General features: G+C 38.2%; 1 protein-coding gene across 5 annotated transcripts; it reads left to right on the top strand.

Annotated features, from left to right (window-relative positions):
• The first annotated feature begins 59,121 nt into the window (after positions 1–59,121).
• PRR16 (proline rich 16) lies at positions 59,122–216,126 on the top strand. Of its 5 annotated transcripts, none has more exons than XR_004237538.1 (5): positions 59,122–59,379; positions 163,247–164,141; positions 191,065–205,592; positions 209,907–210,150; positions 210,671–216,126. XR_004237538.1 is itself a non-coding variant. In XM_032096331.1 (3 exons), exons 1-2 carry the CDS (start codon positions 59,218–59,220, stop codon positions 164,003–164,005), a joined length of 921 nt encoding a protein of 306 aa, XP_031952222.1. In that variant the 5' UTR covers positions 59,122–59,217; the 3' UTR covers position 164,006; positions 210,671–216,126. The 5 variants fall into 5 exon arrangements, 1 of the variants encoding a protein (XP_031952222.1); XR_004237536.1 differs by having other exon boundaries at positions 191,065–205,997; positions 208,250–210,150; XR_004237539.1 differs by lacking the exon at positions 59,122–59,379 and adding an exon at positions 147,152–147,175 and having other exon boundaries at positions 191,065–205,997; positions 208,250–210,150.
• The last annotated feature ends 72,232 nt before the right edge of the window (positions 216,127–288,358 follow it).

Genomic DNA, 288,358 nt, shown 5'->3' with positions numbered 1-288,358 from the left:
ATAGGACTATTTGTATTTTGTTGCTATCCATTTAAAGATTCTCTTTAGACTAGTTCTTTAACACCTTTTCTTTCCTGAAACAGAGGATAATTCTATAAGACGCCTAAGTGGCTTCTGATTCCAGCATCAGCCCCTTTTCACTTATACAGTTAGGTAGTCTCAAAGTGGCTATTTCCAAATTCTATAAATATTTGCACTTGAAATCAACACAGAGTTTCTCGACTGCTGTTCATATGCAGATAACAGCTAGCTCAATTTTCCAGCAAGCAGACAACTTTAGCTGAACTCAAAAGGAGTTTTTGCATTTTACTTCATCTGTGGAATGATAGCAAGCTTTCAGACTAGTTGCCTGTATCATTATAAAGGTAATAGAGCCAATAGGAGGATTAAGAGAGTAAAAGGAGAGGAAAAGAGGGAGGAAGAGATAGAAATCATCCCATCCAAACAGAAACAGAATGGACAGTATGAATCTACTTGTGAGTGTCTTTATCTTTACACTCGCTATGGAAGCAATCTATTTGAACTGTTCAGAACAGATGAGTCTTCTATGTTTCTCATGTCCAACAAAACAGAGCTTTCTCAACAACAAAATAAGAAACCATGTTTTGAGAATTAAAATGGGATAATGTAAAATACCTCAGCTACTTTTTATAAGTGATGTAAATGAGCATTATTAAAAATAGGAGGGGGCTAACTGAATTGATTTTCAGAAATTGCCATTTTCTGATTTACAAAATATGAACTTTCATTTATTGATAGGGTTTTCCCCCTTGTTTCTTTTTTAATCACATTATAGAAAATATTTTTTTTACATCTAGTTTTTAGTCAGAAGTAGATTTCATCTAGGAAATGTAGGCATCCACAACCCATTTACTTCCCATTTTCACAGCATTAGCAGTCAAATGGAAGAATCTTCCTTCAAGCCCCAGTGGCTCAGACTGAGAATACTTTAATCTGAAAATAACTATCTCTGGTCATATAGGCATTCAGAGGCTACGGGCACAATGAATTGGCTACTGTGGAAATTCCTCATGATAAAAACCAGAAATGGAGATCCTAAATTGGTCACATGAGCTTAGTTGATCATGAAGGACTTGAAATACGTCGTATGCATCTGGCAAGCAACTCTTCACCCTCCAGACATTTTTAAAATATATCTGATTCTCTCCTGTTAGGTAGTGAAGTCAAAACTCTGCCTGTTTCCACATCCCTAGGTTTTAGCAGCTAAAGGCTATTCTCGTAATATTAAACCACTTAAAGCTTAAAAGAAAATTCCGTTTCTTCTTTTCTGCTGTAATTTTAGGGGAAACAAATTTTTGTGTCCAAACACCAACTAGTTCACTTCAAAAATGAATAGCAAAAGGAGGAAATTCTCTTTCATTATTAATGCTTTTTAAGATAGGTACCTAATGATAACACCTGTTTATAATTTAAGGTGTAAAACATGAATTGACATGCAGAACCCTTGTGCATGAACATCCACTTATTGTGCAATTTCCCCTTTAAAGCTACACAGCTGAGTGGTCTGTCTTTGAACTCAAATGCCATTTCCTACTATTTCCATTGGGAAAACTGCTGTAAATCAAGAGTTAAAAACCCCTCATTTTCATGCTATTTTTTAAGATGACATTTTTGCTTCCTCTTAGAAAATGTTGGGGTTTAGCTATTTTATCAGATGCAATAATTTCAGAGAGCTGTTGTTGCATCAGCTTGTTATCACTGTAATTCCAGTGGCCCTATTTTTATCCTTATTACACAGAAGCTGATCAAGATGAGTCATCTCATTTACAATTAGTCCCATGGTGGTCAAGCCTGTGAACAATCTAATTCTACATGACACCAGAGAGTCACAGCTGGAAGGTACTCACTGTAGTTGTAACCTCCAAGGGAAAGTGAACAATGATATTGGAGCCTGCCTCCTTCCTGTACCTGTGCTCGAGGTTCATAGCAGTGTTGAGTGGCTGTGGGTTACTGCACACTGCACACTTACAGTATATGAAAGAAAGTGTATAACCCGCCCTGTTCACAGGAGTAATCACTAGGCATAGATATAATTTATAGCAGGCACATTCAATTTCCTGCAACCATTAATAAGGACACATAAAGGCACCTTGCTTCTAGGTCATGGTGATGAGGGCAGCAGTGTTCTCTTGGCTGATCTGCGCACATGGTAGAGTGGGCTACCTCCCTCCTCAGGTACCTTCCAGAGATATGATGAGCCAAAGAAGTCGTAGAAGAAGACTAGAAGAAGAAGCATGACAAAAAAGTCACTCAGATACTCAGTTTAACAGCAAAACTGCCATTTTCTGTTACTTTAATATTCTTGTTTACTGCCTTAAAATACATTCATTGGTTTTGAAACACTGAACTTTGGAGGTTTATCCACAGACACCCTGCATATTTTTCATGACTTTCATACAGATTGAATTTTTCATCTTACATTCCTAGTTTTGTAATTACCCTTGTTGTTATTTTGTGGGATTTTTCTGGTTTTTTTTTTGTCGTTGTTTGTTCATTTTTTTTAATCATACCCTGCTGTTTTGAATATCAATATAAACTATGTTGGGACAGGATGTAATTCAAGATACATTTATATTTCATTTATACATCAAACATATAACCGTTTGAAAAAAATCGTCTAATTCAAGTACACCTGTGGTTTCATTTATTGTTTAATTGGTACAGGGTCCTCATGCTTCTTGAGATTTGTATTCAGAATAAGTGAGATATCAGTTTAATGGGATATGCTAAACTTAGACAGTGCTCTATTATTCTATGCTTCTTCACCTAATTTTTTAACACCTTCCCACACATGAGGGGCTGACGCTCCAGGTGACTTGCCTAGACTCTAATTACTATATAGTATTCTATGAGAGAGACTTCAGTTTCAGTTGTGGCTCCTCCGTTAAGGTTCCTAAGCGTTTATAGCTTCATGAGCTTCATGGAATAATACTGAGTAATCAACGTGAATAATGAAATATTAGTCAGACCAAAGAAAGAGAGGGCATAAGAATAACTAAAACGCTTACAGTCAGACAACAGTGACAAAAATTGCCACTACATCCCAGTAGCAGCCCCTAAGTGCACAGGTATTTTTACAAAATGCAACATTTCTGGAAGGAAGGGTTAAGAAATACAGTCTCTTAGAAGTGGAAGAAGTGGATTTGATGTTCTTCAGTAGACACAAGGCCTGCTTTGTTTAGTCTTTCTCTTCCATCTTAGACAGGTATCCTAATTAAAATGCTGTGGGAAAAGTAGGGGTACAACACTTCAGTTTTGTAAGTGAGTGATATGATCTAGAGAATAACCTGGAGAAAAATATACAGAACACTGAATACTTTATCAAGACTATTTGGTCTTGGGTAATTACGTGTGATATCATCAATCAGTCTCCAAAATGACATGCAGGTGCTTACATGACTTTACTAGCAGAATTCAGATCTTTAGGACCTTCAAGTATCTGAAAAGGGAGTTAAATATTGTGGATTTTCCTACAGATTTTTTAAAACTTGTTGTTTGTGCTCCTTGATAGAAAAGAAACAGAAAAACCAAAAAAGAAACAGGTAAAAAATCCGCAACAAATCCCGGACTTCTATCCTGAGAAAAATTAATCTAGAGAATAATCAATATCTTATGATATTAATTAGTTTACTCTTCTAGTCTTTCACACTAGTACGTTATTGTGAAAGGATCTGTTGCCAAGAAGCATAAAAAACTGTTTGTTACCCAGACAACCATTGTAAGGGAAGATTAGGTCAGCCTTCAAGTTGCCATTAAATTGTCTGAAAAGATTAAAAGTGATTTGTCAAATATATATCTCTGAAATGTTTACTAAAGGAGTTTTTAAAATATGATAACTGCCGGTAATAATTCAATTTCTGCATAGAAATGTCTCTTTTTATTTAGTTTTCATATCAACAACAATAACAAAATATCCTACTGCTGCTGCAACACACTTTACTTTCTGGATATCTTGCTCCCCCACAGGGGACATAGGCTAAAACCAGAGAACATGCTTGGAAAACTTGTGGATTTCACATGAAACTACCATTATTTTAGCTAATTCATAGGCCAATACAACTCCAAATTTAATGTTGAAGTTCATTTGGCAAATCCTCTGGATTGTAAGAGTGTCGTGGTAGACAGTGCTTTTCCTTATGAGAGTGCTTTGGCTAAGAATCTGTCTCAATGGGTTTTTTCCTCCTTTTGTTATGAGCCTCCAACTGAGAATGCCATCTATCCAGCTTAAAAAAAAATAAACAAAACCTCCCAAAAATCAACAACCCCCAAAACCCACAACCATTCTAGTGAGACTTCATGAAAAGTTTCCTTTTTGCTTTCTTCTAATATTCTGTCAGAGCTGTTCCAGAAAGCTGATATGCACAAGGACGCAACTGCAGAATAAAAGACTAGATGGAGGAGATTTAGAAGTTAAACAGGCCCAATGGAATTCTTTCCTTCATAATTTGTGAATTCTTGATTGGAAACCTGGAAATTTATAAAAATTTCTTGAAAGTACTAGGGAATTGCTTCGGCAGCCCTGGTTTTGTAGCTCTTGTTTTGCCATATTTACTGCTTCTGATTGTTAGTGGGAGGTTGTTTAAGGATGACAAGAGGACTTTCAAAATTTTCCTAAGTTCTGATCTTTAGACCTTGAAGTATTTTTTTCTTTTTTCAACCAGACTGGAATACAGGAAAAAAAAATACATTTTGTAGGTTCTCTCCCATGCAAACTCCAACTGCCTTTGTTTTAGATTCCTGCGATTAAACATTCAGGGCACTGTTTTATGCATACCAACCAAAACTTGCAGATAAGTCAATATTCTTCATTTTTTTTAAACTTTGTTTAAATTCTCACATAGCAAAACTATGCCCATGTTTGAGATTGTCATTGCTGGCCTACTATCCTGTTTGAAATGAAAGTGTTATCTTCTATTTTTCTACTTGAGTAATAAGAGATAAAAACTTGGAAGAACTAGGTTTTGTAGCTTGACTGATTGCAATGGAACTCTGATTTTCTAGAATTGTGTGAATATTTCTGAATAGCAGAACTACTTCATAAGTTTATGGAGAAACTATATTAGAAACACTACACTTTAAAGTGGTGTGCTTACATTTGGGGCCAAAAAGAATTTATATAACATTATATATGTTATATAAATTCATATTCAGAGTCAATGAGGTTGGAAAAGTCTGAGATCATGAAGTCCAACCCTGGTCATACACCACCCTGTCAACCAGACCATGGCACTGAGTGCCACATCCAGTCTTTCCTTAAACATCTCCAGAGACAGTGACTCCACCACCTCCCTGCAGCCCATTACAGTACCTAATCACTCTTTCTGTGAAGAAATTCTTCCTAATCTGCAATTTAAACCTCCCCTGGAGAAGATTAAGACTATGTCTTCTTGTCTGCCACTTGTTGCCCAGGAGGAGAGACGGACCCCCACCTGGCTACAACCTCCTTCCGGGCAGTTGTAGTGAGTGAAAAGGTCAGTCCTGTGGGTCTCATACACTACAGGCTGTAGTCTGGCCAGGGCTATGCTTTTTTTCTACAGTCAACATGATAAATGATCAAATTGTCTAGAAAAGAACTAGAGAGATGGTGCCAGGTCCAAATGGCCGGAGACATGAGTCCCTAGCCAGTAGGGGACAAATACATAGAAATATATATGTACTGTTTTTTTCTTTTTGATATGAAAACCAATTGAGAATAGTAATTTGTTTTATATAAATCAATTTTGTCATACAAGTCACAATAGCAGTTTTTGTTTAATATCAAAGTAAACACAACAAAATTGGTAATTAGTGACATGTTCCTGATTTCCTCACCCATTCAGAAATTTCCAGATGTTTGTACAAAAAAACTTTAGTGTTGGAACACTTGTGGATCAATTATAGCTACTGTACAGTTGTATAAGTGTTATTATTAGCTCTACCTACTGTCAATATAGCAATATCTGCTATTGTTGGTAGTGATAAGAAAAGAGCTTTCAACGATCTAACAATACAGTAGAAAAGAGGTGTCACACTCTGTTTTCTGTAGAAAGGAAAAATAAGTACACAGTTTACACAGTGCAATAGAGTGCTTTGCTGAAAAAAAGCTCTTATTTTTTCTTCATCCAAATACAATCTCAAAACCCATAAAGATTGCAATAATACTAATGCAGAAATTTGCCTAGAGTAATATTTCCAACTCCTTAGCAGAGCCAATTGTTTTGCTGACCTGGTTTAATCTGCTTCCAGTTACAGAGTTAACTGCTCACAAAGCCCACTGCACTGTGCAAACATCTTCTGAAATTCATGTTTTCTCTAGGCCAAATCAAATTCTTTGGACTCCTTGTCCATGGCTCCTGCCTTCGTCTGTCACTGTGAAATATGCATAGATAATAGTGCGGCAGCTAGGATATTTCCTTATGTTTTTTTATCTGCCTGCAAGTGGAAAGAGCGAACCAAAAGCATTCACCTATTATGAAAGTGTAGAACCTTACAGCAAAGCACGCAAAACTAGCAGAGCATCAGGAAGAGATTCTTTAAAGACACTAACCAAACAATCTGATCTTTGTATTTGGTCTGCATTGACTGAGAAGCCAGTGTCTCTGAAATGCAGAGGGCAGGGTTACTGACTACTTGTGACTTAACCCATAACTCACAGATCACTATGAAGGCTCTATGTCAAAGTCCTTTTAGAGTTTTAAGTGCCCTTTTAATGTCAGTGCTTAATATCAGCCTAAAACTAAAGCACTAATAGTTCTAGAGATTTTATCAAAGTAAAGTAAATTATATTTTTATTTTTCAACCTGTAAAATGTGTCTACACATGTATGTTCACGGTGTCATCTTCTATACCTAATATTAGGCTGACAGTAGACTGAGTAAGAAATTCTAATGTTGTAGGGTGCATAGAATAACTAATTTGTTAAGGTTATCAGATTTCAGTTTAAATGGCCCCTCACTCGTCAAGTGTAGGACAATTATTTTGAAAAATTTGGCAGAATTTTTTTTTCCTTTTGACTGATATATTTAGAAGACATCTTAAAATAGAAATTCTAGCTCTCTCTGGATTTGTACTGAGTCCTCTTCATCTGAAGTAAATAACCTTTTAGTTTGATATCACAGTCCTTTCATTTTTGGTTTTTTTTGCAAAGTTTTGCTTTATCCTCCCCTGCTCATCACAGTATCTAGTAAATCTTCCTTCCTTTCTCTTTTTTCCTGCAATCAGAACAAGGATTATAGCCTCTGTGTTTCTTTTGGTGCTATGTTTGCTTTCATTACTAGTCTAGCAGGCTCCCAAGTTCTTGGGTGTGAAAAGCAGAAAGATGGCAGAACTGTGTACAATTGTACATGTGAATTGTTCATTCTGCCTGGATGTTTGTGGTTTCTTCCATGTTTCTTCATTGCAAGACAATCCTTAGTTGTTTATTGTGAACATGAAATCCAAGACATACTTTATATTTATAATATATATTTACATCTATATTTACAATTACATTTCATTTTATATTATTTATGGTCTTTAAAATTTACGGTATTTTTAATCTATGATTCCAATTCAGAATTCACTGCTATTAGGTGCTCTCAACATATTCTGCATGATTCTCATGATCACCATCTCATTTTCTCTGAATGCTAAATACAGTGCACAAGATAGTTATGGTAGGAGCTGATGAATTTAGAATTAATTGTTAACTCAGAGTACTGTGAGTAAGACTTTGCAGAAAGGTGAACTGACTATTCTAGATGTAAAAACCAAAATTAATCATAGACTTCATAGACTGTTTAAGGGTGGAATAGAACTCTAAGATGATCAAGTCAGTCTGCCGAGCTGTGCACCACCACCACGGTCACCATTAAACCAAGACCTCAAGCACCCCATCCACAAGCTTTTTGAACACTTCCGGGGATGATGATTCCACTACCTCCCTGTGCAGCCTCTTTGCTCTAGGTAACCCAAAAAAAAAAAGTGAATTGTATTCCATATCTTTTCTACACCAACCTGATTGTCACTGTTCCTTCCAGATATGGGGCTGGAAGCAGAACTGGGGTGTCTCACTGTGGGCTTGCAAAAGTGGGGCATGCCGGGTTCCCTCTACGGGCCAGGGAACGGCCAAGTTGAGCCTCTTCCTTGCTTCTCACTGGGCTGTCCAGTGGGTTGCCTGGGGCAGGGTCTCCAAGAAGTTCCATTCCCCAATCCTAAACTGTTTGGGAGAAAATTTCACAACACCATTTTCAGCTGTGGTTGCTGGGGGATTTGTAAGTTCCTACCTCCTTTTTTGTTCCAGGGGGAAGGCTGAGCCAAGTGGCTCAAAGCATACTGTCTTTGTTCCAAGGGAGCCCACAGGATTCAGCACCTTTGTATCTAGTGCTTATTACTGTTATCTTGGTTGTTGCTGATTTGTTTTCTTAGTAAACTGTTATTTTTTCACTTACATCTTCTCTCATTCCTCTCCTTATTGGTGAAAGGGAAGTGGTTAAACCTAAAGGGGAAGTAGCTACAGGCTCCACCCCGTAAGTTGTTTTAAACCAAGACATTGTTCCAATGCTAAACAACTCTTTCTGTGAAGAACTTTTTCCAAACATCCAATCTAAACCTCCCCTACCCAAGTTGTAGCCAAGTATACTGTTGTCCTGTCACTTGTTGCTTGGGGGAACAGATTGATCCCGACCTGGCTGCACCCTGCTTTCAGGCAGCTGTAAAGAGTGATAAGGTCTCCCATGAGCCTCCTTTTCTCCAGGCTAAACAACCCCAGCTCCCTCAGCAGCTCCTCACAGGGCTTGTGCTCCAGACCCTTCCTCAGCTCTGTTGCCCTTCTCTGGACTCGCTCCAACATCTCAATGTCTTTCCTGCCATGAGGGGCCCAGATCTAAACATGGTATTTGAGGTGTGGCCTCTCCAGTGCCCAGTACAGGCGGCGGTCACTGCCCTTGTCTTTCCTGGCCACCCAAGCACTCACTGGCTGAGGTTCAGCTGCTGTCAACCAGCACCCCAGGGTCTTTTCCCCTTTCCAGCCCCTCTGCCCCAAGCCTGTACCTCTGCATGGGGGAGCTGTTGGGACCCAAGGGCAGAAACCAGTATTTGACCAAGTTGATTCTCGTGAAATTGTCCGCGGTCCATCTATCCAGCCTCTTCGGAGTCTGGAATGTGTGGACCAAAACTGTGGATTCAATCTGGAGATGGCAGAAAGGAAAATAAAAGCTAATTTTTAAAATATGCACAGCATAATTTGATGAAATCCAGCAGAAAAAATATAGGCAATGGCAAAATCAATCCCACCCTCACTGAGAACGAATATTAACAGATTTGTGGTAAAAAAGTTTCCCAAAAAGAACGCAGTTAAGTGTCAAATGATCCAGACTTTTCCAATGGTATGAGCTTTCTTTCTGTCTATAAGTTAGATACTTGAATTAAAATACCTTTGGAAAATAATAGTGCAGGTGAGTTTAACCTGTCCTCACAAGTTTTTGAAAATTGTGACTTGCCATTACTATATATGTATTTGTGAAAAGGACTGTTGGTGTCACAAAATCTAGAAACAAATATGAAGCACTGAAGTAGTAGCAATTTACTATTTTATATCAGCCCAAAAGGTACATTTTTGAAGAATGAATGGTTGTGTTAGTTCCTATTACAGTAATACAGAGGTCTGTGTACATTGCCCAGTTGGCTTCTTTTCTGTACTTTTTTTTTTTGTATATGCTGAATTGCACAACAGCACCTTTGGACAGAACTGCAGTAGCTAAGTATTCCTGTTCTAAATTTTTCTGGTTTATTTATTTTACTTTGAGCATTTAACTCTATTCTTGAATCAATAGTGCTAAACAAGTGTCAGTGAATCTGTAATGGTAATACAGACTACAAAACTGGAGAGTCACTTGCCTGAAATTTCCCACCTTAGTAACAAATAGCTTTCTTTTTATGTGTTAAATATTTATGTTGATTTGCCCTGAAATGTCTTGATGTCAATGCTTATGCTACTTTTAGTAAAGAATTCAAACATTTTTTACCTTACAGGGCCTGCACTATTAGTTTGCACACACAGTCAAAAATTTTTGCATCTCCATAGTAACATCCTTGAACTCATAGGTGTTTTAGGACCAAGATTTTTAGGTGTACTGACAGAATTTCTAGAGAGTGATGAAAAATATTAAAATATATTAAAAATTTTAAGGATAAATGCTTTCTTTTTTTTTCTTTTTTTTTCTCTTTTTTTTCTTTTTTTTCTTTTTTTTTTGTTGAATGAACGTGACTGATGATGGAGAGAAATTCTGGTAGTTCAGTTAAAGGTGGAAGGGGTTAGAGAACTTAAATTACACTTACATCATGGAGCAGCAGTTATAAAAATAAACCAAAGAAACAAACTAAGGAAATGCACATCTGCTGTACTGGAGAAAGACTCTTAAACTGCTAAACTCAATTGTCACAAGCATTTCAGACAAGCAAGCCCTGAGAGAGATATTGGGGGTGGTAGGGAAGGAGAGAAGAATCTGATGCCCCCTTTGTCTTCAACAAGGTTCCTTGTGCAAAGCCTAAAAACCAAACACATTTGCAAAACATCCTTATAAACTTTCAAAACACATTTCCACAGTGTAGATTCATTTTTCACAAATCTCAATAAATTGCAAATACTCTATTTCCCTGTTCAGTTTACTTCCACTGGAGTGCACATCTCATAACAAGTTGTTGAAGTTGTAGACAAGGGTCAGGTTCTGGTCCATCCTTTGCAGATGCATGAGCCAAACATTGCTTCAGGCAGGAGTAAGACTCAACACTGAACACATTCAAGATAAGGGGACAAATAAATGTCCATCTCTTTAGGATCAATCAAAATATGTAAAATTTCAGCTTTCCCTTCATTCTTTTCTTTTAAAAAGAAGTACAGAATTGCCCTTTAAGGCAGATTACAGGAGACCTACCAAAATCTTATTCAGCTGTTCAGAAGCAAAAAGCGGGTAAGACCTCTTGCCAATGGTAGCAATGCAAGTAAAGAAAAATACTTCATTTTAATTCCCAATGTCAGATTTGTAACCCTGCAGTTGTTTCAACATGATTAATTCTGGGTCAGCTTTAAGAATTCTAGAATCATCAGTTCACTGCACCATAAAATAAGCCACTTACAAGTCAGATTCTCAATGTATTATCAGTTTAACAGACCAACAAATTATAAGAATTACTTCCTCTCCAAATGTATTACTTTGTAATTTTTAAGATAACATTGAATATAGCTGAAAATGAATTTTACCACCGTTAAGTGAATATTCCCATGGAGTCTTTTTAAATTAATCTAAAATTCTTTCTGCTGATCCCTGACAATGCATTGACAATTAGTACATACATAATAAAGGCACAGATCAGTTAGGATTAAACTTTGGCAACATAAAATGAATAAGAAATACTGTTTTGCACACACAGCATGACCAAAAATGCTAATAAAAATAATGCTCTTGTGCAGCATTTTTATTCATATACAATACATATATACACAAAAAAAGAAAAAAAAAATTCTTCAAAAGAAATCCACAAAACCACTGGAAGGATCAGAATTAGCTGGTCCTTTTGTAGACACTGAACAAGACTAGTCTGTGGAAATAATGTTTTTGTAAACCTGGTTCTATGAAGAAAGCAATTAATAAGTGAGAGGTATTGTCTGTTTCTTGGTGTTTTTTTGTATTTTGATACTTCCCAAAGTATATTATTACAGAACTAAAACAACAGTATTGGCCCTGAAGCTTAGGATCCCAATGGAACTTTTTCTCCAGGTTAAAACATGGAAAAGCCTACTTGCTTACATACAAGACAGAAGAAGCTCATAAGGAGAACTTCTCTTCTGAAATACTGAGTGAAATGATTTAGCATGGTACAATATCTCATTCTTAGCAACTACTAAGGATTATCTTTCATTTCATGCCACATGGCTCATCGTGGTCTTAACAAAAATAAAAGTCAGATCTTACTCTTCCTCAATTTAAAAGTTATCTGGGAGTAAATAGTCAAATGACATCCTTTGGAATGTGGGTTACTGAGTGCATAAGTCAGCAACCAGAGATCAAGGATTTAGACCTGTGTCAATATTTCATCATTTATTATACTAGTGTTAGTACAACATTGTAGTAGGTTCAGTATTCAGTTTTTATTAAAAAATTGTGAACCTCTTTAATGAAACATTAATAAATATCAGGCTAAATACAGTTGATGTTGCTTTCAATTTTATTTTTTTTTAAATTTTCAAAGATAATATTTTTTTTTCATCTGCTCAGCTTCTGGATATAGTATTGGTTCCAAGACTTACTGATGGGTCCTGTCAAAACTCAGAGTCTTTGTCACAATAAAGGAAAGGATATAAAAATCTGTTCCTCAATCTGCTTTCACATTAGTTTACAACAATTTCCTCTTCTGCTTTCAATGCTTTTCAGGACAGTCAGTTCCAATGTAGAATTAAACATTTCTGAATATTTCCACACATATTGCATGTGCCTCTTCTGATATAGGAAGGAACATCTGGTTTTCATCAGATATAATATATTTACATTTCTGCCTTCTTCAAAGTTAGGTTGCTTGTTAGAAAATAATCTTCAAAGAAAACAAAGTATCACCATTTTATCCCAGCCTGAACACTAATCGCTCATACTGAATAGTATGGGAAGATTTGACTGCTTAGTTATAAACAGTTAGTAGAAGTAGGCTAAGAAAATAGATTTCATTAGCTTGGTATTGTAAATTCTGCCACTCGATGTTTTAGGAGTATAATCTATACATCCCCCCACATATTTTATTAATTATATATATTTAAAATTTTCATTTATTTATAAGCAGTACATTCAACCTCTCCTTTTATTGATACAGAGTCAAAGGAGAACTTAATTGCTGTAATATTCTCCTACTTAGTCCATCGAAAAAAACGTAAAAAAGCAGTGAATTTGTTCCCCCACTTTAACATTATGTTCAATCATTTACCAGTAGTTCTGGTTAGTTGGAGAAGTCCCAGTTGACTCGAAATTACCAAAGTAATGCCCATTTACAAGGTTGGAAGGACAATCCAGGGAGTTACAGGCTTTTCAGACTTATGTCAGTACTGGGGGAGGTCACTGAGCAGTTTATCCTGAGTGCTGTCAGCAGCACTGGTAGACAACCAGGGGTTCAGGTGCCTCCAAAATGGGTTTATGGAAAGCAGGTCCTGCTTGACCAACCTGATCTTCTTCTAAGGCAAAGTAACACACTTTGAGAGTGACAGAAAGGCTGTGGATGTGTCTACCTAGACATATCCTAGTACACCTACCTAGATATATCCTACTCTACCTAGACTTTACCTAGTAAAGCTCCTGATACCATTTTCAACAGCATCCTCCTGGAGAAACTACATGGTGGGAATGGATGCGCTTTATCATGGGTTAAAAAGATGACTGGATGGCTGGGGCCAGAGGGTAGTGGTGAATGCAGCTAAAACTAATTGGGGGCCGGTCACTAGTGAGGTTCCCCAGGGCCCAGTATTGGTCCAGTCCTGTTTAAAATCTTCATTGATAACCTGAACAAGGGGGTAGAGCAAGCCCTCAGCAGGTTCTCAGACAACATTAAGTTGGGTAGTGTTGATCTGCTGAGGGCAGGAAGGCTCTACAGAGGGATCTGGCCAGGCTGAATCGATGGACCAAGACCATGGCTTTCATGAGGTTCAATAAGGCCAGATGCCAGGTCCTACACTTTGATCACAGCAGTGCTATAGGCTAGGGGAAGAGTGGCTTGAGAGCTGCTCAGCAGAAAGCTGGGAGGTGCTGGTTGACAGCCAGCTGCGTATGAGCCAGCCATGTGCCCTGGTGGCCAAGAAGGCCAGTGGCATCCTGGCCTGTATCAAGAATAGGCTAGCCAGCAGGACCAGGGCAGTGATAGCCCCCCCTTGTACTTGGCACTGGTGAGGCCGCACCTCAAGTCCTGTCTTCATTTCTGGGTCCCTCACTTCAAAAGGACATTGAAGTGCTGGAGCAAGTCCAGAGAAGGGCAACAGAGCTAGTGTCTGGACACAAGTCTTGCGAGGAGCTGCTGAGGGAGCTGGAATTGTTTAGCCTGGAGAAAAAGAGGACCGGGGGAACCTCACTGCTCTCTACAACTGCCTGAAAGGAGGTTGTAGCAAGCTGGGGGTCAGTCTCTTCTCACGTCTCAAACGAAAGGATGAGGGTAAATGACCTTATGTTTCACCAGGGAATGTTAAGATTACATATCAGAAAAAAACTTTGCTGAAAGGGAGGTTGCCCTTTGGAATAAATTGCCCAGGAAAGTGGTGGTCACCATCTCTGTAAATCTTCAGGAGGTGTCTGGATATGGCACTTGGAGATGCATTTTAGGAGGGATTGTGGAGGTTCTGCACTGACAGTTGAACGACATTATCTTGAAGGTTTCTTCAACTTTGATGATTCCGTGATTTTGAGACTTTAAGATAAAATAGCTACTGCAAATCATATTCAAATATGTCTGTATGTCTGCATAATGCTTTTTTTGATCTGCTACCTTTATGTGTATATAAAGTTTGGTTATTTTAATGTCTATTCACACACTTTTACATTCTAAAGGAAGGAAAAAACCTTTTACTGAAATAAGAGCTTATTTGTCACCTCAAAAGCTTTTTATTTTCTTACCTGCCACATAAGACAAGCCCAAGTACATCTCTGATTAATCTGTCTGGTAAGTGCCACTGGCTTTTAGAATGAATTTGGCCTGCTGCTCAAAGAAAGACCTTGAAATTATTTTATTCCCTTTACAGGAATGCAAATAAAACCACCGAAAAAGGGTTTAAAAAGCCTTGGCAGATAAGAAGGGTTTAATTTTGTATAAACTGTGATCTCACATAGGAAAAGAAAAATTTCAACCTTTTCAAAGATATAATCCTGATATTCTTCTAAGTCTCTGCATTTTGGGTGGTAAAGGCCTTGCTTTCTATTCAGGATATGTCATGCCTGCTGGTCTCTGTACTGTATTTGCATACAGCTTGTCAGAATAAACCAACTCATTTAACTGCCAGGTGCACTATTTAATACAACAGCGCTGAGAATCAGTGTAAGTTCAAACTTGTACTTGCTTCTGAAAAGAAAAATATTCTAGCATTTTTTACTGTCTAGTATGAGTATCAAGTGATTTGATAAGGTCCGGTCACTAGACAAGTATAGCACAAGTAGAGAAATATTTTGCCCCATGCTTCAGCATGCTTCTCTTTGCACAGCCATGATGTTACTGTTAAGAAGGATGTGAACAGAAGTGGATAATTTTGTGTAGAGATGGTTCGTTACTCTGTCATGTTTTGAATGCAGTCTTTGAGCACTGTCAGTCAATTGTTACAGATTCTAAAAAGGCCTGAACAGATCAATTTTGAAAAGTGCCACAGGCTCTTTCTATTCTTGCCATTTACTCTAGTTTCTAGTAACCACAGTGTACTAGTTTGAAAACAAACCACTGGGAGGCACCAAGTCAGAATAACAATTTAATGGGGAAATTAAAGAAAAGGAAAAAATAAAAGAAAACACTGATTCAAACTGACAGAGTCAAGATACAACCTGACACCCTGTTAGTCAGGGTGGTGGTAGCAGTCTGGTAGAATGGTGGCTGCAGGCCTCTGGAGTGGTGATCCTGTAGGAAAAAAAAGGGTCTGCTCTTCCTCAGGTCCAGTGGTGGCTGTGCAGCTCCTGTCCTCTGGAAATCCAGTGGAAGGGTTGTCTCTGGTGTTCAGAATCTCAGATTATATCCACGATGGGATGCTTGGTTCCTCCCTCTGGGTGGAGCATCTCACAATGGGGTAATGAGTCATAAGGCCAAGTGTTGATTAGGCTCATTAACAGAAGATAGTCCGGAGGGAGTTATCTCTGAGTCAGGCGGCAGGACAATGATGGGCAATTAACAGAAAGATAGTCTGGGGGGAGGAGGCAAGGAAACACTGCCCCACCTGATTTCAACAGCTCATGAGGATGGTAATAGAATACACTGCAACCCAGGACACAAAGTCACCTCAGGTTTGAATTTTCAAGGAAAGAAATGACCTCATATAAAACTGGTTCCCCTCCCCTGCCACCCCAAATTACTGCATTACAATAAATAAGGAGATAAATTCTGTGATTTATATGTATGAATAATTCTGTGGGTAAATACACACAATAAGTATACTAAACCTGACAATTTTATTCAGGCTTGCTTGTATTAGTGTATCTGACTATAGAAATTGTCTCAAAGAAGCAAAGAAAAGTTGAGAACACTATTTGTGTCTGTTTACTTTTGGCTTTGAATAACTATTATTTTTTTATGCACTTTACACCCAGTAGAGGCTTTTAGAAAAGAATACATCATACATTAAACACATATTTTCACAGCAAGCACATTCTGTAAATACTTAGGCAAGTGCAGAATATAACTGGTTCTTTTTCTCTTGAATTGCCCCCAAGGTTTTTTTGTTTGGGTTTTTTTTATATTTTTCACCAGAACCCTGATCACTTGCAAAGAGTTCATACCAGTTGCATTACCAATGGAACAAAATTGTGGCTGACTGGTTTTTAAAGGGTGCGCACAGGAAAGCATTCAGCCTTACAGTTTAATTCAGAATAGGATTTGATTCCACATCAGTGACCACAAGCTGGGTACACTGCTTCATTCAAATTGAGCAGTGAAAAGTAAATTATTACCGTGCCTCATATCTGTTCTGGTACTGAGATATGATAGCCTGAACTGCGAGCAAAAGGAAGACTGTAAAATATATTCTTCCATTTTGATTCACACCAAAAATCTGCCTGGCAAACATTCATTGGACAGGTGCACTCTTCATTGACTTAAAAACTGGCTGGATGGCTGGACCCAGAAGAGTGGAGGTGAATGGAATTACATCCAGCTGGCAGCTGGGTGCGAGTGGCGTTCCTAGGGGCTCAGTGTTGGGGCCAGACCTCTTTAATACCTTTATCAATGATCTGGATGAGGGGTTCCAGCTCTCCCTCAGGCAGTTTGGAGATGACACCAGTTTCAGTAGGAGTGTTGATCTGCTGGAGGGCAGCAAGGCTCTGCAGAGGGATCTGCACAGGCTGGATCAATGGGCCTAGGCCAGCCGTATGAGGCTCAGCAGGGAAAAATGCAGCGTCTTGAACTTTGGTCACAATAGCCCCAGGCAGTGCTACAGGCTGTGGGCAGAGTGTCTGGGCAGCAGGAAAGCTTCCAGGCAGAAAATGACCTAAGGGTGCTGGTTAACAGTAGCTGAACATGAACCACCTGTGCCCAGGTGGCCAAGAAGGCCAAGGGCACTCTGGCCTGTATCAGCAATAGTGTGGCCAGCAGGACCAGGGCAGTGACATTTCCCCTTTACTTGGCACTGGTGAGGCCATATCTTCAGTGCTCTGTCCAGTTCTGGGCCACTCACGACAAGAAAGACATTGAGGTGCTGGAGCGTGTCCAGAGAAGGGCAACTGAGCTGGGGAAGGGTCTGGGCCACAAGTCTTATGAGGAGCAGCTGAGGGAGCTGGAGGTGTTTAGCCTGGAAGAAAGGAGGCTCAGGGGAGACCTTACTGCTCTGTACAAGTGCCTGAAAGGGGGGTGTAGCCAGGTGGGGGTTGGCCTCTTCTCCCAGGTACCAGCTCCAGGACAGGAGGACACAGGCTCAAGCTGTGCCAAGGGAGGTTCAGGCTGGACAACAGGAAGAATTTCTTCACTGTAAGGGTGGTCAAATATCAGAATGGACTGCCCAGGGAGGAGTTGAAGTCGCTGTCCCTGGAAATGGTCAAGAAACAATGGAATGTGGCATTGAGTTCTATGGCTTAGTTGACATGGTGGTGTTTGGTCTATGGTTGAATTCGATGATCGTGGAAGTCTTTTCCAACCTTAATGATTCTATAATTCTCTTAATGATCCTATAATTCTCTTATTTTGTCTGTGTCACTTTTACCTTAGGACAGGATGTAAAACTGCGTATACGTAGTGGGATATTTCTTCTGTCATATGTTGTTAGTAACTGACAATCTCAGGACTTCCAGAGCTATTCATATATTCATGTTCTCATGCTAAGACCCCTCTGAATTTCCTCCCTGGAAATCTATACATTTCTACATGCCCCTTCAATTCAAACTAAATTTTTCAATTTCTTTCCCATCTCTCACTTTTAGTGAGATTTAATTTATCCTTGTGGTTTTCCCTCTGATGACTGTGGTTATGCAGCTACTGCTTCTGCTGCCATAATCTTGTCTCTGTTTATTTCTGAGTTAGAGTGGACAGTAGCATGCAGTCAGGAAGATGCATCTTTGGAGGTTATCACTGTGCATAACAGATCTGATTTGGTTTCTTCTATATTGTGAAGGCAAATCATGACCAATGATGTAATATGCAACATGAATTCATAGTTTTTAGTTGCTGGAACAACTTATTTGGATCCAAACAAGAATGTCAAGGGTCTGTGTTTCTTAGGTGTCAGGTTCAACTAAGGACCCAAGAATGTTACAGCAACCAACCAATTCCAAAACTCTTGGACAGTGTTTTGCACTTTCTTTACATGTTGGAAAATCAGACAGCATAGCTTCTTTCAAATAAATTTTTTAGTGAGTGGGGGATTAGGTCAAAGTAAAGTAAGGTCATCCTGCAGCCTTCTCCAATTAATTTACTTTTTCTTTGACAAGTTATTAAATCAGTGATTCTTTCTTTGTGAGATAGAAAATTCTAGCTCCTAGGGAGAGCAAATTGGTCCAATCCATGTGCAAGGGAAAAAAATTGATTCCTAGAAACAGGCCACAGTAGGAAGCTAATTTATTCTGAATCTGTGTAGCTGGAATCAAAAGAATCTTGTCTTCTGCACATGTACCGGCAGTTCGTGAAAATGAAATTTTTCAGCTTTGTAGAAAAGAATATATCCTTAGCACTGGCTTTTCTGTTCTTCACATAACGAAATTACACTCTGCAGGATACTCTAAGTACACTGACATTACCAGTGAATTCTTTATGATTCCTAGCTGATTCTCTGTATGGGATCAATATAGTCCAGTCATGATTTAAGCAGTGGAGCCCATTCTATGCAACTTATGTTTTAAGTCTTCATGGCCATTTGAAAACAATAATCAACCAAAGAATTTATTGCTTTCCTTTTTCTTAATTTTTTTTCTCTGTTCTCACAGTCTTTTCAAACTGTTTCTTTTCAGTGGTGTTCAAGTTTTTTCTGTCACGTATTTAACATTCCTAATTGGTACCTCAGAATGCAGATGAAATGAACGTAATTTACTGAAGACTGAAGCTTACAGAAATCACATTGTCTTCTCACATAAGTAAATACATGAGGGCACCAATACTTGTGTTTAAAACGAAAGACTGACCCACAAGATATTAGCCCTATTTTTGGTAATATAAGAGAGTTAAATTTAAAAAAGACAAATTGACAGTTCTTTATCACTTGCGAAGACTCTATAGCACAACTTCTTAATGAGAACAGGTGAAGTTAAGTAGTGGGATTGTCCCTGGTACAGGGGTGTGCTGGGGCTGCCAGAATTGGGCCAGATTCCCTTGTGTGATACTATTTAATAATACTATTTTCATTGCTTAGAAATTTAGTATATCTATGTAAAATAATCCCTCTTATTACATAGATCTCACACAAACACACAAAAAAAAAAGCAGTTCAAGTGTGGTTTTCCTAAACGAATACACAAAGAGAACACAAGTAAATTGACAAATTATTATTGCACAAGCCTATGCAACTACATAGTACTTCAAACCTCATTTGCTTGCAAGTAACGTAGTAGAACTTCCATGCATTTAATTGAACATGAAACCACAAGGTTTACTGTTTACATTACACATTATGTACCCCCCAAATTTTAATTACTAATTACAGCTTTTATTTTGTTTGTTTCTATTTGTTTTCTTGGATCTTCTTGTATAATTTGAAATGCAGACTTAGACTTTATCCTTTTGAATATACTTCTCTCTTTGAGAGAAGGGGTTTGATTTAAAGACTAAGATTTATTCTATTTTGATAGCTGGTTCCCCATAGCGCAAGGCTGTGGTGAGAGTGACATTATACACACCATAAGAAGTTAAAGAATTGGTATAGGTAGGGGATTGTGTTGTGGTTCTTGGACAGATCCACCAAGTCTTGGGAAATGACTGACACTGTTGACTCTTGACTCTTTTTTCAATTTGTCCTGCAAACCTGCTGTTGTTGCAGACTATGTTGCATTACTAGATCACATTCACTTTGGTCCTTCTTTTTCAGAACTGTGATTTTCTTTTTTTTCTGAGGGAAAGACTGTGTTTTAATTTTTGTATGCATTATGAAGAAGTATTGCAAAATTGTATTCTTGATCCCTCTGACAATGAGCCTGACAATAAACACACTAATCATTAAAATTTGAGTTGTCCAGAGACACTGGAACAGGTTGCCCAGGGAAGTAGAGAGTAACCATCCCTGGAATTGTTTAAAAAACCTGTGGATGTGGCACTTGATATGCTTTAGTGGTGAACACAGGGGTGCAACTTGATGGTTGGACTTAATAGTCTTTTCCTATATGAACAAATCTGCTTTTTCTTGCTCCTTCATGCAGTGATTTTACCAGTACCTCTTTGACCAGTGCTTATTTGGATGGTAGACCTGCGTATGCTCTGAAAATCATTTCCTTCAATTAGTTTACCAGATGTGGAAGCAACACTATACAACAGGGGAACAGTGTAGATGTAGAAGAATACCTACAGTAATTAAGGACAGAATTGGAGCACAAACATTATGTAATAAAAAAAGCAACAAATTTAGCAAGGTAGTGAAACTTTCAGTCCTTTAATGTTGTTAAATATCCTAATAAAATCATGAAAAAAGGCTGGTTTCAGCCCTTTGCTTTGCACCACTGTGTATCAAGATGGATTTAATATTTCAGCTCTGACACACATTCTGGTTATTGGATTCTGCAACAATGTAATTATCTACTTCTATAATTTATCATCTTTGAAATAGTATCAAATGCTACAGCAAAATGAAGCAAAGACATAGGATATGAGCAAGATTTCTTTTTCAAATCCAAACCTCCCTGGCACTTGCAAGGAGTACTCTGTAGCAGAGACTTGTGGGAATGAAGAATTCTAATGTGCTCACCTCCTCATGCAATAGAAATTGCATGATTACAGTCCTTGTTAAAGTAAGAGTTTTAGCTAGTTCTTCATGACAAAAATCTTCATATTGCCTTCCTTTATTGCAGTGATTACAGCACAGCTTAGGAAAATGGTTACATCTTTTTGAAAGGGCACTGCCCCTAATTACCAGCTAAAAAGTCTGAGCAAAACACTCTGATTTTACACCACAACAAATGTGTTTGTACTTGGAGGAATAATTAATGCAGCTGTGGGTCAGCTCTCATGTTCCTCCTATTGTTGCTTAATTATGCAATAATTCAAGGTTTATAATAAAACTCAGTATAAACCTAACTGATGAACATGGTAGATCAAGAGTATCCTCAGAAGAATCCCTTGGCAAATGACTTAGTGAAGGGTGTGTAGCTCTTTTTCTCTCTGTAATGTGACAGAAGTTTCCTTCTGCTGCTTCCTGCAAATCAGTGTTCTTAGCAAGGAGATGGACTTCAAATCATAGAGTTGTGGACTCATTAAAATTGGAAAAGACCTCTAAGATAATCAAATCCAACCATCAGCCTAGCACTATGGTTTCTTTAAGTGCCATAGCCACACATTTTTTTAACACTTTTTGAGATGGTGACCCCTTCTGTGGGCAGTCTGTTCCACTGCTTTACAACTCTTTCTGTTAAGAAATTTTTCCTAATATCTAATCTAAACATCCTTTGGAACAACCTGAGAACATTTTCTCTTACCTTGTCAATCGGTACTTGAGAAAAATGACCAACACCCACCTCATTACAACCTCCCTTCAGGTAATTGTACAGAGTGATGAAGTCCTCCCTGAGTCTTCTTTTTTGATTCTAAATAACCTGTGTTCCTTCAGCTGTTCTTCATAAGACTCGTGTTTCAGACCCTTCATCAGCACCATTGCCTTTCTCTGGACACACTCCAGCACCTCAATGTCCTTTCTGAAAGAATGAGTCCAAAACTGAACACAATACTCCAGATGCAGCCTCACCAGTGCCCAGTACAGGGGAATGATCACTGATTAATCATGCTTGCCACACTGTTGCTGATACAAGCCAGGATGCTGTTGGGTTTTTAGGTCACTTGGGCACACTGCTAGCTCGTATCAGCTGGCTGTCAACCACTACCACCAAGTCCCTTTCTGCTGAGCAGCTCTCAAGCCACTCCTCCTCCAGCCTGTAGTGCTGCATGGGGTTGTTGTGACCCAAGGGCAGAACTTGATGCCTTATTGAACCTCATGCCGTTGTCCTCACCCACAGATCCAGTGTGTCCAGACCCTTCCACAGAGCCTTTCTATCCCACAGCAGATGAACACTCCCATCCGACTGGGTGTTGTCTGCAAACTTACGGAGAATGCACTTGATCCCCTTGTCCAGGTTATTGCTGAAGATATTAAACAGGATCGGATCCAATACTGAGCCCTGGGGAACCCCGCTTGCTAACTGAGTTTAGCTCCATTCAGCAGCACTCTCCAGACCCAGCCATCCAGCCTCTACTTTATCCAAAGTATACCCAGCCATGACATGGACAGCCAGTTTCTCCAGGAGAATGCTGCTGAAAATGGTGTTGAAATGCTGTTGAAACCATGATCCACTGATTGTCCTGTACTTTTTGCCTGATAGCACTCAAGAGGTTCTGCCCCATGGTCTTTCCTGCACTCAGGTTGAAGTAGCTGAAGGTCTGTAATTCCCCGAATCATCCTTCCAACCATTCTTGTAGATGGGTGTCAGATTTAACAACTTTCAGTCACCTGGGACCTCCCTGGTTGACCAGGTCTGCAGATAAATGACTGAAAGTGGCTTGGTGGGCTCTTCTGCCAATACCTTTGGGTGAATCCCACAATCTTCTGTGGCCTAAGTGGCATAGTAGGTCAGTCACCATTCCCTCATGGATTACGGGGGCTTCATTCTGCTCCCTGTCTCTGTCTTTCAGCTCAGAGGCTGGGTATGTTGGTGACAACTGGTTTTACTATTAAAGATTGAGGCAAAGAAGATATCGAGTACATCAGCCTTTTCCTATTTCTTTGTCATTATGTTTTTCCTGATATCCAATAAAAGATTCTCCTTGGTCTTCCTTTTGTTGCTTTTCTAGCCCCATAAGTGGACAGTGAGGTGGACTGAAAGCTGACTGCCAGATTCAACGTGTTGATGACTAGTGGCAGTGTAAACCACTTCTGCTGTTCTCCGTCATCCACTGAGCTGGTCAACTCAACATAGAAACTTGTAAGGTCGGTTAAGGGGGATTCCTCCTTTCCAAGTCCAGCTGACCATTCCCAATAACATCCTTGTCCTTTGTGTATTTCAGGAGTGGCCTATGAAAAACACTGACCAGCTCACCCAGGACTTGGGGGAACACCCCATCAGGTCCTGTGAACCTAAGAATATCCTGCTTCTTTAAAGATTCTTTAACCTGCTCCCCCTCTTAGAGTAAGTTGTCCTTGTTCCAGACTTTCCTTCTCATATTAGGAACCTTGGATTCCCACTAATTGGTCTTACAAGGAGATATTGAGGTATCAGGGACTTCTTTCATGTTTTTTGCCACCAAGAAAATGCAAAATTGGTTTTTTGCAATAGATAATCAGATAATATTTTTAATAGTAGCACCTCTGGAAAGCATGTGAGATGGAAAAAATACATAGGAGGGAGGAAGAGTATCAGTTAAAAGACTAGTCAAACAACCCTGTTGCAACCAAATGGAGATGTTACTCTCTTTAAAACAGCAGAGTAATAATTACTGTTTTAAATGAACTTGCCTATGGATTTCCACTCTAAACCCTTTCTTAAATATTTCCTTCTGTTATTTGCTTTTTGCCTTTCACTGTATTGTAAAAGCCTAACTATTTTCAGAGTAATTCTGAGCGTAAATGGGGGGAAACAATAAGATCTATGCAATATAAAAAAAACTGACCTATTTTTGAACACTCCCCTGAAGGTTGCTGACTCTTGCAAGAGGAAATCTGCCATAAGAATGAAATTTTTTCAAAAATTCCTATAGTGGAAGTAATTTGTTGTGGTTTGAATGAGTTATGACCATTTAAATCACCTACTGAATTGTGAATGTCTCCCTCCATAGGCTGAGTGCACTAGCAGAAAGCGCTGCAGCAGTCACCCACGTATGAATTATACATGGCAAACGTTTGCCCATTTTAGCAGTATCAGGAAAGGAGCCTGTGAAATCAGTTCATGGTTTTGCTCAGAGGCTGCAGGAACAGGTGGTGCTCCCTGGGAGGGCATGGAGGTGAGGGCCTGAGCAAGGCCAGCAGAAGAGACCTGGATGTGGTGGCCACGTCCAGACAGGAACCCAGGCCATAATGCAGTACCGTAGTCATTGTGTGAGGCTGGGCCAGAGAATGTAATGGCATGGCTAGGACTGGGTCAGAGAGGGCTGGGTAGGGCTGGGGGGACAGTGATGGATGGGACATCAGTGTCTAGGTGGAGGTCAGGTTCAGGCTAAGTGGTGCCATGGGGACAGGGTGCCAGAAACTGCAAGGCCTGAGGCTGGGCCGAGCTAGGCTGTGGGGAGCTGGAGATCAGTCCTGCAGTGGTAGCACTGGGACCAGGGGCTGACAGAACCAGGAATGGATGCTGAGGTGGGGCTCTCTGCCAGGGTGAAGCCTGGTGAAGCCTGCTAGTGCTTTCTGGGTCCCAAGAGTATCTTCTTCTTCTGTATTTCTGTAAAACTTTTAATATGTAATATTGATCAGCATCTTCATTAATAACATGGATAATGAGACGAAGTGCACCCTAAACAAATTCACAGACAATAATAAATTGGCATGATAAGTCTGACACCCTGCTGTTCTCTGTGGGCTGGAGAGGGCATTAGACAGAAGTCTGACACAGTTCAACAATGTCCTCTTCCTGGAGAGGAATAGTCCTGAGGACCAGAAACAGATTTTTACTGAGCTTTGGCCCTCATACCGCCTGGCACTTGCTAAATGAAATTTTAGTAGACAGCTATATTTTGAATGAAGTCCTAAAGTACACCTCTGAGGCCCCCAGAAATCTCTAAACATTGCTATTGCTCTTGTCCTTAATCACAAGCTGCACAAGGGGAGGTTTACATTGGAGGTTAGGAGGAATTTCTTCACAGAAAGGATGGTTAAACATTGGAATGGACTGTCCAGGGAGCTGGTGTCTAAGAAAAGACTGGATGTGGCACTCAGTGGTCTAGTTGATGAAATTGTGTTAGGTCACATGTTGGACTTGATATTTCAGAGGATTTTTCCAACATAATTGATTCTGTGAAATAATTTTAACTTTCAGTCAAAAAAGAAAAAGACTTTTTTTCTCCCCTGGTAAATCAGTAAAGAGCTGTGTTGTCAGTCAAAGCCTGCCCAGATGCCTTGTCAAGTTTTATTACTGATTGGAATCACAGAAGCAATTCAATCAGTTCCACAGCAATAAATTTTTATGAAATAGAGACTTTTAAAGATGTTTAGGTGCTCAGAGACATAACAACCTCCAAATACCTTCAAAAATATTGTCTTTGTCTTACCAACAATACTTCTCCTTGGATAAACTGCTGCTTATACGTAGTGCAATGTGGGTGAAATCCCAGCTGCAGTGTCTGACATCAGATTGCAATAGCTTGTTTGTGGCAATTAAGAACAGGATTTGTTTACAGCACAAACACTGATAAAATCAGAGTGAGATCCATAAGTTTAAGTTTATTAGCCATTCTCTGGGTATTGCAACAATTTAGATTTTTAATGGGATTCCCGTTTTAGAACTCTTGTGAAGTATGTTCTTTTCCACTTCACATGAAGTACCTTTTACTAGTTTCATATTAGTAAATAGCTGAGATTCATTCTTGGCATATGAAATTAACCAGCAAGAGCCTGTGTTTTCATCTGAATTATTCAGATTGTTAAAAGAGTATTATTTTTCTTCTTTATGCTACTACTGCATTTTACAAATCCGGGGCAAACAAAACTGATGTTGCAATAAGTAATATCTGAATATTTCCATTCAATATTTTTTTTAAATTATCAGATATTTATATTAAATAAATGTGTGGATGTATGTGGCCTAACATAATTGGATGTTTCATTAGTTAATTTCTAGAACTACAGGAAAAATTTACTATGGCCAGATTGACAGTTGAAGCACATGTGACCTGCTGGAAGCATGACATATTACATTATATCCAAAACCAACAGATGGAGATAGGAAGAGTACAGCTATTATTTAGGGCCCAAAAAGTTTTGGCTTCATAATTTGTTTGTGAAAGTTAGCTTGTGGACTAACTAGTAAGGACAGCCTGTGTAAAAGCGATATTTTAAAGAGATGGTAGCAACATCCGAGCAGATCCAAAATATAGTCCCATCAAAGCTGATGCAATGCACACCGCACCATGCATGCTGAACTCTCTGCCTAAAATTGGAAGACAAATGGACAAGTTATTTGTTTAAAGTTGTGACTTTATTTCCAGTGAGACAAATGTTTTGCACCACCTTAATCAAACATACTGTAACGTACCGAAGAGAATCTTGAAAGAAATACTAGAGAGCTCCTAAAGCATATGAATTAGTGATAGGTCAATTGCTTTCTTCTGTGTAACCATACTCCCTCTCAGGTATTTCCCTGTGTATTGAGCTGAACTGAAGCGGTGTTACTGGATTCACAAATTAGTCCAGATGGCATTTGTTCTGATATTCAGAAAGCTGAAAATCTTTCCTCCTTTTACTCTTGCATTTCTACAGACCTCTGCAGAGAATTGCCAATCTCTCACAGGCACAATACCAAAAGCAGGGACAGAGTACTGTATGTGGTTTAATGCTCTGTGCAATTTAAAAGATTTAAACACTCAAAGTTATTTTTAAGCCTTTTAAACCATAGCACTTCATATCACAGCTTAATAGTTCCTTTAATTTCTTATTTTCATGTCTACAGTGTTTTTAAAAAAAACTGAGCCAAATAAAGTATGATTGACTATTAATTTATGTAGAGTGCGACCACCAATACATGCGTAAGAATTTTCAGCATCAACTTACAGCATCAAGAGGGAATGTTTTCTTTTCTACATAATTTTAAAATCAAATTATATGTATTTATGTGTAGATAAACATAAAAATGTACAATATCATTGAAGGTTTTGGTCTGATTTATAGCCTTGACCATCATAGTTTCTAAATAACTGGAAAATAAGTTTGTAAATACTGATCTATTGCATCCTTGACGAAATGATCCGCAATAAGACATGGAGGAATAAATAGATGTTAGAAGAAAATTCCTTAAAACAAGTGTTAAAACTGTGATCACCTGTTCAGCTGGAAAAGCAAAAAAGCCAAACTAAGTCAGATAGAAATGCCTTGTGAAAAAAAAGTGCAAAAACCCAAGAGAAAACAACCCCTGGCTGAATATCATCGATGAAGATTCAAAATTTTTTGGGAATGGTTGCTTCCAGTTTGTTTTAATTAGGGAAACTCTATAATAAAGGAATCAGAAATGATGTGGCAGTCTATTACTAAGTAGTGCTCATGATCAAATTTTTGTGTGGCAAGAGCTGTAGAATGAGTTTGTAACAGAAGGTGAGCTTAGCAAAAGCCTATTCTACTTAAGTCATTTTGCATACTCCCACCATAAACAAAATCAACCATAAATCAAGACAGAGAGTTCAGAAAATAGGAGTCAGGTTATGATAATGCTGGTGTTAATCAGAGATGTTAAGGGATTAGGTCCGGGTCTTTTTGATACTATGTCAGAAAGAACGGACACTGGAGTTGTAAAGCACAGCTAGATCTACAAAAAATCTGTCAGTTTTTAGATTGCAGTGATACCACCTGCACGTGTGATTAGTTAAATTAAAAACCTCCACATTATAGACATGACCCTCTGGGTAAGTAGAGCAATTCAGCTAGCTAGTGACAGTGAGAGATGCTCCTTTAGCAAGACCCCTCAACGGAGGGCATTTTTTGGGTGTCCATGGTACTCACCTTTGCCAATGTCTGCAGATGTTGCATTTTGGATGTTGGAAGTTACACCCCTGCTTACCTCTTATGGATTGATTTTCCATAAGCTTGTCTTATGTATGCTTCTATCTGGTGATACCTCTTGGAAAACTTCACTCAAAATCCAGAACTTGCTTAGGGGCTGTGTACTGTTTTAAAATGATTTCCTTCTAGTTTCAACGACTGAACCTTAGTTATTGTATAAGTTGGTGGGTGTCATTCACCTTATCTGCTTTCAGGATTTCATAAACCTTGATCATATAGTAGGTTATGCTTTGCCTAAATAAAGAATTAAAATATTTTCAGTGACAACTCACCAGACATTTTTTCATTCTGAGGTTATTTTAGGTTTTTTATCTCTGTACATTTCTAAATGCACAATGTCCTACTTCAGATGCAGAAATCAGAACCACACAGAGTACTTAAAATGTTGGTGCAGCAAGGTCTTTAACAGAGCAAAATTATGTTCTCTGTCTTGTTCTCCATACCCTTCCCAGTGATGCACAATATTTTCTGGGCTTTTTTTTGTCTGCTGCTGATTGTGAAGCCATGTATTTCAGATATGTCAACATATAGGGACCTGACAATTAATATTAGGTGTACATTTAATTCAGGTAGGTTATTAGAAAACCATTGTTAAGGCAATACTGCACAGTTTTTGGAACTGACAGGTTTCTAGATTTGGGATCACCATCAGCGACTTTAAACTGGAGTATTTGAAAATATTACATTACAATTATCTTCTGGCTATAACTCTTACATTGTACCAGTTTTTCATATAGGTGACCTTCAACCTAGTTGGATTTTTTCCTACTGAATATATCTAAAAATGTTCATAGATTATAATAGTCTACAAAAAAAAGTCATATAATACAGATGTATATTTAAACTAGATATTATGTCCTTACATTTTTTCACTTAATTCATTAATTTCACCTGGGATAGAGTCATACTGAGTGTTTTTCAACTGAATGCTCAACCATGGTGGCATAATTTTAGTGGTGATTGTTACTTGGTATGCTATATGATACCTATATGTTTTAACTCCTCTGGAAGGGACTCTCATTGATAGTATTATCAGCGTTGTGTAAATAATATACGATAATAATCTAACTATATTGCTTGTTTTCATCTACTAGCTAATTTAAAACTCTTGCTGATATCTGCATCAGGTTTCACATCTGCACTTGGAAACTTCTTCAGTTTAGCTCCCTGTGGGTTTTTTTTTCAGTTACTGTGTCTCAATTCTTATTAAGACTGTTTCTCTTTGGTAAATTTCGAAACTACTTTCAATTTTCATCCAAAATTATTTGTGGTCTTCCTTGTGCTTTATTAACTTACAGTACTCTTTCATCTACTAATTCGTCTTCAGTATTTATCACTGTTCCTCTACCTGTGCAGCATCAGAAGGAAATTCAATGGTTCTTCAGCCAATTCCTGTAATTTTTCTCTTTATATTTGATCTAATCTATAAGCCTGAATTTAGTGAGTATCTCTATGACAACAACTTGCAGATCAGCTTCTCTTCTTCTCTCCTTGTCTAATCAAACCCCTCTTTTTTTTTTCTCTCTCCTTTTCTCTATTTCTTGATTGGCATTGATGGTACTACCATCCAGCCTATCACTCAAATGTATAATGTGGTTGTGACATTCTTCTTCAATTTCTAGATTTTCAAATCTGGAATGTGCTCAAAAACCTGATGCTTTTGTGAGTATAATAACTTAAGATGTGGGTGTTATGGATATTTCTTTCCCAAGTAGCCATATGGCTAAAACTCTCCTCCAGACTTTTATCATATTATGTGTCGGTTTTTGCAGCACCCTTTTCTGTGGCTTTGCTTATGTGAGTCAGAATTCTGCTACAAGAAGTAATTTCTCATCTTTTTATTTTCACCCTGCAATTTATGCTTATTTCACTAACATTATCTGCTTCTTTTAATTTTTCAGCACCAAAACCTGTAATTCCCATTTTCCCTTTCCATTTTTCCATCAACTATCATTTTATGGACTCTCACTTTCACCTTACTCATAATATCAGTTCTTATCATTCCGTCTTTCTAGCATACCTCTACTTTTTCCCAGGCTCAAACACATCCTTTGGAAATACACTTAGAGCAAAAAGTAATTCAATTATCCCTTCCAAGCACCACTTCGTGGTGAACACCATAAAATTGCCAGACAATAACTGAAATTTCTACATTACTACCACAGTACAAACAGTATTTTCATCAACAGCATCCTTTGAAAGAATATTGTGAAGATTGGTTTTGTAAGAATGAGCATTTTCTTCTTCTATTATATAAATATATTAAGTTTCTTTTCTAATAATTGCCTGTTTTGAGGAAAAAGAGATTTTTTCACTTTAGGTGACTGTGATTCATGTAATAATAAATCACTCCTGTTTCACTAGGCACATTAAGTCCCACTTCAAATTAATAAATTACACTGATACAGCTGAGAAAAAAATCAAAGAGTTCAGGAACACCTGAATATTTATGAATTCAAAACCGCAGCCCCTGTAATATGGTGCCATATTTGGCTTCCCCTCCATTGTTCAGTTCCAAAAACAGGATACTACTGATACTTCTGGCTTGATTTTGAAGCATTTGCAAGGGGAAGAATGTATCTAACTACACTACTCGGGTACTATTTTGTAGCACAAAGAATCTAACTGTGTTTGTAGAACCATGCAGTTAAAAATATGTGTGCAGCAAGTTAAAAACAAGAGCTCTAAAAAGAGAACCATGCAGCCTGGAGGCAAGTGTCTGAAAATGTGAAAGCCTTGCTCTGTGGGCTAGTTTCCAGTCATTTGTACCTCACTCAGCCTACAGCAATACCACAGAAAAAGTCATATACTTTGTTCCATGTTTCAGGAAATTTTTACCTCATGATTTAGAAATATAAGAAGATTCTTATATTACTGCACACTAAGGTTATAATGTGTCACGTATACTTGTGTGCAGTGTAGGGGCAAGGGGGGTGGTTTCCATCCTCAGTTGAAGGCGGGAATGATTAAGGGCCCAATTTCTTCTTCCAAGTGTATGCAAAAACCTCCAAATGAAACCTTTTCTTCTATCTTCTGTCTTTATTTTTGACAGTTTAATTTATCTCTCATTTATTCAGCAAACAAAGAATGTTGAGCTATGTTCAATTCTGACTCTGCAGGGCTGGCCACCAGAGGTTCATGTCTCCTCTGGAAAGTGGGATAAAAACATTCCTACCTCACAAGGTGTTTCTAATCTGCTAAACAATCATGTCTGAGATTTTCACTTGTAGAGAATACAGAATGCTTGTAGTGTACCAGCAAGCTGATCAAAAACCTTCCCTTTCCCTTGAAAACTCACTTTGAGCATCCTTGTACAGTACATTCCTTTGTCATCTTCAATTAATACAGAAATTCTGTATATATCATCCTGAAAATGAGCAAATTTTTAAAGTGGTTTTCTGTTTGTTTTGGGGTAGGTTTTATCTAGGGGTTTGTTACTGTTTGCATTAGAGCAGTCCAACATGACCCAGTTTTGGGGCTCTGAAGTTAGGTTTCTGGGTTTGTTTCAAGATGAGCCTTTTGTCTGGCACACAAGCAATATGAAAGTTTCAGACTTGGGACTATCCCAGCTTAAAGAAGCAATCTTTGAGAATATTTCCAAAGACTGGAAAAGTATTTCAGCTCCCAGATACCCTTTCTGAAAGGTAGTGTAACCTTAAGGAGTCTAGAAATCGAATGTCAGTGGTACATAAGAATCTGCAAAATAACTTTGAATTAAGGTTTAAGAGTCTTAACAGGAAAAAGAGACAACCTACTTGGTCTTACGCAATTATCCTGTCAATTGCTAAGTTTTGCTCTAATGTTAATATGCTCTGAAATGGAAGTTGTGAGGTGCTGTATCTACCCTTGAGTTTTCTGATCAGTAGCATTTGCTCATGTCTAGCTATCGTAGTACAACACTGCACATTCGAGCACTGGTTGGTTTTACTAAATCTTGGCATGAAACCCACTGGATGAATCCTTAGATAGACCTACTCAAACGTCAGTACCTGATTGATTCTTATAGCTGTAAGACTTATCTTAATCTGGAATTTATTTATTTAGCGCTGATATAATATATGTACAGAGTTTAGAGTTACAGGTTAGAGATTTTATAAGCATTCTTATCTACCCTTCTTGAAGACAGAGGAGAAAAGAGAGAAATACCCTAATATGTTCATATTTCTTCTGATGATAGTTTGAACTCTTGAAATGTTTTCACATTTTTCTAAGGCCCAAATCTAATTCTCAAGAGTTTTGAAAATACAAATTAATTACTAGAACAAATAGTTTTCTGGGTGATTATTCAAAGAGTAATGCACAATTCCTTTACAGCTACTCAAGCCTGGCCTTTGAAGTGCATAATACTGGTACTCATGGGTTTTGGTTTATATCTTCATCTCCCAGATATCTAGCATGGGATAAAGCTAACACTGTGGCTGTCGTGAGTTGTAATATAGATTTTGTGGCTCCCCTTCTGAAGTGCCTAGTAAGTGCTCTAACTCTTTAAACAGCAGGGTGATCCAGCACACTGAATAGAGAACAGAGGGCAGCAAACCTCATTAAAGGTTAAAAATTTAAAGGAAAATGTTTCCAGTTCACTTATTCGATTCCCTATTAAAGCAATCTTACATTCTTTTGAGAAAATACAATTTTTAAATAATTCTTCATGCACACAGAAACATCCCTTTACTAATCTGTATGCTTGATTAATATTTGTATACTATTATTCACTGTTAACTGTCACATTTACATAACCGTCCTGAAAAAAATATGCAAGTTGATTCTTTGCCTTTACTTTGTGATTTCTTGTTTTCATGAGGGAAAAAGATGTATATTCAGCTTTTACAAACAAGAAATTGTTACCTTCTTTTTTATTCTCATACAGATATCAAGACTATGTTGTTCATGACAGCATGGTAACTTATCCCAGGGTGAAATCTTAAAAGCTTGCTTCGTAATAACAAATGGAAGTAATACTTGAGGAAAAATGGGAAGGTTAAGGGATTTTTTTTATTCTTATTTGTTTGGTTTAATCTGCCTGTCTAAACCCTGCTGCTGGTTTACATATTGACATATCCCTCTAAGTTTTGTCTCCCAACAACAGGAGGCCTAGATAGCACAGCTTCACTGTCACTGAGCCAAAACCAGAGGACTTTCATCTAGGTTGCAAACAGCAGCTGTTCATGCATCAGATGTGGAGAATTTTGTCTCTCTTCATAATGACATGTTTTATTGCTGTAATTTTGGAGGGTAGAAATCTGGCCAACTATGTGGATGAGTTGGAGAGGACTAAAGAACATTTTTGCAGATTAGGGATTATGGTCACTTCTGACAGCTTCCTTAATGAAAAAGTAGAGGTTATTTAGAACCAAACGGGTTGCTGAGCTATTCAATCCAGACTAGTTTAATGAGACAGGGAGATGATTTTTGATAAAGAGGAAGCTGCCCCTAACTAAAAACTTTTCTTCAATCCCTCAGCTTTTTTTTTGCCATGTGAATCATCCTCTGAGGAATAGTGTTTTACAAGCCTTTTAATCAATGACAAAGGCATTTCTTTTTCAAGCAGATGACATTTTTTCCCCTGAATATATGCCAAAGCTATCTGAAAGAGAATGCTTCAGAGGTGTTCCAGCCAGTTGTTGATAACTAGGTATAAAAAAGCTTGCTCTTATTCCACAATAATGCCTTATTCCACAGGAGTTGAGTCCATTCGCCTTATAGGAGTAGAGTCCATATGCTGCAAGTATAGCAGCCTCACCAATAAAGACGTTAATCTGATGATATGGAGTGATGAATTTGAGGCTTCTGTACTATTCTCAAAATACCTGCAGGTACCATTTTAAAGAATGTACAGGAATATGTGTATTTCTCCCAAGATTCTTTTCTCTCTGCATATTTATGACCCTAGAGTTTTGTGCTCCAGCTCTACCTCCTTGGCTTGTCTCTTTCCATGTTAGTGTGGTTGCTGACCTGCTTTCTCAAATGGCCTCTGTTTCCCTTTCTTTCTTTCCTTTTTTAAATCAGCCATCAGAATATAATCCATTTAATTTTCACAGCTGGCCTCTTTGATTTACTATTTATCAGAAAGGAAGGAAGGACTGATGGCTCTGAATCATAGAATTATAGACCAATAGAATTATCTGAGTTGGAAGGGACCTTAAACACCATCTAGTTCCAGCCACTAGAGAAGCACTGAACTATTGCTGGAATTCCAATTCCTCGTCATTTTAAATCTGAATAATTTCATTCAGAAACAGGGATAAAATTTTGCTTCTGAAACATATCCAAATAGCTGTCCAGGACACTCACAATAATACTTATTTAATGTGTTTAAATTATTGTCCAAATACACATAACGAGTACTTCTTGCTTATAATGGAAAATTTAATGCATAATTATTTAGTTTTGTGACACTATTGATCCAAAGCAAAAAAAAAAGACATTATTGCACCTGTTATTTCAAACAAAGGAAATCAAATATACACAGTAAAATTTCTGTCACTGTGCAATCAGAACAGGGGCATCTACTCATTAAAAATACAACTTTATTAATGCAACAATTGAGCTTTTATCATGCAAATGCATCTGTCACACAGGATTGTAGTATATCATCATGTAAATTTATATTTCCATCGCAGTTTCTTCTTTCAGAATATGATTTCAGAGTATCTCAGAATTGTCATCTGACAGGCGCTGATTTTTGTGTCCTACGATTAGTGATGTTTTCATGTAGGGAGGGGGTACTCAGAGTCTTTTTGTTAAGACTCATATTTATGTCTCTGTTTTTCTATTTTTGAGCTTCAGAAAGTGGCTGTGGAAAAGTGTCAAAACGCATTTGCTCCTCTTTCTTAGCAAATGCTGTGAGATGATTCTACCCATAATCACCTTCCCAAAACACCAATGCAGGAATTCCAGCTTTTTGTACCAGTCTACACTGATGTTTTACAGTGATTGTGCCTGCTCCATGGGATAACTGAAACTATTTGCTGATGTTGTAGCAGTAAACTGAACTGGAAGATTTAAATTTTCCAAATCCTCTATGTAATATTGGCATAGCAACCTGGAACCAGTGGCCTTTCTTTGGTCACTGAATTGAAGCAAAATTCACCAAAACAAAGTAAGAAACATTCAAGATGCTATGATGATACTTTCTTGATATGGTAATAATTGACTGGAATTTTAAAATGCCCCAACAATGGTGACTCAAATTTTAATTCAAAATAAAAGCTGTTACTTCTGTTAAATGAATGTCAAAAATGAGTAATGTGTGAACCATATCACCCAAAAAGCCCCCCAATAAATTAACTTCAGTCAGAAAAGCTTTCCCAACACACGTCCATAAGAAAAAACACTGAGATAAGAATAACATAGAATAACATAAGATTTCTTGCATAGCTTTTCTTTTTAACGAATGAGATACTGAATATATGACGAGTTCCATCAGGAAACTAAACCCATTATTATTTTGATCCATAAAGTATAGCATCTTCTACTTTGAGGGTTTACATCTCAGAACCTGACACAGATAGAGCAGGTATCAAAAGGGTACCACTAAACTAAAAGGTAAGATGTTTTTCTGCTTTCATTTACACGGAGCTAATGAACAGACACTGGTAATTAGCTGCTTCAGAGAGTCAGAGACCACTGCTAACTCCACTGCCAGGACTTGCAGCAAACACATAAAGCACATGTGCTTGGTTTCCTAAATATTTTCCTCCTTCCATTTCTTTAAGTAACATCTAACTGTAGATACATGTGGCCAGACTACAGTGTGAGAAAACGTTTGGAAAAAAGGACACATTTTAGAAATTGGAAGGATGATAGTGAATCTATTCAAATTCTTAACATTGTGGATGACTAAATAGTGTTTGAAGTCTTACTGCTGAATCCTTTAGTATCTGTGAGGTCACCATTAGAACACTGGAAAATACAGAAATAATTTTGTAGATGTTATAGTAGAAATTCATTCCTTTCAAACTTAAACAGGAAATGGGAGAACAGAGGCCAATGTGGTTAGAGGATATAAAAAGTTAGTATAAGTAATAAGCAGAAGGGTTTTAAGTAATAGAAACAATCTGGAAACAGAAAACACTGGGAGTCATAAAAATGTTAAAAACCAAAAGGAAGGAGTGAGTGTAGAATTACAGGGTATATTTCAACCACCTATAAAGACTTCTTTAAATAAAGTATACTCACAGTGAGCAGCAGGAAAGTAAAACAGGCAGAGAAATACGAAAATTAACTAGTAAAATAGCTATAGAAATTCCAGCCGAAGAAATGGCATATTTCATACTGCCATTTTGCTTCACAAGTGAGAGGATAAAACAAGTAGACATGCAAAACATGTATCTAAAATTAGGATTGTTTGATCACAGAATAGAATATTCTGAGTTGGAAGGGACCCACAAGGATCATGGAAGTCCAACTCCTGGTCTTATGCAGGGTAGCCACAACAGGCACACCATGTGCCTGAGAGCATTTTCCAAACGCTTCTTGAACTCTGTCAGGCTGGTGCTGTGACCACTTCCCTGGGGAGCCTGTTCAGTGCCCAGCCACCCTCTGGGTGAAGAACCTTTTTCTAACATCCAATCTAAACCTTCCCTGACACTACTTCAGGCCATTCCCTTGGGTCCTGTCACTGGTCACCACAGAGACCAGATCAGTGCCTGCCCCTCCTCTTCCCCTCACAAGAAGTTGTAGACTGTGATGAGGTCTCCCCTCAGTCTCCTCTTCTCCAGGCTGAACAGACCAAGTGACCTCATTCACCCCTTTTATGACTTTCCCTCCCCTGCACCATCCTCACTGCCCTCCTTTGGACACCCCTCTAATAACTCAATGTCTTTTTTGTGTTGTGGCACCCAAAACTGCCCCCAGCGGTTGAGGTGACCCTAAATGAGTTTTGGGTTAGGAAAGAAGGAAGATGGTTATCATGTCATGTGTAATTCTGTGCAGAGCACCAAGAGTTTCATATAGCTTCATGGACTGAATCATATTTTTCTGAAGATAATATTTTTTGGAGTAACTACCACAGAATCACAGAATCACAAAATATGCTGACTTGGAAGGGACCCCCAAGGATCACAAAGTCCAACTTTAAGTCAATGGCTTGTACTGGGATCAAACCTGTGACCTTGACATAAGAGCACAATGCTCTTATTTTAATAATGTATTTTCTGATGAAATGAAATACAAAAAAAAAAAAAAAAAAAAAAAAAAAAAAATAAGTAAAGTGATCAGATTGATAAAGAATCTATACCTTCTTAAATCCCTCAAAGACATAATTTCAAGTGGTGATCATTTGATATGCAGAGTAGAAGAATTACATTTAACTGCCAGAAATATCTCTTTTTGCTTCTCACAATTATTTGAAAGACTTTTGTACTGGGAAAAGAAGGCACAGATACTACTTAAAATACTTCAAAACATTTTTTTCTTTGTTGTATTCCTGTGCTTTATCCTAAGGCTTAGCCAAAGTTGGTTTACATACATTTTGAAAAGCTTAACAGTGCAGTTGTGTTCTGTCGCAAAAAGATATTTCATGTTCAGGGAGTGGCCTAGAAACACAGGCTCCCAGGACATAGATGAAGGTTACAGGGCAGGAAACAGCAGTGCAGGTCTCTGCCCTGGACCAGAATTCTGCACTGTGCACTCTTAGCAACATGGAAGGGACACTAACAACATGTGGTAGGCTGTAGGCACTCACATGATCTAATATGTAGATACTGTAAATTTCTCAACTGTTTTTGTGTAGGATCCATAGAACAGGAGGCTTACTCAAAATCTGACTTAAAATGTCTGAAAGGAGAAATTAGCTTTCTGGCCCCAAGTCCTGTTCCTGTTGCAGTGGCCTGTACTGTAAGGTAGGGCAAAGCAGGTGCCTGGAGCATACACTTGCAGTGTGTGGACTTCTGCAAGGTTAAACATGATGCATGAAAGGGTGAAACAGATCTTATTAGATTACAACTGCTCAGACATCTGCTTAATATAACAGTTGACAATAAAGTGTATTTTCCTGACTTCTGCCAGGGATTAAATGAAACAAGTTAGTTCCTTCTAATACACACTAAAGTAAGAAAACCACTGTAATTCTATTGTTGACTGATACAGGTACAGCTGACTTTTTTATATCTCTGATACCCTGGTTATCTGTGTTCGGATCTCTTGGGTTTGGGATAAATACCTACTGTGCTATTGCAAATACAGCACTTGCATAGAAATACTTAAGGCAGAATACATTCAGAATATTTTAGAAAAAGGGATTCAATCCAAGCAATTTGTCTGTGTACTGAAAGATTAATGTCATGTCTTGGAGTGCAGGAACTTTGATAGTGTCAGGACATGTTTTCACTCACAGGACATAGCACAGTGAGTTCCCAGTCTTGGGTCATATCTGTACAGTTGAACTGGAGCTGCTTATCACTAACAGCTGAGATATGACCTCGTTGCTTTTCTTTGAATATCTTCACTGCCATGTGAAGAAAAATTCCACATTTTACCTGATGGAAACTAACACATATCATCATCTATTTTTCTTTATCCACCTTCTCTCATGGGTGATTTGACTACCCCAAAAATCATATATTTTAGGGCAAGTTAGGGGAATCCTTTTTCTTAAATGGTCAATTACTAACCACTTGGCAGTGTCTTCATATAATTTAAGGGAAATAGTCATAGCATACTTGGTTTTTTCCTCCAAAATGGGGTCCAGTGTTGCTTCTGTGAAAAATACTATTTTCAATCAAGACAATTTTCACTAGGAAAAAAAAATCATTCATGGGAGATCATCTGATGTTTTCTGGAAGGCAGTACCAGATGCTTTCTTTAATACAGTATTGCAGTTTACATAAAGGCTTCATCAGCCTATTGGTTGGGAAAACATTTTTACCCTCTAGCAGTTTGTTAAGTTTTGTCCAATCCATCAAACAAACATTTGTATTCTGTATGGTGCTGCTTGCAATATCCCAGCCATATAACTGAAATATGTCACCAAGTGATGCAAGCGGGTGCTGGATCTGATTCATAACCATGCTAAATCTTTTTTTGAACATTTCAGAGTTGTAATATTTCATATTTTCATATCACTTTCCATTCTGTGAGTTCTAAAGGCTTAAATTTCCCATCCAGGAAGGCAGAAAGCACAAGCTAAATGAAGAATCAGAGGTGATGTTCTCTTTTAAAAAACTTTCCTTTTAGTTTGGAGAAGGCCAATTACCTCTTTGCATATGTATCAAAAAAATAAAAAGACAATGGATGATAGCCTACTTACAATTTTTATCACTTTTAAATATAAAGATTCACTAGTCTTGGTGGCAATGGAGTTTGGATCTTTACACATGGAAAGTACCCTTCCTGCAAAATATTGCTCAATTTGAAACATGTCTAGAAAAAATTTTTTAAAATAATATTTCAGAAGAAATAAAATATGGTTTACTTTTACAGCCTTTTTTTCTGCTTTCTGTCAATGTGTGGTAAAATGCCAATAATTTCTGGAAGCTTAGAAAAATTTTTAAAAATTTCATTCTGTGCCAAACAAATATATATCTTTCCAGTGTGTCCAGAAGATTTGATACCAGGTAGCTGTAGCTGTGTCATCGAAGCTTCTTTATTCTAAACCTACCCTCTTCATTTTTATCCTGCTCTCTCTGGAAACGAAATAGTTAACAAAGAGCACCCACAAGCAAGGAGTAGTCCACTACCACATGTGTACTCTAAGGTCTTCATTTGTCTGCAGAATATTTATTTGAAGTAAGATTAATTGGTGCCTTGAGTCTTACTTTACTAAGATGCTAAGTTGTTTTTTAGCTTGCCATGGATAATCATAACAAATCGAGCTTCTTCTGTTCCCACGTTCAGTTAGAAGTCACTTGCAGCTTATCATCCATTTCAGCAACAGGTGCCCAAGCACTTTCTCAGAGGAGCAGGACTTCCTGGCTAGAAGCCAATAGTATATTCAAATATTCTTATTAAAAAGAAAAAAAAAAAAGAAAAAGAAGAAAAAACAGAAAGATATTTCAGAGACAACTTCGGAAAGATATAGAAATCTAGTCCCATGGCCTATCTCTGCAATTTCAACACTTCAATATCTATTTTCCCCAAAAAAGCCCACCCAAAATGCTATAAGCAAGAGTTCCCCACTGACATTTTCCATTTAAAATTACTATTATTCTGGCTTAAGATAAGTGTCCTAGTATACAAAGAGCAATTCCTAGACAACAAGTCTAATAGCATGCGATAATAAACAAACAAGATGTCTGATTACTTGATCAACACATAATTCTATAACCACTTAAAATATTCTCTTGTGTTTGAGGTTTGTAAAATCTATCCACAGCTTTAAGCATTTTCATGTGGCATCTTTGTCAAAATTAGAAAAAATTCTGTTTATCCATATGAGTTTAGTATTCAGCTAGACTGATACATGGAGTACCACATCATCTTTCCACCTCTTTTTAACAATCCTGAATCTCAAAGGGTGCATATGACAGAAGGGGAAGGGACTAACATACTTCATATCAGTGAAGTCTCCTCTCTGTTTAATGGACCTGGCCTTTATTGCACTGCTGAAGCTTACTGAGCTTATGTGCAATGACAGCCTGCTAATATATTGTCTCTTTAGTCAGCATGAAGTAAAAAGAGTATTGGACTTGGAAAGACTAAAATTTTGCCAGCCCAGTCAATACATGCTTATGATTCTGGGGCCATAGGATAGTCATTTATTCTCTAGCTGTTCATTATTACTGCAATTATTCATTAATTCTACAAGACTTCTTGTTGAATAATCTTTAGTGTCCTCCCAAAGATTCACAAGTTTGAAATGCACATTGGGCTTATAAATACTTCCTCAGAAAAGTTAATCTGTTTAACTAGCTACACTTCTTGGAGCACTGGCAGCAACATAGAGAGATGTTTTAAGAAACATAACAATGGGAGACAGATTATACAACCTGCCAACACATAAACTCCTGTATTTTTCTTCCTTATTTTGTAGATCCCCCTGCTACTTGGGCTTAAGTAGAAATAACCACTGGTTTCCATTTGACATCATCTCTTCCCTAACAGACTGCTGCTGTTTGCCTTTTTCATACTCAGGAATTGAACAGGAGTCGTGTGTTTTCTACTTCAAAAAAGAAACAGAGAAACAAATGCTTCATTTGGAGTCAGATACATTGCTTAAAGACAAAAAAATGGGCAGGTCCTTGAAAGGACAGCTGCTTTTGAGAACATAAGAATTAAACTTTATCCTGAAACTTGCTGTTGGTTTTGAGTGGTTTGGGTTTTTTATCTTATGCTGCAAGTATTTTTCTCCCTAGCCTCTTCCTTTTAGATCAGATTTAATCTTGCCAGTGCTTTCCATCACTTAAATTTTAATATAATTCCTTCTCTCTCCAGAGGGTATAAAAATAAAAGTAAACTTCAGAAGACTTTTTTAAATTTAGACTAAAGGGAAGGGGAAAGGGAGGAAGAATACAACAATCTCAGCACAGAAGCATTTAATCTAAAGACTGTGCTGATGGGAAAAAAAAGCCCTACTACAGACATGATAACTGTAATTTCTGTTTGAGTAAAGACATATGTAACTAAGACAGAAACAAGAGCTCTCTATTTCACTCCATCTGTGATTCAAACTCACTATTGATTCTGAGTACTCTGAGCAAAACAATTTCAAACATTTTAGTCAGTATCTGGCAGACACCTCCAGTTTCTGATGAAAGAGGACATAAGAGAGACTGATGATGATATTGGCTGTGTTATTTCTAACTTTTTTTCTGTATCATTTCAAGTGAGTGTATTTTACTAATGACACACCTGTAGCTCCAGGTTGTTGATTCTTGTATACTGCTTTGTATTCTTACACTTGGGGAAAAAACCACAAATCAAATCAAAGTTAGAGGGTAATGTTAACCTATATATAAAGTTTCAAAATATAACTTCCCACCATTGAGTTGTAAGAGAAGCAAGTTGCATTTGAGTGGGAATTTTCTGTAAATTTCTACTCTTTCCCAAGAGAGCTTGCACTTTTTCCTTGTTTCTTCTTTTTTTCTTTTTTCCATTTACAGGGAAGGAGGGAAAATATGCCTGGCAGGAAAGCATGGAGAATTTCATTCTTAGTGATAACCAAGTGTTTGCTTTCTCCCAGCTCTCAATCTGCCTATCTGACTAATTGGTGTGACATTAAAGAGGTCTTAAGACAAACGGATTGTGAACCTACTTCAAAGATACTAAAATTGGAAGGGGAAAGGGGGACAGAATCTGCTTTTGATTTCTGGTACTAAAGAAAAAGTTCAAGAAAACAACAAAGAAACTCCTGGCTTTGAATTCTCTTCAGCTGTTGGGTACTTCTTTATAGTACAACTTTCGGTGGGAAGAAATTTCTATTTTTCATTAATTTCTACTATGCAAGTATTTACTGAGATTCTAAAATTCACATATTTCTAACTTTCATGTTCTGCAATGTCAATTAGTTTTCTCTGTGAATATGAGTACCTCACGAGACATCAGTTTGTTTTCTTAAATGTCTAAGTATATTTTAGAGCTGCCCCACTAATACATGGTACTGTGTACTGCTCCTTGATGCTTAAAACACTTTGAGGTACCTCGATTATTTGGATGCATGTTCAGTGTGTGATTAAGCTTCCATATTATGCTTATAATGTTACATTTTTGCAGAACACAAAGATCTGTGAAAACAAACATGATCTTGTTTTACATGTGATGCTGCTGTTGTGACAGCATGTTTGAAGGGATCAGTCTTGGCAGAAGACATTAAGAGTGGTCTGGAAATACGGGAGCTTTGGCTGCTGAAAAATTACCTAGAGAAAGGTATCCCCTCAGTCTGAGTAAGAGCAAGGAAAATAAAAATGTATTTTTCTTGTTCATTAGTTTAGTCAAATAGTATTTGTATTCTAGAGTTACTTTAAAAGAGGACTGAGAGCTAGAATGGAAAATATAAATCACAGAATGACAGAAGCAATCTAAAGATTGGAAAAGACTTCCCAGCCCATCAAATTCAACCTTTGACTGATCACCACCTTGTCAACTAGACCACCTTCTGGTTCTTTCTTGAATATCTCCAGGGATGGGGACTCAACCACCACCACCTCCTTGGGTGGCTCCAGTGTTAAACAACCCTTTGCATGATGAAATTCCTCCTGATGAATTTGATGAAGGAAAGCTGAACCTCCCTTGGGACAGCTTGAGGCCTGTGCTGCTCATTTCCTGGAAGAAGAGACCGATCCCCACCCCTCCTTTCAGGCAGTTGTACAGAGCAGTAAGGTCTCCCCTGAGCCTCCTTTCCTCCAGGCTAAACACCTCCAGCTCACTCAGCTGCTCCTCAAGGACCTGTGTTCGAGACCCTTCCCCACCTCTGTTGCCCTTCTCTAGACATGCTCCTGAACCTCAATGTCTTTCATGTTGTGAGGGGCCCAAAACTGAACACAGGGTAAGGTGGTCTAACCAGTGCCCAGTAGAGTGGGATGGTCACTGCCCTGGCCACACTATTTTTGGCACAACCCAGGATGTCATTGGCCTTCTGGGTCACCTGGGCACATGGCTGGCTCATGTTCACCCACTGTTGAGCACTACCCCCAGCGTGTAGCACTGGAGCTGTTGTGACTGAAGTGTAGGACCTGGCACTGCCTTATTGAACCTTATCCATTTGGCCTCAGCCCATTGATCCAGTCTGCACAGATTCCTCTGCAGAGCCTTCCCACTAGCCAGCAGATCAACACTCCCACCCAACTTAGTGTTGCCCATGAACTTACTGAGGATACTTTTGATCATCTCATCCATACTATTTATTGTCCATAAATATATTAAACAGGACAGGGCCCAACAGTGATTCCTATCAGACAGCAGCAGTGACAAATATCAACTGGATGTAGCTGCATTCACCACCACTCTGGTTTCTTACCCAACAAAGATTATACCTGTCCAGGCTCTGGGCTGACAGATTTTCCAGAAGAACGCATTGGGAAATGGTGTCCGTGGCTTTTCTGAAGTCCAGGCAGACAACATCCACAGCCTTCCCCTCACCCACCAGATGGGTCACCATAAAAGGAGACCAGGTTGGTCAGGCAGGATCCACCCTTCCTAAACCTGTGTTTGCTGTGATCCTGGCCCCTTGGCTGTCCTGTATATGCTGAGTGATCACTATCAAGAAGATCTGCTCCATAACGTTGCCAGACACTGAGGTCAGGCTGACAGGTCTGTAGTTCCCCAGATTCTCCTTCTGACTCTTCATGTGGATGGGTGTCACCCTGGCCAACCTCCAACCTCCAGTCACCCAGGACCTCCCGAGTGAGCCAGGACTGATGGTAAATAATGGAGGGTGGCTTAGTGAGCTCTTCCACCAGCTACCTCAGTACTTTTGGAAGAATCTGTATCCAATCCTAGAGACTTATGCGTGTCTAAATGGCTCAGCAGGTCACTACCTACCTCCTCTTGGATTACAGGGGTCTAGTCTGCTCCCAGTCCCTATCTACCAGCTAAGAGGGCTCATTGCCCTGAAGATAACCAGTCTTACTGTTGAAGGCTGAGGCAAAGAAGGTGTTCAGTACCTCAGTTTTTATCTAAATCTAAATGGATGTGTCTGAAGAAGTGGGGCTCTGTGGTATGGTCATATCAATGCTGATACTATGAAACCTGAAACTGGAACATATGAGATGATGCATTTGAATAAAAGTTAGTGAGCTTGTGGGGAAATAAAATTATGTCTGGCAAACTTTTAAAATTCCTCACAAGGTGAGCTGCTGTCTAGTGAGGAATGTGAGTGCAGACAGCCTGCAGGTCAGAGCCTGGATTCAACCATGTGAAAGGAGAAATCTGCTCTGGGAGCATCAGCAGAAGTCACAGTGAATTACTTGCATTTGAATTCTAGAAACTTTTGTTGAGCATCACTACTGACATTTGTCATGCGATGATGTTTCCATCAGTCTTCCTTCCATAATGTTTTGGAAGGACTTCTGAGGAACACCATTGGTAACTAAAGCTCCAAGTGGAAAATCCCATGGAGGCAAAGCAGTTACTGTATGTTTTTCTTTTGTTCTATGTGGTACCACTGTGAGATATGTAGCATAGCTCAATCCAGTTTTAGTAATTACAGTTTACTGCTGATGAAATACTATGAAAAAAACAAATTTTCAATTCTCACCATAAGAAAACATATATGTGTGTTCACACACAGGGATATGTGACTGGAATTGAGGATTATTTTTTTCTAGAACAGGGAAATTTAAAACTCTTGAGAATTTTAAAACATTTGCTCTTTTCCTTCCACTCACAGTCCTTCCAATCCCTCTCTGACTTTTGTGGTGTCAACACTGCTATTATGCTGGTCTCCAGTAAGTATGGCAAACTGTTCTAGTTAAGCAATTTAAAACAACAGTTTGATTGCAAACATATGTGTAAATAAATGTGTTCTTAAATTAATTTCCCGCTGCTTTTTTTGTGAAAATTATATGGATTCAATCATTCTAAGTGTGATTTAGGAAAGCTGGAGTTGTTGGGAGTCCACTGTTTTGTGACAAGAGGATGCATTCCTTGTTTATTGAAATATAGTGCTGGTGTTTACAAGGAATATATAGAGTTAGTTGAAGTTGAATTCAACTAGCATAAATATTTTACATAATACTGCTGAAAATATTTTAACCTAAGGAAGTGGCTATCTTGTGAACTTTCAAATGTAAAAAACCTTGCCTTACTACTTCAATAATTAAAAATATTTATTTATTTGGGATTTATAGCATGACACAGTTATTCAGGTATTACTGTAAAGAACTACTAATGCTTTCAGTATTACTTTTTTTATCATGTTTTAAATTGAACACTTTAAATTTTAGATATCTCTTTAGATCTTCATAGTAAATATTTTGTTTCACGGTGTTTGATGCTATCGTTTTCTGAAATCAAGATTCTAGACATAAATCTAAACAAAACTTGTTTAAATATGGAGTGAAAGACTAGAAGAAGGTCTGCAAAAAAGATTTAACCTCAGCATGGCAGAAATTAAAAGCAGGCTCATTAATCTGCTGTAGAAATGGCTGGTTTGAGTTCAGTGTTCAAGCTCCCTGTTCTCTCTTCAGGCATAGCTAGGCATTCATGAGGCTGGTCCTCAACAGTTCACTTGCTAAACTGGGAGGTTTTTAGTCTTCATCTCTACTGGTTATAAATTCAGTGATTTGCTCTAAGCTGCACTTCTCTCAAATAGGAATTCAAAATCTCAAGAACTTTAGAAAAAAAGGCATACATGCAAGATTCTTATCCCACTTTCATTCAGGCAGAGATAGAAGAAGTTACTGTCATTAGAAATGTCCCGCCTAAGAATACCTGGTCTCCTTCTGGGGCAGGTCTCAGATTAGATACCAGGTCTTTCAATTTCTTCCTGGGTTTTAAAGGAGTTATACATCAGCTATGTTGTCAAATTCCCTGATGAAATCAATCTAATTTTGTATGATACAAACAGAACAGGCAAAATTATTATTTTAAAACCAGTATGGTAATAAATGGAGGACATTAGTGACAGGAAAAAACGGAATGATTGTGTTTGCTATATATTCATATTTTAAAGTGATCCAAGTCCTATCATTTGCAGCTCCAGAAAGAGAAGTATTTTCTTTTCCAAAGCTACTCTATCAGACAACAGAGTTTCATTCCTTCCCCTTCTCAGCACTCACAGAGCTTGCCTTAAGGCCCAAAGTGCTGAAGTGCCCTGGCAGATCACCCTAGGACTTACATGCAACTTTATTCTCAGAAACAGAATAAGGGTCCAGCACCTACCTTCAGATCTTCTCATCTGGGTTGCAAGCACACTCCCTGGCTGCTGTCATTTACTGCTGCTTTATCTCTGTCCCCTGAGGTCAAAAAAGACGGCTTTTTAGCTTGCAACATCTTGTCTTTACTAACAAAATCCTATCTTCTTTTCCTGAAAAATTTAAAAAACACAGACACCAGCTTTACCTGTCAAAGATTTGTCAGAGGGTAGAAAAAAGTAGTATTTTGAAAAGGATAAATACATCTTCTTAAGGAAAAATATATATTCTCGCTTTTGTTGAAAACAAGGGTGTCCTTAGAAAAGTTAGGAACCACTAGTAATTCAAGAATATCCTAAATTCTGCCTTTTTAAAATACACATCTTTCTACTCAATGCACATTAACTATATGTAACAGTTCTCAGAAAATCTAACAGCAGACTGATTGCTTGATCTGTGCATGACAGCCAGAAGGCAATATATTTTAATATCTTAATGGAATTTCACCTCTACAGACTTTAAGATAACTTTGCTTCATCAAAAATAATTCCAAACACATCCTTGATCTGTTCTCATCTGAGTACCCTTTGTAACATCAACCCCAAGGTCTGAATTTTGAAATGGAGTCCAGAAGTCACTCTACATTGCAGGGGGGGCTCTTCAGATTTTCACAGAGAAGACTCATAAGGTCATAAGGAGAAGATAACAGTGGTATCTTATAGCCTCAAGAGTAGGGCAATGACCTGCTTCTCACTGTCAAAAGACTGTTCTGTATATTAAATATTTGATATAGTACATTCATAGATAGCCAGCAATTTTGACCTAAAGTACATGCTTTTATTCAATAAGCTGTTAAAGATTATAACTTTGTCTTTGTAGTTGTATGAATTCAACTTTTAGAGTAGATTAGAATTTATATGTATAACGAATCGTTATTTTTTTCTTGATTTATTACCTCATCTCAACTGAAGATAATGCACAAAAAATCTCTCAAAATTATTACAATATGGTCACTCACAACCTCAAGATTTATTATTCTCCTTAAGTATTTAAAATTCCATCAGAATGAGGTCAAAAGGAACAAATCCTATTTTGGGAGACAGAAATACTGTCATTACAGCTAAAAAAGAAAAAAAGTAACTGTGTTTCTGATGCAACAAAGTTTTATACACTTTTTGAGTAAACCTTTTCAGGTCTTGACAGTGGAAGGAATATGTTACATGCCAGCTGGAATAAAACACAAGTACTTTGGACATCTTTCAAAGAACTACATGCCAGGATATTGAAAGGTTTCAAGTATCCCACTGTGCCATGCAACAGAGCCAATGCTTTTTCTCCTCAAGTCAACTGCTTTGCATTAAATGGAAGCAGAAAAATAAGAATGGAAGTATCTTGTTAGCAAAAAGTGAATCAATGTTGTCTATTTGCTTAAGGCCTCACATGATTCCTCTCACTAAGAAAGTCAACCAACCAAATATTTAAGATACTGGTTGGTCTGACAGGCTTCTCACATTTAGAGACTATTCTTCTCAACTTTTGAACCTATCAGGGTGTTGCAGTAGTACCCAAATTATTTGACAACTGACAAAAATACAGACTTTATATTTAGTTTCATAAAGCTTTGTTACTTATTTTAAAGCTTCAAGGATATAAAAATTTCTAAGGGATGTTTCCTCCTCACAGTAATGTAAAAGTAGCCAGGTCTTTAAAAGGCAAATTCACAAAGTGCTAGACTGTTCACCCACTAACAGAGAATGTTAGTTGGAGTAGGCCATGAAGAAACAGGTTAGTTTTATCCTATTGATGATGTGTTGATGCAAAACAGTGTCTGAGCTTTTGTATAACTTGCAAATTTTAAATCCTGGATTTCAGAAAATTCAACCACTGAAGCTAAGGGAAAACAAAAATGTCAATATTCATTTTCACTCATTTCCACGCAGAGTATTTGCCAGGTGTGACCCCAATGTGAGTCAGTGGTCTCTCAAACATCAGTACTCGGAAAAGCTAGGAACCTAAGTATCTATTTTTAAGGAAGCTCAGAAGCCTTGCTCCAGAAGGTCGAATCTGTGTCATTAAGTGCCTACTTCACACGGTGCTCAAGTTCTGCCTGTGAGTCCAGCACGCCTGCTGGGGCCAGCATACACTCAGCCACAGCAGACTATGTCCCTTCTTGTCTCAGGTGGCCTCAGGCTGCCTTTGCCCTTTCTGAGTTCTGGAGTTGATCCTCTTTGTTTCAGAAGATCCAGTACACGGCTTTTGTGTGACAAGGCTTATTCCCAAGTCCATAGGGCACTTTTCAATAGACTGAGGGGTTTTTGAGTTGTCTTGAAACTTTAGAAATGCCAGTTGATGATTTTTAAGCACCACTTAAATAGGTGTTCAGAGCTTGTGAGAGTTTGATCCCATATATCAGAATTTCTTGCTAGGATTTCAAAGCCCTGTGTCTAATCCCTCCTCTAGTGTTTAATTGCCACAGCAACAGGAAGTAGTCCATGGGTTAAAACACAGTTATGATAGTGAATATATTTTAACAAGTACTAATTAAAGCAATTGTAAATATAAGAACTTTAAAACTCTCTCATGGTTATCGTACTTATCTTCTGTAAGAAAATAAACAGAAACTGTTACCAAGACTTCTAATGCTTGATTTGGCTTTGATTTGGCAGTGCTGCATAAAAACAAAGCTGAGTCACGTTAATCCAAATGATACATAAGAAAGCCATAGCAGTTAATTCTGCACAGAGATTTTTTGCACCTTGATTTGAAATTCTTTTGTGTCTGTACATGTATAAAATTCTGTCAAAGGTGATGTCAAATCAAAGAGATGATATTTTACATTTACCTCTTTTTATTGTACAGTTTATACTCATCTTTTACTCCTTAGCTTGGTGAGTGCAAAGATTTAGAATCTATGACATGCAAAAAACATTTCAGCTATAATAAACTCCTGCTCCATAACAACAGACCTACCAGCTTCAAAAGGCATCATCATATAAAAGCTGAGGCTTGATAAAAATTTAAACACTTCAGAATAAATGATCACTGGAGAGGATTGTGGGAATGGGAATGCATTTTTTCCTCACTTATTCAATAAACATGCACAATAATTATATCCTTACTGTCACAGAAAACAGAAGTGAGCATCAAAAATCTTAAACAAGGCAAAAGTTACAAGTTTCTGTTTCTCACTCTACTGATTGAAATTGCATAGATGAATTATTCCCTTATGCAACCTGCGGAACAATAAAAAGATTTCTGCCTTGACTCGGGGTATCCTGTGAGAACAGAGCAGTATCTAAGCACACTCCTAAAAATCTGCTTCACCTGATGGACCTTGAGACCTCAGGTCCTTGGCTCCTACACCAATTGGACTGAGCATATAAATGCAATCATTTTAGAAGAAATCTCTCTTTGCACTTAGATTACTTGCTTTGTGCAGTAGCAAAATGTCTGGATCCCAAAATCATAAATACAAATTATCAGCCCAGCAATTTCTGTAAAACTTGGGTTCATGTGTGCATTTCAGAGAAGGCATAGCAGCATGAAAATTTAGGAATGGGAATATAGATTCTAGTATCTGTCAAAGTAAGAAAAAATTCCTTTGGACTTCATAGAGAAAGAAGAGATGGTCTCTGTAGTAGGTTGAGGAAGACCAAACTAGCTGTAAACTGACTAACTCTTGGCTTGATTGTCCATTTTATCAGATGACACAGGTTTAGGATTGTATTTGCTTCCAGTGCCTCTAGTTTAAGTAACTTCTGAAGCAGAAGGTCAGTGCTATAAAAAATTTATGGAAACTTTAATCAACAACTTCAAACAATTTGCAAAATTGAGCAGAGTTTTACGAACTTGCCTTTGTAGCTCTTTCTTTGTTGTTTGTTTGATTGTTTTTTCATTCAAATACTGACAAGGTTGAAGCCATATTTACAAAGGTAAATTAAGTTAAATGGGCCTTTCTGGGTTTGTCAAGCACACTACTGATGCATTATTTGCAAGTGCAGAAAATATAATAGAAATTATCAGAGAGGCACAGATGAGCATATTTATATTAAGCCTTGTGATCTTCACCATTTTATCTCTAGATGAAATCTGATTTCGTGTAAAAAAACTTCAAAACGCTATCTTCAAATATTAAGAGATTGAGTGATAGCAAGGGTGAAAGAAAATTCAGGCTGTTCTTGCTTTACTAATCTCTGGATACCAGAGAAGCCTAAGTTTGCTGTTGCTACACAAAATAATGGATAAACCCAGGATTTTCACCACCTTTCAGACTGTAAATTATATGTGGAGATTTCCTTTCATTCACTGCACTATACTTTTAAAATTTATTTTCAAAATAAAGTTATTCTTCACAACATCTTCTCAGGCAAGAATATTCAATGCTAATTATATTTAACATTTTTCTATGCTAAAAAAATCAATATAGGGGAGATTTATATGGCAAATTACTATATATGGTACTTTACACCTGTAGCAAAATTAATTTAGGTATACTTAATAGTTAGATAGAAGTATTCAGCAATATAATTTTAGAGTGACTGTATAATTTGAGACCTCAGGAACAGAAGTGTATGTGTACTGGGTTAGACATAAGGTGCCTTTAAGCCTGTGTCTGGTATTGAATTACCACAGAAGCAAATGACACTGGCATAGAACCAGAGCACATTTTAGGGAATTTAAGACAGAGTATTCTTTTGACCTGACTTTCATGGGAGTTGAATATTTCTGCTAAAAGATAAGATTGGACATACTGAAGAACTGTCAAAAAACAATTTTACTAATGTTTAGACCAAACTGATTCCCTCTTTAAACCAGGCTCATAGACTATGGGTCAGGCCTTCAGGAAATAAAGCTCAAGCATGTGAGTTATAAATTTAATTATTGGGACTTTCCTGAAAGTTGAAATAGCCTGTTTTTCTCTCTCTACATGTTACCTACTAATCAAGTGGTTACTATTAACCAAGTTACCAGGCTTGGTTTTTGAAAAAAAGTGCCTATATTTGAATGGAAAAAATCATTCTGATATGTATCTTTTCCTACATTTTGCAATATTACATCATGTTTAAAAAAAAAAAAAAGTATGATAGAACTGCCTTTGGCTGCCACCCGGATGCTGCTGCTTTTTCTTGACACTTGCTACAAATATCAGAAACTATTCCATTGTCTTGAATGCAAATAGATAATCAAATACCTGAAAAAGTTGTTCACATGTTGATTTTCTTGTGTTTTCACTGATTTGTATTTTCTCTACCTGTCAAATGAGATTATAATCCAGAATGCACAGGATCTAGAGCTCCTTGTTCTAAATCACTAGCTAATAATGTACTGGTGGTAATTATCAAGGAAGCAAATGGCAGGCCCTTTATTCTGAAGATTTCTCTTAGCAATAATTCTTACCTAGGGAGAAGGGGAGCTGTGAGTTTTCCCAGCACAGCTGCAGAGAATCGCAAATTCTCCAGAACAAATTCAAGGCTGAGGTAAACAAGAATGTCACTTTGTTTGAATTAGATTGGTCAATTAGACATTAGGATATCCACTGAAAAGATTACTTCTTTGAAAATACCTGGCACCACTTCTCAGAGAAGCATTAAATGAGAAACCTGAATGTGTCATTTGTGCAACTGACATTTTGAAGATAGGTCATAGGTCCTGAGAGACTACAAGACATGATGTAACAGATTCCAGGTAAATTGATGGTAGAAATTCACAAGGAGATTGTTTCATATAACATATAGTTTAAAGTAATAACAGTAAAAAGAAATTGTAGTGTGAAAGCATTAATGTCTAAATGAGTCACAGATGACATCCAGCAAACTGAATAAAAATCATAATTATCTGAATTTAGAAAGGGAATATGGAAATATTTTTCTATAATTTGGAAGATTCTAACTGGCGCCCCTGGCTACTTGGGTCTGCAATGTTACAGATCCAGTGCAGCAAGGCATGGACAGAACCAGCGTTTTCTTGTGCCTTAACTTGGAGAACAGTCAGTACTTCGAGGGACTACTTGGCACCCACACAATCCAGCCCAATGCTCTTCAGTGAGTAATGGATCCTTCCCATTTATGTTTCTGGCTTCTTTCTCTTTGTTTGCACCATGGCTTTTAACATAATTTGAATCCAGGGAATAGAGGATGAAGTGGCAGAGATTTATTGTCTGTCAATAGATAATTCATCAATCTAAAAGTAAAGCCTTGAATGTGTGAATGTTCACCTTTGCTGTATGGTGTACGACACAGAAGGAGTAGGTTTTTTAATTGCAGTAGCTGGAGGGGGCTTTGAGATAAAGGCTCTATAAATCCACTGTAGATTTGCAGGTTAAAGAATTGCATTTTTTTAACCTTTGTTCTTCCTGCTGTACTCTAGTAATTTTCTGCGTTTGGGTTACTCATTTAATCTGGCCTTTCTCTAACTCAGACTATTCTTATTGAGGTGCTTTAGGAAATAATCCAGACAGTGTTTTTCTGCTAAGCTCCAGATGTTTGCAATAACGTACTACTGAAGTGAATGCCAGCAGTAAAAGGATATTCCTCCACAGGAAATACTTTGCATCTGACACCAACCAACAGCTCCTTAGGGGGAAAAAAGCACCAATTTGTTAGCTGACAGTTAACCAGTAAACAGGAAAGTAATCTTGGTAAACTTAAAATTAAGTATATAGCCTCCTATAACTGAGTTTGAAAAACAAATGTTAAAAATTACTAATCTAAACTATTGCTTGAGGATTACCGCAGAAACATATTCAGCCAACCTTCTCCTTTCAATTTTACCACTTTGTTTACCACCATACTTTACATTTTGAAAAGGGAAGGAAACTTATACTCTTTCCAAGCAATTACGCAGAACATACTCAAGAGAGAAAAAAATGTTCTTTATCTCCCTCCCTTCCTGCACTTTAAAAGCATTTTGATAGATACTAGCAGGAGAGATGCAATAAGCATGCTGTAAGTGTGTTTTTCCTTGCCTGACCCATTTCAAAATTTTTCCCCTTTAATATTCTATTGATTCGCATTAAGACAGCCATTTCTGTTAATTCTTTCCACCAAAGCAGTGGACAGTGAACTGAATACTTACTGTGAGAGCAAATACATTTGTGCATCTTTCAAGGCTCTGCATTCATAAAGTTCAGTTTTCTTATTCTCCCACATTAAATTAATGGATTGTTTTTTATGCTTGCCTATAGAGTGGATCTTTTTTGAGTCAAAGCATTCCACAGAGAATTATTTACATTATATTAGAAGTCATAGTATAATATGGATGGACAAAACTCACAAAATTCATGTAACTTTGACAAAGTTCACATCACCTCTAGGTACTTGTATTCTTACTGAACTTGGTTTTATTATCCTTACTAAATCCATAGGCAGTACGTGGTTGAGTTTTACACTGAAAACTGTACCTTTATTGAATCAAAACAAATCACAGACATAGTTAATACTTATTTTTTCAATAAGATGCTCCATTTTTTTATCTAGGGACTAGTTTGGAGAAAATAAATAGTTTAAATTCTCTCTCTTGAGGACTTTTCAGAGCTTTTGACATTTTTAGAGAAATACCACTAGGTAAAATTTTATGGGAAAAAAGCCCACTGCAATTTAGTGCCTGGGGAATATTCCATATGCAGAATGGGTTCATATGCTATGATTGTTTACAGCTCACCAAGCAAGCCTGATAAAACAGAAGGGATTCAAAAAAGGAGTTAGTTTCAACATGTTTATCTTCCAACACTTACTTCCCCATGAAGCTGTAGTAAATCTTGTGCAATGGCATTCAATACAGAGACATGAATATAGATTTTTCTTTAAACATTGTTAATAAATGTGACACTCCATCCTGAGCAGATTGAAGTAATTGAATATAAGTGATGCACAGGATACATTTTATTCATATTTAATAGAGAAATTAGTGCACATGTGTTTTTAAGTTAGGAGAAAATAACCACTCTTTCTTTTCACAACATCTCTCAAGAAATGATTTGCCAGATAAGAAAAGTAACTTTTCTTGCCATCCTCATTTTACACATTACAAACAACATGCAAAGAAAATAAGTTTGGCTTCCGTAAAACTCTGCTCTACTTTAACTTCTAAAGGAGAATAAGATAGTTTGAGGTGTGTGTTCAGCTTTCGGCTCTGTGCCTAGAGTTCTGCTTTACAAATAATCAATCCTGAACCATGTTTACTAATACATAAATCTTTATGAGAATTATCTGTGGATTGACAGAAAGCATGATATGACTTTCATGTTATATATATGGTATGTATGATTTTGAATCAATATTGAGGACAAAAAGGGTGGAGAAGTAGGACAAGTAATTGGTGCAAAGGGTGATGCTGCCCCAGTCCTGACTTCCACTATGTTTTCTATATACATTTTGGAAATGAGCAAACTTAATTTAGAAGTACCTTTTTATTTTATTCTTTTTTTAGAATGAAAAATATAAAAGATGAAAGCTGTCTTTAAAAAGTATGTGGAATGCAAGTTAGTGGCACTGTACTCTATCTTAGCCCATTGTTTTAATCTAATTTAGGATTAATTCTGAAGATTTTATTGAACATTTTTAAAAGTATGTGTCCAGTATGCAAGCCTGTGGCAATTGATGTAAGCTTTCTTACAAGCAATTTCATTTGGCAAGAAAAAGACAGGTTTACTGTATCACTGCTTCCCTAACTTGTATGTGGAATATTTCCTTTAAGGACAATTTCTAAAGAGGGATAGAAAATAAATTAAGGTTTTATTTTATCATTCACCAAATTATTAGTTCAGCTACATCATCTTTTTGCCTTGTAAATTATTTCCTTTTGTTTGCAAAATTTGACAATGTTTAAAATTAATCAGAAAATCCAGATCTCGTTTGACCTAAAAGGCTTTATGGAAATTTTGCCTTTGATAAATAGGCCAAACTCTGAACAGAATACCTTCATCAGGCAGCAGCAAAACATTTTTTAATTAACCTATCTGAAATACTAACAACTGGACAAAACTGGGATGCAGTTTTACATACATAATTTGTAAAAGGCTCCTTTGGTTTCTACTCTCATACAAGAATAACTACAAAGGTTTTATGGTACTAAAGAAGCCCTCCCAAGTAGGGAAGCATCTAGGGCTTTTTTTTTTTTTTTTTTTTTTAATAAGAGACAAGTGACTAAATTTAAAAGTAGTTACATTTCTGATATTACCAGTCTGGCTGATTCTCATGCAAAATCATTTCAGTGATTCATATAAATTTTATGATTACTCATGATTTCCTGCATAGCTTCCAACTCTTAGTGACTCCATACGTAAAATAAATAGCATAAATAAAACAGCATGATAAAATCACTGTTTTGTGTGAGTGCAGTTCATTCTACTTGTAACACTTGGCTGAGATATAGGACTTTTTTTCCAGAAGGAAAAGTGCCATCTACTGAATCACCAAAACAAACTTTGCAGCATCTTGAGAGATTTTTGTGAGAGATCCTTCCCGATTATTGATCAAACCAAGCCTTGCTCAGCTTGTGAACATAATTGAGATCACAGCTGACAGTGATATGGTACCTCACTAAGTATTCATTTAATGTGTGTGTGGTTTTGGGTTCTTTTTTTCTTGAATAAGTGGTCCTGGATTTCAGGTGTTAATGGATAACCAGTGAACTGCACTGATATATTGAGCTTTTTACTTTCAAGATAACGTTTGCCCCCAAGATTTCTGGGGAGATTTCTTGTGCATCCTCTGCATCACTTTAGCACCCTAAAGAGGTCAGACTTGCCTGATTAGCCAATTTGGGTTTAGTGAAGGTATAGACAGAAAGACTACAAAAACAATAAACTGATAGCACACTAATAAATAACATTTTATGTAGAGACAGAAGAAAAGAGAAATAAAATGACTAATAGATAACTTTGCTGTGGGAAGTGACCTATTAGTTAACTAAGACATGGTTTGGCAAGGTATAGAACATTTTTTAAAGACATTAAATTGCTTTAAAGACCAAGAGGACAATAAACTTTATTCAGGACTTAAAAGTGCTGTCAGTATTTTTCAGGGCTAAGCACTAGACACTTGAATGAATAAAAAATATCAGCCACTGTATAAGCCTGCACAGCTCTTAGAAGAATGTCACTACAAAAGTGGATTGGTAAAGTGAGCATGATCTATATCTTTAAAAGTCTGGGAAGTCTCCAAAGGTGGTCACAGGCTTATGGAAATTGGATAACCCCAGGGTTGTGGGTAAAGTCTTGTCATTACTTTAACGGATGAGATAGAACAGGAAAAAATTCTTCTTTCTTAAAATAAAAATATTTAGCAGTGAGACATGGCAACACAATCTATAAAATGGAGCAATTGTGCAGGAAAAGTATGTCTAATAATGAATGCTCAAATTACAATGTCTGTAGCAAATCTGGTACCAATTTTGTGACAATGATAATTATTTGTACAGTAAGAAACCACCCCTTATCTATGTAAGCCATGTTATGTATAGCTACGTATACTGTTGTACAGTAGCCTTCTGCAGAAAATAGGCTTTTTTGTCTAATTATAGACTGGATGTGTGCTGTTTTCTGCATGGATAATTCCACTGATAGCTTTCCATTAATGTTTATTTTTCCTGTTCATACAATAATGCCCCATAGGAATTCAAACACATTAATTAAAACTTATTCAACAACTTGTGGGTTGCTTTCTTTCTAATTTGGTGGTGACTACAATTTGGAAATTCTGACTGTATTACTTAGCCAGCTTCAAAAATCATATGATGTTGTTGCTCATATAGAAACAGTTAAGTAAAAATAACCAGAAGGAATGCTTTTAAAAGTCAGTGTTGGAAGAGCTTTCACTTGGTGAGATGAAAAAGAAATCTCCCCTTTGACTTGAGAAAAGCTGAGAGGAAAGACAGGGGCTCTTCTTGAACATGGCCACCTTGAAATTGTTTGAAAGGTCTTTGAGACACCTGGGGAAAAAATTACACTCTATGCCCACTAACATATAATTTCAGCCAAATTTTATAGCGGAAAAACGTGGAAAGATAATTACACTTTATCCTAGGCAGTAACAGGTGCTGTCGGGCCCTCATTATTCATATCCCAGTCCCACAATCTTCCCAGAGACAAACTGCTCGTCACCAAGTGGGATTTTTACCACATGCAGACACGCTGCTCTGGGCAAGATTGCTTTTCCTGTCCTGCTTTAGCTAGGTTAAAACATCTCAGGCTGCCAAAACTCCCAGAAACATTTACAACATCAAAGTCAGCTGCAGCCATGCAGGGTGATGCTCAAAGCAGGGCTTGGCTGCATGCCTTCTTCTCGCTGTTCATAGCTAGTGGGAGATAGAAATACCTAAACCAACTCCTTTCAGCTTTTTTGCAGTAAAATGAAAAACCACCAGAGGTTAGTGATATCTTACAATCTCTTCATTTTGCTCCACGGATCGATCTCTGAAGAGCAGTAGGGGAAGTATGTGTTCAAAAGTGGCACTGGCCAGTATACCAGAGAAAGAGCCTGATAGAATATTCATGAAAGATGCTCTGGCTCATGTGCCTCATTTACTTCTATATGATGTGATACACAACCTTTACTTCCCAACTAGAGTAGGGTCTACTGATTGTTGGTATTTTGCAGTGCAATATATACGGGTGAGCAGGGACATGTAAGTGCCTTTTACCGATTTGGTGGCATTTACACAACACGGTCCTTCCATAGCTTCCTTAGTCCAAAACGAGGCATGTACACTCCAGACGAGACAAACCGGTCACTTAACAGTACAGGGTGTGAGTGTCAACCCCGCAATAATGACTTGTATCACCAGAAACTGGCCCTGTTGTTGTCTGCTTCGACAGGGATTATTCAGTGATCAAGCCACGAAAAGTGTTTCCTTTTTGGGGGGCTGCTTTGGCGGGTAATATATCTTTTCCCCGGCAGAGCTAGTGCGACCCGTCTCGCTCCCGAGGACCACCAGAGAGACAGCACAGTGCACCCTCTGGGAGATAGAGCACAGTGCTCTCGCCCCCTTCGGGCGCCGAGGAGGTGGGAGAGCATCTCTCCCGAAGAAGCCGCCCTGCCTCCGCCGCCCCGCAGGAGCGCGGGCGGTGGCGCTCCTCTCCCGGCCCCCGCGGCCGCCCGGAGCCGGGGCCGGGCCGGGCCGGGCCGGGCCGGGCGCGGGCGGCGGCGCGGGCGGGGCGAGGCGCAGGCGCGGCGTGCGGCGGGCTGCAGCCGGGCACCCGCGCCGCTCCGGGAGCCGATGGCAGCTGCACAGCGCGGCCGCCCGGCGGAGCGCGGCGCGGCTCGGCGCCCCCGGCGCGGGATGCGCGGGCGGGCAGGCGGCGGCGGCGGCAGCGGCTGCGGCAGCTCTGGGAGCCGGAGGGACGGGGCCGGGCGGCCGGCGGCCGCCGCGCTCGCCTGACCTGTGTGCCCCGCTGGCCGCGCCGGGCTGCCCCGAAGGATGTCCGCCCAGTCCAAGGGGACCGCATCCTCCTCCTCGTCGCCGTCCGAGGAGCCGCCGGCAGGCTCCAAAGCCAAGGTGAAGGAGCAGATCAAGATCATCGTGGAGGATTTGGAATTAGTCCTGGGGGACCTGAAAGATGTCGCCAAGGAACTTAAGGAGGTGAGAACGAAGGGCTGCGCGGGCGGACCGCAGTCTGCCCCGTATGGGGCAAGCGCCCCACTGCCCGCAGGCCGGGCTCCGGCTCCCCCTAGGCTTCGCTGCCGCCCCCAGGCTCCTTTTACCGCTTCTTCACCGCGGATCGAGCAACTGGTGTCCAGGCTGGGCACGGGGCAGCTCCCGGCCGTGCTCCGGGGCGGGCGGCTGAGCATCGCTGCGCTGCCCGGCGGCCCGGAACGGGACGAGGGGCGCGGCTCCAGCCCCGTGTCCCCGGTGCCGTGCGCCTCGGGACCGCCCGTGGTCGCCTCGGCTGCGAGGCGGCTCTTGGGGACTTCCCACCTCGGCGCACCCCTCGGAGTTTTATAGTTTTATTTTTCCCGGGGGAGCCTCTCCTGAGAGGTCCCTGCTGGACGAGGAAGGTGTTCTGGGGAGCTGCGGGACCCGCAGCGCTGCCCGGTTCCGGGCTGCGCCGCGCCGGCATCCCGGCGGTGGGCGAGGAGTCGGGAACGACCGCGCTCCCGCTCCAGGGGGTTTAACTTTTCGGTTGCCCGGTGCAGCGCCGTGCTCGCCCCCAGCAGCAGCCCCGATCGCATCTCCCCGGCGCTGAGGGCTGAGCGGCCCCGGACCCCGCGCACCCGCCGCCCGTGGCGGAAGCTCCGCGCCCGGCGCGGCAGCACCGGCGGGGCGAAGTCTGCTTCAGCCTCTGCAGCCTGCTTCACCGGGAGCTGAGCGCCCTGTTTATCGGTCCTGTGTGGCAAGATTGCCTTTGCAATCTCTCTTTTGCCGGAGGCGGATGTCATCTCCTCTAGGTTAATCTGCAGGCAGAGTGCGATTACCGCGGGCATGTTCATAAGCAGGGAAATGCAGTAGCTGAAGGAAAAGAATTTGGCTGTCCTTTTGGAGATTTCCACGTTATCTTGATTTTGCTACACAACTGGTCGACAGATGGTTGGATTATGCATCAAAATTCAAATCCAGAATCTCTGTGTATTGTTTTATAATCCTATATTTAACATTTATAACAGGTTTCGGGTTTTTACCATCAAATATTAGTTTTCTATTTTAATGACATTGTCAACAAGTTTCTTTCAACAGTCTTTTGCCATCTGAGGCAGTCTGAAATTCACCCAGTGCTTTGTATAATGTTGAAAGATGTGTAAACGCACGGCTCACTAATCACAGCTGTTAGGGTCTTTTTTCACCCACAATTCCAGGTTTCTCCTTCTCTTTTTTTTTGTTCTAATAATATATCTATAATTTCTCTTTTCCTTAATGTGCTGCTGTCTGTGCTTTTTAATTTTTGAGGTATTTTGAAGTGGAGATAACCACTGCTGTAGAGCAGCTCTTTCAACGTTTTTAAGACTGATAGCGCTTCTGTTGCTGCAGAGGGACGTTTTCAGGACCTGGAGAGGATGTAATGTATTCTGTCCCATGAATGTAAATTGTTCCCTGCACATAATCAGTCCGAGCTTTCTTTTAGTGAGCAAACAGGATTGCTGTAAGTGGAGATCATATATCATAATTTACTGTGGCGTGTTTTATCTGAGAAAACTTGTCTGTTCTGGTTGACTGCATCTGTAAAAGAGAACTGGATTTACCTCTGCTTGATGGAGAAACTTGTAGAGAAATGGAGCTGTAACTCTGTTAAGTACTGTGTACCTGTTGAAGGGTGCAAGGATTGCCAATAGCACCTATTTTGAGAAAATAAAAGTATTTTTATAAAAAGAATAGTTAAATCTTGTTTCTAACTACAGGTGAGGTTTTAAGTAATGCTTTTCACCAAATAGGACTTAGAAAGATGGTAGCTGTGATACTCCAGCAAATAAAAGTTGCATACACATACCTCTGCTTGATTGCAATATTATCATTATGTGTCAGATACACTTTGCGTGACATTTATTTTGGAACGTCTGCAAAGGTTTGCCATCTGAGTACCTTTAGTTATCTGCCTTTATAGGACGGGCTAAATCTGTACAAAAACTCCTCACATAACTGCAGTTGATACTTTTTATGTGAAAGTGAGTTAATTGGTAATACTATAAGCTAATGATCAGTCTCTTTCACAGGTTGTTTGTAGGTGTTAGAAAGCATTGACAGGCTCTTTGTTAAAGCTTACAGGAAGTTAGACTGTAGCCAGTTTTGGTGTATTACACATAGAAATATAACTGTGCTTCATTTAGGTTCCCTACTGTAGGAATAGTCAAAATGATGAAATAGAGGATGTGAGTTCACACTTTCCACTTTCACTACAAATTGCGTATTTTTGGAAATGTTGTTGCTACCTTTTTTTTCCCCCCAGGATGTTTGCTGCAGCCCAGCTGCTGTGCTACAACCTTTTGTTGTTTTTTTTTTTTTTTTTTTTTTTGGTATATAGTAATACAGTATTCTGTAAACAGCATTTCATTTTTTTATTACTATATAAAGTTTTCAATTCTGGTACAGTGGTAGGGCATGAAGGTGTTTTTAGCCCTTTTTTGTGTAGTTCCAGTATTATTTAGTTGTGTTATAGAAAATATAATGTTACAGTAATATTTATTTGTGATTACATCATTTTTAAAACACTTTTTTCCTTTTCATGCCTACGTATTTGTTACCCATAAATATAAATTATGATTATACTTAATGGAGCACTTTAGTTATTGTGATAGATTGCATATCTATCTTTTAGTCTTCTGGTTTAAGATTTCATGGTCAAAGTACGGTCAAAATACCATTTCATTGCTTCAAAGTGAACTGCTCTGTAACAGTGAGTAGCATGGCTGTACAGGACTTGTATGTCTTATTACATTTAGTTTGTTATGTTTTACTTGCATTAATGTATTTGCATTTGCCCTTCATTCTGAACCTTTTTCTAATCAGCTCTTCAACTTTTTTTTGGTTGTTGTTTTTAAAAAGGGGAAAATGAAGAGCGGGTAGAGGATGGTGTGTTAAACCTGGATGGACAAACCGCAAAGTGTATAAATATTCTCTAGAAGCATGTGACTAAATCATGTGGGCTAAACCAAGTACATTTTAAGAGTTACTGTGTCTCAGAAGTCCAACATCCCTTTCTTCCCTCCCTCTCTCCCCCTTGTTTATTGTTCTGGTCTGCTTAGGCTAAGGTAACCACAGGAGATTTAGGATGGAGAAGGGGGATGACTCGGAGACATGGAAGGATGGAGTGGTGCTGAGTCCAGAGTCTGAACTGGTGTATGGCTAGTCTTCCCTAAGGTGCAGTTAGTTTAGGAGACACTTGGCCCATTTTTTCTCCTTTCTAAAAAGAAACATTGTGTGGGTGTATGGCAACAACAGGATGTGTTTTTGCGATGAAAGAAAATAATGGATTTGAAATGGATTAAGTCACTGTTACTTGATGAATATTCCAAAGGAAAATCAAAGGGGTGCCAGAGAATTGAGTAACACTTTCTATTCCTTTAGTCCAGACTATTTCAAAATTAAGTTGGTGGAGCCTTAAACTTTGGTTCTCCTCCAGAGGATTGAATTAAAGATGTTTTTCACTGGAGTTTGTCTAGAAAGATGGTTATTATTAAGTCTTGTTTTGGAGCTGATACTTATTTGTCTGTTACCTAAGTAATGTACTACTAGAAATCATAAGGTGTGTGCTAATTAAACTATTGCAAAAGGCATGATGTAGCCCTCTGATTACTTCAGAAGGGATTGTAGGGGATGTACATGTGCACTTGTGGACAGCAGGGCACAGAGATTTATATAATCTTAATAATCATAATATAATTTTTAAGACTTCCCTGCTTTCACATTTTATGATAATGTTACACATTTCTGTAGTCTTGTGCTTGTTTTCATTAAGGAAATACTTAAATAAATAATTTGATAAATACTTTTTGTAGTAATAAAAATGCATCTTGCAGAACAAATTCCTGGAAGTTATGTGTGAGACATTTGCATAGCTTTTAATTGGCTAAATATAATTCAACCTTTTATCGAAAGGAAGCAGCTGTGTAGCTATTGCCAGTGTTTAGAGTACTCCAAAATGGAGGTGCAGGAGAAACAGAAGCCCTCATAGGCATCGCACATGCTTCAGTGAATTTCCAGTCATTTGAATCTACCTCCTCTGCTTTAAATCCTGTGAAAATGTCTTGCTGACAGAATGAGTGCGTAATTCTCTGTCATCTAACTGATGTGTTTATTTTCTGTAAAGATATGATCTGTTAAATTTGGGCATGAATTAATAAATATATTCCAAGTGATGATGACACTAGCAGATACCAATCCCCCTCCCTCAAAACACCATGACACAGTTCATTATAGGATAAATGATCTGATTCCATAACCAGTCATCACTCTCTTAAGTGAAGGGTGGTCATGTGTTCCATGGCTTTAATTTCTGGATCAGGACTGCAGAAGTATATTACAATTTCAACCACCAGTGTTTTCTATTCCATTTTTGTTTTTGTGTTCTGGTAACTATCCAGATAGTAGAAGGTACTTCAAGTTCTTGCCTTTTAAACCGCAAACTGTGAGGGGTCGGGTCCACCAGGAGGAGTGGAGCAGTAATAGTCAATCATGTATCAGTATCTCTGGTATGCACGCAGTGCAAGCACCAACATAAAAAATGTTTTGTGTTCATATTGCTGCATGAGATGAGGTGGGGAGTTATTATAGCATAGTTATGGGAGATACTGTCTAGAAACCTAAGGATAGGCAAAAAAATAGCAAAATGTTTTAATCCATTCCTTCTTCTCATTCTGATTCTTGCCTCTTGTCCTCTTTGGATTCTGTTCAGGTGTCAAGGGCCTGCCACTCTTTTTTGCTAGGTAGTGGCAGTTGAATAAAGTGGTTTTTATGCATATAATGTTCCTACCATTAGAAATCCAATTAAATGCAGATGCCCTACTCATATCTGGATCCTGGATGCAGGCCCTCTTAACAGTGTTCCTTCTGGAGTCTTTTCTTCAGTGCATACACTGTCTGCATATGCAGATCCTGGCCAGTAAGGTGTGTGTGAGGGACTGAAGCTTTTTTGTAGTTTTTTTTTGCTGTGGTTGGGATTGGGATCCAATTCAGATACCAGGATCAAGGTGTTGCATGAGTAAAGTAAAGTTGCCATTCCAAAACTTGCTAATCTCTCCAGCAGCAGACTTCTTTTTTCTGCTTTCTTATTGCACTTATTCCTTTGTGCCAGATGCAATCATGTATTGTACCTGGAAGTTTGACTGCAGATTATGATTCATTATGTAAGGCAAGCACTGCACAACAACTTTATTGTGATCTGCCCAGGGGTCCAAAGAGGGCCATAAATAGTCATTGCAGATAACTGAATTATATTTTTTCTTTCCATTTATTTCTTGTGGTCTGTGAAGCATTTATACAGTTCTAGACAATAAAACATACAATGAACTCAGATAAAACACCTATGCTAGTAGTGTCAATTAAACTAATGGAGCTAAAAGGTAGCTGTGAACCTTAAAAAAATCCCATGAGTTAAAGTAGTCAGAAACATTTATATGCTGATACATGGCAGAGTGAGGTTGCTCCATGTCTGATTTGTAACCAAATCTACCAAGAGCTGGTAATTGGGTATTATGTAACCCCATGGAAAGAATAACTAGTATACCTATGGAGAGTTGCTTATTGATATCAAGACACTTGACAGAGGGAAGCACACTGCTAATTCGTGCTACCTATTTTATTTTTAAACTCATGTCAGCTACTTCATTCCTTGTAAGTAATACTGCGCTTCTGATAGTAATGTGTATTGTGCAATCAGGAGCTAAATAGAGCATATATAAATTCAGTTTTCAAATAAAAACAGTACCACTGTTTTTGAATTTCACACAGCCTGCTCACTACTAAACGTGGTACAGAAAACAGTAGTGAGGCACAAACTTCAGTCTGTTGCAGTCTGATTTTTTCCTGTTTGGAAGGAACAAAACTAAGTTTGAGTAATGGAAATTAGTTTTGGGTTACATAATTTTTATTAAAACTTCAAAATTTAGAGGTGTTAGTTGCTTCTACACGTGTTTACGAGTACATTATGCAACACCAACGACTTGGTTGTACAGCATCATTGAAGCTTTGAAGATTTTGGTCAGTTTTTTCTGGCAATTATACGAGGTTTCTGTTCCCATTACTCACCTTGGACAAAGTTCTGGAATAGCCTTCCTACTTCCAGTCAACAAAAACTTCCAGCCAAATTACTGCATATGTTTTACACGTGTTGTGCACAACTAATTAGTACTGCTCTTGGGAGAGCTGTGGGAGAGGTACAAATGTTGTCGCTGAGCTTAGAGTGCTTTCCCACAGTGCCTGTTTCACAATACCTTTGTGAATGAGCATCGCTATTCTCTGCCAGTTTTAGTTTCTTTCAGAGCTGCAAAATATTGATGGCCCATAGTCTTCTCTTATTATTATACTCGTTCTTTGAAAGGATGGTGAAAAAAATACATGTTCAGTAACCTGATGGGAAAGCTCATGTATATCCCGTGCAGTTTCCCCCTTTTTCCTTTCTCAGTAGAGGTTGCTGCTGTGAGGCAAAGAGAGTTAAGGGGTCTATTTTGCAAATGGACTTTCTTTCTCACACAGCCCGTGTCTGAAATCTGTGCAGGTTACCACTAACCTAGTTACCTATATGTAGACAGGGCTTTATTTTTCTTTACAACTGGTTGGGCTGTTTGTTTGTTTGTTTGTTTAACAGAAGCAGAAAATAGCAGTTAATGTACATTGTTTTCTTGATGAGTAAAATGCTACCTCATCTTGAGGTATGAAGGTGTGCAGCCTATACATACCTCCTACTTACAGCTCCTGTCCATCTCTATACAAAATTGACTGGTCATTCTTGCTGCAGTGACCTGCAGTGCTTCAAAATGCCATTTATTACTGTACCCAGGGGAAGAAGAAAAGCAGACCCTGTTTTGCTGTGGAGGAGTTGAGAAAATCCTTCAGCAGATCTCTCACTGCAGCTTCCCTCTGTCAGGTTGTGTGTGTTGAATGACTGGCGTGACAGAGCTTGCTGGCTGAGCTGCTGGCATTCTGGTTTAGTTTGAAATTGTTGCAGTACTGATGGGAGGCAGTGAGGACCCATGGCCTCTGAACAGTAGTAGTACTATCAGTCATTGGTTCTGCAAAAACTGTAGCGTGTTCATGTGTCTGTAAAGGTTAGCAAACCCATCCATTGCTTCATGCAGCATATGCCACATTGCATTATGAAGACTGAGAGCACTGATGTTGAATCATTTCCAGATTTTATTGAAGATTATTTCTCAGTAATGTGAAAAATCCTGTAATTTTAAAATTTTTCATTTTTTCACCTTATTTCTTTTTTAAATATACAGTAATTTTTCTAATGTTTGACCCAGGATGGTACTACATTCTTCTCTGTATTTTGGTCTCTGTTTACACTTCTTTGAGTGAAGAGCTTCAAGGTAGAATTGGAGTAAGACATCCTTACTTGCAGTATAATCATTTGCCTTGTAAGTAGGAGAAGAAGATAAAACTTATTACCTAGGAAAATAGTTTGAGAAGTTTATTATGTATTTATTAAGTTTATTAGGTGAGACGACCTGCAGCAGGCTCCAAGAATTCGTTGGGATACCAACAACTTGATCTAAGCTTTTAATTTATCTGCAGAAGATAAGTGTTTAAAATATTCACAATTTTGGTATCTACTGAAGTTTCATACTTTACTGGAAAGGTTACTGTGTTAAAGCAGGCAATTTATGTGGCAAAAAAGATGCAGATTCTATAAACTTAACAAGGTGAAAGCATAAAGAAATTAAGTGCTTGGACTTGCTTCTCCATTATAATTTTTTGGTTTGTACCCATGAAACAATACCCTTTCTGTATAAAATTATATCTGAAAATATGAAACATGAAGATCAGTATGTTTTTCTTACTGCAGTGTGATAAAACAAAGTGTAATTCTTCCTTTGTATGCTTTTTCATTGAAATTTTCAGCTAAAGTAATGACTGAAAGTTCAGCAGTTATTGGACAAAGAATTGGAAAAGATATATTTATTTTTTAATACAGAATTACATACTGGTTGAGATTCAAAAGGGCCCCTAGAAACTGTCCAACCCATTCAAGAGTCAGCTAGAGCAGGTTGCTTAGTATCTTGTTCTTGAATATCTTTAAGGATGGTGGCTCCACAACCTTGCTGGACTACCTATTTTAGTGTTGAATCACCCCTTTTTTGATCTTGTTTTTAGGTCAAATTTCCTGTATTTCTAATTGTGCCCCTTGTTGCCTCCTTTACTGCTTCTAATTAAGTATGTAACATACGCTCCAGCGCCTTCCAACTCCTTTTCTGGACTAGCTCCAGTGTGTTCATACCTGTCCTGTGCTGGGGAGCCCAGACCTGCGCACAATATTTCAAATCTAGTTTCAAACAATCAGGGGCATGTTTAGTAAAAATGCTATGTCGCAAACATTTACTTCCCTCAATAAATTTTTTTTTTAGCTGAAATTTTAAAATTAGCTGAAGTATATATTGTGTACTTTTTCATTAAAGTTGCAGTAATAAGTGGTTGTGTACTTCCCACTGCCTGTGATCTGGAGATGTATTTTACTAAATTTCAGACAGAATAGTAAACAACAGATTTGCAGTATAGCTCCCTCTATGAATATAACAGATGCATGCACCAAGTGCTTGGAGCTGGTGTTAGTGAGTGCAGCCACTGGAGCCTGTATGTCCCATCAGGCAGTGATAATTGGAAGGGAGGACTGCAGCCCTTTCTGCTTTTACAGGAATGCTGCTACTCCCATAATGTCTCTGCACTAAACCAAGATATATCCTTTTCCCCACCTTCAAATGAAATGGTCCAGGCAAACCCAGTGTAATTATTCAAATTAACTTTGTGAACAATTCAGGTTAATTTTGCCTGTCTGCTTAATTTTCACTTTCATTTTCACTATGCTAATCTCATAGTAATCCCTCCATTTCTCGGATGCTCTTTGTTTTCTTTTCCTAGCTCTTTTCCTCTTTTCCCTCGTAACAGTTTCAGGTGTTTGTGTAGCTTTATTTACCTCACTCCTAGGAGCTATCAGACGTCAGACACAGATGTCATCTGTGTTCTTAAGCACGAGAGTTCTTGTCTCTCCATTCTTGAAAGTTGACGCATGAAAGTCAACATCAGAGCTTCAAGATAGGTCTTAAAAATTTCAGGTGTCTCTGCCATTTATCTCAGAACCTCAGTTGTTGTCCTCATGGATCTTCTGCATGCCACTAGGAGATTCTCATGTGTGGGCTCATTGTTAATAACTTTATTTTAGTGCAGTTTCTAATGTTGTGTAGATAGAAACTGAAAGCTGCTCTTTGCATTCAAGTTAACTGGTTGGTATTTCAAGAAAAAGCTACCCATGATAGATTAAGTTAACATTGTTTCCTAAAATTTGCTTTATCTTTTCCCAAAATACTACATAACTGTTCTCTTAAATAAATGAGTTTTGGTTACCAACTGAACTGTACTTTATTCTCTCCGTGTTTTTACTGATGATTGCAGAGATGTTTTGAATGAGGTAAGTTCATCACAGCAGGTGGTCTCTGGTAGTGCTAAGGAGTTTTATCTGTGATATCTAGGGTGGTAAAGTCTAGACTTACTTGGCTTTTATTGCTTATATATTCTATGGCCTGTTTGAAGGGTCAGTAAAACTATGGCATTTGGATAAAGAAATAACCTGTGTATGAGCACAGTGTTCGGATAACTTATTAAGACTAGAAAACTATACAAGTATATCTACCTCTGCTGAAGTAGTAACTTTCTGTTCCTTGAAATCAAAGTACAGGTGGTATGGTGAACCTGAAAGACTTAGAGAAAACTGGTGTTTGACCAGTCTGGGATGTTTATGCTTAAACAAAAGGAGGAGGAGGTTATGATCATTATTTTTTCTTGTTCCCTGTTGACAATTGATTTGCATGTGCTTGTTTTTCAGTTGGTGATTATTTGATTCTTTCTACTAAAAAAAACCCATAAAAAATGAATGCTTGAATTGTAATAAATCATATACAAACACTTGGCTTAATTATTTTGTTTAAATGTCTTAAATCTTAGCAAGCAGAATGTTTGCTGATGTGATACAGCTTTGATAGGGCTGTTGTCTTTAAGGAGCTCCAGTCATTCAGGACATTTGATGTGTATGTTTGTGTGTGAAGTTGATGTCTTGGATTCACATACCTAATTTTAGGTGAAATTAGAACCCCAGTACTTGTATAGACAGTAATGTGTATTAATTGCAGTGAAGAAGTTCCCATTCTTTTATTTAAGCCTTAAGTGCATTGCATACAAAAGAATTGTAGTCTAAGATTGATTAAAGCTAGACATACGTAGAAATTTTACATTTAATGTCAGGGAACTTATGGAAATGCCCTTTAAAAAATCTGTAAAAATGTCTTCTAAACTTTGAAAGTTCTTAAAGGTAGTTTAAAAACCTTCTGTTAAATAATGAATCTTTTCTGAGTGTTTATTGCAAGATTGCAAGTATGAGAGATATGATCCTCATAGAAAAAAATTGACTGTATTTCAGTGAATGACTGCTGTATACTGTTTCTAGGAGATGAGCACTTGGCAGGCATTGTGAATATTTACTTCAAGTTTCTTACAAATTAAAAAAAAATAAATCAGTTCTATCAAAGTCAGAGTTCATTCAGTGTACATCATCTTAGAAACAGGAGCTACTTTATGATAATTTCAACAAAATATTAAACTTACCTAGTCAATTATTTTTCCCATAATCTGGTAGTCTTCTATAAATTTATATCTGCCTTAGAATATAAATTGTTTTTGAGTTTGTATTTTCAACAGGTATTAGTTAATCAAGTGCGTAAAACAAGGTACTAGGAGAAAAAGTTAATAAATAACCTTCTGGATTTATTCTTTCTTTGGGAAAATGCAAATAACCTTGATTTGATGCTTGATGTATTATGGAGTCAAGTGTAGTTAATAATAATCTATTATGAACAAAGGAAGATCTCGTAGATCTTGTGAATTGTTTGCTGAATGTGAAATGTGCTTTTGTTTAGGTTTCACAACTTGTGACAGTGACATCTCATGTTTTAGGACTGGTGTCCTGGTGTTATGTGACAGCTTTTCAAATGGCTTTTGGTTTTTTTTATCACAATCTTTTAGAAGAGTGGGAATTCCAGGGGCAATTTGGAAAATTGTTGTTCCTTAATTTTCTAAAAAGCAAGTTTTCGTTTAATAACTGCTTGTTTTGTACAGGCAAAGTAGTTTTGCCATGTTCATCTGTTATTTCTCAATCTACTAATCAAGAGTGAGACATCATCTTTGTCACTGTGAATTACATATATGATCTGTCTTCCTTAAATGCATGATTTCTTGTACATAGTGAAACAAAGTTATCTGTTACATCAATGCTGTTACACTGCAACTAGGTCTTGGTCAAGTGGATTTTATCTTAATTAAATGTCTATTTTGAACAGATTAAATTGTTTCCTTGCTTTTTATACAGTAACTATAGACTTGGAACAGTTCTGTAGCATCCTTCCTGTGTGGCTAGAGGACAAGACATCAGCATTTTGAATTCTTCTGATGTAGTGCTCTAGCAGGTGTATATGTCTTTTAAGGTTTTCTTCCAATGAAGGAGATATTCTTTGAGTTTTCACATGCTTCTTACTGCAGATTGTCATTTGATACAGACAGGAAGTGTAGTACAATGTTTTTGTGGCTGAAAACTGTTTAATCTAGGCCAAGAATTCAATTGGGCAAACAAATAAATAATGACACATAAATAGCAATACCAAGATGGTTGCAGTTTCTTTTTGCTAATGATGCCGCTCAGCTCTGGTAACTCAAATAGTTCTTTGTTTATACATGTATGTCGGTACATTAGTAAAGAATATATTTTTTTATTTATTTGGTAGGCTCTTTCCAGTTGATGAAACAGAGCTTTTCTAGCTCTATTTTGATTGAGTTGTTCTTCACAGAAATGTGTACAATACTGTAGGTGAGATCTAATCAGAACTTTACTGGAACTGTATTTTGCTACTTTCTGAAGTTTCATTTCTATTTGGTGAGAAATTGCCTGTTAGCAGCCATTCTATCATGACCCCTCTGCAAAGAGCTCTATGAATTACTGAACTTCCAGTCTGTAGCACAAAGATACTTAGTTTGTCCTCATGGCTGTGATAATGCACAAGAGGAATTTTATCCTATTTGTAAGTATCTGAGAGATTTACTTCATGCCTTGTGTGTTGTCTATTAGCTCTGCTGCATCAGCAAATTTACTGAGAGCATTTGCAACTTTTGTAACAGGGTAATTAATAAACATATATTGTATGATAGCAGCCAGAGTCTGGTTGAGGAATTTCATTACTGTTTCTTCATGACCCAAGTCTACTGCTGTTGCATATCTAGAAAACAAGTTAACTATAAAGTAATCAGCAATCCACCTGGAGTTGGCTTTTCAGGCAGTACGTACTTAAATTGTAGAACATTTTGCTGCTATACAATGTGAAGAATATGAGTTTTTATGCACTGAAGATGAGAGCAGACAAAATTAGGGAGAGGGCATTCTCTAAATGCATAGAAAAGCATCTCTGTTCTTCAGGATCCCCTTCTACCTAGACTTTGGTAAAGCCTTTGACACTGTCACCCACAGCATTTTTCCTGGAGAAAAAAGCCTCTCTGGGAGTGTAGTGGGTGTACTATTTGCTGGGTAAAAAACTGGCTGGTTGGCTGGGCTCAGAGAGTGGTGGTGATTGGAGTTACTGGTGGCCAGTCACCAGTGGAGTTCCCCAGGGCTCAGTGATGGGGCTAGTCCTGTTTAATGGCTCCTGTTGATAGCTGTGTTTTTAAAATGCAAGACCTCTTTAAGTTTAGGGTTTTAAAATTATTTATTTATTTCAGTCCAGCTGTGTTAATCTACTGTTATTATATGCCAGAGCTTCTATGATTGCTCTTTTTACGGGGTCTGAAATGGTCTGCAAGTGTATAATCTTTTATTGAAGCAGTGACTAATTGAGAAGGATTTGTGTCCTTTCACCCTCAGAAACACTTGTGTATTACCATTAGCAGTAGTAATGTTGCAAGTGTTGATGGACATATTTGGAGTTGGGAAATGCCAGTACCAGTGAATGAGTACTTTCCTGGACAATGAAGCAGATTCTGCGGACTAGGTTCAAAGACTTGTAGTTACAAAGCATTTTTGTGAAACAATTGTTACAACAGTGTAGTGTTACTAAATTACTGCTCCATAATTTATATTAGAGAAGTTGAGCCTTCAAGGAGGTGAGTTGAAAAAGGCAAGAAAAAAGGGAAGGAAACTGGTGTTGGTTTTCAGAATCTGAGCAATGTCTGTGTGGTCTGGCAAGGAAATCTGAAATGTCAGGAATACAACCTCAGAAATATTTTCACTGAAGTTTATCCTCACTATTCTTTATCCTTGTTATTCCTAATTTTATTTTTTTTCCCACCTGCTATAGAAACTTTCTCTTCACAACCATAAATTGCCACTCTTATTTTCATGAAGGAATATGCCCACTTCGACTTTTCCACATTGATAATAATCTACTATTATTTATAGACTTATGTTTCTATTTCTTTTGGGATTCTTTTGTTAGTTTTTGCTGTTTGGATATTCAAACATCACATTTTTGCATATTGCATTGTTAAGAAAGTATATATCATGGTTCTGAATTTTCTCTGAATGTTTTCTCAGACCACAGTTATTTTCCAAAAGCATATTTCAAAATGCCTTTTTTTCTTCTCCCTCTCCTTTCTCTCTCCATCTTAGAGTAAACAAAGGCTGTTTACAAGACTTAAATTCTGTCCTTGCTCTGAGACAAAGTAATGCTTCTACTTAACTAGCATTAGGTGTCCTGGCCTGTTTTGTGTTGTGGCAACACCTTAATTCTGTCATCAGGGCAGTGAACTTTCACAAAGTTTCCTGTCTTCCTGGAGGGTTAGGTTTCATCTGGTGTGAAACCATGGCCAGTGAGTAACACCCTGTGGGACTAGAGTCTCCTATCTAGTAATCTTTCCCCCCTCTCCCCTCTCTCCAGTCTTCTGGCTCTTTTTTCAGGCTCTGGGAAATCTTATATCAGCATACCCAATTAAAAGTAAGAGTAATAGTAGTTGAATACAGCAATTTAAGTGGTGTTCTTCTGTGAGGGACTGACATTAAGAATTTGTCTTTGCATGTTGGTATGAATCTACTCTATCTGTGAAGTAAAATGGTGTCAGAAGGACCAATTTGCTATATAATGCTGTATATTCATGTCAAAGGAGCATGGTCCAGAATGGCTGGGTACATTTACAAATGCCTAAAATGCCATTCTGAAGAGTTTACTTGGTTTCGCAAATTTAATTTTTCTTTGCAGACAAATGTAATGTTGCAGAAATTGTAACACACCACTAGCTGCCAGGTGCTCCCCATTATAAAATACCACCTTCAGTTATTTTGTTAAGGTCGAAGAGTTCAGACAGAATTTTTCAATGCTGAGTTCTGCATCATGGTGTTATGATTTTTTAGAAAAAAACCTTTTCTTTTAGACTAAGTAGCTGATCTACTTCAGAGCAATAAGCCTGGGAAAATGTCATGGTTTTGATCATGCTTGTCATCTTTATGCTTGAAAGCTTCCCCGCATCCCCAGCCCCCTGCTGCTTCCTTTCTGTACTGTAGCAAAGAAGTCTAGCCTTTGCTAGAGTATAGTTTTTTGATCACAGAAGCCTGTCTGACATGACCAGGGGATGTAAATGTTCCCTCTGAGCTGCTGTAACAAGATTCTTTTTTTTTTCCCCTCCTCTCCTGAGTAAGCCATGCTACTATGCTGAGCTAACTTGGTGGAGAGACACATACCTCCAAAGAAAGGAGAAGGTTGAGGATAAACTGGGGTTAAGGTGTTGTGATGCTCCTAAATTGCATGTACAATTTACCTGTGCATAAGGAAAAGTTGTCAGAGAGGGGTGGAAAAATGACTGTAAATGAGATACCAATAGTATCAACAATAAAGTTGTGATCAGAGATATGCATGTTAGATGGCTCTGGGAAGAAGAGAAATTTGACTGGAAGTTTGAGAGTTTTTAGCAGAATCCATGTACTAAAGTCCCTTTTCTTCAGAGTGCTGAATTAGAAGACTGCCAGTATCCTAGACTCTCTTGCACCTTGATCTATAAGTGGGTGAAACCCTCTAGTGAAAGGTCCCTCAGGCTTTCAGATCCCTCATATCATGCCTGTCAGTTCTCTTGTTTCATTGTGTACCAGTGGTCTTATAACGATCTACATGACACAGCTATCATCATGGTGCCAAATGATGGAGTAGGTATTTTCCCCTATTTTGATTTGCATTTTAAACTAGGAGATGCAACATAAACTTACAGTATGTATTCTTAAAATGTTTTCTTAATTTGTTTTGACAGAGTTTTCAGTTGCATTCCCATAGCTGTTTTATGTAAGACTGCCTTGCTCGGTGTATTTTGTGATGGTTCTGCTTAGTAATTAGCTGTGTGATACTATGCTGCTATAATTATTTGGAGTGATAGCCCTGCCTTATACATAGCATGACATTCAGAGCTTTTCTGAATAAAGAATTCATTTTCTATTGGCCTTTTCTGTGATAAGTGTCTCTGTGGTGCTGGAAAGTCTCATAAATGTTTAATAAATTTATTTTCATAATACATTTATGAGGTGAGGGGGTTTTATCTCCAGTTCACAGATACAAGACTGGAGGGTGGCAAATATGAAACAGTAAACACCTCATTTTTCAGTGTATTAAGGACTTTATGGATCTCCTTACTTCAGCTGAAATAGGTTTATCTTTGACAAATCAGATATGACTATTTCAGGTCAGAAAATAAGAAACACACATCTGCAAGGTAGGTACAATTTTGATGTCAGTAATTTCCTGTGGTATCACCAAGCTGTGTGACAGAGGCAGGGGTAGAATCAGTGTGTTTTTGAAATTAATTTATTGAATTGGCTGCTGGATCTTTCCCCTGCCAGCTCTTGGGGATTTTTTTAAAGTCTCTGTTGCTTTTGTATCTTCCAACACAATAATTCAGAGCTCTCTAAAGAAAAGATATTGCTCTCTTAAGAAAAGATATTGGTCTCAGGCCGGCTTGACTCAGTCACACTGGTCTTAGGTTGAAGCTACTGTGCAGTCTACATCTGGACCACAAATATGTGTGCCAGGAGCTCCAGCTAAAATTCCAGGGGCAATTTTGGCCTACTTATCCTAATTTATGCCCTAATTTTTAAGGTTTAGACTCCAGTAGAAAGGACACTAAAGGCATGCAAAGTTTGATTAATTAAGTGGTCCAGGAAAACTGAATCATACATATTGAAAGCCAAATCCCTGACTGAAATGAGGCTACTGATAATGGTAATTTCTGAGATGGTTTATGCAAAAATCCACAGCTAGCTGAAATAAGCTATCAGAATTATGAAGAAGTGTAATAGTTTGTCTATCTCTTAGCTGTTCTCAGCTGAAGTGCTGTTGAAATCAGTAGTCATTAAAGGAGAGAATACCACCAAAAAGCTGACTGTATTTTGGGAAGGAGATTTCAGTTTTCTATTTGAACAATCTGGTGTAATGGAAGATGCCCCTATGGCAGGGGTGTTGGACCTAGATGACCTCTCAAGTCCCTTCCAACCTAAACCATTCCATGATTCTGTTTTCATTATTCTGTGTTCTCAGAACCTGTTTTGGAGAAGGATCTTGTGGTGCTCGTGTAATACTCACTGGTCTCAAAGGTGTCAGGTATAAGCAGGTAGCTACTGTAAAAGTATTTCAGGATCTGAGGAATATAATCAGGCTATAGAAATATCTTCAATTATGATTGAATAAAGTAACTGTAGACATTAATTTTAAATTACCTGAATTGCATAGTATTATTAAATCAACATTTTTTCCTACTGATATATAATTTTTTCTCCTACACTCTAAGTTATATAAATCTCCTTGTTTAAATTTCAGTCCTGTTTTATCTTATTTCTCAAAGATAATCTAAATTATTTTCATTAAAAATTCATCATGTTCTTGATGAAATGTGCACTTGTTTTACCTTGTTAACTACATCAATAATCACCTTTAATCATACTATGAAACTTGAAGAGAATCTTTTATTCCGTCATTATGGATGATCTTGGTCCCTTTCTGAAGAAAAGTTAAAAAGTGCAATTTGCTTGTGTATCATTATAGTGTGTACTGTGAAAACAGACTGGTTACACTCTTTTACTGGAATTTTAATTAAGCAAAGCCATCAAGCAACTAGGGTAGATGATTTTTAAAACTGTATATTGGAATCCTTGGAAAAACAAAGCATATTGGAAAAAAAAATTCTTTCTATAGGTGAACTATTTAAGACACTCTGTGTTACAATTTCCACAGTACATTTGGTTTCCATGCAGTGTACTTTTTATGTAGTAAAAGAACACTAAAAACGAAGATATGAGTATTTTCCTCTTTTTATCTCTGGTAGTCCCTTATTTCTTTCACTGGATAATATCAGCATTTTATTTCTTTCTATAAAGGCAGTACAGCTTCTGTGTAATACACCATTAGGAAAAACACTATTTAGCTACTGCTCTAAATTGGTTTTCAGTCCTGAATTGTGTTGCAGCATAAACCAGAAGTGAGTGATGTATTTTGTTTCACATATGTTGCAAGCCTCTTCACATTGGAAATATCGGCAAAGGAGGGATTTTCTTCCTAAGTTTTTGTTATATTTAGAGGTGACAAATTGCTATCTTACATATAGCTAAAATTATGCCTAAGTCAGCAGTTGAAACTGAGAAACAGATTACATTGATATTTTGTTGACTTTTATGTAACTTTTGTGTTTTTAGGTTAGGGTTTTTTAGCAAAGCAAAGTTTAGCACAGCTTTGATATACATGTACTGCTGGCTGTTCTTCCAGCAGTGTACATACAATACTCTGTCTAATCTGTTTGGTTTCTTTTAAACATTCCTTTCAAACTGACCTATCCTTTAGTGACTCTTCTAGATGATCACTATGACAGTATTCAAGGTCTGCCATGTTCAGAGCACATTTTTCAACATTCTTGCTCAATTGTTGATGTCCTTCCATCACTTGTGCGTCTGTTCAGAGGCTAGGAAGACCATCTTTGCAGCTTTATTAGCTGAATGAGAATTAGTTTTAAATTCAGTGGGAAGTAGGAATTGTTCTTACAGCAAACATCCAAGACAAGCCCTGGCTCTGGCTTTAAACTAGAGCTTCAGTTAATTCTTCTCTTGAAAACTATTTTGCTATCTGAATGTGATTTTAAATTTGAAATTAAACCCTGAAGTTAATAATTTTTCCTTGGTTGACCTACCTGTGTATTTTATTGCAAGTATAGTGCACCTGGAAATACCTTCTGAAAAAGGATTTTGTAAATTAAATCCTGTATAACATTATAGCCTAAACTCAGCTCCACATCTGTGCACTTGGTTTGACTGTATTTCATGACCTCGCCAGGGTGTTGTAAAAATAACTGCAGTGAAGATTGTTAAATGCCTATATATTATAGTAATAGGAGCCATGTAAGAGCCTAAGATAGATAGATAGACAGATAGCATTAGTGCATTAGAGGTTTCCTTGAGAACACTAACCAGATTAAGTGCCAGTATTCTCCTATGTAGCAATGTTAATTGCCAATTTTTGGCAGTTGCACAGGCGCTAATTACTTTTTAATAGAACCAATGGAAGAAAATTTTCCACTAAGCTTTTATGGATAATTATTGCAATTTTTTTCCTTCCAGGAGCTTGAAACTTTGCTCTTACAGCATCCATCAGATCTGTCTTGCAGATAAATGGTAGCATTACAGCACATGCAAGACTGTATTCTGTATCTTTATATCATCCCTGTCTGCCTTTTAAATGATACCATTTAGAACCCAATCCTTCATATCACAAGTTTCAAAGTCTTCAAACAGAGAGTTTGTACAAATAAGACATTAAGACATTGCTTTGTCTTGTTCAAATGCATCGTGTTTTTACACAGTGCATTACATAACAGCCACATCTATAGGGTCTTTCCACTGTACCCAGAGCTTTTGAAGCAAAGCTTCACAACCATGAGGAATAAATACAGAGGAGTGCTAGGATTTAATGCGCTAAATTTGCCAGTGTCTGGTTCCTTTCTATGGCTCATTCTCTCATTATGTATTTGTGTTATGCTCAAAATGAAAAGAAGAAATCATTGCATGAATGGTCTCAGAAATACAAGATACACGTAAGATGCTAAGCATTAAACCATGTCAAGAGGTGAGTGTGTCATCGCAGTTGGACTGAAACAGTATTGGTATTATCTTACGTCACACTTCTGTTAATGAGTTTGTCACAGTTCATTGGGATTTTGGTGTACGACTCATCTTTCATAATTTTCATAAACCAGTATGTCATGCCTTTTCTATGGTAAAGAGGCTAAACATTTGTGGTTTTGGCTGCAAACCCCAGTGTGGCTTCAGCATTCCCCATGGGTAAAGTGTCAGTGTTGGGCCCAGTCCTGTTTAGTACCTTTATTGGTGATCTGGATGAGGGGATCTGCACGAGTCCACCATCAGCAGATTTGCAGGTGACACCAAGCTGGGGGAAAGTGTTGATCTATTGGAGGGTAGGAGGGCTCTGCAGGGGGACCTGGACAGGCTGGATCATTGGGCTGAATCCAGCAATATGAGGTTCAATGAGACTAGGTGCCGGCTCCAGCGCTACAGGCTGGGGACAGAGTGACTGGACAGCGGCCAGGCAGAAAGGGACATAGGGGTACTGGTTGGCAGCAGACTGAACATGAGCCAGCAGTGTGCCCAGATGGCCAAGAAGGCCAACGGCATCCTGGCCTGTATTAGGAACTGTGTGGCCAGCAGGACCAGGGAAGTGATTCTTCCCCTGTACTCGGCGCTGGTGAGGCCACCTTGAGTCCTGTGTCCAGCTCTGGGCCTCCCAATTCAGAAAGGATATTGAGGTGCTGGAGTGTGTCCAGAGAAGGGCAATGGAGCTGGGGAAGGGTCTGGACCACAAGTTTATGAGGAGCAGCTGAGGGAGCTGGGGGTGTTTAGCCTGGAGAAAAGGAGACTTGGGGGCGGCCTTATCACTCTGTACAAGTGCCTGAAAGGAGGGTGCAGCCAGGTGGGAGTCAGTCTCTTCTCCCAGGCAGTCAGATACAGGACAAGAAGACACAGTCTTAAGCTGCACCAGGGGGGATTTATGTTGGACATTAGGAAAAATTTCTTCGCTGAAAAGGTGATGGGGAATTGGAATGGGCTGCCCGGGGAGGTGGTGAAGTCACTGTCCCTGGAGGTGTTTAAGAAGAGCCTGGATGTGGCACTCAGTGGCCTAGTTGACAAGGTGGTGTTAGGTCATGGGTTGGACTTGGTTATCTCAGAGGCCTTTTCCAGCCTAGTTGATTCTGTGATTCTGTGATCAGGTCTTCAGCATTAGGAGGCTTCTTGAAGGACAAGACTTAGAAATTTAGAAGGATATTAAGATTTTTACTGGTCAAATTCTAGTAGTTTACCAGAACACCATTAAGATAAAAGATGTATGTAAAAGCAAGAGTGTTTTGAAGGTCTGTGGGCAGGTAGGGACAGTGTGCCCCAGTCCATCCCCTCAGTGATGATTGATGCAGGGTTCACACAGGTGTGTGTGCATCTTACATTCACTCTTGTCCTGCATTTGGCTCTCAAATACACCTCCGACAAGTCTATTTGAAATACTACCAGAATTTGGACAAAATATTTTCTAGTTTTTTTTTTTCTTTTTATTGTTACCAGAATAATTACCCAACCAGAAAGATTAGAGGAGAGCTAGTGTTTACAGCTGAAGTATTAATCATAAGGATTTTGTTCGTAATGTTGTTATATGCAATAATTCCAACATATACACCTTAAATTGTAAATCACATCATGATATGAAATCACGATCACAGAGTAAGAAACTTATGTTGTAATTTAAACAATAATTTGATGTTAGCAAGGTTGAAGCAGTGTTTGCTTAGAGAGTCATTAAAAAGTTCTCTTAGTGTTTGTGTGTATTATCAGGATGATGTGTTTATAATATAGTGTATACTCATTCTCTTCTTTAGAGCTAGTTGATTTGCATTAATTGTTCCCCACTGCTTCTTTATCCCTTTCTATATGCTTATAATTACAAAAGGACCTCATCAAAACAAACAAAAATCACTTCTCCTCCTTCCGTAATCACCTTTCCCTTCCAAACCATCTTTTTTCACTGTCCTTGCAATGTAATGATTGAATAGTCAGTATCACAAGCCTTGCTTACAATACTTCATATGGCATTCATTTGCACATTTCAAGGTTTTTAAAACTGCAGCTGCTTATGGTTTTGATCAAGATGAAAAATACTGTTGCTCTCCTGAAACTCAATAAAATAAATAAAACTGCAAGTTACAAAGTTTGTTTCCCTTTCTGAACTCTTTTTCAGAATGACAATATTTTAATCAGTTTGAAGTATTTTTTAGTCTTGTAGGTTAGTTATTTACACAGGCAGTCAAATGAATAGATGGGAGGGAGTAGGAAGAGCATGGAGAGAAATGGCTTCTAGAGAAAGGAGATGCTCTTAATAGTTGGAATAGACAGAGGATGGCTGAAATATCTGGGTGAAGTTGCCATCGGCTTTGGGTGTAACTAAGTTGACTGTTTCCCTCATTTCCTAGTGGTAGAAACAACTACAGATGCTTCATAGACATGATTTGAATAACCAGTGCAGGACTGTTGGGAAGATGTTTAAATCTAAAAAGTTCCATTTTCCAAGATCAGCCAGACATAGACATGGAGCAGGAAAGCATAAACACCTATCAGAACAGACAGATACAAGAAAGCCGAGTAAAACTGGGGATGAAGAATGATACTCCTTAAAAATCACTCTACATCTTTGTCTCGGTTTTGAAAGACAGGTGTCTGCTAAGGAAGGCAGAGGCCCCCCTTGAAGTGGCAGATATAACCCTTTTTCCCTCCAAGTTATTATATTTTGAAATCAAGAGCCTTTAGGCGAAGATGTGGGAAATAGGAATAACAGTTCTTTACTATATATATATATGTATATAACCAGTCAAACAAAACAACAACTATGGCAGTAACAGCAATCACAAACCCAGTGCCAGCCTTCTCGGCTGTCAGGCCCTTTCCCCTCGGGTGCAGTTCCGCTCGCAGCCGGCAGGGGCGCTGGCGGCTCCCGGTGAGCAGGGCAGGTGCGATGGTTCCCCCGCGGCTGCAGGGGGCGCTCCGGAGCGAGCTCGGGGAGCACGCGGCACCGGTGCCCCGGGATCCCGGGAAGGGATGGAACAAAGGCTTCACAAACCCCTGGGCAGCTGGTCCCGGGCTCTCGGGAACAGCAGGCTGGAACGGCAGGCTGGAACGGCAGGCTGGAGCGGCAGGGACGAACGCAAATCCCGGGTGGCAGACGAGATGTATCCAGATGGGAGAACCCCACGGAGGCCCAGGCAGGCAGGGCGAGCAGGGCTGCAGCGTAGCGAAAGCTCGAAGCAGCAGCGTGGCAGGGCAGCCACAGCCCGGTCTCCAGCAGGGCAGGGAAAGCGGCTTTTGGGGTCCCGGCGTTGTTTCCAGCAGGAAGAAAGAACGGCCAAAAAGAAAGAAGCAGCAGCTCCTTTCTCTGCAGCTTCTCTCTCCGGACGCTCAGAGCGAACTGACCCCACACCCAGGTGTAGACAAAGGAGTAGCCAGGCCCGCCCCACGCCCCCCTTTTTGTCTTTCTTAAGTACAGCTATTTGTCCCCTAGCAACATGCATATGGGAAAAAATTCCTTTAACAGGAAAAAAAACTAAGACTAAACTGAAACCCCAACAATCTTATGGCAACTTAATCCAGAACTCTCATTAATATCTGGGTGTTGGGCTAAATGGCTAGCATCATCCTCAGCAGTGGTCTTCTCGTAACTCGTAATTCCTTAATAGAGTATTGCAGAATGCTGATACATGTAGAAGTTTATTCACCAGAACAAAATCCTGACTGTGTGACCAGTGGCCACAGCTGGATGTAGTCCAAGGCACTCCTTTCAGTTCCAGGCACTCAAATCATGGACCTCATTAGAGCCATCCCTCTGTACATTATCAGAGCTGATGATGCCACTGTTCTGCCACTTTTCCTGCAGTCTGTGTATGAAACAGGGGTATACGAGGAAATTTGCTATATTTCTTGTGTAAGACTTTAGATGTTGATTTGACAGTAATATACAACAGATTTTGTGGTGTGTTTTTGGAAGTAGGATTCCCTTCTACTTTGAGAAACCCTGGACATGCAGAAGGGCCTTAATTCTGTACCAAAGACATTACTGTTTCAGACATGAGTTTGTCATTAATTTGAACCTGAATTCAAAGGCGGTTCATTCTAAATTCCAATGAAGATATGAATCAGCTTATAGTTCTTAGCAGGAAGGATTTCTTACAGTAGTAAAATGCTGGGGTTTGTCCCACATGGAATTTTAAACCTGTAGGTAAATTCGAAGGACAGTGAGTATGTTTCAATAATTGACATAGTTTTCTAAATCTGTGACTGATTTCTTAGAACCCACCAGCAGAGGAAAGCCTAAACAGCTGATGCCAAGTCTAAGGAAATCCTAACAGTAGTGCTAGAATTGACTGGGTTTCTGCTAATAGAGACTACATTCTCCTTTTCTTTATCCGTGTAAGTTTATTACGTATAAATCTGCTGCATTTTTAAAAAAATTATAATTTCAAGGAATTTTGGAAGAGAATTAAATATGTATAATTATTTTGCAGTGAGAAGTCATCTTTGATGGTTCAAAATCTGTGTTTCTCTGGTTTTGATGATAACTACAAATTTTGTGAAGAGATAGCCACTTCTGGACTGTTCTTTAAAAGACCCTTAATTAGATTTAGTCTTCCTAATTTTATCTAATTAGGTACTAAATAGTTTGTCTCTAGTGGCTGTTTAACAGTCTGGATGATTTAGGTTGTATACTTAGACTTTTTCGGCTCTTGCCTGAGATAAGAGAATCGCAGTGGCTGTAGAGATTTCTGATTTTTTTTAATGACAGTTCAATTTTAAAGCAAAACTGAAATTAATTTGTTTCAGGCCTTGTGAAATATTTTCCCTTCAAAACCATAATAATGTATTCTATAAAAGTTAAAATGCTAAGAATGCTATAAAAATTATTTTCTGGGGATTTGTTATTTTATTCTTACTTTGTTCTGATGACACCAAATCTCCTTGACTGAGAAAGGAAACAAGCTTTGGGGGGTTGATCTTGGGTGGTTGCTAGCTGCTCTATCACCCTCCTTCTTCACCAGGACAGGAGAGACAATAAGAAGGAAAAGCTTGTGGGTCAAGATGAGAGCAGGGAGGTCACTCAGCAATTACCATCACAGGCAAAACAGACTCGGGGAAATTAATTTAATTTATTTCCAATTAAAAATATAGAGTAGGATTGTGAGAAACAAAGGGAAAACCTAAAACACCTCTCCCATACCCCTCCCTTCCCAAACTCAGCTTCACTCCCAACTGTTCTATATCCCCCCCCGCCAGGAGGTGCAGGGGGATGGGTAATGGGGGTTGTAGTCAATTCCTAGTTTGTGGTCCCTTCTCCTATCTCCTCATGCTCTTCCCCTGCTCCATCTTGGGTCCTCATCATGGGATGCAGACTGTCAGAAACAGACTGCTCCAGCAAGGGTCCCCCATGGGCCACAGGTCCTACCAGAAAACCTGCTCCTGTGTGGGCTACAGGCTGCAGCTCCTGCCTGGACCCTGCTCTGGCATGGAGTTGCTATGGGTTGAAGCTTCCTTCAGGGCTTATCCACCTGGAGGATGGCTTATCCTCCAAATGCTGCAGATGGGGCTCTGCTCCACCGTGGACCTCCACAGGCTGCGGGTGACAGCTGCCTCACCATGGTCTTTGTCATGGGCTGCAGAGAAATCTCAGCTCCAGCACACTGAACACCTCTTTTCAGCCAGACCTGTAGTGATAGGACAAGGGGTAATGGTTTTAAACTAAAGAAGGTCAATTTTGGCTAGATATAAGGAAGGAGTTTTATACAATGAGGATGGTTAAACACTCGTGCAGATTTTTCAGAGAGGTAGATGCCTCATCTCTGTAAACATTGAGGGTTAGGTATGACGAGGTTTGAACAACCTGCTCTAGTTCAAGACGTGTCTGATCATTGCAGGGGAGTTGCACTAGCTGAGCTTTAAAGGTTTCTTTTGACAAATGATGATTCTATGATCTTGTCTGCCGAGCTCAGCTGTACACTGTGGTGGTCCATTGGAGCTGGCTGGACCAGCTGTGCTGGCACAGAGTCTCTGCTCACAGGGGCATCCTGCAGCTCACCTGCCAGCACCTGGGCAGCTGCACCCAGGACAGAGGGTAAATCGAATGTACAACAGAATTGAGGGTACCTCTGGTTAGTAGGAAACCCCGACACTGAAGGCAAGATGTGGTGCAAGTTCTTGTCATAATTAGGAAACATGAAACTGTTCTATACTGTAAATTCCACTGATGACTCTGGAATAGGTAAAGGCTGTAATTTTTTTTATTTAAGGATTCCCTCTTTATGTGCAAAAAACCCCAAAAACTGGAATCATATCTTATCAATGGGATGCTTCTTTGCATTACAGTTTCTTTGCTACAGTTGATTTTGTTGATCTAATTCAAAACAATGTGAAGGCTCTAAGATCTTTGCATTTGCTGACTAGTGGAAAGTCTGCTAGGTGAGTAGCTGAATAATGCAAATTTGATGTGTGCTCAGCCTGCTGGGATGATACCTGGCAGGTTTCTTTTTGGTGTGATTCAAGATTTTCTTTCCCCTATCTCCTTCAGTGGTATTAGTGTTAAAGCACCCTTGGTAATTTTTCCATGAATACTTTCTTCTTTGAAATTTAATAGAATTATAATTTTTTTTTATTAACATGTTAACAAAGCTTTGATGTTTTAATTCACAGTGAATTAGACATCTTCAGTGGTGTTCTAGTTTCAAGTTCAGGAGGACATTTGGGTTTAGGTTGCTGTAGGTGAGGAGCAGGTTTGGACAAATGCTTTGTTGCAGCTTTAGAGGGCCAATTCAGGTTTCCTTGCAGAAGCAGTTTGCATTTGTGTCACTCAGTAAGGGTACTGAACTGACAGTGCATTGTGATGGCATTACGCTGGGAGCTAAGGGACTTTCTTAGGGCACGAAGCTTATTCTGACTTGCCTGAAATGTAATCTGTTCTCCAGAGACAGAAGACTGTGGTTATTAGTACAAAACTACTATTTTAATAGGTCTGATAATAATAGGCTGTTAAAGTCAGCATCCTGAACAGCATCAGATTCAGTCCTTATAAGAAAAACACTGACACCTGGGAGGCAAGAGGAGTTATATTAAGTCAGTCGTGTTGCACTTTTTTTTTCCCAAAAAAAGTGATTTTTAAATTATTTTGTGACCAAAATTTGATTGATAATTGACTGATTTTAGAGCTCCCTAACATCAGCATTGTAAGGCACAAGCACCTGGAGCAGTAGAAGTGAGGAGACCTTACAGCTAAAAGCAAAGTCAGAAGAGTACAATGTATAAATTTCAGAAATAGACAAGAAATGGCAGTTATAAACCTTTACGTGTGATTCCTTGAATCCCTTCACTTGAGAAGAATACACAAAGTATTTTATGTTTAACAAGTACACCATTTTTTTATTAATTGAATGTGTTTATCTTGTGAGCAAGTGCATGCTACAGTATGTCCTTGAGGGAAGCAGATCTGAAATACTGAGTTATTCCAGGTCCTGGGTAGGATTAGGACAGTAAAGTGAAAGGGACTTGGCCTTTTTATGTTCTGAGGAAAAGGCAAAAGTGAAAACAGCAGCCAAGAGTCTGTACACAGCTGTCTAATTTTGTTTCAGGGACAGCCAGAGCTTGCCACCAGGCTTCTTGGGTTTTGTGCATGTATTTACCTTGCTGCTTAGAATAAAATACCTGAGGCTGGAAGGTGGAATAGGCTCACACAGTAGTTGGGTGATGAAGGGAAAGGAATCCACAGGTTGCTTCCGCAAGTAGTTTGTGGTACAAAATAGTTTATATTACTTGGTTATATATCAGGACCATATTCACCAGATACTGTAGAAGAATGTCCTGTCTGGTTTGCAGCGTGACAATAAGACAAAAATCAATGGGTGAGTATTAACTGGAAGCACAGGAAAACAGTATTAATCAATATGATTAGTTCAGCTCTGGCTTTTTGCGTATTTTGTAGGAGGAGATAAAAGGAAGATGATGGTTTTCTGCAGATATATCCAGCCTACCTCTGTGGGATATCACTGGAGAAAGGTCATAAATTTTCATTTGAAAATTTAACACTGTGGGATAATCATGGATATGCTACTATTGCTGTTCGTGCTGCAAGGCTGAGTGAGAGCTCACAGTGGAGGATGGGGAAGGGAAAACAAAGCAGGTAATGCTTGAAAATGTGATCCAGTAGAGAGTTTAGGTTAGCTATCTTCCCTGCAATGTTGTGGATAGTTCTGGCTGAGGCAAGTTTATCATTCTCAAGGCCTGGGAAAAGGATGTTGCAATAATCTTTACAATTGCTGTAAGACTTCTACAGTGAGATCATAACAGTATTTTTTGACCTGTAGTGGTTATGAAAACTGTTCAGCCAGGTGTTTGAGTGCCCAGCACAAAACAGAGATGTTACAGATCATGGAATAACTTGTTGTACTGCTGCCTTTTCTCCGTCAGTAATCACTCTGTCTTGAGGAATGGAAGCCAGTATTTCTTAGTGGCTGCAGAACCTGTCTCTTAGAACAAGTGATTGCGGCACAGCAAGAACTGACGCTAGAAATGCTATTGATCGCTTAACCTACTCCCAATTAATTATTGCCTTCTCTAGTGAAGCCAGAAATCATAGTGGACAGAAGACATCACTGACTCTTTCTTTTTTCCCCACTATTTACCCACACAAGACCATAAACAACAGAAGTTTTCTCTCTCAAACCTGGCCCAGCTCTGTTTTTGCAAATAATGTCATCCCCAAACACTGCAGCTCCTTTACTGTGTTTTTGCACTCTCAGATTCCCCAAGTTTACACGCAATAACATGGTTTGTGATTTCTGTTTGTCTGGTTTTCTTAAAATTTCCAGTCCTTGATCTCAAATGTGTCAAATGTTGTTCCTGGCACCATTTTCATGGTGGGTGAATGCCAAGGATTTCAAGCTCTCTAGATGTCATCAGTGCAGTAGTGCCTTTGCTGCAAAGACCTGAGGAATATGGAGAGCTGGAAGTGCATATACAAATGCACTGTTCAAACCCCCTCTCTTTTAAGCTATTGGTATGAATTCTGGAGGCTTTTTGAATTTAAATATTTGGTTGGGTGGGCTTTATTTCAGCCCTTTATTCTAAGGTAAAGATATTCTATGTGTTGGAGCAAATAGCACATTTTTGCATTAATCTTACCTGTTCGTCTTCTGGTGTAGTGCCACACCTCAGGTCTTTTAGTCACTGATTTCAGAAGCCCCCCTGCCTTGCCAATAAATAATTCCAAAATGCTGTGAAGAGTTTTCCTGAGGGAAAAGGAAGTGAACGGCTTCTGTCAGGATCATATTAAGAGTTTTAAAGCAGTAGTTTTCGGAGGAAGTTGTCAGATGAGGCAAGAGAACATCCAGCTGTGATCATCACATGTCACAGGAGTGAGTTCTGCATCATTTAAGGTTTCTGGAGGTGAAGAGCCCCCTAAATTGTACAGATATGTGTTAGGTTGTATGCAGTGTCTGTTTCAGGAAGACTGTTTTACCGATCCTAATTTTGTAAGACTCTTCTAACATGCCGTTGATATCTTGCCTATATGAAGGCTGTTGTTTTTTGGTCTTTGTTCTCCAGGTTTAAAAATATCTTGTATGTTAGTTGCACATTTGATTTTTTTTTCCGTTTTTTCAGATAGTGGAAGAGATACATTAAAGTATGTGATGTACTGTACGTCTTCTAGGTTTACTTGTGTATATGCACAGATCTGTTACTCAAATCTATTACTTTTGCCTTATGCAGATCAGTTTGGAGGCATCTCCTCTTTATCCAATGCCTTTAAAAAACCAAAATAAACCCAAAAAGACAGACTGTAATTTTGTTCTTGAACAAGCATCAAAAATGAATTATGCTTAGCTCCAGTGAATAACTAGAATTAATGTAGAGTTTAAATTCGCCATTAATGCTGTACCTTTTTTTTCTAGACCATGCAGGCGTGATTTTTCCTGTGAAATTCCTTTTAAATTCTTTACTGCTGTAAGTATGGCTGTGAGGGGAAAAGTGTTTTTCAGCATTTCAGTGTATTTGCTGCATGACTGATGCAGCCTGATATGACTTATCACAACATGAAAAAAAGCTGAGAAAACAAAAGTGAGTTCCTGGAAGCTGATGCCGAGAAAGAAGTGCTAAGGGCAGAGCAAGAAAAATGCATGCTTTTAAACACGGCTTCTCTTTTCTCCTCTTGTAATCTTTCCACATAAAGGAAAAATGGCTAGCTAATAGAAACTTGTCAGGTAGTAAACTTTTAAATCAGATCCTGGATTTGGAGGCTGTTTTCTACCAACCAGACAAAGGAAAAAAAAATAAAGGATATTGCTTTCATTCTTTTTTTGGGGGGATGGGGGGGAGGGGGCAGGCATTAAACTCTTTATAGGGGAAGAAAGCTAATAATGAGCTAAGTAACTGTGGAGGTCATAGATTTTAAATGTTGTTGCATTTTTAGTGATCACTCTCCGTAGTTGGAAGGTTGAAAACATTTATTTTCAATAGCCTAACCTTTCAAGATTGTTTATTAGCAATCAATTTTTATTATATTTTTTATAATTAATTTTGTAAGTTTCTGTTTTTATGGCTGTTGTTCTTCAACTAAAAAACTTTTTAGAAGTAAAAAATAAAGCACAAATCAGAATATTCTTGACAGTTAAATAGAAGTATTTAGTAATTTTTTACATATTTAATGATGTGAATACACTGAGGAGCATAATCATTTTATTGAAGTTGTACTGCTAAGCTCTTGTATGGCAAGATAAGAAGACAGTGATTAAAGCATTGTTAACTGGTATCTGTAATGAATTGAATTCTGTATTTAACTTGGTCAGAGTTTATCTGAGTGGTAGTTACACCGAAAAATAACCTGAAGCATTTTTGCAGTTATTTCAAGGCCTCCGAGTGTTTAATGAGAGAACATTTAGTGCAATGACAACCTATCACATCTGTTTTTATGTTTCAAAACATAGCCTGTGCCCAGGTCCCAAATATTCAATATAATCTTCGCTGGCTTTCTGCCATTTATGTCACACACATAAGGTAGGATTCTAATGCAAGAGACCACTAATGGGAAGCTGATATGTAACGCATAACTTCAAAATGAGTGCTACATTATTTTAGCCAGCCACCTTCAGTTCAGGATGGGAGAGAGAGTATGAGTAGAGACATGAGCCCAAGTCTACCAGAAAACTGCTGGAAAGAAGACCTAAAGATGTGCAGCATGAATTCAGTAAAGCGTGTTTATATGTTAGGCATATTTTGTGCATCATGCAGTTGAATGCATAGTTTCTTTTCCTTCATAGAGCCAATGGGCACAGAAGACAAATGAGGGGGGTTTTTAGTCCAGATGACTTATAGAGGTCCAGTCTCCATCATTATGTCATTGTATTTTGTTGGCATTTGATCCTGAGAAATGTGAGTATTGGAAGAGAAATTTTCTCTGTTTTGGGTTTCTTTGTGGTTTTAAAGATTCATGTGCTTGAACCTTACTAGCATCAATCTAAAGAGAAAAATTAATTTTACTATGTAGCACTCACTAGCATCTTCTAATTATATATTTTACTGTAAAGTCTATAATCATATAATATTTCTTAGTTGCTATTCAATTACAGGGGAAGAACAGTAGGAAGCTTAAGACACAGTTTAGCAAAAGATCCTGCATTAGAAATATTTTTCAGTTCTGTTTCCTTTCTGTGCTGGAATTTATACATGTTATTTTCTAGATAAGGGAATTAAGAGAAATTGGCTTGATACTGTTTGATAATCCTTTCTGAATTAATTCAAAGTGACTTAATATACTCAAAAACATGTGAGTCATTGGGAAAATTTTAAAAGTTGCCTCTTTCAATGGATGTTCTTCTTGTTCTCTGTGTATATCTTTTGTTAGTGAAATCTGCCATCTGCCTACTAATTTTTAAGGAGTTCTAGTGTATCATTGGTTAATAATTGCCTTGAAACTTACAATAGACTCAGAGTTATTAAGGATAAAACTCAGACTGATAGTACAGATGGGTCCTTTTACTTATGTAGTGCAAATGCTGTATGTCAGCTCTAGAAATCTTACTGAACTATATAAATAAAACAGAATGCATTTGGGATAACAATTAGTCAGTGTTCTGTAAATGATGTGGGAAAGGTACCCAGCTCAAATTTAGGTATAAGTTGTTATTGAATTTGCATTGGGAAGATGAAACAAATTGTTTTCTGATGTAATGTTGGTTAATTTTTTCATTGAGTCTCCCAGCATTTGTATTTCCAGCATTGTAGCAGACATTTGTTGGGGGATTTTTTTTGCAGCTGGAAGATGTTTTATTTTGTTGCTGTTTTGTAGTTGGCAGCTCAGAAATTTCAGACAGTTAGTTACTTTTTGCCCTTATGAACATGTTCCTTTGTGAGCTCTCTGTGACTTATCAGAATGGCTGTAGCCAGCTTAATTTGGCTTTGTGAAATAAGCATCACCAACATGTCAAGCCAATGACTCTTGAAGACAAATATCACTAAGAACTCTATTAAAAACAATGAACCTGTAAAAATGTGTCACCTAGAAATACTTACTTTTTCAAGTATTTTGATTGCTCTTTCTCAGATTTTGTCTCTGTGCAGAATATGTGTGTGGGAAATGCTTTTTCCCACCCCTCCCTGCCCCCCAAGGGCTTCATCTAGCTTGAGGCAGGGATAGAAAAAGAAAGGGGATATGGAAGAACATGACTGAAATACAAACACAGCTTTGAAAACAACCTTAGTGGTTTTACTTGTCCAAGTGTTTTGGCAGAGGTAAGCCTCCCTTTCCTTGTCTAGACTTTATATATCTTATCATATGAGTGGCATCTTGTTTCTTCAATTACCCTTCCTCCCATTTTCCTTGAAATGGATAAGAAATGTGTGTTCAGGAAATACTTTTCAGCTTGCTGGAGCAGATTGACAATTTTTATGTTGTAATAAGTGGTGTTTGAAAGCTCAGTTTAGGAATCTGCAAGTATATAATTTATTTTCAGACACTGTAGATAAATACTCATAGAAGCTATCTGGCTTATTCATTTAAACAGCCATCTTAGGCTCATCACTTCCTTATTTCATCACTGCCTACCAGTTGGGCAGTTTGGAAAGTGTAAGATCTCTTGGAAGCTCCTAAGCAAGGAAGCTTGGGGTTTTTTTAATGTGACAGTGCTGAGTAGCTGTGATTCAATGATCTTTTTTTTATGGGGTTGGTGAGTCCACCTCTGGTATGTTGAAGTGGTTTAGTACAATCAGTTGCATGTTCCTGTAACAAGATTATGGGAACCTACTGGTGATCATTGAGTTCCCTTTTCCTGTTGTAGTGTAATTTTTTTTTTTCTGTGCTAAATTTCACTTAAGTACATTTAAAATGGAAGTCTGAAAAATTCTCTAGTTCTCTAGTACTCAAAAAAAGTCAAAATTATTGTGATAATTAAAAACACTTATCTTGAGGCAGAGATCCTAATGCAAATGTCTTTAGCCCTCCAGAGCAAGATTTCCAAACTTGCAGCATAAAAGGTGAATAATGAGGCCTAAAGAAACTGTTATTTGAGAGGAGAAGAAAAAGGAATCTGTTTGGAATAGTTGGTGTAATCCACAAAGGCAAAACTTCTGTCTTCCACAGAGCACTGAATATGAATCCTGGCTGTTTTACTGTCGTCCTTGGGTGGGACGTGCTGAGGCAGGCAGCTGTACAGTGTGCTGCTTTTGCTTTTCATATGTGTTGTCTAAGCTTAACTGATGAACATCGGCATAGCCTGATGTTCATAGAAACAGTATTAAGTTTTTTTCCAGGAATTTAGTTGTTCCATTCATAGGGACGTTGTCAGCTATGAGAGATGATGGTGTTGGGTCAGGGTGGTGTTCCTGAGGCTGTCCTCAGCTTCTTACCTGCCTGGCTTGGCAGTGCTCTTCAACAGCCCTGGTGCAGTTTGTTCACCTGGAAAGGGTGTGATGACATATCCAGTCTGCTGGGAATTTTGTAGGGGGCTTTTTTTTGTGGAATTTCTGGCAGGTTTTTGGGTCTCCTGATTTGCATCCACTATTGTCAATGCAACTGGAAGTGCTACAGTTTTGCATCTTCATAGGGTAAGTGGTTTTGGCAGAAATACTCCAGACGTTACGAAACACTCACAAAAGTAGGTTCTGCTTCGCTTTCCATTTGCTCTCTGTGGCAGCCAGAGCACTTTGGAGAGTCAACCAAATCTGCTGTTCTTTACAAAGCTTGTGGTTTGCCTGGAATTCCCAGTGTTCTCCTCAGCAAGGAATAGTACACTGTGTTACCACTCATGGAGTGCTGATTTAGGTGGTGTGGTTTGTTGAGGTTTTTTCAGGTTCTTTTAGTAAATGAAGTAGCATGACATCATCTGGAATCTTTGTAATTCCTAATTTTGTAATTCATATGTGTTGGGGTTTTTAAGAGACCTAGTTTTTTTTCCTGTTAAAGGAATTTTCCCCCATTCTGTTACTAAGACGATAAATCGCCAGGTACTTAAGAAAAGACAAAAGGGCCTGGCCACCTTTTTGTTTCACCGGGGTGTGGGTTCAGTTCGCTCCCAGCGTCCGGAGAGAGGAGCTGCAGAGAAAGGAGCTGCTGGTTCCTCTTCTCGGCCGTTTATTTCTTTTTCTGCTGGAGACAACGCCGGGATCCCAAAGCCGCTTTCTCTGCCCTGCTGGAGGCCGGGCTGTGGCTGCCCTGCCCCGCTGCTGCTTTGAGCTTTCCCTACGCTGTAGCCCTGCTCATCCTGCCTGCCCAGACCTCCGGGGGGTTTTCCCATCTGGATACATCTCGTCTGCCACCCAGGATTTGTGCTCGTCCCTGCCGTTCCAGCCTGCCGCTCCAGCCTGCTGTTCCCCAGGCTCCGGCCGGACACCGGGATCGGCTGCCCAGGGCTTTGCGAAGCCTTTGTCCCATCCCTTCCTGGGATCCCAGGCCACCAGGGCCGCGTGCTCCCCGAGCTCGCTCCGGAGCGCCCCCTGCAGCCGCGGGGGAACCATCGCACCTGCCCTGCTCACCGGGAGCCGCCAGCGCCCCTGCCGGCTGTGACCGGAACTGCACCCGAGGGGAAAGGGCCTGACAGCCGAGAAGGCTGGCACTGGGTTTGTGATTGTTTGCTCTTACTGCCATAGTTATTGTTGTTTGTTTGACTGGTTATACACATAGAGATATATCATAGTACAGAACTGTTATTCCTATTTTCCCACATCTTTGCCTAAAAGCCCCTTGATTACAAAATTATAATAACTCGGAGGGAAGGGGGGTTGCATCTGCTGTTCCAAGGGAGGCTCCTGCCTTCCTTAGCAGACACCTGTCTTTCAAACCAAGACAGGGAGTGTGTGCAAACCTGGCCTCAGCAGATGAGCCTGTGGGCTATGGCCTCCCCAGGCTGAATCCAGCCCAAGCTGATTTTCAGGACAGCTTCTGCGTTTGGCTTTCTTGTGGGTGCATTCTCCTCCCTTAGTCTTGTTTCCTTGTTCCTAGACCAGAGGTAATTGAACACTAATGTCGCCTTTATGGTATCTCAAGTTCTGTTAGGCAGCTTAAGTCCCAGCCCAAAGCTGCAGTCAGGTGAAGGAGAGGTGGGCTTGGGTAGTCTCAGCCTCTTTATACAGTTTTGCCATAATGGGCAAAACTCCTTTGTAACAATGTTTAAGTCCTTACCCATAACATTTCAGTCTCTGACAATCCTGATGTGCCCAGAGCCCCTGCGAGGCTCTGGACACAGAGCCACACGACACCTCAAGCCCCACACTGCACAGCCCTGGCTTTGGAGGGTGGGCTATGCAGGGCATGAAGAATTGGCCAGATGGAGGCAGCTGGGGAGCTGTGGTCAGTGGCTCCATGTCCAGGTGGAGGCTGGGGACGAGGAGCGTCCATCAGGGCTCTGGCCTTGGCCCTGGGGCTCTTGAATGGCTTTGCCAGTGACACAGAGAGTGGATGGAGCTCCCTCTCAGCACAGGGTTTGCAGGGGACAGGAAGCTGAGTGGGGCAGGGGCTGAGGAGAAGGACTTGGGGGTGCTGATGGAGGAGAAGCTCAGCGTGAGCCAACAATCTGTGCTGCCAGCCCAAAAAGCCACCCGTGGGCTGAGCTGCATGGAAAGGAGCAAAGAGCTGCAGGTCAAGGGAGGCAATTGTGGCCCTCTAGTCCATTTTTTGAAATCTCACCCAGACCACTACCTCTGTGTCTGGGGGCCCCAGGATAAGGGATGCGGGCCTGTTAGAATGAGTTCAGAGGAGAGCGACTGAGGGTTCCTAAGAGGGTTGGAGAACCTCTGCTTTGAAGACAGGTTGGCAGTGTTAGCGTTGTTTAGCCTAGAGAAGAGAAGACCCCAGGGAAACCTTAGAACCCTTGCCAGTACCTAAGAGGGCCCCCTACAAGAATGATGGAGAGAGACTTTTCACAGGGATATGTAGTGATAGAAGAAAGGGCAGTGGCCTTTAAGTGAAACAGATATGGATTAAATATCAGGAAGACATTCTCTTCTGGGAGGCTGGGGAGGCATTGGCATAGGTTTCCCATAGGCTTTGTGGGTGCCCCCTCCCTGGAAGAGATAAATTTGTCAGGTTTGCCTGAAGTGAAACAATGAGATGAAGCAGAGTGATACTCATTTAATAGCTGTTATGATTGGATTAGGGAGAGATGCCTCTGCCCAAATTAAGGTTCAAATGAGACCATATGATGACAACATACAGATTTTATTTAACATGGATTTTATTTAACAAGAATTGTGAAGGAGAGAGGTAGAAAGATTTGAGGTCCTTCCCAAATTAAACCTTTCTGTGATGCTAGAGGATGTGTGGATGTGTATTTTAACTTGATATTATTGTTATAATAATAATAATAATAATAATTTGTTACTCCTACTATTTAATCTTCTTCTTTAGCCTCTTCTTCTTCTTCTTCTGATCCCCATTCTTCTTCTCCTTCTTCTTAGTATTTACTTTTACTCCTCTTTCTTCTTCTACATCAACTTATTCTTATATTTATTCTTTCTTCTTGGTCTTGTTTCTATTCTTATTCTTATTCTTACTCTTATTCTCATTCTCATCCTCATCCTCATCCTCATTCTCATTCTCATTATTTTTTCTTTTTTAGTTCTTATTTTTATTCTTATGCCTTTTCCGATTCTTATTCTTATTATTTTTTTTTTCCTTTTTCCTATTCTTATTCTTAATCCTATTCTTATTCTTACTCTTATTCTCACTCTTATTCTCATTCTTATTATTATTCTTTTTTTTCTTGTTCTTATTCTTAAGCTTAATTCTTTTTCTTATTTACTACCACTATTTCTTCATTTTCTTCATCTTCTTTGTATTACTATTAGTCCTATTCCTATTATTTTTCTTTTGGTGGATTTTTTGGGTGTTTTCTGGTTTTTTTGGTTGGTTTTTTTTTTTTTTTTTTTTCACTACTGCCACTATTTCTTAAAGCCAACTTCCCTCTGTTTTGGAAGAATTGTTCGGTGAAGCCATGCAGTGGAGTCCTGGGAGCAATACCTCCTGTCTGCGCCCATTCCTCATGGATAAAATCCCAAAGGATCAGCATGTAGTCCTTTCAGGATGAGAGGAAATGGCCTTGGATTCCACCAGGGGAGGTGCAGATTAAATATTCCAAACAACTTTTCCCTGACAGAGTGGTCAGGAATTGATTGCAAGAAGTTGCTCAGGGAGGTGGTAGAGTCACTGTCTCTGGAAGTGTTCAAGTCTTGTCTGGATGTGGCACTTGGGGACATGGTTTCAGGGTGATGATGGTGATGCCAGGGTGACGGTGGGACTGGATGACTTTCAAGGTCTCTTCCCACCCTGACGAGTCTCTGGCCTTCACCGCTGAGCCACCTGGCACCAAGTGTCCCGTGTGGATACTGGTTTGAGGCTGGCCACATGGGTAATATTTGCTCTTGGGGAGAGTGGCTTGGGATGCTCCAAAGCAGCCAGGGATTGCTGAGGCTGCAGGGACATGTCCAGGCAAAGGCAGCCCGTGTGGCTCCCCCAGGATGTGGGGCAGGCTGCCAGCCAGCTGCCGTCCAGGGGGCCCGGGCTGGCGCCGGCCGCAGCCCTAATCCTCGGGCTGTGGCGCCAGGCAGGAGCAGCGGAATAGGCTGCGCAGCATCCGCAGCGCCCGCCCGAGGCGGGAGGGACGTTTCTTGCGGGGACTCAGCTGCTGGCTGAGGGCCTGGGCTCCCAGCTGGGGAGGCGAGGCACCGAGCGGCACTTGGGGGCACGGCTCAGATGGCCCATGCTCAACCCAGGCCTCGCGAGGGGCAGGCACTGGGAGCCTGCCTCCTGCCAAACCTCCCAGCTCTCTGTCTTCTTCACGGAGCTCGAGGAGGCTCACTCCATCCCACTCGTCCTCCTCCTGCAGCAAGGGCTTGTCCCCGATGTTCTGTTCCCAGCTGTCCTGCATCAGGTCTCGGTCACTGTCATTTTCCCAGCTGGACTGAGCTGAAGGTCTCTTGCCATTCCCTTTGGAAACCTCCTGGCCAACGGAGTCTTCCTCTTCAGAAACCTCCTGGCCAATGGACTCTTCCCAATCAGACACTTCTTGGTAGCTACTGACATCTCCACAGGACAGCTCATGCTCGCTGTCTTCCTCCCAGTCAGAGAGATTGTGGGAGCTACCGACTTGTCCTTGAGAAAGGCCTTTCTCCGTGCCTTCTTCCCAGTCAGAAACTTCTAGGTAGCTGCTGGCTTCTCCTAGGGAGAGCTCTTCCGCAATGGATTCATCCCAATCGGAGAGCGCGTGGTAGCTACCGGCTTCTTCTGGGGAGAGCCCCTGCTCAATGCAGGCTTCCTCTTGGGACACATCCTGAAACCTACCGGCTCCATCTACAGACGGGTCCTGCTCAGTGCAGGCTTTGCCTTGGAACCCTTCCTGCTCATCACTGGCATCTCCATGGGACAGCTCCTGCTCAATGCAGGCTTCCCCTTGGGACCCTTCCTGGTCGATCCCGGCTTCTTCCAAGGACAGCTCCTGCTCAATGCAGGCTTCCCCTTGGAACACATCTTGGTCATTGCTGTCTTCTTCTAGGGACAGCGCCTGCTCAATGCAGGCTTCCCCTTGGGACCCTTCCTGGTCGATCCCGGCTTCTTCCAAGGACAGCTCCTGCTCGATGCAGGCTTCGCCTTGGAACCCTTCCTGGTCGTCCCTGGCTTCTTCCAGGGGCAGCTCCTGCTCAATGCAGGCTTCCCCTTGGAACACATGCTGGTCATTGCTGTCTTCTCGGAACAGCTCCTGCTCAATGCAGGCTTCCCCTCTGGACCTTTCCTGGTCAATCGTGGCTTCTTCTAGGGACAGCTCCTGCTCAATGCAGGCTTCCCCTTGGGACCCTTCCTGGTCACTACTATCTTTTTCTAGGGATAGCTCCTGCTCAATGCAGGCTTCCTCTTGCAATCCATCCTGGTCATTGCTGTCTTTTTCTAGGGATAGCTCCTGCTCAATGCAGGCTTCCTCTTGCAATACATCCTGGTCATTGCTGTCTTCTCGGGACAGCTCCTGCTCAATGCAGGCTTCCTCTTGGGACCCTTCCTGGTCGTTCCTGGCTTCTTCTAGGGACAGCTCCTGCTCAATGCAGGCTTCCCCTTGGAACACATGCTGGTCATTGCTGTCTTCTCGGGACAGCTCCTGCTCAATGCAGGCTTCCCCTTGGAATACATCCTGGTCGATGCTGTCTTTTTCTAGGGATAGCTCCTGCTCAATGCAGGCTTCCTCTTGGGACCCTTCCTGGTCGTCCCTGGCTTCTTCCAGGGGCAGCTCCTGCTCAATGCAGGCTTCCCCTTGCAATACATCCTGGTCGTTCCTGTCTTTTTCTAGGGATAGCTCCTGCTCAATGCAGGCTTCCCCTTGGAATACATCCTGGTCATTGCTGTCTTTTTCTGGGGATACCTCCTGCTCATTACAGGCTTCCCCTTGGAATACATCCTGGTCATTCCTGTCTTTTTCTAGGGATAGCTCCTGCTCAATGCAGGCTTCCCCTCTGGACCCTTCCTGGTCAATCGTGGCTTCTTCTAGGGATAGCTCCTGCTCAATGCAGGCTTCCCCTTGGGACCTTTCCTGGTTGTCCCTGGCTTCTTCCAGGGACAGCTCCTGCTCAATGCAGGCTTTTCCTTGGGACCCTTCCTGGTGTTTGTTGGTTTCTCCTTGGGACAGCTCTGTGTTTTCCTCATCTTTGCACTGAGAAAGCTCGAGCTCTCCAGCCGAGTCCCTCTCCTCAGTCTCTTTCTCTGCCAGGACTGAGCTCCTGTCTGCCTCCTCCTGCTGCTCACTGAGAGCTTGGGCTCCCAGTGGGCTGGGCGAGGGGCTGGGGCTGCAGCAGGGGCTGTTCAGGCCAGAGATCGGGCTCTCTTGCTTTTGTTCTGGAGCTGCTGCTTCTAGTTCTGCAGCTGTGCTCTGCTCCAGGTCCCTCTGTTCCTCTGGCTGCTGGCCAGATGCCTGGGCCTCAAGCACAGCCTCTCGCACCACCTCATGGCTGATGTGCCACGCCAAGTCCAGCAGAGCCTGGCTGTAGCCTGGGGGGCTGCGTGGAGCAGGGACTGGGCTCTCTGGCGCTGCCGATGGCACCTCCTCCGTGAGGCCAGGAGAAGCTGGTGCCTTTTCCACCTCGGCAGGCAGAGGCTCGGGAGGCTCCTCCTCCTCAGCAGCTCCAGCTGGAGCAGCAGCGGCTGCCAGCTTATCCTCTGTGGGACTCCCTGGGGCAGGAGAGGCGCTGGGCAGCTCATGGGCTGCCTCTCCTGCCACCTGGGTGCCCACGCTGCTGGGAGAGGTGGGCCCCTCCTGGGCATCCTCATCCTTCTCTGGGTACAAGGGTTTGTCCCAGATCTTGTCACTGACACCTTCTGCCCATTGGGGCAGCCCCTGGCTGCTGACACTTCCTTCCCATTGGGGCAGCTTTTGGTCACTCCTGTCTTTTTCCCACCGGGCTAGCTCCTGGACATTGTAGTCTTTTCCTTGTGATAGCTCCTTGTCCCTGTTGTCTCCGACCTGGGGCAACTCTGGGTGTCTCTTGTCTCCTTCCCATTGGTACATGTGCAGGTGGCCTCGCACATCTTCTTCCAAAGGAGACAGTTCCTGGTGTCCCTCCCCTTCCCACTGGGACAGCTCTTGGCATGTCAGGTCTTCTTGCCACTGGGACCATTCTTGGCATATCTCATCCTCTTCCTCCCATGGGTACAGCTCCTGGACTGTCACGCTTTCCTCCCAGTAGTACAGCTCTTGCTGTGTGCCATCCCCCCACTGGACTTTCATACCTACCTCCCTCTGATGCAACTCTTGCTGTGTCACAACTCCCCATGGGGAAACTTCCTGGATCGTCACTTCTTGCCCTTGGTAAAACTCTTGGATTGTCACTTCTTCCCAGAGGCAAAGTTCTTGGCCGCTAAGGCCTCCCCACTGGGAAAGCTCTTGATCCGAGTCGTATTCCCACTCTTCGTCCATGTTGACAAAGGCCCCCTCCTCCTCAGTGTCCGACAGGGGCAGGCCTGAGCTGCTGCCTGCCCCCAGCCACTGCCCACTGAGGGCCTGGTCTGGCAACCAGCCGGGCAAGGGGCTGGGGGGCTGTGAGTTGGGGTTCACGTTGTCCTCCTTCACGTCTGACGTTGTCTGACGCACAGGAATCCCGGGAGCTGCTTCCTCCTGCGAGAGCGGCTCTGGCGGGACTGGGCTCCCCAGGGCTCTGCGCCCCTTGGATACCCCCTGGCAGGGCAGGGCGGGGCTCTACCGTGTCACAAGGGCCTCTGGGCACCACAATGTCCCGCATCATCCAGGGCCCTGACACAAGGCGCCTGTGTCACAAAGGGCCACACCTGGCACCCCTTTGACAGCTGAAGCCACTGGAAGTGGCATGGAGCAGCCCCCAGGCTTGCGGGCTTCTAGACCCTTGTTATGATCCCATCATTAAAATTGTCAGAAATGCTTCTGCCTGAATTAAGGTGCAAATGAGGCCATATGCCAAAGTCAGTAGTATGGGTTTTATTTAACAGTAAATGAGAGAGAGAGAGAGGGAGAAAGAGAAAGAAATAGAAAAGAGGTGGGAGCAGACAAAGAGTGACAGATTAAAAAACATCACCACTCTGAGGATGCCAATGGCATTCTGTTGATGCTCTCCATCAGGGCTTCTTGGCGGTAAGGGTTCCCTGGAAACATGGAGTTCGGAGGATTGACGTACATTTGGGCCAGGTGGGAACGCCCAGGTACCTGCCCTGGTGGGGGGCAAGTTTGACACAGTCTCTTGCAACAGACTCTGGACCTCTTGTATCCCTTTGCATCGCATGTGACGCTCTGCTGCAAGGCCTCAGCAATGAGTCTGGGGAGCGCTTTGGGGGTCTTTGATGGATTATGACACCTGCTCAGCTGCCCGTCATGTGAATTTCTCATGGATGTGGCCTTCCCAGGGTGGGGGGTTTTACAGCTGAGCCAGTTTGTGTGAGGGAGGATGGGTGTTCAGTGCCTCTGACCAGAGGTGACGCCACAGCCCCAAAACTCTCCTCCTCCCTTCTTGGTTGTGGGGGAGTGTTGGGATTTTAGGAGCCCTGCTGGTTTTTTTTCTATTAAAGGGATTTTCCCCATATGTGTTGCTGGGGGGACAAATGGCTGCATACTTCATAAAACAAAAGAGCTGGCGATGGGGGTGGGGTGCATCTGGCTACTCTTTTGTTTCACCTGGGTGTGTGGACAGTCGGTCCCTGGCGTTTGGACAGAAAGGGAGGCTGCTTTCTTCAGCTGCTTTTCCTTCTGCCAGAGAAACCCCGGGATCCAAAGCCCGCCTTCCCTGCCCGGCTGGGAGCCGGACCGTGGCCGCCCTGCCCCCACCATTGCATGAGCCTTCGCTACGTTGTAGCCCTGCTCATCCTGCCTGCCCAGACCTCCGGGGGGCTCCCACCGCAGCTCCGCGGTTTGGATACATCTCGTCTGCCACCCAGGATTTGTGCTCGTCCCTGCCGTTCCAGCCTGCCGCTCCAGCCTGCTGTTCCCCAGGCTCCGGCCGGACACCGGGATCGGCTGCCCAGGGCTTTGCGAAGCCTTTGTCCCATCCCTTCCTGGGATCCCAGGCCACCAGGGCCGCGTGCTCCCCGAGCTCGCTCCGGAGCGCCCCCTGCAGCCGCGGGGGAACCATCGCACCTGCCCTGCTCACCGGGAGCCGCCAGCGCCCCTGCCGGCTGTGACCGGAACTGCACCCGAGGGGAAAGGGCCTGACAGCCGAGAAGGCTGGGACTGGGTTTGTGATTGTTTGCTCTTACTGCCAGAGTTATTGTTGTTTGTTTGACTGGTTATACACATAGAGATATATCATAGTACAGAACTGTTATTCCTATTTCCCACATCTTTGCCTAAAGGCCCTTGATTTCAAAATTATAATAACTCAGAGGGAAAGGGGTTATATCTGCCACTTCAAGGGAGGCTTCTGCCTTCCTTAGCAGACACCTGTCTTTCAAAACCAAGACAATATGTTAAAGAGAATGTGTGACCAGCATGGTGGAGAAGGAAAATTTGTTTAGGCATATATTTATCATTCAGAAATACGATTAGAGGGAGGTTAGCAGATAGAAACTGAAGGACTTCTGTCTGTGCAACAGATGCATGTTTTACTGTTTAATCTCTTCACAGAGTACTGCAGATGTTCAGTGCTTGATTTAGAAGGTTAGGGATGGAAAGGATCGCAGCCATAATTAAAAAGGATTTGTTTTCTGAACACAGTTTTTATTTCTTCATTCCTTCAATTGACCTTATGATAGGGATTCTGACTACCTTTAGTTTCATATTGAGTAAAATGGATGCATCTTTCAGATGTTCAGTGTTTCTCAAAGTTACTAAGGGTGATTTCCCTTCCTCTCTTTTAATCTTATGTGATTTTAATATTTTATGATATTAGTGGTTATTTCTGAGATAGAAATGTTAGTAGTAATTTTGGAGAATTATTTTTTCTTAGGTTAATAAGCATCTTAGGGGTGTTCTGGCCTCTTTGACCAAGGATACATAGGCCAAAAAAAAGGTATTTTAATGCCTGAATTCCTGGAGACTGGCAGCTTTGTTCTGGGGTAATTTTTTTTAAGGTTTTGGAAATATGACATGACTTCCAGTAAGTTGCCTTTACATCATAGTAATTTTCATCTTACTTAATAAAACCTGGTTTTTGTTTTTTTTTTTAATAAATAAAATAAACTTGCTCTTCACACTTCAGAAAATCCTTTTTACCTTAATTAGACTTCAAATGGCATAAAACTAGGGAACCTAGGTTAAAATAACCTTTGACTTGTTCCTTTCACAGTTCTCTTTGTTGGCCATGAAAAATAAAAAGACCTATTTTCCTTAAACTTTTAAGTTTGCAGGACTTCACCTGTGCAGTGAATACGTAAATTGTTCAAATATGGGTCAATATTATCTAAATTTCACAAATATTTAGAATACAGAAGTTTTCTTTGTCATTCTTTGTTCCTTATTTTAAAATTCTATTCTAAAAGACTATTTCCTTAAAAATGCTCCACAATTTCAGTTTTATATCTTATAAATGAAGTAAATGAGGTGAAATTTGGTACATCCTAATTATTTGGCAAGGAGTACAGTAGGGCTGTCAAACCTGGTAGCTTATTAAATCATCATTTGTAACAATTTCAGCACTGGGTAATTAACATTTTGGTGGAGGAAGTCTTGTGCAGATTAGTAAACTGTCGGAATATGAATTAATTTGAGTTTAAAGCCATGGTGACGGCCCGGCTTCAACAGGGAGCTTGGAACAGATGAGCCACTGTGATCCCTTCCAACCTTACCCATCCCGTGATTTACAAAATAATTTTAATTATGTTCAGGGCTGGTTTGAAACCCATAAATCTTACAGATTTTCAGATCAAATCTTACAGATATATTCCAGTAAATACTACTGTTCTTCCTCAGCAGGTGAATTTGTGAATTAATTTCATTACTATTTCTTACATTTTATGTTTTGGCATGTTATATTCTTTGGAAAAGAACTGTAAACAAAACCATTGTTTGTGTGAAAAGATGAATATCTAGCCTTTTTGGTGAAGTATACAGTCCCATTAGTTTTTTATAGGGCAAGGCAGTGGGAAGCTTGGCAAACAAGCATAACTTAATTTGCTTTCAAAGATGTGAATGCCTCTTGAAGTGAAAAGACCCACTCTGTTGCAAATCTAAAATTAGATTACATATATTATACTCAAAGCTGACAAAACAGAATTGCTCCATGATGTGTCATTTCATTGATATGAAAATTATTTAAAAATCCTTTTTATGTGGGCTTTTTTATTTAAGTTTAAGCTCAGATTAAATACTTCAGACCTCATAGTCCTGTTCTCTGATGAATCTCTGTATTTTTTTTATCTTAAAATAAAATAAAAAGAAAGGGAAATGAGGAAGTTACTGGAAAAATTGATCCACATTCCAATATGTGCAGATGGCTGGATTCCTGACACAGCTTCCACAGCCTTAACCCATGAGAATTTTCAAGCCCTTCAATGAATAAAAGAAATTACAGAGGGAGATCAGAGCTTTCTGCCTAAACCAGGCATTTCTGCGTCTGCTCCTTGTCAAACCCTATGGAAAAATTTTACTTATACTTTTAGATAATTATTATACTTATATTTATACTGTGTATAGCTATGTAACTTTTATACTTATATTTTATTTTTACCTTGCCTATATTTCAAGGTTGTCTCAGGTGTCACTAGAGACTCGGGAAAGCTTAGTCTCTTAGGACATGGTACCTGTGAGGTGAGTGCCACAGGAGCAAGGTCAAACCAAGACCAGGCCAAGGCAGGTATAGTTAGGGGATGCTGCACTACTTAGCACATCTTGTTTGCTTGCTTCTGAGCCTTCTGGGAATTTTCCAAAGAAGATATAGCAGGTCTGTTCGTTGGGTTTCTTTGACACTGCAGCTTTAAGCAAAATATTGCAGTGTTTGGTACAAGATAACCATATCTTGCATTCTCTGTAGTGTGGTACAGCACAGTTCACTGAGACTGAAAGCTGTCCTCCTTCTAATATAGATAGGAGTTGAAAAAATGATGCATCAGGTGGCTGTGTCCCCTAATCCAGGCAAAACTATTTAGGTATGATGCTTGGCCCAGGCCTACTCTTTGTGGCAAAAGAAAATGAAATATGAACATGCTATGTGGGCAATTTCATACCTACCTGTATTATCTTTCTAGACATCTCTTCCATAATACTTTTTTTCCTGTTAATTTATCTTACTGAGAATTAGTTTGCTGTTTCAATTTACATTTTGAGCATTATCGCACTTAGCAATGGCAGGAGACAAAGGAATTGAAAATGTACAGTTATAGTATTTTGTAGCTTTATTACTCCTTGTCTTCAGCAGATGCTGGTTTTGCTAGTGACTTTCTTGTTTATACTCTGTTTTCCTTTAACCCTCACATCACTTGTCAAACACAGATTTAAACTAAGACAGCTTGTTTTCCTCAAGGGGGTTCCCTTTATACCTTTTCTGGTATGCTGAGGCAGATATCTGAATGGGTTACCCATGCCACAGCTTGAGCATGAGATTGATTTAGGGACAGAAAGTGGGTCATGTCAGTCGTGCCTGAAAAATACAGGATTTAGATCACCTACTTTACCCAATGTTTTGACTGTGATTTGCTGAAACAGTTCTTAAAATAGATACCATGTAATTTTAACTCTCCTCTAAATGATACCTTTGCCAGGACAAGAATCAGTTTAGAGGACATTAATGTATTCCCTCCCAGTTTATTGAAGAGCAAATCGGGTATCACATCTTAGAGAGACTTTATTAATTTAATGGCTTCCATTTTATATATCTATATCTATAAATCTATATCTATATCTGTATCTATATCTATATCTATATCTATAAAGGTGGACTATCAGTGGGGGAAAAAAGAAGTTCCTGCCCACTTGCAAACGTGTGCTTCTGGGACAGGTGTGGTGGCACGGTAGCACAGCAGATACTCCATCTAGCATAGCAGATAGACTTACAGCTGCAGCTCGCAGAACAGGCATTCCTAATTTTCTCTAGTAGTACAGTTCCTAAATTCTATCATTAATCACTTTACATATTTAATCTAAATACAGCAAAGTGTGGATTGCACTTATTACTTAAAGATAATCATAAAACTGAGAATATTAATCATAAAGCCTTGGTGAACAGAAGATAATGTGTATGGAATATACAGTGTAATTACTCCATATTAGTATAATTACTCCATATATGTAGACATGGTATTGACTTATAAATCAATTGGTAGAGTTCTACAAGACTTTGTCTCAGAGATGTTATATGAAAAACACTCCGGTTAGATGCTTGGCTTGTGCTAGTCACACATTTTAGGTTTGTATAAAATCATCTACATAACATTTATTCTGGTAAAATCTTTGTATCATGTCACTTGACTATATTACATGTGAAGCACTAAGTTCTGCCTGAAGTAGCTGTATTTCCGCAGCTTGTTAGTTTTCTTGATTTTTCAGAAAGGAACTCCTGCAAATAATTTATTATTATTTATAATAAGGCATAAAACTTAGTTGACTGTGCACTAGCGAAGTACCTAAAACCCACCAGGAAAAGGAGACTACGTTTATGCACCTTATGGGTTGGATACCAGAATGTGAGGTTCAAAATGTTAACACAAAATAATTAAAATAGAAAAAAGGTACTAATTCTCACTAGTGTGAGAACACATTGCCTGACTATAAACCTTCATCTTCTCCGAGTTGAATTAGTCATGGCATTTCTGTCATGCAAGGTCATGCCAATGTCTCAGAAGAGAAGATGAAGTTCTTGCTCTGTCACTTGCTTTGCTCTTGTTTGAAAAAGTCAAACAAACAAAACCAATCAGGCAGCCAAACAAACAGTTAACAAAAATGACAGAATTTTTAAAATACTTGTTTTGGTTTAAGTGAAAGGGAGGATGTCACTGTCAGCTTGTCTGGGCTTTACCTGGATACAAAAAAATGTATTTGCAACTCCTGTTTTGAGAATTAACAGTACACCAGTGCTAATCCCTTACTTTTTCAGCTCCTCAAAGTGTAATATAAACTCTATTTATATTTGAAAACAGAGAATTTTGACCTTTAGAAAAACCTGAGTTCAAGAAGTATAAAAATTGGTGTTAAAAGTGGAAGGTTTGCTGCAAATACAGGAAGAAAGGCATGCACTTTGGAAGCTGATGTTTACATAAAACCCCTAAATGTTACACTGGTATTTCTATGATAATTAATTAACATCATGCCAGGGGTAATCATAATTCAAATGACTTGTATGTTTCCTTTCTAACTGCTGTATTCTGTTCTTTTTAATACTTGATGACTTTCATCTAGCCAACAGCCCCTCTGAAGATATTTTTGGTGTAGTACTTGATGAAAATAGATCAGTCTTTTTTGTAGAATCCCCTTTAGATTTGTATGGGTTGTTTTCCTTTTCCACACCTCTACAAAGACTTTTCTATAAATTATCTCAAGAGCCAGTCAATAGCATTGTAGTTTGTTTTTTTTTTTTTGAAGCATGTTGTGACATCTAGATGCGATCTGAAGTGCTTGTAAGTAAAGCTGATTTGAGGAGACCAGTAGCACAGAGTCGGGTCTTTCTTGACATTAGCGCAGTGTTGTATTGCAAAATGGAGTGCTGTGGAGAGATTTCTGAAGCAGTGGAAACTCTAGTTAGTCATAAAGCTAACTTGTGTACCACAGAAAAAGCCTTCAGCCTAGACAAACTCTTCATGTAATAATAAAAAGTATCTTTTTTTTTTCTTTTAATTTAAAACAGTTGGATCGTAATTTTAGAGGTGGCATGCTGTTTTATAAACTGCAGTGGTCCTTCAATGTCATAGTGGTGATTTTATTAAATAGGTAAAACCAAAAATGTCTGGACATTATGGTATCTGGAGGAAATCCGTTGTCTGTAAGGGAAGTCTTTGGCATTGGTTGTTCCTCCTATTGCTCAAGGCATGAGAAGATTTAAGGGCAGCTTCTTCCTCTTGCCAGCACTGGAACAAGAAGTCACAAATTCAGGACTACTTCATCGGGGAAGGAGGTTGGGAGGTTGGGAGGTGTCTGGTGCAAGGAGCTGCTCACAGTGGAGTCAGCCAGGGGGTCAGACCAGACTTCCTGAGGCTTCATCCTGAGGATCCACAGTCCCTGGACAGCATGTGCTGATACTTCTGTGTCCTCCTGGGGAAAGGTTTTCTTACAGGCAGTCCTAGCTTGTCACATCCCAATTCTTGACAGATGTCTATTTGGCCTATACTATTGATGAAAAATACCGTCTGGCAACAATAATGAAAATCCAGTATTTATATCACCAAAACCAAGCTATTATTAAATGGACCTAATAAATCTAAGATATTCAGCAAGAGTGTTTTTTTCTGCCTTGACATCCGCTTGAATGCATGCATCATCCTCTGATACTCATTAAATAATTGCAGTACTTAGAGGGTTACTGTTTCTTTCAATGAAAACATCACAGCTTGATCTAAGCATTAACTACATCTAGCAACAGGAGTTGACAGTGCAAGTAGGGTTCTTAAATGTGTTAAGAGGAGGTTTGAAACCCTAAATGTGAAAGTGATATTTTAGAAATTACTCATTTGGAGCACAGTGTCCAATTTTAGGTTGCTTTTCAAAGTGGAAAAGAACAAGGCACTAAGAGGGCCATGTAAGATAGAGAGCCATTAGAATGGCTAGTGTGAAGTGAAATTTGCTATATGAAAGTAGAGATTACAAATAAAGAAAATACTGATCAGGATTTGGGTGAAACATGCAAATTGTGAATGCTTATGAAAATGAATGGCTCCTTTTTCCTCTGTTATACCAAGAAGTGAAATTACTATGGAATAAAATTACTTACCTATTTCTGGTCTGCATCAGTGGGTCACTGAGAAGTAGTTTATAGACAGGTATTTTATTTTCAGTATTTTATTTATCTAATTGATTTATTTATTTGGTCCTCCCGTATGACTAGTTGCTGAAGTCTAAAACAGCTATGAGTATCATAGTTTCTGTCATCCATGTCATAAATGGAGAACTGTGTGGTATCCTGAAAAGTGGAGGTGCTCTAAAAGCGGTATTTTTCTCTTCTGTTCGATGTTCTTACAAACCTGTGTCTGAGAGCAGAGTATCAGGTAAAATATGATCAAGCGTGGCATGTGCAATGCACTGCGGAACATTACAAACATTAAATTTTTTTTGTACATTTTAACAACACTGAATGCACAACCACAGTTTTTGACCATTATGCCAGCGTTGATCTACACATTGTACATTAGCCTATTTGCTAGACTTGTCAGGGAATCCACTTCTGGGCTCTTGCATGTTTTTAAAACCTGTGAAGTCTGTGAAGCCTCTCTGGGTACTGTCTCTCCTTGCTGCAGCCTCTGGCTGTGCCCAAGGGCCTCTGTGTCTCACCTGCAGACCCACGGCTGCCTCTGGCTGCAGGGTCGTGGGGTAACCCGTGGGCAGGGAGCTCAGAGGGGGCTGGGTGCCCGTGCTGTCCTTGCAGCAAGGAGCAGACCAGGGGGCTCAGGGAGGGAGGGAGGGAGCCTGCACAGCACCAGGCAGCCTGAGCCACTACTCATTTGTCCTTCAGAGAGAATGTTTCCTTAACGCTGGTCCCAGTCTCACCTGTCCCTCACCCTCCTGCCACGCCCTGCTGAGAAGAGTTCAGCTCCCTGACAGTCCCTGAAGGCACTGGAAGCAGCTGTTTGGTGCCCCATGAGCTGCCCCCCTCTTCAGGCTGAACCAGCCCTGGTCCTCCAGCCTCTACTCACAGGGAAATGCTCAGGCCACAGCTGTGTTTGTGTCCCTCCACCGAGCGTACTGTCATTTATCAGTTTCCTGTTGGTGACAGGCCCCAAACCAGATTGTGCTGTGCGGTGGCACAGATCTGATACAGAGCCAGACCTGCCAATGGGCCAAACCCGCTTTTTAAAAATTCTGTCTGGTTCCAAGAGTGGGTCAATAAAATATTTTGGTCAACTATGAGATCCGTAAGAGCAAGTTAAGAAGTTGCTGTTTCCAAGATCATCAAGTCCGACCTTTGACCGAACACCACGTCGTCAGCTAAGCGTAGCACTGAGTGCCATGTCCTCTCATTTCTTGAACACTCCCAGGGATATTGTCTGCAATACCTCCCTGGGCAGCCTGTTCCAGTGCTTGAAATGTCATTTCTCTGCTTCAAAAGCTGTCAGTAAAAATACTAAATAGCCTTTGATGTCTTCGTTGTTAATTTTACACCTTTATGCTTGTCTGAATATTAAGATCTTTCCTGGGAATATCAAATACTAATACATTCCAGTTGTTGGGGTGTTTATTCTGATGGAAGCTGACTACCTTTTCTCTCTTTTTAGGAGAATAATAATACTCAATACTCATGGAGATTTCCAATGTTTACAGTTTTTTAGAGTCATTAAATAAACAGATAAGAGAACCCTTGCTGAAGCTGGATTTACCTGAAGTGCAAGACATGAAAAATTGGAATGCAGTATTGTCAAATTCTAATGTTTTCATTTTACTTCTCTTGAGAGACTTCAGAGTGATGTCTGGATCACTAGTTTTGATTTAGTTTCCAGAGGTAAAATTGAAATTTTGAATAATTTAGCATGCAGAGGATCTTTCTACATTTTGGCTGCCATAACCACCCTCTCAAATGACCTTTTTTTTGTTTCTTTTATTGAGATCACAGTGGGGCATTTTTCAGAATTTTACTGTTACTTACTTTAAAGAAGTCACACAAATATATACTTTAATATAATTTTGTATGCAACATAGTCACCTGTCTCATCTTGTGTTAGCATAGCCAGATATGGTGGAAAAAGCAGTATTTAACTGTGTATTGATGTGTCTGGTATGCTTGTAATTGTTCAAAGGCAATGCAGAGCTGAGTTAGATGTTAATAATCTAGTTATGGTTCCATTGTCATAGTCAATTCCATTTCAATAAATCCATATTTTTAAACTTAATTATGAAATTTAAACTGGGTAGTGAAGTACTTTTTATGTAGCAAAAGATACCTAAATTTTTCTGTGTAAATAGTAGAAGGCTAGTCTTGAGTAATTTTCAGGTAGCTCTCGTATTTGTGAACTGCTGTAAGTAAAAACAAAACACCATATTGTATGTTTAAATTATTTAGTGTGCATATTTATGACAATAGTGTTCACATGGATCATTTATATGCAGTTTGGATGGGGGCAGTGATGCATAAAATGTAATGCAAATACACAGTATAGTATTAGCATTTATGAAAATGTTTCATTTACAGAATACAGCATAATAGGCATTTTGAAGGTCTGATGCTTTTCCTGTGCCAGTAATCCTGATTAAAGTAAGGAATAAGTAGGAATTGACACAAGCTGGTGTAGTCCATTGTGCCAGTAATCCGTGGTTTAAGAGTTCATAAGATCTTGTGCTTATTAGTATGAAGGCACTTAGTTGAACCATCGTGTTAGTGGTCTACTGAAAGATTTAATTTTGTCAGTTTCTATTAAGTATATGTTTTGCGTCCTTAGGACAAAAAGTTTTACAGGATAATTGAAAAAATATTGTCAAAAGCAAAGACTCTGTAAGTAAAGACCCCACAGATAAATAATCTCTGGTGTATTTTGCAACCATTAAATAGACGTATATGGTCTATTAAGGCATGGATTTTATTTTTCAAGAAATAATGCTTTTGTATTGACTAATGGACTGACAGAAATAACTGGCAAACACCAGTTTAGGTACTGAAACTGTTGCAGTACCTAAACACAATGAAATTAAGAGAGGCCAGAGTGAAAGTTAATTGAATTTATGTTAGTATTTGTAACCCCTGTAGCTTTAGAGGATGGGGTTTTTTAGGTGTTGAGGACGTTGAGTTTCTTGGGCAGTTTAAAGGAAAAAAAGAAACACTCAAAAATAAAATCAGATGGATTGATTAAAATTCAGTTTATTGGCTTATCATCACATACTTCAAGCAAAGTTTTGTGGTCTTTATGAAAGAAGAAACTTCTTGACTGAAATATGAAGAATATCCGTCACAGATGACAAAGCCTGAGAACTATTTTGTTATAGTAGACACAAAGATTTAGAGGAGGTCTAGTAGGAGGTTTTGACTAAACCTCTGTGATATATATTCACTAGTTATGGGAAAGTAGGAAGCTGTTTGATATAAATGATGAGTTGGAGGTAGGATTTTGCTCTGCAAACCTGCTGGTAATGACAGCTGTTGAAGCTGCTCTAGCACATGTGGACAAAGGGTGGACAGATCTTTCCAAATTCAGGGAGGGCTGACTGAAAGTCAATATAAATGATATATAAGATCAAAAATGCTTGAAGGGGGCAATTCCTCTTGAGAACCACCTAAAGGGAACAGAGGTGGTGAATGTTATTTTGTATTTATTGAGAGCAAATATACCGGTGGAGTGAAACTATTGCTCTGATTGGCTGAAGAAAGGGCAATTTTCTTTTGAGGGATGACTAACTGTTGATAGCATTTAGGATTAATGATGTAGGTGTTTTAAAAAAAAGCCAGTCAAACACCAGCCAAACAGAACCGCTGGATTTGTTTCTGCAAACTTGAGTTCCTCACAAAATGTGTAAAATCGTTGTTTTAGAATGGCTAAAGCATGAACTGCTCTTATAAGAAAAGATCAAAGTGAGAGTGAGAATAAGGAGTTTGGATTTGTCAGTGAATAAGTGCAGTGAGCATTTAAAGGAATGTCACCACTTTTGTCTTTGCACCTTTAACTGATTTCCATGAGCTTAATATAGATTTTTTTAAATTGCTGCTTTCTCAAGGCAATTCTGGCTTTTAGTACAAGTGCAGAAGGCATAACAGTGAAACCAATCAATTTATTTAATTCTACCAATCTCTTACTCCTGTTCCTAAGAGCCTGCAAATCAAAGAATAGGGTTGGTTTTTTTTTTAAATATTGTGGAAATTAAGAGTGATTTTATGCTTTTTCTGGCTGAAAGTAATTTGAAATTTAAAAATGATACACTGATATCACAACCAGGCCATGTGCTTGCTATATTTTAAGAACTGTATTTCATTTTGGAGACCACTTATAGGAACTCAGCTGCTGGAACAACATGTTCATTGCAAAAAGCTGAGATAATTTCTTCTCAGCTATAGATATACCTATGTGGAAGATTCAGTGTTTTTCAAAAATAAATTTATGCATTATATTTTACTAATGAACTATGAATGTTGAACTGTGGTTAGCAGTCAAAATGTCTAGTCTGATTCTTCAGCTAGTTAGAAACTTCAAGATAGATACATCTTCTAATCTGATATACTGATATATGAAACTGATATATGTGGTGATTTGATCTGTGTTTCATACCTTTTCAGAGCTGTTTCAGATCACTCCCATGAAAAATTCATGTTGAAATTATAGTACATTACCAGGTACTTGTAGAACAATTATCAGATTTTTCTAAGCAACCTAACTAGAAATTGAGCAAGAATTTGGTATCATGTGAAAATTTTAATATGAAACTGGAAAAGATTATATGGGACAAATACGACAATGTGTGTAAGTTTTTGGTTTTTTCTGCAGGTATAGACTGCAGTTTTCTGTTAAAATTGAGAACTGCCCTTTCTGTTTATCAGAACAAGCTGTTATAAATAGCAGCATTGAAAAGGTCTTACAAAATTATGGGAGTACTCGCTCACTTCAAGTCCCTTTTCCCATACAGGAGTGCAATATGGGTAAATGCAATATGTGAGTTGCTGGCCAAACCCAGGCCAATGCTGCATCCCCAGCAGAGAATCAGCTAACTGCAGCTCCATCAGGTGGTCACAGGCAGCTGGCATGGGTTTGAGAACTGGGGCAAATAGTTCTGTGAACAGATGCCAAAATAGGACACCAACAAAGGGCAGTCAGAAATAGTCATGACATGGAGGAGGTGATACTAGTGTAAACCATAAATTGCATCAGCAAGTTAGAAATACGTTTTGTTGTTTTCTGTGTTGGGTTGGTTGGTTTGGTGTGTTTTGTTCTTTTTTTTTTTAATGTCTTTTTTTCTAGCATTCTGTTTAGTTTTGATTTTGTCCTTAGAGATGTCACTTGCATCCAAAGCATGTGGCCAGCAGGTCAAGAGAGGTGATACTGTTCAGCTCTGGGGTCCCCAGCATAAGAAGGACATGGACCTATTGGAGCAAGTCCAAAGGAGGCCACCAAGATGATCAGAGGGATGGAGCACCTCTTCCATGAGAAAAGGCTGAAAGAATTGGGTTTGTTCAACATGGAGAAGAGAAGGCTTTAGAGTGACCTAATTGTGGCCTTGCCTTTTCTGGAGGAGCTACAAGAAAGATGGAGATGAGCTTCTTACAAGAGCATGTCTTGACAGGACAAGGGACAAGGTGGGGATGGTTTTACAATGAAAGAGAGTAGGTTCAGATTAGAATTTAGGAAGAAATTCTTTACTGTGAGGGTGATGAGGCACTGGCACACACTGCCCAGAGAAACTGTGGATCCCCCATTCCAGGAAGTGTTCAAGGCCAGTTTGGATGGGGCTCTGAGCAGCCTGGTCTAATGAAAGATGTCCCTGCCCATGGCAGGTGGATTGAAACTAGGAGATCCCTTTCAACTCAAACTATTCTTTGGCCAGTATGTTGGTAAATCAAATCTGTGCTGGAAATTCAGGCTGTCTGCTTCATATTTGAAATTATAATTTTGCAACAAGTGAAATAGAAGTGTTTCTTCCGTCATTTGATATTACTTATCACTTTATTAAAACGTATGGCTATTTCCAAAGGTATCTCATGCTCTCCTGCCTTTTTTCTCTGAGGTTTAATTTCTTGTGAAAACCTTAATTTGCCTTGTAATGCCTGGTCATTGAAATGAATACAGAGTACTCAAGAATATAAATTGTGAAGAATAAATATTAAAGGAAAAGGAGAATGTCAGTGTGAAGGTATTTGCTGACCCCTCCTATTTCTATAAGTGAAACAGCTAGGAAAAAAACAATGCAGATAGTGCATGCATGCATCTAGAGATGCTCAGGTTAGTTATCTATAATACCACAGATATACTTCCTCTTCCTGCTGCACTGGTACCAGGTATTGCAAGAGCTGAAGGAAGCTTGGTGAGAAAGCGAAGTAAGCTGAGGAGAAAAACTTCTTGCTTGAGCTGGGTGGGGTTTGCCTCTATATTTAGCACAGGAGTGAAAACTGCTGCCTGTCACTGTCTCACTTCAATCTGATTGAGCAAACTGTCCCTGATCAGTAACCCCTAAACAGCTATGAGTATCCTAGTGGTCTGTATTGAATAAAGTTTAAAGATGATCAATTAAAAATGTTCCATGTTTTGCTCAAATTGACAATAATCAGGAAGAGTCAAATTCTATGGTACTAAAATTTACAGTAAAAACATGTATAATTTAGGCTTCTGGTTTTTGCAGATAGAAAATACTTATTATTTGAAAGAGGAAAGATGCTTAGGGTTTGATTTCTGTCTTTAAAAAGAGATTATTTGAGAATATCAATTTCATGTGAGAAGGAGGTGAGAGATATATGGGCACTAATTTTTATTTCTCTATGCATCATGTCATGATTTGCTTTTATTGTTCTTTGGTGCTTTTGATTAATCTTTTGATTAACCTGATTCTGTTTAAAGACCACTTGTAGAGAGTCTGACCAATGATGGAAAGGGAAAAATTGCTTCACAAACTTTGAAAAGGCAGCTCATTTAATTTTAACTATGAATTCGGTGCTGGCCATGAACTTCTCAGGTTTTTTTAAGAAATTTGACTGATGTGTTTTGTATTTGGTGGTATGTCTATCTAAACACATTTCACTGTTTGTGACTTGTTAAAGTGAAAACTTAAATTTTTGATGTTTCATTGTCCCTCAAGATGTTCTGCCTCTGTGTGTAAGCGTTGTGAGCACATCTTTGCGGATGTGGTACAGATGCAAAATCAATGAGTAAAGATATAACCACTAAAGATAACAGAGACGTAAAGACCCTCATGTACCATGGATGCTCTTTGAGGTCTTGAAACTATTTATTTGTGTTCCTCTGGCAGCTCCTGAAGTGTAAGCCTTGATCTCAGCTTTTTCATGTTCTGTGAAGAAGCAGCATTTGTATGTCTGGAAGGAGCCTCGGGACCTCTGTGCCCTGCAATGCTGCACAGAGTAGATAGGAAGCTGCTACAAGCAGGAAACCGCAGACCTGAGTACCTAAGCTCCTTGTGTAACAATTCAGGAGATGCAGGTACATTTAACTTGGGATTGCAACAATCAGCAGATGGGAGAGGACTGAACTCGTCAGGAGAAAATGCTCTTGGTGCTGTGTGGGTTTTAATCTTGCCTCCTGGCTGCAGGTTGGATGTCCAGCTCATTTCTAGTGTGAGTTCTTTCTTTCACAAACAGCAGAGGCATCACTTTGTTATAGGAAATGTCAGGAAGTGTATGGGAGGTGGTGTCTAAAAATAACAGTGATAATTGCTTTCTGCTGGTGGGAGGATTTATTTTGGAACACAGCAAAAAGAGGAAAGAGTGGAAAGGCTGCAGCCAAGGGAAACTGCAGCAGGCTTTAGCCTCCATTTTGGTGTTGTCTCTCAGTTATTGCAGATATTTTCAATGCTGATTGCTTATGTTCATACTTGATGTACAAATTCTTAGCATAGGTACCTGACCAGCTTCTGATGAGATGTTTCTGCCATTGTTTGATGAAATGACCCCTCTCCTTCAGCCATGGATCTAGAAGCCACATAGTACTGGTGGATGGGGAACCAGCTGGCTGTTGGGTGCTGATCAACACTCAGTGCAAAAACTCCAGATGGGATAGTTTCATTGGAAATACTGGGAGGGAGGAAACTTGGTGGAAAATTGGTAGATTGGGAGATATGTGCCCTGTTCTGGTCTGCAGAATTACAGGAGAAATTGGTTGAGACTAATCTGCACTAGTCAAATGCTACAAATAGATGAGATTGCAACTATTTACCCAGTCTGTTGTATCTTTTATGCTTTAGTGCCTGAAAGAATAAAACTGAGGAAAGCTTGAGAATTTTGGCTCAAGTGGACATACGTGATAGTGAAATATAATTATATATTGAGTTGCATGTCTGTTGATGTTTAAGGATCACAAAGATGGCAGAGCATTTATTTTTGTATTGTTAGAGACAAAGTATCTGTTAGTTCCTTCTTTTTCTTAGTTCTTAGTGGTAGTACCTTTAAGATGATGCTAGTCTGCGTATTTATCGGTATCAAACTGTGTTTACCAAAACTAAATGTGTTTGAGATACACTTGTTACAGCATTTACAGTACATATACAAATGCGCAAAGTCTTAGAAGGCATAGCTCAAGTAGTAAGATGCAAAATTGTAAACTTTCTCATTTAAAAAAAAAAAAATTGCTACACTAAACAGACTTTCTCAGATACATTCTCCCAAAGTAATTAAATAATTTAGCTTTCCAATTCTGAATTCAAAAGGGAAGTTAAGAGACGATCCTTCCCCTTTCTATGCTCTAAGAGTGGATCAAAATAATGTCTTCTATGAATTTTATAGGCTAAAAGAAATTCTAGTTGATCTGGTTCAGTGTTCCACTGCCCTTACTGTTACAAAAGTTTCGTAATGAGTCCTCTTTGCTGCGCTTTAAGCAGATTACTTTTTCTCCACACCTTTGGTGTATAGTGGCTTTGTTCACTCCAGTTTTCCTTGCAGGGATATCTGTCAGCAGCTTTGGAAAATTTTTTCTCCAATGTTCTGATTCCTTTTTCTATTTTCCAGTGTACTGTGCTGGGTATACGCAAGACTGGTAGGAAAGAGAGCTGTAGAAAAGAAAAGAAGAAACATAAGCAGCAGAAAAGCATAAAGAAGATGGTGAGGTAGAGATTACAATTTTATGGGGCTTAGTGACTGATCATTCAATATAAAGAATGGGTAGTTTGGATGATATCTAGATTTGTACTGATTGGAAATTGTTATATTGTGGTTTGGTAAAATAGCCTAATGATTTTTGTTTGATTTATTGTGGTCAGGTGGCTATATCTGAGAATTTTCTCCTTTTTGGAACAAATTTGTTTTCCTCTTGACAGTTTTAATAAAGATAACAAAGAATTTAAGATTAAGGTGTGAATTGGCCTCTCTGTAAGTCAGTAGTGAAGTACATAGGCATTGAAATTTCTGGGGCATATCTTCTGTCTGTGTCAAACTTGTATTGGGTAGAAATACGATATTGTTTCTGCATCTGTCAGTCATGCACCTTTCAGAGCTAATGGAATGCAAGAGACTTTCTGAATGAGGTCCTATTCTGACACTCATTCCACTTTTGAATCTTTTTCTGCTGTGGCAGAAGTGCCATATTTCTTTCCTAAGACGGAATACAAAATTTTCTTTCCTTCTTGCCATGTTAGATGACTGTTAGCTGTAGCTGTTCTTAAGTCTTTTTAACATAATGTGTAGTATACAGACAGCCACACCAGAAAGATGAAGAAAGAGATTTCTTCATTTTGACTGATGCCTTGAGAGGCCTCCTAGAAACAGGAGTAAAGGATTAAAAGAGGTCGTTATTTGAAAGGCCTTCAAAGGTACACCCTGGGGAGCCTGAAGCTATTCTCAAAAATGGACCCCTAGATGGACCCCAGGTCACGAGTTCTTCACCCTTTTATGGGTTTGGTTCATTTGCATAGCAGGTTAATTCTCCAATGAAAGCTTCAGTTTTCCCCTCAGCTTACCCCCCCCCCCCTTTAGGGGCTCTTTGGTTTACACTTCTGGCCTAGGACAGTCTTGGTGTCCTTGGAAAGCAGGGCCAGAGAGGCTTTGTTATGTCTACCTAGCATGAGAGAGCAGGAATTACCAGGCTACAAGAAACTTCAGGGTCACACGCCAAGCAGTACAGAATTTAAAAAATGTAAAAGTTAAAACCTAAGGCATCAGACCCCTCTCAACCTGTAGCTGTTTTAGTTTTCACTGATGTTTGAAAAAATTTTCTTAGCAGATTTATGTGGCAGAGTGGTGGGAGCTGATAGCAGTCTATGAAAGGTTCAAGTCACTTTTTATCGTTAAGTTTCCACATGTTTTTCTCATTTTGTTAATTAAGAAAGTTCACAAATCAAGAAGATGTGTAAGTGAAGAATAGTACACCACTTTACACAGTTATTGAGATAGCATGTACTTACTGATTGTATTGAAGTTAAAAAAATCATCTAGAAAATAGAAGTTTTTATTTTAAACATGATTTTAGTTTTAAGTTTGATAGCTGTGCCTCTGTTTGGGGAATAATCCTTGTTCCCTCTAACACTTTCAGAAGTTATATGGTTTTTTTAAGGATATCAGTCTTTCCTGGCTTTGAAATGAAGAATTCTGCTAATGTAATTTTGAAGGCTGGGCAGAGAGACTTGCCAGGAAAGTGTTCTGTTTGTGAGATGCTGACATGATGATGTTCTTTTCCATCCATTCAGTTCTTTTACTAATACAAAATTATGGTTGATGCAAATAGCAAAGTAAAATTGATGTCTTATCTACAAAAGTTCTCTCTTTTCCTGTTCTTGATTTGGGACAGGCATGGAGAGAAACTCTGCTCTGCTTCCTCTAGAATCAGTGAGCACAACACCAGCATCAAGAACAGAAAGTTTCAGATGTCACTTTGATTTCTGGGATGCAGAACCCATGACACAGACCTGTTGCTGGTATATGTTAATTCTGGCATCAAATTCCTTCCTGCACAGGAGGTTGGACAGAGCACAGTCATTGTGTTGTGTGTGAGGCTACCTGGTGGCAAAAATTCTTCTCTGTGTCTGCTAAACTGTTGTCCAAACGTATTATGATTCAGGAAGTGTTTTTCACACTGGAGGGGTATGCCAGCTATGCAGCAGCTCATGGCAGCCCCATGCTCAAAGGGAGCCTCCTGTCCCCTTCTCTTTCAACTTAAAACAACGTCAGCCAAATCAATAGGTTTTATTTTAGTGTTTTAGTCATTGTAGCACATACATGTCTTTTATTGTGAACTCTTTGGCTGTCCTGCTGTGATCCTGTACATCCTGTGATGTAAGTAAGCTCTTCTACCCATCTACCCTGCTTCACATCTGATGCTCCATCTCTTGCATCTCTGAATTTAGCCAAGACTCTCCTGAATAGTTTTTAATTTTATTTTTTTTCAGTGAATCTTCTGAAGCCCTCCGCATATAGACAATGCAAATCCGCACTTAACCAAGTCAGATAAGAGAAAATGTTAATATTGCTCTTGGCTTGAAGTTTGCCACAGGATTCAACTGTCTGTGAGGTGTTTTTCAGGAAACAAGAATTTCCAAGGATTAGTACAGAAATTGTCTTAGCACTTTAATCCATCTGCCAGGGTAGGGTAAGCTCAGCAAAAGACAGAATATCACGGTATCCTAGGGAACTATTTTACTTAGTACGACTTATTATGTACCAGAAATACTGAATATAAAGCAGAGAAAAATATTTCATATAGCATGGCTATATGCAAAACCTTTTTCTTATTATTTAATACTGTAGTATCTTTAAGCATTCATGGAAGCTTGTTGCACCTAAAAGTTGATTAGGCTGTAAGGTAGTTGAGGTTACTGTTCCTGTAAATATCTGCAGATTCCCAAATGGATCTTTTCTATCATACGGTGGAAATAGAAATAATAATAAAAAAATCATACATACTTTTCATAGATAAGGAGAGCCCATATTACTGCATAATTTTTCTAGTAGCTCTTGTGCTACATTTATTCCTTTTTTTTCTGTATCAAATAGGATTTTATCCTTTTGCTAAATATCCTGTCCATTTCAATGTTCTATAATTTCTGAGGTAAATATTTTTTTAAAGAGAGAAGTTCTTATGAAGGTGAAGCTTCATTAGTTCAGGAACAGATGACAAGCAGTTTATAGGCATTGTTTAATCCAGGGTGTTTCTGGAGCTTTGAATTCTTTGGCATTGTTAGACACACTAGGAAAGTTAGAGATATTGTGGAGACACTTTTTTTTTTTTTTTTTTTTTTTTTTTTTTTTTTTTTTGTAGCCTCTTTCTGATGTAATGAGGATTTGAGAGAATTTTGGGTGTTCTTGGTTTTGGGATGTTTGGTTTTTTAGGGCTTTTTTTATCTTAGGTTTTTGCTTTTTTGTTTGGCTTTTTGTTTGTTTTGTTTTGTGAAAATCTGCTTTGATGACTAATACATGATTAACTGTGGGTCCAAAGTCCTTTCTTCTGATTTAGCTGTTTCTTCCTCATCTTATGTTTGTCCAGCTGATTATATTCTTATCTAGAAGCAACACATAGGTGGCTTGCATCTTAACTATTTCAGATCACATCCCAAGCTTGTGACTTAAATTCTAATCCTCTTCTGCAAAACAACTAAATGGCCAGTGCCTGTGTATCTAAAAAAGGATAGTCTCCCTTTCTCTACCTTGTTCCTTAAATTGCAGGATTGCAGCAGACCTAAGCCACATACCTGAACTGTCTGATTTGGTCAGTTTTTCTGGTGTGATAATGACCCATTTGCAGGTGGTGTTTTGGTGCTGTGTTCCAGTGAGTTTTGCTAGTTGTGTAGAGAGATGCCTGTACAAGATGGTTTGGGGTCTATGAATGCCTGCAGCAAGTTTTCCTTTGTCAGCAGGCTTTGGGATTGGGGGCAGGGTGCCAGGATCATTGTCTCAGGTTTCTCTGGTGTTCAGGGCTGTCCTACCCTTCAGCTTGTGGGGTGGCAGGGGTGACTGAGAAGGATTCTGTAAGACACTGATCGTGACATTATTTCTAACATGGAGAAGCCTTCACATCTTATCCATCTTACTTTGGGGTCCAGTATCTGAAATTGGAGGCCTAACTAGAAAAATGGGGAGAAGTGCATTTGCATAACTCAGGGGCTTACAGCATCAATATCATGTGGGTATTTTTAACCTTGATGCATTGTGCAGGAAAAAATCATGCCTAAATTTTGCAGCACAATGTATTTGCAAGACGTGACAGTTTCATGCAATAGATGTTATCTAGATTTTCCTTTTTTCTGACACATCCTAATCTCCCTTTTCCTTGGTTAATGAAAAGTTTATTGGTTTGTTCCTTGATTGGTCTTAGTCTCAAGTAGACACACAGGAGTGGGGGCCGGGGAATTATAAAACTTACCTGTACCTATTGCAGACTGTGTTTTTGTAACAAACTTAGAGGAGGACACATGAGGAAAAAACCACGTTTTGTTGCATCTTTGTGTCTTTCCCATCCTTTATACTTGGTACCCTGTCACGGAAGGAAATTAGATTTGTTTTGACATGATTTGTTCTTGACCAGAATAGCCAGTGTTGGCTATCATTCACTGCCCTTTTGCTTTGTCTATGTTTACAAGTCGTCAGTTTGACTGTTTCTTCTGGTAGTTTTTTGGAATTGAGGGATTTTCAGTAGTTCCTTGGATTTACAGGGAATTTACAGGGAGTAGTTCCTGCTTTGTAAACTTTAAAAGGTAGGTATTCTTTTCATCCTTCTCTAGTGATCTTGCATCACAGGTTTTCAAAATGGTTATTAAAAGGTTATGCTGTTAGTGCATACCTACATCTTCCAGTGGTTTGTGATTCACTTGCTTCTGCTAGGAAGAACAGTTCTCCATTCCTTCATGTTACTTGGCTTCCTATTTATTTACACTTTGCTTCTGCCTGCATGTCTGTAGTCGCAACTTTACAGCAGGGTAACAAAAGAAAATACAACAAAGTGCCATAGACAACTGTATGTTGCTGTATTATTTATTACTAGTTAAGAAAGAATAAGCTAAGATTCGTGAGAAGCAGGACATAGGGATCAGGCTTTTCTCGGCAGAAATAAATTTTGAATTACATATATTTGTGCACCATTTTTGGCAGCAACTACTAGTTACCAAGCCAGCCATTATATCCTTTATTTTGTCACTTCAGTTCATGATGAGAATTTTTTGAAGGTGAAACTCCTGGTGTTTTGTATCAAAAATGTAAAATAAAAAAAACCACCAAAACCTAAACTAGAACCAGAAATTACAGGCCAGGCATCAAAAACCTCAGAGTCCTTACACCTTAGAGAAATCGTGGATGCACCTGCTTGCTTAGGTTTGTATTCAGCTGCACAGGTCTGGTTATCATGGCTAATCAATATTCTTAAGTAAGGATCCAGCTGGCTGTTAAAATACTTCATATGCGACTGTTTCACCTGCAAGCCAAGAACATAACTGCAGAAGTAGACCTCAGGCTCTCCAGATGGGAAATACTCTTCTGTGCAGCTAGTGCCCTTGTGTCCAGATTGATACATAATGGTTCAGAAGTTATTTTAACACAGAGTGCAAACTGGCACCAGCACTTTTTGCAACTTGATGTCAAGAGTGAAAGCTCTGTGGTAACTTCTGCTGTAGTGGTTTGCTTTGGTAACCTGTGGACTGTTAGGATCAGGCCAAAATACCTACAATTAAACTTAAGAGTTCCTAGACTCAGCCAGGTAGTTAAGAAGTCTGGCTCTGATGTTTCAGTTTCGTGCCTATGCTCTGTCTCATGTTGGAAGTGTTGAAATAAAATGGCTTGATAGTCTTACAAAAATGTGTAAATTAGTTTCCAAGAAACTAGAAGAAATTGTAGTTTTTCTGAGATGGACTTCAAAATTTTCACAATTTTAATTTCAGAAAAAGGGAAAATTACAAATTTCATTCAGCTCTGAAACTAAACATTATTTTTAACAGAGAATCCTTGCAGGTTAATTAAATACTGTTTATACTATAAAATAATAAGCAAGCCTGCTTGTTGCAAAAAAAAAAAAAAAGTACATGTAGCTAAGCATACAGTTAAGTTTTGGACATTGATTTAATCCTTTTTTTTATATATTCTCCAAAGTTCCATTAGAAAGATTAATTTCATACTTAATTTGTACTTACCTGCAGTGGAGTCAACTTGTCATGTATTAAATAAGTAATATTTGGGGAGGGATCCCCCAAAATCACAGTAGTCCATGTAAATGTTAAATGTGAGTGTTAAAATAATTTCAGATTAATGGTTTCTGAAAGACCAGTTAATTGACAAGCTGTGGCTGTACTGTTCTTTCAAATCTCAGTTCTTTTGCTGCAGGTTTCCTTGCATTACCTTAAAAAAAAAAATAGGCATAACTGAAAGAATGAGGCATGAGGGGTAGTAGTTCTTAATATAAATTTCCTTAAGAAGTTATGGAAGACTGAATTAATCTCATGGGTGTTTGAAGCAAATTGTACTGCTTGTGCTAGGCAAGAAATACGGCTCTTCTGTTTAAAAAAAAATAAATCTCACAAGTAGATTTTCCTTACAAAGTTATACATGCTCTCTGTGACCCTCTGGTTACTCAGGCATGTACTTTCTTTAAAGGGGTGCCTGTTTTTGTGTGTGTGTATCACACACACTATTCTGAGTGTAGCTAAACCAGTCTTTTTTAAGTGATATTTCTGGTATAACTGTTGCAATTCTTATTCGTAAAATACTATGTCCTAAAGTGATTTTGCAATGATTATTAAGTTGCTTATTGCATGCATATTAGCTTGGTTTTGGTTTTTTTGGTTTTTTTTTTACAAGAGGCTCTGTTACTGTATAAAGTATAAAACATTATTGTTTATTAATGATAGATTTAGATGGCTATCTAAGTTACAGCATTCCTCCTTTTTCCTACTGATGTGCTGGCCCATGTGAGAAGCTTGTATGTTAAGCAAATGACACAATGAGAGAGGCATCACAGTTAAAACATGTCTGGATCTGGAAAAGGGCATCTTTTGGCCCTAGTGCAGCAAAGCTTCCAGGGCAGTGAAGCATTATACTTTCTTGCTTTCCCTGTGACCTTATTCTCCATATGGAGCTGAAGCTCCTGGCTGGGGCAAGGCAGTGGTTTCTGATGTGTGGGGTCTCAGAGCATAAGAGGAAGGTTAGGAGAGCGTGCAAATTCCCAGGATGTGGGCAGGGCAGCAGGATATGGATGGTCTGGCAACATGTGAGGCTGCCGTATTGGCACCATCTGGTTACTGCTTTTATGATACAGAGGAAAGAAGTTTTAGCTGGAAACAGTGGTGTGAATTAGTTGGAGACATACACCAATCTTGAATTGATTTCTGATACAATCTGCAAGCAGTGGGAAAACACAGTGGGGCAAGACTCCAATTCTCTCCTATTTGCTCATATTTGCAGCCTCACCAGTTTCACAGGACAGCAGATCTGCGTGGCATCAGCCCGAAAAATCCAAACCAAAACCAAAGTCACACAAAAAAATACATTGACAAGTTGTTTCCTTACAGTTTTAAATGTGACCATCTACTAAATTCTCCTGGTTTTATTCTAGTAAGTGTCTAAAAAGCTCTGTGGCTTGCACTAGCTTCTGCAAGCAGCATCACCATATCAGCACAGAGAGCATACCAGGTGCAAAACCCACCCCGGTTTTATATAACCAATTTATTATCCATGGAGATGATTTGCAAAGGCTGAGCTGTGTGTTACTGTGGAGACCTTATTAGCAATTTTAAGCTGGATTTGGTATATCCATGTGAGCTCCCGTTGCAGCAGTAGCTGCAAGGAAGAATACCCTGAGGGAGAGATGATGGGATTTTTCATTTTCCTTAATCTTAAGTGCAGTTTTGTCAAGCTTCTTAATGAATGTTTAGCTTCAGTTCTCCCTGATGCTGAGGAGGAGTGTATTTTTAAGCAGTGTTTATGTCCCCATGAATTCTGGAATTTCTCATGAACAGGTTGTTCTGCTTTTGGTGACAAGCTGCTGCTGCTGCCTCACCTCTTCATCTCTCTGTTGTGACATGCATTCCTGCACATTCCTGTTCTCCTGCAGCTGTGCTGATGGATAGTGCATATTGCACCATATTTTAGCCCCTGCCTGGTTTCATATACCTTATTTCAAGACTGGCAGTGGTCATGTTGCTCATCTTCACAGACATTATTTGTAGTTGCAGGAGTCTTGCCCAAGAACCTCTCTGAATACTGCCTAAGATGTACATAGGGAAGAAGGTGACCTATTTTGACTCTCCAGAGGATATTTGCTGCCTCTTCACTAAGACTATTCTTTGCTTCTTAAAGAGGAAGTTGCCTTAGGCTGCCTTTAGTAGTATACTGAAGGTAAGGTTGCTTGCTTTGTGCATAGGCCGGTATTATCTGTAAACTCTTCACCACTTTTTAGAGACATGCACAGATGGAAATCAGTGTTCAAAATGTGCAGTCCCTGCCAGATTTGCACAGGGAGGGAGACGGACCCTACTGCACCTGTTAATTGTTTTTCTGTGTTTCCAAACAGCTTTGGATTCAGCTTTGGTGGATTATGTGTCCTCAGATAGTCCCTTGGTATTACTGCTTCCACAATCTAGTCTGTTGATGGGACTGAATTGTTGGTTGCTCGTTGGAGTGCCCATTTTGTATGGTTGTGTAGGCTTTGGCTGGGTAGTAGCCGTCCTGCACAAATCCCTTGTTTGCTAGTCATTATTTTATGTCTTATGGAGTAATGAAAAGGTAAGTCTTGCTACCTTTTCTAGCAAGGGTTTGCTCTGCTATCTTTTAGATGTATTTTGAATAGGAAATTATCCCAGTCCCAGTGTGCCAGATCATGCATTTTTTGCATAATCTTTTCCTTTCTGAAGGATCACACTTAGTTTTAGATTGTAACTGCAGAGTAGTTCCTGGCTGGCAAAGGGCCTCTTCCTTAGCTGTGCAGCTGGCAGATGATGAGTGAAAACCTTTTACAAAATATAGCCTTAAACTTGGTGTTGACAAGCTAGCATTTAGTATTGTGAACGACAGCCTCAAAGTTAATTTTCAAAAAGGCCCTCTTCCCCACACAGTGCAACAGCCTGGGGAGAGTTTTAGCAAGATTGTCTAAGAGCAGTAGTGTGTCTGCCTCAGTCCTTGCAATTGGGAACCTGAATTCTGATTAAATTTTATGAGCGACCTTACCAGTGCCAGTTTTATTTAAAGCCTGACAAATTTACATCTTTCAGAAACAGTTTTTCTCCAGTTTAAAGATTTTGGAACCAGATATCAAGAGACTGACTGCACACAAAATCTGCATAAACAGTTGTTTTAGCAGTTAGTCCATTCAAAATCAACAAAACTCAGTCTGCAGTGCAGTGGGAGAAATGGAGTTTGAGGTCTGTGGCAGGTCAGCACAATCAACGTACTTTTTTTTAGCAATATTGTTACAGTTCTTATAGTCACCCTTCCTCCTGTCTGCCTTTTCCTTGGTGTTACATTCAACTTCTGTCTCCACTGGGTGAGTGGTCCCTGAGGTGGTCAGCTGTAGTTTTGGGTGGGTGGTGTTGGTATAACCAAGTAGTCAGCATGCACATACCATGTGCCAGGACAGTCATAGTGTGCGTTTCTTCCTCCTCTTTGCCAAGGAAAGTGTGATGTTGCTGGTGTCTCCTTTTTCCCATTGAAGTCTGAGGTGGGCTTGCACCACACTTTACACCAGGCTCATTTTTATTGGTCTATCAGAATTTGATAGATGAGGTGGGTTTTCTGTATGTTGGATAGCTGGCCTTTGTTCCCTTTGCTGTCCCTAAGAAAAATGCTTTTTCTAGATCCCAGGTTTTTAATGACTTCAGCTGATGGCAAGAGGGTTGCTTATAGCTATGGGATTGCCACTGTAATCCTCTACCCCACTCTTGTGATACAGTGCTTGTACTCCTTTGCGCTTCATCCCATTTCCCCACTTTTGAGGCTGCCATTGCCACACCATGCTGTTTTTTTTTATTTAATGCAGATGACATCATTGTGACAGGGTCATAAGTATTTAATTCTGTGCAGTCTAATTGCTTGTCGCTACCAACTATATAAAAATTATGGTTATGCCATGTGATAATTAAAGTTGAAACCAAGTAGACAATAAGCGTCTAGGCTTTCGTAGCTAAACCAGCAAAAACAAGTCTCTGTGCAAGCCAAGATACCCTCAGACAAAGCCTTACATGTCCTGAGGCCTTTCAGAGTCATTAGGACATGTATTAGTAGCAATGGTGATACTGTAGTCACAAGGCTATGGAGTGATAATACAAAGCATGTGCAATGCATATTTCATACGATGAGTAATTTGTTGTATAACAGTCTTAAAGAATTCGTAGCAGTCAGGAGCGCTTTTAAATGAGTATGAAAGCCAACTGTGAAGCAATTAAAGGCCTAGTAGAGGTAGGGTAATAAGAGAAGGGCTCAAAAACTGTGCCATTTTCCAGCTTGTAACACAACTTCAAAGACAGAACAGATACACATCATCAAAGTTATGTTTTTATTAAACAGGAAGCATCACCCCCCCCACATTTCATATAAAAAGAAGTAGATCTAAAACGTGTTATTAATACTGGTTCTAAAGGAATGCACCAAGACAAAAGAGTAGAAAACTAAACACAGAGAGGCTGGAAATGCTCAAGGATGGGACAACAAGGCATGGGGAGTATGTAACTAGCTTTCAAGCTTGCTTTAGGACAAGGCTCAGAAAAAAGCTCATAGTAGTATGTAAACAAAACCAGGTGTATGGTGACAGGTCCATGTCTGCTGGACCTGAGATAGGAGAAACCTGGGAGTCTTAATGGCGCAGAAACATAGGTGGTTATTGTATTTCCATACTGTTTTATCATGCTGTTTCCATTCTTATAATTGAAGTCTAATGTTAGAATTTAATGGGATTTCTTTGGTTTTACGCTTTACTTTGCCTGAAACTGCAAGTGAATTCAAATGTGATCATTCTGGGCCCTGTTCTTTGGAGGAAACGGGTCCAGACCAGAAGTGTTTCATGCTCTGTTGATGAGTTTGCTATGTGGTCAGTGTTTCTAGGATTTTCAGAAGAGTTATGCAGTATGAGTCTTTTTTACTGTGTTGAGATGGAACAGTGGAAGCTTTGCAGTGTCAAACAGTCAGACTGTGAAGTGTCCTACTCACATTAGCCTTGCATTTTCTAATTCTAAGTAGCCCTATCTTTTTGGTACCCTACAGGGACTAAAAGCATTATTGATGGGTTTATGTGTATATCTTCATTCATGGTGATTTGCAGCATCTCAATCTTTCTCATGTGTTTTGTAACTTATTTTTAGCTGCACTCTTGTCACAAGTTTGTTGAACCAAATTAAATTAATAGGTCCATAGTGAAAATAATCTTAAGTGTGTCTTGTATAATTGTACACTTAATTTCTCTTTTTATACTGGAATGCATAAATGCTGCTATAACTCTGTGAAAAAGAAGAACCAGAGGCCATGGAATGATGAGATTAGAGGTGGTATAGGAATGAGCAGGAAACTTCTGTTAAGTAGCTGGGAAATCTTTCATGCTTCTTACGCTGTTTACTTGGTATAAAATAGGAAAAACACCTTTATTTTAAGGATCCCTGAACTTCAGAGAACAGGAACAAAATCAGTACTCCATAGAATACCATTTCCCTTTTTTATATGCATGTTTATTCTCAAAGTTGCCACTTTCTCAAGCAATAGATTTGTTTTCATGATGCTAATTACAGGCTTTGAGGATGTTGGGGTTTTTTCCTACCTGTCCTTCATTACCAGGGTTTCTACACCTGTGGTGAAAGCTGAATCTTCTTTCACCATCTGCAATATTCAGGAGTTGTCAATTATTTTCCTCCTACTGTATCTTTTTTGTTGCTGTTGTTGTTGTAATTGAAGACCCGAATTTTCTTTCTCAAATGAGTACAACCATTTAAAGATAGTGTCCAAGAGCACATAAGACATATTGTTAAAATCTTCATTCTCTGAAAGCTTTTGAGTGAAACCATGCTTTCAGTAAAACAGGGCATGTCTGGGCTGGGAGAAGCTTTGTAACTATAGCATAACTTTGTGTTCAGTACTACATTAAACCTCTATTTACTGTGCAACAGTGGACCAGCTAACAGATATAGTAGGAAAGAGCTTATCACCATGGTCTAGGGGATGAAGGAAGAGTATGCCATGTGGTTCTTCTTTACCTATGGATGAGACTCAGCTAACCAGACTGCTCTAGAGGAGTCACATTTTAGCCCAAGTGTAAATGGGGCAGATGTACTTTGACAAGACAGTTGGTACCACTTAAAAATAAAACTCACGCCTCTCATATCTGAAAAAGCCTAATGCAGAACCCTGAGTTTTGATGTCTCTGTACTCTTTAGGTCAGCTGATGGCCTGTGAATTGACTCTTGTTTGTCTCCCCAGAAAAATTAGACAATTGTACATGACAGTTACGTAATTGTCCTCTTTTCTCCAAATACATGGATTCTTTTATGTGGGCACATGACTTCGAGTAGGGATTTGAAACTTTCAATTTAGAAAACAAACAGTAGTATGGTTCTCCATAATTGTTCTGCTGGTGGAGGAAAGCCTAAAGTCTCTTGATTGTCCTATACCAATGGTATGAATAGTGAAAGTCTTGCAGGTGATTCATCATGAGCTTCTACAGGCTGAACTCTTTTGTTCTGAATTCTTAGTGCTCTTGAGACACCAGTGTTAAGTGTTTTTCTGTTTTGACTCATGGTTTTCTTCAGTAAAAAACAGGAAACAGAATGCAGCCTATTTATTTTAGAAGGGTTTATTTTATTTATAAACATTTTCTTAAAATATTAATATGGGAACAATACTGGGGAATGTTTTCAAAAAAGGCAGAACAATACTGAAGCTAACATTTTGTATGTGATTAGATAAATTAGGTTTCTGAGATGCTGGCTATAAATATGCAATTTATTTCACAGAAAGCAGACAGTAATAGCATTTAACGGTTCCTTTTCTAGTTCAGGTGATAAAGAAACATTTTACTCTAAGACCAAATCCTGCTTCTGAAGTTAAAGACTGATAGCTATTAGCCTTCCTCAGGAATTCCTGTATTCTCTTACTGTTTTCTGTCCTTAATTTTACAAAGTTTAAGAAAAGTGTGACAGAACTTGGTTTTAAATCTTTGGACACCAGGTATTACATAAAAATGCCTATTTAAATGGTGTGAGATCTGGGAATATGTGCAGCAATTTCCCCAAAGATCTTTAAACATAATTAAAACTCAAGTACCATTGTGTACTGACTGTTCTGAGTGGTAGGCTTAACTGTGAGAGTTCTTCAAACCAGGGATTGCTGGATTGAAGTTTAAGAGAATTCAGTGGAAATATCAGATCCCTCAGTATTACTGAAATAAATTTCAAGTCTCCCTTGCAGGTTTTAAATGTTTATGACACAAGTATTTTTTTCTTGGGTATCTCGCTATTAATAAGTTGGGAATGGCAGAAAAGGATAAATCAGAAATGACAAATCCCGAAGTTGCCAAGGCAGGCATAAAATTCCTGTCTGAAAATCAGCATCTACCAAGGGAAGCTATCAAAGGCTAAAATGGGATAGTATTTTAGTTGCCATTAAAAGCCAAAGAGTTTTGGAAGGCTAATAACTTTGAAAATTCTGCATTTCACATTTTGTCTGAAAATGGAGTTTGTGCTTTTCAGGATGGCAGACACTGAAACAGAGAAGCATTGGCATGGGAGAAGCTGACCTTTTATGAGAGACTGACAAAAGAAGGGATAGAGAATATTTCTGGTGAAAACGGTAAGGGAAGAAGTAGATCTTGGTTGAAATTTCAGAACTGGGTATTCTGCCCCACTGGCAGTAACTTTATACTGTGGTATTTACTTGAGTTGCATATGCAAAAATTCTTATTTTGAACACAGAAATTTTTGTTGCTGACCTGCTGCATTCTTTTTCATATTGAGATTACCCAATTGTGTGTACGTACCAGCATCCTGTGAAGCTGTATTAATAGAATCTGTCTGAGAACCATATGCTGTGTTTCAAACTGCCTTTTTTTTTCTGGGAATATAAATGGCTAGAGATCTTATAAAATATGTCTGACAATCAGGAAAAATAAATTCTGACTAAATCTCGGTGGCATTCTGAAGTGTATTTATTCAAAACTATGTATTATTTGCACCATGAACAGTAATAGGGTTTGGGGTTTTTTAATATGTAAATATTAAATGTATGAAAAGGAAAGATGCAGGCATAAAAATGGGAAGCAGAAAGATGGCTTTTATTTTTTTTGAAAAATCACAGAATTCACACATGGAGGACCTGTCAGCGGCTTGCATGCATTCATATTTGAAGTGTAAGGAAAAGACTTTTCCACTGACACTGTTTTTTAATGTCAACAATGTAGATTGTTTAAAATTATAAATGATAAACAGTAAGTGAGTAAAAATTTCCAACTCTTTCTGCACCTAACAAATTTAGGTTTCTTGAAATAAGAGATTTATTTCTATCCTCAAATAGTTTTCTTAAGTGCAAAAAGAACAGATGGATATTGCCATTCAGTTAGAAAGGCTTTCTCTATGACAGTATAAAACTATTCTTTGAAATTCCAGTAATAAGTATCAGCTTCTCAGGCAAAGAAGTTTTACTATAAGTTATAGAACATGAACCAGTGTATCAGCAATATTTTTTAAAAATACTCAATACATTATTGATATGAATCATTAATGGTTTAGTTTTTGAAAATCTCAAGAATGTACTGAACCCAGAAAATAATGTAAAAAAATAAAACAAAAGAAAAAACAAACAGGCAGAACCCAAGAAACACTTTAGAAAAATGAAACATAATCAAATAAGATTATTAAAAATTGTGATCAGTGTACTGATGATTACTATCCAGGAATTTCTCTTTGTGAAATCCTTCTGTGACTCTGAAGCTGTTAGGTTACTGCTTTGGGTTGTTTTATCTGTGCAGAGAAAATTAATACTTTGCTCTTGAGATTATTTGTTGTGTGGGTGAACTTTGTGTCTTTCCAATCTGCAGTATTTCTGACAGTGTCACGTAATCTGCACCTGTATCGTGGTATTGTGCTCAAAGCTACAGAGTTGTTTTGTTGTGCAGCATTCGAATTGTATCCCGAATACTGGCCAGACATGTTACAAACAATATCTAGTAAACCCATGAAAGCTGCTGAGCATCTGAAATGCTTTTTGGCTTCATAATATGCCTAAAGGTCTTCTGTTCAGTCAGCAGCAGTTTCTGAGGTCTCTGCTTCCGAAAGCAATTTGAAGCCAAGGGAATTCTTCTCTTGCAATCACGGCTCTTGTACCTGAGGGAGGCTAAAGCTGACTGCCTCTGTAAATCACATTGGTTCTCCTGCACTTGGTGTTTGCTCTTGTTCTTCTTTTTTTCCTTGACAAATGCTACTTTGATAAATTCAGTTTGGCAGGCTTGCTTGAGGAAGAGGCTTTGTATTTATCACTCCTTTATAGACATGATTTATTTTTCTCGAAATCAACTTCTGGCGTCATTCCCAGTCTCCTCTCTAACTCTATAAAATTACTCATGGTAATATACATCAGTTTTAACAATTTTTTAGAGTTAGTGCTGTGTTCCAATCATAGCCAGCTATCTGAAAGGAAACTGATTTTTCAAAAGGTGTTCAAACTAGAGTGGTTAGTAGCGCTGCAGTGTGTGTGTATGTGTGTTGGAGCACAGCTGGTCTGCCTGTGTCTGATTTTGGTGCCCCAATATCAGAAAGACATTGACAAACTGGACAGAGCCCAGACAGCTTTCCAGGTGATTGCCTGGAGTGTGAGGAGAGGACAGGGAGAACTGTGCTCCTTCATTCTGCAGAGGATGCTAAAGGAGGTCACAGGATGCCTAGTGAGAATTTTCTGCTACCTAATGGGAGATTGTGAAGAAAGTGGAACTGGACTCCTCCCAGACATGCATAACAAAAAGATCAGGGCCAACAGGCAAATTGCAAGGAGAACAATCCCAATCAAGTGCAAGAAATTTCACAGCAAAGATGATGAGACAGCTTTCTGGGGGCCTAGAAAGCAGGGCATACTTACAGGTTTTTAAAAACGCACTCATTAGAGTAAAAAAAATCTAGGGATTGCTGTAATCAACCTCAAGTAGTAATTTTACATTAGAATTTAGTTTCTTTATAATTTATTTTAACTGATAAGCTTAATTGATCTGTGAGGATCTTTAACAAAGGTATGTGGACAACTTCTAATTGCAGTACCTATTCTATATTTAGTGACTAAAAGTGCTTATTAGTTCTGTGATTCATAGAGCCTTTTAATTTTTTTTCCTTGAACAAGTAGCCATAGAAAGGCTTTTTAATTACACTGTAGAATCCATTTTCCTCTCCTTTTGTTTTAAGAAAAAAGTTAGTAAGATTTTTTTATTAAAATGGTCCAGTAGCTGTGAAAGGGATTATTTTCTATGGCTACTTATTTTCAGTTAGGGTTATTAAGATACTCTTTAAAAAACAAAAGTACCATGGGAATCAAGTTGAATGCTTTCAAGGAAAAAATTAAATCATACTCAAAGCAAGAGAGTATGTCTGAAAATATTTTTATGTTATCTACTAATGAGGATATGGGTCATGTGTTGAAAATTTGTGGATATATTCCAGACAGGAGTTCCCATGCATGAGGAAAAGTAGTGGTAAGGAATTAAACTTCAATATTGAATTAATGTGTTTATATTGAAGAATAGCAGTACAAGAGCACAGTTGAAGGAAATGTTTTAATCATCTTAAAATGTGAGCCTACACTTGTATTTTTTTTCCTTTTTAATTCTTAACACATACATGGTCTTTCAGTCTACAGGAATAAAAGATAATTTATGGCCTTCATATTAATGCTTCATTATGCTTAGAGATTCCATTACATTTCTGTGCCACACCACAGAAGGCAAATAAGTAAAATTAAAAAAAGAGACATCAAGTCTAATCTCCAGTGGATGTGTACAGTGTCTTGTCATTCAGCTAAATGAAACAGCACTAATGTCAGAAATGGTTGATGGGTTTTTTCACTTCATTCATGAGGTGGAAAAAAATGTCAGAGTCAGATTTGTGTCCATGACACACTATAGATCCCTTCTCGCATTTCTGAACCCCACTGGTCTTGATTGTCTTTTGAGTTCTGCACAGTGGTCTTAACTGGAACTAGGTTTTAGAAATAAGTTTAGGTCCAGGAAATGTATAGTTCAAGATCGAAAACTTCCTAGGCAATGTGAGCCCACAAAAGCAAAAAAGCTCCTTCCAGTCTATCAGAATAAGTCATCACTTCTGGTTGGTTGAAGAATGACTAGATTTTTGGCTGCCTTTGGATGCTGAGTTCTTCAACATTTCAAAGATGCCTTTCAGTTTAACTTCAAACACCTTTTGAATCTAGAGGGTGTGATAAGTAGAGAAAAGAGTAGGGCTTTTGTTATGGTGATCTGTCAATGAGGGCATCATCATCCAAATTGGTAACCCACCCAAATTTTATCCAAATTTGATGCTTTCTACATTGATGTGTAACTGCTGTGCTAGTTAAGGCTTTGTCCCAATGGCAGCTGAGAGTGAATGTCTAGAAATGTGACATTTGCGTGCAGTTAGGTGAGAGTCATCCATTTTTGTTATGAAATTAAAAATCCTTCAGATATTGTCTATTTGTATAAAATGTTGTCAGTGTTTTCCTCTCAGTTGTTCCAAGAGGAAGCTACTCCCATAATACCGTAATTGTCTGATTTGCTTCTGTAGCCAGGACTCATTTATCCTTGCCATAGCCTCTCCAGCCTCTCTGCTGGTCATTCTGTCTCTTCTCACAATCATATAAATGAAACCCAGGCTTGTCCCCTGCCAGCTTGACTGACCTCTCCTCTTGTGAGTATCAGAGCTGGTTAGGATCATGTGTGCAGTGGCACTGGATCTAGGTCACTTCAATCTTTCTGCAACATCTGTGAAGGAAGCATGTGCATGTAATGCCATGGGACATCTTGCTTCTAGCAGAATTACAGCACAGTAGCTCAAATCAAAACTTATATGGGAGGCCCAAATCCTACCAGCCTTGCTTTTCAAGCAGTTATTGTTAATCATAATATTAGAACTTGATTTAAAACAACAAAACATTTAACAGAATTATTTTTAACAATCTCTTCTTACAGCTGAAACACTTAGAATCTCAACATTTGCCAAGTTACTATTAAACAAGGTACCATCTCCTGCCATATTGGTGTGAATTCTTTACAAATCATTTACAGTTAAGCAAAACAAAAACTCACAGCAAGACTGTCTCGTACTGGGAGCCCAGCACTGTGCCTTGGGCTCTAGCTGTGGCTCATCAGTGCTGAGTGGAGGGGAATGATCAGCTCCCAGGAGGCTCCTGACTGTCTTTGCTGTAAGGGCACACTGCTTGGTGACAGTCAGTGTGGTGTCCAACAAAACTCCTGACAAGTCCTTCTCTACCGAGTTCCTTTCCAGTCATTTAGCCACCAAAAGTCATGTGCTTCCAGCCCCTTTCCACACGGGACTCCCACTTAGATAATGTTGGACTTTGCCTGCTTTTCCTTTGGTACCTCCAGAGGCTGAGGCCTGTGAAGCCGCGAGGGCTTGGAGGAAACACAGCCTCTTTCTTCTCACTTCTGATATTTTCCAGATTGCTGAGTTCCTCTGTGGCATGAGTGGTCCACCAGCACAGACATGCTGCAACTTCCCTGCTGTCCTTGCCTTCTTGGAGGCTGATACTGATGCTGGTATTTCACATGAATTTGAAGAAATGTTAAGGATATGTTCAGGACCCTGTACAGGAAATTTCAAGTGTTCTCACATCCTCTTACACTTGTTCTTTGACTACCTGTTGAACTTTCTGTTTTTTTCATAAACAATAATTGTGAATGCATCTTTGTAAAATATGTCAACTTGTTTGATTTCAGGACTTTCTCAATTTGTCAGTATGTGGAATTTTTTAGATGCAGTGATTCTCAGTTTTCTGACTTGGACTGAAATTTCACAGATGTCACCTCCTAGATTTTACTCTTTTTCTGTGCAACTAGAAACACTGTTAGTCACAATGTTGGCTACTGTACAGTCCAAGAAGGTTTCTGAATTTAAACTCCTTTCTCAGGTGGGTAACAAAGAGCAAATGTTGCTTATTCCACCATGGTATAGAAGTGCTGTGGCTATGAGCTGAGGGGAGATCTACTATGGCTTGAAAATAAGCTTTCCCATTCACATAGAATTAAACATCAGCAAATAGTAAATAAACGGAATATATATTAAAGCCTCTTCTCCTGTGGCATCTGACTGAAATTAGGTTCTACTCTCTCTAAATCCATTTGCTAGGGTAGCCTGCAGCTATGAGGAAAAATTAAAGTTCTTTAATGTTATTTGATGAGAAATTGATGCCTTTAATTTCAGAAACTGGAAAAACTGACCTCTCTGAGGAGGTCAACAAATACATAATGCCAAATAATAAGTCATATCAAGGATGATAATTGCTATCAGCTCCCATTTATAAGAATACGTGCTCACTAACATCATTAGAAATTTTTTAATTAGAAATGCCTTTCCAGTAAAGGCATTCATGGGGCATTTTTTTCCATTCATGAGAAATTAATTGGCTAATGTTACAATGGCATATAAAGATTGTTGATTCCAATGTAAGCTAAGAAATCTTGGCTTTTGTAGCTCAGCTGTAGTGGTTAATATACCCAAAATTCCAACTACCCATTTTTGCACGACTGTTAATTCTAATCATCCTATATGTGGATATCCACATTTCTGAATGCACAGCCTGCTTCTGAGAAGGTTCTGCACTCCTGAGAGACTCTTTAGCCTATTTTCCATTCAGTATTATTTTGGAAACCTGAGCCCAAGTACATTCCTTTAAAAATATTGAACAAAAAAGTTAAGAACAGCAACATAAGGAAAGCAGTGCTTCAGGCAAAGTAGGACAATAGGAAAAGACCAGCTCTTTCTTGGGAGGTTTGAGTCATGCAGACATCACATTTGTTATCTTACAATCAACATGATGTGAATAGAAGTCAGATGCTTATTAATTTAGTCAGTCCATCTAAGCATAGCTTGTACTGTTTGAAGTTATCTGTTCCATTTGTTTGAATACTTTAGTGCTCTTCATATTGTTGAAAATGTCATGTTTTTCCAACAACAGACCCCAATGGCCAACATATCAGCCTCCGAGTGTATTCACTGCTGTTTTTCTTTCCATCAAGCTATTGTGGTATTTGCTTTCAGGTACCGTTAGGGTATCAGTAATACTCTTTATATGTTTTCCAAATGCGAAGGAAAGTACATGTTCAAAAAGCATCAAAATGCAATATTTTAAAGTTTCCCCAAAATGAGAGTCAGAGGGACTTCATAGTTAAAATCTGAACTATTTTTATATGAATGCCTTTAATTTGAATCATCTGTAGGGATAGTTCCTGTACCTTAGGACCAAGGCACTTCCTTTAGTGGAGACGTTTCCCAGAAGATAGTGTTACTCAATTATGACATTTAAAATAGAGATGAATTTTTTTTTTCTTAAAATCTGGTGTTCAAGCATTTAAGAATTCAGAGCAAGTTAGGCAAGGAAAGCCATAGTCCATAATTGGAAAAAGAATCTTTAGACTTAGCAGATGAGAATTCAGGGTAAAAGGAAATGGCAATGAAGATTGCTCACCAAAGGTACATAAATAAAGTTGAGGGAGTAACACAATTCTTCCCCTTTGCTGCATAAAGTGGAAGTGGAAAAAGTACAGAAATTTTGTTTATATGACTTGTTCTGTGGAAAGGGTAGCTTGAAGCTCACCAGCTGTAAGATGAAGTCTAGGAAATTATTGCTTGCTCAGCAAACATGTAGAAGAGAGGTGAGACAGAAAATTAAAGGTACTTGATGCTTACGGTGACTTTATCTCTTAATGGCATGAACTTACGACTCATCAAGTTTATGTTTGTTGAGTTTTTTATTATTGTTTTATTATTTCCATTTCCTCCTTTCCATTAAATAAAAGAAAGCAAGAAAATTAGTGTGTTTTATGCTAGGAATTCACTTATTCTGAAGGTAGCCAATTGAAAATGTGTGAAAAATGAAAGCATATGTTAATTTCTGTATGTTAGCCTGGAATAATTGTATTCCCTTAAGATGGGACTGAATTTACATGAGTGAATGTTACAATAAATAAAGCAAATCTACTTTAAGTAGTGCTCTTCTTAGATGTGAATGCTTTTTTTTTTTTTTAATAACATATTTTCCTGAATATGCTGGTATTGCAGATGAACCGATGATGAACTGGTGCATAGCTTTATCACAATGGGCTGATTGTAGCAATTTTTACATCTGAAGTATATAGTTAAACATGTTCTTCATTTTTCCTGATGGGCATTAGCTCTAGGCTGCATGTACTCAAGGAGAGTGGTTGACAGAGGTTGCTGGACATATCAGTAAAATTAGTAAGTGTAAAAACATTGTCTCACTGCTTGACAGTGCAATTATCTGAAGCCATGTTCACTCTTATCTTTTCATTAGTCTTTCCTGTTTCATGTTTTTAACATTTATTCACACAGAAGAACATGACAACTCTCCCACTCTTTAGAACAAGCTTTGACTTGTATGTCCTTACTTAACCCAAATATGCAGCTTTTTTCAGTAAGTCATGGTTTTGCCTTTTTGGGTGAAGGAGTCAGGGGATGGTGCATGGCTGGAAAGCTAACATTTACCTTAAATCCTAGGAATTTGTATATTTCCCCAACCCCTCCTCCCTCCAAGAAAAACTTACTGAGGGGAGAACATATAATCCATTGGAAGCATTCGAGTTATAGTTCAACTTTCTTAAAGGATTTTCTGAAATGACGGAGTGTAGGAAATATAAAAGAATGGCTGATTTTAGCTAAGACAAGAATTTTAGTGATGCTGTTATTGTATAGTAATCCTATTACATCTTAATAGTTTCATTTAATTCTTACATTTTGCATTATAAGAGCAAGTGACTAATCTTTTCCTTGATAGTGATGAATAGGAGAAAGATTAGTCGCTCATGCTAAGGTGTTGGTGAATAGCAGTTTGTGATTTGATTAAATCTTCCTTCAGCTGTCACTTTTGCAAGCTGAAGAAATTTTGTCTATCTCGGGTATTTTATTTTTCTTTCCGGTACAAAAGCCATTTCAGTTGCCCTTCTAGCTACCTTTTCTAGTTCCACTGTGTCATCTTTGGGATGAGAGACCAGAATTGAGGACACTGGTCCAAATACAGCATATTTTGGATATATTCACTGGCCTCCTGCTGTCAGTAGCTAAACTCTTGTTGGAGCTAAACTGTGTATCTTGTTAGCTCGCTTGGTTTGTAGATTTGATTACCCTGTGCTGGGACTCTTCCTAACTGAATTTCTAACATCTTTTCTTCAGTGACAGATGAAGGACAAGAAGGGAAAGGAGAAAAAGGGTAAACATGCATTTCAGCTTGGTGCAGTCATACTGAAGTACTCAGGGAGTTTCATACTCTTTGTAACATGTAAGTTTAGCGTTTATTTGGAATATAGCAATTGTGAGTGTGAGCCTATTCATCTCAAAACAAAAAGGGGTTGGGGGTGTTCCTCTGATTCTGATTTTTATATCTTACTGCAAATAGAAGCAGTGTGGTGCTTTGTATCACATAACAATTGTTGAAGTTTTAATTATCTTTTTCTATATCTGTTCCACAAAGATTCCGGGCATTGTTAAATATTAACAGGGGGTAACATGGAAAAGGAGACATGAGGAATGATGCCCTGCTCAGCAAGTTTCTGCCAGGAAAACCTGCCACAATACACTAAGCAGTTTTGTGTGGAGGTCTGTCTAAGTGTAAACCTTAGCTATTTTCTAAGAAATTGGTGTTGCAGGCTGTCATTTTAGCTGGAAAGTGGCAATAAAGGACACCGAGAGTAAGTAAAAGATTAGTATGATTGTCTTTCTCTATCATTGATTTGAGCAGCAAAGGAATTTTCTTCTGGGTTTGTTGGATGGATGTTTAAAGGAAAATTTATGTACTGATATTCTTAGTATTTCTAGTGGTGAGCTCATTGGATTTTTCTTTTCATAAACTTTTATGAGTAAATAGGTCATTTATAATCACAAGTATTAATGAATTAATAAATGCCTCTTTGTGAATTCAGCATACAGATCTAAGCACAGAATTGCAGTAATTTATGCTGTTACTATAAAAGTAGTCATATAGTAGTCAACACAGAGCTCTGGCCTCAACTATGGAAATCAGGCTTATTAAGTCGTTTGTGATGAGCCTGCATTAAATTTTACTGCATAAGATCTTGGCAATGCTTTGTCAAGCTTATTTTTCAAATGTCCCAAACTGCTGTGCTTTTACAAGCTTTTCCCATGACTGAGATCACTGCATACACTTTTATTATTTTCTGTGGGATAACATGCACAGAGGGAGAGGAAAAAAAAGCTTTTTAATTTTGTTAGTTCTTCTCCAGAGCAGGAGACTGCCATTCCAATTTTCCTGTTTCCTAGGCTGGGACTTTCCACATTACTCTCATCGATCCCCAGTATCTGATTCCTTCCACCTTACTTGCTCCCTTGCTGTTAAAAATTGAAAGGCACAATGGGATTTTTTAAAAAAAAAATTATTTTCTGTTGTCTAATTAAGTTTATGATGGTGTCTGCCTCAGTGTATGCATGGGGAACCTTTGCAGGTGGTACAGGTAGAAGGCCTAGAAGTTTTCCCTGGAGCAGCTGCTGCTTCAACCACTTCATTGTTCCCTTCACTGCCTTGTTCTCACCATACCTGCAGGCTCTTTCCTTCGCCTTATGGTACTGGCTTATTAGCTGCCCGGGTCCTTACAGATGAGATCTGGGAATCAGACCTTGGGTGCCTTATTTATGCAGTTTCTTAGATCTATTTGGTGCTTTAATAATTTAAAAACTTCTCAGAAGCTTGTAATTTCTGAAAACAGTTTAGGTGATCTCAAATGATCCAATATGCTGCCCCATTGAGAACATTATATATATATATATATATATATATATACACTGTAATGTGAAAAGAGTGTGCATCTTTAAAAAAGAAGGTTTATTTTATTTTTCATTAGTGACAAACTAATTTCTGGGAGACCATATGTTCCCCACCCACTAGCACCAGTTAAATTTTTCCTTATGGTTTATTCTTTGTTAATTGTCATAGTTAAGCATTTTGTGGTTCTACAGACTATTATTTTGCATGTAATTGCATGCAATCAGCTGAATACTGGATGTGTTTATATATGAGTCTGTTTGTGTCAGTGTTCATAATATGCTGTATATAATATGCATATAAATTGAAAAATAGTCCTGTTTTATGACAAAGTGCATTTGTCATGCCCAGGACAAATACTGTACAGATTAATGTTTTTGAGATGAAGCAGTATATTCAGTGAGGAAGAAATACTCTAAATGGCTTATTCCTACTTGTGTTTAACTTAAAAGCAGTTAAAATTCCTGGCTTTCTGCAAAATCCCTGGCCACAGCCAGGCATCACTTCCTGAAACATGGGGTCTTTATTACGAAATGGGCTTTGAGCTTTTTGTCAGCACCATAATTGTCCTGTGAATGTTGCTGGATAATTATTTTCATTTTCAGTCACCTCACAAATGCCATTTGACCAATGAAATATATTAAAAAGTTAACTTGTGTTTTGCTATATCTTCTCAAAGGAAATAGTAATGACTGTTCTGGGTACCCTTTAGTCTTTTTACAGAAATCTTTTCTGGTACATAAGAAGTGTTGCAGGGAAATAAACCCAGATCATACTTTCTAATATCGTACTAGGCCAGCATTTCTAGGAGTAGAAGCACAAAGTTGTGTTGATCATTTTTCTCTCATGCTCTAAGAAAAGCACCTAGTCAAATACTTACTCTGACAAATGTAGTATTTTCACTGGTGTGTGAACTTACATAATTCTGTGCCTTCTGCTTGGGCAGTTGCTCATCTCTTGAAGGTGAATAAAAATAGTCCAAGTAGTGTGTTTCACAAAACCTTTCACATAGCCCAGCCAACTTTCTAGACTCCTCTTTTCCAGCTACAGAAATTCTCACTAGAATTTATTTACTAGGTTGCTTTCTGTAGCATAGTATCACTCCCAACACTTCATTGTCTCATTAAAGTTGGCATAAAATTAAAAAAACAATGTTACACAGCAGCAGGAAGAACTACAAGTTCTCCAAGCGAGAGATTTTTGTGGCTGGGGAGGTAAGGATTTGTTTCTGAAGTTCATTTAGTCAGTAAAAAAACCCCAGCATCTTAACAGAAGTAGTATTTAGTGCAAATGCAGACTAAGATAAATCAGAAACCTTGTTGTATTCAAACCAAATAAGCCAAGATAATGAAAAAACATGTACTCTATTCTTCAGAAAAGTAAGTGGTTATTTTGTATGTCAAATACAATAAATTGTTTATATTTATGAGACATACACAGCTATCTTTTGATACAATGTCATTTTTAGGGCATTCAAAAAATCAGATTAGGAGAATACTTATTTTTCAGCACTGACTGTATTTTTAGAATTTTTCATGTGCTTAAATAGCCAGTTCTGTCCTTCAGTACAGACAAATTCTTTTCTACAGTTTAAGACTTAGAAGTTAGTAAAAACCGTGTTCACAGAATCCTCCCGCAGAACCAATCCTGGTCATGATCTATGGTATTGCAAGGGACAAAGTAGCTTTTTATTGACTGTTCTGTCCCCAAAACTGATAGACCAGTGGTACAAGGGAAACTTCAGTAGAGTACCCATTGATAAGGGATGCCAGATTCGTCTCACAGGTATCTCAGGAGAACTAACAGAAGATGCAGGATTGTGTCCAGACCTGGGAATTCCAGGCTTGGGTGCGGGAGGGAAGTGTGCAAGCATTGCTGATCCAGCAAGAACCCTGGAGACTGGAGATTTTGCCTACTCGCTTTAAAGTTCATGTAAATGACTTTTGATGTCTGAAGTAGCTCCAAAGCTACGGTGAAGTCTTCTGCCTTCTTGATCAGCAAAGACTTTTCTAAGTCTCTCTTCCCTTTGTCACAGGCCTCTGGAGAAGGCTTTTCCACAGGCACAGCTGTGCCCTCGTGCAGCCGAGACCACAAGGCAACAAGAGCTTCCGTTTACTGACATAGTGCTGATCCATGGCTTTGCTGTCAGAAGAGTAAGACTTGTCCTCAAGGTCTGCTGAATGTCGTTAGGCCAGCAAAACTTTATAGCTGGTCTGAAACACAGTGCCTGGTACAATGTGGGCTGCAGGGTGGGCAGCATCCTGTGGGGAGTGCTGGTGCACGTGCAAAGGTCATTGTGCTACCTGGCAGCTGCAAATAGTGCTGGTACAGGAGTGGTGAGTAAGCTAAGGTGGAGGTTTCATTCTGCAAGGGCTTCACGGTATGTTTCACAGCCTCTTTACATTCAGATGATGAACAGGGTTTTTTCCATTTCTAACAGTAATGGATTCCTAACATCCTCAGGAGAGTTTTTAAGTTAAATTAAAAGATTAACATGTCTTGTAGAAGTTTTACTCTTCAAAGTCTTCCTTCTATCATCTTGTTAGTATTGTACTTGCAAAAGGGAGAAAGAGAGTATATGGATATATTGTTAACTGGATGATTTGTATAGTAGTGTTATTTTCATATGGCTGTAATCACTGTAGGGGGTTTTCAACCTTCAATTTCAGTGTTTCTAGGTATCAGACATACAAGAGAAGGAGGTATGTTACTCTTTCCCGTGAAAAGATGCATTCTTGCTTATTATCTTACTGTCTGTTGAAACAGCAAAGATATGATCTGTCATTCAGTGATACACTCACTACTTTGGAGATTAAGACTTGTGTGGCTTTGAAGCATGGAACAGCATGTTTCTCTTTCTTTTTAGAGTTGGGTGCTGCTAATGATTGCTAAGGTTTGAGGAATCTGAATGGTTCTTACATTTAATTGCTACTTGGAAGTTGCACATGCATGGTGCTATTTTATATGAAAGGTTTAGTGGCTGGTTTAATACTGTCAGTGCAGTTACTGCAGCAATCTGGAATATTGATGTCTTGGCAACAATAGCAATTAGCAAATCCCCCTGTTCAGATTTCAAGAATATGAATGTAGTAGTTTGTGCTAGTGACCAGAACAGGAGCTTAATGGAAAAAGCATTAATTTTCTTTTATTAGTGCATATTAATAACGTGATTATTATTCAGTAAAGCCATAGCTGCTTTAAAAGTTGGCCAATGTAAATGTCAGTTATGCTTTGAACTAACATGGTTTTGCTTTTGCTTTGGCTCAAATGTTAAACATTTTTTACTGAACCCATGACTGCAGGAAAGTTGTTTGGCAAAAGATAACAATGAAAGATTTGAAAAGCAAATAGGTGTCTGAAATGTCAGATACTAAAATTGTGAAAACTGTGTTCAATTTTGATCACATGTTTAATCAAAACAAGGTGGAGGATTAAAAATAATGTCATAGAAGTGGGCAGTGTAATGAATAGCTGCCTAATTGGCATATAATAGATTTCAAAATATTTGAGAAGGCAATGTGAGTCAACAGAAAATAGAATTTAATTTTATTTTCATTGAATGTTGCTTCTTTGATCACAACTTTTCATAACTCGTGGATTAAAGACAGCTATGTGTTCATTTTCGATGATGAAAAGAAATTATTTCTCCCCTGACATCGGAGATCACAAGAATTAATTTTCACCTCTTTTTTTTGGTAGAATGCACAAAATGAGAAGTCTGAATGTCTGGTTTTAGTAAAGAATTTGGATGAGCCAATCTGATTTTGTTTTTCTTTCAAAGTTTTCATTTTATTGAGAGAAGGAAGTAGATATATGAGAAGAGTTGAACTGGTGAGAAGGTTGGAAGGAAACAAAACCTAAAATCCTTTTCCTTTTTTCTTTTTTTTCTTACTTAGTAAAGATCTTGTGTATTTGGAAGCCAGAGTGCTTTGTTCCAGCCATCAGCCAGGCTTACAAAGATATTATTGCTTGCTTCTTCTTGTAAGCAAACCTGTTAATCAGAAAGTGAGATGCACTTCATTGTCTAGACTTAGGGGTTTTTTTCAGTTTAATTCTAATGTATAGTTTTCAATAAAATCTCCTGGTTTCTTATGGATACAACAAATAATTACAGACTCTTAAATATGTATTCTTTGGAAGATTAATTTCCACAGCCTGGAATTATTTATTTGTATGTTCATGAGTTCTCTCAATTAAACTCTGCCCTTACAGAGAAGGATTGAGGATAACTCTAGCTGTTAATAGCAATGTAAAGAACTGTATTAGTGAATTTGTTCCTAATTAGGATTCACTCTTTACTACAGTCCAGTGAAGAAAAATACAGATTCTTATGCTCTGCAGTTCTCTCTTTCACTCCATCAGTAAAAGCTATTAGCATGAATGAACATGGTCTGTGTCTGTACAACGTCTTGGCCTATGAATTCCCCTTTTTATTGCTTCCTTCATATCATCATGATGCATTCTTTATTCTCTTTCTCTTTTTTGAGATAACAGTGCCACCCTTTCAAATTATTCTTACTGGTAGAAAGAAACCTAGTTTCATCTCCAGAATCAGAATCTGATGTCAGTGAGTAGAAATAGGTTGATTTAATTAAGCAGAGAACTAAAGCTTTATTTCATTACCTGTAATGTGGGTGTACCTTTTTAAACAAATCATACTACAGTTGTAATGCTTTAAAGATTCAATCTTTTAGATGTCAGGACTCTGTTCTGCCCATTAACTCCATTTATTCTAATTGGAAGCTTATAATCTGCAACTAGATAATCTGAATATAAAGGTGTTTTGTCCTTGCTAAGCTTCTGGAAGTCTTGAGTATTTTCTGCCTCAGTAGAAGTAAAATCTTTGCTACATACCACAATCACTTTTATTATTTCATATTTTTTAAACAACAACAACAACAACAACAACAACAACCAAAAAAAAAAAAAAAAAACACCAAACAAAAAAACCAAACCAAAAAAAACCCCAAACCTAAATTCTCTGTTTTATACTCCTTGCTTATTTAATGCTACCATAACTACCCTGTGTGTGGTACATTACATTTTTCTGGTTCTGGGACTTATATTTTTGTATGTCAGAGATGCTGGAAGTTTTGAATTCTTTATGTACCTGTGCATAAGGCAGCCCTGACAATGCAGTCTCATTAATAAGATGAGCAATTTTAATGCTTAATTTGCTTCATTACCTTTCTGCTGTGACTGTTTGTATATATGGATTCAACATATGGGGTTTTTAAATAATATTTGGTGTAATTTCTGCTTTGAAATGAATGCGTATTTGTGTAGCATATAATTGTTTCTGCTAGTCACTGAGACACCATACTGGTGTTTATTTTTGTTCATTGGAAAAAATGCTCAATACAAATTCTGATAGTCCCCTGTTGGAAAAAGTAGTATTTTCTGTAATGCATTAAACCCAGCTAATTAAATTAGAACTGCATCATCTGTGTGCTCTGTAACCAGTGAACATATGGGTCTCACCACATCTTGTAATGCAGAACCAGAAATTGAATGATGATGTCTGAGAAGAGCTGTGCATGCTTAGATGGATGAGATTGTGTTGGTTAACACGTAAAGAAAAGCTTAGTTGATGGAGAGTTTGTGGACAGTTTTATATCAATAGATGTTTTTTCGTTTTCATTATTCTTAGTTTCTTAACAGTTGTGGATACCAGAATATCCATATCATATCACAGATTGCTGAGATCTAGAAACAAGCAGGGCTAGAGAATTCCTAGTGTGTAATTTAGGTGACTCTGCAAATGGAAAGCAAGGTGCGTATAGAGAAATAGTACCTTTAGAAAGTCTGACTGAATTTGACACAAGCTGTGTATCCCTTTATTAACCTGCTGTGTTACTGACTTGTACAGAATGGAAACTGGCAGAACCAAACTAGACACTAACGAAACAGAAGAAGCCTGGGAGATCAATAGAAAATACAAAAAGTGTGGGGATGGAGACTTCTGTAGCCTGATACTTTGCTGTCTTCTTCCTTCAAAGTATGGCGATTTTGACATAGGTAATCCTGTGAAAGCTGAAGCCTAAAATTTTTCTCAAAATTGATCAGAAAACTTTGTCTTTCAGCACCAAAGATGATATGGCTCAACTGCTAAGACTGGTTCCTCTGCTGGTTTGCTGTCACTTCATGTAACTTCTTCTCACCCTTATCCATATCCATCTTCTGTAAGAGGTTTTATAAACTCTGTTCCTGTGTGAACTACAACTCTTACGCAGGGGAATATTTAATCTTTCAATTAATGTGTATATCTATTTTGGATTTCTTAAAAAAAAAAAAACAAAAACCTTCTTTCTTCTTGAAGTTTGGGTTCTCAGGCAAGTGGTTTGAATCACTTCTTAGTCACATATGAGTAATGCTTGAATGCGAGCAAGGTCTAAGACCCAAGTAGTGCTGGCTGTACTCATCAGTGTCTGTGAGAGCATCCCTTAATGGTCATGAATTGTTTGACATATTCAGAATTGCCATGGAGACTTTTAATCTTATATAACCTGTTACACCTGGCTCTTGAAAACATGTAATTTCCGCAATATCTTACAACAGATGTTATCTAAAGAATAACTCCCCAATATGTTGTTAAATGTAGGGAATTTTGAGTGTTCTGTTTTGTTGTTGGCTGTTGTCTTTTTTTTTTTTTTTTTAAATGAATGTTCCAGTGTCCATGTCCATGAAAAGAGTGTCTGAATTTTAGAACATCTACATTGGTACTTGACAGTAAGTGTTTTATTTATCCTACTGTAGGGAGAACCTATTAGCCAACAAGATTAGCCAAAAAGATTCTGCTCTGCAGTACTGAAGCAGAATAATTGTAAAAAGTAACACACGTTTTGCAAGGAGGGTTGCATATGAGAAATGTAACCCTTGTTCCAGAACATAGAACGTAAATGGATGAGAAATAAATAGTAAAGAGAAAAACGGTGCCACATAAAGATAAGAGCTCATTTCCAGAGTTAACACAGCAGTTACATCAGTAGCCAAGCTGGAAATCAGGCAGACTCCTATTTTCTGTGATCTCCTTTAAGATAACCTGTGGAGTATGTGAATAGGTTGCAACTACATTCAAAGCAATTGTGATTATATTCTTCTATTTAAAAAAATGTATTATTTCTACTTCTGCAATACCTCTGAATGCATGGGACCATGTTCCAAGGACTTAATGGCTTTGGTTTTGCAGTATCATCATGTTGTTTTTTACACTTCTTTACCTGGGTGAGGACAAAATATTTGATCTTAAAAATACTTTAGAAGGTATCAAGAGCTAAAAAACTACCTGCTGTAAGCATGGGGAGGAGGAGGTCCATCAGTGGACCCATTTTTTTTGGTAATGGTTTTATCAGTGCAAAAAGGCCTCTATTGTGACTGTTACTAACAATGTAATTCAGCCCTTGGATTTTACTAACTCAGAGGAAAGAAAAAACAAAGTGCAGTGGTCACCAGGTTACCTGGATATATTACAAATATTTGATAGCAGGTGTAAAATAGAATATAATAGTGCATATATGCATACAACAGCACTTGCATAAAAATGCATATAAAAGAGACAGGTGATGAAAATCTGAACACTTAGCAAATTTTGTGGTATTTTGCAGAGCTGCTTTTGTTTTAACTGAATAGATGTTAGGAATAGTACAAATAACTATGATCCTTGCTTATAAATTATGGCTGAGGTTTTTATCTCTTGACATTTTCCTTTGTGCTTTTGGTTAAGAAGGTAGTTGGTATGTGTCACAATCACAGTCCACAGATATTAAATAGCAGTATTTAGTATGTAGTACTAAATGTTGTACCAATAAAGTATTAGCTGGTAGTAATTTAGATGTACAGAATTATATCTCTAGAATATAAATCTTATTTATAGAATCAGAGAATGGTTTGCTTGGAAGAGACCTTAAAGATCATCTAGTTCCAACTCCCCTGCCATGGCAGGGACATCTCCCACTAGACAAGGTTGCTCAAAGCCACATCCAACCTGGCCTTGAACATGACCACAGATGAGGCATTCCACAGTTTCCCAGGAGGGCAGTGTGTTCCAGGCTTCAGTACCTTCACAGTGAAGAATTTCTTCCTAACATCTAAGCTAAACCTGCTCACTTTCCATCTGTACCCACTACTGCTTACCCTGTCACTACAGTTCCTGATCAAGAGTCCCTCTCCAGCTTCCCTGCAGGCCCCTGCAGATACTGCAAGGTTGCCATGAGGTCTCCATGCAACCTTCCCTTCTCCAGGCTGAACAGCCCCAACTCTCTCAGCCTGGCTTTGTAGGGGACGTGCTTCAGTCCCTTTATTGACTTCATGCCCCTCCTCTGGACTTTCTCCAACAGTTACATGTCCTCCTTATGCTGGGAACACCAGAACAGGACACAGCAGATGGGGTCTCACCAGAGCAGAACAGAGCAGAGGGGCAGAATCCCCTCCCTTGCCCTGCTGCCCACGCTGCTTTGGGTGCAGCTCAGGACATGTTTGGCTTTCTGGGCTGTGAGCACACACTGCTGGCCCATGTTGAGTTTTCCACCAACCAGCACCCCCAAGCCTTTCCCCACAGGGCTGCTCTCAATCACTTCTCCGCCCAAGCTGTCTGGGATTGCCATCACCCAGGTGTAGGACTTGCACTTGTACTTTGTTGAACTTCTTGATGTTGATGAGTCCCACTTTTCAAGCCTGTCCACGGTCCGTCTGGCTGACATCCCTTCCCTCCAGCATGTCACCTGCCCCACACAGGCTGGCATCATCAGGGAGCTTGCTGAGGGTGCTCTCGATGCCACTGTCCCTGTCACCGACAAAGGTGTTGAACTGTATCGGCCCCAGTACCGACCCCGAGGGACACCACTGGTCACCATGTGGACCAGGAGCTGTTGACCACAACTCTTTCCACACAGCCATCCAGCCAGTTGTTTATTCTCCAAGTGGTCCATCCATCAAATCTGTGTCTCTGCAATTTAGAGGCAAGGATATCATGTGAAACAGTGTCCAAAGCTTTGCATAAGTACAGGTAGACAATGTTAATTGCTCTGCTCTTATACACCAGTGCTGTAGCTCCGTCACAGAAGGTCACCAGGCATGACTTCCCCTCCGTAAAGCCATGCTGGCTCTTTCCAATCACCTCTTTGTGTTCCATGTAACTCAGTATGGTTTCCAGGAGAATCTGCTTCATAATCTTGCCTGGTATAGAGGTAAGAATGGCTGTTCTATACGTACCATCCACTTGCCTCTTTTTAAAAACGTGGCTTATAGTTCCCTTTTTCCAGTCATCAGGGACTTCACCTGACTGCCGTGATTTTTCAAGTATGATGGATAGGGGCTTAGCAATTTCATCTACCACTTCCCTCAGAACTCACAGGATTTAATTTAAATTTTCCATATCCCCTAATTATCATCTACATCTACAGTATGTTACATCTAGCCCAAAAGAAATGTCTTTCATTCCTACCAGGAAGATGCAACCTACCTACCTGTGTATAAAGAATTCTCTCTTTTCAAACTGCCTGATGCCTCAGAACTTACAGAACTTAAGTAAATACAGTTCTTTTGACTGAACCTAGTCAAAACATTTCTTATGCCTTTAAAAAATTAAGTGCAAGTCCATAGTATTTTTAATAATGTTAATTTGAAACTTTAAAATAATTTGCAATAGTTATATTTCTGTAGACATATTAGGATTGCTTTATTTTACAAACACAGATTATATTTTTCACATGTTTTGCAGCACTTTCTTGTGTTAGAAAGATGTGCTTTTTACCTTGGTATTCAGGTCCATTTCATGGGTCTGAACCCCAAGTGTCTACACTTGCAACTTATATTTGCTTTCCCAGAAATGAAAATATCAGCTCTAGGTCTCAGTATTAAAATATGAGTTATGACTATAAAGCTTACCTATATAATTTTCTTTTCACTAACAGCCCATAAAATTACACAATTATTTGTTGAATGCTATCTGAAAACATTTTAAATAATATATATGATGGGATTCATGGTAAACTTTAAATGTATACACCAGAGCTCTCTTGTGCTTAGCATCTCTTCTCACCAACCATGTTCTTTTGAATGGTCGAACTGCATTTTTCTTTGGATCAAAGCCAGCCGAGATGACCTCCATAGGAGAGCAGCAGAAGGGGGCACTTGATCTGTCTTTCTAGTGCTTCTCTGTTCGTCCTGCCAGCTGCACTGGAAAAATTCCACTATTTACATCTTTGCATCTAAGGACCACTTCAAAATAATGGGTACAAAACATTTCATTTCTGCTGCCACAAGTACTACAGTTATAAGAAAGGGATTGAGGATTATAAGGACTAGATGTGAGGGCTCTTCAAAGTGGATCAGTAATGTGGGTGGCAAAGAAATGCTTTAGTACTTGAGGCATTGTGTAATTGACCTGAGCAGAACTTCTGATATATTGGGGGGTCAGAGGGGAGAAGAGAGAGGGAGGAAAGAAGTCTTGTAAACTCCAGAAGACATTGTGAAAGGAAGGTCCAGCAAATATAGAAAGCTATTTTGTTCCTCTTCTCTTGAGGTTTGGATCAGATTTTCCTTATATTGTCAAAATCACTATAGAAATAATTATTGTAAAATATACATTTAAAAGAAATATTCCATATCTTTTTTAATAAGATGCTAAGTCAGCTGCAAATGCTTCGTAGGAAAGCCAAAAAGCAAAACCAAGCTTCAAAGGCTAAGCATCGACAAGTCATTTAATGGAGTGAGTCGTTTTGACTTTATCTTTGGTTGGAAATTTGTGGTAGTTATACTGAATCTTGACTGCAGTTTGTTACCTTTCATGACTGAGTCAGGCAGTTTCTTCCCCACCCTGCTCACCCCACTGTGTTTTGCAAATCTGTTTGGAAATCCACAATGTATCTTATTACTGCAGTTTACTTCTGTAAGGCAGTTATTGACTTTCTGAGGAGAACACACCTCTTCAGAATTTTACCTTCAGCCTTTCATTAATACTTCTGTAAGTCATGCCTCTCTTTTGCATTAAAAATAGCAAAACTAGCTACATCCAAGGGGAACTTGTGCCCCAGATGCAGAAGCATATGAACTGAATGCACAGAAGAGGGACTGGACCACAAGCAGTAAAACCACAGTATTGTGGTGCTGAGTACAACACCATGTACCTTCTGGGATGGCCAAATTCTCTTTTAATAGTTCAGTAGTGCTGGGAATGTAAGTACATTACAGGCATAACAGGCCCAGCTGCTTTGCAGATTGTGCAAAAGCAAAGAAAACTTTCTGTTTTCTTGCGTTATTAGCTAGCTGATCTGCAACCAGAAACAGAACTGGAGCAGCAGCTACTTCTGCCAAAAACATGAGCTAATGGTCTTATAAGGACAAAAATTTAACAGTCTTTGCTTGAAAAAACATCCACAGTATTGTATTTTGGCACATTGAAATAATTATCTTCTTCAAAAGTGCTGGAAATACCTGAGCTAGAGATTTCCTGGGTTTTTTTTGTTTTGTTTTTGTTTTTGGGGTTTTTTTTAGGTGGGTGGAGGATGTATCTCATTGCAATCATTAGCTGTGAACTCTGCTCCTTCACCTTTGCTCCTCATGCATCCTTAATTTATGATATTTGTTAATTTCTTTTTGGACTGGAAGGCAGATAGATGGCTTTCTTTGAACTCTAAAATAAGTGACTTTGATTAAATTCAGCTTTAACTGTAAAATAAGTGACCATCTTCTATATTATATAAACATGTAACATTACATTGTTTGCTTTAAATTTTGTTAAACAGCTGTCTTGACAATGGTCCTATTATGCTAACATGAATATGTAATTATTGTTAAATCATTTAATTATATTATTTATTAAAAATACTTAGCTACAGTTTGCTTTTATTCACTGTCTGAAGTACATTAGTCCACTAATCACTTGAAGGGCTCAGATTTAGATGTCTAAGAAACAGGCAAAAGTTTTATATATAGAACCAAAAATGAGACAGAACTCAATTTATGTATATACTTCTCATGTGCCCATGAAGCATTTTACTGAAAGGAATCTGAAAAAAATTGTATTCTTAAATATTAAGATAAAATATAATTTTATTTGATTTCCTTAAGTATGTTGTGATGCTCTGCGAGCAGAGGTCATTTAACTTGGAGCTACAGATAATTAAAAGGCAACCATGTATTCATTTTAAACCTTTATGGTTCATAGCAATTACTTTCTCTCTTAACAGAGTTTGCTGATTCATTACTTTTATTTATTAGTGGTGTAAGCTCACCATGAGCTATCTCCTGTGATGCATTCTGCTTTGTACATCGAGGTGGAAAAGGTCAAATTGAGTTCCAAGGAGCCTTCAGTAGGGTCACTCTTGCAAAATATTCTGCGCTCTCTCATTCTTGGAGGAATGTCTACAGTCCTCCTACTTCCAGGTGTTAGGTGCAGCTCACCAGGAGGGCAAGGGGATGACGGGAGTTTGTGCATTTAAGACCTCTCAGCTGAAAAAGTTGCAAACTTTCTAATAATAATCATTATCCATAACATTATTTTTATCCAGGCAGATAGTTCAACCTATTGCATAAACAGAACCTCTTTCAAAGACAGGACTTATCAGCAGAAAGAGTATTGCAGGTATGTCTGAAAAAAAAAAGCCTGTTGCAGGCTTTCAATTTTTTGAATGTAAAAAGCAGAGAATGCTGTCACTTCATCTAAAGTTTGCTTTAAATATGCGATTTGTTCAATATTTAAACTAAAATAAAACTTAATGAAGTGCAATTTAGGGTCATGTTTTGAAGCCAAAACAACTGGTTAAAAGTGTCTACTAAGTTAAATCCTGTAGTTCTGTTCAGCTATGTTGAAACTGTATTTTAATAAGTGTCCAACAGGAATTAGTATTTCCAGATTAATATAAGTTTGTTGCACATTTCATTTGGGCTTAAATGTGATTTTGGAGCTGTAACCTAAATGGTGCTGAAATACTAAAATATGGAGGCCATCTAGACATTAGTATTTTACTAATAAAATCCTTTAAACCTCTAAACCTAAGCCTAACATATGATCTCAAAAAGGATATATTGACTGTTCTTGGAGAATGTCTTTTTAGTTTTAGTACTAAAGGATGTTAAACATTTTTTTCTGGAGTCTCTTTTACAGGGCCAGAGGAAAAGGAAGGATGCTGATTAATAGTCTGCGTAGTGAGACAGTTTATTTAAAATCAGAGAAATACACCCAGTGCTTAAGACAACAGTTAACAAAAGAATTGCAATAGAATTGTTTATCAGTTTCTCAGCAAATTCTTTTGGGTATGCTAGATATTTAAAATTATTTTTCAGAGCTATAATATTACAAGGGCTTTTTTTTTCTTTTCTTATGATAGCTGTTAGTAATGTATTTGAAAACTGTACCTAGGAAAATATTTATGCAAATATGTGATTTTTTCTAATCCTACAAAGGAACTTCTGGTCGCCACAGTCTCCATGGTAAGCATTAATTATTTGGGGATGTACATACTTTTAGGAACTTCTATGTTCTGTTCACCTTAATAGTTAAGATCTTGGACAAATATTTAGCACTCATTTAAATTAATATGGTTTCTAATTAGGCAAATCACTGTATTTGTAGTCATCATGAATGAGTGTTTATATCAAAGATTGTTATGTAGGGACTAAAATATCTAAATTTTATGGTATTGCATTTACAGCTGGTTTACAACGTGTACTCAGAAAACAGTAGCAATAATGAGAATGCATAGATTAAGCATTCCTTAGTTTTTGTCGGCATGCAGCCATTTCCAATTTTGTTACATGTTCTGAGAAAGAAAAGCAGAAGTAAGCTGGAGGGAGTATTACTGAAACATGTAAACAAGGATTTTATATTAATTCTCCAGAGTTTTCTACAGGGAAGACTTTTTACTGTTATTTATATGTGTATTTAAGCACTGAACTGATCAGCAATTTGTCTTTTAAATTTCCTTCTTTGTGCCAATGGATTTAAAAGAATTGTATGCAGAATTACTTATCAAATGCATATTTGACATGCCCAGCTTCATCCTTTTTTTTTCTTATTAATAGCATGAAGATAGAATAGTCTGCAGTCTTTGCTTCCAAAATTTATAATTCCTCAAATTTAGGCAAAACTGTACAAAATTCAAATAATGAAGAAGTTGGATATTCTTCTTAATAGTCATGCAGGCTGCATCTACAGTGTCAAACCTAAGTTTGAAGATTAAGAAAAAGAAAGGAATATAATTGACATCAGTCTAATAGTAAAGGAAAAATTGCTGATTTTCCATTAAGTTCCAGTTTTCTTTCCGAGTTGTGAAATCAAATTTTCCTTGTATTTTATTATGCAGACTTCAGTAATTTCTTTAATACTTAAAAGCCCCTTTTTTTTCTAGTGGTGAGAATTTTTTCAGTGTTCAGGACAAGCTGTACCAGATTTACTTGCTGCTCTCGGAATCTGTTTTTGAAATGGGTTCCAGGGTAGCGCTGCGTTAAATTGGTTAGCTGGTTAACACTGCTGCCCATAGTGGCATGCATTGTACTTGCTATTTCAAGTCTGTGGACTGATTTGCTGTACTTACGCAGTGTTGAGCCTGAGTTGCAGTTTGTCTTTCAGCCTGGGTAACAAGCTACGTGTGAAATCATTTCATTTTGCCAGAGTTAAGATGTGTGTCATCATTCTGTGTCTTTAGATATGACAAATCAGATTTAATCTCCTTTCTTTTTAGTGAAATAATTTATTTTCCTACGTTGCCAAATATGAGATGATGTGAGTATTTCACATCACTCATTTCCAGTATCTCACTACAAGTGTAAAATTCTGTTGCCATTAATAAGGAATGCTGACTTGTTTCAATGAATATTTTAGAAGAGTTATTTTTTGTTACAAATATTATTTGAACTTGCTTTTCTCAGAAGGATTTTTTTACTTGTTTGTTACTTTATTTTCTCAGGGCTTCTGTTAGTTTATCATAATTTTATCAGGATTCTTCTGTGTGTGACAAGAACTGTAATTGTACTATACATCATGCTGTGAATACGTGCTACATATCTGCCTTCATGTCTCTCTCTGATCTTCCAAACAGCATCCCTATCAGACTTCATTCAAAAGGGTTCACAGGGGAATTGCCATGGCTATGTTGAGTTCTTAAGGTGGAACATGGGGAGCAGCTTGCTGTAATTTCTTTTTTTTCTTTTTTTAATCCCTTAATGGAAGAAAAAGTATTTTTTTAAAAAAGATTTTGAATGTGGGCTTCCCAGTTTGCTTTCCCTGAACTGCTAATTGAGAATGATGATACTGAGCTTTCATGGCCTTGTTAGATTCTCAAGAGCCCAACACAGTCTTAAATTTTCATTTACGTTTATTTCCAGCCTAACTTGGTGCTCAGTCTGCTTTGAAATGTAAGACAACAGTTGAGTAATGTCTGTCATTGAAAATTAGGCATTTTTAATTTCATTTATGTACAGAGACTAAGATGGAATGTACTGCATACCAGCTCTGGGGTTCCCAGCACAGAAAGGACATTGACCTGCTGGAGCAAGTCTAGAGGAAGGCCGCTGAGATGATCAGAGGGACAGAACACCTCTCCTGTGAGGAAAGGCTGAGAGAATTGGAATTGTTCAGCCTGGAGAAGAGAATGCTCAGAGGTGACCTCATTGCAGCCTTCCAGTACCTGAAGAGAGATGGAGAGAGACTTTTTGCAAAGGCATGTAGTGACAGAACAAGAGGAATGTCTTCAAACTGAAAGAGCATAGGTTTAGATTAGATCTCAGGAGGAAATTCATTACTGTGAGTGTGGTGAGGCACTGTAACAGGCTGCCCAGGGAAGCTGGGGATGCCTACTTCCTGGAAGTGTTCAAGGCCAGGTTGGATGTGGCTTTCAGCAGACAGATCTAGTGGAAGGCATTCCTGCTCATGGCAGGGGGGTTGGAATTAGATGATCTTTGAGACCCTGTCCAACCTGGGCCATTCTGTGACTCTATGTTAGTTTAAAGCATAATACTAGTTTGTTGAAGTTCCTAATGTATTCTTTAGCCAAAACTTTGTGGTGGCAACAACATCTTCACGTGTGTAACTTTGCTTAGGATAGAGTTGATCTCTTAGATGCCCTAACACTGACAGGCTTCGCACCAGCCTTGCCCTTTGCTGCTGCTGCAGGGTGAGTGACTGAGCTGCTGAGATACTACGGTAAGAGAAAGCTGAGCTAATCTGCATGGAAGTTCGTATTTACTCAAATATTGAATTAATCTCCAGTGCTTTGTTACAGTATTTTAGCACAAGCAATATTATTTATTAATACACCTTTATATATGAAGATACTGATGGGCACATTGTAAAAACAAACAGAAAAACCTACCCACAACCCAATTGCAAGACTCAGAAGGCTTCCATAGCTGCAGTTTTCACAAAACAGCTGCAGCTTGAGTATTATGCAAGTTCATTTAGCACTTTTTCTATAAAAGCATCTGGTTTTCATCTCAAACAGAAAGAGGTGTAGGTGACAAATCCCTGTAATGAAGGTGGAAAACTGCAGGATATTGCAGATGCCAAAAGCTTATGCAGGTTCAAGAAGATACAGGCATGTTCATGGTATATAAGTATGTCAAGATCTGCTTAATACAAAATCTGCCAAAAAGTTATTGAGTTAGAAATTGTTAGAGAGTGGGATGAGTTTCTACACAAATATTTCTGTGTGACTTTTCTTGTGTTCTTGCCTGAGCACCTGCTTTTCGTAATTTTTCACAATACTGTACTAAGTAGACCACTTGTCTCTCCTGCTATAGCTTTTCTTTTGCTTTCTTTTGGCAAGTTTTTAGCTTACACAGCTTTACAGACTTGTTTCTAGTCTAATTTTGGTTCTGTTTCTTCTTGACTTCGAAGCTGTATTCTCTGGGGATTGGGGACAGGGAAGGGGACAAGTGGCACTGTAGAGAAGTTTTCTGTGGCAAAATACAAAAGATACAGCCATGGATTGACTGAAGCTGGAATATAAGCACCTGAGAAAAGTTTCTTATTCTGCTGTTAGGCAACTTAAACTGTAAAGGGAGATATTGTCTCCCTCACTGTGAACAGGGACCTCTGTTTCATTTGGTTTTAGCTCTGGGATTTACAGGCACTTGTGTCCTTAGATATGACAGAACTAATCACAGAATATTCTGCATTGGAAGGGACCCACAAGGATCATCAAAGCCAGCTCTTAAGTGGATGGCCCGTGCAGGGATCAAACCCAGAACCATGGCATTATTAACAGCATGATCTGACCAGCTGAGCTAATCTCATGTTCCCCATATATACTGCACACTCATTTTTGGCAACAAAGGACTAATAACTGTACAGGAAATAATAAGCTAAAGTGAGGTGAATTAAAATAGTTTGACAGCTTGTCTAGAAGATTCCGATACTAATTATAACTAGTGAACAATTTCTTGTAGGATTAGAGATGCAATCATGAGATATTAGAGCTACTGATATAGCATATTTCCCAGTTCTTTACTTAGAGACAAGAGCAGCCTCTTTATGGTAGAGCTGATTGCTCTTTTATTCTTAATTACATATTTATTCTTGTGGCTCATCAGGTAGTTAATTTTTGCACATAAAGTGCAATATTTGTCTATGTCAAACTTTACAAGTTTTTGGAATTGCTTTAGAAATAAAGAAATTATGACATTCCATTTATTTTTCCACCTAATTTTGTTCATTTCACCACTAATTTCTTTAGGTCAAAGTCAGAACTAGTCTCACAACATGATCTGATTTTGGTTGATTTAAAATCAAAATCAGCATCTATCCATAACTATTCATCTTCTAGGAAACTTCCAGCGAACTGTTAAATTTCATAGCTGCACACTGCTATGGTGGAGTAATAAAGAGCAGTATATGAATTGTACCTACTCCACCTCAGAAGTAATATCACCTAAGTTTCATGTCGGGGTCCCTCCCCCTGCCATGTGGTCCTGAGAGAGGGGCCCTGAGGGGAGGCACGGGGTTTCCCTGTCCCTGCTCAGCCTCGTTCCCATTGGTTGGTTTGTGTTCCCTGCGCGGGCAGAAGGACCCTTGGTCCCGTGATTGAGCAGTTCCTCGGCAAAATATGCGTGTTGCAGTATCTTCACTGTAACAGTTCCATTCTGTTCATGCAGCTTTTTTGAGAGCTACTAGCCTGTAGAGAAGCAAGTAATTAAAAAAAAAAAAATATTTATAAATTCATGTGAAACTTTGAAAAACATGAGGAACTGCGCAAATGCCTGGACATCTTAGGAAGCACTACAATTTTTTACTTCTGTGAACTTAAAAATTATGCATCTTTAAGTGTATGATAATTTCTTTCCTGAAAAGCAATTTGCTTCTTTATTTAAGGGTTGCAAAAAAAGCTCAAGAATTGTCTGTGGTGGATTGAGGGCAGCCAAGGGATTATATATTCACTAAACATTGGTACCTTGTTGCCTTTAAATAGGAGGAAAAACAAACCAGGTGAAACATTTATTGTAAAGAGACAGCAAAACTCTTCATAGATGTATTTTAGGATGTGTATAAGACAATCACACAAAGAAAGAGTGAAAGAAAGTGTGATTAATTGTAGAGATGCTTTTCAGAGAAGTTTAGGGATACAAGTAAGAAGTACAGGTACATGTTACTTTCTATGTCATATTTTAGTCTTATGATTACAGAGTTAGATTCTTGGAATGAGATCCTGGCATCCAGTGAGAAATATGGAGTTTTCATTATTGGTATAATCAAGTTAGGACATTTGCCCACAAAAGGCCTTCAACAGAGGAGGTAAAAACTAGACAGAACTTACAAGTACAGCTCAAACAATGGAAATATTAGGTCAGCATAGGCTGCTTTTGATAATCACAAGACTTTTTCTTGGACTAGATTCTGAAGTTCCTTTAAACAGGAACTGCAGTTTGACCTCAGTGGAAAAGCAGTACTTTATGCTAGCTCTGTATTTTTAAGCAATTTTATATAAGAGTTTGGTAACATTGAGGATCGGGTTAACTGTAAGATATCTGTGCGTTGCAAATTGTTTGCAACTTCTGTGGGTTTTTTGGGGTTTTCTGGTTTTTTTTCCTGGGTTTTAATTGAGGTTGAATAGTATTTTTGTCCTTTTTGCCTAAACTTGATAGTACTGATTAATTCTCCATACTGTTAGTTGCAGCACAGAATTTCTGAGTCTAAATGCATGTTGATAAGGGTGTAATCTTGGATTTTGGTAGAGAAATGCAACTCTATCCCCACTGGGCACCTAATATTGTTTCCAGTACCCACCCAGAAAGGGAAAAAGAATAAGCTGATGTCCTGGTTCATTCAGGGGTGTCACACTGGATTCTACAGAGCTTGAAGCCTCAGGATATTGCTAGCAGGGTAGAAGTCGGCATCTCTGCAGAGCTCAAATCCAGTTAATGGCTAAGGAGCTCCTCAGGCTATAAAATTATGTATCCCCAATCTTTGTACATGTGAATCAAGTGCTGTTTTATTCCAGAACTGAAAAAATGGACGCATTTCTGCACAACTAGAGCAATTTTCCTTTTTTTTTTTTTTTTTTTTAAATTAATATTCTCTCTCTTACTTACACAGAAGATGCATTGTGAAACAGGGGCTGTTTTTTTTCTCAACATGCTTTTCTTCTTTTTAACTACAACAGTTTCACTGGGTTAGTCATGGGTTCTCGTGTTGCTTTTTCATCTTATTTGAGTTTTACCTTCTGGGACGAAAAAGCAAAAGAAAAGAACACTACACAGAATCACAACTTGTGGTGGAAATGAATCTGGACAGATAAACTGTGTTGTTGTGTCAGAGCCATTTCACGCTGGATTTATGTTTTACAAATGCAAAAGTGACAAAAAAAATTTTGATGTGTACTACACATTTGCCCAGAAGGCATGAGATAAACTCTGTAGTCATTAACTTGAAGGGCAGTTCATAACAGATTTTCCTGTTACTCTTGAGAAATTTTTGCTCTTCAGTGAATAATTGTTCTATTTCTTTGCCTGCCAAGGTATTTCTTTGGTTTATGCTGCATCAATCCATTCTATAACTGTTACAGTTTAATAAAAGATGATAGGATGCAGTAGTATTTAGATACATACAGGCAGACCCTAATATATACACAAATCCATACTAAGCTTGCAGAGGGATGCTTAAATTTCAGGCTTACTGTCCAGAACTTGACTGTCTTTTTCTTGTTTCTATTTATTTCTGAGAAGTTCTCTCTGCCTTAGTTTGCTTATGTAATGAAAGGTGAAAATGAGAATTCTTTCATTTGTAAACTGTCATTCTTGCAATGAATTTTGGTACAGATGGGGTTTGCCTACCCTTATTCTGAAATTTTCAAGAGTTCTTATGTGCTGTACCCTGGAGGGGATGTGTGGGATCTGACAGTTACCGCAGTTCAACTGTACATTTCAACTTCTATAATATTATTTTAAATCCTTATTATTTGGGGGATTTGATGTCTGTCTTTTATGAGTATGTTTTTTCTTTATTCTTTTTTTTGGAGAAAAAATCAAAATAGAAATTTAAATGCAACATGAAGCTGGGCTTTGAACACTGAATAAATGAGTCAGTTTTTTGTCCTTTTAGAGAAAAAGTAAAGCTTTTTCCAAGATTCTTGAAAGCTCTCTGAATGATGCTTATTTGCATGTTTGCTGGTTTTAGGAGAAGGAAAGCATTAAAGTGAATTGCTGCATATGAATTTTTATGAATTTTGTATTATCCAACTCAGCTTACTGTATGAGCAGTGAAAGCTGGAGTGCTTTTTCATTTTATGGTAGTTTTGCTTTTATTATTTGTCTTTTACTACTGGACACCTAAGTGAGTGACTGGTTTAACTAAATAGTCACTGCCTTCAGTAGTGACTTTCACTTTTTTTGCAGTTAATATATGACTCATATGCCTAAATATAGTCTTAGTTTGAAATCAGTAGTATCAGCACCAAATTATTGAAAGCAAGAAGTAGAAATTAAAGTTTCTGTGGCACAATGGCAACATCTAGTTTAATTTCAGAGGTACTGGGGTGTCCCCTCCACAACATCACGGGTCTCCCATAAGGACCCCAAGAAGTAGCACAGGTTTTTTATTCATGCACCAAAGTTAATTAAGCAACATTTCATCTACTGATTACTTTATGTACATCCTACGAGGCTGTAAAGGACAGAGACCAGTTCTTAAATGTGTGCTAGTGCTACTTCCTGTAGTATCTGTTGTAGTTACATGTAGCTTGTAACTAATGTTCAGCTGTGTATGGACTTAAATGCAGTTTTCAGGAAGGGCTTTTAATTGTCCTATGAAAAACTTTCTCTACCGAGTAAAGGCACTATTGGTTTCATGTCCTTTAAAAAATCAGTAGAAAAAGTAGTCTTAAAGACTAGAAAAGCTCTAACAATGTAGAATCTAAAAACAGAATCCTGGGAGGTAGAGGAAAACTTCAAATAAAATGCATGAGTTCTTAAATACTTGTAACTGAAAACCAAGCAACTTTTCCTCTTCCAGCAAATGCTATTTCAGTATTATTTTGGAGGATTTCATATCTTATGGAAAATATTCATAAAGGCATATAATGCAAGAGAGAATTTGTTTCTCAGAGTCTCTTTTAAATGTTAAAATATGTTAAAAAATTGTCAGAAAAGTGTGTATCAAACTTTGATTCTAGGTATCTAAAATCACCTATACAGAGAACACGTATTTAAATCTAGAGTGTTTGAAAGGCCAGAGTTAAAAGATACTGTGCAGAAGTTTTGGGTTCAGAAGCTGTCATGTAGAAGCTAAAGTTGAACAGTTTTGTCTCCTCCTGAAATGGAAGGCAAAGTGTAATATTGAAGAATTACACTTCACTTAAAATGATATTACCGAGTAAACCCTGGAGGGGAAGAAAGGGAATTTCATTCTAGACTGTTTCAAGTTATATTTCTCTTGTATTCAGGTGATGACCTAGCAAACTAGCCATTCCTATCATAATTATTGTTGTCATTTTTATTCTGATTATTTTGTTATGTTGACAAGAAAAAAGAAATAATGGTCAAAAAAATTAGATGCTTCAGTTCTGGAGAGGACAAACTGATAGTGGAGAATGGTTTTGTTTTTCTGTGCCTTCTCTGGGGTATGCATTTCTCACTGTTCTCACTCTGGCTGTTGTGCAGGTGGTTGACCAGATTGACACACTGACTTGTGATCTGCAGCTGGAGGATGAGATGACAGACAGTTCCAAAACAGACACACTTAACAGCAGCTCCAGCAGCACAACAGCCTCCAGCTTGGAGAAGGTCAAGGTGCGGGGCAACGCGCCCCTCATCAAGCCACCTGCGCACCCCTCCGCCATCCTCACCGTGCTGCGGAAGCCAAACCCGCCCCCTCCTCCGCCTCGACTGACGCCTGTCAAATGTGATGAGCCTCCGAGGCTGCCTCCTTTGGCCAACCCCGTCAAGACTAATGGCACCCTGCTGCGGAATGGGGGCCTGCCTGCCGGGCCCGGACGCATCCCAAACGGAGATATGTGCTGTATACCGAACAGTAATTTGGAGAAAGTAGTGATGCAGCCTCTGATGCACAGACCTGAGAAAGAGCGGTGTCCCCAGCCAGGAGGAAGGGAGCGGGTACGGTTCAGTGAAAAAGTGCAGTACCACGGCTACTGCCCCGACTGTGACGTTCGGTATAACATTAAAAACAGGGAAGTGCACTTGCACAGTGAGTCCGCCCGGGTTGCAGGAAAGCTGCCACACCAGTGCCCTCCTCTGCCGCCTCCACCACCTCCGTTGCCTCCATTTCTTCTGGAAAATGGAGGGTTGGGGATAAGTCCCAGTAATAGCTTTCCCCCTCCGAGACCTGCAACTGTGCCTCCGCAAACCGCGCCAAAACCCCAGAAGACCATCTTGAGGAAATCAACCACTACAACAGTGTGAAGTATGCCCCTTGTACTAACTCTTTGTTTTTTCCTATATATAAACATAAATAGGTAATGAGCACTTTCTACTTGAGCAATAAAAAGACCCAATGTATTACACCCTGTGTCCAGTGAAGTGGCATAAAAATCACATGGTAAGTACAAAGAGGAATACTCGTTGATCTTATTTGTACTCACCAAAAATGGCGAAGGCTGCTGAAAAAATACTCACTCTTTAGCACATAGGTTGTAAACATCTGTAGCAGTTTCTTTTTTGTAGCATGGTTTAAAAGACAATGAAAAGAAAGCTCAATGTGAAAATAATGCATAGTGATTTGTGATAGATTTCAGTCTATCTGATGAAGGGGAATAACCATTTCTCCTGACTTTTGGGACTTTTCAAATGTCTTTTGATGAAGCAAAGTGGAGTACCAGATTACAGCCTTTGACTGAATTCTAGCAAATGCTTTTTTCTCTTCATGAGTGCTTGAGCAAACTCACTCTGTGTGAGGTGGTGCAGTAGGAGGTAATCACTGGCCTTTCGGCAGCTTCGTCTTTGGTGGGGAAGTAAAGAAATAATTGAAACGTATGTTGGCGTGGCTCTGGAAAACTGAGTTGCATTTTGTTTCTCACTTGCTCAGTGCATCACTACCGAAGTAAAGTACAGAGTTTTAACATGAGCAGGGATGGTCCCATTAAGTTTCCCCCCCCATTTCTCTGTCTGCAAAAGGGTGGTAATATTTTATCTCATTGTGCAGTGTAAGTAGACAGAAAAAACAAAGCCCTGTCCTGTGTTTTACACAAAGCTTTTGTCTGGTGCAAATCTTCTTTTTGAAGGCAAAGAAAATGTATCTTAAGGCCTCCAGGGACATCCACTTAATTCATGTAAAGAGCTTTGAAGTTGAAAAGCTCTGTGCAATTATGGAGCATTAACATGCAAAACAAGATATTTTACATGTTATCACATTTTGATGGTGAACCCAATTAATATTCTTACTAGTTGAAAAAAAGTTCTCAGTATTTTTAATTATGAAAGAACATCCTTTTATTCTCACAAAGAGAATTGCAGGGACTTAGAGTTTAAAAAAAAATCCAGGCAGTGAAGAAAATCTGATAATAAATCTGTTATTTACAATACTTGTGCCAAATTAATCTTAATGGCCAACAACAAATATTATATTTAAAAAGTATACTTATTTCAGCTGAAATATAAAAGGTACTTTGTGGCAAAACAGACAAAACCAGACAAAACAGATTTCAAATTTTAATTTCTATTTACACCTAGTAATAGATATTAAACAGATACATATGTTTCCCTGTATACATATTAGAGTATTTAAACTGAAATAATAAGAATAATCATAACAAAAGTCCAATCAGATGATTACTGTTTGCAAACCTTTGCAGTAAGCAAAGATTTTATTTTGTGCAAATACACATTTAAGGTCTAAAGCTTCATGAAGTATTTCCTGCATAAAAAGCAAAGAAAGGAAAGCATCCTAAATTCTTAATCATGCTTTCCCCTCATGCTTCCCATGTGTTTTTCATGATGCACTTTACATTTGGTATTGTTTGACTGTGCTTAATCCCATGAGAGGTGTTGCCAAGCGCACTAAGTCCAGGCGCTCGCAGCAGGAGACAGTTAACTCCTGCATCTGTGTGAGATCTTTGCTGCCCAAATGAGGCTTTTGGCAGGAGGATTCTGCTTATATGCTGGGACTACACAGCACCTCCCTTGCTCATACATTGAAAATTACATTTAAAACCACTGGAACAATGTGTGGATGTATCCACATTGCATAGCTGCGGGTTTTTCTTTTAAAAAGAAAATTCCTGCTGTCCTTACTTGTCACTACTATAGAGATCATATACCTGTTATAAGCTAGTTCAGTATTTTTTTTCATTCTTGGACAAGCTACTGTGTACGAGCAATAATGCCAATCAAATATTGCATATAAAATAGTAAAGAAAATAACACTGAGTCATTTTAGGGGGTTATGCTCTGGTGCATATGTGTTACCTCACTTGGTTTAATTTTTCTGTATGATCTCACCTCTGATAGCAGAGCACAGCATTTCTCCTCTGGGCTTGTCAGAGTCTCATGAACATGTTAGCACCTCCAAACTGGATGCTGTACTCAGTGGATGTGCACTGATATACATGTAAATTCGAGTTTTGTTACAGTTCTCAGCTCTGGAAAGCTTAAGCAGCATCCAAGTTTCAGCAGTTAGTGTTCAGTTTTGGTACCCAACGTCTTGAATCTTGTACTTTGTCTTCTCCTTCAGAAGTGTTTTCTCTTTCCCCACGCCTCCTGAATATCTTCATATGTTATGGCTGTGTTGTGAAAAGATGCATCTTTTCAAAAGCAATGCCGTCTTTCAGAAATGCAGTTTCAAAATGTGATGGAAAAACATTGTTTTTCTGCAAAGTTTGATGACCCAGGCTTTCTTTAATACGACGTGTTCCAGAGTCTCTGTTAAATCATAGTACAAACATTGTATCAGTTATGTTTTAACATCTCTGGCCTGTGTCCTATTGTAAGGTATTTTTATCAGTGTAATAGTTTCACATTAGTAACATGTCAGAATAAAATTAAGGTTAAAACAGGTAAACTTGCAAAACATGGGAAACAATTAACTTTCAATTTCACAGATCTGTATGGAAACTGCTAATAGAAATGGCATAACAACAAATGCAATACTGAATTCAGCCAGCAGTATTTTCTACATTTATATTAGGAATGTAAACTCTATGAAGCATTTTTGAACACCTACAAAACAGTATGCTTCACAGCTTACTGAGGAAAACCCCATAAACTAACCAGAACTGGATGGGAGTTGTCTGCCTTTGTAATGTAAATGTAATACTCTATGAGATTACATTTAGTGTTTTGCAAAGATGTTAATACCTGAAGAAAATGAAAGTCCAGTAACAGTACTCAGAGCTTTAATCAGTGTTTGCCATAACTTCAGTCTGCTGTCCGGCTTTGATTCCTGTAAGGTATTTTAACATCTGTACTGTCCAGATCTAGACTTCTCAAGTGCAAATAGGAGAAGGTGGTTTCTATCAATTTAATGAAGAGGACAAGCTTAAGAAAATTAAAATAAGCAGTGAAATGACTTAATTTATAATAATGGCATTCATTAAAAAGTCTAACACATGAATGCATTGTAAGAAAGGAAAACTAGGAGAGTAAAACCCAATAACAATCCTTTTGAAGGACATAGGGTAGGAATCTTCAAAAAGATCATGGATTTTTCTACCACCCAGTAAAAGTCACAGTTCTTCCTTCTCATGTCTTCTCAAATTGTTACACCTTTTATCACATCATCTATTTTTCTTAAAAACAAGAAAAAATTCCAAATTCTCATCGATGTCTGTAATATTAAATCAATATTTTATTTAAAATGTGACATGAAATAAGTACACTAGAGCTCTTGTAGCTCTTAGCTTTCTTCAGATAACTTGTTTATTGGTTTTGAATCAGAGCGCAGTATGAATTTTTTAATTACCAGGGAGATTTGTGTATGTATGTTTGCTCATATCTCTTTCTTTCCATGTTCTATTTATGGCTTTCCTTTCAGTGATGGCACGAACAGTAATCTTACGTGTGGATATAAAATCATACTATGGTTGCTGTGTCACTTGTCTAATGTAGTCTTAAAGTAGGCATGAATATTGGGCACATATTTTTGCAGAGGCAGCATTTCTCATACTCTGCTTGTATATATGCTGTGAGCCATGGTTTTTCAGAGGCTGTATGTGTGTGTAGAAGCAAAATACCTTTCCACTGCTCAAACCAGTAATAATATTGAAATCATAATGCTCACAGGTACAGAAAGGTCTTGCAAGCGAGGTATGCACAAGGGCACATGGAATAAATGTCTATGGCAAACCTTTCTAAGCACAATCTCTAGAATACTCAATCTGATAAAATACATGGCACCTGTTATATAAACACATTGTATTTTGTAGGGAAGTTTGTGATATATCTCATGCAATATTTACATGCTGCAGCCCAAAATTTCTGTATCTGTATTAGCACAGACCGCAACTGAAGCAGCAGCAGTGCTGGTGTTGCTGGCTCAGTGTCCTACAGAGCGGTGCATGCAAACTGCAATACAGCCCCATCTTTGGTACCAGTTACATGTTCATGGTTTTTAGTCGGAAAAAAGTAGCAGGGATTTTATCTCAGTTGCCTGTTCTATGGTGGTGAATAGTCCAAGAGAGCAAATTTCTCCATCAGTCATAATTTTGGGAAGGTATCTGTAGTAATCCATCTTGGGATAGCTCTGGGGACCATGAGCAAGCCAACTTTCATTTCTGATCTTAAATGATTTGACATGTCTCTAACTCATACTGGTCAAAGAGCTCTCTTGTTAGCTGAGACTGAAGCTACTGGGATAAATGGACCTGACCATGCTGCAGGAGAGGGGCCTGTGCTCAAATCAAGCTGTGCAAGTCTCTCCTGTTCTCTGTACTCTCAAATTTTTTCATGTATGGCAATGTTTCTGCTGCATGATGGGAGAGTTTTGTTGAGAAATCATACCTGCACTGTGTTCATCAGCTGGGCTGCATTGTTTCAGTGGTGAAGCAGGTGGTACCATGTCTGTATTTAGGTTGCCTAGTCTTTTGTAATGCTGTCTTTAGAGATTTTGAAGGAAAAGTTTTCTTATTTTGAGGCAATCATTCTCCTGTTAGGTTATAAAAATAAGATGAGAATCCCTCATGGAGGTATGATGAAGATAGGCTAGAACTTTTCATACTGTAGAGGACTGGGTTTGTTATTGCAGGACTATGTATCTTTTGTTGAAAATGGTGTTTATAGATAGGTGAGAAAAAAGTAGAACATAAATTGCACCTGATATCCAGCCAACAGCAGTGCTTTGAGAAATGAATAAAACCACAATTGTTCTGCTGCCTTGCTTGGGAAAGATAAAGAGCAAAGGTCCAGGAATTGCTGCATCTTCTCCTCAAGAGAAGAGGTTTTTTCTTTAATTCCTGAAATATTGGATATGTATACAAGGATTCTTTAAGGAACTTAGCACAATCTACCTCATTGTTGTTTGTAAATTATATTCATGAAAAGAAATTATGTTTTTTTAAGAGTTTTCTGATATCAGATCTGCCCCTGGATGTTGCTTGTCTGATCTTTTGACTAACTTCTTATGCAATCTTCCAAGCAATAATGGGAAAAAATTACATAAGAAGGGAAAATAATAGGCAAATTATGAAAAGAACTTTAAACAGATGCGTTTAAGTGTATTCCTCAGTGGTGCTTACATGATGATAACAACATCAATCTGAGAGCTTGTTTTCCTTTACATAGGGTTCTTAGCATTACTTTAAAGTTAACCTCGAGTCATATTAAGAGGCAAGAAAAAAGCCAGTCAGTGACAGAAATTCTCCTAGAAGCGTTTATTTCCTTTCCAGTTCAACATTGATTTTCCTAAGGAAAAGTTACTAGTATGTATTGGTCTTCTTCATGGATGAATTAGCATGTGAAAACCAGAACATTATGATAGTATTTCTTTGTATAAATCTCTAACGCCTACATAATATTTTGGTTTTCCTTTTTTGCAAATACAGTGATGATTGTATACTGGAGCTAAAAATTACATTGTCTATGTCCTTGTACCCCTTCAAATTGAGTTTAAAGTTCTCTCAGCAAGTCCTGGTAACTCCTGAGCTAAGATCCTTTTTCCCTGTTTGTTGCCAGTACGCTTGGTGTTGTAAAAACTGACCTGTGATCAAAAACCCCAAAATCTTGCTGGTCACACCAGTCTCTAAGCCAGGTATTATTCTGCATGATTTTCCTGTTTCTTACCCCATCATTCCCTGCAACTGGCAGGACAAAGTACAGTTTGTACTCCAGATCTCTTGACCAGTTGTCCCAAGGCCCTGAGGTCCTTCTTCACTCTGCAGCCTTCTTGATGGGATTTCATTGCTGCCTATCTGAAAAGCCAACAGAGGCTGATAATCAGTGGGCCATACCAGGCTGTCATGTTTCTTGGTGCTGTCTTTTATGTGGACCTCAGGGAGGCAACACCTCCTTGTGGGTTGGGTCTGGTCGGCACACTGGGCCCTCCATTCCTCTCAAAAGGGAGTTACCAGTGACTACTACCCTTCTTTTTTGTTTAATTGAGGAAATCATGGTGTAGGGGTAGGCTGTCCTGCCGTAGGCAGCCCCTCCATCCCAGAAGAATCTTCATCCTCATTCTCACTTCCCTAGGTTCCAGGGCTTCATACCAGTTGTATGAGGACACCTCTGAAGGTGAGGCATATTGGGAGGGAATTCAGTACCAACTATGGGTCAGGAGAAGAATGAAGTCAGCACCTTGAATTTTAGGAAAGCAAAATTTCATCTCTTTGAGAAGTTAGTCAATGGGCAACTAAAAACTGGGAAACTGGGACAAGGGAGCAGAACAGGACTGGCAGATATATCCATGGAGCATAGGAGCTCTCCATCCCCATGTTTAAGAAATCAGGAAAGCAGAGTAAGAGGCGGGCATGAATGAATCAAAACCTGCTGGTTAAACAAAAGGGAAAGAAGGAAATGCACAGATAATGGAAGCAGGGACAGATATCCTGGGAAGACTTTAGGGAGATATTACCTGGTTGTTTAGGGATGAGGCCCAGAAGACCAAGGCACAGGAGGAGCTAAACTTGGCAAAGGATGCAAAGAGTAATAAGAAGGGCTTCAGCAGGTTTATCAGACAAAAAAGGAAGGCCAAAGTGTACAGCCCCTGATGAACACAGACTGGCAAACTGGTAACAGCAGACAAGGAGAAGGCTGAGATACTAAACTTTTTCACTTCAATCAATGGTTACCTCTCTTCCCACACCTCTCAAGTGGATGGACAGCAGGCTGGGGACTGGGGAAGCAAAGTCCCTTTCACTTTAAATGAGGATCAGGTCCATGACCACCTGAGCAACCTGAATGTACATAAGTCTGTGAGACCCTATGAAATGCATCCCAGAGTCCTGAGGGAATTGTCTGATGTAGTTGTCAAGCCACTCTCCTTGATACTCAAAAAGTCATGGCAGTCAGGGGAAGTCCCACGTGACAGGAAAAAGGGAAACATTGAACCAAGCCATCTTGAAAAAGGGTGGAAAGGAGAAGCCCGGGAGCTACCAACCTGCCAGGCTCACCTCTGTGCCTGAGAAGGTCGTGGGACAGATCCTCCTAGAAGCTGTGCTAAGGCACACGGAGGCCAGGGAGGTGACTTGAGATGGCCAGCATGGCTGACCAACCTAGTGATCTTCTCCAATGCAGAGAGTACACCAGTGGGCAGGGGAAGGGCTACAGACATTATCTATCGGACTGCTGTAGGGCATTTGACACAGTTGTCTCCGACATCCTTCTTTCTCAAGTGGAGAAATATGGATAAACAATTCAGTAGAGTAGGAGTTATTTAGATGGTCACATCCAAATAAGAGGGAAGTGATCAATGGCTTGATGTACAGGTGAAGATCAGTGGCAAGTGGTGCCCTCAGGGGTCTGTACAGGCATCAATGTCATTTAATATCTTCATTAATGACACAGATGAAGGGGTTGAATGCACCCTCAGCAGGTTTGCAGATGACACCAAGCTGAGTGGTGCAGTGACACTCCTGAAGGACAGGATGCCATCCAGAGGGGTGCACAAGTTTCAGAAGTGGGTGCATGGGAAACTCGTGAGGTTCAATAAAGCCAAGTGCAAAGTGCTGCGCCTGGGTCAGGTCAACCCCCAGTGTCCATACAGACTGGGGATAAACAGATCAAGAGCTGCCCTGCTGAATTGTTAATGGTACTGGGGGATAAGAGTTTGGACATGAGCTGGTGGTGTGTGTACACAGCCAGAAAGCCAGCTGTACCCTGAGCACAGTGTGACCTGCAGGTTAAGGAAGGTGATTCTCCTCCTCTGCTCTGCTCTGATGAGACCCCATCTGGACTACTGCATCTGCCTCTGGAGTCCTCAGTACAAAAAAGACATGGACCTATTGGAGCATGTCCAGAGAGGGTCCTCAAAATTGAGCAGAGGGGTGAGCCTCTCCTACAAGGAAAGGCTGATGGAGTCTGGGTTGTTTAGCCTGGAGAAGAGAAGGCTTCAGGGAGACCTTACTGTGGCCTTTCAATATATAAAGGGGCCCTGTAGGAAAGATAGAGACAGACTTTATAGTAGGATCTGTAGTGATAGGACAGGGAGTAATGATTTTAAACCAAAGGACTGTAGATTCAGACAAGGTATAAGGAAGAAATTAGTTATGAAGAGGGTGATGAAACACTGCTACAGGTTTCCTGGAGAGATTATAGATTCTCCATCCCTAGAAGGGCTCAAGGTCTATTTGGATGGGGCTCTGAGAACTTCATGGAGGACTGTGTGTCATGGGAAGGACCCTGTGCTGGAGCAGGGTAAGAGCATGAGGAAGGAGCAGCAGAGGAACTGACCACAACCTCCATTTACTCTTCTGCTGCACCACTGACAGGGAGGAGGTAGAGAAATCAGGAGTGAAGTTGAACCCAGGAAGAAGGGAGGGGTGGGAGAAGGTGATTTAAGATTTCGTTTTTATTTTTTTCCTACCCATATTTGATTGGTAATAAATTAATTTCTTCAAATCCAGTCTGTTTTACGTGTGATGGTAATTGGTGAGGGGTCTCTTCCTTTCCCTAATTCAACTCATGAGCCTTTTGTTACATTTTCTCTACCTTGTCCAGCTGAGGAGAGGGAGTGATAGAGCACCTTTAATGGGCTTTCATCCAGCCAGGGTCAGCCCCCCACAAGCAGTGTCAAAGAGTGCAAAGATCTAGTGAGCTGTTACTGGAAGATATCTTTTCCTTATAATTGATCTTCAGAAAAAGGTAGTGCAAATTACAAATTCAGAAAAAGTAAAAGTAAGGTAATTTCATACTGAAAGTTAAAATTTTCTGGATATTACTTGCTTTAACAAAAATAATTTAATGTTCAGAGGGATGCTTATTCATTAATTCAGTGGAAATAATGTTTCTGACAGCAGAGGACCTATGAATGTAGTAAAAAACCAAAGGTATTGTTGTCTGAATTAATAATCAGACTAGAAATAAGATTAAAATTCTTCACAGTGAGAAGAACTTATTTTGGAAAAGTAGTCAGTAATCCAGTATGAAGTCTTTGAATTCATACTGCATTTCTCTAAAAAGGAGACACACTAAGAAAAATACTACAGTCATAAGCAGGAAGGCAAAGTAATTTACTCTAAAGCTCACTGTTAGCCATTAAAAGAACTGATACACCTTTCATTAAAAGACAGACAAAAAAATACACTTTCCTGATGTAGCCAGCAGGTGCAGTTTTGTACTTGACAGAGAAGAGAGATGAAAAGAATCAGTTAAGCATGCCAGAAGCAACGAAAAAATTAAAATGTCAAACTCTATTTTTTATAGACAGGCACAAATCAGTACAAATTGTTCAGAGTGTTAATGAATTGCTTCTACTTCTGTGATGACTTAAAATGAATGTGCTGGATGGCTTTTATGAATATATATGGAAGTGCTTCTCTGCTGTCTAGAATTATGATGTCAGAACAAACCATCTTTCTATATCTGTGTGGAAAATCTACAGCGGAACAGCACAGTCTAGATCAACTGTAATGACAAATCCTTTAGCAGCCATAGTGCTTGTCAGCTGTGCAGGTATCAGTCTCATGATCAGTCAGTAGATGTAGCCATAGACAAACACTCTTAAAATTCCAGTGCTGATGAGACTTTATTTAACCCTGCACTGGTTCTGGGAATAACATCCTAATCCACCTTTGCTGGTCATTCCTGTGTCATCTCTACAATTAGTCAACTACAAACTTTTTTACAGTGCAGCAGTGAACCAGTGGAGTGGCCCAGGCTGTCTGAAAGAATGTTTGTCTCCAAAATTGGTCAGTCAGTCAGACTGTGAAAGAGGAGAGTGGAAAAAGAATCAGTCTTGTCACAGAGATGTGGGTTTTTCCCTTGACCTGACTTGTGTCTACAACATGTGAAAAGAATGCAGGAGAAATGTTTTCATATATGCACACCTGGATACATATCAAATAGGTTGTTGGGCTTCACCAAAATAACTAAGTACAAAATATAATCAAAATAAGATTTTGAGTTGTGTTATGATGTGATTTAATTAATCCTTCTAGTAAAATAGATCTTTTCATAAGAAATAAGGAAATCTAACATCCTACGTCTAAAACATTTGTAATATATTTCTGCAGCAAGTTGTCATAATACCAGTAAAGTAAGAAATACATTAAAAAGAGCTTCTGATGGATGTTTATTTTCTAAAGCATAATCCTTGGAGATATGAATGAAACACAAATGAATTTTTAGTGACAGGAAAAACACCACTCTCATTTGCATTAAGATAGTAATCAAGCTTTTTTTCTGCCAAGGACTTTTTGAGGGATTTTTTTTTTTGTCCTGGCAAGTATGACATGGAAGTTGTGTATTCTAATTTTTGTTTTCTCTTTTTAGTCTTCCATTTTGTGTTCCTTCAAGAAAAAAAAAAACAAAACAAAACAAAAACCCACAGAAACCAACCAACTGGGAAAAAAAAGAAAGAAAAAAGATAGTAAAAAATTTATTTCTTTGTGATCTATAACACAACATGTTTTAGCATTTTAAAATAAATTAGTAATGCTCATATTTTCACCTTCTGAGGAACTCTGACAATTGAAATACTAGTTAGTGAAAAACTGACATAGAAAAAAATGAAAGTAACAATCAACAGAACAGTAAATTCAGTGGAATTTTGATAAACATGTATTATATCTATAATTACTGAACAGGCTACAAAAGAGACTCATCTGATAAAGATTCAGTGCTCCCATGAGTTTTGACTAAAAGAGTTCATGGTTTACAAAAAGAAATTGTAAGACTCCTCCAACACCTTAGGTAGAATGTCATGTGTTTGTATTGCATTGACCTAGTGACTGATTCATAACACTGATTATGAGTCTCTACAGGAAAGCTTGGGTAAGCCAACAGGCCAGATTTTCATGGTGCATTTGTTTGCATAACCCAAAATACTTTTTTCATAGTATGTTCCGATTTATTATGAATGTATTTAAAATAATTTTGTAAGTTCAGTCATAATATGTTACTGATAAAGTGTATCACTTTATGGTAGATGTCTTTAACACTTTCAGTAATCACTCCTCCTGAAGAAATGAGAAAATACAGCTATGATAATACATACTTTGTAATTTATATAATTGAAATCTGTATATACAACTGAATATGATCCTGAGTACTTTAGAGACTGATGATTTTTTTCCCTGTCATGACCTGATTTTTAAGTACACGAGTATTATTTTAAGATCATGTCTAACTTGCAGGCTTGTTGGACACTGCTTGGAGACCAGCTATTTGAGAACAACTTAAACTTGGGTTTTGGCAAAACTTGCAAAAGAGCTGAAATACTGAAATAGTTCTCATTTTATGATAGTACAACACATTGTTCTAATTAGCAAAATCTTTTGTTACAATATGTTGAGTAAATTGTTATTTATTCATGTGAAAAGGATATCATGTCTTAGTGGACAGAAGAGATGAGAAAATAATTTTAGAAAATAAGAAATGTCCACATCTGAAAGCCAGCAGCTAACATTGACTTTGTCTTGTTAGAGGTCTTAAAATGCGTCTATTTTGGTTTGTTGTCATTGAGGTTTGATCTTGTCAAAGTGATATGCAGGCCAATTATGCCAGTGTTCAATGTGAAAGTACAGAAAATGAAGGACTTTATTCCAAGTAGTTTATAATTTGGTATAATCTGAGGTTAATTCTGATCATACTCACACTTGAGAGTAAGTCTCGAAGTGGGAAACAGCTTTTAAAGCCTCAATTGTATTACTTAGGCAGAAGAAGAATCAAGGAAAATGTTGCAGCAGAACAGTAAATACTTATAAGCCTAAGGCTCAACATTTAAATTTTCTAGTACCAATGCATTTTTTTTACATACACTGCTTATTTTCATCCACTTCTTTCTTTTGGTACTCAGCTCCAGCTGTAAAAAGGCATGACCTTCACTCATTTCTTTTAAGGCTAGGGGGATAAGAAATAAGGTTGTAAATAAATTGACTCATTGATTTCTAGAAAGAGGACTGCCAGTGTAACAAAATTCACTGTTGATCTTGTCTGAACTCACAGACTGAGGCAGGAAAACTATTAGGAAAGCATTTTTATATACTAGTATGTCTTTTAACAATTTTCTTTCACTATCACTCATTAACCATGCATGCAGGACATTAATTATTTGTCTCTCAGACTTGCAATGAATCTTTTAAATCGTGTTTAAATGAATATTTCATGACCTTTCAGCACCTGTGCATTGTGGTGTGTTTTCAAGGAAAATTTGATCTATGAGTGGAAGCTTTAACTGTCAGAAATACAAAGCAGGGAGCTTTATCATAGTGCCATAAGAGTCTAGGAGGAAAGGTATGTATTTTAAATTACTAAGAGCAGAAAGCTATGGTATTAGCTTTCTGTTTAACAGGAAATTGTTTGATAAAACAAACTTGTATCACTCTGCTTCATCTATTTTGATTGGAAAAACTATGAACTGTACGTCAGAACTTCATGAGGAAAAGGCTGAGATACTCAACAACTTTTTTACTTTTGTCTTCGCTTACAACGTCTCTTCCCACAAATCTCGACTGGATGGACGGAAGAATGGGGACTGGGGGAACAAAGTCCCTCCCACTCTAAGTGAAGATCAGGTTCATGACCACCTGAGGAACCTAAACATATATAAATCTATGTGATCCAATGAGATGCATTCCAGAGTCCTGAGGGAATTGTCTGATGTAGTTGTCAAGCCACTCTCCGTGATACTCAAAAATTCATAGCAGTCAGGTGAAGTCCCAGGTGACAGCAGAAATGATTGCTGTAACCATCACTAATGAGGGTATAAAGGAGGACCTTTGGAACTACCAACCTGTCAGTCTCACCTCTGTGCCTGGGAAGATCATGGGACAGAATCTCCTAGAAGTTCTGCTAAGGCACATGGAGGCCGGGGAGGTGATTTGAGACAGCCAGCACGACTTCACTAAGGGTGAGTCCTGCCTGACCAGCCTGGTGGCCTTGTGTGATGGAGTGACTACATCAGTGGGTAAGAGAAGGGCTACAGATGTCGTTTATCTGGACTTCAGTAAGGCCTTCAACACAATCCCCTCCAACATTCCTCTCTAAACTGAAGAGAGAGTTGGATTCAGTGTATGGACTGTTAGATGAACAAGGATTTGGTTGGATGGTCACATCTAGAGGGTTGTGGTCAGTGGCTCAGAGTCCCAGTGGACATCAGTGGCAAGTGGTGCCACCAGGGGTCTGTACTGGCACCAGTGTTATTTAATACCTTTATTAATGACATAGACAAAAGGATTGAGTGCACCCTCAGCAAATTTGCAGATGACACCAAGCTGAGCGGTGCAGTGACACTCCTGAAGACAGGATGCCATCCAGAGGGACCTGGACAAGCTCCAGAAATGTGTCTGTGGGACCTTCATGAGATTCAAAAAGGCCAAGTGCAAGGTGCTGCACCTGGGTTCAGACACCCTCGGTATCAATCCAGGCCTGGGGGATGAAGGGACTGAGAGCAGCCATGCTGAGAAGGACTTGGGGGTGCTGGTGGATGAGAGCCTGGACATGGCCCAGCCATGTGCACTCACAGCCCAGAAAGCCAAACATGTCCTGGGCTGCATCCAAAGCAGCGTGGGCAGAAGGGGAAGGAGGGGATTCTGCCCCTCTGCTCTGCTCTGGTGAGAGCCCAGCTGGAGTGCTTTGTCCAGCTCTGGGATCTCCAGCACAGGAATTGACCTGTTGGAGTAAATCCAGAGCAGGGCCGCCAAGGTGATTATTAGGATGGAACACCTCTTCTAAGAGGAAAGACTGATAGAATTGGGATTGTTCAACTTGGAGAAGAGCAGGCTTTGAGGTGACCTAATTGCAGCCTTCCAGTACCTGAAGGGAGCCCATAAGAAAGCTGGAGAAAGACTTATTACAAGACAAAAGGGAATGGCTTCAGACTGAAGGATTGTAGGTTTAAATCAGATATTAGAAAGAAATTCAACTGTGAGGTTGATGAGGCACTGGAACAGGTTTCCCAGAGAAGTTGTGGAAGCCCCATTTTCACAAGTGCTCAAGATCAAGTTGTATGGGGCTCTGAGCAACCTGGTCTAGTGGGAGGTGTCCCTACCCATGACAGGGGAATTAAAAGTAGATGATCTTTAAGGTGGTTTACAACACAAACCATTCTGGGATTCTATGACTTGTATGTTCTCTAATTTACCCTGTGAGTCTTTGCTGTGTGGTGGAAAATGGTCTCCCAGTTGTGTTGATAAGACCACACAGTCAACTATGACCTACATGTCCTACATTTTCATTTTGTAGAAACTGGTGCATGGAAATAGTAGACAGGTTAAGGACACTGATGTGCTCTTTGTTTTTTCCAGATAGTGATTTGTAACTTTTGGTTCAGACTTGGACTAGGAAACTTGCAAATTTCCTGGGGTCTCAAATTTAGATAGGCTGGGTAACCACATATGTTCAGTTTACGTGGCAAAGGTTTGTTTGGTGTGGGGGCTGTGGGGGTCACATCTGTGACAAGATGCCAGAAGCTGTCCCCATGTCAGACAAAGCCATTTCCTCAAAGATGGATCTGCTGCTGACTAAAGCTGAGCTGTCAACAATGTTGGTGCACGTCTGTGATAACATAATTTCCTTATTTCCCATTTTTCCACTCTGACCTTTGATTGGCAGTAGATCAAATTTTTGAAGTCTAATCTGTTTTGCATGTGATGATGATAGATGAAGGATGTCCCTGTCCTTATCTACTTATGCCATTAGCATTTTGTCATATTTTGTCCCCTGATCCAGTTGAGGATGGGAGCAGTAGAGTGACTTGGTGGGCACCTGGTGGCCAGCTAAGGTCAACCTACCAAGTGACTCATGCTCACATGCCTGGCACTATCTCGGTGGAGTTGATCTGTTGCCCAAGCCTGGCCCAGGTCAAAGTCACAGCAGCTGGAGTGCAACGCATATGCAGCATTTCTTCCCACACAGATTTGCTTAGGTGCTTGTGTGATGGCAAAAAGGGGCACTCCCAGTTAATGTGAGCCCGATGCCCACTTTAAAGCTTGGTGCAACATGGAAATTTGAAGGGGCTGGCCTACTTCCACTGCCTGGCTTTTCTTCTCAAGGCCCAAGCTCTCAAATGTATCCACAGCATGAAGCTGGAATGCAGTGGCACATGCTGTAGTCTGTTTTCATAATGCATTACATGAACAAAATCAAAAGAATTTTCTTCACATTTCAATTTCACATTTATTTTACTCTGTGTTGAAAGAACAGTTTCAATTTATTTTATGTTGAAAGGACTAAATAGAAGGATCACAGCACAAGAACTAGTTTTTCAGAAAACTTTCAGAATATGTATTGTTTGTTTATGAAATTATATGCTGTATAATCTCTTATTTGTGATACCGTAACAAAGGCTTTTCAGAACTACAGCTGCCTCTTCTAAATAAGGGTTCTGAGGTGAGGTTTATATATCTTCAGAGGAACTGTACAAATTGCACTGAATATAAGCAAACAGAACATGTGATTTTTGGTTGCAATTGAATGTAGTTGCTATTGGATGGAGCACATACTACAGTACAACTTGCGTTTATGAACAGTGTTGTATTGTTACTGTAGCTAACCATTGTAGACTTAATCTTTGTCAAAGCTTTGTTTTTGTGAAGACTGGTAGTAAATTACATCACAAACTCAGAAGAATTCATTCCTGGGCAAATTTGATCCACCAAAAGGCAGGCAGCAGTGAAGTGTAAAGAGATGGTGAAGAGTGCAGGGAAAGGATGATTAGAAAACATTTTCCCTGACTTATTTCAGAAGGAAGAACTGAAAGGGAGAGAAATGCATCTATTGGGTGAACAGCTCATGTGCCACAGGGACACGGGATTTAGTGGTTCACTTTACTCACTATTTTCTTGGTATGGGTCCAATTTATTGTGGTAACTTGTTTTCCACCATCTGTTTCTTGTGGGGCACAACACTGAAAAGTTTGTTTGGCCTCCTTCCTTTGGAGAAGTGTTTTGGTAATTTCTCATTATTTATTAATGCTTTTCCAAACCCAAGAGCTTAAAGTGATTTGAGGTATTAAAACCCAGAAATTTTACATACTCACTTTTCATTAATTTTGCTTACTGTCAGAGAGTTTTTTGGCTGTCCAAACTGTACAGGTGCCACATTCATTTTACATTAGAAGCTTTTTCAACATATTAAGTAGCAAGTATTTTGGCATAGTGTTAAAATTTTAAAACTATTTTATTTCCCTCAGTTATTATGGCATGCCCATATTTATATGGAAGCAAATATTTTAGTGTTGCTAATAGAATGATGGAAAAACTAAAAAAAAATGTTCCTCTGGTCAAGCTTTCAAAATACGAAACTTCCTTCTGGGCTCATAATTTTGGAATGATGCTTTAATAATTTATTTTTAAAAGCCAAAGCTCCACCTTGAATAGAGGAGCTTGCTACTGTTTCAAACATGAAAAATTTAAAAACATTTATAAGCATTTCTCTGTGTGCATATCTGTACATAACAGTGTTTTAGCAAACAACTGCAAGCTTATGCTCATATTTCTTGCCCTTTTTAAGACATAAAATTTTATTAGGCAGTTATGATTTGAGTCCCTTTAATACCTGTCAAAGGTTATTAAGCATCAGATGTTTGAACCTGGGGCATTGTTGAGGGTTACGTTTGTTAAGGGGCTGCTGATTGCAGCAAGTACTAGAGAGAGCAGTAGGAATTATTATCTACTCCCCCCTCCAAAGGCCCAAACCTTAATTTACAACACAGAAACAGCATTACATGGCCAAATGCCATCGCAAAGCCATGCCATGCAGGGCTGAATAGGGGAGAACTTCGGAGAAGATGGATAAGCAGGATTAAGAGGCAGTGAAGGGAAGGGACACACTGAAGTAGAATGCAGAGGGTGAAGTAGAGGTGAAGAAAAAAGAATGAGAGAAGAATGTAAGAACAACCCAGAAAATATTCTTACTTCATCATCACTGTCTGACATACCACCTTAGATTAGGTTTATAGGTAATCTCTAAGTGACCTCTTCACCTCTTCACAAAATTTCTTTCCTGAAAGGCACATGACACAAAATGATAAAATATTTAACATTTGCTGGTTTTCTATTGAATATGCAAGGAATGGGCAGGGAGCATTTGCTTTAGTTCGATATCTTCGTGTGTGTGCTATTTTTTTTTTTTTTTTTTTTAATTCTCATAATGCCTGGAAGTCCTTTGACTAAACAGGAAGTTTTCTTTTGAACTTTTATGACTAACATAACCACAGGAAAGCTGAGAGCATTGCTGGGATTTCAAATAAAAGAAGTGCAGCATGAAGTAGATAACATTTTATAAAAGCCATAGAAGTGGTCCTGGGAGTAAATGGAAACTACAGAAGTACAGATGCATCTTATAGAACATGACAGTTAAAAGGGAATTGCATTGAAATATCATTTTAAACGGCTTAGACAGAAATTAACCCTCTGAATAGACAAGACCAAAACCATCCCTAGAGCCAGTGGCTGGGTTATTACATCAGGGGTGAATTGGGCGCAATGTACTGATGGTAGGATATGGAGCTTGAAAAGGGCATGAACAAAGATGAATTGGAAACAGATGTCAGAAAGAATTTTTAGAATCATGCATTTATGAAGTAGCTACTGGGCAAGGCAGTAGATGAAAAACACAAAGGGACAAGAAGAAGGGGCAGAGAGGGAGAGATTGACATATCTTACTTACTGCTTCAGCTAAAAATGATCTGTGCAGGTGTTGTCTAATGTGCCTAACATTTATTTTTTTACTCACTACCATGTCAAGATATAAAATGGCAATATTGAAACATGCTCTATCTGCCTCTTAAAATTTTGCAGTGTGTACCAGTCAAATTATGAAACCATAGAATGGTTTGGGCTAGAAGGAACCTTTAAAGATCATCGATTCCAACCCATGCCTTGAGCAGGGGTGAATTCAGCTACATCTATTTGTGCAAACTGACATGGAATGTTTCCAGGGATAGAGAATCTATAACCTCTCAGAGAAACCTGTTCCATTTTTTCACTACCCTCATCATAAGAAAAAACTTCCTTATATCTAGCCTGAATGTATGCTCCTTTAGTTTAAAACCACTACTCCTTGTCCTATGACTACAGGCCCTACTAAAAAGTCTGTCCCCATTTGTTTTTTGTAAGCCCCCTTTAAAGTATTCAAATGCTGCAATAAAGTCTCCCTTTACTCTTTTGTCCAGGCTGAACAATCGCTAATCTCTCAGCCTTCCTTAATAGGAGAGGTGCTCCAGCCCTCTAACAGCTTTTGTGTCCCTCCTCTGGACTCGCTCCAGCAGGTCCATGTCCTTCCTGTGCTGGGACTCCAGAGCTGGACACAGCTCTACAGGTGGGGTTTCACCAGAGAAGAGCAGAGGGGCAGGATCCCCTCCCTCACCCTGCTGACCATAATGCTTTGGGTACAGCCCAGGATACCTTTGGCTTTCTGAGCAGCACCTGTATAACCTCTCATCCACCAGCACCCCAGGTATCTCTTGGCAGAGCTGTTCTCAATCCATTCACCCTGCAGCCTGTGTTTATGCCAGGGGTTGCCCCAGCACAGGTGCAGAACGCCCCCTGCCCTTGGCCTTGTTGAAGCTTGTGAGGTTGATGAGGGTCCACTTCACAGCACTTGCAATACCTCATTCAGCATATGCCAGGTTTTTAAGATTATGGAAGTAATTTTATAGCTACTTTCCATAACTCCAGATTGAAAGAGACTGTTCTCACAGAACCTCAGTGAAGCTAACAACTTGCACAGTGTACTGAGGCAGAGCAAGCCTCTGGCGCTGGGAGACGTGCTACAGGATTACTTCTAGGGAGCACTTGTGGCTGCAATAAATAATGTATCTAATACTGCTACTAACAGAGGTCATCAGATGGCCATCAGATGTACTTGAGGCCAGGTACCCAACTGCCTACAGCAAGATCACATGAAGTAATTTTTCCCTGATAATGTTTCTGATTAGACTTAAAACAATGCATGCTGTATCCAGGTCTTTTGCCATTTAAACCACACTGTAATAATTTAGCACAAAGATAAGCACTCAAAAAAAGTCAGGTATCTAGTGTAGAGACAGAAACTTCAGCTTGAGGCATTGATTCAAGGATTCTTTGCAGTGGCAGTGACCAGTTATATAAAAATGTTATATGGATTCTGAGGTTCATATATAGTGACAGATCTGTGTATAAGTTAGGAGTAAAATCCCTGGTAAAATGAAACCTGGACAATTCCATGGTGGTTCAAATAACTCTTTAATAGAAGGAGAACATTATATGAACTTAACTGGATCTATTTGCCTGCTTTGCTGTTTAGACTCGCGCTGTTTGAAAACCACTTCCAGGACTGATCTAAGTGCTAAACCAGACAACCAGACAATCAAAAATGTAATTTAGCTGAACTTATATTTCTGATTTTCATTAGACAAGGAAAATTGCATTTTTGATCACTGCAACATTTAGTGAAGCAGGATGTATGATTTGAATCTTACAAAACTATGAATATACTGGGAATAAAATTCTGCTGCTTTTTCCCCTGTTGGAGGAAATAAAGCCAAAAATGCCGGATGAGTGTGCATCAACTCCGCTATCCTATTTTTGGTGATACTGAAGAAAACAGGTCCCATTCACCTTGGGTAGGTGGTTCTCACCTGCTCCTTCCCACCTATGAAAGTTTTGAAGGCCCCAAAGACTTTGTTCATTTTCCATTGTTATTCTATCCCTTTATGGTTTAATTGCTTAAAATTGTATATCCATTAATTTTATCTTTTCAATCAGCACTTTTAAAAATTCAGAGCATTTTCTACGTAAAATTATTTATGATACATTTGGACTGTATATAACAAATGTCATTCACTATAACCACATTCCGTTAACCATAGTTTGGTTCAAATATAATATTTTTTACCAGAAAGAAACAATTTTTCCTGGAAATTTATTCTTGGGGTACTATTCATTGCTTTATTTGTTTCCCAAAAAATTACTTCTTGAAAGAGAAGAATATGAAGTATTAGTGTTTCCTTTTGTACTTTGGATTTATGGCTGTGTAGTGCAAATACTCATAGGGAGTGACACCTTCTATATTTTAGATGTAGTTGAAACCTAATGATAAAACAGCTGAAAATATTACAAACACAATATTATTATTTGGTTTGGTGTTTTGTGTGTTAGGCTTTGTTATTGTTGTTGTTATTGTTTTTGTTGCATTTCATTTAATTGGCTGAAGGGGAGTTATTTTGTTTTGCTGGAATTTGTTATGTAGCAATCTGTAAAAGTATTGGACCAATTTGGAGGCTGATAAATGAATCCATAGTTTCACGCATTTTTACCAAAATATTTCATGCTTCAGTTAAATGTCCAACAAAGTGAATAGCAATTGATCCACCACGAATCAGATAAAAATGTAATTCAATTTTCTAGTATTTCCAACTTGAAATGCATGTGCTCATCTGTGACACAATAATATTTCATATTCACTGTGCTCTGCTATAAATGTTGCTGAAGGTTTGAAGTCATGAATAGTTGTGCCCCTCTGTTCTATAATCACACACTGCACTTCAAAAAAAGTCAGTGACTGTTTAATTCTGAAAACCCTGTAGAGTCTGCAGTAGGTTTCAGCTTGTTGTTTTTCTGTGTTGAATACGCTATGGCTGTGGAGCCTGGTTGATTCTAGATCTGTAGCCAAATTCAGCACCTGCAGAAATAGACAAATTTCAGCAGGGTAAGTATAACCATTTATACAAATAGTGGGTTTGGTCCATTACAACTTTGAAATCATTATTTGACTTTCCCACAGTGTAAGTGTTCCCTAGCTGCCTTGTACTACAGTGAAAAAGTTTCTCTGAGCTCTGGAACATTAGTTACTGCAGTTTTCCTCAAGTTTGGACATGTCCTCTCAGTTATTCACCTGGAATAATTTAAAGGGGTATTGCTTTTAAGTCTATTTTAATGCCTGTTTTTTCTGAAATGTTAAAGTTTTCACATAAAACCACCATCTCTGGAAAAACAATGAGTTCTACTAAATATTAAAATTTATGTGAAATGCTGTTGTTAAGTAGAATTTCACATTGAGTTGGGCAAGATAATGCAAAATTACATTTCTAAAGTTGAGGTGAAGACAAATGACATAATTTAGGTGTACACTCAAAAAAATTAAAAAAGAAACTGGCTTCTTTAAAAGAAAATGAAAATGTTAATTTCTTTAAAAAGTTAATTCACAGGAGAACAAAAAGGGTTTTTTACTCTCTTTGTTACAGAAATCTTAGCTCTAGGAGCAGTTATGAAAACATTGTTTCTTAAGAACTGTTATTACATTTGGTTACCTTTTGAAAATGGAGGCATTCATATTGTAGGGTCTGTCTGACACAGCTTATGTAGTAGTTAGGAAAAGAGGGCATAATCGTGTAGTTGAGGAACACGGTAGTAAGATTTTAAATGAATTAAGTAATAATTAAGTATTTCTTGAAACTAGCTATATTCAAGTGACGGGTATTTCAAAATACTTGAGACGTCATGTTTGAAATCTGCCTAATTAAATTTCAACTCTTTGTCTCTTTAAACAGAGAGACTTCCTAGACAGAGCTGGCAGAGCAAATCAGATTTTCCACTTTACAGAAAATTTTTCAAGCCTGCAGCATAGTTCCTAAGTTTGAAACATGAAAGTTTGCAAGCATCTCGAAGAATCACAGAAAGGTGCTTCACATCTGTGTTCTACCACAGTCCCTGGGAAGTGGTGGAGAGCTCTTCTCCAGGTCTGGCCTTTGGCAGCAGGTGCATAAGGTGCCCTGCTGCTCTTTCCTGACAAAACGTTCTGTGACAAGTCTGTAATAGATTATCCTCCGGAATTAACACAGACTGTCACTTTCCAGGAGTACACATGGATTTGTAGTAATCAAGATTTGCACCACAGAAATTTCTAGGATTAATCCCAAGGATGAGCTAATAAAGTGCTAATAAAGGGAACCAAAGCTAATAAAGAGAACCATTCGTTCCAGCCCACCTGGGAAGATGAAGTGATTTTTGATAAATCCATAAACTTTATTATATTGCTTTATAAAAATACTTTTCTTGCAAAGTAAATTTGTAGTGATTCATATATGCTGTTCTGGGCAATACTCATTTTTTTAGGATATGCAATTCTGCAAACAATGTAGTGCTCATGAAGATAGGTAATTGTACTATTCTGGGTGCTAAAAATTAACTTCAGTCAGTGGAATTTATTCTTAATATTCATAGTTGTTATATATACTTTATTATGGTAATTGTTATATTTATTTGTTAGGTTTTTGTCTGGGTTTGGGTTTGTTTGGTTTTTTTTTTAAATATATTTTCCTATAATATTAAAAGAACAGGGAAGGAGATACCATCTAACTGGTATTGCGTCCTAATGCAGACTGGTTATTTCTTAGATATTTTCGTTTTATAGATGAAATTCCTATATACCTGAAAAATTTAACTTCCATTAGACCCGATTGCTTGAAGCCCCATTTAACCCAGCCTTGAACACTCCCAGAATAGGAGAATTTTGAACAGTTATGCATTCAAGCATCAGAAAACAGAATTATTTATTAACATTTCTCATGTTGAAGCTCCGAAGGCAGAGGCTCAGCATGCCATAGAAACATGCAGAGTCCCTGGAAAGATTCAAATTTATTTGGGACAAGGCCTAAAGCAACCTGGACTAACTGTAAAGTCTGCTCTGATATGCATTGGACTCCACCTATTCCTTCCAGTTTCAGTTTTTCTCTGCTTTTTTAAATCTCAATGAGCTGGTTGGAGGTAACTAAAATCACAGACTCACAGAATCACAGAATCACCAGGTTGGAAGAGACCTCTAAGATCATCAAGTCCAACCCATGCCCTAGCACCTCAACTAAACCATGGCACTGAGTGCCACATCCAATCTTTTTTTAAACACACCCAGAGATGGTGACTCCACCACCTCCCTGGGTAGAACATTCCAGTACTTTATCATTCTTTCCATGAAAAACTTTTTCCTAATATCCAACCTTGATACCTTCCTTGATGCAGCTTGAGACTGTGTCCTCTCGTTCTGTCAGTTGCTGCCTGGTGGAAGAGACCAACCCCCTCCTGTCTACAACGTCCTTTCAGGCTAAACAATCCCAGCTCCCTCAGTCGTTCCTCATAGGGCTTGTGTTCCAAGCCCCTCACCAGCCTTGTTGCCCTCCTCTGGACCTCCTCAACGTCCTTCCTAAACTGAGGGGCCCAGAACTAGACACGGTACTCGAGGTGTGGCCTCACCAGTGCCGAGCACAAGGGAAGAATGACTTCCCTGGTCCTGCTGGCCACACTGTTCTTGATACAGGCCAGGATGCCATTGGCCTTCTTGGCCACCAGGACACACTGCTGGCTCATGTTCAGTCGGCTGTCGACCAGTACCCCCAGGTCCCTTTCTGCCTGGGCACTGTCCAGCCACACTGTCCCCAGCCTATAATGTTGCAGGGGATTATCGTGGCCAAAAGGCAGGACTCGGCACTTGGACTTATTAAACTTCATCCTATTGGACTCTGCCCGTCCATCCAACCATTCCAGGTCTCTCTGCAGAGCTCTCCTACCTTCCAAGATCGACACATGCGCCCAGCTTAGTGTCATCTGCAGATTTACTAATGAAAGACTCAATGGCCTCATCCATGTCATCAATAAAAATATTGAACAGAACTGGGCCCAGCACAGATCCCTGAGGGACACCACCAGTGACTGGCTGCCAACTGGATGCAGGACTGTTCACCAGCACTCTCTGGGCCCGGCCATCCAGCCAGTTCTTAACCCAGCAAAGAGTGCTCCTGTCCTGCCAGCTTTTCCAGGAATATACTGTGGGAGACAGCAAATGATCTCATAAAAATTGTCTTAGAAAGTTGCTGCTTACTTCAGCATCCCTCAACATGTGGAGCTTCACTAATGGACAGATATTAATAATAATGTGTAGTTTAATTGTGAAATTCTCTCCAGGAGATATGTTTGAGATTATTACTATGTATTTTCTAAACCATGTATTAAAACTGGTTTTGCTCAGAGGTTAATGTACTGTGAAAGGTAGGTTTTAATGCATGTGTATGCCATGGGCTATTTCAGACTTAGCAAGCTGGAGAAAACTATATTAGAATTCTTTCATGTATGCAGTGGTTCTGGATGGTTTGGTCTTAATTTTCTTGAGTTAGTTGAAAAGTGGCAAGAACATGAAGTGTATGTTTCTATGAGTCTGAATTGTCCTCATAAATTTGCAAACTGTGTTTCAGTCTTACTGTGTTAACACTGAGTATTGTCCGAAGTCATGTTTAGCAACATTTTTCTCCAGCTTAAGGGATATCTGCTGTAAGTATGTGAGTCTGTCCATTCAGGCTGTTCACTGAGCGCTTTCCGCAGTTGATTCAGTCTTTCCGCTGCTGCATACATTCTTAATTGTGTTGCATTGTGAACTCAATGAAAACACTGTGTTGCTGTGTCATTAGCACCATATGTCACTGTTGTTTATAGTTGGAGCTGAGAATAAAGCCATTTAGAATTTTCATTGGTTTTAGTTAATGACACTGTTAGCAGTAATATAATTTAACACTCACTCCCTTCCTAGAGTTATCGCACAATAATGCCTTTAAGCATAATCATGCCTGTCTTTCCAGCCCTGAACACAAGAATATGTCTTCTGTAGCTCCAATATTCATTGATACTGTCAGTGTACTGTCTGAAGGTGCTCTGGCCCACTGAATTAATTTAGTAGTATGCAGAGTTAGTGACTTTGAGAGACAAGTGCTATGTGGAAAATAACTTGATCAAAAAAGGATGCTTTTATCTGGGTTTCGTTTTTTGCCTAAAACATATATTTCCTTTTTTGAATTTACTGACAAAAGTTACATAGAGGATAACTTTGTCATATTAGTATAAAAGGTTGGAGCAGGATTTTGTGTCCATTACAAAAAAAAAAAAGAAGAAGAAAAAAACCCAAGCCTGAGTTTTGCCTCTGCCTCAATTGGAAACTTTCAGAACAGATAGAGTTACATTACTTTTAGTCACCTCTGAGTCCATTTTTCTCAATAGCAATGCAACATTTCTCCAAAGTGCTTCACACTTAGAATTGCTTTGCAAATATTACCACTATATTCCAGTAGCACCATCAGGCATTGCTGTCTTGAATATCACCTGTGATAAAGCAACCCATGAGGCAGTTTGTTCTTTTGAGAGATGAAAATTATTGCAATTTCTGAAATAACAGCAGATCTTGTAGAATAGTTTTTCATGAAAGTATTCCTTTACTTTGCACTCTCATTTGCCTTGCAGAGAGAGAAAATTACGACTGCATAAAATAATCCCATAGCTAGCTCATAAAATGTTCAGGCTAGATGAAAGGTTGGGAATGGTGGTGGTTAAATTACTATGGACAGCAGCTCAGGCGCTTTACATGTAGAGATGAATGCAAATAGGTGGAAATTATGTGGAATCAGAGCACTCAATTGCTTCCCAAGTCTCTTACTGCAGTCACTTGATTGACATCAAACCTAATCTAGATTGCTTCCCTAATCTGGATTCTCTCTTCAGGCATTCAGTTACCCAGAAAATTTATCCAGAGAAGCACCTGAGGAAAACATTATCCAGCCTTTTCTGTTGCTCCTGTGTAGCTGGCTAGCTATATAGTTAGTGATAATAATGATTACATATAGTTAAAATATTTATAATAGCTATAGCAGTAGTTATGATAACTAGTTAGCTAGCTAGTTACTTATTAGTCATCAGTGGATCCTGGGAAATACTACTTGCTTTCTTATATTGCTATATAACAAAAAGGCATTTACATGAAATACCAGTATTACTTGTGTCTTGCAAAATACTCAGGAAATTACCAGTTGAAGCAGTCAAGAAGAATACAAACTGTGGAGTCAATGATATGGATGACTTGGACTTGACTCCATGATGAGACTACTGTTTTTTGCTCTTTAGTTTTATGAGGTAAATTGCAGTGACTGTGTTCGGACATTGTATGTGTCTGTGTGACAGCTGGTATAACTGCTCTGTCTGTCCTTTCATTCATTTTAGATTTTGGGCACTGTGTAGGTACTGCAGGTACAGCAGGTAATGAGGGCAGATTTTGCCTCCTGGGAGTGGAGCAAAGGGTGCTGCAGAGCAAGATGTTTGGCCGTGTGGAATGAAAGTTTGTGAACAGAGAGAGATCATTTAGCATTGTTGCACTGGCAGACTTCAAGAAACAGACGCTAAAAAAAAAAGCAAAGAAAAGATTTTTTTGAGGGTTGTTGACTTGTAGGAAGCCAAATAATGCTGAGTGTAGAGGAGGCCTTGAGGTACATTCTGATCAAGGGAAGACCTCTTTCAAAATAATTTTCATTGTGATCCAGAAGACCCAAATTACCTTTTTCAAATGTTTCTGTAGTCTAGGGGCTCTACTGAAACCTAACATTAAAAATTGAAAGCCTTTTTTGTGTCTGAAGCATATTCTGCTTAAGAAGTATGCTGGCAAATCCACCTGAAAACTGAATCCCATTCCAGGTCCTGAGAAAGCAATTTTGCTTATAATGTCTCTGCTTAGTGCCCTAGGGTAGCTGTCAAAATCCTTTTGGATAGCCCAGTATTAGGATAGAAATGAGGAGGGAACAAGTCTGTTTTGGTATAAAAATTTTGTTTGTTTATAATCCTTTTTCATCAGAATCCTCCCACTGCCTATAGTGAGTAATTAACTGCAGTCATGCTGTCTCTTTCTCAATGCCTTGTGCATTATTCTCTGCAAAAGTTGCACAGTTTCAGCAAAAGCAATGGGGAAAAATCTCATACTCAGAGTAATTTGGAATCATGGTTTTCTTCTAAATAGAAGATGGGTTAAAATCCAATCACAGGAGGGAAAGAAACATTGCTTTTCTCACTACTAGAAGGATATCTTAAAAATTAAAATCAACTTTCATCTCTCAACTCTCTCCCTTTCCTCTCTCTTCTGTGTGCCTTCTCTAGATGGATTACAGAAGAAAAAAAAGGGCAAGCACTTCAAGTGGATTTGATCTGGTCAGTTTTTGCTATGAAAATCTATGTTCACAGAGAAATTATGAACAAGAATGTTTGTTTCTGAATCCCAGCCAACTGTGAATTTCAGCAAGGCAAAGTGACTCAGCCCTGCAAATGTCTTTTGCCTATTTACAAAACCCAAAACATGTTAGGTTGTAAACTGCAGCTTTTATTGAGTAAAAGCATCTCTAGTATTCAGTAGTCACTAAAACCAGACTTTTCAAGATAGTAAGTTACAATTTTGTATTTGTGGGGTTTTTTTCTGGGCAGCTGTGTTATCAGGTTTACTTATGGCATGTTACATAGGACTAGGTGAACTTGAAATGATCCTTCTGAGGTAAATTAGTGGGTTTGCACCACATCACTACCTGAAATCCTAAGAACTTTTGGCAAACTTCAGATGTGTTTAGGAACAAAACCAAAATTAATTATTTCCGTTTTCATTTTGCCATGTTTCACTCTGACAGGGAAATGTTTCTTGCTGTTCAGTATTACTGGAAGTGATTTCTTGAATATTTGTAATAGTCTAGTTGAAATTGCTTTGCATGGAATATACAGAATAAAGATCATACTTTCAGTTGGCTGATGATACCTACCTATAAAAGCAAAGTAAAAATCATGATAAATATGATATTTTCTTTCCATATATTATCTTGTGTCTTAGGAATTTTAGTTTAGTATGTGTAACAGTGTTTCTTAAGAAATATTCACCCAAGAGAACTCTTGTTCTGCATATGAACTTCATATTCTATGAAAATTGTTTTGCTTGGTTTACACCTTTATTTTTATATGTACAGTCAGATTAAATTCTGTCCTAGAGACTTATGATGCAAATCAAAATACAGTTTGGCCCAAGCAGGCTTTTTCTTCATCTTCCGTTATATTTTAGTTTCCCAACAGTTACCATTTCCCCCACTCCACAAAATGTAGCTTTGTTGTGTGCTTTTCATTGCTGTGCGAGCTTTTCACTTTGCTGTGGAGGGCATTCTGTTTGTTCCTTAATAGTGATATTACAAGCTACAATTCTAATAGCATTAACAGTAATAGTTCTAGTGTGGTCACCTCATTTGTCTTTTATTCTTTGCTGTCCTGGCTCAGTGGAACTGAATGCTGAGTTTTGGGGAAGATGGTGCTCAGAGAAGCATCACTTCCTTCAGCTGATGTCATAGCCAAATGAGGGTATATAATCTTGACAAATTCGGTCTATTCCCAGAAGGTCCTCCAAGAAGATGGGATAAATGGGTACTGCTGGGGCTGGTTCTGCAGCTCATATCTCTGGTGAGTGCTCTTAAAGTCTAAAGGGTATCTGAGATTTCTCTCCGCAGGCTGTGTTGGCGAGTTCAACAGAGAATTTTTCTATGAAATACTTTGTATTAGAAATCACCATGAAAATACTGTGCAACATCTTTCATAGCTGTGGCATTCAACTCTGTGGGGCCCAGAAACCTCTCAGACTGTACTCACATCCTGAACAAGAAGCTTATCTTGTAGTTTCCTTCAGAATAAGCTGTAGGATATATTTTTTGCCTTTACGCGATATGTGGGTTTGTTGGAGAAACAGTGAATGGTTGTTCACACGTAAATGATTTAACATTTTTCTCATTGCAGGATCCCCAGTAGGGACGGGAATAGCACACAGGTTTTCCTTCCCTTGGAACCAGATGGCTCAGGTAGAAAACAGTATTACCAGTGGTTTGGAGTGTTAATGATGATGAATTTAAGAGCAAGTCTGGTCACAGGAGGAAATGAATTCTAGAAAAGAAATGAACTTCAGATAGTCCACTTCTGAGTTCTTATGGAAAAGTCTGTTAGAGGAAAAACTTCTAGAATTTCAGTTACTGAGAAAATAGTTTAAAATGAAGTATTCATTTTCAGCTGAGAGCTAGTTAAAAGTGACATGTTATCTGCCACCAGTGTGTCTCTAATGAAGACAGAAATGTGTGGTTTGTAGCCCAGAACATCTTTCAGAGTCATGGTCTATTATGTCACCAGCTGTATAAAATACAGGCATTTGGGATAAGTACAAACCAATTTCAGCCCAGTGGTTATGATCAAAACTGGATAATAAGGCTTAAATAAATAAATTATCTGTTAAGAAAATTCCTGTTATGAAAATGTGAATGATTAAGGTCAAACATGAAGACAAAGGTTTTTTTTTTTGCAGTCTCTGTACTGATGGTCACAAATGATAATATTTAAAGATGACTACAAACATGTTAGTATGCTCATGTATTCTTTCTGGTAGTACGAATCTTGTGTGATCTACAAATTCTTATCTTCAGATATGTTGGTTGCATTTCAGCTTGTTGAAATTTGTATTTTACAGGAATCTCATCAGTAAAAAGCATGATGTCTAGACAGAAATATGGTTACCAGAAAGTTTAAGGTGGCTAATGGCTTTTGTTCACACTCAATCCAGGTAGATGACTTAAGCAAACATAATAATTTTACTAATTGCTTTGAAGAGTCTTACATTATCTTCATATCACCTTTAAAATGTATCAATGCAATGATTAGCTGTGCATTCAAAAGGTTTTATTGAAATTAAGTAGGGATGAAGAAAAATATACCCCTTAATAGTACTCTGAAATGTTACTATTAATCTCTGTAGGCTAGATGAAGCTGTAGAAAGTAAGTTTAAAACATTGAAATTTTAAGTAGTGTGAGCATTTCCTACCTAATCTAACTGGGTTAGATACTCACACTTTTCAATCCTTTGGAGTTATTTGCATTTAGATATCCTATAAATAAATTATTAAATAAGTTATTTAGAAAGTTCTGGCCCGCTATGTGATTTCTACAGTGGGTATGAAATGGGACAGCTTTATGAGTTTGAAATACACCCTAAAGTAGTTAATGATGTAGAGACATTAAAATCTCATCTTAGTTTTTATGTTCAACCTAGGATTCCTTGCTAAAACCTTCTTAAAATTAATGAATAACTCCCCTGTGCATTAGGATTTGAGTAACACTGTTTTATGTATTTTCTGTAATAATTAATGCTGTGAGATCTGACACCAGGGCCAAATTGCATTGTTACTGCTAATTAACCTTGTATTTTAGAAAAGAAACAGGGAAAAAAACCCAGTGAGACTTGGAAATACTATTTCAATGTATTTTTATAGGTATGTTGGTTTTAAGTGTGAAATGCATATATAAATTCCATATTCTATAGGAATGGTACTTGGACATAGCAATATCTCTTGTTCTTTTCATTATTTAAATTGAAGCAGGGCATGTAATTTATCAAAGAGGAAAACAAACTATTTTTAACTGTTTTAACTAATTTTCTTCCACAAATCTATTTTTCCTTTGAGATAGAACTGAGCCATGAAAAACACTGTAAATTCATTGTATTGTAATGCTTGTGCTGTACAAAACAATAGTGTTTTCAGCATAGTGTTTTCTAATAGATCTTACATGCTTAAATAAAACATGTTTCTCAGTGAAAATCAGCTGCTGACCCCACATAGGATCAGCATTGGCTGAGGAATTCCTCAGGAGCCGCAGGAAGAAGCTAGATGATAGTCTCAATGACTTTTCCAAAGATCCATGAGAACTCATAACGAAGAGGAAACTATGACAGAAAATAGAGGTGAATTTTGGGCTGTGTAATGATGACTGTTTTAATTTTTTAAGTCATTAGTGATGTAAACTTGTAGGAAGAAGGTGCATGCATGTGATAGGCAGGGAGCGTGCCCTCCTCACTGGAGCTTTGTGAGAACAATCAATGGGCATTGAAGAGTGCAAGAGCAAAGGGCTGGGCAGCCATGCAGAAAGCACCGTTTGTATGGTTGACAAATTGAAGAAAGGACCACTAGACTTGGATGTCTAGCAAAATAAAAAGAAAAATTTCCATTTGTTGGGAGAAATTCAGTATACTTTCAACATTACCTAAATTTACATAAGTTTGCATGACTGGAACAGTCCATTCTGAGGTTATCGCCTCCTTCATGTGTGACAAGTTCATATGTATGATATGTCAATGAAGAGAAAAATACCTAAGTTTAGACTAAGAATTAGAATGTTAGGATCATAAATGCCTGTGGAAGTATTAAGGTCCAGAGAGACAGATAGGCCCATTTGTACATGAATGTTTTATAACAGTGTCACCCTTTAGGAAAAGGTCAGAAATACTGGAGTGTCTTCTAGTCACTCAAAGCAGTCATGTAACAGTAGCAGTAAGGGTCAATGTGTTGAGAAGTTTTCAAGGCTATGAGTGTACATTTCCACAGAGAGGACATTTGCATTTTTTCAAGAAGCAAGTTCCACCTGTATTAGACAATGCCTTGATAGTAGTATTCCAGTAAATACCAGAAGAAATAAAATGACTGCTAATAAAACTGCTACTCACTGTCAAGTCTGTGAATTTTTAGGATGGTGATTTTCCCAAGTAAAAGCATGTATCATACTGAATTCATGCACCTTGGTTGTGAGCCTGCCCTCACAGTAGAGACTTGCCAGGCAGGTGGCATACAAGAGGATGTTAGGGCAGGAGCACCATGCCCAGCCAGCTGTTGTGTCTGCACCCAGTGGTGGTGGTGGTGCAGACACAGTCTGGGGGGCTGCAAAGAGGCAGTACCAGTCATCCCTATCTCTGCCGTGAGGCTATGTCTGCAGCTCTTGTAGATTAGTTTCTTGCTGTTGCAGATCTCTCACCTGTGGTCCAGGCTGTACTGTCAGCCCAGGTGTAGGGCTTATGTAGGTGGGGAGGTGTTCACCTATTCTTAGGCATCACCACAGTGAAGAGAGTGGAACAACCCAAAGAGAGGTGCAGTGTCCTTTCATGTAGTTGCTGTGTTATGGGCTGATTTGAAAGGTGGAAATCAATCTGCACTATATCACATGGAGCATAAATGATTCAGCATGATACAGTTAATACAAATTTTACTTCCATATCTTCCATCAAAACCCATCAATTTATCACTGATAAGGTATGACAGAAGGAATGAAATAAAAAAATCAATTGTAAAAGCATTAAGCAATGATTACTTCAGATGATTTTTAAAATTAGTTTTTAAGTACCCATGCATTTTTTTAAGTACTGAAAGGTATCCAATATTTTTATGAATAAGTGTAATTTCTGAATATAAGCCAGATTTTAAATTTGCTAAGAATATGTCACCTTAGGGGACTTTTAAACATAGTTTTTGTAATTGCTGTAAAATTATATAAGAAATTTAAATTTTTTTAACCATCATTAGCATGCAAATTGTTATAGGAATCAACAACAGGAATTACATTTTACTGAACACAGAAAAACATAAATAACCGCCTTGGATTTTCCTTCTAATTCCGTCTCAGTTAACAGGCCCTTGTTTCAAAATTCTATTAAACAAAGAGGTTTTGTCTGTTTAATGTTGTGGCTTTCTGAGAGAACTTTCTGGTACTGTCTTGATCAAGATCAAGAGCATAATGATCCTTCTGAAAAAGCTTTATGTTACTTTTTTTCTGATTGCCTATTTTTTAAAGGGGAAAATAATTATCTGAGATAATATCATCCAACTTAGTTTTTGTACTGCTACTATTGGACTGCTGCAATAAAAATAAAATTATTACCAATTGCTTCTGTACACATATTTATAAAATAATTACTATCTGAACAGCAGAAGACTTATATTTGAATTAAAACTTCTAAAGCACAATATTCATTTTAGCTGCTTCTGATGCATCCTTATCAGTTAGTAGAGTGCTGAGCTAACTCTTAAACAGTTTGCAGTTTTTGAACTTTCTTATTTATGGGAGCTATTTTTGGGGTAAAGGAAGGAGAATAATACATGGAAAGAATTATTCACCTCTAATCTCTGCTGTAGAAAATCCTTGCATACCATATAATTCCCTTTTTTGACTAGTGTATAATTTGACTTCAGCCCACAGGCAAGATAGAAGGTTCAGGTTTTTGGTTGCTATCTGTAGCTCTACAGCAATATTTCTCTTGAAATTAGAAACATGAGAAATATAGTTAACACAGTACTGGTCTTAGAGTCCAAAGAAAAAGAGGTCAAAAAGTCAGAAAGAAAAAGAAAAAGTGTCAGTTCTACTTTTCCAATATTTTCACCGTCTGAGATGGCATTGTTCTATGTAATGTAAGCCAGCAGGGCCAAAGGGTTTCTTTGTATCCATCCTTTTAGTTATAACTCTAAGGAAAGCCAGTGAATTTTGACTCACAGTGGAAGTAAACATGGACTGTGCATTTGTATGGCCAGAATGAAAAACTGAAATCTGTCATTCCTTTCAGCATTTAGATACTCTATCTGACACAAATCCAACTGTTTTTCATTCACTCATAAATAAGGCATGGGACAGATGTGCTAGGTTTACAAATTGCTGGAGAAGGAGGTGGTTGTTAAGACTGCCTTTCTTTTGCCCTCTGTTGCTAGTGATAAGAGAAATCCAAATTGACTTGCTTCCTCTGCCTGAGGCATTTTGAACTCACAGCTTCCCTCTGTCTGAAGCATGCTCTGTGTTTCTGTATGTAGTGGTATGGCTTCAGCTGCTCATGGCTTCTTTGGGATTTTGGTAAAGAAAGGTGCTGCAAAAGAAGAGAGAGAACTGAGATGATGGTTGGATTTTGGAAAAGCAATGTAAGTATCATGCTGAAAGGACAGAGTATCCTATTTTTCATCTACTGTATCCTATGCCTGAAGGATGGAGTGAATTTCTCTTTTGCAACCTCCACAAACACACTGTCTTCAGTGTTTCCAGCAGTTACGTATGCACTGCCAAGGGCACTCATTCAGGGCATCCCCTCTAAAGCCTCCCCATTACCCACAGTTTCCCCATCAGGTCTCCTTCAGACCCTGAGCTGCTGCTTCTGCAAATGTGGTCACCAACCAGGTCATGCCTTGTGCCAGCTTTCCTGCTTTCTCAACAACCATAAGCAACTAGCAAAAACCTCACTATGTTCTGTCTTCATGTCCTTCCTGCTCAGGTCCCACACCAGAAGCTGACTTCTCACAAGCTACAAAGGAGGTGAAGTCTTCTGACTTTTTAACTTCTCTCCCCCATATTCTCTTGTGGATGAGTGGAGTTACCTGACACTCATTGCAGCAACAAAGGCAGCTGAGTGTCTTTTCAACCATTCTCTCCTGGAGTAAGTTTAGACATCCCCTAAAATAGTCTAAAGTTTGGTTCTCAAAGTAAAATAACTTCACAGTTACCCTGAGACTTTTAATAGAAGATTTCAGAAGGATATATCTAGCAATTTACTGTTCAACACACACTCTGTGTTGGTGGGAGGAGTGGTAAGACTTCACTCAAAATGGAGTCTGGTGGTGTTGTGGAAAAAGGCTTTTCAGAAGTGAGCTGTCAGCTTGTCATTTGTCCATTATATATTTTGCAGTTTTGATATGGTACATGAAGATTTTGTTACATCATCACTGAGCTTTCAGCTGACTTCTGAATTACTGTTGTGATAAGTGCTCACATGCTAAGATCTTCTTATGTTTCTTCCTGGTTTTGTGTTTCCTTGTTTTCTTATTGAAAAATCACTATGGCACAGGTAAAACAGTTTACAAAAGTAAATTTAGCGTCTTTAGTTTCAGTGATGCTTACAAATTAATGCCTTTTTTTTTAATCTAAGGAATGTATTTAAAAGTTCAGGATTTCTTTGCAAGCAGTAACTATATCATTCCAGTTATTGATACAGATGATTCAGGTTATTATCCATATTTGTGGCTAAAAAATACAAGGATTGGACATAAAAGCAACCGTTCCAGTTTTCTTCACTTAAAAGATACTTTATTGCTCTTACTTAGATGCTCTTTTAGACATTAATCATTAAGAGTTGCTTAGATAACTTTAGAAAGGGGAAGTGATAGTGAGGAATAATATATTTTTCAGTATTAATTGCAGAAGAAAGTTTAATCAGGCCAAAGCTACACGTTCTCTTCTTGAGCTTGCAGGAGAAACACCAAGCCATTTTATTTTCCATTACTATTTTATTCAGGTAAGAATTTCTAGTAAATACTTCCCCTCTCCATTGTGCTGTCCAAAACACAGTTCTTTGCGCACGCACACACGCACACACACAAACACACAAAAACTAACAAAAAATCCGAAAAACCAAACCCACAACCAAAACAAAACAGAGTGCATTATGACTGGAACAGTGGGGATTGTCCAAATTATGGATTCAGCAGTCCTTCCTTCCTCTTTTGCTCCTGTCACGTGATGTGTAACACATATAACAGTGTTATATCACACCTACATAACGGAGTTCTGGAAGCTCATTTCTAGGATTACTCAAAATAAATTAAAAGGCATAATTCTGAATGCCTAAGAAGAACATAAATAGTGATATTTCTGATGAACTGCTATTTCTGCCTTTTTGATGTCTGTTGCATATGTTTTGTTGTGTTTGAAATGGTGGGTAAGAAAGCTAATCAGTACATTTTAAGAGAGATGCACAGGACCATCTCTTGTTTTATATACAGGTATTTGCAAGAGCTGTTGAAACAGAAGTTGACCCCTTAAAGGGAAAGTTTGCATTGAATCATTGTGTATTTGCAAAAGTTATAAAGTCCTGGATTTATTTTTCTAATCCTGAAAGCACATATGTTCTAGTAGAGTAATCAAAAATTAGAGCTTTTTCCAAGGTTAACGTTCCAGGAAAATATATAGGCTTTCTATAAGGAGACTTTCAAATATCTTCAATGTAAATGTCATGCCAGGTTGATTTCTTTCATTGTTGCTGAAAGTACGATGCATACAAAGACACCAAATAATTTCCTGATCTTTTTTCACCTTCCAATCTGAAAATATATTCAGTCTCTGTTGTATTTTCTATTCAGTTTCTTCCTGACACGATGATTTCCTTGGGAGCTCGAGAAAGTAACTTGTTAAGTCTTGGTAAATCAATGTGTAGAAGCTTAGTTTTTTCCTTTCACAGTGCAGAAAGGCTCAAGCAGTTGACGGAACCCTTTCTATTCTGCCTTGTGCTGGAAAGGGGCTGTGTTTGGTGGGTGGGAAGTCTTCCAATAGGCTGTTGAAGCATGAGGACTGGTAGTAAACTCTATCCATTGGCCTCAGGGCCTCAACTGCATTTATAGATTTCTGCCCAAGATTCAGCTGTGATCTGCTCAATAATTTCTAGTAGCTAAAAATTCCTAACAACAAAGACAGAAGGTCCCAGTGTCCAGCAATATCACAGAAACCCCTTTTAAAGAAAAGAACTGAATTTGAGTATTTTGACTAACCAGAATAATAATGAGTAGTAATAATAATGAATCATTGCGAGCCTTTAGTCACATTGGCATGTTTAGGGAGAACAGGAAAATGTAATTTCAGTAATCTCCATATATCTACTGTCAGTGAAATTAATACTTTTCCTTCTGTGGCAAAATATTTGTTCCAAATGATAAAGGAAAAAGTAAACCCTGTAAAGCACATGGTAATGAACTGTGAGTGGTTAGCTAGAATCACAAATTATTTCATCCCTCAACAGGAAAACTGCAGAAAAACTGCATCAAAGAATTTATGGACTTTTTCTGATGTTTTTTAAGTCCTTTTGGCTCACAAAGTAGCCCTAATCCTACAAGGCTGCTGGATCATTTGAGTAATTTGAAACAAATGAAAGATCGGTAAATGTAAAAAAAAAAGGGCAGAAATATTGATAGTTACATTGTCTCGTACATGTCTCTTTTCACCCATATAGTTATTTTTTTAAAAAAGTAAGGAGATGGAGGGCTGCCAGCTCACTTATCCTCTATCCTTCCTAGCTCCACGCTATGAATGAGAAAAGGTTACACCTGTCAGCTGGAAGATGTACTCTGGGGAGAATGATTTTCAAACCATTCACAGGTCACTTTAAGTCATGTAATTATACAAAAACCTCTAAAATCTAAAAATTGAAATGTAAAAGTTTTTAAATAATAGCAGATGCAAGTCCTTTAAAGCACTTAACTATTCTGTGTGAACTTTCAGTTGTAATGATTCTAATGTCCCTTTCATTGACTGATAAAAGGTTTTTTCCTTTGTCATGTGGATTATGCTGTATACCAAAGTAATTTATTTTATTCATTGAGTCTAGGTTCACAGAGATTCGAATTATCATTCTGTTTTCTGTTACATAGTCAGCTCCAGGAACTGACTGTTTTAAAAGTAAGCTACAGGAAATCTGAATTTTTACAGAAAAAATACATGGGGTATGGGATGCTGGTGTCTTCTCTCGCATGTCAGACCTTCCGTCTTTTTTACTTTCTGCCAAGAGCTGGAAGGCAATGATGGCAAGGTCCTCAGATTAATTAAAGAGGTAATAGGTGCGGAACTGATAAAACACTCCCCAGCACTAGATACTGGATGTGACATACTTTGGTAGTAATTGCAAATGCAAACCTGTTTCGTCCTTGATGGTTTTGTTTCAATGTTTGCTTCCTCTGATATTGCACATGTTAAACTAGATAGACAGACTTTGTAACCAACTCCCCAAGTGTGTTACCAGCTATATTTCACTAATCATTCAAATTAAAATGATGCATACATTACGGACTTAGCTGTCTTTTGCATTGTTTTCTTTTACTGATCTTTTTTATACCTCTAGTTGACACAGATATGCATCCAGACTAATTAAGGAAATCTGCTTTGACTCAGCATGAAAAGGAGGGCAAAAATAAGGGCAGAAAGATGAAAATAGTATCCCATATTAGATAGCTCTTATGTAAAATAAATGCAGTGAGAATGAATTGGTGTGTTCCGTGGACCATAGGAGATTCCCTTGGAGCATCTCAGATACCCAGCCTTAATTTGGGAAAGCAGCAGTATGCCGCAGGTTTAGGTAGACATTCATCTGCATCCCTGCATACTCAGGGAAGGACAGTGAATAAACAAGTTCTTGTTCACCACTAGCAATGTAGGGTTTATTCATTTCACAAGTGTGGCCAAACCTCAACAAGCATCAAAACTCTTTATTTTTTGTTTTGTAGTGTTTTGACTTGTACGTTCAATATTTCAGAGTATTTACTTCTGAAAATAAGCAGAAATTTATAGAACTTGAAAAGGACAGAGTGAAATAAAATGCTAACTTGTAACATGTTGATTAAAATTATTGCTTGGATCTCAAAAAAAAAAAAAAACTGCAACCGAATCAGAAATGCAGGCAAATTTTCTTTTATAGAGTGAAGTGCCTCATATGCAAGACTGGCTTTATGGTTTGATTATTGTCTACTGAGCACATGGTACAAATTATTTCAGTAACCCCCTCATAAAGTAAAGCTCAAGTACTTTTCATATTAAATGAACTTATAGCTAAACAATTGATATCTCCTGTTGAAGAGCCACCCCCAGACATTAAAGTGTTTGTCAGTTCACATTAATTTCCATATTATCATTAGGATATATCTTCTAGGGATGAAACTAAGCTGCAGTGTGACTGCTTCTGTAGAGAGAGACCCACTCAGTCTAATTCTCACATGGGTCACTGCTGTTGGTACAACTGTAGTGGCCACTTGAGCCGTGGCTGTGGATGTGGCCTTGCAAACTAACTGCTTGCAGTCTCCTGGATATTGCCCAAGATCTGTCCTGCATCTAGCCCAAAGGAGTGGAAGAAAGAGAGAATTAATATATCTATATGTACATTCTATGTATACAAATACAAAAGACACATAAATAATGCATAAATATACATCTAAATGTTTATATTTACATATCTGCATATATATTCTATTACAACAATTTATAAGCAAGCATTTATGTGTATTTAGACTTGCTTTTTAAGCAAGTCTACATCAGAAGCCTGCAAGTCTGTCTGCAAATGAATATTGGGACAAGCTATAGCTTCTTACTTTGAAATGAAATGCATAGATCAAATTTTATACTCTAGTACAAAGAGAAAGCTGATTTCATCTTCTTGATAATTTCTTTCTTTTTCTCTTCATGTTAGTTAAGTACAAGATGATTTTTTGAGAAAATAATTTTTGGGGAGTTGGTAAACCTATCCGAGAGACAAAATGAATCAAAAGCACCCTCCCAGAAATATTTGTGAGTACTTTTCTCATGAAAGATGTAACGTAAGATATCAAAAAAATCATGAGAAAGTAAATAAGCTTCCCAGGACTGTATTCACACTTGACATAACCAATTCTACCTTAAAAATATGTGTTACGTTATCACCAAAACAGATTTCCGACACCTAAGGGACCAAAAAGGCAAATCAAAAGAATGTCCAGAAAAATGACCTGGTCAAAATGTTTCTAAAATTTGAAAGTGGTAAACAGAAAGGTATTGTCACTGCCAAAAGTATATCTGAGGAATTTTAAAAATGCTAGTTTATATATGCTTTCTGTGCCTCCTATACCTACTACTCAAAATTCATGTGTGCTTCTTTTAAGAGGTGTGGTTCTTCTGATCAGTGAACAAAACTGCCAGGTGTTCCCAGGATACATCACTAGGACTTTTTCCAGTGCCATTCTTTTCCCTCTTAGCATTTTTTTAGTTGGAGTTTCGACATTTTTTGCATTCATCATGGCAACCCCTACTGTAAGCTATTGACTCCTATGATGTCAAGATACCTGGTACCTGTCACCTGGTGACTTTGGTTGCTTAGATATCAGCTATATTGGAAACTAGTGGAATCAAACAAAAAAACCCCAAAAAATGAAAGGGTTGATTGCATGTTGTAGGTCCTACAAATTACTTCTCTCAAATCTGAATTGTCTGGGACCTGATTGGGACAAGCACCACATTAATTTGGCCAGTAGTTCATAAGTAATAAACAGGAGGTTTTATGAGTTTTATATATTGATAAGCACATTGCATCTGACATTGACTGCGTGCGTCTCGCTATAAAAAATCACAGTAGCTCTCAGAGCCTATGTTCTGGTGATCTTAATTTTGTTGTGCCAGCAGACAAAGATAGTAAGCATCTACAAATAGAATACTTAAGCAGTTTGAGTTCAGTTGGATAACTGTATTTAGTAAACATTTTTATCATATACTGTCTGACATAATTTACGGGTTCCTATTCAGGGTTATCTTTGTAGAACTATGTATGAGGAAAGCTCTGGAGATAGCAAAACTAGCACGACAAAGAACTTTATTATCTCATTGAGGAAGTGTTGCTAGGAGAGGCTAGTGAGATCACAAGAAAACCATTGTAGAAGTTAATACATTCTGTCAATGCATAAATGTATTGTAGTGTGTAAAGAAGAAAAGGAAAATGTGTACATTTAATTTGTAATGTGTAAATATTTTCATTTTCCATGCTATTTTCAATCTCTTCCAAAGCTTTGAAAGATAAACTTCCCATAAGCAACTAGGATTTCTTGTTTGCTCCCTGGAAAATAAATTATTTGTGGATTGAAACAGTGGGATGGGCAATCACATGTAAATAAGTTTTCTGAAGCTTCTGAGGAAAAAAGTAGGAATAATTACAAAGAAGTGTGGTGGTGGATTTGTTAACATCCTGTGTTGTTTAGATTTAAGTGTTTTAGTTTTTACAGAAAAAGATGTCTCAACAGGTATCATGGTAGGGATTTCTTGGACAATAGAAACCAACAAAAATCCCCAAAACTTTAGAGAAGCATTTCCTTTACTTTTAGTAATTCTTCTGTTGAGGGAATTAGTATAGTAATTATTCTTATCCAAAAGAGCAAAAGGTTTAAGATAATATAAATAAAATAGTCTATGTCTGGATCTTAACATTTCTGTATCTTTCAGGAATAAGTAAATAATTTATATAACAGACAGCTTAACAGATGCCATTAGTATTTAAATAATATCTAGAAGATATCTGCACTGTGTTTAGGAAGACTTATTACTATATGATTTTTTGTAATTTTTTTTTTCTGTAAGAATTTTGTTGTACTCCTAAATATGTGAGTACAACTAATGTCTTGGAATGTGCTTTGACTTGCAGTGTACTTAAGGCAGGTAATGTCCAAATTATATTGTCTGGGCTAAAATAGCCCAAATAATGAAGGTTTTATTTAGGCTAGTCTTTCAGGTGCTTTTACCAGACTCTTAAAATGATGTGTAAATTACATGGCTTACTATAAATCCTGTAAATCTCCCTTACTCAGCTGATCATGAAGTGCATTTCCTAGTTGTTTTCTCCTTTTTTCTTGATAAAGGGCACTAGGCCCAGCATAGAAAGCCACACTAAAAGTATTCCTTTCTGTGACCATTGGCATCATCACTGCACATACCAGTTCAAAGTCGATGCTGTCTTCGCTATAATTTTCTTGGTGTCTTCCAGTCATGCCACTCTTTATTTAAAGACCAATAAATGCAGTGGTTTCTCTGTATCTGAGAATGGGGGTAGCCATTTCATAGGTCTGAGGCTGAAAGGATGCTTCCCTCACTAGCCTTTTCCCTTAACATTTTCCACCCACAGGGTTCTGCATAGCAATTTGTCCAGAGACAGTATGGTCATGGGCCATGATGAGAAGGAGGATGTTGTTGTAGATGGGATAGATTCACTCTCAGTTTTTAAGAAGACTGTGACAAACAGAACCAAGCAGAAGGACATAGATGGTTTTCAGGTAATACATGCAGAGAAGTAAAATTGTTTTTTATTACAGAAGAGTAGTTATCTGGTTGTGAATGGGGAGAACAGCGGCATTGATTCTTCGGCTTTTGGGACTTAGTACTGGTGCTGTAGAAGGAAGAGAATGTCATGGTGATGCTGCCAAAGTACTGAAAAGGAGAAGGGATGTGAGTGAACAAAATGGTCTCCTGCAAATTGTCTGAGCTCTAGCTCTGTAATAATGACTAATAAGGTCAGGGGTTGTTTACTATGAGGTTATTGGCAAGGTATGGTGTAACGCAGTGATTTTATAATGATGAATTAAATATAGAGATATGAATAGACAGCCTTGCTATCAAAAATAGTACAGACCATAGGATTAAAAACTAGACAGTTCAGGATAGGAATCTGTAATTAGTAGGTGTTGGGGTCCCTCCCCTGCCGTGTAGCCCTGGGAGAGGGGCCCTGAGGGCACAGGCACGGGGCTTCCCTGCCCCTGCTCAGCCTCGTTCCCATGGGTTGGTTTGTGTTCCCTGCGCGGCCAGAAGGACCCTTGGTCCCGTGACTGGAACAGTTCCTCGGCAGAGCTCCGGCCATGCGGCTGGAGAAATAAACATCTCTGAAACATCTAGCAAGAATCTGTCTGTCCATATATATTTCCTTTCCACGGGACTCCTGGTTTGGTATATGCGTGTTGCAGGATCCCCACTGCAACAAATGGTGGAGAATTGTGAGCAGAACGATCCCCGATCCCTAAGCGACTGATTTGTGTGAGTAAACCCTGGAAACTTTGGATTCCTCTTCTTGGTTTTGCTTTGCTATTCCGTATCTAAACTATGGAGGAACAGTGGGAAGACTCTTGGCTCTCCGAGCCGCATATGGACATTTATCTTAAACTTAAAACGATTCTTGAACAACGATTTGTAAATTTTAGCTTGATTCAAGCTCAAAAAGAACTGAAACACTTCCTGGCATGGTTGTTTAAGAACTTTTTCTATGTTTCTTGGGATTTAATTCTTACCAAGGGCTTTTGGAAAACCGTTTGGACACAGTTAATACTGGAGTCAAAATATATGCTGATGGAAGAATATTTTCGTGAATATTATTTAGTTACCGAGACTGTTGAGCAATGTCAGCTGTGTCCTGGCGAAGGGAAGCCTGGCGCAGGGACCGTGCGGCCCAGGCCACGTGCACCGAGCACTCTCCGAGCAGCAGCGAGGCAGTTCCCGCGTGCGGGCGGAGCCACGCGAGCCGCAGTGTCTGTGGCGGAGCGAGGCGCGGCGGGACCCGGCGGTGCCCGCACGGCCCCGCGCAGCGCGTGGTGGAGCGAGCCCTGGGAACGCCCGGCCGAGAGAGGCGGCGCGCAGGCGGCGGCTGGCGGCGGTGCCGGTGGAACGGAGCCGCGCCCAGCCGAGACGCGCGCTGGAGCAGGGCGCGGGGGGGTCATCGCTCGGGGGCCCGGCCGAGACGTGGGTGCAGCGCCCGGCAGCGGCAGCGAAGCTGCGACCAGAGGAGGCGACGCACGGAGAACTGAGCGGTGCGGCCCGGCCCGGCCCGCGCAGCCCCGAACGCGACCCCGGGAAGAGCACGCAGGCACGAGCAGCCCCGACAATTCCAACACGGGAGCGACCGAAAGAGAGAGCAAAGACGCAGCGAGACAGAAAACAGCAGCCACTTGGAAAAAGGAAAAGATCATAGTAACTAAGACCTTAGGGATAGTAAAATGGTATAATGTTAAGCAAAATTATGGTTTTATAACAAGGTGTGACAACCAGCAAGACATATTCGTGCATAGAACTGCTATTAAAAAGAATAACCCTGAAAAATGCATCCCAAGCTTGGGAGATGGAGAGGTGGTGGAATTTAATATTGTACTAGGGAGAAAAGGGTTACAAGCATCGCAGGTCACTGGGCCTGATGGTGTTTCTGTAAAAGGCAGTATATATGCAAAAAATCGTAGTCATGTTAGACAATATCTCCATTGTAAGCCCCCCCTACAGTTTCTCTTTCCTAATCCCACCTTTCCCTTTTACCCTATGTCCTATTACCCCCAGTGTATTCCCAATCCGTTTTTTCACCCATGGTTTCCCTCACAAAACCATGCTTTTGCCAATTGTTTCCCCAAAAATCCCTTTCCAATGCCGAGTGGGGGATGAAAAGGGGGAGGGAAGAAGTTAAACCCTCTCCTGCCTCAGTTTCCCCACAAAGCATGCTCAGAGAATTCTGTCTCCCTTCTGTCAGCCCTAAGATGTTCCACAGAATCTGATTGGACATTTAAAGACTCAGGAGGGTGGCTTGTTTTGTCTTGAAACTGTTCTTGTTATGTTTATCCAGTTGTTTTCATTCTCCTTTTATTAAAATAAAACGGGTTAGGTGTTGGGGTCCCTCCCCTGCCATGGAGCCCTGGGAGAGGGGCCCTGAGGGCACAGACACGGGGTTTCCCTGCCCCTGCTCAGCCTCGTTCCCATGGGTTGGTTTGTGTTCCCTGCGCGGGCAGAAGGACCCTTGGTCCCGTGACTGGAACAGTTCCTCGGCAGAGCTCCGGCCATGCGGCTGGAGAAATAAACACCTCTGAAACATCTAGCAAGAATCTGTCTGTCCGTATATATTTCCTTTCCACGGGACTCCTGGTTTGATATATGCGTGTTGCAGGATCCCCACTGCAACAAGTAGGCACTTTTTTTTTCAGTGACTGGCCTTTTTTCTCTTGCTGCTCACTTCTTCATGTGTACAATAATGGTTTGCTATTATGGATTTTTGGAGGAGATAGCAAGAGGAACAGCTGTTTTTTTAATGCAGGCGTTGTTACCTAATGAATTTTCCACTTAGCAAGTTTAACCATAATTTTTAATTTGAACAAACTCTTTATTAATGTGGAAAGGTGCAAAATATTTTCATAGATTTTGCTCTTTAGCACAGGTATTGTAAAGAAAAAAAAGCAGTCATTTCTTCCTTGATAGAATGTTGGTGAAATGAGAGTGGATGTCACATGGTTGTATGACTTGGAATGAATTGAATTGTGTGGGTTGACAACTGAGTGACAGAGATGCTGGAGAAATTCAGGTATACTCAATAAATCACTTCCTGGTTTTGTAAGCAATCATCCTGGGATTGGTTGGGATGGAGTTAATTTTCTTCTTAGTATTGTTTTGGATTTGGTATGAGAATAATGTTGAGTAACACAGCGGTGTTTCAGTTGTTGCTGGGTGGTGCTTACCCTAAGCCGGGGACTTTTCAGCTTCCTCTGCTTTACCAGTGAGGAAGTGCATAAGAAGCCATGAGGGCGCAAAACCAGGAGAGATGGCCCAGTCTGGCTAAAGGGATATTCCACACCATAAATTCATGTGCAATAAACTGGGGGGAGTTGGGTGGGAGCTGCTGATTTGTCTTGTGGACAGGCGGGACATCAGTCAGCAGGTGGTGAGCAATTGAATTGTGTATCACTTGTCTTCGTGGGCTTTATTTCTCTCTTTTTTTTTGTAGTCTCCCTTTTATTACAATTGATTTTGTTATCGGCATTATTACTATTGTAATATTTTAATTTTATTCAGGTTTTTCCTTTTTTTCTCCAGTTCTCCTATCCCACCCACTGTGTGTGGGGGGGTGATGGAGCAACTGCATGTTATGTAGTTGCTGACTGGGATTAAACCACAACAGCCTGATATTGTCTATGTTTATGAATTGCAACCTAGAGGTAAAGAAAAAAACCATACTGCTCTTCATGTCTACAGTGCTCAGCATTGTGTTTTACTGTATTCAGAATCTAAGTTTGAGGAACAACTGTTTTCTGACAACAAATACTATTTGTGTTATCTCTTTCGTATTATTATCATTATTACTTTTAAAGGTTATGTTAGTTGTACTACGTTCATCCTGTTCTTGAGAATTAAGCTGCATTCAAGAGTAATACTGTCTTTTTTTGGTGGTTTTTATGAGGTAATAACATACAGGAATCATTAGCCCAAATGTAATTGAAGCTTGAAACTGTGACAGCTGAGAAAGTGTTGTGTGTTTTTACTGATATGAAGATTGTCTTCAGTTTAAAAATAAGCTGCTAACAGATGTTTAGAACACTCTTCTTTTTCATTAACAATGTGAGTCAAACCCTGAATAACTGACTAGGAAAAAAACTGCCTGCTAAGCCAGTGGTATCACAGATTTGTTATACCATGTTTGCGAGACAATTGGGTTACACTGGGTCACTGTAACAAGTCTGAGTGTTAAATAAATTTCCCTAAATATTTTATCTTTTCTCATTGAGTGGTGGGGGAAAGAAACTAAAAGGGTTTACATTACATCAAATTCAGATTCCTTTTTTTTTGTCTGACAGTGAAATTCCGTCCTACCCTTTGGCAATCTTTATCAGCTTAAATCGTTCAAGTCCATAAGAAATAAGAGGAAATGTGAATGAGGGGCTAGATTCACAAAACTAATGGCAAAGAAGTGATATTCCTCTTCCTTGAAGTATGTACCTCTGGGTGTAAACCACCAAAACTGGATGAGGAAGTTGTTATTCTTTTCCTCAGGAGGTGTGAATTTAATCCTTTAACCCAAATTATTTTCCCAGCTATCAGGTAAGTATTCTAAGATCTCTTTTTTTGATGCTGCTGCTTTATCTTGCCTTATAAATAAAGTTAGGAAAACTCAGTAAGTCAGTGAACCTCAGCATTAGATTGCAGCATTATTAGTGTTTCATACAAATTGAAACAGTTTCACAAAAAGGCACGTGAAAGATTCAAATCAGAATTTTATATAGTATTTCAGTGACTAGAAAACTTGTCAGGTGGGGAACTTCTGCTGACTTCAGTTTCTGTTTAATTTATGAGCAAGTATTAGAGTCCAGATTTCACAAGGGGTGTAAATAATGTGAATTCAAAGACACCAAAGCTAACCCATTTACCCCAGCATAGAACCATTTATGTATTATGTATACATAATAAAGCGCAACTATAAAAGATCAAGTTTCAAAATAACGTTTTTTGAGCTCCTGCTTACATGAAAAATGGAATGATAATTTAAAGTTATGTTTTGTTTATTAACTTGTCTATTTAAAGTAACACTTTTATAACTTTGCCCTTCTTTTCTTTTTAACAGCACCTTCAGGCTTGAAGGAATGTCTATATTTGGAGGCACATCAATTAATTCGCATATCAGATCCATCATTGTGACTTCTTGCAGACCAGATCTGAGAAGTAACCAGGAACCTGACCCTTAGTGGAGAATGGAAAAACCCTTCAAGTCAGAGCACAACTGATCACTAGTGTAATCTGCATTGAATCATCTTTCTCAGATCTGGCAGCTACAAGCTGGGTCCTGGCAAAAGCCACAGCCTTAAATTCCATTCAGTGGGAAAGAAGGAAAGGAGAACTAAATGTCTTGCCCCGTTGCAGAAACTGCTGTCTCCAAGCCTGACACCAGAGTTCTGTGCTGACCAACCAGAGTACCAAATGAGTTTTTTATGGGTACAGCCAGCATCAACAAATACTTCAAAATGTAGCCAAAAGGAGAAACAAAGCACTTACGTAATTTCAGAAAATGAATACATTTATTGTAACAGAGGAATGTTACTGTCTGTGGGGAAGAACACCTCTGTCATCCCTTGTATATATTCAAAGCCATACAGGAACAGGGCATAAGTGAAGTTCAGTCACTTAAAAGGACGCTGTCTCCTGTCCTCCACCCAACTTTGAGGAAGTTCCGCTCTTAGAGATTGCATCTTGATGCACTTCTAGTATTTGCACTGTCACTTCCATTCAGGGTAATGATGTGTGCCACCATTTGCACAGATGGCCCCAGGAGATTTTTGACCATAACAAGCTATACTTTGCCAGGGCTCCAAAAGGAATTAAAAAGTTAGAGCTGAAGAAAGACAGTTATGCTCTCTTTCACTATGGGGATCTCTTCACAGAAAGGACTATGGTCCTTTCTTGGGATGAAATAAATACATGCATATACATACATATATACATATGTATATATATGAAAAAGCAGAAACATGATAAGGTGTATTTAAAAAGGGGATACAATCTTTTTTAATAGCATCCATTTTTTTTTATCATATTAGCAGCCAAGAAATTTAGTCTATTGAATTATACATCAAAAAATGTTCCTATTGAACATTGACATTTGGTCCCAGTTACTGCTAAAGAAGTCATTTGTAATATGTACTTGACATAAAATTTTTCTAGCCATTTGTCTATACTTCGTGGAGAAATCTAGACAAGCAACATTTTCAGTTTATTTTTCTAAATAAATATGTTGTTTGTATTATTTGCAGTCACTCATTTTGGCTGGTTTTCATTATCTCCAAAAGTGATTTAAAGACAGAACCAAAACACAGGAATTGTTTGTTCTTTGTTAAGCTGTAATGATTTGCTGAATGAAAGCTTTAATATAAATACTGTAATTTGTAAAATGATGAAGTATATTTATATAGGCAAATATGTATGGAAAACAAAAGGAGGTATTTTAACTCTTAATTTCAGAACATAGTTTATTTTAATATCCACAGGATGAAATTAAATATATAATGGGATAGGGTTTTTATTATCAGTAAGTTTTAGTAAGTGAAAATTTGGATGTTTAAGAATGAAATGAATGTAGTCAAATAATGGTGGTTTCCCAAATTATACAGAGACCTTTTGCCACCTGTCTCATTTTACTCAAAAACTGGTTTAGTCATTTGGGGGGTTGGGTTTTTCTGGGGTGCGTGTGTGCTAAGGTTTTTGTTTGGTGTTTTGTTTGTTTTGGCATACTGACAAGATCTTGAATTTGATACTATTTCTCTAATTTGAAAAGCTACAGAATAATAGGTTGTTTCTTGGAACAATCTACAGTTTACAGTTAAGAATAGTCATTGTTATCCATCTAATGCAGTGTTTTGTTGTAGAGTTATTGAACATTTCAATGCTAGAGCTGTTTTGAATAAAAATATTTTTTCCTTTTTTCTCTTAGTCCATTAGCCTATGTGTAATTTTAAGAGAAAACTAGTGCATTTGGTTCCCACTTCACTTAAATCATTCATCTTAAATCCAGTTATATGTATCTGATTTATAAAGTTGAGTAGGCTTTTCTTTCAGATCATTGCTTTATGGAACTATTTAAGTGCTCACTAACAGAAAAATTACATTTCAACAACAAAAATTAATAAAAAAATTCTGTGGGTTAACTTTGTGAAGGGCAGATATCCTAAAAATTTGTTGTTCTGCTCTAATGTGCTAACAAGTGTTATGCGTGTATGTTCGTGTGTGTGTGCACGCATGGCACCCTTACTTGCTCATGAATGAAATGCCAACTCTGCTGAAGTAAGTGCCACAAGTCCTGTTACTGCAAAAGATGCTCATGTTACTGTATTTCTTGGTGAAAGACCTGAGCTCTGTCTTTGCTTGTGACTCTGAAGCCATAAACAGCTTTTGAAGTTTGTCAGGAAATCGGAAAATTAAATAAGTTTATGTTAGATTCCCTCATTTGGTAAAAATAGCGATGATCTTATGATTTGACTCTTTTCATGAAAGTTAGTGGTCAATTTCCTTTGGTGCAATGGATAAATGAAAACTTTGTATTTGTTAAAGAATGATGGCTGTGTTTTGTTCACACACAATTTAGCTTTTGGCTTATAGTGTTCTTACTGTGATGTCATTTCTGTGTCATTAGAGTAACTTATTTGGACACACAACAGGCATTGGCTTGGTTTTCCTCCCTTTTTGGATAAAATGTATTTTAAAATTGGAGAGCTTGTTCTTTGAGAGAAGTGTTCAGTTGTTTAAGGAAGGGACAACATTATTGAAACAATTAGAAAATTTCAGAATGATAATTTGAACACTTTAATTATTGCCTAATAATAATGCTTGGAAAATCTCTTATTTTTGTGAACAAAATGCATTCATCTGTATCTGAAAATAGCCCAATAAAAATCCAGTGGAATTAATTGTTACTACTTGCAAATACTTTTCTGCTATGCTGAGTTCTAAATCAGCTTGTGTGTAAAAATTTTGTTGCACAAAACCCACCTGAAACAATGCACAGTTTTCTTCAGAAAAAATATATGACATATGAAAAATAATTACTTGGTCCCAGGAGTGGTTTTATATAATGTGTGCAATGCAAAAATGATGAACAGATACCAACATGTTGGTATAATTTAAGTGACAAATGTAATTGGAAGATAACACTGCAAACCCTAGTTCTCATCAATCACATGCTGTTATTTGCACCTTTGCTTTACTGGGACTTCTTGCTGGAAAGTAAATTTCAGTGTGTGTTCACACTCATTCGATGTCATGTACCATGCCTTATTTTACTACCAGTGTCACTGGGAGAAATCCACATTGCTTGATTTTTGTAGATTTAAATTAAATCTTTAGATAAGTGTTCAATATTGGATATAAATTGAGATGATATCTGTGTATTGTGCAGAAACTCCCATGACACAGCATTTCAACACACAATTTCAGAAATTGTTGGCAAATAATTAACACTGAAATGCTTTTTCATAGTTTAAAACCAGAGGAAACAATTGGATTATCTCATTAAACAGCAAAAAAACTGTGTTATTTCCATTATGTTCATCCAAGCATACTGACAGGACCAGCAGAATTTTTTCAACTTACAGTGACGGATGGGTCCTTTTGTAGGTTTATGTGTCATGCATTTAAGGAGTGCGTACAGAAATAGTTCTAGAGTAATCCTGCATTGTTTCATTAGCTGGCATCTGAAAAGCCACCTGAAGCGGCCAATAGGCTTGAAATGGTGAGGTGTGTGAAACAAAATGCTGACAGTTCTGGACGTGTCTACAAGACATGATTTCAGCACTTGAATTTTTAACAGACAAGGATTACCATCGTTCATGAGGAAAATAGGGGTATTTTAAAATAGCTCTTTTGTGGAGTGGAAGAAAAGGATTACAAAAACCGGTGATCACCAGGATCTTATGAAAGTGTCTCTCTCCTGATACGGTTGCCCCAAGTGCCACATGTTGTGAGTATCCCCAAGGGACAGATTTTTTTCTCTGATCAGTGATGTGCTGGGTACATAGCAAGGCAATGATGCTGTTAATAAAACCTGACCACAAGATAGTGGTCGGATATTGTCTAAGGAGGGGTGGATGAAGGACAGCCATCAGTCTGCCCTGGAGCTTCCCTGAAGGCAGGAGGCTGTTACTAAGACTGGATCTTAGAGAGAAAATTAGGTTGGACAGAGTGACACATACTTTGCAGTAAGATTACTTAGAGGACTGCTGAGACTAAATTAGTAATTTTTGTGGACTGGACAGTTAAAAGATGAGAGAGGAAGCAAAAGCCAGGTGGATGTTGTTCAAATTACTTCTCTCTCTAGATTCAGTATCCTTGCAGGGCTGCTAAGAAGCCATGAAATCTCCCCACAGCTGGGGTGAACTTCAGAAAGGACAATTATAAACAAGAGCTTCAGGAGAATCTGGAAGGAATACTAAGAGGGTCACTAAGAGGGTCAAGTCATGGCAGATGGCACAGAGACTATTTAAGGTATTATTGAAGGCAGAGAACAAATACATTCTGCTTAGCTAGAAAGGCTTGAGAAAGGGTAAAAGGGAAACCACATGGCTAATCAGCAGGGTATCAGGCTACTGAGGGCAAGACATCCTTCAGATTGATGGAGATTTTTAAAGAAAATGTGAGGACTGTAAGCTTCTTAAGACTAAATGTAAATTAAAAAAAAACAAACAGCAAACCCACATCAAGGTTAATCAAAATAATTCCAAGATTCTCTTAAGAGATTTCTCAACTGAAATAGTTGAAAGAAACAAGAATTAAGAAATTCTGTTTCTACAAAAGAGCAGAGGCAAGTCTGAGAGACTGTCTGTACTGCTGAAAGATAATCAAGGAAAAGAGAAGCACTTAGAAGAAGCTGTAGGAACAAAATTGTAACGCTTTAATTCTGCTTGTGCTGTAGAAGGACTTTTGTAGATTCTGACACCTTAATTTTTGTGGGGGAGCTCATATGAAGTCATGCTTTTTCAGTTCGAGGTGGTACAAAACAAAATGAAGGGATGTACACCTAAGTTTTTTAAAGACACTCAGGGATGAAATAGCCCAATGGTACCTGTGATGCATTCTTTAAAGCTATTTTGATAGCTTTTGAGATGTGAGATTATGGCAACTATGTTGCCAGTTTTAGATTGAAAGAGTTAAGGCCATTAAATCAGTACTGGGCAAAATGGTTCAAACCATAATAAATACCTTTTTAAAAAGAACTAGAATGCATCTAACAGTGTCAATATTACCAAACACTGCAGGAAAGTGCACAGATGGCTAAGAGAAAACACAGAGGAAACTGCAGCTGGCTAAGAGGAAAGTTCCTGCATTCATAAAAGATTGTAAAATATTGGAGAAGATACGAATATTTTGGTCAGTTTTCACAGGGTTACAGAGCCCAAGAGTGAAGTTCTATGGGACATATACTGGGGTCCATGTGTCTCAAAATATATTTGAACATGTGAATATGCTGGAAAAGTAGTGTATCATTATTTGGTAAATTTGGTGATCATACTAAGTTATTAAAGGTGTTAAATAGGAGTGGCCTGAATGTCTGGTTATTAAAATTTAAAATTAAATTCAGTGAAGATAAATGTAAACTGATATGAAAACACTTTTATTTTTTACATATTTCACTTAGCATTATATTTAGCAGTTAAATCTTTCTATGAAAATTTTGGTCTTGTGCTTAGGAGGTCAGAAAAAATGCAAGTACGCAGCTAACAATTATTAGGAAAGCAGCAGAGAAAATAAGAGAACATTAAATACATCATTGTATCAATCAATAGATATGCAGTAAGCCATGATATTTAACTTTTTAAATACTATATCCAGTTCCATGACTGGAAAACAAACAAACTAAAAAAACCTGAAGAAGCTTCAGAGAATGAATGAAATGAATGAAAATGTAGAAAAATTAAATGGTACAATTAGATTTGTCAATGAAGTGACAGCAGGCAATGATTATTCTGCTCAACAAAGGTGAGAGAGAAGTAGGGTGACAAGATCATGAATGGCATCAAGTGTGCAGGGGTAGGGAACATCAAACAAAGTTAGCCACTGGGAAGCTCAAAAATAACACAAAAGTGTTTATTTAAGCAGTATGGAGGGAAGCTATGGAACTCTTTTCACTCAACACATTGCATATGCTGAAAGTTTATGGGACTTAGGGGCTGTGAAAAGAAAAGCAAAAATAGTAATTGAGAGTTGTGAAATTAAGTGATCCTAATTTTGCCTCAGTGAAGATCCATTGGTGTCAGGGTGAGTATCATGAAGATGAATTTCTACATGTGTGTTCTGGATCACTGTCAGCTGCTTTTGTGCCCAGGTATTCCACTTACATAAACTGAAACCAGTGGGCAGAAAATTCTGCTTTTGCAATGTGTATTGTGTACTTTATAGAGGCACAAGCAAATTAGCAAAATCAGCCAAGAGTTTTCATATGGAAAGCAGAAAAAAAAAAAAATCCATGACAGGTAAGGGATGATGTTCTGGAAGTTATGTCATTATTAAAAATTCATCAATGTATTAGTTCAGTAACTTGTTACATTGAGGTTTAGCTACTGAGATTTAAATAGGCATGTGTAGTAATTAAGAAGACTAATGTCAAGTGAGAGATTAATGTTTCAGCAAGTAAAACATCCCAAATTATAAAAACCTGCAATCTTTTGACTAATGCTGATTACATATTTCTTTAAAATAAGCTTATGTGTCTGTTTGTTTGTTTCCTTACCTTTATCACTGGAGTAAATATCCTTTACCAATAAATATGGTTGCATTGCAAGTTGGGAATGGAAACCATCTGCACAATCAATATGAGAAGCTTAGAATTTGAGAATCTGAGCCCCATGTTTATTGGCCAAGCTCCCTTTGAATTCCCTACATTTGAATAACTGGAGAGTTTTTACACACTTCCACCAAACTGACAGCAATTGGGCATATGACAAACACATTATTTATATTGGAGACTTTGACACTTTATTTTGTTAGAAAGATTGATACCTAGAATGTATTACTAGAAGACCTAGTCAATAGAATTTAAAACTTTTGAAAACTAAATTGCTAGACCATCTAAGATTATAAATGAACCAAAATCTATATGTAATGTGGAATGCAATAGAATTTATTTGATTTAGCCTATTATTTGTTTCCATTTAAACAGATTTTACAATAGCAATAAATAGATTGTGGGAAAATAATTGTATAATAAGATCTTTTTCCTAGAGAAAAATGTTTTTAAGTTGTTGTAGCTACAAAAGTGAGTAAATTTCTGTTTATAATAAATCAGTGAGCAAAATATTTATTACTTATTTATTATATCTGAGTATCACTCAGTTGTGGTAGCATTGATGAAATAGGACAATACATTTGGTTTTAAAATTGTTTTTCATCTACCTATTTTTAGAACAAATGCTTGCTTTCTCACCAGTTTCTCTATAATGCTCTCTGCTTTCATATTGCTAAAAGAGACCTCTGCTTAGCTCATTCCTCTGTTTTCAAACTACAGTTGTCACTGTGATATTATAAAACTAACTTAATTAATCTGCTGGGAATTTGTTTCTGTTGATCATATGCCCTCTTGTTTTCACTGAGAAGGAGGTATTGCAGGATGGTCTTGTGTTAACAGACTTATTTTAATTCAGTAACTTGTACTGATTTTATCTTATGTAAAAGTAAATGCTTGGTATTTGTGTGCAAAAGCTAACTAAAGACACCATCTTTGCTATTGGCTGTTTAAACAGAGTTTTCTAAAAAGAAGTTAATTTAGAATATCTTGAAAATGGATGAGAAGTATTTCCATCTGCCTAGTTATGGCTTTGTTCTATTTGAACTAACAATGTGATGTTTTGAGTGGAATGAATTGAACTGAATGAAATCCCTAGACTTTTTCTACTTTGCAAAATTTTCACTTTTCTGACATTGTAGAGGATCCTACCTCACACTTAAACAAGTCTTTAATTAGGATTTAAAATTTCTTCCTTTTTTTATTGTATGCAAATAAGAGAGCAAACAATGAGAAAATGTAGAGTAGCAAAAGGGAGATCTTTATAAAAATAAAACCAAAAAAGTAAGAAAATTCAGTTTTATTTTGGAAAGATGCAGTCACAAATGAACTGAAAATTCATTATAAGACATAGCTAAAAGATCTAAATTGTGACATGAAAAAGGAGAGGTCACACTGAGCATTAGGTTCCTGGAACTGATGCCTGCAGAATATGCATTAATAAACGGTAAAATATATACCATAATTTTGCCTTCAAACTTTTGCAGTTAGGGTAGATTAATCTAAGCAATGCTTAAAATTGCTGGTTAGGAGGTCTTTCTGGTTAAAATCTGTTCTGGTTTCACTTTAGAGGTGATCAACCAAAGCTTTGACTTCATAACCTTCTCTGATGGTGCATCCACACTTTCTATGGATATCCTGGTATTCTATCATGAAAACATTTTTCCATACATACAACCTGATCTATCCAGCTTGCTGTTCAAGGCCACTGTCCCTTCTATAATCCCTTTTATACTGTTTTCTTCTGCTGCAAGGAGTTTATCTCTGCTTCTTCCAGTATGGTCCCTAGATTTAACTTTGCTGGGCTAAAAACAGCTCGTCTCACTCAACCTCCCCACGTCAGTCATGTTCTTTAGGTCCCTTGTAGCCTCTGCTGCAGGTTCTGCACAGTTCATCCAGCTCAGGACAAGAGTACATTGTTGGCCTTGTGGTCAGCCATCTCCCTCGACTCATTTCAGCCTGGGTCCTTGCAGCTCATCCAGTCACTCTCCATCATCCACACCTACTCTAACCTAGGTGCAGAGCTTGGCCCTTCTGCCTCTTAAGCATAATGAGGCTCCTCTAAGGAAAATCCATAAGCTTGGCCAGATCCTACCAAACTGAATTTTTGTCATTCATTATGTCATTCATTTTGTCATTCATTTTGTCATTCGTTATGTCAAAATGATGTTCTAACATCATCCAGAAATATGTCAGGTTTGCATTCTATGTCATAATCCAGGTCCCTGATGAAGGGACGCCAGTACTGATCCCATGTTTCATCATGGAAGTCATTGAGACTGGTAGAGTATGATTTACCTCGGGTAAATCTGTGTGTATTGCTCCTGATTGCCTGATTTTCCATGTGTGTTCGGAAATTAATTCCAAGTGAATGCTGTTTATGAACTTTCCAGTGTAAATGTGAGGCTGCTTTTTTTATAGTTCTCTTGATCTCCTTTCCTTTTTAATACAAACATAATATTTGCCTTTTTCCCTTTGTTTGGGACCTTTCTTGATTACTGGTTTTTAATAGGTGGTAGTAGCTTTGCATTCACTTCAGTCAGCACCTTCAACACCTTGAAGCCAGTTTGATCCGGCATCCTGTACTTAAGTTCAACATTTTTAAGTTGTCCCAGCCTTCTTGGTCTCTTGTACGCCTGCTTCCAAAACAAGACTGATATGCGCAGAATTTAAAAAGTAGGCTTTAACTGCCAAGACTGAGGTGAAAATGTCATAAATGATTTGAATTAAATAATTCAGCCCTTTCTGTATAATCAATCAGTCAACTGGCTCTCCCATTCAGCAGTATCTGTTTTCTGTGAATTTCCTTCTGATATTAGCATAATTTTAAGAACCCTTCTTGATACATTTATGTCCCTAGCTAATTTTAGCTGTCATCAGGTTTTGGTCTTTTTATTCTTAACAGCATGAGCAATACTTTTATAGTTTTCCTTTGATTTCTGTCCTTGTTTTCACTTCGTGTATGAATTCTAGCATTTAAGTTCTCTGCATAGTGGTTCTGGCCTTTGATTGAAATTCCTGGTCTACCTGCATGAAGGGGTGCTTTTCTCCTGAGCTCCAAATAATTTTTCTTTAAAAGTCAGGTAGCTATTCTGGATGCTCCTTGTAGGAGGATCCAAGGGCATTAATCCAGCAATATTCTAAATAAGTCAAAATCTGCTGTCCTGAAGTCAAGAGTCCAAGTCCATTTCACACCTTCTTTTCCTTTCTTCAAATCATGGTCTCATCTTCTCCTGATCACAAGGGCTTTTTCCTTGTTGAGCAGCTGGTCAAACAGAGTATTTCCCTGGATGGCCCCTAAGTTCACATTAGAAATTCATAGGCAGGGCTCTGAAGACCCTTCCACTATGCTTAATGTTTGTATTACCTGTTCAGTAGATGTCCATGTGATCAAAATCCCTCATATGTACTAAGGACTTTGATCAAGGGAGTCCTCTTATTGTCTACTTCAGAGATGTCATCTTAGGCAAGCTGTAACAGATCTCCATCACAGCATCCATGTTGCATCCTCTTGGACCGAGACCTGGAGTGTCTCTACAGACACCTCCTTGGTTTCACACCAGATTTCTCCTCAGTCAGGAATTTCCTTCACATAACACACATCTCTGCTTCTTCTGTACCACCTATCTTCCCTCAGCAGGGTTGTGGAGCAGTCTTGTGATGACAATCAGTTCTACTGGAAGCAGCAGTGCTGTGGAACCGAAGAGGACAAGGAGTAAATGCCATATGTCTCACAGTCTTCATCTTTGGAGGTCTTGATGCATACAGTAACCGGAAAGCTTTATTCTTGGTTTTCAAGCACAGAGGCAGGAGCATGACCTAGGTAACCTTTCTATAAATGGGAGAGAAGTTGTCCAATGGGATATGAAGCTGGGAATTTGAGTATTACTAGATTAGTAATCAACTGGGAGCAAGGAACACAGCAAAAGAAGCTGAGTGAGATCCCAAGAATAAATGTGAAAATTACACTTGTGATGTACTAGTCAGGTTTTCAGAGACCTGTGTCCTGCTGATTATGATACCTATGAATAATGTTGAAGAGGCTACCTGAAACAGCTGGATGACTCAGCAGGAAATAATTGGTTGTCGGAGTTTTTAAGTGTATAAAAGTGTTGATCCAGTTACTGCAGAAAGGCTCAAAAAAATTTGAAATTTGCAAACATTAAATAATTCCTGTTATGCTGAATGAAGCTTTGAGACCAAAATAGTCTGTGATGCAAGCAAGCTTAGAAATTCTTTTAATATGTTATCTGAATTTGCTTTTAATTAATTTGTGCTTAACCCATATGCATATGAAAGTAGATGATTATCTGTGTAGACAAAATCAGTATGAAGGGCAGAAAAAAGTTAAATTGCATGGGACTTGACTTCCATTAATCTGGATATTTAGCATGGTGAAAATATGTATGTCCTGCCACTGGTATAAAGATTATTTATTCTCACTTTATTTCTGCTTTCTGTTGATAGTATAATGCTAAAAGATTTACTTAAATTAAAATTCCTTGCCACTATTGTTTTTTCCTAGTCAGTGGCAGATTAAGTCATTAATATGTGATTGGCTACTTGCAGAATAGCTCCTGAATTAAAAAAGAGTTAGGATTGCTTTTTCCTGTGAGGATCTCAGTTAAGTGTGGGTGGGAAAAGAGCTGAGAACAAATGATATTTCTTTCTCATTGTTTGAGATCTATTATGTGAGAAATGGCTATCTTCTGGATATACACCCTTCCACTGGCATGAAGCATGAGCAGATGGGAAGCTGATTTAGATGAGACACTTAACTTTAACTAAAGCTACTTAAGATGAATCCTTCTTTATTCCAGATCATTGAGATAAGTTTTGACCAAAAATGGTCATACTTACAAAAATTCAATAATTTAGGGCTATATTTATGGTGCATAAACTTTAAAGGTAACAGAAACACTGCTTTTTACCAGCAGTTTTGTAACACATAGAGGAAAAACCAATTTTTTGGCCTTGTTGCATTTGCTGTAATCAGAAACCACACTGATACTAGAAAGAAAAGTTTACCTAAGTAAGTAGAAGATAACAACTTCCTAGCTTTTCATATTTTTTAAATTCGAACAAGTATTACTGGGTTATCATATCTACTTGCCTACATTAATATTTACTAGGTCTTCTTTTTAGAACCTACCCTACCAACCAGTATATTTTTCTTTTGGGGGGATCATACTGACAAAGCAGACACATGGGCAGATGCATTTACTCAGAATATGTAATTTAAACATGAACATTTCTAAGCTAAAAGATATCTTCAAAATTTTTTCAGGCTCCCATTAATAGGAAATGGGCATCAGTATAATCCTTGAGGGATGATATTTTAGATTTGATTGAAACAGGAATTGCAATTTATTGATGTCTCTATGGACAGAAGGATTAGGACTCCAGGCAAAAAAAAAAGAAGAACATAGGGATTTTCAAATGCTTGAACTGCCAAGGTAATAATTCTGTTCTTCTACCTGCTGGACTCATGTATCTGATAAAAGTGTACTTACTACAGAGATATAGAAGGATAAAGACTGAATCATCACCTGGTGTTCTTCCTGATGGGTTTTCATGTACTACTTCATCTTCATAGAAACAATAAATTTACCACAGGAAGGTGTTGTGGGGCTTTTTGTTATTATCAGGTTTGAAATGTTACATATTAGGGATCTAAATATTTTATATATATATATTTTTACACTACTATTTATTCTGGTGTCAGCTCTTCTAATTTTGAAATGAATGAATGAATATTTTGAAAATGTTTTATTTTTGGTGAAACATGAAGTTTTTGGATAACAAGAACACTTGCAGCAGCTAATGTGTGTGACATTTAGATTTATCCACTTAAATTCTCGCCTGTTTTTTTTGTTTTGGTATTAATCAAACCTTGTGTCTTTTTTGCATTTGTTTATTTTTTAGTATAATTTGTCTTTTTCAAACCAAAATAAGCTTTTTTTGCTCAACCAAGGTAGCATAATGCAAGTTTTTGTTACACTGGTACTTTTTTTTTTTTATATAGATCTATATTTATAGGAACATATTTTGTGTTGGCGAAAAGTTGCACAAAATTAAAAATCTGATGTTTGAAATTTTTAGGTAATAAACTATTTACTGCCACAAAGATTGCACACACTGAGCTTGCATGCTTAGATACTTTTCATTTAGTTTTGGATGAAGCAGTTTTGACATTTATCTTCATTGTCATTGTGCCAAGGGCAATTCGTTTTATTTAATATCTTGCTGAAGAATGGAATGACAACAAGTATTCGAGTCAAATATTAGACATGATACATACTGTGGTAAAGAGTATTCCTGAGGCAACATTAATGAATCAATAATATTGTAGAGAACAAAAAGTAGGATTAATTTCCTTTAGAATACATATGACAATTTTTTGTCTATTTCCAATATCCAATATAGAAATGATGCTGAGGGTTTTTCTGAGTGTTCATGAAACTGCATTTCCAGAAATAAACACTTCTCAGAGAGTGCTTATATAAATCATGATTATCTGAAGACAGAATATGTTTACTGACAGTTGGAATTGAGAGTCTCAGTCTAACTGTGAAGCACTGAATCCCTGGCTATTTACTCCTTGGAATCCATAATAGTTATTTCTTTGATTAAGGTGGCTATCTCATGTTAAGTACAGTGTCTGACAACCCAAGCAAGCACAGAGACTGATGAAAAGAAAAGAAAAGAAAAGAAAAGAAAAGAAAAGAAAAGAAAAGAAAAAAAAAGAAAAGAAAAGAAAAGAAAAGAAAAGAAAAGAAAAGAAAAGAAAAGAAAAGAAAAGAAAAGAGAAAAGAAAAGAAAAGAAAAGAAAAGAAAAGAAAAGAAAAGAAAAGAAAAGAAAAGAAAAGAAAAGAAAAGAAAAGAGAAGAGAAAAGAAAAAAGAAAAGAAAAGAAAAGAAAAGAAAAGAAAAGAAAAGAAAAGAAAAGAAAAAAGAAGAAAAGAAAAGAAAAAAGAAAAGAAAAGAAAAGAAAAGAAAAGAAAAGAAAAGAAAAGAAAAGAAAAGAGAAAAGAGAGAAGAAAAGAAAAAAGAAAAAAAGAGGAAAGAGAAAAAAGATAATTTGCCCTTGACAATTGAAGTTAGCTGTCATAATTACTGCAATGAAGACTGAATGTCTTCCTAGTTACATGCACTGAGGCAAAAAAATGATTTCAGAAATTTTAATTGTCTGACAGCTAGCAATTATGCAGACAGAAAGGACATACCTTTAGTAGCACCTCTAGTAACTTATCAGAGGCTAATAAAAAAATAAAAAAGTTCAAATACACAAATAGGCTTCCTCTTTTTATATTCCATATAAGAGTTCTTGAGCCTCTAAGTCCACATCCACTTTGTCCAGAGCATATTTTCTTATGTCTTATATACTGGAATCCAGGAACCTCAGAGAAGCCCATAAATCATTTGGGAGAAACTAAGCTCTAGGCAAAGGCAAATTATTTAACAGTATTTCAGGAAGATAAATATAAGGACATTATTGAAGATGACGTATATAGTAACTAGGGTCTTCCACAGTCATAGAGAAAAAACTCTCTGGTTGAGTCTGAGAAATAATATATATCTTAATGGAGGAATGCAGGATAAAATGAAGTAAAAAATTAAAAAGCTCATGGCTTCAAATAGTCTGGATATAAAGGCTTTAACTTAATGCACACAGGAGTGTATATAAAAGAAACTAAATGGAAGAGCAGTAACAGCACACAGAAACAGAATATGAAGACTGTCTTTGCCAGCACTGGTGTATGGACAAGTGGGACAAGTAATTAAAGTAATAAATTTCAATTAAGATGCTAATTAAAAGGCAGAGGGGGAAGGCAAGCCTGTTTGAACAAACAGAACTTTTCTTGAATCTCAGTTCCACCAGAAAAACAATACCTGATAACACCGTCACATTTATTTCTAAATGAAAAGCTCTTTGAGACCCCAGTATTTATTTACAAGCTTGAGTCCTTTTCCTATGTTGGTGGTTTTTGCTCAATCTATTTTGGTATTGGGCCTAAGTATTCATACCTGGTTTCACACTGCATGTACCATATAGGAACCACACTGCTCATTTGAACCAAGTAGGGCTACAATCATATTGAAAGCAAAATGTATTAAATTTCTTATTTGAATATGCATATTGAATATTTCGGACCAGATGGGATCCATCCCAGGGTGATGGGGGAGCTGGCAGATAAGCTTGTGAAGCCACTCTCCATCATTTACCAACAGTCTTGACTCACTGGTGAGGCTCCAGATGACTGGAAGCTGGCCAGTGTGACACCCATTCACAAGAAAGGTAGGAAGGAAGATGCTCCTAATTACAGGCCAGTCAGTCTGACCTCGGTATCCGGCAAGGTAATGGAGCAGTTTATATTGAGTGCCATGACGCAGCACTTATGGGACGGCTGGGGGATCAGACACAGCCAGCATGGGTTTAGGAGGAGTAGGTCATGTTTGACCAATCTGATCTCCTTCTGACCAGGTGACCTGCCTGGTGGATGCAGGGAAGGCTGTGGATGTTGTCTGTTTGGACTTCAGCAAGGCCTTTGACACTTTCTCCCACAGTAAACTCCTGGAAAAGCTGGCAGCCCACGGCTTGGACAGGAACACTCTTTGCTGGGTTAAGAACTGGCTGGATGGCCGGGCCCAGAGAGTGCTGGTGAACAGTGCTGCATCCAGCTGGCAGCCAGTCACTGGTGGTGTCCCTCAGGGATCTGTGCTGGGCCCAGTTCTGTTCAATATTTTTATTGATGACATGGATGAGGCCATTGAGTCTTTCATTAGTAAATCTGCAGATGACACTAAGCTGGGCACATGTGTCGATCTTGGAAGGTAGGAGAGCTCTGCAGAGAGACCTGGAATGGTTGGATGGACGGGCAGAGTCCAATAGGATGAGGTTTAGTATGTCCAAGTGCCGAGTCCTGCCTTTTGGCCACAATAATCCCCTGCAACATTATAGGCTGGGGACAGTGTGGCTGGACAGTGCCCAGGCAGAAAGGGACCTGGGGGTACTGGTCGACAGCCGACTGAACATGAGCCAGCAGTGTGTCCTGGTGGCCAAGAAGGCCAATGGCATCCTGGCCTGTATCAAGAACAGTGTGGCCAGCAGGACCAGGGAAGTCATTCTTCCCTTGTGCTCGGCACTGGTGAGGCCACACCTCGAGTACCGTGTCTAGTTCTGGGCCCCTCAGTTTAGGAAGGACGTTGAGACACTTGAACGTGTCCAGAGGAGGGCAACAAGGCTGGTGAGGGGCTTGGAACACAAGCCCTATGAGGAACGACTGAGGGAGCTGGGATTGTTTAGCCTGAAAGGACGTTGTAGACAGGAGGGGGTTGGTCTCTTCCACCAGGCAGCAACTGACAGAACGAGAGGACACAGTCTCAAGCTGCATCAAGGAAGGTATCAAGGTTGGATATTAGGAAAAAGTTTTTCATGGAAAGAATGATAAAGTACTGGAATGTTCTACCCAGGGAGGTGGTGGAGTCACCATCTCTGGGTGTGTTTAAAAAAAGATTGGATGTGGCACTCAGTGCCATGGTTTAGTTGAGGTGCTAGGGCATGGGTTGGACTTGATGATCTTAGAGGTCTCTTCCAACCTGGTGATTCTGTGATTCTGTGAGTCTGTGGTATAGTTGTGCTATTATTTTTTGGGAATAAATAATTACTATTTACTTTCTCATGTCCAGATTTCCTACAGTGATAGCTAGGTGTTAGATATTATTATTATTGTGATTTTCTATTCTTGTAATGTAAGTCTAAAGCTGTATTTTCACATGTGAGATGAGAGTGGATTATTGGAGGAATAACAATCAAGATCACTGTTTTTGCAAGTGTAGGACTGATCACTACTACTTTCTCAACCTGCAAAAAAAAAAACCAAAAAACCCACCAAACAAAGAAAAAAACCCCACACAAACCCCCCAAAACAAACAAACCCCAAACCAAAACCCAAACTACCAGCTAAAAGAAAGAAACACAACAGCATTTTAAACCATCCTGCAACACAGGAGATGGCATTCAGGAAGAACTGACTCCATCTGTCTTGATTATAGAAGCTTAAATAAGATAAACTATGCATCTTGGATACCAGGATATAAAAGGAGAATAAGGAAATAGTGGGTCAAAGAAAAATCCTCTGACTTTTTCTCAGTTGTATTTATACCATTTAATCTTACTTTACTTTATTCTCTAAAAAGTGCTCAATATTTTATCACAACTGTAAAAGTAATTTAACTCCACCTGTTCCAAATGCACACAAAAGCCTTTCAGCAGTATAGCAGCACTAAGTAGTTTATCAGTCTATATGTATCACCTCCAAGAAAGGATATACATTTGGGTTTACTGGTAGCAGTTTAAAATTTATGAAAGGCTGTAGTTTTGAGCATCAGATCCTCTTTGTAAGTAAGAAATTCTTACAGATCTGGAATTTGTGGGTCTACCATAAAAATAAATTATTGGCACATGAAAATACTGGGTGACTAATTTTATCAAGATCAATTTTATTAAGTCATATTGGAATTGGACTAAAATACCGAGACACTTTTCTGGTGTATGTTTTGACAAATGTAAAGTACATAACAGTTTCTATCAGTTATTTTATGAATCTACTCTCTTATGAGATTTCAGACCTTTTACATATTTACAAATTTGCCTATTTACAAATTACCCACCAAGAAAATAATTATTTTCCTCCACTCCTTTTGAGTCTATCTAATCACTTCTTTGTAAAAAAAGGGCCTTTTATTTTTCCAGGTCCTGTTGGGTAAAAAAAGCTTTTGAAGTAATAAAATTTGAGTCCTGGGTTATTGCTGAAGTTTAATCAAGAATGCATTTTGCCTATATTCATCGAGAGAGCAGCTAAACAGCATGTAGTATACCTGCTACATATCTGGGCACTTGAGTCAGGATGGGAATTTAATGAGCCTGTGTAGAAACGGGTTCTTGTCTGTCTGGCCTTGAATGAATGTTGGCTGTCTTCTGACTCTGTTTTGTCTCTGGAAGATTTTCAAAATCACTCCAATTTTACCTTTTTTTAAAACTGATACATTCTGGCAGTAAGGAACAGCTAGATTGAATGTGAGAGAAAAGAACTTCTACTTTTTTGGATCAGTGACATTTCCACAGTCATTAGATTTTGAAGCAGGAGTCCCCTAGAGCCCCAAATCATGCACCAATTTCATGGTTAAAGGCATGGATATTCTATTTTGCTGAGTTATTACAAGGGGCTTCAACAATTCTCAACAGGATACATCTCAGGCATTTTTCTTTTAGGCTACAGAATGCAAAAAACCTTTAATCAAAATTTCTTCATTGACTTGAATGTCAGTGATATTTTGAAGACAGTGGATACCAAAACATCTTGCTCCTATGCTGAATAAAGCAGGTAAGAAAAGACCTATTCATACAAGGATCTATATTGGCTCCCTGTATGTCATAAATAGCTATATCCAGAGATCTCTGAAAGGCTCATGCACCTCTTGTCTAGTCAAATATATGCCCTACAGACTGTTTAAAAGGTGTTTTTCTTTTCCTTTCTTTTTTTTTTTGAGTGTTTTTAAACAATCTGAAATTGACATTAATACTGAACTTATTTTACACGCAGTTACCAGTTATTTTTTAAATGCACTACTCCACAAACCTAGGACATCATTGTCCTTTTATAAAAAAGTGTTTATTTCATTCTAAAACCCCATTATGTTCTTACATAAATCTTTTGGTGTAATAACAGTGGTTACCGTTTCCTTGGCTTTGAACCCTTAATTTCCCTAACATATTATTAATAGGTCTGTAATATTATTTCCCTCTAAAGAGAATCAAACTGAAAGCAAAATGTATTGGTGACTTTGCAATGAGTATACAATAGAGACATAATAAAATCTGTCAACTCAGTGTGCAGCCAAGACAATTTGTTATATCAATGTAAGAAGAAAAGAGGCAGAGACGGTTGCTGTGGTGTGAGAACATGGAGGTTGTGTGTTTCAGTCTTGTTTCAGACAGTTTGCTGTTTCTCAAACATGTGATCCATAGAGCATTTTCTGGTGGTCTGTGCAATTTTATCTCATTAAAAGATGCTGGCATTATTCCTGGTCTTCAGCTACTCAGCCACCTCTTAAGATAGCTTAAACAACATAGCAAACTTGCTTAATATTCCTTTCTCATGCTTAGTCATTTTGAAGGCGTGAATAGACGGTCCATCAAGCAGGCTCCCTTTTGGGGTGTGAATTGTCAAAAAAAACCGCTTTGCAGTTCATCACTACCATTTTTACACCAGCAGAATTTTTACTTTCTTAAATTCTTAGGTTAGGCACATCCATTTTGGTGTGTTCTTTATGAAATGGTCTATTTTACCAAGATTAAAATGTTTAAAATGCCTCTCTTCTCACTGAGTACAGAAGGTTCAGAGGAGGTTGTTGATGAAATACTTAAATAAATCACCTGATTGACTGTGGAATAGCCATGAGACTTGCTGAAAAGGATGAATGTTTCATCCCAATACACACCATTTTGGTCAAGTTATGAGTATGCTTTGGAAAGAGTTCTCATTGACTTCTAATCCTGTAGTTAGAGTAAAGGTTTACCCAGATAAGCATCAACTATTATTCTTGAGAGCAAGGAACTTTTGTACCCCAATTTTAGTTCTGCAAGTTGTTATGCTTTTTATTTTTAAGTCAACATGCAAGAGCTTAGCTGGAAATATTCAATATGACTGCAGCCTTTCAGACACTGAGCACTGTCACAGCACATTTTCAGTGTAATAGTTTTTTCTTCTTTGGATTCTGTGTGGTCACTGTCTCCTGGAGTAGTGTTATCCCAAAATTCAAGTATCTGAAGTTGATCCTTATGCCAAGGAGTTGGAATGCAGCACGTAAATTCAGTTTTCCCCAATGTCTTGGTGCTTCCAGGCCAGGATGAATTACAACTTCATCAATTTATAAGGAAATGGAACCAAAATATTCGAATTTAGCTGTTTTGGTTCTTTCTATTAAAATGGAGAGTGAACCTTATAATGATACCATAGGTTTTAAAATAATGTTAAGTGCTAGAAAGAGGGGGTTTTCTTCCTTATTTATGACTAAGTGTATTTCAGTGAAGAATATTGCCTTATTTATGACTAGGTGTATTTCAGTGAAGAATATTGCTTTTGAGACTATTCTGTGTGTTAATACAACTTAAAACTATGGAATGAAATGTTTACCAGGGTTGAAGTAAAAGTGATGTAGTCATATCTGCTGTGATTTTGCACCAAACACATTGTCTGTAAATCCATTAAACGAAGTTAGTCATCCTATTGAGAGCTCAGAATAATTCTCTTTTTATACTAGATGATATGATAGATGCCAGGAGGGAATGGGATGTGGCACAGTAAGGGAGGGGGCACAGAAAGAAAAACTGGACATCAGGATACTCTCATAGTGAATCTGGTAGCTGGTCCTGACTTTGTAACCTAATAAAGGTACTTCATTCCCAGAATTTTTATGCTTTTCAGCAAACCAAGCAGAACAGACATTAGTTCAGATTATTTTAATTTGTGGTTGACCTTTTTAATCCAGATGTGTTTATTTCAGGTTTTGGGTTGTTTTCAGTGTAGCAGCCAGCCATGACGGCTCAGATAAAATCCAACCCATCTGTTAAATCTCTGTCTAAAACATGACAGATTAAAAAGCAACTAGCAGTAATTTAGAAAAACACAGGTCTGGCCCTGACATGCTAATCTGTGTAGGTTTAGATGAGTATAGGTTTTAGGTTTTTATTGAAATCTGGAGAGAAAAACACATATGGTGTTCAAATTCTTCACCTATCGTTCAAAGCCTGTCTTTACTGCATCAGCTTGCACATATGGATTTTAAGATTCCACAGGTTGTTTTATTTTCATTTGACTTCATGTTCTTCACTTGGTTTCCTGCCTAGTTCCCTGAGGAAACAAGGCCTATGGAATTGTGTCATCTGCTTCTGTGTCTCACTTTTGGAAGTCTTGGCCATAACCAGCCATATCTGACTTAAGACAAAGGGCCCAATGACTGAAGTTTCCAAGGTCCATAGAGATAGACAGTAAGTGCTGCAGCCACCTTGATAGGCAGGTGGGGAAGGAGGTGGGAGTAAGGATTAAAAGGCAGGCATCCTTTGGAAACTACTCTTTGCTGGTTTCTCTGTCTAGGAGTCAACCTGTTTCTTGGCATGCCAAATTTTCAAGTTTGCAGTTTGACTGAGGTTCAAATACATCATCCCAGAGGAAATTAAACTGGAAGAATACCGGTATGTTTTTGTCAATTCAAATTAACCTATGGCACATTTTTGGTTAATTACCTTATCTAGCCTCTTTTTATTCATTGATGTCACTACAGTTTCCACATTAAGAGCAAGCAGAGAAAATAATGGCATGCAAGTCAAATTCTTTTGTCTCTCAAGGGAACAATTGTTAAAATTATGTGATACTATTGTACACTTCTTAAACTGCCATCTCAAAACACTGCAGTGCTCAGATGTAACACTGTCCGTTTTATCAATTGTTGTCTTCCCTGATGGGGGAGACGTTCACATTTTTGCCAGGAGAAAAAAGGAGGCGAATGGGACTTCATGCTTCTCAGTCTCCAGATAGGTGTTTATTAATTCTTATCTAAGGAGTACAAGCCACTGGCGTGGTCTAGACATAGCATAGAGCAGAGAATGCAACAAGAAGACAGCTTAACAAGATTTCACAGCCTTTTTAAAGGTAAATTACCCAATGAAAACTTAAAAGGCAAGATATTTTCACTTTTTTACCAATGTCCAACAAGTTCCTAAATCACGTAGACAGGAACTGTGGAATTCTTTATCCATTCATCTCAAACTACTTCTACTGCAGAGTATGGAGTAGTAGAAGAAGAAGAAGAAGAAGGTTTGGAAAACAACAACAATCCTCCATTTTGGTGTTTTTTGCTTTTATCTATTTACTATGTAAATAGACCTAAAAACTCTAAATTTTTCACCCTGGGATAATCTCACATAGTATTCTAACACCTAATTCACACCATTGTAGATTCAAATTCTTCCCAGAGGGTAGGCAAATTTTCCCATGGACAAAGGCCAAAAACTGTGTTGTTCAGGGGGGTAAAAACCCTTCAAAACAGGCAGAGAAATATACTCTGCACTCTGGGTTCCTACAAGATGAAAATGAATCCACTTCAGTTAGGATGCCCTTACTAGCCCATTTCATTACCTATTTCTATTACTTTAGCCAAGTTTCATAAAATCAGTTCACATAAAAAATAACAATAAATATATTTAAGTTTTGTATTATTTCTTGTATAAAAATGTCATAAGAAAAAGCCTAGATGGGTAGGAAACAGGAACGTGGATGAGGACTGGAAGATATTTATATGGTAATTTTCCTTTATCTGAAGTATATTTTAATGTAATGAACATTTGTAAACAGTGACTTGAGAACCATACAGAGATATTGAAATGTATAAAGGAGCATGCCCCAAATCATCCTAAATTATATTGGAGTAGCACTAAGGACCACAGAGATAAACTGGTAGGTTTTTGTGTAACTTAGGGCACAATTTAATCTATTTTTCTCTAGCAGGACTATTCATTATGAATACAATTTGGACTTGCAGGCTACATTTATCTGATAGATAGATACATAATCCCTAAGAAAATGGGCGATACTCTGTGGATCACAGCTGAGCTACAGCAGTGCAGCAAAATGAGATACATCACATTCTGCAACAGCTTTTCACATAAGTGACAGAAATGTCTTAGGCATAAAAAAACATTCTGACCAAACAAACAGCCTCTAGACTTCCAGTTGCAACCAGTGTCAGATTAGTTCCAAGTGGGGAGAGAAAAAGTAGGATGATGAATGCTGTCATGTCACATCTTTATGTTGCATTAAGTATTTGAAGGCATGTAATCACAAGGTTGTAATACTCGTGTCTTGAGGAACCCTTTGCCACCTCAAAGTCTGCAGCTCTAGCAAACTGTGTCAGATATCAGAAATGTTTCCCACATGTCAAATTCAGAGTCACACTGTTTAGTATAAAATTCGATGGCAACAGTGTTCAGTATAAAATTCGATGGCAACAGTGTTCTTTCTAAAGGAAACTTGTGCCTGAGTGAATTTGCTGCCAAAGTTTAACTGGAAAACCTTTGATCAACGTTATTGAACTAACTCAGCATCTGAAATGAATGCTTTGTGTCTTGCAGTGGTCTGAGAGAAAATAAAATTTTGCAGCATAAAATAGACATGCCAGAAGAAAACCATACATTGTAAAGTGTCACTCCCAGCAGTACAAGTAGTACAATATAAGCTCAGAGGTGCATTTCTTCACAGTTTTAAACAGAGAGTTTGAGCTCACCAAATGCAGCCGAGCTTCAGCTTGCTAAGAACTGCCTGTTCTGTACAGCCACAACCGGCAAGTCTGTATGTACCAGTACCCACAAAGAATGCTGCTGCCTTAGGAGGGCATCATGATGCTGTATTTCAAATGAGAGACACATTCTGTTGTATGGTACTCTGTGGCAATTTCTGTCATCTGCATCAGCTTCCCTCAGTGAGAGAGGTGGAAAAAATGGGAAAAAAAAAAATGCCTCTGAGTCCTTAAAAGTTGTTGGTTCTTTACCACAAATATGAATGAATTTAATCAACAGGAAGGCATCAGGATGAAAATCGTGACTTCGTGTGATGACAGTGAGGAGACTATCAGTTTTAGTTTAATGAACATGATGGGTGCTTCTGTGTGCATATTTATTTTGGTGGGTTATTTTCTACTCAGTTGGTCATTAAAGGACATACACAGGCACTGGATGAGAAAAATGAAGATATGACACTTAACTGAACAGAAACGGTCCTCTAACCTAAAATAGAGGAAGATTTGTGAAACCTAGAGAAACTGACAGCATTATGGCAGTGTAGACATGTCTGGGGTGTGGACTTCATCCATCCTAACCCTAGCCTGGTGATGCCATGAAGATTTTTTGCCTTTTCTTTTATAACCCTGTTATACTTTTTTACAACTTCTGTATTCTTAATGCTTTTTGCCTACATTCTTGGATTTATTTGTCAAGATAGGAGACTAAACGTTTTAGAAGCTTCGTAGCTAGGGATCAGTGTGCCCCAGACCCCAAGGTCCTCTCCAGAACACATTCTGTAAACCAAGATAGAACCATCCAAGGGAAGGTTCCTTGGAGAGGGGTGGTCACTTGAGCCTCTCATTAGGGAATCCTTGATAGATCTGCTAATTAGTAAAACCTATAATGTTATACCCGATCTTTGGGGGCACACTCGGAGGGTGCATCTCGATGCATATGACCTGGGCGTGTGCACCTAAAGATCCTTAAAATAAATACCAAGGTAAAATCCCTTTTCCCCTTCTAACCATGTGTGACTCTTGATTTTAAGACCAGGAAAAGGCACCACTGGAAAGTGCATGGTGAAATAAAGCAGAAGCACTGGGCTTTCAGGTGTAATCTAGGTTAGGCCCAGATATGGTGCAGAGATGTTATAGCTCTGGAGCACTGTTGAGACTTGGAGATTATTAGTTCAGATGTAATTCTTGAGTTAATGTGCATTTCCTGACTCTAGATCTGACCTGTCATGGCATTGCTTTTATCAGTGTGGACTTGCTGGTTTGAGGTTCTGCAAGATCAAGCACTGAACATCTAGCAAGTGGTTCTTTGCTTGCCTTGCGAAATAGTCAAGGGCATAAATATCAATGCATGTTTGCCTAAAAAAACCTGGATAAAGCAGCAAGCATAGGTAAGATGGTTTACATGTAAAACTCACTTGTTTAAAATCTCTTCTCAGAGGAGTGTGCACCTTTTGGCTGATACACTTTTTATTTTGCAAAAAATTATCACTGTCTCCACAGTCCAACTGTCATCAACAGCATTTTCAGGGAAAACTTTTAGAAAAATCAGAGAGCTTTCCTGGGGACTGCAATGTATTACAGCTAAGATTCAGGTTAAAACAATCCAGAGACCCCAGTGAGGATACTTCTGGAGAAGACTTATAGATTGTCTTCTCAAGAAGAAATGGAAAAACAGAACAATCACACACAAAGGTGTGTACTCTGAAATCTGGACGAACAGTCTTGGAAAGATCATCCTTCATTTTAGGTGCAGACACACCCAGGATCAACAGTTCTGTTGGGTTATTAGGAATGAAATTTGGTAGCACATGGCAGACTTTTTTACTGACACTATGTCAAACAGATTAAGGCACTTGGGGGAAAAGAATGAACTAGGGGAAAAGAGCAATGTTCCAAAACATAAAGTCAAACGTTTTCAATAGCTGCATATGAAATTCTCATGTAAATTTTTTACTGTGAAGACACGCATTTCTTAGTTCTGAGTAGGATTCTCATTTTGTGCAATATTTGAAGGTATTAATGCAACTGTGCCACTCTTAAGAAGTTACCAAGATTACAAATTGTGACAGAAATTAATAATGAAAGACAATATTTGTCTGCTTAGAAATCTTAGGAAAAAGAAGTTCAAGTTCAGAATTTGCAAGCTTTTACACTTATAAATTGTTTAAAAATGGCTACCTACCAAAAATGTTTGTAAAAATAGTAATGATTTCAGTAGAGGCTGCTTCATGCTTTAACTAATCAAATTGGGAATAGAGTCCCTTTAAATTCTATTTCAATACTTAAAAATTTACAAGAAGGAAACTAAGATGTACGGGAAGGGTTGTCTCATTCAAATGAAGTAACTATTGTCACGTAACAACCAATACTGCAATATAACATTGAAAAATAATGGTCTACAATTGGAAAAAAAACAAATAGTTTATTCTTGTTCTACAAAATATTTTAAATAAATCTCAGAAAGTTAAACAAAAATAATTTCCAGTTCAGCTCTCAAGTTCTCCTTGCTTCACAAGCTTTCCACTTTTCCAGGTTTTGTGAGGGTTTTCTCTTTGTCCCTCTAGCAGCTTGGCCTCTGCTCACAGCAGTCAGCAGAAGCCCTCTTACATCTCTGACCCAGATCTGTGCTCCAGTCAAAGACATTGTTGGATTTGAGGGATTTTTTTTGTGTTAAACACAAACAGTGTGACTTACTAGCTAAGGGTATTCTGGGAACGCCTTAAGTAAAGCTGGGCCAGGAGGAGCCCTGGAGTTTGTAAAGACTGAAACCTCTTTAGAGATCAGTGCATGTATACAGCTAAGACACAAGTTTCTGGTTTCAGGTGCCAATCTATTATTAAAATATTCAGAATCATTTTGCCCAGGTCCTAGTGAGTACTATGGTAATGAACAAAAGAATTGATAATATTTATGCAATCTTTAAAATTGACAGAGGTAATTTTTATTGTGGCAGTCTTTGGAAGCAAATACAAACAAAATACAGATGGCTGTGTTACACTTAGAGGGCAAAAATGCTAATAGAAAACTGTACTGTAGCTAGTTCTCCATTTTTCTGTCACTGGTTGTAGTCAGAAAACTGTTTTGCCACTATCAAGAGAAGAGAACTGCAGGATATAAAATTCTGCAACCTCTACAATTAAAACCCACAAATATTTGTGCAAATCCTGCTCTTTCTTGTTCTAGGCATGGCAGAAGAAGCTTGGCTCTTCTCTGAAGATGTTTTGGGAACAAATCCCAAGGCTGTATTTCCATAAAATGACCGGGCTAAATTAACAGCTCTTCTCCACTGAGGGATGCAATCCTGTTTCCTTCTCTCCTACATGACAACCTTATCTCACCCTCTCCATGGTACTTATCTGATCACATAATACTTTGATTCAGGTCAAAAGAATAGAAAATTGACTTGGAAAGCAAGAAAGAAAATGGAATATTCACTGTTGGGCTGGTTTTTTTAGCTCACTGTGTGATCACAAGAGTACCAGAGGCTGTCTCCTCCCATGACACCCCCAAATCACTGGAGAGCCTGCCAGCTTTCTTCTGGTGAAAACTAGCTGTGTTCTCATATTTTTGGTTGCATTTATCATCAATTTTTGTCCTCCACTTATGTCAGCACTGAATTAGTTTTCTCTTCTTTCCCTGCTGATATTGTGGCACATAATTCTTCTCTCACACACTTTGTTCTTTATTTATTTAACATACTGCTGTCCCAGCAAATCCTTGTCAGTGCCTTCCTTATGTTAGCTTTTCAACCATTTTATACCTTGATATTATTTAAAACATTAATATTTAGTCTGAAGTGATGGTAAAATGTGTCTGAGCATATATTATGAATAAATCCATTGAAGGTTTACACAACTTCTGACTGCAACACAGGTTTAGATTAATATTAAATAAATCAAAGACTGATTCATTTTTTAAGAAGATAACTGCTGAACTGACAGAAGAGCTTGTGTTAGAAGTTTTGCAAAGCTTTGGGGGGGAAAAAAAAGAGTAAAATACGATAAAACTTCCTGTTACACCACCAAGTAGACTTGCAAAAAAAAAAGGCAGCAACAGCTGAGCAAAGGGTTACTAAGATTTCCTAAGAGTCCAGCTTAGGTTTCCTCATTGAACTAACCCATATTCACCTAGTAGTGTCTAGAAAATAACATCTAAATTATTCTGAAGCTCTGAATATGTTTTTTCACTTATGATGCAGGAGTACTTTACTTTTGGAAGACAGGCATTGGTTGTTTGTGCCTGACAGAGGTGAACAGGAATTGCCAAGTGCACGGTGAGCGATGCTGTGGGCAGTACAGGCTGGCGAGCAGCAGTGGGATAATCCCAGCTGGGTCCCAGCACATTCCCAGTTTGTTGTTTGCCAGGACAGAGGTCACACTTGGTGCCACCACCTGCCGTCCCATCCCCATGGGACCCTGTCTGCCCTAGGAGGGTGGCACACAGCCAGGACTTACCATGGGAGAATAAAACTTCCCTCAGCTGAAAGTGAGACTTGTAATGTACAAGCAGTTGCCCAACAGCTGTTGGACTCTCCTGGTGTTATCTGGATTGTAGGCATCACCAGATTTGCCTTTCTTCATGACTTGTTACCACGGGCAGGGACTTGTAAAACACTGTCATGGTGTTTTGGAGAGGTGACTTCAAGGGGATGATATCAGCAGGTCTCTAAAGTTCTGGGATCTTGTGCATGTAATCTTTCTCAGAAGCCTGCCTCCGTCTTCATTTTTTGTGGTGAGAGGGGAAGCACAGTCCAGTACTGTAGGTGACTGAAAAAGCTCTAGGCAGATAAAAACCAGGAAACCACATGCCCACATAAATTGTTTGCCCTTATGAATTGGTATGTGATACTACAGAGCAACCAAAGCTGCAAAATTTAGGTGGCTTCATTTGTGTGAAATCCCACATGTGAAAGAAAACCTCACATACTTTTTTTTAGGAGCAGCATTCAAGAAAGGAAGTAATAACAAATTTGGTGGGTTTTGCAACCTGAAAAAACAATATGTGGACCACAAGCTGAAGATGGTGTTGAAGACATACCTCCAATTTTAACACTTTGGGGAATATACCTGGTTTTGCCTTACCTGCTTAAATATGCAGGACTTTTTAACAGAGTTGCACAGGTGTGTTTTGCTTGTGGGTGAAAAAGCAGAGGTATAAGAAATTTTTTCCTAGGGTTAGTAATCCTGAAGTCAACTGTGTATTCAGTTTTCCTAGAAACAAAAATAACTTCTCATCCCACACAGGGAATGGAGAGCTACTCCACTGTAGAAAACCGCATTCTGCCAAACTAAAAACAATTCTTTGAGCCAAGTCATTGACCAAGCGTGTTTCTTTGAGCTTTGTGAATAACTAAGCTTGCAGCTCATTAGCCAAACCAAGCCAAACAATTATTCTAAAATGTATTACTGATTGACTTAATTTGTTCAATATATTTATTTGAGATCAAGAAAAACACAGATAATCAGAATTTAAAAAAAAAGGTTCAATTGCAAAGATTGTTGCAGTGTATGTTATATATGTATATATACTCTAGAAACTAAGTTAAAATTCAGCTTGCCCTTGAATTTTTTGCATATTTTAACTCTGGAGTATTATCTTAGTAGTCTTATCCTTCAGAATTGGTTTTTGTGTACAAGTTTCTTGTAGCTCTGACTGTTCATTTCTGAACTATATTACATGTCATTCCTGAGGTATGTGGTTCTAAGTGTGTTGGCACTCTCTTCCTTTCATGATGAGAGATTAGTATCTTAAATATCCTTTAAGTGAACTTTTCTCATACCTAGAAATCTTCTCTTCACGTCTTTCAATTTGGCACTAAATTTCTATGCATGAAGTCATTCCCATTTTCACATTAAAGCAGGTTAAACAGTGGCAATTTCTTATTAAGAACTATAGAACTGTAATGGCGAATTTTAATCTAACATTTAACTTACATTGAGGTCCTTTGGCTTCATGTTTCTCAAAAATTTTATCGAATTTTGTCTTCAGACTACCTTCAGAGAATCCATTTTCCTCTTAATGACTACATACTATAAGAATTCAGATTAAAAGAAAATTATGTGATGCCTTGAAATGGCTACCTGAAGACAGAGGCCAGACAAGAATAAGAGAATAAAAGCAGGTATTTATTTGAAGGGCCTTCAAAGGTGCATCTTGGACAGTCAAAAGCCTCCGAGGGGCTCCTCCCAAGATGAACACTGGGTCACTGGTTTTTCACACTTTTATAAGTTTGGTCCATTTGCGTATCAGTGTTAATTTTCCAATTACAATCTCAGGTAGAGATGTAATTACCCCAAGTTTGCTTTCCCTGTCAAAGGCTTTAGTTTACACATTTTGGGGCCTGGGACAACAAGGTGTCCTTGAAGTGCAGACCTAGAGAGGGTTTATTATGTCTAATCATCAAGAGAGAACAGTAGCTAAAATACGAAGTTTCAGAGTTACATACTAAGCAGTACAGGGTTTGAAAGATAAAAAAGTTAAAACCTAAGGGATCAATGTATAAAAAGCTGGAACAGCCTGAGACTGTGTTCTAGTATAGCAAGATAATGGATAACATTTATTAAGTACACTATATGTATGAACTCCATATCAGGAGACTGATTCTACTGGCCCAGAAAGCTGTGTTCCCTTTTGTATACTAAAACTTTTCTGAACTTCTTCCTCTGATTCTCCTTTCTGCTATTTCTTCGAGGGTGGTTATTTGGTTTTGTTTTCTTTTTGCTGTTTTCCTTTTTACTTAAAAGTCTGGTCAGCTCAGAAATGTCTACAGATTTCATTGAAACAGCTTTCTGCATCCAGGTTTCTTTAACATCTCTGTTAATGCTCTGCAAGGGGATTAAGCTGTTTCAATCAAATCTGTGACACTCAGCATTCTGGCTTTAGTCTTTATCCTCATTTATCATGTTTTCTGGCCATAACAAATTTTATAGGGGATCAAATATTTTGAGCAGTCAGAATAATAGATTAAAAAGCAAAGCCTATTTCCCTAATGACTGAGTAAATTATATGAAAACTAAAATAAAACATAATAACTCAAATTACTTTCTAACAAGTAAGGAGGAGCAGCTCCCACAAAAGAACAGGCCAAAAACACACCATGGGGAAAACAAACAAACAAGCAATCCTGAATAGCAGAGTTAGTTCTAGAAAAATGTCTCTTCCCTGTCATATGGAAACATTGCAACCTCTGAAACTCCTATTTTTTTGTCATCTTGGGGTAAATATTACTGTAGAACCTCATGACATCTAAGCCAAGTTGTCATTAATCCCAACACTGTCATGTCTGTCTGTAGAACTACAAGCACTGTGAACCACATTATTCATGACAGTCTGCTAAAGTTGGGTCTAAAACATTTTTTAATGGAGTCATTTACAAAATCTATTGTTACATAACAGTGATCTCAGCCAATATATCCAAAAAGACTCCCCAAATCAACAAACCCTCTTAAACTGTTTATCTAGATTATCATGAGGTGACATGGTGATTGAGAATATGGTGTGGCCTCCTAACTCCCAAAAAGATGTTACTAAGGTTAGTAAAATTTCATAAGCTGAATCTGAGGAAAACACATTCATTTTCACAACCCGTTAATGTACCTACATGAGACAGTCTTATCCAAGTAAACAAAAATTATGATGTGTGTAGTAATTTCATCTTTGCTAACATTGAATTCTCTTTGTGCAAGGAAAGTGAAAAAGTTACAAGAAACTTTCAGTGATGACACTTATATAAAATAATAGTGCTGATTTTGGACTTTACACAGAAGAGCTCAAGTGTATAAGTGACTTGTGTGATATCTCATCTTCTTTAGATATATTAAAACATTCCAAAAGCAATGGATTAAACTGTGTATGTTTGTAAATTAATTCAGCTTTAAGAACATGTCATTGGCTTTAAACAACATAAATCTGAAAGAAGTCAGACCATTAGGAGTGTTTTCTGAGTTTGTCAAGAGTAACATTCTCTTCTCTCTAAAGTCTGTCTGAACAACATGCAAAGGCAAATAAATCTTGGTTTAAAATGCCTTTTAAAGCCATACACTACACACACAGCAGCACAATGAACTCAGCTAACTCTAATAGTAGCATCAGCAAGATAAAGATAAATTCAAATCCTGGAGTAAAATTAAAGTAAGCTGAGAAACCAGCCTTGATATCTGCATGCAAATGATCTCCCAAGCATTTATCCCAAGGAAATTGGCATGTAAAACAGGTAAATTAAGGAAAAAAAAAAATAAACATGAAGTGCTCTTCTAATTCTACCAAATATAGAGTAAAAGATGAGTCATACTACATGGTCATAACAATTTCGGTTGTGAAGGGAACGAGTAGCCCAACCCTGCTCTTTTGGCTTATTTCCCTTCTCTTTCTCACACACATGTACTTGTCTTGTGTATGGCATATGAAGACTCCTGCACACATTTGATCTGCTCTCCTTACAAGGGCATATCTTGATTTTTCCTTCTCCATTATCTGATTATCTGTGAATAGCTGAAATATATTAAATTCACAGTCTGATGGACTCTTCATGACCTTGTATGACAAAAAGGCATATAATTTTAGGTGTATGCCCCCAAAAAGAAAGAAATATTAAAAGCAGGGGGAAGAAATATTAAAGCCCAGAGGCTCAAATCTTCAATTGTGCCTAGTTTTCACTGAAATAATGAAAGTGAATTGTGTGACTCAATAAAATCTAAACGACATATCTACAAAAGTATTACACTATAAGGCAAGGTCTGATGAAACTGTAGAAGTTGCACAAAAATATTTAATACTCGCAGCTATCCCTGACTGTGAACTGTCAAAAGTACTTTAGGTGTCAAGTTCTCTCATCCAAAAATAACTCAAGTAATTGGAGAATTTTATATGCTGGTCATCAGTATGAGACATATATTGAGTTTACTAAACAAACTGCTTTCTGCCCTTTAGTCTTCTTGCCCTCTCACACAAGCCAGAAACTCACATAAATAAATTGGCGAAGACTTGACTCAAAATATAGCAGCTGTGTGTATTTTTACACATTCTGTTTTATGGAGATAGGAAGGAAAGTAGCTGCTTGTATTTTCAGGGTCAGTAAAGAAGAAGAGCTTCCTAAGAGAAAATCTAGTGTATTCCAGTCCATTTATTGTGATTTAGCTTTTTATGTAAGTGAAGAGAACATCGTTTCAGTAGATTTAACACATTTATCCAGAATCTTTGCTTAATCTCCTGAAAGGTAGCCCACAGTTTTCTGGATGTTCATCTTTTTTGGTAAGGAAAAAGGGCTCATTTCTCAGACTGTGGAAGACTGTGGAACAGACAGAAGAAATCCCCCTTGCTTCAGTGTGGGATTGGATTATAGTAATAATGAGATAAAGTTTGTAAACTACGGTTGTAAAATGTTCAGCTCTCCACAAAGCTATTTATCTAGCAAAACAACAATTGGCACATCACAGTTCACTCACCAGGCCAGAGACAGTAGAATTCAGAACAGAGTTTTGTTAGCTTTAAAGCAGACAGGAAAACTCTAATGTTAATGTAAGTAAAAGTAAAAATTAAAAAGTGAAAAGAACCTCATTATGTGCAATTTGTGTTGCTTATTACCAGTGGCCATAGTAATGAGACTAAAGAGAAAACATAGGCAAATAAGTACAATAGAAAAAACCCATTAATTTTCCTCTTATCACTATGTGATTTTGCTGGGGCTTAGGTACCTGACTGGATAAGGTGCAGTTGTAATGCATTTCAGTGGACATAGGGTGTGGACAGGTTTGAGCAGAGAAGGTGAAAAGGCATGATCCTTACAGCTGGTCACAGCACAGTGCAGACGTCTCAGCTGCTGGGTGAGGGCAGAGCCTTCGTGATGTCTGTGTTGTGATTAGTCTGGCCATGTTTATCCTCTTGTAGGAAACAGCTCCAGTGTGCCCATTATAAGACACTTCAGGGGAAAACACAATAAATGAAATAAATAGGGGAGATCAAGACTCACAACGTCAATTGGTTCGGCTAAATTAGTGTCTACAAACTGAAGTAGAGTGAACTGGGCCAATGCTCTTTGCATTTTAGTAAAACATCTATTCCATTCCACTATCCCAGAGGCTGAATAAAAACTGTTTATGCAGAGAGGCCCTGAGGCTCACTTTAGTCTTTTACACTTGCAGAGCAACATCGGAAAGGCCAATGGTTCCTTAAAGGCACATTTCAAAGAAATTCAGGATTTATGCACACAAACCTTATTATTTAAAGTGCAAGTTCTGCTCTAAAAATCATTGCACAAGAAGAGCACAGAGTTAGAGGACTTAATATTTATTATTTTAAAGCATAGTGTATGTTGAATATCACCTGTGTCTAATCATCCAAAACTTCTTCCTACAACCAGTTATATCAGATGCTTTCTTCCCTTCTTTTCTTGGTAAGAAATGTGCAGCTGGAGCTAATAAAAAAAAAATTACTGATGAAATGTATGCCAAGAAAAAACTCAAGCAGGCTGTTCCTAAGTTTCATTGACAAGGTTGAACAAAAAGCCTGTAAAAGCAACATCTTCCTATTTCTTCTGCCCAAGATAAAGAGCAAGTGTGAATCTGCATAATTATCAATAACAAATTAATGCAACATATCAAGATTTGATTTGATTTAGTTTTATTTGCATTTTCTTCCTTTTGTGTACTTATCAATGGTTCAGACTCTTAACATCGCTGGGGAGTTCACAGAGAGGAAAGGAGTACGAACTTTGGGTTAGCTAGCAGGCCTTCTGTTATCAACTGTAATGAGTGTTCAAGATGCTTAGTAAGGACCTGGCTGTTGGCTGTGCAATTGCCTTGATGGTAGGTAAACAAAGAACTTTCAAGGGTGTTAAGAACTGATTATGCTATAGAAACCTCATGCCTGCAGCTTTTTGAGAGGAGATATCTAAAAAGCAGAAGTGACATAATTTGATTTTATTGTGCTTCAGGCGTACATGAGACCACACTGAAATGTTAAATCTGTGACTGGAAATTTGCACTGACATAGATCTTTCTTTTCGGAACACTTTTCTGTACAGAGAAGCTAAGATTTTATTTTGTTTCACATGTATCTAAGAATGAAACACACACATCGATGTATATTTGGGATTCAAAGACAATGAAAAGAAGGCAGGAGAGCAGTTAGAACATGGATGTAGCTGTTAACTTATTTTATCTCTCTGTAAAAATGATGATGAGACTAACTTAATTTGCATGACCATTAGAATATAATATGATCTCTCATGAGATTTGAGCTAACAAACAGTATAAAGACTTGTCTGCCTGGAGATATTATTTCCTTCACCTTATTCTGCTTTGAGATTATATTATGTAAAAAGGAATTGTGAAGAGCAATTTTGCAGCTTAAAAGGTCATGAATTTTTATGAAAATGTGGATACTCTATGCTGTCTGACATCTTTGGTCAGCTTGCATCAATTGCAAGCACCTTTATCTGTTAAGAAAAAAGTCAAAAAATAAATTTGCATTGGCAAATAGAGAAATGGCTGATGGAAGAGACAACAGTTGCTATGGCTGACACAGAGCAGTAAGGGGCAATACTGTTTGCCAATTTTTATTCCATTAGTTTTCCCCCAAAAGCTTAGTAACACAATTTTGGACCTTGAAACAATTTTTAAAAGCCCATATTTAATTTTCTCCATTTATTTATTTGTTTATTTGCTTTCTTGTGTGTTTTCCAGTAGCATCATGCTTTGCAAAGTTATCAATTTAACTGTAGAAATAGGGTGGCTTATTTGCTTAAATATGGCGGGGGGAGTTGTAGCTCACTAGTTTTATGTGAAACAAATACTACTTTCACTCTCTAGCTGTGTCCTGTGCCGCACCAATCAATGATTAGTAACTAGTGGACAGCATTAATAATAAGTGTTCTTTTGATATTAGGCAGATGTGGTGTCTGTATCATGATGACAAGTAAATAAAACTTAATTCAAAACCCATTTAAGTTGACTGAATCATTCTTATAGAACACACTGAATTTTATCTGATGCGTTACACCTGCTGACTAACCTTTACTTTTAATGTTTATCAATGAAAAATAATGGTAAAGAAGAGTTACTGAGCTGCCTTTGTCTGAATGTGAATCCTGCAAAAGCACAAGCACAGTGAAAAACGAGGTATGGTTATCCTGGATTCCACAGTCACTGAGTAAGCAGGAGTGAAAGTGGTTTAAAATTTCTCTGGAATGAAAAGCATGTATTTTTCTAGGTCAGTATATAACATATTTCTTCACAAATATCTGAAACTAATTCTGAAATTAATAAGTGTGAATAACCTATTCATTTAAGCAGCTAAAAGAATTTTATTTGGGTTCCAAATGTGGTTATATATAATATATATGTAATGGTACATAAAATAACATTTTATAGCAGTGATGTTAATAAAGTCATAAAATTTAAACCAGATTTAGTTTGAGATAGCTATTTTGTCTTTCTTCTTCTCATAAAAAAAATCTGTGGAAAGCAAGAACTGTTATTATTCAGTGAAACTACCCATTATTACACTCCTCAAAAATGAATTTCTAACTAGAGTAGTACAGTTTACCAATTTTGCTCTGCAATCTTTTTGAACTGAATTTCTTTATAATAGCTGTGGAGTAGTTTCATGTAGAAGATATTTGAGAATTTTGTCCCATTCTGTTTTAGAAGTCGTGTGCTTCTCATTAAACATTATCCTTATAAACACCCACATCATTACCACTCTGAGAAACAGTATTTTTAACATCAGGAATGAGTTCTTCATATTATACATTTGCATATATCCTGTCAGTAAAAGACAAGGAAGGAAAATTATCTATTTCTACTATTGTGACTATAGAGGAAAATCCTTTTACCCGTTTATGAAGTGGATAAGATTTTTCTGAGTGAAGGGAAATCCTTTCCTGGTTCCTGAAACCATCAAACAGAAACACAGAAAGAGTGTTAGTATTACATGAATAAAAATAGTCATAGAAACTTGAGATAGAAAATGGAAGCCTATGAATGTATAGATAAAATGAGAGGAAAAATAGGAAAGTGATAAAGGAACAAAAATAAGACCATGTTAAATTCACAGAAAATTATCCCTGGTAGGTTTAGACTACCATGATGGGGAAGTAAGAAGAAGGTCAGCAGTGAAGCAGAAGAAATTATGTAAGAGTTAAACACTGGCCATGTTTCAGTAAGAACACTGAAACCCCATGTAAATGTTATTACATTTTTATTAAAGCAAGCGGTAAGTCTCTAACCAATTTGTGAGTTCCTTCTTTTTCCAACAACAACTCTAGCTGTTAAGGGGCAAGGCATGGCTCACAAAATAGGTCACATGTCAAGATATACTACATAAGCATGTAATGAATAGTTTTTGGAGCAATTCACTATCTTTTTACATGCATTCAATTATTTTTCCTTAACAGGTGACAGAGATAATGAAGATAAATAATATTTTTCTTTTAGACATGAGCACTTTTTAACAATTTTTAGTTAGTTTTAGTAGGTGACAGATAAAGGGGGCATCGCATCAAGATTTCAGATACTATTCTTGAGTTCAAGGAGACTCACCTGGTTATTTTTTAATGGACCCTATCCTTACCAAATATTTCCTACATGTAATAAAAAGTTGAAGACCAGAACTACAAACACACACAAACAGACATGCACATAAAAGAAAAATAATATGATGGTTATGTGTTCCTTGCAACTTTGCTCTCACCTCAGAATGGATCTGTTTGCATTGACCTTGTGTCTAACTTTATCCTCTGTTCACAGAAACCAGGGAAACTTGCTATATCCATGTCAAGCTCGAGCTGTTCACTGTTATGTTTAAAATTAAACACAACACTGAAGCAGGCCTGCTGATTAGGAAGTTGGAGTTCATTCAAGTCTGGAACTAATTTTTTAGTTCCTTGAAACAATGGAGATATTTTCACTTGGACTGCTTATAATTCTCTTTTAATTAATACATTTAAAAAAGCAACTGTGGAATTTTTTGATAGACTTGTTTGCCTTCATTTGCATGCATCATCAGATAGTAAATGATTTATATGATATGACTTGCAGAATATAAAAACATTTATATAAAAAAGAATATTTACAAGGTTAGAAATCACATTTTTTCTTTCAACAGTTTTGTTACTTGGGTTGCTTAACACATTGCAGGATTAATTCTCACTATGCTAATTGCTTGATAAGCACAGAACCTAATAGTTCTGCTTGTGGAACATGTGGTTTTAACTGCTTTTGAACTTAAAAAAAAAAAAAAAAGGATTGTGGCACTTAATTCATGTCTGGAAGTCTAAGTACTTTCTGATATTTGTTCATAGAATCACAGAACATCCCAGGTGGGAAGGGACCTCAAAAGATCTTCCAGCCCAGGCCTTTTTGGGAAAGGAAACCTATACGAAAATATCTACCACCCTCTTTTATTGCACCTTGAAAATCTTCAGGAACAGGGACTTCACCATGTCCCAGAGGAGGTTGTTGCAGTGAATAAATGCTCTCACACTAAAAAAATCCCCACTTTTTTCTGTCAGTATGAAATCTCTCCCACTTCAACTTATACCCATTTCCCCTTGTCGTCTCCATGTGGCACCTTGTGAAGAGGGATCCTCCCTCCTCTTTGAAGCTGTGGGAAGAGTTTAATGCTGTCTGTTGCAACACGATGGAGCATGCACAGTCCTCTGGCAGAGGGCCCCAGAAATGAGTCTGGGGGCAATTTATGGGTTGGTTTATCACCCTTTCTAAGACGTAACCACTGTTTCTCATGCTTGCATAGTTGAGCCAGCTGTGCCTTATCAGAAGGGATAAATACCCTCTGGCTTACCTGTGAATGTCCCAATACTTTTTCCTACTCTGTGGAGTGATATGCTGAAAACCAATGCCTCACCCACTCTGTACACAGAGCTTCAGCATAAATTTCTGTAAGGTGGTGAGAGATTTATTTTCAAAATCTCGTTACCTGGTGAGTAATCAAGATTAACATAGGAGTCAGTATTGGCACTCACAAGCATTTTTTCTCAGCTGGCATAATTTCAGTGTTTTTAATTTAAATAGAAAAAAATCCTTAAAGGTATTTTATGAGTGAGCAGTCTCTGTGTACTAGAAATTCTGATTTTTTTCCTGTCTGCAAATAATCTTCCTTTCTATTATACAATGTCTGATTAAATATCCTCTGTAATCAGCTTGAAAAATGGCATTGTCCTGAGCCTTCTCTTTGAAAAAAATAACTTGAATACACTTACTTAAGGCAATGACAAGCAACCAAAGCAGGAATCAACCACCTGGAAGCCGTGAGCTTCTCAGACCACAGGGAGATTACACTGCCTTGGAATTTTTTTTTCAGTCACACAAAAGCCAAGAATGTAATCATGAACAGTCACCAAGGCTTTACAAAGAACCATGTTTGACCAGCCTGGTTGTTTTCTCTGAGTGCTTACATAGGCAGGAGGACAGTAGGTACCATAATCTTAGTCAAGCTTTTGACACCATCTTTCATGGCCTTCTCATTGGAAAACTGAGAAAATAGAGGCTGGAAGAATGGGCTGTTGTTAGATTGGAATGTAACTGGCCACTAGGCTCAAAGGGTCATTATTAACTCAGTTGTTACTTGACTGGTTAAAATCCTGTTTGGGTTTGGCTAAATTTAGAAATACATCCTCTGACAGAAGGCAGGCTATAACCACGCCTCCCTCACCAGGTTCAGGAAAAAATAAATTTTCCTCGAAGGAAAGTGAAAGAGATAAAAACTATTATTTAACAAACACACAGGAAAAGGATAATAATACTAAATGATAAAACCTCCCACTCTGCTGAGAGAAACCTGGAGGAAAATTCAGAGCCCTTCTGTAGATCTCTCTCCCTCCTTGGAGCTGGGACAAGGTGGTGGGCCCACCTCCAGGGCCAAGGCCTCGGTGGAAATTCCTCCCAATGTATTCTGATGCTGAAACTGTCCAGCTAAGAGAAAAGGGAAAAAATGAAGTCCCAGGAAAACAAAAGTTCATGTCTCCGGAGGAAAAGGAGCTGAGAAAAAAAACTGCCAAAAGCTGGCTGGAAAGAAAAACAAGCTGGGTGCTTCCCTTCCCTCTGGCTCTCCTCCCTCAGTTGAAAACAGTCTCTATCTCTGTGTGACCTTGAACAAGCTGTAAACTGCTTTGAAAATGTTTTGCTCAGTTTTTCCTCCCCCCTCTCAGGCTCAGTTTAAAGGCATAGAAAGGCACAAAAATTAATTTCTGGGCATAGGGCAGCGATATGGGATACACATCATAAAGTCACCCCAAAACAAATCCAAATGCAAATGGAAATTTATGGACAACGTCCTAACAGGGATAGGGCAGTGCAGGACCATTATTGAAAGTTATAAATACTCATCTTGACAAAACCATGTCTTATTTGATCTGCCATTGGCTGTTAGTCTTCAGGTGGGACTTTGGGCTAGGTGACATCCAAAAGAATCAAGGAGCATTCTTATGATTTTATAGTTCTATTATCTATGGATGCTACATGGTGAAGCTTTCAGTTTTATGAGCCAGATGATCTTTCCCTATTATTCCTTTATTATCATCAATATAAAGTACAATCTCAAAATCACAAACTTCAAAGAGTGGTGTGCTGCTTGCAAAATATTGAAAAACAACAATCATTTCTTCTTGAAAAATAAATCAACCATTCCATGAATCAACTCCTTTCATCCTAAAACTCTAGCTCTACCAATTTAAAGTAAAATGGTTTTAAAGTAAAATTTTATTTACCTTATTATAAGCTTTACTCGATTTGCTTTATTACAAGGTTTCTTTTCAGCTGCTTTAGCTGTTAGCTGAAGAACACCCGCCACAAATGTACCTCCTCTTATTCAGTATAAACAGCAACAGACTGTCCAGTAAGGAGCAGAATGTGATGAAGGTGCAACACAGGTTGAATCACTAGAGGGTCATTTAGTGTACTAACTTATATAACAGATGAGTTTCAAATGAGAACCCTTAAAAAATTACACACTTCTTATCATGGGTAGTAATGGAAAGGTCTTATCTGGAGTTTGTAGAGAGTTTCCATTGGTCTTGTGAGGGTTTTAGTTTTTTTGTTTGGGTTTTTTTTTTGTGGGCTTTTTTGTTGTTGTTGGTTTTGGTTTGTCTGGTTGGGGTTTTTTTGGTGGGGTTTGCTTGGGTTTTTTTAGAAAGAGCATTGTTTATAGGAATCAACAGACTATGCTGCCTAGAACCCATTGTACAGATATAAACATTAATTTTTCACCGAGCCTCTCTCTTAAACTTTGTGATGATTTTATGTCTTTTACTTAACTGAAAATAATGATAAAGGGTGTTTTTTCAGAAAGTTTAAAGAGTAGGACTAGCTGAAACTCTCAATCAATGAAAACATCAAGTGTATGGATTGGTAACCTCGGTATTATTTCAAGTAAAACAATACTCACTATTAAGCTCAAAACCACTGTCCCTTATTTTTTCAGTTTGGCTCTGCTATTAAATAAATAGCAGAAGGATCTATCCGTCACTACAGCTATAAAATGGTGTTTTGCATTGTCCCTTAGGCATTTGCATTTATGAGGAAGTGCAAAGGAAAGTGTAAAAAGAAAACCTTCAGCTTGAAGATTAAACTGATATTTGCTGTCCAAGTTACCACTAAGGAATACTGCGGGAAGGAAATTAACATACATTAAACATAGGACATTCTCTGTCATCATGGAAATACTGCCTGCTCCAGCAGTGGTTAATCTAAATATTGTTCATCTCCCATGTACTTACAAAAGAAGAAATAAATGAAAAAAGATGACAATGCTTTTATAAAAGTATGTCATTCTGCTTGTTAAGGAGAAGATTTTATAGCTAATTTGTGTTTATCAGAACAAGCAGTTGCAGGTATTGACATAGGCACCATGAACTTCACAATAACTCCAAAATTACATTTGGAAGGAAATGTAATATTTTATATTATTCATTTATTTTTAATTATTTTTTTGACAGAATAAAGTCACCAATGTATTTTATAGTTTTCTATTATTTTCTGCTTGTCTTACTGCCTCTATGTTAAGAGAAATCATTTTACCTTAACAGGGCCTGTGTGCTGTCTAGAATACATTAACTGAGCATTAGGTTGTATTTCAACAGTTGAAATGGAGGGAAGTTATCCATATCTGTGCCACATTTATCTTGTCCATAAACCTCCTCCTTTTTGTACCTCTTGGTTCCATTATTATTTATTTATTTTATTTATTGTTTATTTATTTAACCTGGGCAGTGATTGGATTGGATTGAAAGACAAATCATACTGGAAATCAGGATTTTAGAGTCCATGAACTTTGTTACAAGATTGATATTGTAGTAACTGAAACATATTGTAGTAATTGAAACATATTGTAGTAATTGAAACTTTGAAGCAATATATTAAAATGAAAGATCTGTTAAGTGTAGATCAGGAGTAAATGGAAGTAACATTTATCTAAACCATTTGATTAACCATTGATTTTGTCAGGCTTTAGATTTAAAACCAGCAAGTTATTACTTGCAAGAAGCAATTACAAAAAGTTATTACAAGAAAGTGACAGAGCTGGAGTGTTAGTTTCAGCTGTGCAACACTACTGATATTCAGAAGCCTGTTTTTAAAATCGTTATAGTACTGCTAGCACTTAACCTAAACCTCCCTCAGCTGCTCTTTGACATACTACTTCCAGTGAAAATCACAGCTTCAGACTACTTCAACACTTGTTGGACTTACAGAGAAAATTCATAGTTTTTGATTATTTCATACTTTGAAATAAAACAAAATGGAGTTTGGTTTTTGGGGGTTTTTGTTTGTTCATTTTTTCTTTTTTGGGAGGCATGTAAGGTTAATTTGGGGGTCAGGGGCTTGTTTTGCTTTTTTGTGTTTGGGTGTTAGGGGCGCTTTGTGTGGTTTCTTTCTTTCTTTTTTGGTTTTTTTTCAGAAGGCACAAAAGAGCACATCTGGCTCAGTGCTACCCATGTCATAATGGACTATGATAAGACTGAAATTGACATCCTCTTTCAGTCAGTGTTACAAGGTTCTTCTGAATTAAGACTCGCATTATGAATACAATTGTTAGTACTGCTGCTACTGACTTGCTGTATTGAAAGTCACTAAGAATGGAACCTTTCCTATCTCTTTCAGATAGCATTTTGAAATTACAAATCTCTGAGTAGACAGACCCAATCCTACCTAAAGCTTTTGTTTTCCTTCCATTATTAAAATATATGCAAAGCATATACTTTGGGGAAATGATAATTTCATTTTCAGTGCTTTTGTTCCTTTTAATTAAGTGTCAGTATCACTGCCAACAAGTAAATATGGGTTACAGTAATTAAAAACTTTTTCTTGTCTGTTCCTTTATTTCAATCATACTAGTAAGATCACTAAGTGTCAGTGGTCACTATGTAATCAGAAAAAAGGTCTTGGCTAAGTACACTCCCAAAAACACTGGTGTGTTTTTCTCTGCACAGTAAGGACAACAAACTCTCTTGAGGTATCCAAGAAGTCTTCATTGGTTAGAGCAAACACCATTAAAGACACTCATTATGAGACACTTAAAAAAATTTTATTTAAGGGCATAGTGGAAGTGAAAAATACACCTGATTTTATCGCAGCTATTTTTGTCAGCAAAAAGAATAAAGCATCAAATATAGACAAAGTTTATGGCACAACTTGAGTCATAATAAGGATTTGGTTTTATAGAACATTGGAATTCATTACTATATGAGAATTGGCGTCCTCAGAGCTGAAGGGAGAAAGGGAGTTCAGACTAGTAATAAAGCAGGAGTTAAATCAATGTTTTATGTAGATGTGTGTGTGTGTGTGTACAGTGAAGTGTACATATGCATACACAAAAGTGCAAACATCCAGTGGTGTATCTGCTTAGGTTGCTGCAAACCTACCAAGCTAAAGTGGTAAGGGATTTTACAAGAACATCTTATTTTCTTGTTTCTGTCTAATGCCTGGAGTTTCAGTAAGATAACAAGAGGCATCAAGGGTTCTTATAATTGAGAATAAATGTGGTATAATTGACAATTTTAAAAGTTGATTTTTTATCTTGTATATCAGATATCTGTTCATGTCTCTGTTTGGAGAGAATGACTGAAGACAGTACCAATCCAGCTGATATGTTAGGAACTTACATATAACTGTGTTGATAATTTTAACATCGAAGGACATCAAATATGTGTGCATTCAAGTGAGTGGCAGCAATGTCAAGTGCTTCATTTAAAACATCCTGCTAATTGGAAAATTCATTGAGTGGAAAATTAATTATTATTTCTTTACCAACTTAAGAGAGCCTTACAGTTACAATAAAGTTCATCTTAAAAAAAACCCATATTGTATATTTCCTACAGCAATAGGAAGTAATTATTAAAATGCTAAGGGTTTCTGTATTCTACCTAACAAGGACTTACTATATGCAATTGTATATTGACAGTTATAGCAACACAGAAAGATTACTGGTTCACCCATCTGGGAGTGGAATGTTACTTAAAATGAGGATGGGCAAAGAATGAGTGATATACATATACACATACACAAAAGAAAACACATATTTGATGTTACACAACAATTAATTACATTTAAAAAATAATAAAATTACATTAAAACATGGCTGCTATGTCAGTGCGGAAAGAAAAGCAGAAAACTACAGATGAAAGCTTGGAAATCTTCCTTTTTGCATGGACAGATAGCCATGATTCAACAAAAAAAAAGAAAGAAAAATGTCTAAAATCTCAGTCTAGTTCGCTAGTAATTTCCCTGATGTGAGAGTAAGTAAATGAAACTCATTGGAAAAGCAGGCAAAATATGTAATGCTGTTTTAAAATTCATGTTGGTGAGAAATTTCATTAGTTATTATAAAGATATCAGGTAACAGCTGGCTGTAGTTGCTGCTATGTTGCTATTAAGGCTACTTTAAATTATATTGAGGTAAAAACATTAATCACACTACTGGCATACGCACGTTTGTGGTAAAGAAGACTTAATTGAAAAACAAAAAGAAAGTATTTTTCTATAAGCAAATCAGGATGTGAAGGTTATCTGAAAAACTGTCAACTCATAGGAGCCCTAAGTTTAAAAAGTTTATTGAATCTCTCTGGGATGGAGTTAACTTTACACTTACCCTTTATAGTACTATCATCTGTATTTGCAGCAAGAATACTGTGAATGACACACTGGTGTTTTGGCAGCTACTGAGCTGTGCTTGCACAGCATCCATTCTGTCTGCTGCAACCGCACAAAGACTAGATGTGGGAAAGAGGCTTGGAGGGCACCAAAAGGATATTCCACACCGTATGGTGTTGAGGTTGGAAAGAAGAGACAAGAGACAAGGGGAGAGGGAGTCATTTCTAATTAAGGTGATTGTCTTCAGAAGCAACTGCTACATGTGTTGGAGCCCTGCTTCCCAAGCTGGACATCACCAGCTGAATGGAAATAGAGAGTAAACCTTGCTAATTTGCTTTCTTTCAATGCACATCCTTTGCTTTTTTTCATAAACGGACCTCATTGCGATCCATGTGTTTTTTCATCTTATTTTCATCCCCATGTCCTCCTTATAAAGGGGAGTTAGAGATTTTCTTGGTGGACACCTGGTGGCCTGCCAAGGTCAACCACAGTCCTTTCCTGGCACTCAATGTGAGGCAGTTGTGAATTTGTAAATATAATAGTTATTAATTGGCAGGTTTGTGTGAGGGTCATGGTTTAATTGCTGCACTGCTCAGCTCTTTATTTTGCTGAGTTTGGAGACATGCTAGTAGAAACCATGGCTATGTACTTTGCCCTGACAGTTATGCCTGACTGTGCTGGGATAGCTTTGTTGTTAGCATGATGAGAGCACATCTCCTTCTCCTTATTCAGGATTGATGTGGGTTTTTGATGTTCGGGCTCCTGAGGCCCTTGATCACCTTCAGATGAGTTGTTTAATATTATTATTGACACTGTCAGCTTATTGTCAGGTTCCCGAATCTGGTGTCATCCTGGTGTAAGAGGGCACAGTTTTGGGGAGAGATGAAAGCAAAACATGCTATTACGAAGTTGGTCGCTGTGTGGCAGGGTGCATGGAAGTATTTGGGTGGATATTTCAGGCAGTTATCACCTCGCAAAGACTGGGATATGATATCTGAACAAGCAAGTAACCTCTGTGAATTTATGCCCTGCATGGTAGAAGGGTATCTTGCCTACCCCAAAAAAACTCAGCAGCTTCAAACATCGTTTTAAGGCTTTATCCATGTCTGTTGAGCTTAGTTTAGTATTATTGAAGTGGGTGGTTAAGATAGAGACCCAGACTACCTCTGAGGGTGCCTTGACTGAGACAATGATCCAAACTACAACTAGGAACACACACCAGTTGATACAGGGACCCAAACCTGAACTACAGTAGTCATGCAAATAGTGAAAAAGAAGCAGCAGACATGGAGATTGATGGATCCATGTAATTTATGTCCTTTCCTGGGGACTGTGGTATTGACAGAGACAATAAAAAAGAGGCAACCATTTGCAGTCTATGGAGGCTGCTCTTGTAAAGCATGAAGGCAAGATACACATTCAATGAAAACCTTGTCAATTACCAAGAGAAGTGGACTATAACTGGAAGAAACATCCAGTATGTGAGAAAATTAGTGGTGCTGAAAGTCTCCTACAATGACCTAGATGAAAACATCTCCAAAGATCCATCTGACAGTGTGTGCACATGCCATGTGGAGGAAGATAGTCCAAAGTGTACCAGCTACCAAACCGTTTAAAAACAGTATTGCCCAGATTTGGATACACTGTCTATGGAAAGGGCATCTTCTTGGTTCTGAAACCTTGAAAAAAAGCTCTCTCCTTTCTTTTACCCTGGGATAGCATCTTGGCTGTCAGGGCTGCCCTATGGAGCCCTGGTGAGAGAGAAAGTGAGTCCCAGACACATGCTGCATGGCACTCTCTGGTTCTTCCTGTAGGACCAGCTGGAGAACTTGAGGAAGTAGGATGGCATACACACCTTTAACCTGGAAGCCTGTGTACAAAAATTCAGGGGGTAGACATCTGCTAAGAAGGGGCCACTCAAGAAACCCATCAGTTTAATTTTGCTGTTGAGACATAAAAAAGCAATCATTGACACCCCAGATGCAGAAAAAATTACTGAAGACTCTGGTGAAGAGACCTCTGGTCTGGCAGTGCAAGGGTTGGACAGTGGCTATGAATGGGAATACAGGGTTTCTATCTTTGAGCAGGAGGAGGAAAGGCATGAGTGGAAATACGAAACTGTGTGGGCTCTGTGCATATGACATGCACAGAAACAAAAGGCTTTGTTAGGCACAGATGAACAGTATACACAGATACAATCCGGATTCCATGTATCCCTGGCACAGACTACTGCAGGAAAGAGTACTTCAAAGATCCAAGTTATCACTGAGTGTTTGGTATAGCCACTGACAGTACAGAGAAGATTGAATAGCTGTCTATCTTCCCTTACTTCTTGGAAAATCCCTCTGTTGCAGCCATGCTGTGAATTAAAGAACAGCAGGTGTCAATTGCCACCACGATCATGCACCAGTGGCAATGTCACACTGTCCAGGAATTCCTCATTCCCGTCATGACTTCATTCATTAGCTGGAGTGCCAAAATGATCAGCAGGACTTGCTCAACCGTTAGTAGTCCCATATGGCCAGTGAAAAATTCTGGTGGAGGCTGAGGTTAACGGTGGACTATTGTGGCCTCACTGAAGTCATGCCATGGCTAAGTGCTGTTGTACCACATATGCCAGAGCTCTAACAGGAAGTCTGCCGATTTGTATGCTGCAATTGATGCTGTCTATGTATTTTTCCAAATTTCTTTGACAGCTGAGTGCAAGCCATTCTTTGCTTTTACATGGAGTGGTTTCTGATACACCTTGAACTTGCTGTCCAAGGGGTAGAAGCACCGTCCCACCACTTGTCATGGAGCAATTCAACCTGCACTGGAATAGAAAAGTCAAAACAGCTAGCAAAATGAAAACATCCAACAAAACCCACCTGTGTTAATCAGTTTATAAATCTGCTCTTTCTTCTTTACGATCTGGCTTCAAAAATGTCATAGACTTCAGGCTTTTGGCAGGATCTTAGAAGTTACTATCCATTTATCCAAAAAGGATATTAGGATGTTGTGGTGGTCTTAGTTGGGATAGAGTTGACTTTCATCACAGCAGCCCTTATGGGGCTGTGTTCTGGATTTGTACTGGAAACAGTGTTCATAATCCAGGGATGTTTTTGTTACTGCTGAGCATTGTGTATATGATGACATACAACTTTTCTCACTTTTACTCTTTACTCTTTTTGTTCTTTTCCCGTCCCACTGGGAGTATGTGAGTGAGCAGCTGTGTGGGGCTTGGTTGCTGGCCTGGTTTAAACCATGACAGATGTACTTACAGAAAAGCTCAGTGTCAGGGGAGAAGCAGGCACAGAGATCTGAGCAAGGTTGTTATCCTGCTTTCTCTTAGCCTGAGACAGCACAATTGTTTTTTCACAGCACTTCTTCAAAAAGAAGATATGGCCGTAAGGGATAATCCAGTAGTGCGGGTCTCAGTTATGTCTGTTTCTTCATTTAATCTCAGTAATACTGATTGTTATAAAGTTGAGCCCAGGAAGGAGGGAGGGGTTGAGAGGAAGTGCTTTTAAGATTTGTTTTCTCATTATCCTGTTCTGATCTGATTGAAATTCAATTAATTTCCACAAGTTGGGTCTGTTTTGCCCATGACATTAACTGGTGAGTGATTTCTCCCTGTCTGTATCTCAGCCCATGAGCATTATGTTGTATTTTCTCTCACCTGTCCACTGGCAAGGGGAGGGTTAATTCACCTTTGGTAGGCACCAGCCATCCAGGCAAATTGAAACCAGCACAAAATTATAGAAGACTAATGTATACTAAGAATCAATTAAAACCAAAAATCTGTTTTCTTGGTGTCAGTCACCTAGTCAAGCACTTTTTTTTAAATTCAGAAAATCCACCAAAAAATCTGACTATTAGTGTGTCTGGGTCATGACGATTAATGTGTTGTGATTGTAGGGGTGATACTAAACTGAAGTGGAAGAGATTCTGCCTTGGATTATTTATTCAATTTTTTAGTATTTATTTATTTTGACATTCAGTCCAAATTTAGAATCAATTCATATGCTTTTAAAATGTAGATATTAGTCAGTGTGTCTCAGTATTTTATGACTAAAATACGAATGTTTGGCATGTTATAAGTTTGGAAAGGATTAAATTTTGATATATCCATTATTTCTCTTGAGGTAACATTTTAGGAGCTCTTTGATAAGCATGTATTTAGGAATTTCTGGTTTGTGTATTTGCAAGTGGATTTCTTTACAGTCCTAACAATTTTGGCACATTGGATGTGGAGGATTTTTCCATGTAACTGCTTCCTGGAAAAGCAATTCACTCATAACCGAGCCTGAGAGCTAGGAAACCAGCATGTTAGGGAGGGTTTGGTGAGGCTCTGATTTAAATTTAGAGGGTTTTCTTGGAGAAGATGAGTATCTTGGATGACTTGATGGAACAAAGAAGGGGCTCGGGACACAGTCTAAAGTTGTAACCAGACTTCCATTCACAAGTTGCCACCATTGTAATGCAACATTTGCATGATAAGCTTTTTAAAAAATATTATTATAGTATAGATAGTTTATACCACATTTGTAAACTTTGAAAGAAGGAAAGAAATCTTCCCTGAATATAATTTGTTCCTGGGATTCTAACTCTTTGCATTGCAACTCCATATTTTGAGATTATGACCTAGAGATATACTATCAATAATCTCAATCTAGGCTTCTTAAAACAAGAGATTGAAACTGTTCCTTCTGTGAACAGATTTAGTTCAATGTCGATGTTTTTCCTTTGGGAGTTATTTTTTTCACTTAAGCATTCTATTACTACAAACTGCTATGTCTCTGAGAGGGAAAAAGCATGTAATTTCAAAATATGCAAGCAACACCTAATAAAAACAATTATCAGCCATGAAATAATGCAATTTAAGAGTGTAATGAATCAGTGGATACAGAAATTACTGGATAAAATGGTTTAAATAATTTATAGAATGAAATAAGTAGACACTATGCCATGAAGTATTGGATGATCTCTCCAGACACACATAAACACGTTATCCCTGGTCATTGCCAAGCACAATTCATGATAATAGCCTTTATCCATATTTCCAGGGAGTGGTTATTTAACGCATTCTCTATTAAACAAAAAACATACAAAGTGAAAAAGTAGTAAGAAATAATTCGAAGCACTAAAAAAGAAATTCAGTTCATATTAGAGTCATTCTTTAAGCTTATATTTTGCTATATTCAAATGGTTTTGAGGAAGCAAGTCATACAGATCTTCTTATGAGCTGAATCACAAAATAGCATGTTTATTTGAAATTTTTTGCATTGTTTCCATTGTTGCAGGAGATCAACTCACATATTTAAGATTTGTCCTCTGTAAGCATTCCCTTTTTTTTTGTGTCAGTATAACCATTATTTATTGGCTGTAACTTTTTAAGGGGTACATAAAAGTAAACAAATCACTTTTTTTAACCAAGCGCTATTCTATTTAAATCAATGGGAGATCAAGCAGAAGAAAGAATGGTCAATGAGAGAGGAAAGAAAACGAAAGTTTCCTCCATCTTCCACAATTTCAATTGAAAAATTCACATCTTAAGTGAAAAAATATCTAAAACAAAATACATATGCCTGGAAAAAATTATTTCTTAATTTAAAATTTTCAAGAAAAATTCTTGAACAGAAGTTTCACTTACTGAGAAGGTTTAATCGTATAATGTTATTTACTGAGCTTATATATTTTCATTTGGTTGATAATACCTATATTAGTTATTCTACAAGATTTTCCAGCCAATTAAGACATCATAAAAGCTGAAACTTTTGGATATTTGTGTTTGCTCTCACATTTTTAATGGGTGCTCAGTGGAACAGTTACAGTGGGTTCTTTTCTTCAGAGAAAATAAATTAACTGGAATATTATGTACAATAGATAATATTCAAAGTGGATTTTTTTTACTGTTTCTGAAAAGAGTTACAAATGTAAGAATTACTAATTTACTAGTAGCTAAAGCTGTTTTTCAAACTTAAGCGTAGGGCATGATAAACAGCTCTACCTGTCTAAAACCAAAATTTTTATACAATGGGTAGCTTTTCTAGTGAAGACTCTTATTGCTCCATAGTGCTTGAAATCTTAGTAAGGGCTAATCTGTAAATAGTTCTATGTCTAAAATTATGAGTGGAAAAAAAGTTAAATAGCTAAAAATCCCAAAGTTGAAACATTTACTGATATTAATAAGGAAGGACGATCTAAGTGGAAAACGAAAAAGAAAGCCTCTTGAAAGGCATGGGAGACATCTGGAGATGCAGGGATTCAGAATTGTTGGGGTCCCTCCCCTGCCATGGAGCCCTGGGAGAGGGGCCCTGGGGGACAGACACGGGGTTTCCCTGCCCCTGGTCAGCCTCATTTCCCATTGGTTGTTTTGTGTTCCCTGGTGTGGGCAAGGACCCTTGGGTCCCGTGACTGCGGAGTTCCTGAGCTGAGCCCCAGCCGTGCGGCTGGAGAAATAAACATCTCTGAAACATCTACCACGAATCTGTCCATATATACTTCGTTTCCACGGGACTCCTGGTTTGAAATATACTTGTTGCAGTAATCCCCGCTGCGACACAGAATTACTGAAAGAGTGCTTAACATTTAAGGATTACCATTTATATTGCACATTACATTAGACTACACATACATGTTTATTCTATCTTGAGCAGTGAGATATCTTTAAAATAAAAAGAAATTGGAAGCTCCGGGCTGATCTGTCTTCCTAGACAGAAGATGCATCTTCTTCAGGCTTTCTCCTACACCCTGAAAGAATACACTGTCCTGAAGACCTCTAGGTCAGTATCTGAAGATACTGTTCATGTCTTCTAGATGGCTGAAGGTGTGAAAGTCACATAGCAGACAAAATGAAGAAATTTGCAAAGTTTTATAATATGGGAGAAAAGATTTTCTATCCTTGTACAAGAACATTATGGCTTTTGGGAGATGTCCATTTAAACATTTAAAAACATCAACAACCCAAACATAAAACTTTCGTTTTATAAAAACATATAAGCATATAAACATATAAACATCATATAAACATATAAACAATAAACTGAAGGAGTCAGAAGTGCAGTTGTGCAGTCCTTGTGAATCTCTAATGTGGCATCAGAGTCACATCTCAGAGCCTAAAAAGGAAGATTTTGAGAATTCTGGGATGACAGATCACAAGGCCGATGTCTGTGGCTCTGGAATTGGACATTCTTTCAATAGTAGAAGAAAAGTAAGAAAATAATAAGGCAAGCAGGTTTTTATGATTTTTCTCTCGAAAAAAGACTCCAAATTCTATGTTCTGTCTAATGACAAATTCTATGTTCTGTCAAATTCTATATTCTAGAATTAGTCTTTATAAACACCTAAGACATGATCTGGTATCTGTCACAAAATAAATTCTTTTGTATTTCACATAGCAAATAAATATTTCAAAGGTTTACCTGAAAGAGCATCCTAGAGATCTTTCACATCTCTTTTCTTTCCCTAGTTGTGCTGGAGAACCCTAAAAGAGCATGGAAATATTTATGCTGAAAGAAAGGCAGTATTTTGTAAACTGGGAGGATTAGGAATCTTTCGGATCGCAAGTTGCTGCACTTTGGAAATTATCACCCTATAACTTCGGTTTTTTTCTTCCAGCCTGTACGTACACTTAACTCAGGTTAACCAGTTTTTGAAGAGAACTCTGTTCTGTCAGATTGAAAAAAAACTGAAATCTTTTTCCTTTAGGATTTTTGCAAAAAAGCTTTGCTATCATGTAGTAGAAGAATGTTTTGGCTGTAAATAATTCTGTTTAGGTTTCATTATATTTTCCAAGAATATTTGCTAAATTTTCAAGGTCACTGTTTCTCTGAGATAAAAAGGTTTTTTTAGCTAGCAGAACTAACTATACAGAGATACAGAGGTTTCTCATGTTTTTTTTTTCTTTTTTCTTTTTTTTTTTTTACTTTGAGGTATGCTTTTAAAGTGTCTTGTTTGTATGAAGCACACTACCTCCTTTTGCACACTGGAACAACCTCATTCAATTTTCGGATGCGGGTTAATTAGGGACAAGAAGACTTAAGTGCAAAAAGTCATAGTATTGTGACAGTAATTGCAGTTAGTGATATCTGACTTGCCACTTATTCAGCTGATTACCCATTTATCATTTTATACTTGATCCTTACTTTATCTCCAGAAAAGTATTAAAGATTTGGGGGTTGCATTGATAAAACATGGGGGTGGAAAGAAGAAAATTGATTGTGTTTTAAAATTTATCCTTACAATCATATTTTAAATAGCATTTCTTTAAATATATTAAGTAATGTCTTATTCTGTCAGCTTTTATCAGTGTATAAAATGTCATAGCACATGTACTGTATTCAAGGTATTTTTCTTTAATTCCAGTACTTCTATTCAGAATGTATACTGTAATCCCTATGTGCACGATTATTCCTTATACATATTTTTGTTTGTTATTGTCTTGAGAACTTACATAATAATGAAATTCCATAGGATAAATCTTGAAAATAGGAATCATTCTGTATATGGGTGTTTGGTTACTACTCTGTAATTTTTACCTTTATTCTTTTGATTTTACTTGTGGAATTTCATATAATCAGGCTATCATTACTGCCATTAGACTTTCTCATTCTCATTTTTTCTAAAAAAATGTGATTCTGAATAAATTTTGCCAGCAGGTGTGACATTTTTCACTTTTCTTTTTATTTATTGTTCTTCATTGTTCTGGTCAGTCAGATATTCATATTTTAAAATGTTAGATTTTCTTGAAGGAGGCACGTATATTATAGTAATTTTAAATGTCATAGCAAAATATGAACATTTGGACCCTAATTAAGCATTTTTATTTTCATTTTTATGCAGTACTGCTTCAAGTAAGGAGAAAAAGAACAAAGGCCAAAACAAATGTTTTTTTACATTTTTGCAGCAGCAAGGTGAAAGGATTTAGGGTGACACTACCATTTGTGGTGGTAATATCAGAGACTGGTAAGAGAATTAAAAGCAACTACTGTTCACAATACGTTCTAGAATGGGCTGTTCTCACTAGAAGACTCATCAGTTTTGTGGACTTGTTTGCTGCATAGTTCTTTCCTACTATCCTATGTAGGCAATGTTTAGTGACTCAGATGATTTTGAGAGAGCTTCTTTGAATGACCAGTGAAAAAATTCAGGGCTGAACTGAAAAATTTGGAGTGGAGGAAAGACTTTTTCTGTCCAAGCTGTCATGAATCCATCTCTATTTCTCTTGAGGAAAAAAGAATAATTTTAAGAATTCCTTCTTTACGAAAGTGAAATTTTTAATTATTCTGAATAAAACACATTATTTCTAGCGAAAAAATTTTAACAAACGCAAACCTAGGAAGAAAAGAAGTAAACAGGAAAGGGAAATGGCCAGCCAAGTTTTGCTATTCATCAGAACAATGTTCAAAGAGAAGGAGTTGCCTATGGGTTTAGACATCCGCCTAATGTACAGGAGACTTGTATTTATCCCTCATCTCTGTCCACACACACAGGAAGACGACTGTAATCATCAGATTAGATGGTATTTTGGGCTGAATTACTCAGTCTATTTTATTAACGTTGTTCTGTTCTGGATACTCTTCCATTTTTTATGTAGTACTTTAATATTAATTGGACACGAGACTTGCATGCGGGTATCTCAGCTGATATTCCTGTAAAAAAGAGAGACTTCCTGGTTTGGAGTTTTGTGTTTTGTTTTGTATTCCATCATATATTTTGAAATCAAATTCAATGTCCATCTTGGGGTGACTTTATATGTGTATCTCATATCACTGCCTATGCCCAGGAATTAATTTTGTGCCTTTCTGTGCCTTTAAACTGACTCTGAGAGGGGGGAGGAAAACTTGAGCAAAACTTCTTCAAAGCAGTTTGCAGCTTGTTCAAGGTCACACAGAGACAGAGATTTTTTTTCAACTGCGGTAGGAGAGTGAGGAAGCACCCAGCTTGCTGCTTTCCAGCCAGCTTTCGGCTAGGTTTTCAGTTTCTTTTTCTCCAAAGGGAGACTGAGAGTTGGACTTTTGTTTTCCTTCCCTGGAATTTCAGATTTTTTCCCTTTTCTGCTGGACTGTTTCAACATCAGAGCACATCAGGAGGACTTTCCACCGAGCACAGAGGGCCTGGCCCTGGGCCAAGCCCCAGCTCTGAGGACACCAAAGGGAGGACTCTAACACTTTCCCAGGTTTTTCCTCCACAGTGGAAGATTTTATCCTTTAGCATTATTTTCCTTTTCCCATGCGTTTGTTAAATAAACAGTTTTTATCTCCTTCACTTTCCTTTGAGGAAAATTTTTTTTTTTCCTGAACCTGGTGGGGGGAGGGGTGGTGACCTGCCTTCTCTCAGAGGATATATTTCTAAATTTGGCCAAACCGGAACAATGTCTTAAAAAAGAAGTAGAAACGATGGCAGGTCAAGCTACTTTCTCAGCGTCACTGAAGCATGCTAATCTCAGTGAACAACCTGTCAGAATGCCAACATCCCCAAAGAGACTTTGGCTTAATGCAGTTGATTTGATTCTAGAAGGTACTGAACAAACCTCAAAAGGTAACATGATTTGAGAGATGCTTAACAGGAAACACAGGATCATGCATACTGTCAAAAGCAGCACACAGAATAAAGACTGAATGCTAGACAAGCAGAATGTTAGTGTATTCCACCTTTTATTTCCTCCTCCTGCAGTGTTTTATTACTTCTAGCGACCAGTTCAAATTCTGATTTATTTTAAATTAGTAACTTGCTCTATCTTGCCAGGACAAACATCTGTCGAGGGGAAACCAAGAAGAGTGCACGTATACGATTACTGTCACTAGGCCCTACACCACATATTAAGTTCAATTCCTTTCCAAGTCTTTAGAACTTCCCCACTCATTCCTGATCCTGGTCCTTTCTTCTATCGTTCCTATTAGGAGGTCAGCTATTATGAATGTGGACTTAACTTTCTCCTGCTCCATGCAAGACTATTTAGTCTGAATTCAACACCAACATCATTTGTTTCTTCTCTTCAAGTGCAGAGATGAAGCAGTTCTCTTCAACACCTAATGAAGCCTCCAACGAGGCAGTGAGGGGTGAATAGTACCAGTGTGGTTCATCATTCACCAACATCCAAATATCCATTTTCTTTCTTATTTTCTTTTATCTTAGCTGTACGTGGGTATTGCATTTTTATAAGAAACGTTCTCAGATCCGCCAATAGATGGGGCTACAGATTCTAGGTTTTTAATGGAATTTTCAGGTTTGCTTTTATTTTGTTTTATTTTTGTTCATAAAAATGATGATCATTTACTCTCTATTACCTTCTATTAGATATATTTCCTTCTGTCTAGTGAGTATTATTTAAAGGATTTAATTTTTCTGGCTTTTTTTTTTTTTTTAAATAATAAGACATCCTGATAATACATAAAGTCTACTTTTTGTGTTTAAGCTCCTTAACCAGATTTGCACCTTAGAATAAAATTGACTACTGAAACCACCACAATATTATTCTTTAACTTTGTATACTCATCTTCTTCTTCTATTAATTCTATGAAGCCCACACTACTTTTTGTCACTTTGTAATTATATCCCAACACATATCTGATACATAAAGAAAAATAATTTTCCCATCTGCTACTTTAGTATTTGAAATAAATGCATCCTCATGTGCAAAGCTTTCCAAACTTTCATTAATTTCTCCAATCTGTGCAGTCTGCTTTTCCTTTATTTTATGATTGAAGTTATGGAGTGCATGGTCCCTCTTTGTGTCTTGTACAGGATGATGTAACATTTCACAACGTCAATTTTAACTTAGTAAATTACTGTAAAATGTAACTTGGTATCAAACCGTATCACTTGTAGTAAATTATTGCAAATGATGTTCCTCTCTTAAAGGGATAGAATTATGTAATTAAAAGTTGCACACTGTTCCTAGGTGAGGTAATTTTTATTTTCTCATTGGACAGTTCACTTGCTAACTACTAATAGAAATTATGTATCTGAAATTTTCAGTCTGGAAAGCCTGTATGCCAGAGAGTCCTCTGAGTGAGTAAGAAACAATGGTAGACAGTTTCTGTAACAGAAGCTGAAGATGTTACAAAATTCAAGTAACCACAAGTTGTTTTAAGGTCATTATTTTATTTTTTTATAAATTATACCAAGTTCTGGTCAAGACCACTTAAACTTATTTTTAACAGTTCCCTACACTTTTGGATATTTAATAAAAGGCTTGAATTCCTAATGTTTTCTTCTACACTGTTAGTTTTCCTGAGGTTGCTGGAGCACAATGTCTTTGATTTTAATGGTCATTACAGGAATGAAATAATTTGTAGGAATTAAAAAGGATTAATTTAGACACCTGCAGGTATATGCTGTGTACATAGACCCCTATTTCTCACAAAAACTTTGAAATGGAGTTATAAGTAAGACTACTCAACTGAATATAAAATTCCAAAATATGTGCTACAGAAATGTTACCCAAGCAAGTAACAGAAGAATATAAGTCAAGTTTTTTAATCAAATATTGTTTTCTGAAGCACTTGCAAAGAAATTCAATATGAGAAATAGTTTTGAGAATCAATTTATTTACTGAATTTAATTGTAAAATTAATTTCTGGCAAATAATTCATCTCTATCTGTTTCTCTATGACACACATAATACTATTAAAACCACTGTATTTGAGCGGGTACTACAAATGGCTTAGAAAAAAATTGAACAAGCATTTAAGTAATTTATAGGCCAGGTTCACACAATGACATAAAAGAAAATATTTCATCTGTAAAGGAAATATGTATATTGTCAGTAAATACAAGATATGACATTCATCACATTTTCCTCAAAGAGTTCTTAATCATATTTTCTGCCCAAAGGAACATTCCATTTTTTGCCCATGGTGTGAGACTAGGGTTTATTTTCTTGTAGATTCTCTGAGAGGGAGCATAGAAGCTTAAACATTAAAAAAAAGTAGAATTAAATCTTTGCTATTGTGGCCTACTGCCAGACTTTTTTGTGTTTACCCTCACAAGCGTACTATAATGAACTTTGTTCTTCACCAAAAATAATGGTTGAAAATTGTTAAGATACTACATTTCAGAAATTATAATTTAAGTTCTGTCTTTTAGTAAAGGCTCCTCAGACCTTTTTAGATCCCTTTGGAAGTACTTCAGGCATCAATTAGGGAAACTTCCATAAATTCTCTCTCCACTACAAGACTTCAACATACAAGAAGTAGTAATAAAATATAAATAAACAGATCAAGCCCCTGGAGGATAAACAGAAAATTTTCTGTGAAGATACTTATCCACTGACTAAATAAGGAAAGCAGAAATATTAACTAAACACAGTACTGCTGAATCATATTGATACTTTTTGTGACAAAAGAATTTGAAAATATGCATACAAGCCAGAGGGAAAACTCTTGGAAGTAGTTTGGAGAAATTATTACACCTCTTCTCTGTGAAACTGCATGTACAAATTCCCTTTTATACAATATGACCTAAAATAATCTTTGAAGTGTGGAAGTATTAGAAATGCATGTGGTAATACAAAGGCATAAGAATCATATGTTTTATGGCTCCCTTTGTGACTTGTCATTTCAAAATTACCTTAGATATTTGCCAAAATATTCACTAAAGAAACACACTCTAAGAAAAGAAATTCTTCCCCAAAATTAAAATCTCTCAAATAATTAACCTAAATTTTTTTTGGAAGAAGGTCCTAGAAAGTATTTACTAGTACTCAAATTTTACATTGTGGCTCTTTGGGAGGAAAGGAGGACAACTTGGGCAACTTAAAAATCATATCAGGTTATGTAAAAATTTTGTAGAGTGACATTGAAGTCACTTTACTAAATGTGGAGTACTACCATCCTCATCTATACAAATAGCTCTGGTAAACTTGGACTGCACAATTGCTGAAGCTACTTGTGCAAACAAAAACAAACCCAAAACCAATAAAAGCAAAACAAAACAACAACAACAACAACAAAAAGTTGAAGACTGTGCTCAAATCACTTCTTTCATCTCACCTTCCAAAATATTTGACATAACATCAAAATTATCTTTGGCCTGGCCTGCTGTTTTCAGATACTTGGTTCAAGTGCTGCTGTCTCACCATTCCTACTGTAGGCGTCTTGGAGAGCCAAGGGGCAGTTTGCCTGCAGCTACGGGTGAGCATCTGTAACAGATTCACCTCATCACTGCTGTAAAGATTATCCTTTGATCTGACTATGATGACATTTCAAGGCTTTTCTCATTAAGGGAATTAGAACATATCTTTTTCTTGATCCAGATAAACACTACTAATTATTAAAAAGTTGTATCACCATAGTTATTTTATTTGCTGGGAGGCCAGTACATCTGGGTTTTTTCTCAGCTTTATCTGCAGCATGTAAGGTGACTTGGTGAACAAATGTACTGCAAGCAACATCCTTAGCTCCAAAGAATTAAGATCTATCCAAGATGCTTTGAAGACTGGCACTTGCTGCTTTCTTTCTAGCAGTTTAAAGACCAGAGAGACAGATTTTGAGAGAAAAATGTTATGAATTAAAAAATTTTCAAAACTATAAAATCTTCTAAAAAACCCAAACCTATAAAATGGACTGATGGGATCAGCTTAATAGGATTTTACTTTCACAATATATACACCACATCGGAAACAGTCATAATTGTGTGAAAAGCAAAGGCTATCTGAACCAAGGAGATCTGATTCTGGAAAGGAACAGGAATATAATCCTGATAATTCCTGCAATTTTTTTCCAATACGTGGACTAGGAAGAGTGCTGAGATACTTCTTGACTCTAATATCGAAAGTGTTTACTCTGAATAGTTAAGAAATATGGAAGCATATATAAAAGGCACTGTTCAAGACTGAGGAATAAATAAAACTCCTTTGTAAAATTAGTAGCTTTAAAATAAAATCATCTTAAACAACTTCCATGATAGAACTAGCTATTATGTATTTCTGATGTAGAATTCACTCAGGAAGCTAAGTTTTACTCATTCTATTAAAATGCTCAGGATTGTGTGAGGAATAAAGTTACACACAGCTGCCAACTTCAGTCATATGTAAATCCAATACTGAGTTTTCTGGGGCTTCTAATTATTAAAAAACTACAACATAGAAAAAAAATCTAAATTATTTACAAGACGAGTGGTTACTCTTTCTCATAGTTATGAACACTGAGGGTTTGTGTAACTTATCTCTATAATAAGTTATGTAATGCACAAGAGAAATTCTTACATGACTGTTTCATGATGCAGTGAAGCATTAAAAAGGATCTACTACATTAGATTTCCTGAGAGGTTTATGTACAGTTTGATATACTTTGTGAAAAATGGATTTAAAAGGTTGGTTGGATTTATTTACAAAATACCTTTCAAAATAAAAGTCGTACCCTGTTATCCAGAAACTTCACTTAAATGGTGTATTGATACATTTTAATCCATTAGAAACAGGATCAGTGAAGTTAATATGCTAAAAAATTCTGTAACATAAGTGAAAATTACATCTAGTTTCTGTGCTTCATGAAGCTTATGCAATGATTCCTTCATTTTCATCTGGCTGCAGCACACCTGAGCAGCCACCTGAACCATCAAAATTGAGCAAGCTAAATGGAGTAAGCGACAACTTCCCAAACGCTTTCCCAATAAACAGTGTAACCAAGTCTGCCAAAAGGAAATTTACAGGCACATTTATCTTGCCTTACTCCTTTGTCCTCACTTCAAATCTGGATTTGTGACATTTCCATTATTTGAAGACCTCAGAAACAAAGTGTTTAAAGTACATTGGTACAAAGAGATAAATAGTTTCTTTAATCCAATCATCAGTTTTAAATTCTCCAAAAATAGTATTTTAAGTATTTTTCAATTTTGTTTCTTAAGGGCAATAAGTAAACCATAGTTATAAAGCAAAATTAGGATTCATATAGGAACAAAAACCATTTTTCACAGTTTGACATTCTAATTGTACACAATAAATATTGTAGTTTTCACATATAATCTTCAGACCGTAAAACTGTAATATTACTGTAATGCTTCTTAAAATTATATACCTCAAAAGAGATCACCTGCTTTTTGTGCAGATGGGAAGGCTTTCCCTTTTTCCTAGCTACCAAGATTTCACTATTACTCAGGAGATAATCCTTGTCATCACAGTATGAATATCACAGTCCTTTATCCTTCTTCAAAAGCAATTTCTTGCATTACTTTTACTATAATATTCCACAACAGAGCACTCTTCTGCTGTTTTTGTACTGTTACTCCTTTTCAAAACTTTATAAGTATATAAAATCATGAGTGGATGCAAAACTCATGACACCACTTACTTCAATAATTGCTATATATATTCCACTTATGCACCTCAGTCAAGTTTTTGAAGTTCTTAATCCTGTTTTGTTCCTAACACAGGTTTGAATTTTTTTTTAATTAATTTTTTTTTTTTCCCATATGTGTTTTTATTGAGGAGACTCCTCTAGTACTTCCTGGTGTGTGACACCAGAAAACATCTCCCAGGTCAAAAGATGACAATATTTAGTAAGTAAAGTAATAACAATTGTCTATTTTGGCAAAGAAGAGAAGGAATTCAACTTCTTTAACTTAATCTTTCAAGACATTTCATTTTAGAAGTTTTTGAGCTTTTATTTGATTGAAGTCAGAATAATCATTTCTTTGGAAAATGAAAGAAAAATAACTTTAGTCAACCAGATAAAGTTCTGATGTACAGACGACTATAAATTTATCTTGTAGTTACTTGAATAAAATATGTGATGTGAAAACTCATTTTTCCCAAAAGGATTTTTTTCAATACATATTTCGTTGCCTGAAGAGAGGACTGAAAGCTGACTCAGTGTTTCCTAATATCATCAAATGTTCATTAATGTCTAATAACTGTCATAATTTTAAGATTAGAAATAGGTGATCCAAAATAATATGCACATATAACTTCAATATTTGCAAGAAAGACGCTCTTCATAATTAATTTTGAATAAAATAGGGTAACATACTGACAGGTGAACACCTACCCCACCTCTGAACTGTTAAACACCCAGGCAGGACTACCATATCAGAACCCAGAGGAAATAGGAGATTAGACTGGCTGATTTCTGGAAGAATTTTCCAGAGAGAAGAGAAAGAGCAGATAAATGTAACTACCCAAACAAGCACCCAAACTAAATCAACACTACAGAAAGATAGCTTCTGTTATAGGAGAAATGGTGTATCGGTGAAAGACTGATAAAAAGACAAATACTCATAGTATGGAAACCTTAAGAAAGACTGCAATACTACTTTCTTCAAAAATATACTTTTTTTTCAAGAATTTTACTGCTAGATGTTTATTTCCTGTGAAAATGAAAATTGCCTAGTGAATGTGTTCATACGTATTGTATCTCTAAGGTCTTGACTACGAACGCAGTGGATGAATGAGAAGGGCACTGCTATGCAATAGGATGACAAACTACTGTTTTTAATTTCAGCTGTATTGGCATATGCCTTTTCATTTTATTTCTAGGAGCAAAGGATCCTACCACTGTGAAATTGATCCCTTTCTCCAGTTTCTGCACACAGGGTTAAGCATCACTAAAGGCCAGCTTGAAAGCTGCATCCATGTCAAGAAGGATGTCTGCCTGCTATCTTCAAAATTCACCCATTATTTTTAGTACTGCACATCAGTTTTACTTCAGACTTCAGTTTGGTCTCCATTTAAAGAAAATTTTGGCTAGCTGGCTGATAGAGGCCTGCCACTAGTTAGGACATTTTCAGCCCAGACACACACACGTGCACACACCTCTGAATCTTACCTTCTAAATTGCACTGACCAATACCAGACTTGATTTTCTGATAAACAATCATCGCTGTCATTGACCACGATCAGCTCTGCTCTTCTACATGTTTTATTACTTCATTTGCTATTTCAGCTTCCTTTTTGTGAGCACAATCTTGTCAGTTGCTGAATTTCCGAAGTGTAGTGGTAATACATTCCTCTGTGGCAGAGTAACATGCTAACAGCCTGAGCTGCATCAAAAAATATGAGAACTAAGTGAGGTACATAGGTTCGACATGATTTACTTTCTATATTTTCTCTCAGGTCTAAAACATTTCAAAACAAAATTCCCCTAATTATATAATTAGGAAGTCAGGCAACTGGCACTGGCTGTCAGAAGAAATGCACTAGCCATATCAGTAGACCCTAAATCCTGGCAGGGCATTCCTATCACTGTAGTATATTCCCTTCTACTTGAGTGACCATGTTCAGTTGCTCCAGGCTCTGCCCAGCTCTCTTGTGAGTCCAATGTTCAATTTGGTGGTTGAAGCTTTGAAGAGTGCTTCCCGCAGGAGGGAGAGGAAAAACACATTAAGAAATTCAGTACAGAAAATGAGAAGGGCAACACTGAAGAACAGAAATAAGATATGAATGAGTCTCAAACGAAAGTACTGATATGTCAGGTACTATCATAAAGGAATGGAAACAAATCTCATTGAAATTATAACTAAATTGACTCAAAGAACTTCTCACCATTACTGCTGGTTTACATTCTGCCATTTCTGTAAAATATGATTATTCTGTCTCTCAGTTTCTAAAAATGTTCTGGTTCATGCAGTAGAGAGAAAAGCATACCTCAGGCAACCAAACTATCAGTTAAAAGAGGGTGGGCGTGATACAATTAGTCAGTATTCCATTTCAGATACTGGCCAAGAGCAAATATCTAAGGAACTTTAAGTTAGTTTTCTTTCCTGATATGCAGTGAGAACATCCAGTCCAGCTTTGTATATTTGACTGTCTATTGTCTCAATCTGATACTGCCAGTGATGATACTGGAATCAAATTACTCATTATGACTGCTCCAAAAACATTGTCGAGTGATGTAGAATCAATTCCTCATTTGCACTGGACAAACTATGCAAAACTTTCAGCCTTCAGACCAACATTTCTTATTGTATGGCTTCTGCTGTTCATAACTCTCCAGGTCTTTGAGTAGTTTCCAGAAAATACAAATTAACAACATCATAATCTTCATGGCTGGTGGATTTATTACAGTGGAAGCAGCCAGGAAGCTAGCAAGTAGTGCCCAAACAGACACCAGTAATTAGGGCATCTTCCCCAGCAAAATTTCTGCTGAATCACAAACTCCAAGAATTGCTAAAAGCTTACAAATCTGAAAATCTGTGAAACTGTCATATGAACCAATACAAACTGTATCCAGATGAATTTTCCAAATCAGCAAAAATTTCCTTCCATTCATTACTATTCCCAAGGGAAAAGTTTGTGAATCTCTCCCTAGTTAAGACTGATTGATTATACACCTTATTGTATCATTATCCAGTCTTGGCAACATAGCTCCAAAAGCTACTATTAAGAAAAATATGAAAACCTTTATTAATTTGAGGACCTTGGAAATTAAGTTTTCCATCCATTTCCTGACTATATATATATATATATATATATATATATATGTGTATAAAACACTCCAGCTTTATATCTTAATTGAGGCCTGTTAAGATGATTGAGTTCCAGTTGGACTACAGATAAAATGGTTTCTTGAACTTCTGTGTCATCAAATGCACTATTTGAAAATTTAATCCTCATGTGGGAACAAAGGAATTCTGTTACCTCATTTGATAGATGATATTGTTTCATTTTTCATCCTTGTTTCTCCAAAACGTTTTACTGCAAACTATTATTATCTGCTTTCTCAGGCATAAAGACTTAAAAAAATATAGGCGATATTCATCTTTTATGTTTCTCTTTCTGAGACAAAGCAGAGGATTTGGTATTTATAAGATAAAAGAAAGAGTGAATAGATAAAAAAAAATCTGAAGTGTAAACTTGGAGATACATTTAAGGCTTGAATTCTAAGACTGGAAGTGAAAATGAAGGGCAAACTGCAGTTCGCTGACAAGAGAGACAGTGAGAGGAATGTTATGTGGTTGTTCTTTCCCCCAAAAGTGTTAGTATGTGAGTTTGGAGCATCATTAGATTCCTTTGCTAAGTTTAGTGTTAACTGTCCCTTTACTGATGGGAGCATGTAAAAACTGACAAAGGACAAAATCATCATCATGTGAATTCTCAATGAGAGAAAAGTCTAGATGTTACATCTTCGCTCTTTTTACCTGTTTCTTTCACATGAAGCATGAATTCATCATGAAACATGTCTGTCATTTGAAACACTATCTATTAATTGCATAATTAGAGGTGGGAGAAGATGAAAGGCAAAAGATTTCTTCACCTACCTGACTGAATTTCAAACATCTATTAAAAATAACAGCATATTTTTCTCAAATTTGAATCTGCTGAATTTATTTATTTAGTATTCAGATAATAGGAAATTTTTTAGAACTTTTACAGAGATGCTATTGTCCTTCCTGAAAAATATAGATGAAATACAGACCATGATGTGCCCAGGTGGCCAAGAACACCAAGGGCATACTGGTTTGTATCAGCAAGAGTGTGGCCATAGGACCACGCCAGTGACAATCCCCCTGCAACGGCGCCGGTGTGGCTGTGCGTCAGACACCGTGTTCAGTTTTGGCCTGTTCACAGGAAGAGTGAACTGAGTGTCTGAGGGAGCTGGGGGTGTTTATCCTGGAGAAAAGGAGCCCCAGGGGAGAGCCTGTTACTTTCTACAACTACCGGAAAGGAGGGTGTAGCTGAGTGGGAGTAGGGCTTTTCTGCCAGGTAACAAGTGACAGGGTGATGAGAAACAGCCTCAAGTTGTACCTGGGAAGGATTAGACAGGACATGATATAAAAATTTCTTCACTGAAAGGGTTGTCCAGAATTGAAACAGGCTACTCAGGGAACTGTGGACTCACCATTTGTAGAAGTGTTGTGTGTGCAAAAAGTGTGTAGATGCGGCACTTAGGAACATGGTTTAGTGGTGGACATAGCAGTGCTGGGTTAAAATTTGGTGATCTTAGACATCTTTTCCAATCTCCATGATTCTATGATTCTATGAAGTGCTCATTTTCTCTAATTTTCTATGTGTCGGGCTCAGCCTAAATCTTCTTTCACCCTGTGGGTGTCCTGAAATTGATGAAAGTAACTTTGAAAGAGGATGAAAGGAACTTTGCAAGCCCCTAATAAAAGGTTCTACCACCAGCTTTTGTACTATAAAGTGAACAGAGTCAATAAATGTTCGGCTGATCACTAAAATGATGGATGATCACTAAAGACGAGTCCAAAACTGAAAAGGGAGACCCATAAAATAAATATTTTTTTTTAAAAAGTAAAATATATATTATTTTGGCTTGTTCTGATGTTATATTTAGGAATTCAGGTATACCTGTTATTATCATAAAAGATACCAAGAGACCACAGTGAGTCTGAATAAAATCAGCTGGTTTATAATTTAATACAGCACACTTCAGACTAGCGTGACAGAGAATTGGAAGAAGCTGGAAAGAAATATTAGTGGTATACATGTTAACCCTACACACAGCATGTAAAAATATTGTTGGAATTAAAGATGCAATTTTGTAATTATAGCTGATACAAATACAATTTAGGAAATATTATTTACATTATGAAGATATTTTGAGAATTCTGTCTTAATACAGTTCATTTGGGTCACTGCTACTGTTTATGAAGTAGAGGAAGAAATATGTACAACATGCTTTAGACTATTTATTGCACCTCTAGGGAAACAATACTGGTCTAAATAATATTAACAAATAATTAATGAACAAGAGATACAGGATTCAATAACAGCATGTATCAACTATGTATTCAGACTAAACTTCATGATAACAAATCAATGGTAATCAAACTATTCAGACTACAAAACATTTTGAAATATAAAGTTAATTTAAAGACTTTTTTATGTTTCCTATGGTTTCCTTCACTCTTTTCAAATTTCTAGTAAAGTCTTGCTACTGTTACCATTGGTATTCTCCTCCTCTTGTTATTGAAAAGTTTTGTCTGATCTCCTTTCTTTGCCTTTGTCTCCTTTGTTGTGCTGGGGGTTATGCCCTAAAAATATTATTAAGCCATTAATTTTAGGTCAGCTTTATATCATTCCAGTTTTAACAGCTGGAGACTATTTTGCTACACTGACATAGAGGAGAAGAAGATTTCAAGCCCAGTAATAATTTTGTAGCTACAAGTTAAGACTCACATACAACTGAAAACTTGCACTGCATTTATGTCTGCTTCATGGTAAGTGTTGAGAAAATGATAAAAAAAGGGTGGACACCACAATAAGGCAGAAACCACTGCCATGGCAGTGATCTATAACAGGTAGTAGGCACCCTGAGTCCTCCTTTTCCATCTGTCTCCCTCAGCAGACAGGTAGGAGCCGTGAGCTGCCTGTGGCTTGGTGCCTTAGGGGCAGCAGCCGGTGGTGCTGCAGAGGGGCAGTCTGATGTGAGGAGCGCAGCAAGGATAAGAAGATTGAGGCAAAATACAAGCCACAAAGGTAAGAAATGGCAGGAAATTTTAAGGGATTGAGGACCAGGGAAGATGAGAGGCTTGGTTTGTTTTCTTCCTCTGTTGGAATTAAATAGATAAATAAACTATTTTAAATGAGGGCAAGCACTGAGTGTGAAAGCAGCTGGGCTGCAGTGCTCCTTTTTTTGATAACTTAAAATCTCCCAGGAACCAGAAGAGATCTGCCATGTCAAGATCCCATGAGGAATTCTGTAGATGTTGACATCATGCTTTGATGTTACTTAGTTGGGAGCTCGCTGGTATACTCTGAAATACAATAAGAGAAGCTATTAACATACCAGCAGCATAAGTCTTGTCTGTAATACAAATGCAATTTTTGGCTTTGGAGATCTCTAGCTCTAAGGAGCTTTGGAGAACACTTGAAAACCCACTCTCAGTGAAAGAGAAGGACAGCAATTAGCAACAGCTGTACAAGAAATGGGTTTACATTGAACTATAAAAAAGTAAACACTTCTCATGTAAAAAGCAGTGGTCACGCTCACTCTACTAGAGTATGTAATATATGTCCACAGGGAAAAGCAATTTTTATATATAAGAATTATTTCTATACAGAAATTTTCTCAGAATGAAAAAAAGATCCTATCAACATGACCTAGACTTTGAAATTGAGAACTTTCAAACTCAGCAGTACTGATTCTAGGGTTTACATATTTTGTTCCAAAGTCATAATACCTTTACCTTCCCAAGCTTGGAACAAGCTGAATGACAGCTGCATGAATTTTGACCTCTAAGCTGATGAGCAGAATTTCACTGTAAATCTACTCATTTTTGACCATCTCACTGTAGTCCAGGTCCCTGATTAAGAATATCTGGAAGATGTTTCCACCTCTGCTGTTCTAAGCATGGATCTCCTCTCCAAGTCTGTAACTCCTGTTCTTACAAGGAACCAAGCAGGGCCTCAGTCTCTCTTTTTAAGTATGGGTGTGGAAGGACATAGCGGTAGGATATAAGAGATCAGCTTGGATAGCTCCTGGTTAAAGCCAAGTTATGGGCTTATCATTCTTCTTAAAGTGTCCTAATAATTACACTGTAGGTTCATGTTGAATGAAGAGAAACTTCAGGGCTCTGTATTGTGCCATAAAATAGAAATTGCCAGTGATTTAAGATGTGTGGTTTCTCTTGAGTTGCTACTCTGGTAATAGCGACATTTGGGAAGGACATAGAGTTTATTCACTCCACCAACTGCTCTCAGGGTTGTTTATGTCCTAATTTAATCTCTCATTATACTAATTTCAGGAGCAAACAAGCTTAGAAATAGTTTGGGGACAAGATAATTCCAAACTCCCTTGCTACCAATTAAGTGTCCGAACTACTCATCTGCTTCTTCCATGTGTTCTTGCTGTTTCTCTCTCTGGTCCTAAGTATCTTGAGTAATTTATTGTATAATAGCTTTTTTCTCTTCCCCTTCTGCCCCCTGTCATGATGAGGAGGAATTGAGATGGAATTAATTTTTTCTGGTGACAGATATATCTTTATTATTTTTATTAGTTTTTACTTATTTCTATGTATGATTTATGTTATTCTGTCAAAGTACATTTGACATAATTCAAATCATATGCTCTCTTTATCTTCACAGATATATATAATTCATTTAGGACATTGATAAGATATATAACACTGTAAAGATACAGGTGGGATAGAAAAACATTATAGATTTTTATGTTGAGTTCCTTAATACAGTTTAAATAATATTTTGCAAAACCAGGGACCCTGGCTTCATTAGCATATTGTTGAGAAGGTTTAAGAGAGGTAAAATAGAACAGACTCCAGAGGAACATCAAATCTCCATATAAAATCTTTTCTGCCTTGCTCTGTGCTGTGTTAAACTTCAGATTTCACGGTGGAAGGCTGCACTTGTCCTTCACTCCTGTACTTCTCTTGTGGCTTTTTCCTCTTCTTTTATGTAATGCAAATCACACAGGAAGGGAAATGTGTGTGTATATTTGAATGTCATTTCACAAAAAAACCCCAATATGTACAATTAACACTTTTGGGAGAAAGCTTCCCTTAACAGACTGTTTTACATCTCATCATTTCCACAGTACTGCCATTCACTGTCATACGTGCTGTCGTTTTCATGATCAGCAGTGACTTGAAATTGAGGTGAGACATAACTGGCAATGATATAGACTTCTCCTTTGCTTTTGTTTGTGTGAGCATGCATCTGTGTTTTGTAATTTTTCTCCCTTGACAGAAATTTTTTATATGTAGAAAACAGAGCCAAACATTATTTTGAACTTTATTCACAACCTTATTATTAATGAACATTACTCAAACTCATTCTGATATGAAATCCTCGGTCATCTGGGTAAAAATTATCACAAATTATTTTAAACTTTTTAGAATCTGTGTGATATAGGTGCTTAACAAATTATTGGGTGTTAAGATCAGAGCACCATGAATATCCTGTCTTTAATCCTATTAGTACATCAAACAGATTTGCTTGGGCAGTCTTAACACCAAATTCTTATTGTTTGACTTAACAGTATTTTTTAATATATTTTACATATATTTTGAATATGTTCATTTTCAATAAAAGCAAAAAAATGAGGGAACTGCAGTTACCTCACTTTTAATATTTTTTACCTTATTTGTTCGAGATGTTCTGGCTTAAGATGAGGGAGGTTTATAATTGAAATTGAACTTATAAGCAAGATCATGTGGAAGATGTCATAGTTTTACTTTCATTAAGACACAACTATTTTCAGAAGTAGACTCATTATAGTCTCTAAATGCAGTAGGGCAGCTCAAATAGTTCAGTGGAGAAGTAAAACTTTAGTATTACTACAGCAGTGGGGAAGGGGGAAAGAGCAGCAGTGATTTATACATTTTTCTCCTTTTTTTTTGGTGTATTCATACTCTGAAATAGCACCTTCTTTATGAAGGATGCATGCATTAAACACAAGAAATAAGGTTATGTAGTGCTGTCCTTAAAAGTTAAAGATTTGCTTATATGCAGACCTAAAAATTTGAATGAGTGTGTTTTTAAGCTGTGTATTTTAAATTCCTGACTTAAAAACACACTTCAAAAGATTAGTCCTTCCTATTAAAAAAGGATCAATTGTTATAGAACTTGCTTCCTCCTAATTTAAGGTGTCTGGCCATTTTCAGGATCTTCTCCTATTTCAGTGAGGTGTGGGCTTTAGCTTGGCTGTACAACTCCTTTTTTGATCCCACGTGTGTTGCAGTCTCCTGAACAACTGTCTTGCTCAGGGTACAAGTTCATGTTCAAACGGGAGGGTTGTCTGCCCCTGGAGAGAGCTGCACATTCCCAGTGCTTTCTTTATGCAGCCGCTGGTGCTCAACCAGGATGTTAAAAGTAGCTAAACCAGTATTGAATGAGTCAGTGGTTTAGACAGGGTTAATTTTCTTCTAGTTTAGCTCCTTAACTAACTTCCATGCAGGTTCGGATGAGCATGGCAATGGCAGAAAGAGGGTGGAGAAAGTTTATTCAAAGGGTCAGAGACAGATTTGGATCACCCCAAGGTGGGGATGGAATGGAGTGCCTGTCATTGGATTTTTTTCAGTGTGGGGCTATCTACAACCTTAATTCTGCCACAAAAGCTGTCCAGGTGTCGTGCTAGACTGCAGATAGGAGACTTCTGAGCTCTAACCTCTTTCTTTTCCAGAGGATGGAAGAAGAAATTGTGAAGTCATCAATATTGTGCTTGTGGTTAAAGCTACATGTCAGCAGCCAATCTTACCTTCAAAAACGTACATGCATTCCAATTTTTTTCCTGAGTGAAGTATGTAAGTAGCAGATCACTGAAGTATTTGTCAAATTTTCTAAAACTGAGCCGAAAGAAAATAGATTTTTAAAAAATAATTTTCAAAGAATAATTAACTATTTGTGAATCAACATTCTGGATATGAAAAGGTATAATCTATTCCCTTGCTACTCTTATTCCTGCTTTCATTACACCAAAGTATACAGTTGTTTAGGAAGATTTGATGTGAAATTTGATTTTTTTTTCTCTGTGAAACCTACAGAGTTTTTACCTGAAAATGTGCAACTACTTTGAATTCCTTACTGAATTCACTTGAAGATCTTAGAATTTTTTCTGTATATATTCTGTGTATATTGCCGCTTGTACATTTGTCCTGAATTTGCTGCCTTTTCATTAATTTATCTGTGCAAGTAAGAACTTTCCTTCTCACCATTCCTTCCCTTTTGACTCTGATTATGGACTTATATTGACTTCTATCGCAAAAAGAATCAACAAGTATAAAATATTAGGAATTGATCAACACATTTATTATTTAAATTATATTAACAAGTGAACAAACAAAAAAGGTCAAGTAAGAGTACTGTATTGAATCTGTACTCATGAAAGAAACACATTGGACTAGAAAGAACTAGAGATCTAGGACTAGAGATCTTAAATTAGGAGAAATCATGAGACCTTTTCTTTCCCTATTTGTTTATTTTCCTATGTAAAATATGTGAATACAGCGATAGTACAGAATATGGCAGAGACAATATTCTTCTCTCTAAAGAATTTTTTCTTCTAAAATTCTAAACACTGAGTGGCAATACTTTTTTGAAAACCTCTGAGGCAATGTATGTTTTGTATGTGAGGACATCTTGGCTTCTTGTGAGTTGAAAGAAACACAAAGGAAAATGTAAGAGAGTAATTTACCCTCACACGAATTCTGAAAAACTGAATAGACAGGGACTGAAGCAAATACTTACAAATAGGCAACCTCCTTCATAATTTATATACAGTTTCTGTGGTGTTCTATGTTCTAGCCTTAGCTTTTTCACTTCATTTCTGTCTTCTTAAGGAAGAGATCAGTTAAATCTATTTTAACTTAAAACTCACATTATTTTTACTCTTTATGAAATTATTTTTTGTGAAATTGATGGTTCCAGCCAAGGGCACAGAAATAACCTGTTTCCTTTGATAGCTTTTGCATCTTCAGCTGCACCTGTCCAGACATTCTAAAGACGCTTTAAAATGATTTTTGGGATAATTAATTTTCTTTGAGGCTATTTTTTGAGAGCTTTATTCCATTTGCAGGTAGTCCTGCATTTAAATCACAGTAAGGTGCTATGTGTCCAGTAAAATATTCTCACCTGGACCTGAAGCCAAAGGAGATTTAATCCAAAGTTGTGTCTTTAAGTGGTCTTGGCTTATGTGTGACAGTACTGGAGAAAGGGCTGATGTGTATTATGAATCCAGTTCCTTACTTTAAATAACTTTAATGACTTCAAAAATGTCTAAGCTAGTAAAAATGACACTACTTGAACTCCTTAAATGCAAGCTGCATTTTTTTATATCAATTGAATGAAGCAGAATTAAAAAATAACTGTTTTAGAAAAAAAATTTAAAAATAGGTTTGAATAAGATAATAAAATTTTGCTCATTGAGGAGCTACCTTACAATACATTGCAAAGAAGTTGCATAGTGTGTGTGCTCTAATCCCAAGTTAGGCAACACCTTGAAAATTTTTATATAAATGCAGAAATAATTACATAATAAAAAATAAAAAGAAAGCTGGAGAACTGAAAGGAAGGACATTTTCTGGTGTTTAACAGTTTGAAGTTTAGTTTCCTATTACTAAAATTTTATTGCAACTAATGCCATAAAAATGAGATTTTCCTCATTAATTAATTGGAAACTGATTAATTATTGACTTTTGTGTTTAGAGATACAGTTCTGAATCTTCTGATGGTCAGAAATTGCAAGGGTAGTGTTGGCACCAAAAACATCATCTGAAATGGTGATTAAGCTAAAGTTGGAGAGAGGGGACAAGTATTTTCCCCAACTGAGCTGCAGCATGTGTAATGAGGAAGAAATTTCCTCAGCTGTGGTGTGCATTAGTGGTATTTACCTAAGATAATTTCAATACCAGAAGTTCACAGCAGAGTTTGCTAAGTTCTTGTTAAAGTTGTTTACAAATGAACTTTGGAACTTTACAACTCCCCCTACCCCAACAATATGGTGAATTTAAGAAAAAAACCCCCAAAACATTTAAATGGGTGCTTCCTTTCAGAAATGTGAATGAGCACTAGGACTAATGCTTAAAAAATAAGCTTTCAATAGTTGCAGACCTTCCTCTCTCATATTTTCAGTTTCTTACATGTGGCTTTTAACTAGAATAATTCCAGTTAGTTATTACATAGCTTTTCTCTTTTGGCAACAGAACTTCAAAGACAGCTATTAATTGAAATCAAATTCTACTCTTAACTCTTATGGCTTTTCTCAAGATATGTTTTGTGATTATTAAGGTTCTGATTCTAGTCTTTAATTCTGTTTCGTTACAAAACAGTGGTTTTCTTAATGAGTTTGCTCTTGCACAAAAGGAAAAAACATGGTGGCCACATCTCAAAGGTATGTAAAGCAAGGTAAATTTAGATATCATTAGATAACAATTAGTTTTATTTAGTTAACCAGACAATGTAAATTATTATATCTGTACTGAGATATTTACAGATTTTCTCTAATAATCCATGTTTTAGGGTCTGACACTAAAAAGCTTGTCAAATTAACATTTCTGAAACATGGAAAGTAAGGAAAATTTCCTTTCCATTAATTTGGGAGAAAAAAAATATTGAGAAAAAGTATGTCCTCATTACATTTGTATTTTTAAATGCAGTCTTGATATAGAGATATTTCATAAAATTATAGAATCACTAATGTTGGAAAAGAGCTCTAAATTCATTGACTTCAACCAGTGACCTACCATTGCCATGTTCACTGCTAAAACATGTCCCCATAAGACACATCCACAGGTTTTTGACTATTTCCAGGGATGGTGACACCACCACTTCCCTGTGGTGAAGCATGTGGGAGCATCTTGCTCCAGTGCTTGACTACCTTTGGGGTGCAGAATTTTTTCCTGTTATCTAAACTAAACCTGCCCTGGTAAAACTTGAAGTTATTTCCTCTGCTGCCTAGAAGGAGAGACTGACGCACCTGCGGGCTACAGCCCCCTTTCAGGTAGTTGTAGGGAGAAGAAAGGTCCCCTCTGAGTGCTTTTTCAACCAGGCTAAACACCCCTAGCTCCCTCAGAGAGAAACACCATTTGCTAGACATCTTCATTGCTTACAATAATTCTATATTGTATTAATACTGTAACAAACATTCTCATTTATTTTGGTTCTCTTTACTTGCTGCTGAGACTCTTAACTAAACACAAATCACTAACTGTAGAGATAAAAGAGTGAAGGTTTTGCTGTTCTCAAGATAATGTAACATTAAACTAAAATCCCAGTGTAAACTTGCAAGTTGTGCAATTTTTTTCCTGTACAGGGTCTTACTAGTTATCTCAAGCTGTTGAAAAGACACTTCATGAATTACTCAGGGTTTCTGTGTACTAGACAGTTCTTTTTTTTTTTTGTACTTCTGTTATCAAAGATGGCTTTGAAAACCTTATAGATTTTTAGTTATTTGAGAGCAGAATGACGCCACACTTTTTCATTCCCACCCTTGCTGAGATGTTCCTAAAGCCTTTTTTGTCATTAATAATTTCTGTCCCAGAAAAATTACAGAGAACAGTATGAAAAATCATCGATCTCCTAGAATAGAAATTGCTTTGTTTTGATTAGATTCTGGACAAAAAAACCCCAACCAACCAATCAACCAATACCAAACACATACACACATACACACCCCAAAAGCCAGAAAACCAACCCCAAACCCCCCAAACTGTGACATTTGGGTGAAATATTAAGTATCTTCCTTCAACTGTTCTGCTAGAGTATTTTTATTATATTATATATATTAGGTTATATATTATTATCATATATATTACTATACCATCATTATTGTATTGTGCACAATTACATATGTTAAATCATTGTTTTAATTTGTGAATCTGCATTCTTCATTCATCCTTAAACATTTTTAAGTTTCTAACACATAACTACAATCACTCTGCAATGTGTGAGTGATTTCTGTGCATAACTTCTCGTAACAGTGAAACTCTCGACATCGGTAAGAGTTGTAAAGTACTGTGGTGGAGGTGGAAATTTTTTTCCTCTGTCATTAAGGTTTCAAATAATTACACTCTTGAAGGACCTGGAACTTATTCCTTGTCCTGTAGTGGAGAGGGGAAAAAAAGGTAATGAACAAAGGGACCGTGGTATGGAAATGGGGAAAGTCTGGGAAGTGTTAAGGGAAGGTGGTGTTTGGTTTGCATCACCAAGAAAAGTCTGCTCCACCCTGAAAATATGCTGTCCTCTTACTGTGACAATGGGGGGAAGAAAATAACAAAGCTAAATGGGTATGGTCAGAAAACAACAAATGGAATTTTCTGTGAATTAATAGTTAATGTCTCTGGTATGTATTTTCACGTCCAGTTCTTCAGCTGATATGCTATTATTAAGATATAAGCTGTTTTGAGAAGTGCTTTCTTAGCCCCAGACTACAATGTGAGCAGCGGAGTATATGCTTAAAATGGCCTTGTCTGCCACTTTTCTCTGCAGCTGAGGAAATAAACTTCAGTATTAACTGACAGATTCTAACCTATAGTGCTGACCTTAGTCAGCAAAGAAAGTAGATGGTAAAACCATGCTTTGCTAACTGATCATGCAGTTGGAACACGGCAGCAGGGAATTCTATTTCTTGAATTTTCATAATAGGTAAAAAATTAAATCTTTTATAAGAAATACTAATTCATCAGTAAGCTAACAAAACTGATTTCATTACAGATCACTTTCTCCTAAAGAAAAACTCTAATAGGCAACTTTTGGGGGTTTCTTTGAGTAACCTTCTTTTTCATACAACTGATATGAGAGAAATCTTTGGACTGATAAAAGGACCTACAGCTCTTACAGTGTGATAAATAACCTGCAGTTAAATTTTCTTATGTAAAGTTGCATGAGACAATAACCTTGTGTGTTCCATATTTTTAGCAAAATCATGATCTTATCTTGTGAGAAGTCACGTATTTTACTGAGAGGTAATTTCCAAACCACTGCATACTCATTTCTGTTAAAAATATGAAGTGTTTTGGAATCTTTTTGTCTTGAATGGAGGGCCGTTGTGAGACTCTTTGTTCTCAAGGCTGAGGATTCATTGTGCGTCAACCTCTGAGTCACTCTAAAAGCAATTCTATATAATAATGAAGAAGGATATTTGGAGAGGGAACAAATTATTTGTCTGGCATCAAGTATTTTTATATGGGGAAATATGATCTCTCCTGTGCTCACCACTCTTTCCTGTTGGTATTAACCCATGAGCTGTTGCCTGCTTTCAGTAAGAGAGTTAACTTTTCTCTCGCAGAGTCTGATAATTTCACTACTCTCCCAATTTTTGGGATGATTAGACAGGCCATCTTGAGAATAAAATGCTCCTTTCTTCTCCTTACTCCCTAGGTTTTGTACTCCTGACTGTGGATGCATCTTATCAGCTTCCATGAATTTCAGGTTCCTTGGATGGTCTTGAATCTGATTTCCACAGGAGGAAGTTCTTAATTCTCTCAGTCCCTGTCCTTGTCTTCTGTGAGTTGGGTAGTGTGGCTGGAGTACTTGCTGGTGAAGCCTAAGGCAAAAAACTCAGTAACTCAGCCTTCTCTGTGCCCTGGGTAACCACCTATTCCATTTCCTTACAGAAAGATGGATTTTCCTATGTGTAGAAGCTGAATTTATGACATGGTGTGTGGTAGTGTCACTATAACTACTATACCTAATAGTTTAATAACTATTTGAAACCAATGTACCTGTATTTTATGTGTTGCTTTCTTTTTTTTTTTTTTCCCCCTCAGAAAAACTGCTTATAGATTTTACTTAGATCCTGACAAAAAGGAGAAATTACTGTTAGGGTTGCAAACAAATATAGACACTTATTTGCCAAATTTAACCTGCTTTCTGCTCTATTCTTCAACCTTAGCCAAAAAGTAAAAAAAATAAACAGTCATTTTACCCACGAATTTTGACACTTAAGTATATTTCAGTATTTCATAATAATTTTAAAATAAAGGTTGACTGATTAAGTTACTGTCTGAAATTAGAGTCTAGGCTAACAATAGTTTTGTCCCAGTGCTAATGCTGCTGTGAGTAAAAAATATGTGCTCACATATTTAAACCATTGCTTATTTATTTTTTTCCCTAGGTTTTTCATGTCAGGTTGAAATAGATTATTTCCTGTGCACATGTTTGTGTATGACTTACAGTTCTCTAGATTCTTCCCTTGTACTCAGCACTGGTGAGGCCACATCCTGAGAACCATGTCTAGTTCTGGGCCCCTCGGTTTAGAAAGGACGTTGAGATGCTGGAATGCATCCAGAGGAGGGCAACAAGGCTGGTGAGGGGCTTGGAACACAAGCCCTATGAGGAACGACTGAGGGAGCTGGGATTGTTTAGCCTGGAAAAAAGGCGGCTTAGGGGAGTCCTTATCACTCTCTACAATTACCTGAAAGGTGGCTGTAGTCAGGTGGGAGTAGGTCTCTTCTCCCAAGCAACCACAGACAAAATGAGAGGACACAGTCTTAAGCTGCGTGCTAGGGGAAGTTTAGATCAGATATCAGAAAAAAATTCTTCACTGAAAGAGTGATCTGCCCAGGGAGATAATGAAGTCACCATCCCTGGACATGTTTAAAAAAAGACTGGATGTGGCACTCAGTGCCATGGTTTAGTTGAGGAGGAGGTGTTTGTTTAGGTTGGACTTGATGATCTCAAAGGTCTTTTCCAACCCAGTTCATTCTGTGATCCTGTGATCCTGTGATTAGTCTGGTGTATAAGACAGGATCTCATTAGTAGAAAACTGTTAACCTAGTTCAAGATAGTCTTATGATAGGCTTTCATAACCTCCAGAAGAGAGAAGTAATATTGCAAGGTCAGCATGGGTTTATTCAGCAGTAGGCTAACACCCTTCCTTGATCAGGTGGAAAAAGGACATGGATAGAAACAAACTGGGCACCATGACACAGCTGCCCTTGACTGGAAGCTGTTGTAATGCTTTCTCTGTCTAAAATCCTTCTCTGGTGCATAAGAACATCTACAAAATTAATTAACTGAGCCTAACTTTTATTGACTGTTGAAGCTCAGAATAAATGATGTGAAGCAGAGGAACCTGGGAGCTGAGTGTGTTAACAGGCAAGTAATCCATGGGCTAGGTATGACTGTGCCTTCTAAGCTGCTTTTGGATCTCAGAAGGTGCCACATGAAAGCAATGATATTTGGCAACATCATTCCT

Source organism: Corvus moneduloides, chromosome Z, assembly GCF_009650955.1.
Source record: "Corvus moneduloides isolate bCorMon1 chromosome Z, bCorMon1.pri, whole genome shotgun sequence".
Classification (NCBI taxonomy): domain Eukaryota; kingdom Metazoa; phylum Chordata; class Aves; order Passeriformes; family Corvidae; genus Corvus; species Corvus moneduloides.
Note: the sequence above shows the minus strand (reverse complement) of the source record. Positions and strands in the feature narration are given on the sequence as shown.

Bases quoted from the DNA above. Each gene is read 5' to 3' on its own strand.
- PRR16 (XM_032096331.1), top strand. From the start codon at position 59,218: ATGTCCGCCCAGTCCAAGGGGACCGCATCCTCCTCCTCGTCGCCGTCC. The intron at 59,380-163,246 runs GTGAGAACGAAG...GCTGTTGTGCAG, and splicing joins TCGCCAAGGAACTTAAGGAG to GTGGTTGACCAGATTGACAC.